We start from the raw sequence: 288358 nt of genomic DNA, 5'->3' as shown, positions 1-288358 counted from the left end.
CAAATAATAATAAACTACAATGATTAGATCAGAGCTAGTAACTTTGCAGTTTAAGAGAAGAGGCGAACTTATGGATGGAGTCATCAGTGATTGGAAGTTGTCAAAGAAGTCAATGAGAGAGTCATTTGCTGATTCTGTTCAGTGGACTGAACTTCATAAAGTCCATGGTGGCAGAGTCAAGGCGAAACGGTGTAAGATTCCTGACTTGTCTACAAGGAGCATTGAAGTTGATTTTGCTAAGGATATCAGATACTTCATAAGTTCCAGTGATTACTTTGGCTAGAAGGGTGATGTCAGCAGTAACTCTTCTGGTGCACAGAGGCCTCGGATGAAAGTAATCACACAGCGATTCATAATACACTGAGTGATAGAATAGAGGATTGCGGTACGTAATGTAATGGACAAAATGTTTTTGGACTGCTTCAATTTTGTTAGGTAAAGTCTTTGTGTGAGGATTCCAGATGGATGAACTGAATTCAAGGATTGGCAGAACAATAGTTTTATAAAGGATAACGGTATATTTGTAGTTTTTTAACTTTAATGTGTTCCGTTTGATGGATCCCAGTGTTTTGAATGCTTTGCTGGTGATTTTGAGGACATGAGCATGCATCGAATTTAGCACTGCTGGAGAAGAGAATCCCCAAGTCGTTAACTTGGTCACACCTTTCGATGATCACAGGGTTAATAGTGTACTCCGAATTTATTAGTTGTGGAGATCTGCCGGACGAGAAAGAGATTACTTTGCACTTCGAGGGGTTAGCAGACAAGCCATTCAGAGATAGCCACAGAACGAATTTATTGAGAGCACATTGAAGCTGTTGACAATCGGTAATCTCCTTCACTGCTGAGTAGATCTTAAGATCATCTGCATAGAGAGCAACTTGAACATTTGAGGTGTAGATGAAAGAAGGAAGATCATTTACGAAAACAATGAAGAGAAGAGGACCTAAGGAGGATCCTTGTGGTACTCCACTTAGTGGTATAAAACAGTCTGAGTTCACTTGATTGATGATAACGCTCAAGGAACGATGCGTAATATAGCTGCGTTGCCTTGAGAGCAAAGGGTCACGGATACCATATAGCTTAAGTTTTTCCAGAAGTTATTCGTGCGGGACTTTATCAAATGCCTCATATGTCTGTGTAGACTGCATCAACTTGAAGGTGGTTATCAAGAGCTTCAGAGGTGTATTGCCAGAAAGGAAGTAAATTTGTGACTACTGACTTGCCACTGCAGAAATCATGTTGATTCTGATCAATGAAAGGCCTGAAGAATTCGAAGAGATGTTTGTGTACTGCTGTGTCGAAGAGGTTAGCCAGGCTGTTTTGCAACGTTATGGGTCTGTAATCAGTTACATCATTTTTATCACCTTTTTTGAAAATAGGAACTATATTGACCTGCTTAAAGTGCTTAGGATACTTCCCCAGCCTGAGAGACAAGTTGAAGATCCGCAGTATGAGGGGTGGTTTTAAGGTAGTGACAGTCATTTTCCAAAATAAGCCTGGAATGTCATCTGGGCCTCTAGTATAGTCATTTCTCATGCTTTTAATGCCTAATTTAAGTCTTCATCAGTGATAAAGAGGTTAATGAGGATATCATCTTTAACAGGTGTGAAGTCAGGAAATGAGGCAGGTCTCAATGTACCATTTGTTTGAATTCTGGAAAAATGTTTGGCAAACTCTTGAGCAATACTGAATTCGTCCGATAAGAGAATTCCATCTGCGTTATGGAGTTGTAACTTTCTACTGGTTATATTATTATGCTTCATGTAATTCCAGAATGGTTTGATTTCTCTGTGAGAAGCAGACTATCCTGAACAGACTCTATACATATTTTAAGAGTTTAATATGAGCGTTTTCACTTCTTTGAGGAGTTGGCTGAATATTTCATAGTATTGACTGCCACCTGATTGCTTATACTTGTTTCTATAGAATTATTTGGATTTAATTTTATGTATTAGTTCGTTGTTATACCAGTGCGGGTAGGTAGAGCGTGCGGTCAAATGGGATTGAGGAACAATGTCAGATATAACTGAGTGGACACAGTTGATCAGGTTGCTGGTGAGCACATCGATGTCATCCATAGCATCAGAGAGCTGCTTGTCTACGTTGCTGAGAGCTAGGTTGAGCAGAGGCCAGTCAGCCATTCTGAAATTGAATCGTGGAGAACGGGAGCCGCATTTGAAGTTATGAGAAGTCACAGTGATGTCAAAAGTAATTGGCGAATGATCCGAGTGAAATATAGGGTTGTCATTGTGAACATCTATATGAGTAGAGGAGAATATTAGGTCAAGGTAGGTATTTTCTCTGGTTGAAAAATTGCAAATTTGTTCAAGACCATAGCTGTGAAGTATATTAAAGAGAGCCGTAGTCTGCAGTGGTGGAGAAGAAGATCCTAAATTGGCCAGTTGACAGTTAGTCACCCAAAACCATTGCTATGTCGGCAGATTGAATTAGTGGGAAGATAGATTCCAGCGAGCTTTCTAAGTACTGAAGGTCGATATTAGTTAAGGGAGGTGTAAAATAAAGCAATACGATTAAGACTTTTAACTTGCCAAGATGAAGAAGGCAGTATAGTGACTCAATATTTGTGAAATTTGATGCAATTTCACAGAGTATATGGTTATAATGTATAATAGCTACTCCGCCTCCACGAGATCCTCTGTCCTTTCTATGGATTGTATATTGCCCATCTGTAAGCTCCTGATCATCAATATCTATGGAGAGCCAGGTTTCAGTGAGCAGGTAAATGTCTTAAATATGTGAGCCTTGGATTGCTCTAAAGCATTTTAGGTTGCTAATTATACTCCTCCTGCAATTCTGAAGGTAAACACTAAACAGTTGTGATCTGGGGATTCTATGACGAGAGTAGAGGGTAGTATGTACAGATAGCAAGGCCTCTGATTGCTATGCCTGTGGATAAGAGATTTTGGACTCCCTTGATGGTCTGTCCGTGAAGCGTTTTACTAGAGCCCCTGATAAGAGGGATCTTTGATTCAGCACTTTTTCTGTTTGTGATGGAAGGCATCTTATTATAAAAGATGAGTAGGCGGGACACCGTGTCTTCAGAGAACGGACATTACACCGAAACCATATTCTTCTTTAATTAAGTTGATAAGATCTTCAGATTTAGTGGCGGGTCCATGCCTAGAAACAAAAATTCGGTCTTTTGTGGGAATAATTGTGATATTGTACTTATGTTTGAGTAACTGAGATTTTTTTGAGTAGTTACATTCTGTGTTTGATGAATTTTGGCTGGAAGTTTGGAGGAAGTATCTAGAGGCTTTAACATTTTCTGAAGGTTTGTTCTGTTTTGATCTTTGGTGTGATATTTGAGACTGACAATCAGACACAGGTTTACTCACTGTGGCGGCAGCCCTACAGACAGGTTTGAAGACCTCATTAGATGTGGCAGCAGTTATTTTTGCCTATGTTGCCTTAACTTATGTTGAAGAGAATTCCACTTGGTGACTCAGAGCTTGTAAAATAGAGGTACAGACAGAACTGTTCCGCAGAGGAGAGCAGGTCATAGGAGTGGTTCGATTTACATCAGAAGAATCATCTGACAGAGTCTGTTTGGCAATAATTTGCTCTGTTAAATGACTTGAATCATGAATGTTAGCAGGCTTTGGCAAATTAATATTTGCAGCAGTAGGAGTATTGAGGCCGGTGGAAGATGAAGATCTGGTCTCAATACTAAGGGCATCGTCAGGTAATGATGAATTCCTATTCATTTTGAGCCCATTAGTTTCAAGAGTAGGTTCAGAATTCTTCCTAGCTTCCCTTAAGTGGCAAGACATAATTGACTTGAGATTTTTAATTTGGGCGTTAATGTCGGAAATTTCAGCCTGTTGATTAGTTAATATTGTTTTTATACCAATATATCATTGATAAATATATAAAACAGCAGTGGACCCAACACCGAACCCTGAGGGACTCCACTAATAACATTAGTCCACGGAGAGCAGCGCCCATTGATTACCACCCTCTGTGTTCTCCCACTCAACCATCCTTTTTTCATATCTGCATTACCATTGTAGCAACTTACCCTTAATACCATTCTGCTCCAATTTGTACCGTAGTCTTCCATGCGCAACAGTGTCAAAAGCTTTCCTGAAATCCAAGTATATGATATCAAAATTATTTTTGCATCCAGTTCCTTTGTAACCGCATCATAATATCCAATCAGTATTTTCCTTAACAAATCCATGCTGTGTCTGAATTATTGCTGCAGTCTTGTCTAGATGATCTTGCAATGCATCTTTAATCAGTAACTCCATCATTTTCCCTGGAGCAGAAGTTAAACTAACTGGTCTGTAATTACTCGTGTCACCCTTCGATCCCCGTTTGTGAATTTGGGATACATTTGCACATCTCCAGTCCGTGGCAACGTCCTCTGAGTCCAAGGATGCTCTCATAATTATGGCTAAGGGTTTGCTTAGTTCCTTTGCCGCCTCCTTTAATATAACTGGATAGAACCCATCCACCCAGGTGTCTTTCTTATGTTTAACTTCAACAATTTCTCCTCCACTTTGCTCTCAGTTATTACAAAATCATTAAGCATCCTGTTACAATTTGATAAACTTCTTGAATTTTCCTTTCTTAATAACTCCTCATGTGTGAATGTAGATGCAGGATCATCAACAGCCGAACCATCGATATCAAGTGGACCAATCGGATTCATCCCCTTCCTTTTAGAGTTTATATATATGTAAAGAAATCCTTGTTGTTTTTCTTAGCATCCTTTGCCAAAGATTTCTCGTAATCTGCCTTCGCCTGCCTAACCTACTTTGTGACCTGATTACAGACTAGCTTATATCTGCAATAGGCTTCTGTGTCACCTGATAATTTATAGTGCCATGCATTTTACTTCTCTGTCATGAGTCTCATTAGTTCATTTGACAACCATATTGTTCAATGTTTAGGCCTAAACCTTGAACAATATTTCTTAATAGGTATGAAGCGTTTAGTAGCTTCCACGATTAATTCCTTGAATGCTTTCCACTCCGAGTTTGCTGTTGGTAACATCATCAGTTGGTCCCACTATACAGAATTTAAAAACTGTCTGAGACCACTGTAATCACTTTTACCGAAGCAAAAACCGTTTCCTTTACCCCTGGTGGTAATTATATCTTTAAGTAAATCCCACATCAGTACACTGTGATCAATGCCACCTAGTGGTTCCTTTATCTGCAAATTCTTAATAGACGAATCATCACTGCTGATAACCAGACCAAGAGTATTACTCTCTCTGGCTTCCTCTCGAACATGTTGCTGTAGAAAACAGTCATCCAATAAATCCACAAAAGTTTTACTAGTGTGCGAGTGACCAATCCACAAGTTACAGTCAATATCTGGGAAGTTAAAATCCCCCATTATAAGACATTCTGATTTACTAGCCCACTTTATTTCTCTGTACAATTGTTCGTTGTACTCATTCGAGTCATTAGGCCTATAACGCACTCCTACTCTTATTTTTGCTTTAGCAGTGCTTATGTCACACCAAACTGACTCACCAGTACACTGTTCATCTATATCAACTGGATGCACTTCTTTCGATTTTATGTTTTTCTTAATTAACAGCATAACCCCTCCTCCCTTCCTATCCTGTCTATCCTTTCTGTACACATTGTACTCCACAAATTCCAATTCTTCATTCCTAATATCAGTGTGACACCACGTCTCTGATATCCCAACAATATCCGCCTTTGATGTCTTGACCAACGCTTCAAATTCATCAAATTTATTTACTATATTTCTAGCATTGGTATACATGCACCTATTCTTATTCTTTGTTACTCTAACACATCCCATATACCCACCTGTTTCACGATGACTGCCATCAGTCCCTGAAACTCCCAGAACCCCTCGCTCCAAAAATAAAAGTCATCAGCTTTTATTTTTGTATTTTCATTACTGTTCAAAAAGGTCCACTCAATTTCGATTCCCATTTGAATGGAAGATTTTTTTTTCATAGAGTAGAGAGTAGACGAGATCGCTCATGCAGTTCTCACCAAATTAACTCCAGTGAGCATTGCATGGTTTTATCTCTCAGAAACTCAGATTTTTCATCCAGCAGCAGGCTAGCTGACCGAAGAATAAACAAAATTACATTAGCATTATACTAACGCCTCATAACCTTACTTGCACACTTAACACACATGGAAACCGTGAGGTAATATGTCATGTTACATGGACCAGAGACTAATGGCTACATATATTATTTTTAAGAATGAGTCCTTATTTACAACATTGGGCAACTCGAAACGTACACTCCCCTGAGGTCCAGGAACGTCCACATTTGCAGATGATACAAAGTTGGCAGGGTTGTTAATCACAGTAACAACGGTATGCGGCTGCAACGGGATCTAGAAAAGTTGGGCAGATGGGCTGAGAGGTAGCAACTGAAGTTTAACATTGATAAATGCAAAGTACTGCATATGAGTAGCAGTAATCCCAGAGTAACATATCGACTGTGCGGTACTACACTCAGGGTAGTGGAGAGTGAAAAAGACCTGGGGTGTAATTGTGCCACCGGATATTAAGTTTTCGGAGCAGTGCATACAGTGCCAGAGAAGCTCATGCGGTCTTGTCAATGATGTACAGGAACTTTGCTAGCAGAGATACGGTGATTATCCTTTTGTATAAGGCAGTCGTCAGGCCTCCAGTACTGCGTATAGGTCTGGAGGTCTCATTTTAGGAAATATGTAGAGTTGCTGGAACGGATACAAAGAAGGACAATCTCGTTGCCAATACAAAGGGGATGTTCTTACCAAGAAAGGCTTAAGTTCTGCCGATGGCAGCGTCTCGACACTAGGCACCTGTGAGGTGATCTTGCTGAGGTGTTTAAGTCTTTAAATGGTTTCATCAAGTTCAGTGCTGATGGGATTCTTCCTCTTGCTCAGATTAAGAACCCCCTCATGGGTGTAGATTCAAACTGAGGAAAGACAGCTGTAGAATAGACGTGCGGAAGTTTGTCTTGATTGCTGGAACAAGCTTAAGCTTCCATCTGTCGTCATAGAAGTTGATAGCTTAAATAAATTCAAGGAAGAACTGGACAAGCTTGGAGTGGATGGAGAGGTGAATGGGAAGTGGAATTTTTTTTCCAGCTGATGCTGTATAAGCTTGCTTTCTTGCATCATATGCCACTGCTAATTCTAAAAGTGTCCCTTTCAACATCATCACCTATCGGGGTGAGCATTCTAGTTTGAGCAAAAATCTCTTTGTATAGGCAGTAATTTCTCTAGGAGCTTCGAAATGCTCTCGTAGAAATCATTACCACCTGAGCTTTCTGTATTGTAGTCTTGTATTGAATTCTGGGGGATGGGGACAGAATTTTCCGCCTATTAATCATAAATTAAAATTCCATCCATGACTTTATTACAGACTGATTTGGCTTCTTCTGTGATTTGGCTTCTTTCGTACAATATGCAGATGAGCATACATGTGTACGGACATAATACATGATAAAAAATAGAATTCAGATAATGTCATAGGAACTGGTGCAATGTGATCTAAGCAGTCGACGTTCCAATTCTCAAAACCACAACTGGTTTATGCATGTCTGTTCGTTGTCATTTTTTTTTTCTGTTAATAATCTTTCGTAAGCATTAAAGATTGCGGTATTAGAAGGAGTTAGTCTAAGTTAATCCACTTGCGATGTTGCATTCGAATATTTTTACTGATTCCCCTAATATATATTACATTTTGCGAATGTTCAGTAAGGTTTGGAAACGAGCTTCGTTGCATTTGTAAACAGTTCCAATCAGATTAATGAACGTTAAATCCCAATTATTATTACGATTCCCTATTCAAATTCACAAAACTTGATGGCGATAAAACGTCTATTTTTTTAGAATAATAAATATGAATTTTTTGCAGATATTGATAATAAATAAGTGTTTTCGGCGAATAATTTGTCTACTTTAAATATGAACTGTAACGAGTAATCTGCTTGACATAAATTAGCCGTCTTAAATGTCCTTCTTCATTAGAATTCCCCTAATTAAACTGTGCCGCATGATCGCCACTGATCTTTGAAGTTCCTCTTGTTCACCTCCCTCCCCATCCTTCGTCGAAGTGTAATGGTTGCTATAGTTTGCTTATGGGAACTTTAAGTATCAGGGGATGCCATTATCCTTAATTACTTTAACGGTGACATCATCATGTTCACATCCTTTAGCTCGTTCGACATTCAGTAACATTAGATGGATTAATTTGTTCTCATGCACGCCATTGATCATGACAGCTATCAGAAATAGTAAAGCGTTAAATCTCTCAATTTCCTATTGTAAGATTGCACGTTGCTGGAGAAAGGCGAAGAGATGGGATCAAACTTTTCACGAGTATTCTACACTTAACTGTGATCTTTCCTGGAGATTTGGGACGATGGTCCCTCGTACAGCCCTTCGCTATGCTTGTTTCTTATCTCAAAATGAAAATAACTGCTTAATATTAATGGACTTGCTGACTCAAGTTGCTTATTTCCTGTGGGCAACTATGCATAATCACGAAGATTTGGTGTAACTTGATAATGGTTGCATAAAACGGCGTCAGTAATTATGCACGTCCATTAACTTTTCGTGTTTGGAGTTACCATAATGCAAATCTTTGCTGAAATTATTTTGAGGTTTTCTGAACCAGATTTTTGTGGATGTTTAACTAACGTAATAATAATCGATTAGATAGTTCTCAAACTGATCTCCACGGATAGATAGTCCAGTTTTGTCCATAGGAAATTCTTCTTTAGTAATGGTCCCTCAGAAGTTATAAATTAGCTCGTTCAAGTTAATGTACTTAGTAATCCGCAAAAATTTCGGATAATTAAGAAACTTTTTCGCAATATAAAGAAGTCTAAGAATCACTGAGCTATTATAATAACCTTCATATTTTATTATGGCTGAAAAAACTTAGGTTATTTATAATTCATTATAGTTAATCGCGCACTTGTTTCTAAAGATTCAAGATTTTTTCTCCTTCTTCCTCGTTCTTTATTAAATGGTTTGGCCAAAGACTTTCTTTTCAAAAAGTATCTGAGGAAAATAACGGAGCTTCCTAAATAAAAATGTATTCATCATAAAAATTAATCTTTACAGTAGCCACTTTAAACAAGGGGGCTGTGAGCCGATGTTGCTTTGAAACTAGATTTTACGTTGAACCAGTAAGTCATAAATATCGGAAGAAAGTTCTATTATTAAGACCTTGTTTTAAAAATTAAAGCTTTTTCTATTTCTGTGATGTATTGTGATTTTGTTCTACTTTTTTTGTTTTAATTTTCATCCATTTCAGGTGATGAATGCATGCAGAAATAGCATTTCCGGATAGCATCCATCATCAGACTAATTACAATGTACGCAATAAAAAATATTTCCCAAACTTCTTACAGGGATAAGTTTTAGATGATTAATGGTCAAGTTTCCTTATAAAGATAATTAGTCATTAACAATTAACCTGCTTGTCTTCAATGAACACAGCGTGGTATAAATAAGTCCAACAGTTGTTAAATAATGACATATCGTCACTATATACGTATGTTCATGATTTCTTAGATTCATAATTAAGACAATGAATAATGTAGAATTAAAAACTGTTTTTTTTTTCTCTGTAATCGGTGTGTTTATCTTTTGTTTTAATCTTCTTCGTAGAAGCATTACGTTGACTAGTTTACGTTGAAGTTTTAAAGATGGCTTTTTTGGAATTTTGTGAAGAGTATTGAATTGTAATTTCATGGGGTTATTCTTTAATAACCTAGCTAGTGGCGCGCTTCTCTCTGTATTGTTTTTGTAGCTTTCTGATTTTGACCGCCTCAGGTGAGAATGTCCTCGGTTCTCCCTCCCGGAAATTCTGGTTTTTCCATTCTACAAAGCAGCCAAACCTATAACATAATAGACTAGATTTAGAGACATGATATACTTACGCCTTAGCTGCCTTGATGAATATTTCTGAACAACTATCCTTCAGCTAGCTAGCTTGCATACATGCTTTATCTAATTTGTAGATCATTATACGCGTAATCTAAAAGAAATCTTTGAATAATTGAACACAGGGTGCCCTCCTTAGTAGCACAGTCGATATAATCATCGTCCTCCCCACACCGCGTAGAAAAAACCCTCGTTCGAATCCCATCAATAATACGAGGAATATTTATGGTCCTTTTTCACGACGAGTTTTCAGTTTGGAGTGGCCTGAGTTCAATTCCTGTCGACAACTGGACGAATTTCTGGATCCTCTTCAATAAAGGCTGTGGTTCGTCGATCTCAATAAGGTCCTTGAGTTATTCCCGGTTTTTGAGTTCGCGCTGTCGGTCCGTGAACGCACAACTCTACAGATACACAATTCGAATACGAACTAAGAGCTCTCCTGCCTTTAAAAATAACAGTTTAAATTTGAACGTTTATATAAATGACAATAATAGTGTACTGATCTACATATTAATTTTGGTTAATCCTACATGTATTCACATTGTTTTGAATCAAATGCCAATATGTCAGATATTATTTCTCAATTATAACTTAGATACTCTTTTCTTTAAATTTCTCAAGAGATGATCCATTCCCTTCTATTTAATTTTCTCAAGAGATAATCCATCTCCATCTATTTAATTTTCTCCGAAGACCAGTTCAATCCAGAGGCGTTTCTTTTCTCACTTTGGATATAAACAGGAACTTACGAACACGTCCGCTTTCTTTGACCGTTAATGGACGCGATAGAAATGTCCGATAGACTCCATTTCTGTAACGCACTTCTAGAACAGGGTTAGTAATGGAAAGCGGAAACCAAGTAAACCATGGTGGAAAAACAATAATGCCTGACCGATCCACTGGATATTGATAGATATCCAGTGGATCAGTCTTAGTTGCTTTTACATATCAGTTGTGCTTCTAGTTTTGAGGCACTTGAGACGATAAATGGAAACATGTGCGATATTTTCAAAGAGTTTGCGAGAAAGAGAAATCGCTGACATGATGAAGGAGATATATGCTTCATGGAGGCGTCGACATTCCCAATGCCTAAGCAGTTGATGGCCCGCATACGTGTTCTTTTGTTAACCCACCAACGCTCTTGAATGTAGATCTTGAAATCACATGACCGATGATCATATTAGATCCCGCACTCTTGTGCAGCGTAAGGTCCGCTAGTAATATATTCAAATCTCCATATTCTTGTCTGTGGCGAGACAGCAATACCTATTGCTTGATTGATATGCACACTTTATGGAAGTAAACGCTCGATGCAGAATGCGCTTTTACATCATATATCTACAGTGAGCGAAAAACGGTCGTCATGGTAAAGAATATTAAAATAAATTGATGGAAATGAGCGCAAACATTGACCATCAATAATAGCAGTTAAAATCGAAACATATTAATGAAAAATTTTAAATTCGTGACTTCTTTATCAGAAGTAATACTGAGGACTCTCAATAAATTGCTTATAAATGGTCAAAATTATTCAAAAAGTTCTTTTAATACTTAGTTTATAAGAATTGGAAAAACATTTTATAGCGATTTTATTTCATGAATGAGATAATCGGTCTCGGCCGGGGATTTTATGAGTATTTCTCCAAAAATCTCTGATTTAACCCCCCCCCCCCAATTTACAGACACAAATTAGTGAGGCTTTAATTGCCTTGAAGTAAATTCCAAATTCCAAATTAAGTTGACTGACAGATTCTCTGTCGTTGGGAGAGTACTCTGAAGAGAAAACGCGTAATGTGAAAATCGTTCTTGAGTAAGTGGAATTGGAACAAAATATGATGATGTACAAAAAGTAACATCATTAGTTTTCTTCCAAGTAAAGAGAAATTCTCGAATTTTTTTTGAAGTTTTAAAATTCGGAATCTATGTTTTTCAAAAAAGTTAGAGCTTGATTACAAAACCGGATACGAGCCTGGCCCTTACGCTACATCAGAATATTACTGGTAATTTTTGCCTACTCGGCAAGCGTTTTCCTCAGACTAATTCATACGAGTGATTTTTATCAGACACAGCGGACAAATGTAGAGTTTTTAAAACCCACTCATTTTTGAGTGGGTGTGTAATCATGTGCTATTTTTCGATAGCACATGATTACATATTTCGCGTTTTCTTCTTTGTGATCTCAACCAGCAGCAGTTGCCGATTTCAGAAGCATAGAGTCCTCACCTTGAGCAATTTAAAACTATGGATCATTTTTTGACAAGAGAGTTATACTCGTTGATGTGGATAAAGTGCTCCCAACAGGTAAATCCATTGATGGTTGCGCTGCTAATAATGCATATGCAAAAACCTAGATTCAGTTCCCTTGCCTGATCAAAGTACAATAATTACTCTTTCTCTAGAAATTTGATTTTTCATCCAGAACATAAACAAGCCAACCATAAAATAACTACAGCTTACAGGCATGTAATACACTTACTGAATTTCCCTTTTTTCCTGTTTTCCCTTTTTATTTTCATATGCATTTCTGAAATAAGGCAGCGTTCAATTACAGCATTGTGGGGAAGAGAAACATTAGATCAGTAGGCTTAATTTAAACATCTTTATTCACAGTAATCAATGTTCGATAGAGAATTTAAACTTTTCTTGCTACCAGTACTCAGATAAAACATAAATCAATCATAGGTAGATTACAAAGGTTAAAACTTATTCAATCAGTATGATACTGTACACTTATATGAATATAATCTACAAACGGCATATCATAAATACTGAAAATAGTCTTCTCTCGATTGAAGAAATTCGCTACTTCGATATTTAGAATCCATCTGTCTTACCCAGTCACCTCAAACTCTACACTGCATTTATAAGAAAGGCGGGTCCACTTCAATTCCAGTAGTTTTTTTCTATTTTCTGCACCTAATCAAATCTGTTTACTCACTAAATGTGTGATGAATTGTCCCTACTCCAGAAAAACCCTTAACATCCCTCCACCGGAGTGTACAAAGAAGGTTTAAAACATCTGATTGATGGTTTGAAAATCGTACTGGACTCTTTTTGTTTAGTGCAAAATGCGAAATCAATACTTTCAAGTTGTACGGCTAGAAAACGGCCACCATTAAATTCTAAATGATTGAAAAATAAAGAAATTTATTCAACAGCTTTGTGTTTTCTCTTGAGGGAGTTATTAGAATAACAAATGACGGAGGTTATTTAAATTATCCTTGCAATTAAATGGCTAATGGTGTTTTACTTGGACTTTCTCTTGACATAGGCTTATTGTAACTATATTGTAACTATAAAAGCTTTTCTCATTTTTTTTCTATTTCGTTTATATTCATTCAAATTAAAGCCCAAAAGCATAGAGGAAAAAACATGTACAGCAATATTAGGCTTAATTGGTACAAGGAGGTATAGTTGGTTTTATCTTAATTGCAAGTTTAGGTTGCATTGATAAATTCCTGTACTCCAATTTCCTTGATAAGTTTCAAGAAAACCTTAAGGAGGACATATCGATTTCGGTATGACAGACTTCTCTAGCTTCATTTTAAAGAAGCTATATCTCGAGTTATTTCTGTATAGAACTTGTTTGATTTAGTTTCTAAATAGAACTCGTTTTAATTGATTTATGCACAAAACACGTTTAAATTACTTAAAATATGGACGAACAAAGCTTTGTTTCAACTTTTAATGCCAAGCTTCTTCCATTATTTATAGTACTAGGATCAATTGAATCAGTTAATAATTCAGTCTTAAATTTCAAACTAAAGCAATTCGCCCTACTCCTTTTATGGTTGGCTGCTTTAGATTTTGCTCTGAAGAAACCTATTCCTGAGGGATCAGTGTATTATCTGTACACTACTTGTATTATATGCTCAGCTTGCTTGTTTCGTGGTACGAAAACCATGCAACCCTCGCGTGTGGCCGATTAATTATATGACAGTGTGAAAAAGAGACCATAAAAGCTCCATCTGGACGGGACTCGAACTCATGTCTTTTCAACACAGTAAGGAACAAAGATTGTGCCCCGTGGGTAGCATAGTTGGTATAATCAACATCCTCCTCACAACGGGTGGAAAAGACCCAAGTTGGAATCTCGTCAATGAAGCCTGGAATTTTTGAGTCTTTTTCAAAACGTGGCCAAGTTAATCGATCTGAGGGTAGCATGGTTTCTTCTCCCAGAAACTCGAGTTTTTCGTCCATCAAGCAGCAGATCGACCACAAAACACACGCAGTTTACAGACATTATATACGGCGCAATATGGCCTAAGTTGCTGATACTCCTGAAACCCTACAACAACCAAGCAACAACGATTGTAACCCCTCTACCACTGACTGATCACTGATATCTATATTAACGGCAATCTTAAACTAAAAGAAACTGCACGTTTCCATATTAATCTGGTTTCAAGCGTTATTATGTTTCAATTTTTAATCTTATCGTATCATTTGACTATTAGAAGAATGAAACAAAACGTTAAAAATAATTTTACAATGCTTGACAAAATTAATATTTTGAAATTCATTTAAGGAACAACCTTTGAACTTCAAAGTTAAAATCAAGCATTCTTAAAAACTGCTTCTAGTTCTGTTTGACCTGTCGCACCATTAAGTTGTCTCTTTCTTGATGAAATTTTTCATTAAGAGGTGGCAGAGCCATTTCCTCTCTGCTAATATAATTTTTAATATACAGAATTATTCGAACGTCCCTTATTCAATTAATTAAACTTTTATCATCTTGGGAAATTAAATGGGTTCTCTTACATCGGAAATACATTTTCTCCACTTTTATCATATTAATTATCTAGAGAGGAGACAGCGGTTAATTTATTGCTAACGCTTTTCCTATTTATTTATAAATCGTATAACATCATTACAAGGAGTCGTGGAGATGTTTATAAAACAGTGTCGAGGTAAAGTATACGAAGATTCCATTTCACACTTTATCTTAATTACCTGTCAGCATCTGCTTATACACCTATCCTCGTACGAACCCTTGTTAATACAATACACCGGCAATGGTAATAGCTGTGTCATCACCTAAAGCAATGAGATTGTGATTGCGTTAACTGGAGGATGGTTAAAAGTTCTCTGTTGTTGGTGGCACCGTAACTTCACCACGAATTTTGTAAATATTAAATTTCTTAAATCATTTCCGTTTGGTGGCGTTATGTTTCAGGTTAATTAATAACGGTAGACAACTCTTTCCTGTTAATAGCTTATTTAAACAGAGCTATTGGATACTAACCACTTTCCTTGAATCCAAACGTAGTTAAGAGACCACATGGTTCCATTTTATAATGCTCTGTAAAAGAGTAGAGCAGCGGTTCCCAACTGGGGATTCGCACTAAATTCTATAATGGCATCTGCTTAGATTTACATAGTTTGTATATTATTGTAAACTACAAAATATAACTAATAATAAACAATAAAGTAAAATAGAATTAAATAAAAAGTAAAGAATTGCCAAAGAAAGAAACCACATATCCCACAATTCCTTATAATTAGTTTACTATCTTATAGTATACCATGTTAAATAAGTATGTTTTATACTTGTTGATATTAGACTTGACCTTTTGTAGACTGTAATTTTCAGGAAATACGTATGAAGGAAGGTTGTTCCAGAAAACAGAAATTGATCGAATAAATGAAGAAAAGTTGGTTCTGTGATTTTCAACTTGGACAGTAAAAGGATGTTGACTGGTTGCGGCACGTGTTCGGACTTTTTTGAAAGAGAGAGCGGGAATTATAGAAGCCAATTCAGAAGAACAGTGCCCATGGAAGTATCTGTACAAGAGGCATGCAGCAGAAACAGTACGTCTATGAGGCAGCAAGTGGAGAGACTCTGTTAGAGATGAGACGTTAATTAACCTAACTGACCTCTTTTGAATGGAATCAAGAAGCCTGAGAAAGGTTTTGGTGTTTCAGCCCCCATATGTGGGAATAATATTCCATGGTAGGCCGGATTTGCGATTTCTACAGAGTCAACAACTGTTTGGAAGAAAAGTAATGCCGAAAACGGAAGAGAAAACCCAGTTTTTTTAGATGCAGAGAACGCAATATTTGTAATGTGCTTTATGCCAAGAGAGATTAAAAGTCAGGGTAATCCCCAAGATCTTGCCTAGAAATCGGAGCGTCATCGGAGATAAGCATAGGAGCAGAAGAATCCTTTTTGCGAGATATAAGACAGGACTGAGTTTTAGGATTGAAATTAAGTAATCTTTGCCCCACTGGAGATTAGCATTTAAGGATTTGGTAGTGGATACTCGAAAAGTTGAAGCTGTTTCAGCAGGGCAAGGTTTCTCAAACTGGAAGATGAAATGCAATGTGCTATCGTCAGCAAACTTATTGATAGGATTTCCGGTCAAGGAAGAAGATCATTAATATACACAAGAGGAAAAGAGTGGGAAAAAGAACTGAACGTTGGAGAACACCAGAATTAATGGAGAAGGAAGAATCTGCCATCACCCGCAGCGGTCAGAGAGAAATCTGGATACCCAGTTACAAAGAACAGTGGCAAACCAAAGAATGGAAGCTTATTTAGAAGACCTTTATGCCAAACACGATCAAAAGCCTTTGAAAAGTCAAGAGCAATGGCATGGCTTGAGTTTCACCAAACTTTTCCATTAAATTTGTCCATAGATGGGTAACATACACTGCCCTACCATTAATATCCGGACACCAGTCTTTAGATAGAAAATAGCTTTTATTGTGTCATTTAATATTTTGTGCTGAAACCTTTTGCTTTTATGACGGCCTTCAATTTTCGCAGCATACTCGCCACCTGATTTTTATAAATGTCAGGTGATATGTTCCTCCACTCGGCCTTTAATGCAGCTACCAGTTCGGCCTTGTTCTTTGGGAGATCTCGATGTGCCCGTACCCGACGATCCAATACATCCCAAAGATGCTAGATAGGGTTCAGATCAAGACTCTGGGCTGGCCAATCCAAATTTTCTACACCCATTCCTCAAACCACTTTGTTACTACCCAAGCAGTTTGGCATGGTGATACAGGTATAAGCCTTTCCCCCAAGTATTGTCATAATGTTGGGAAGTGCATAATTGTCCACAGAATTCATAGTTTTATCGATAACGACTAATGGGGCCCAAGCCAAACCATGAAAGGAGCGCCATACCATGACACTGCCTCCACCAAACTTATTTGTAGGGAGGATACAATCAGGAAGGAACTGCTCCCCTGGAATTCACCACACCCAGGAACAGCTATCAGACTGGTAGATTGCGAACCTCGACTCGTCTGTCTATAGGACTGTTTTCTACTGCTCTACAGCTCAGGGCTCGCGCTCCTTACACCATGTTAATCGACGCCTAGCATTTGTTGAAGTGATCAATTCTGTTGAACTATTGAGGTAATTCTGTTGAACGTGTCATCTTGCATGCCCACTTTAGCAGTTGTCTGTTCGAAGCCTAGTGTGCATATTTATAGCAGGTTCTGTGACGTGTTGCATGCATAGGGCAAGTTTTCCCATCCATGGAGGGTGTCCGGATATTAATGGTAGGGCAGTGTAAGCCAGAAAGGGGTTCGCGATAAAAAATATTACGTTGAAAGGGACTCGCGAGTAAAAAAAGTTTGGGAACCGCTGGAGTAGAGTGATAACAAGAAAGCAGTCGCCCATTATTCACTATTTCAGTTAGGATTTGAAACTTGCCTAGCAATTTCATCCTCCTCTATATAGCTGCATTGTAAAGCCAGATATTTTTTTCCATGTGAAAAATCTATATCCGGCCTCTTGATTACAACTTAACTGTTTTTTTTTTTCAATTTTTCACAGTCTCATATTATGGATAATAAACCCATACATCGCTTTCATATCCTCATGAATTTGCTTTACTTCTTTGTCTTGCAAATGAAGAAATTATATAATTGATTCTAGCTCAACTATCTTTAGCATGCCACCCTTCGTTATTTTCATTGCTCTAATTTCAGTAACTGATAAAAGATAGATCTAGAAAAACAAATAAATATACATTTACTTATAAGATGCGCGTGCGCGCAAACACTCACACACTGCCTCGAAGATCAATGAATCACGACCACCTACTTAGTTCCGGTGTTGGGCCACCATTCGCAAGAATCGACTCTGAAGACGTCCATAGGAATCTGCAACCATTCTGCCTGCAAGAGTTTCTACAGTATCCGAATAGATGACGGTTGCGTGCCCATACGCCTCACTTCCTGTTCTAGAACATCCCACAGGTGTTCGATTGGATTGAGGTCAGACGAATTTGGACACCAATCACGATGGATGATAACTTCACTGTGTTCCTAGAACCACTCGTGCACAGTTCGGCCTGATGACAAATCGCATTATCCTCTTGGAAGATCCTGTTTCTGTCCGGGAAAATTACATAGCAGGATGCACACGGTCTCCTAAAAACTGCCGGTAGACTTCGCCACTGAAATGTTGATCCATAAGCACCATAAGTCCTATTTCTTGCCAGCAAAATATTACCAATATTAAGCAAACACTAGCCCCGATAATGGGTGCCATGCACAATGGGTCAGTGGACTCGTGTTGCTTACGCCACACATGAAGGCACCCGTCGGTGCGTTTCACCAATTATTTAGACTTATCCGACCAACACACTTGTTTCCAGTCCTCCAGTGTCCGATCAGTGTGTTGTTCACACCACAGAATTCGCTGTCTACGATGATCAGCGTTGAGGGGAGGGTGTCCCTTGGGTCGTCCGCTGTGGAACCCCGTACGTGTGTATTCGTGTCGTCATTTGGGATATTGTTCTTGCATTCCCTACATTGTACTGCGATGTCAATACAATATGGTGAATGCAATATCCCTTCAGCTGTAATCCTTTACAATTCTGTCGGCAGGAAGTGGTTTGACCCGACACCATTCTTAGTACACCTTAATCACTGTGGGCCGTGAACAACCGATAAGACATGTCGTTTCTGATATGGTAACATCCGAAGCACGAGCTCCCACAATTATGCCCTTTTGAAACTCCGTGATATCTTTACTACGTCCTATAACTGCTAATTTATCACTTTGACTTGCACGACCAGATGCAAATTACCACTGCTTTATCGCACGAAGCTGTTCGGCTTTTTATATTGCGAGCTACGCGACACAGTTCATTACGGATGCGGTGGTGATAATTCAATGATCATTCAGTGTGTGCGTGTGTATATTTAAATATATAGATCAAATTCCTAACTCAAATATTACTGGATGAGGGTAAATACTTATTGATCGCTCGTTGTAATAATAGTCAACTGTCACCAGCTGTTAATGATTGTCTTGATATTTGACGCAAATGAGCAGTGGAAGACTATCAAAAAATATTATTTTCTTTCTAAGTTTTAAAACATAAAATAACATCGGTTATCTTAATTGCAGTTATGACGTTACTTCAAATGCAATTTACTTATTTTAAGTGGGAAGTTATTTTTCAGTTTCTAATTAAAGTCTTACTTCTTGGCTTATTTAACATAATAGTTGATAATTCAGGTAGACGGCAAAGCGGGTAAGAGTAGAATACGCATTGGGTGTTAAAACCTTCACGACTCCACAAAGACACATTTATAGAATATACAAGACGTTTCTCCTGCCGAATGCCCCTATTAACTCAAGACGCATGCTACATCTCCTTGGATAAGTGAATTTGTTGCTTGCTACCCGTGTAGAAAAGTCTGTCACGCGTCCCATTTATGAATCTAATACTCTTTGCAGCCTATTGAGTCTAATACCTTCGCAGAATTTTGCTCTAAAGCTATTTAACTCAGTCCAGGAGGGACCGAGTTATATGGACTTAGGCCAAAATGTTGCGCTTTTTCCAAGAACAATTCACTACTGTTATTGAACACATTTAGCATTCTTTTTGGTGTAGGAAGTTTTTGCCTAATGTTCATTTTAAAAAAAGTATCGAAACCCAATCGCGGCCAAGAGGGAAAAATGGTTTTGGTGGGGTTTTCTTTCTTATTTCTTCCGCTGTCTCAATCGGGGTCAAAGTACTCCATCTCTGACGACAGTGCTATGTTGCATTGCTGTCATGCGGTATAAAATTAGATAAATAAATTTAACAGCTATAAAATTTCTGCCAAAGACATCCTGAGTGATTTTTCGCAATGTTCCAAGTGATCCTTGAAAAGGATCGCTTCGTAAGTAAATAATTCTTTGACCTAAAAATCTCGGCATCTACTCGAAATCGATTTCTTTCACACATCGGCAATCCAATTTTCTCTCATTCACACTTTAAATGTGCCTTAAAGCACACATTCCAGTTATTACTCCATGTTTTTTTCTCATTTTTCCAAGTTCTATCTTTGTGGTTGTGTTTCCCTTCAAATTTAGTATAGCATTATTTCACCTCACTTATGTTTTCTCATTTCTTGTGGGAAATGGCAAAGGATTGGTTTGTAACTCCGCTTGAAAAGGGAACTATGGCATGGGAACAACATCTTATTAAACCGTTGTTTCCATGGCAATAGGTTCCGCTCCTGGAAATGGGAGTAGTGCGTGATAAACAGCAATTTTGGGAATCCTATGTTTTGTAAAGAAAGAAAAACCAGTTTAGTGTTCTGTGAATATCACAAGGGTGGCAGAAAGTCACGCGACATCTGAAATACCTTTCACGGGATTTGTGCATGATGTAGCCAGGTACGATTCCGCATAAGTACACAAAGATGACGATATATAAGAAACAGAAAATGTTTTTGCAATAGATTTCTCCACTGAGACTCATATTTGCATAAAAATTCTCTGAATAAATTCGTGGGAGTAATATCCATAGCTATTTAAAGTGTAATTCTAGATATAAATATGGTCATGATATAGCATCCACCAAAGGGCAATATTGGTGCAATAGCTGGAATATCTCAGTCCTTCCTGCCTTTGTTGAAAGTGTTGATAACGAATAAGGAAAAAAATCTTAATGTTGTTGATATCTTTGAGGAGTTCTGGCCATTGGAATAGTTTAAATTCAAGTTGAGAGAAGTTTATTCTGTTCTTGTAAACTTCAAATGATCACAACGTTAGACACAGAATGAAAAAAATTGCCGAAAAATGTCATTATGTTGTTCCAGGTTAGAGAGCACTTGCAGTAGGCATATGAGGAGAGCAGTGACCTTAATAACCTTAATTGAATATTAGCAGATCGTAAATGAGAATTTCTTTTAGGGCAAAAGATGTAATACAAAAGAAGTTCATTAATCTCCTTGGTTCATTGTGATGACAGGGTGATTATTTTAGAAAAAAAACTCTGAATTCTAAATGTTTGGGAATTTTTAACTTTTTTTGGAGACTCCTTGAGCAATGAAAGAGTTTTTGAATAACTACGACAGCGTAAAACGAATTTGAAATAGTTTTGCATGAAGGTTTTCTTTTGTAGAGCTCAGCATCAGTTTCTAGTGCATCTGTTATAATGTACACAGTTTTTGTGTGCAAAAGAAGGAACCCACCTGTACCTTATTTAAATATAAATAACTACCGACAGAAGTAGATGTTCTCACTTGCAGAAAACCAGTATTTCTTTAGAAGGAAACATTCGGTTGGATATAATGCAAATATTGATTATTTATATCATTAGATCTTTAAACATTTGAACATTATTTCCACTCCTTTTAAAATGGGAGATTTCACATCTCTATCTTGAATAATCTAAACGGGAAAAAAATTATTAAAATTATGCATCCGTTGATTTTCATCACAGTTAATTTCTATCAATAAACCGCTATCGTCGAAATGTATGCATATATTATGCGCTGTACCCTTAAGTAGTATTCGCTCACTGATATTGTCAATAAAATTGATGCTTAATGTTTACTGAGGAAATTAACAAAGCAGGATCTCGCCTTCGTCTTTAATCATGGTTATCCTTCTGAGAATGTTTTCAGCCAGTTTATTATTACAGGCAGCGGATATTGGTCAGTTCTTTTTTCAAAGCAATGGTTTTAATTTTTTAAATTAAAAAAACAAAATGACAATTTAAAAGTTAAAAGTTTTATAATTCAACGTTTTAAAAATAAAAATTTTAAAATAATAATGCCCACAAGGAGAAGTCTAATTGACGGTGGCTTAACATCGAGATAAAGAACTGTCTTAATCACAGAAAAGAAGCTGATTTGAAGAAGCAAAGAATCTTTCTGCCGTAACTGCAATCCGCAACGAATCTGTTCAGGTGCGCATCAAGATTCTGCCTCATTAAGCATCCGTTTCTAAGATGGAGCCTTATTGAGCACAGGCAGAGCTTGAAAGTGGTGCTTAAGACAGCTGGAGGGATCCTCCAGTCATAAGTCTCCCAGAACTAGGGTGTTGAGATGATGTCCTTCAGCATCTTCACTACCACTAAGAGTCGTTGTTTATCGGTTATACTGTGGAGCTGTTGGATCCCCAGAGCGTTAGCAAGCTCAATTACGAATCTAAGCGGTTGTGTTTCTGTGTTGGCACACTTCAAGAGCTAGGATTCTGCGAAAATAAGAGCTTTAATTGTTGTTGGGGTCGCTGAGGAAGGCTGTTTTACTATACTTGAGGAGTACATCTAAGTGGATATTAAAACGGAATCTAGATCAAACACAACTCCCAGATCCTTATGACTGGAGATAATCCGGATGAGAGCACTGTTGACCGATGGCTGGAGTGATGATAGATTTTGCTTTTGTAAAAATGCCATGATTTCGGACTTTGCAAGATTAATTTTTAAACCAAACTGGTAGAAGAAAGATGTTACCGTTGTGAGTGCATTATTAGTTTCCATTTTTTACGAGATCCAGGTATTGAAGTGGACTAATAAGAATGTATATTTTGATGGTGTCTTGTATAACTTAACAATTATTGATTGGCGCAAATAATAGAAAGATCATACCAGTAAACAGAAGGCCATAGAGGACGCCTGTGATGATGAGCCTTATTATGGTGTAAGGTGTATTTAGTGTCAGACGGCACCAGGGGTTCCCCCCATCTCCGCGTAGTTTTCATTGTGGGTGTACCAGTTCACTGGAAATGCCAGAGATTTAAAAGTGTATGGATATTGTATATGTGTAGTGCCGTGTACCGTTGTTCATCTGGTCGTTTAGCCGCTGGACCCCTGCTGAGGCCCAACGTTGCCCCACCTTAGCCCCGTGGAGGCAGACCAGGAACCCAGTAGACTTAAGTTACTCTGGCAGGTCCTGCCACCTAATTTCCTGAGATTTCAGTGGCTAGGACCTAAAAAAAAAAAAAAAAAAAAAAAAAATAAATAAATAAATAAAATAAATAAATAAAAAAAAAAAATAAATAAATAAATAAATAATAATAATAATAATAAAAAAAAATAATAATAAATAAATAAATAAAAGAAAATAAAATAAATAAAGAAATAAAATAATAATAAAAGGATAAATAAATAAAAGGATAATAAGAAAAAAAAAAAAAAAAAAAAAAAGAATGTATTTATATTGCATGCATATATGCATGTATACAAGCACATATATGTACACACAACGTGCATACATGTGCCAACGTCAATCGTGGGGTTGACGTCGCTTGAATTGGGCCAGAACGTGGGTGAAGATATTTTGGATGTATTTAAATTTAGGTGTGTGGGACTTCGCTAGCGTGAAGATAGAGAGGGGGGGAAGGCTGAAGTCTGGGGGGAGAAAGACAGAAATATGGAGCCAATAGGGAAGACAGCCCCAAGTTTAGTGTGGCATGCCCATGCCCCACCAGAGTGGAAATGAGGGGGGGGGGCGACGAGAGAATCGTCTCCCCGGGGGAGTAGGGTTTAAAGGTGAAGGGGGCTAGGGTGCCCTCTTCAGGCTGCCGTGAGGCTTTGGGAGCTAGGCTGCAGTTTGTTGTCTCTATTCTTGTCCACTTGATTCAGATTGGGACACTCATGAGGCAATCCCTGTCCCCCCCCCTTTTTTTTTTTTTTTTTTTTTCTCCGTTGATTCTCTTTTCTTCTTCTTTTTTTTTTTTTTTTTTTTTCCCTTATTTTCTTTATTCCTTTCTTTTCCGTTCATTTTCTTTTCTTCCACAGTTTTCTTTTCCAGGAATTGTCTCTGTCTTATGCGATTTATGTTACTGTACTATCAGTCTCGATGTATAGCAATTAACACCCTTCTCCTTGTGAAGAGGTCCTGTGCATACTGGGAGAGCGCTCGGTACTCCTCTTCCGTGTCAATGAAGTGATGTTCAAGTCCTTTGGGGAGGTAATGGATTTTCGTGATGAGGGTGCATCTGAGGTCTTCGTATTGTGGGCAGTCGTAAAGCAGGTGGTCCCAGCTTTCGACCTCCCCGCACGTGCAATTTGGGTCATCGACGAGGCAGAAGCTGAACAGTTTCTGGTTGAAGGTTCCATGTCCTGTGAGTAATGAGGTCAGGTGCAAGCCCGGGAAGAACCAACCCGGTTGCCTTGGGTATATTTTGTTCAGTTCTGGAAAGAATTTACGAGTGATCTCGCCCTTTGTCGTCTCTGTCCATCTTTGCTGCCACTCCTGAAGGAGGTAGGTCTGTAGTCGGGCTCTTTCCGTTTTTTGACTGCTTGCTGGGTTGATTGTGAAGTCCTGATGATTTGCGGCCACTCCCTTTGAGTGCAAGTAGAGCAGTCCTGCTTTCACAGCTTCTAAATCCAGGGGTAGCGCGCCAGCAAGCACCTGCAGTGCAGGTGTGCTTACCGTGCGGCAAGCTCGTGTGGTTGTCAATAGGATGGTCCTATGTGTCATATCCAGGATTTTCTTGTTGGTTACCAGTGATGTTTTGGTGTACCATACTGCAGCTGCGTAGATTATTGCTGGAATGAAGGTTGACTTATAATATAGCATTAGGGTTCGTTTTTTCAGTCCCCAATCCTTCCTCGTAATCCTAGCCACTAGGGCTGAGTATCTTCTTATTTTCATTCTTATGTGTTTCAGGTGAGGTATGAAGGATAGGTTATTATCTAAGATAACTCCTAAGTACTTCATTTGCTTGGTGAGTTTGATGGTCAGGCCATTTATTTTTATTTGGGGCGGACGCTGTACCTGAAGAGTTCCTTTCAGCAAGATGGATATGGTTTTCGTCGGTGCAATTTTTAGCTGGTTTTTTGTGGCCCAGTATTGTAATTTCTGCATTGCCTCATTGCCGATGTTTTCCAGTTGGACTCTGGAATCTGCCTCAATAGTAACAATGAGATCGTCCGCAAAGGCCTGGGCCTCAGCCAGCCCCAAGTCCTGGCACAGGAAATCGTCCAAGACCATGTTCCAAATGAGAGGACCCAAGACAGACCCCTGCGGACATCCCCTATGTATGTTTCTTGTGATTTTTTGATAATTTGTATTTATTTCCACTCTTCTGCCTGAAAGGTAGTCTTCCATTGCTTTGTATAAGTTGATTGGTACTGCAGCTTCTCTCAGTCTGTTCAGGACGCTCGGCCACCAAAGTGAGTCGAACGCCCCGGCAAAATCGACTGAAATGACCAATAGATATTTTTTCCTGCACTCTTGTGCTTTCCTAAGCAGATTTCCAAGGGCATCCACCGTAGAGGATCCTGGCTTAAAGCCAAACTGATTTTTAGCTGCTAGGCCTGCCCTTTCGTAGTGGTTCTGTATCCGCATGTGGAGTAGCCTCTCGTACAATTTACTGACTACTGAGAGCAGAGCGATGGGTCTGTATGATGATGGACATTCTGGGTTCTTAGTAGGATTTTTCAGAATTAGCTTGGTGTTTGCAGTTTTCCATGCTGCAGGGAATTTCCCTGTTTCCAAACATCTGTTGTAGAGGGTGAGTAGGATTTGCGGAGCAATTTCTACTATTTTTTTCAGTATCTCCGGTTCGATCATATCAAGTCCCGGGCATTTGCGGTTTTTGATCCTGGTAGCAGCCGCGCCGAGTTCCTCATGGGTGAAGGGGGGCTCGAGCGCAGGGGTGATATATTTTTCATTTTCTTCGCAAATCTTATGTTGTTCTTGCAGAGTTAGGGTCGCGGGTTCCTTGAAAATTGTGTCGAGTATATTACCCATTGATTGCTCCCAAGTGGTTGTATAGTCTCCTTGCGAGGTCCTTGTGGTGCTGATCACCTCCCCCCTGGGCAGTTTGTTTGTAGTCACCTTGTAAACTACACCCCAGGGGTCAGTTCTTCCTGTCGTGGATACTAGACGCTCCCAGGAACGCTTCTTGCTTTTCTGTATCGCGTCCGTATACTGATTTCTGACTTCTCGATAGCGCTGTCTTAAAGCCTCCACTTCATGTGCAGGCCAAGTCCTACGGGCTCTCTGGAAATCTTTCCTAGCTTTTTGCATCTGGCGTCGAAGCACGGCTATTTCTGGGGTCCACCAAGGAACAGCACCAAGTTTTGGGTTTTTTCTTTTGATTGTTCGATCGCTAATGGTTTGTATTAGGTCTGTAGTCCCCCTCAGAAGGTCATCCGGGTCATTTTGCGGGTTTATACTGGCTGGGTTGCTTTCTATGGCTGTGATGAGCAGGTTTTTGAATGACATCCAGTCTGCTTTGGCAACTGCATATCTGTTTTTCTGTTGGTTTGTTCGTGTTACTGTTGTCAGTTGTCTGATTATTTTAAAGGTGATTGCACGGTGGTCTGAGGTAGTCCATGCCTCCTCCACCTTCCAGTCAGTCACAAATCCCGCCAAGTTCCTAGTAGCTAGGGATACATCGATCGTAGCCTCCCAGAGGGTGTTGCAAAAGGTTGGCAAGTGGTGAGGTTGATTTAGCACTGTCAGCTGTGATCCTGCCAAGTAATCCTCAAGGAGTTGACCATTTTGGGTTCCACGCCTGCCAGGGGTAGTACTGTGCCATGTCGGGGATCGACAGTTCACGTCAGCTCCTATGATGATTTTTTGGTTTGGTAGGATGTCCTGCAGGCATTGAAGATATTCGATTGCAAAATCTATCTGTTGTCCTGGTCTACAATAGAGTGCCACAACGTACAGGTTCCCTAAAGCTGTATTTAGCTGGGCACAGGCGGCCCACTCCGTGCAGAACTGCGTGATTTTAGTCACTGTGATATTGCTGTTCCTTACCAGGACAGCAGCCCATGGGGTGTCTTCAACTGTGTGTATCACTTTGTAGGTGAGCGGGTAGCCTACAACCCGTTTCCCATGCGAGTATGGCTCCTGTAATATGATGACATCGACGTTTTCCTCTTCAGCTTTAACTCGGATCTGGTCGGCTACTGCTCTAGCCCTCTGCGCATTTATTTGAATTATTTTTAGTATATTTGTGTTGTAAGCTTTAATTTTCGTCCCCATAGTTAATCCTACTTTGGTATAAACTCTTGGCTCGTTGGTACGTGGGACACATGGGGTCTCTCAGTGAATGCTTGTACTCTAGCTTTAAGTTTTTACAGTTTACGCAGGTAGGTCCCACATCTTTGTGGGGACAGGCATTATATTCATGGCCTTTTTCTGAGCAGTGGCCGCATGTTGGGGTGGTTTGTGCACACGTATGCGTGGTGTGACCGAACTTGCAGCAGCGGTAGCACTTCGGAACGACCACACGTTCGTGATATCGGTAGCAGCCCCATTCTATAAACACCCTTGTTTGGTTCTTCAGGGTTTGCCAGGCTTCCGGGGTTAGTTCTACTACCCAGTTTTTGTTTATTCCATCCCTCGCTTTAATGGAATATTTGGGCATTGCTATCTCTTGTGGATTTTTGTTAGGGATTTTACCCTGTAGGTTTCTATGGTAGAGTTCGTACGCTAATTGGTTCGGTGTGATGTCTTTATCTACGTCGTATATTATTATGGCTGGCCCTTTTCTTTTGGGTGGTTCAGCTGTTAGACCCAAAGTGGCTATTTTCGGGTTTTGTATTATTCCTAGCATCTCTTTCTTTGTCTCGGTTTCTATTACCAGTCCTATGCTCCTCATCTTGCGTATTCCTCTGATTTGGGTTTGTTTGAGGTCTTCCTTCATGGTGCTTATTAGTTTTGCCTTAATTTCTTCACTTGTTGTTATTTCCTCGGCATTTTTGGGCCTTAGTATTACCAGGTTTGGCGTTGGGAGGAGTGTCTTTTTCTTTGGCTGTTCGTTTCTTGGCATCTGTGTCACAGTTGGTGGATTACTCAGTGCACTTGCATAGGTAGGGATACGCTGTTGCATTTGTTGTGTAACCCTACATTCCTGGTAGGCCTCCAGTTTGGCTGCATTTCTTTCTGCCTCACTGCGAACCTTGTGGAAGACCGTCTCCAGCTTGGTCCATATTCCTACAATATCAGCCCTAAGGGCAGCTGAGATTCTACTTGCGGAGTCTTTCAGTTTGTTTTCAAGCTCCACCCGGAGGGCCAAAACCTGGTCCAGTACCGTTCCATCCGGCAATCTGGGGTCTGTGGTAGGCTGGGGCTGCTTACTTAATTCTTCGCTGTTCTCTGGTTGGGGGTCCTCATTGTTTTGCTGGTCTTTCGATTCGCTTTGCGATCTTGTCTCCATTCCCGTACTCGGGGCGACATATTTCTTGTATTTCTTTTTTGAAGTGTGTTGTGGCTGTGCTCCATCGTCGTGGTCATTCTTCTCTATAATTTGCAAATCATCATTTTGCTGTAGGATAGGTTGTTGCCTTCTTCGTTGGTGTTCATCTTCTGGCTGAAGTTCAGTCAATTTCTGACTATGGCTAATCATTTTGTCTCAGGTACGGTTTATCGAGACTAATCCGGATTATCGAGGTAGGATCCACACACTCAAGAACCGGCTAGGAATGTTTACAAATGTTGCCGATCGTAAGTCCGTGGCACAATTTCGGGCCTAGCAGTGGTCAATCTAAACTTTTGATTCCCCACAAATGATTGGGGGGGGGGGGGGGGTTAACCCAAGTATAGTGGGAAAGTTAATGCTGTGAAAAGCAGGTGGTCGCTGCTTTTTGTGGCGATGACGAAGCTACTGCCGAAGGCTGTAGATGGCAACCAGGAGCTCTCGCTAATAGAGGCTTAAGCATTTACACACATGGGGGTCACCCTCCCCACTCAATAATGCAGATCACTGTAGTCACACCCTCCAGTTCAAGAACAATGGGTGAAGCAGAATGTGTGTCGTCGCAGGCCGTCCCAGTGTAGCACGGCGCAGTAAAAAATAGTTCTCTACACTAAGTACATGTTCGAAGCACACGATTTTACAAAATTCGGCGGTTTACGGTACAGTTTGGTGGAGCGGTCTTTCAGCTCAGTTTTAAACACAGCTTGGGCAACTCCCCAGTCAAGTGTAAACTACCAACGTGGCTTCTGCTTTACATCAGTGCCTCTCTATGGCCCTTCTGCCAGCCACATGGTGACCATTGTAGTCTGACAACAAAGGACACAGATAGAAACGCTGGTAATTTACTAAATTCCCAATAGATATTAAAACTAATCTCACCTACGGAATCCTCCAGATAAGCTCTTTCAGGTGGAACACTTTTTTAGACTGATTTAACATTTTAAACACTTCATTTCCACACAAATTCAGGAGCGCGAAATAACGTGTCCGGTCGTAACGGCCGGCCAAGGTCCAGTCGCCTTATTATGGTATTAGGTATTAGGTATTAGGTATGTTCGGGGTCTGACGGCACCTGGGATTTCTCCCATCTCCGCGTATGTTCTCTGTATCGGACAAGCCAGAGATTTAAAAGTGTGTGGGATATGTACTGTGTAGTTTGTTGTGCCCATTGTTCGTCCGGCCTGTTAGCCGCCGGGCCCCTAGTGAGACCCGACGTTACCAATACCTGCCACAGGGAGGCCGGCCGGGTGTTACCAATATTTGTACTCTGGCTGGTCTTGCCACTTACTTTCCTGGGATTTTAGTGGCTAGGACCAAAAAAAAAAAAAAAAAAAAAAAAATCGAGGTTGATATTAGTGATACTTTACAAGTTAGTATTAATATTGCGCGACGTGGGGCTGTGCGGTGAAAGTGAGTTTTAAAAACCAAATAGGTTCGGGCAAGAATTTTGATGTTCTCTTTTGATTTTGACATGTAGGGCTAAACGCTGTGCAAGACAAAAGTTTGGGGGGAGGATGAAGACTGGGGGGAAGAAATTGGAAATAAGGGGCCGACAGAGTAGATGGCCCCTGCAGGTAGTGAGGCATGCCCGTGCCCCACCAGAGTGAAAAAATTGGGGAGGCAAGGAGAGGCAAGCCTCTCCTCCCCAGGAGTTTGGAAAGAAAGATCCGCTCAAGAGAGTGCGGATTTGGGTCGCCAATAGGCTGTTCCGGCGGGAGAGTGCCACTTATGTCGTCTCCATCAGTTTGCAGGCCCTAATAAATTGGCCGTTGAGTCTCATCTAGGTGGGACACTAATAGGGGGTTAAATCTGGATGTCATCCTTATTATGGTGCGATCCATTGCACGCAGCTCATATATGGCATCTGATATTCTTTGCTTGCGCCCTCTTGTGTAACACAGTTGGTAGGATGGATCGCCGAACTTCCCACCAGGTGGAAATGACCTGAATTCGAATCCCGTCGATGGCGAGGGGAATTTTTATGAGCTTTTTCACAACCTGGATGAGTTAGTCAGTCTCGGGCGAGGGTAACATGGTTTTTCCCTCCCGGCAACTCGAGATTTTCGTCACCAAACAGAAAAGTGACCTCAGAATACGTACAATTTATAGACTATATAAAATGATCAATATGGCCTTAGTCGCTGATGCTCCTAAAACCATATTACAATAATAACAATAATATTTAATTCTTTGCTTATTATATAAATTTGTTTAAAGATCCTTTGTTAGGGTTGTAATTTTTAATGCACCTAAGAAACATGGTTGTTAAGAATAAGCACATCCTTTTTTGTTATACATAACTGTAATAAAGTTATCTGTAACTTTGTTCCAGTTTAGATATCGTGTGTTAAGAGGAGAAAAATTGATAGAGCAGTTTTATAACTCCCGGTTGTACGTGTGGCATTTCAGTAATTCGGATAACGACTGTGGTTATGATAATAAATACACGATTCTCTCAAAGGTATTGCATATCCATCCGAAAATAGCATGCTGAGGGGGGGTGCATGCGGAACAACTTCACAGGTTTGCAGGAAATATTAGGGATAGCAGCAGCAGACCACTTTAGTATTCCGAAGTTTGAAAAGAATGGTTATATCATCGAAGTTATAAAAGGGATGACGCCTTTTGTGCGGCCTGTGATTATCACTACCTCAAGAATGAATCAATCAGTATTTGATGTACTTCATTGTCTCATATGCCATCACTGCATATTCATGTGTGGCTTTTCAACTATACTAAGTAGTTTGGCTGATTCGTTAATATTTTGCTGGTTGTACTTAAGTACGATGTGTTACGTTGGTATGTTTTACTTTGGTGTTTAGCTTACTTTGGGTATCTTTTTCGTTGGTGGTATCTTACTCCTACTGCTAAACACATACCATTTCTTTTTCAAGCATAATCGTACTGTTTATATACCGATGCCTCGTAGCTTTCAATCAAACCAATAACTCTATGCCTATATTGTACTCGTATATTTTTTTTTTTCTGAAATGAAAGGCAGCCGAGAACATTTTCCCCTTGCGTATAGCAACGCCAAGCAGAGCTTCTTCACAGTGACCTAGATAGACTTCAGGGATGGTCAGTAAAATGGCAGCTACGCTTTAATCCAGCAAAATGTATTGCACCTGGGGAACAGTAACCCCAAAATAACTCATACACTTGCCGGAGTTGAACTGAAGCCGGTAGTGGAGGAAAGGGAATTGAGTATTACGAGATGGTCAGATATGGAGTTCTCCGAGCATTGTAGACAGGTTTCAAGTAAGGCCCATGGTGTCCTATCGATGATTTATCGAAAATTGCTAGCAGAGATAAGGACGTCGTAATCCCCTTATATAATGCAATTATTAGACCACACTTTGAATACTCTGTTCAAGTATGGAGACCGAACCTAAAGAAAGACATCGTGATTCTTGAAAGGGTCCAAAGACGGTTAACTCGCCTGGTGAGATCGGCAAAAGGGCGTCCATATGAGGAAAAACTTCAAATATGTGGGTTGCAGAGCTTGGAGACTAAGCACCTTAGAGGAGACTTGATTGAGGTGTTTAAGGCAGGCTCTCAGAGGCATAATCAAAATCAATCAGGACGAAAATTTCACGGTTCTAGAACTAGGGGCCATAATTTCAAGTTAACGGGGGGATATGTTTAGACTGGATTGCAGGAAGTTTTATTTCAGCCAGACAGTTATAAATTACTGGAAAAAGTTACCTGCATGGGTGGTAGAGGCTGATAGTTGCGGAAAATTTAAAGGTCAGCTGGATAATTACCTAAGAAAAGGGAAATGCATAGATTGTCTATTTCCTTTTCCTTTATTAATTATTTATTATTATTTTTAATTTTATTGCACCATGTGCCCATTGCTAATACATTCGCCCTCCAAACCTACCTTATATATAAGATTTCCTCTTTATCTGCTCGCTATGTATTTTTAAAATGAAACATGTATTTTGGCCGATATTGCAAAAAAACATTTATTTCAAAATGTAGTTGAAATTTCTGTACGAGCATATTTTTACTTCCTTATAACATTAATAGCAACTATGGATTCTCTATAAAGTGCACAAGAAGTCAGAACACCTTGAATGATCAATGGTGTAACCCAGGTTTCCGAATGTAAAAGTTGAGTGCCAATAATCTTACTCCCCTACGAATGCCACTCTGTTCTTAAAGTCCATATATCAAGCTCTCTCTCTATAGTCGAAGTTGAATATATAGTATATTGCGGTTTTATGTAACGATTGTCATTATGAAAAGAAATGCACTATCCTCTGAAAATATTGGCACACCCACCCTAAAATAGCATAACACCAAAGAAAATCAGATGTCAACTAAGTTGGAATTCAAAACCAAATTTAATTCTACTACGATACGTACATCACGGATGGCTTCCAAAGATTAAATAATTAGTCATTATTCTTCCACATAACTGTACTCTTGCAAGATAGCAGCTATAGTAAAAACTTTTATTTTTATGCGTTTCTTTCACATGATGGCCAAGTTACTCGGTCTTGAGCAAAGATGGTGCGCTTTTTTTGGAAACTCTATTTTGCGTCCTTAGAAATAAATGTAATGGGGTTATTTACTGACAGTGAAGCCCCATGGCCTTATTTGTCCTGCTTAAACTCCAAATAACCCAAGCCGTTGTATATTTTAAGATTAATTTTAACTAAATTCAAAAATAGCAAAAGCTTAAATTTGACATTTAGAAGTTATAGTATGTCTTAAAGTACTGTTTTATTGGACTAAATTCAATTTTAATTTTAGACTAATAACGAAGGAATATATATCTTCAGGCAATTAAATATCACTCTTTCCAATCTACTGGAAATTTTAATGTTATTTGTATTCATTGGTACTCTTCACTTATCCAAAGAGCGAAGGAACAAAAATCGAAATCATTCAAATCATAAGAATGGATACTAGAATGGTTTAATCTTTTTAATCAGATGAATGTGACAAAAAGGGATAATATTCTCTCTCTCTCTCTGTCTCTGAAAGAAATAAAAGGCAAAGTTTTGGACTGGCTTTGGTGTCAAAAATAGTTACAACAAAAGCAAGAATAATTAGCCAAAAATTTCAAATTACAATAAAAATAGATATTTGTAAAAGTATCAACTCTTTAAATGTATACGCTCTACCGTGGATCTGGAACTGTTTTTAAAGTGCTCTATTTAATTTTCAGAATTGGCCTTATCTCTTGCTTTTAATTAACTTCTGAAGAATTTGTTAAAAGAGTTCCGAGGGCAATTTTGCTAAATTTTTCTCGACTAATTATGAATCGATTTCTCATTAATTTCTTCAGTTCACGAAGATGTGTTTAACATGTAGTTTATTAATTACACTGTGCTTATTATTTTTTAGCTTGCATTCGACCATATATCGTTTACAATCTATCCTGATTTCTTCACAAATAAGTTAAAATTCTAACGTGTCTAATTGGCTGGAGAGTCCATTTTTGGTTGCAGCGAATACAAGGCTAATTGGATGGCATTTCATTTTGATTGGCTGTTCATAATTCGTGGATCGAGGACCGCTTGTTCCTGCTGCAAAGTGCCACAACCACACAGTATTGCTATATTGTCATCCTACAGTTTAAAAAATATTTTAAAAAAGCATATATATACATGTACACGCGTAATTTTGATTCAGTAATGTTACCCGAGTTTTAAATAATTGATTTCTCCTCAGGCTTTATAAATACACCATTTCTGAAAGAGAGAGATACAAGCCCTCATCTCTAGTTATAAATCTTCTTAACATCAAAGGAGACTGATGTAGAAAGCTCTTAAAGCACTCATAAATCTCTTCATTTTTCTTCACGAAATATAAAGGATACTACTGGAGAAGAATAATTGAAAACTCTGTAGCTTGTAAGAAGCAGAAAAATATTAAAAGACAAAGAAAAAAAACCGATACGTGAAATACCTTCTAAGCTCTTCTTTGGTGTACGTCAGAAACGCTGCCATCGTAAATCAGTCATATGCCAAGAGGTGTCAGGAAGTCTCGTGTTTCATTTGTTTCTTTTGAGTGCTTTTGTCAACAGATATTTTATCGTGTCACCTTCCCACTAACCTTTCCAGTCTGTCGCTTCCTTCATCTGTTTCCAGCATATTGACGTTATGATTTAGGAGATGGCCAGCAGGTAGCAATTATTTAGGCGCTTTGTAGAAATAATTGCGATGGTAAAACAATATCTATATTTTAATTTATACATTTATTTCATTTAGGAAGAATAATTAGCGAAATGTATAAAAAAACGCAATGTCCTTCCACATATGAACATATCCATCGGCCTATATAAAAGACTGAGCTGGAAGCCTAATCACGAATAACCATAATGGATCCCACTTACATTCTTATTGGAAATTTAAGCTCATTTAAATAAAAGCCTCACTATTTAAAATAATAGTAAGAGAAACATTAGATATCTAAAATAATCTCGCCTTACTCCAAGAGTTTTCTTAGGATAATTGTCTTATACAAGTGCGTTTCATTAAAAAGAGTTCCAGTTACTAATATTTGTATTTAAAAAAAAGAAAGAACAATGTGGTGATGAGATTAAAATACTTCAGAATTAATCATTAGAAATAATTCCGAAAGAGAGCTGGTAATGTCGCAGATTAACCATAACATTTAATTATGCATATTCTTTTGAATAGAATATAAGAAAGAAAAACACAGAAAATAAAAATTAGAACGAATTACATGATTAAAACCCCTCCAACTGAAGTTAACGTTAATGAATTTGTAAAGATGTTTTTTGCACTAACGATAAAATAAAGTTGGCAGGTTCTTAATAAGCTAAATAAAAATTTTCAAGTTATTCGAAAACGGATAAAATGGAAGAAAAACAATTGAGAGACTGTTCTCACCTTAATAAAAGCAATGGCTTCTTAAAAAAATAGCTCAATATTCAAGTTGGTCATTTGACAAGTCCAAAGATTTGGAAAAATTTGTAAAATATATCAAACAATAAGTTGAAACTGCACTGTGCTGTTTAATGTCGAATTATTTTCATGGATGTAAAACCAAGATGAAAAACGATCTCTGGCCTAGACCAACTAACTCGGACACCTGTTGAAAAGCCGTTTAGAAATTCCCGCTATCGTCTCTGGTGGCTCGAATCGAACTCAGAGTTTTCCTGACGGGAGGAAAGGCACAGCCACTTTATTGCCGCGGAGGGCGATATAAGTAAAGATGCTCTATCAGCTGTTACATATCACATGCTTTCCATCTTCCTGCGACCAGCAGAGACATTAAAATAGCATTCCTTCCCTCGTGGTACACCGGAGCCGAAAGGCCAGCGTTTTCTTTTCTGTCTGTGCTGACGTCAAGCAGTAACTGACGCATTAATCTTATCAGCCACTCTTCCTTCTAGCAGAACTTCATTTTCTGAGAAGGAAGCAGATTATCCAAGTAATCCTATCATCAGCCTGGTTTGTCCGCTTTCAAAAGATGCTGCGTTTGGCTTAGGGCACTCTCCTTACAACGTGCAGTTATTTTTGCTAGCCAGTCCCTCCCCCTCTCTCTCTCAGTATGCTTTGCTTAGATCAAGTTCTAGGGCAGGATGGAAACACTGAATTGCTGATAAAGATTAAGACAACACGCGTCAAAGGAACTTGGACATGTGTTGTCGAACACACGTCAAATTTTATTTGACGTGTTTTCTTCCAGTTCTCTAAACATGGATAATATAAATGCCCTCCATTTACTGAATTAGTCACTGATCATCTGTTTTTCTTTTTTTTTTTTTTTGCTTCAAAAAGGAAACAGGCCCATAAATGGATCAGAAAGAAGAGAATAGTGAGAAAAGTTTATGAAAGAAAGCGACTGAAATATTTCAAAGGTGATCTAACTGAGGTCCATATAGAATCATCCCAAATGAATTTATTTTGATAACCACAATGTCTGCAAACAACCGAAATTCAAAACCTCTTGATAAACTCATCGAAGAACACAGTTCCATAACAATTACTCATTGAGCTCAGTTGAAAAGGAAGGTAATACGTTTCTAAGAAGCATATGGTTACAGATGAATATGCAACGGATGGAAAACCAAGCGTAAAGAACAAGAGAAGTGTGCAAAAAAAAGTCTCAATAACAACGCATTTGGATAATTCCAGATTGCAAAGTTCATAGTAAGAAAAAAAGTACTGGCATAGGATACATAAATATGCAATCAGTGATGACTGAATTGTGACCACCTCTTCTGTAATGAATTCTACTGCATAATCAGCAGTATAAAAAGCCGAACAGCTTCATACGCTACAGCAGTGGGAATTTAAATCTTGTTGTCGTGCAAGTCAAAGTGGTACGATCCCCTCCAACGGCTCTTTAGCCATTGGAGGGAATCATAATCCGCACTGATGTCATGTGATCATATTTTTGAGCATCTTGTATCGACTTCTGTAATGTGATCTTTTTCGTAATTCTTATACAACCCCTATAAATGTCCCTTATACCTCTCAGAAGTTCCTTGCTGTCTCCTCATTTTATGCAACACATTTTCTACGTGTTCTGTTAATTTTGTTGAGGATTAGTGGAGTCAGTAACTAGGGGAATAGCTGCTGTTTATCAGTGCGAACGGTGCCCCAACACAGTATTAAATAGGTGGTCACTATTCAGTTATTACTGTGTGTGTACACAAATGCATAACGATATTCTTTTTTAGAAAAAATGTTTCTCAACCTTCTATCTGAGCTCTTCGACGTGGGCACCGATCTTGGCGAAGGGACCTCCTAGTGGTATTTCAGATTAGCATCACTGGGATCTAACGCTCACAACCTAGATTCCAGGCTAACACATACGATATTCGGTATGTTTTACATGCACTACGACCCGTGGAAATTTGGAAAAAAAACTAAACTATTATATTAGGGTCACCTGGAAAGTTACTTTCAACTACTTATGTGTAATGTGTCTATAAATTGTGTGAGTTCTCTGGTCGGTTTGCCTGCTTTGCTGGAAAAAAAAGTTTTTTCCCCTTGGGAAAACCTTGCTATCTACGCCTGTGACCGACTAACTCAGCTACAGAGTGAAAAAGTCCATAAAATTCCTCGCATCATCGAAGGGATTCGAGCCGAGCTTTTTAAACCGGTTGTGGAGCGGACGCCTATCCACGATGCTTTTCTAAAATACATAAACCTGGTAAAAACTTACATTTCGTATTATAAAAGACCTACTGGCTTTTATAGTCGTTGTCTTAGAGGACACCTCCCTATTTTATTTTCATTAAAAACTTATTTGTCCCACCGTAAATTCCAAGTTCATGCTCTTTATCGATCTTTTTCCCAAGAAGCACTCTTAAGTGAATTCCATCACAGAAAACTTCCTTTAACTGTAAACGGTGCCCTCGCTGCATATTATCCTAGTCATTCAACATGAGAACCATAGAAAGACAACTGCAACAAGCCATCAATTATCTTGACTCTTGGGTTTTGGTTAATGGCTTTTGGGGTTTACTGCAAAAGGCCAATTGCGTAAATTTATTTCACATCTTAATTTTTTCATTCTGAATCTGAATTGAAGCTTGGACAAAATGTTATTTCAGTAGTACTTGAGAAAAGATTTTTGGGGCTCGTATTTGTTAAAAAAAAAATTCGCTTTTTCAAAAAAATTGTGTTTCTGTGCACTCTCATCTACCTTGAGGAATGCTGGACGATACATTTTAGTACCTCTGTCATGTAATTGTGCTATTTTAGCTGTATTACGAGTCCTAAGTATAGGCATCTGTCAGAAAGAGTCTACTTCGATATCTGGATTCCATCCACCCTTGGAGGATTCATCATGCTCCTGGAGCATTTCGAATATCTGTCCAGAGCCCGTATTTCATTATCGCTATCATTATTATCGCTTCGAAGGAAACAGTTGTCTTTAAACAACTGCTCGAAAACTGAAATCCCTTATAGACCACCCCAAAGATTTCTGTTTTCAAGTCGCGTTGGAAATTTTTTATATTCCCGTCAGGCGACCAACCATCCATTCAATATTCGTATCCAAGAGCTCCTCAGTGATCATATATCACAAATGCAGGTCTCTGAGGAGTCCTGTGCCTGTTCTTTAGGAACGGGAGAAAGGCGATTACTTCATCTATTTATCTGCACCTCTATACAGCACGCCGAGCTGAACATTCTTTCTTCTTGCCAGTTTATACAGATGGTTCTTGGTCAGCACTGTCTGTGGGATCTACCATTTTGTTTGCAGCCATTACCATATCCGTGCAGATGAATTCCCCCATTCAGTGCAATATATACAGTGAAGAGTTTCACTATACAGAGCCAGCCTTGAATCACATACAAACCCGCAACCGCTAAAAATGTATTATATATTGCGATTATATGAGTTCATTGCCGACTTTATCAACGATGAGATGTAAACCACATCTGTGCCTGTCTCAAGTACAATTGAGGCGACATAGGGTACCTTGTATAGGTCTGTATAGGGTATCTTGCTGGTACCCTATACAGACTACAAAAAAAATTTTTCGGTATGGCATCGGTCATGATATGGGCAGGATGTAAGATAATTTACCAGATTAGGCATGAAATTGAGCTAAGGTAGTGTAGTATCTTCAAGAATCCTGAAGAGGAAGTCATTTTGGTTGGCTCCATCGGGATTTTGCTGCTGCTGGCTGATGACTTTCCCACTTCCCTCCCCTATTTGGAGCACTGTGACACCATTTTAACCATTAACCACATGATTATTGAATGTCTAAATTTTTTCTATGTCTTTTATTTTAATGTTTTAATAAACTTACTGAGCCTTACACACTGATATCATCTGACAAAGATAATGTTTTGAAATTTTTCAGTTTTTACAATTTATAAACTACTAAATCTCTCATGAGATTTACTAGTTTATAAGCTGCCTTTATAAACTAAGAAGGTGGTAACCTACCTCCTCTGCAGGTGTCCTTAGAGACTCCCGCTTTGGGATTACCATCCCGTGGTTGAGAATCAATGGATCATTGTTCTGCACGATCGGTGGTAGATCAAACTTCTATTAGTTCGATAAAAAAACTCATCTAAAACTATCTTCGTTATAATATCTAAAATAAAAGTTATTCATTTCCTTTTTTTAATAAATTTATGTAAAATGAAACTTAATTCCACATAGACCTTTAAGAACAAGTCATGCTTACAAAATTAGCAAGGATTGTTCTATACTGTTCCATCGAAACATGTTTATTCAACTTTCTAAAATATCCAGGAAGAAAAAAACACGCAGATTCTCATTGATGCTGCATAGCATTTTACAATTATGAAAAATGCTTCCGAAAATAGATTTTTCCATTCAGCAAAGGTTAGATGATCATTATAGTCGACATTCCATCGATTTCCGATAAACATATGAGCAACTAGACCGGAAATTGCAATTCCTCTCCTAATCCTAATCTGTTCTGATGTTTTATCAACACGGTTTTCTCACACAAACATTGCACAATCAGCATTCGAATATCCTGTTTTTTCAGGTCTAGTTTTCTCTCCCATGTGATTTTTGCTCTTCTTCTTCATTAAAATAGCCAAAGATAGTTCACCAGGGAATGTGTTCGTACAATAACAGAAAAACAATAAATCTCAATTTTTCAGCTGCACAAACCACAAAAGCGTTGTCATACAAGTGAAGAGTACACCATCCACCGTCACCTTAATTTCGGGAAGGGGGTGATGTCAAAAAAGAATAAAAACTGAAATCGATGTTACGAAGCCCAAGCAACCATGATAGTCCACAACCTAATGCAATTTCCACTGTTGTCAAGATAGGCTCTTTTTGAAAAACCATCGATTTTTTTCTCTCGTGGCCATTTCCCGAATCCCAGCGTGTAACTAGGTGTACTCAGATCTTTATTTTATTAGAATTACATTGTTCAACCAATAAGTTAACCTCATTTCCATTAGTGTTGTTTTTGCATGTTTACGACATCCTTCAGCGAGTATAATAAAATTCTCTTAAGTGTGTGTTGCAAAGCGTGGAGCAGAAAGAGTGTCTCTTTCTCTTCGCAACTTTAAATTGCTCTTCTTTGTCCTTTTTGCTCCGCTTAGCTAGCAAAGTTGGAAAGCGAAAACACTGTTGGGCAACACAAAGAGTGTGGCCGATCTAATTACGTGACAAAGAGTATAATTAAATTTGAAGCTCGTGTCACGCACCTAACATAGTGGTCACATGTATAGAAGGTGCCAATAAATGGATTACAGTCCACACTATTCGCTAATTAAGCAGCATTTGTTCCTTCTAGTGCGTGTCTAAAATATACTAATAAATGTTCAGTAGGCTGTATTGTTTGTCCTTGGAGAAAGTTTTGAAGGAGTTTAATTGCAAGGCGTTTATTTAATTTCTGCTCGCTATGTTTATATGTCTGTTAGACCGTTCGTGCTCACTTCATTTGGGATAAATTTAGAAAATTGACTTCTCCTCCGCTTTCACGCATTCTTTGCTTTTCCATCTGATATCAGCGAATATAATTACTTCCTTTCCAATTCGAACGTAATGTTTACGTGTGATGTACTTTTGCATTACGGTTCTGATGTCTCTGCTAGTCGTTGTTCCGTGTGTAACTTTACAGAAAGTTCAATCGATGATTAATACTCGCATTCAAAAAAGAATACCCGTTTGGAATTTTAAGAGAGCTTCCATTTCACGAATGGTAACCATTATACAACCCGATTACATTTAGCTATAAATCGAGATTGGGTAGGAGTTATTCAACTAGGATATTCCTTGTCGAACCTCTAACTTTTGAATTTTTGAGCTGTTTTAGTTTAAGGGGAGATGATTAACAGCCCCCCTCACCCAAAATCGCTCACTGTCTCTTGTTACTGTCCCAGTGGTTACAATCGCTGACTTTCCACTTTTGATGACGTTTCCATGGTTTTGTATCAACAAATATACTGAGATTTTTATGACCTTTGCTCAAAATCAGATTATCAGCGAAGGACATGAAGCGTCAGTATATAACATCTCCAAATTGCTTATATTCTAAAGTGAGTTTTTCTGATTGTTGGATGAAAAATCCGAATTCTGTCAACTCAGTCACTGTGTGGATAACGAAACTAAAAATTCATCACAGTCAGGAATCGAACCCAGAACTTTATAATGTGATTTAGAAAAACGGGACACATAATCAATGTACTAGCCTCTAAGACTCAAGGAAGGGTGATAAAAATAGAGATACTTTTACAGCTAAGATAAACTTCGAAATATCTGCAGCCTACGAACGATCGACCGTTTTTTTTAATTAAATTGTATATCATGGGCAGTGAAGGCTTACTACTACTTTACTCTCTTTTATACTTGTCTGACGTCCATTTTTATTATAATCTATTAGCGTGCTAAAAGTTCAATGGCATTTCTTGAGCGACAGACAGTCCCATGGAACAGTAATTAAAGCATATTTGTCATTGAAGTGGTCTGACAACTCTGGCATTTCGACATTATTTCTGAAAGCGTTATTAATCAAAATGAATATTTCCAAAACACTCCACTTACGTTCATATATTAGCTAATACTTTATTACTTAGGATAGTTTCGATTTTTATTAGTTCTCATTATATCACATGGTATGTGTCGAAAGTGTAAAGTGCAATGGCTCCAAGCTTGGACATCCATTTTGTTGATTTTACTTGTTATTATGTAGAGCCAGATATCGCACGTTTGGCAGCATATATGGAAGCTTCATGAACACTTAAAAACAGAGCACCCCATAATGAGAGCGTATACATTTTGTTCAACTTTACAGTTTGGAGACTTGAAGAAAATTCCACTCATATAGAATGAATTTGTATTTTTCAATTTTTTATGACCGATCAATAAAATTATCAGAGATATGAAACCTTGGAAAATTCCTTAACAGTGTTTGTTAGCTTCTACAAGAAATCCTGGTGCAGTTTCAATATAGACTGTATTTTATACAAAAAATAATAATAATTAAAAAATCGGAGTTATAATTTTTGCTTTTCCTGTTCATCTGAAAGCAAGATTTTCGGCATTTCTCTCTCTCACATAGAACTTTTCAACATAGGTTTACGAACTTTCCTGGTCTGGATGCAATTTACTGGATTTTTAGGAAGCGAGAACCGGTGAGGTTTGATTGATGGAGCTAACAGACGTTTAGAATCTCCAAAGAAACCTTCAAATCATTTATCATAGCATGTTGGATTATTATGGCTAAATTGCCACGGTTAGGGCAGTTAAAACTCTATTCATAGTGAATTGAAATTGATAACAACCTACATAGCCTGACCCAAAGAACCCAATATACACGATCCTTTGCTTTGGAGAACCGTAATGTTGTTTTTAAAACTCGATAGATAACGTCTTTCTACTGAAGTTTGTTTGAGTTAATGAATGCTTCTAATAACAAATAAAACAGCTAAATTTAAATGATTTCCACCACAATTGGTGGAAAAGACCTGAATGGGTAACGAATATCAAAACTATTTCGAATCGAAAACGAGAAATATTTTAATATGATAAGAGAGACAGCGTTATATTAATAATAGGATTAAATGTCATTTATCTCTATTCCACCAAAGCATTATTTCTGTTTTTAAAAATAATAATAATAACTGCTAGTGTGAAAGGGGATCGTGAACCACAATATTTATTATATTTAATGCTAAAAAGAAATTCCAGTTACTGAACAGTAAAGGAACCCGAAGTATCCCTTCTTTACGAATGTGGAGCTTGAAAATGCAGTGTGAAGATAACTTTAATAGCTTTCCAGGTAGGGTGAATAAATTTTCGCTGGTGCGCTTAGCTTATTTTCTCAAGATGGATTTTCTTAGCTGGCCGTCTTGGAAGTGGCATTTCTCAGACTAAAACTAATCCCATATGCCGTTGACTTCAGAGATGGAAGACACGTTTTTACCTCCATATCCAGAGGAATCCTTGGTGATCAACAAAGAGAACATCTTTTAGGTGGAGTCGAGTGACACGATAAATAATCTGGTATAATAGCCGCGTTTGTAGTGGATATCACTCTTTTACGAAGCTCATTTGAATCCCGCTGCTAAATGTGATCAACTGTTGTGTTAAATATCCCCCTTGTAATCAGTCGTACAGCAGAAACCTTGGGAAGCTAAATACATAAAATGTAAGAGAAGAAATTGAAAGCAATTAATTTATTAATCTTGATTGAAGACAAATATTATCTAGTACAGTACATAATTTTTCTCCTAATAAACGTTTGTTATATCAATGTTACAGTGGTTTAATATTTTACAAGTTTATTTCAAAGTTTTTACAGATCTTTCCTTTGTGCTCAATGGAGGTGGTTTCGGTGGTCGTATTGCACGGCATTAGTCTTCGGCATGTTGAATTATAATTTTTTGCCCCCGAAATTGTTTATTAAATACGATAGGTAATGAAAGAAATATTTTGGTTTAAAATTTTTAAAATCGGACAGCTAGAAGCTGAGATATAGCGATTTAAAACGTAAATGCGACACACCTGCGAATTACACGGTGGCTGCGCTGTAGGGGGTACTGATTGCGTCATGCGTCGCTGCTACTTAAGGCACCGCATCACTCGTGCCTGGCACGGAGTAGTACAATGCTAGGGGGCGATGAATCATTTCGTGTCGCATTTTCGTGGCGACACTGGGGCTCGCCTAAAAAAGTTTTACTTCAAAAGCCTCCCGCTATTCCTTTGATATTTCATTATCCTAAAAGAGGTCGGCCGCTAGGAGGCGAAGGTCAGTGAGTTACTGAATTATGTGCTCCTAAAAATACTCAAATACCTAAGTTAAACTGAAAGAATCATAAATGAACTGCATATTGACAGAGAGCTTATGAGAAGTGGAATCTGGATATAGTGTCTACTAATGGAATCCTGAACAGGTAATATGTCTAATCTTGATTTTAAGCATTCATACTTCGTGTAATAGTTGAAAGGAACGGTTGGTTTATAGCGATTCAGTGCAGCGGAACATAGCAATATTCTGCTTAAGGCAATACGGCACTTAAGCTCTGGACAAGGTCAAACGGTGACAAAGTTAGGGATTAAAACCTCCCCCATTTCCACCTGCATATTTCATAGGCTAGTCATCGAACGATAGAAGTGCCCTATCTTGTTGTACTAAAGACTACCTGCCTCGAAATTACTGAAATGCCGGCTCCCATTTGCATTTCAGAATGACAGATTTCAGCGCATCAGCCGTGCCGCTTACTTGCTGCATATGTCTGACCAATGATGACTTCATAATTAAATGCGTTACTTGTCACAAAAACTATTGCAATAAGCCTGATTGTACTTCTGTAGATATTAAGAGATTAAACAAAACTAGAAAACGCAAGTTTGAATGTGACGCTTGTAGGCAACAAACAGGGAAAAATAATGAAGAATTACCCAATGAAGTCATTTGTGAAGATTCTTGCACAGAACAGATTAATGACCTTGAACAGCAACAAGAGAAATCCTCTCTCAGACTGACCTTGGAAATGGCATCTTGGGCCATCCTGAAGGATCAATTTTTGAAACCTTGGGATGCGATATTTGCCCGGAAGACCGCGAGCACTCTGAAGGGGCTTTCGCTAGACAGAGGAGCAATCATAGCCCGGATGAAAGGCAGGAGGAGAACCGTAAAGAATATGTCTCGCGTACGGAATTAAAGGATATCCTTGCAGACTGCATCAGCCCCTTTTCGATGCAGGCTGTGGAATACGCTGAAAACCTCGCGAGCAATTTCATCCCTGTACATAAAATGCTACAGGAACTGCAGGAAGAGAATTTTCTTCTCAAAGAACAAAACAGTAAAATATTGCACACACTTAAACGACTGGAGGAAAAGCTAGGATGCTTTGAATCAGTCCTCGTTGCACAAGGTGGCTCAGCGGCCCCCGTAACCGACGAAACTTGCTATGCGAGGCAGAGCTACCCAAAGAAAAGTAGAAGTGGTATGCATGGATTGTACAGGATGACAGAAAGCATTCAAAATCAGAAACAGAAGACAAGAAAAGAATTGAATTCGGGGGAAAACATATCAGAACGAATTGCAAAACTACAAGAAAGCCAAATAATATGTGAATTTCAAGCCCAGCCGGGAACTGTCTGTTTGCAGCAGGACCTCGCAAGCAATAGCACCAAATCCAGTGAAACTTTAGGGGCAGCACAAGGAAATGGCTCCACACATTCCACTAGGAAAAGTCGAAACCAAAATAAAGAAGTCTCAGAAATATTAGGACAACAGGAATCAACTGAAATGATTGGGGCATCCATGTATTCCAAGAGTACGATCGCGAGAGTTACATCTTCCCCCTCAAATCATGTTCCTGCAAACCCACTCACTTATGAGCACATCACTATGCTACCTAAAAAGCATAACACTTTTGAGGGTAGAAAAACCCGCCCATCCCAAAATTTCATGCCTAGTCTTGCCGAGGACAGCCGACGACATAATCCAGTTCACAGAGAAAGTATTAATGTGTCTTCCTGTAACACACCAGAAACAAACAAACGGTTTTCTGAAATGTACAACATTACTTCCGTTGCAACCAGAGAGCAAATTTTTGTATCAAGGCTGGGACCCACAACACAGCCCAAAAATATTAAAGCCATGTGTGAGGGCGAACATGGGATAACTGTGGAAGTAAAGCAAGTGAAAACACGACACCCAGCTTACTCCTCCTTTATAATCTCTTGTCCACCAGATAAGGCAACTCGCCTACAAGACGTAAGCGCCTGGCCAGTAGGTACCTTAGTCAAGCCCTACAGAGACAGATGGGCCAGACCACTGGTTAAAAATGATGCAAGGAATCGGGCTCAATAGCAATCAAGAAAACTACCCCCAGCTGGGGATGCAGAACATCACATCCACCTGTTTGCACAAAACGTGAGGAGCATCTCAAATAAGCTCCACACCCTACAAACGATGATGATGTACGGGGACCTGGATTTCATTTGCCTAATCGAAACCTGGTTGGGAAATGGAAAACAGTTAGATCGGCTAACTGCGGCAGCAAACTGCAAATGTGTGGGAACCGGAAGAACAGATAGGCGAGGAGGGGGAGTTATAATTTGCTATCAAAATAAATACCAGTCTATAAGAGAACGAAAAACCAATTCAAATAATTTTGAAGGGATTTGCGTTACCTTTTCAAAAGAGCACGTGAAAATACAGATATGCATCATATACCTCCCACCTGAGCACACAAAGGAGACAAGAAACGAACTCTATGCTTGGCTTGCTGCAAATCTAAAGCCATCAGTCGACACAATAATAGCGGGAGATTTTAATTTGCCTCTTCCGAAACACAGGGAGGCCAAGAAAGAGCTGGATGCTACATTGGGTGCATTGCACTTGACGCAGCTTCCGACACCAGTAACAAGGGGAATGCAGCAACTTGACCTGTTGTACCATAGTTCCTTAGACATAAGGCTAACGCAAAACTGCATAAAATTTAAGTCGGACCACAATCCCATTGAAATAGAAGCAGCACTGAAGATCCATAAATACATGCAGGGTAACCGTACGAACTGGGAAAAGCAAAGTAAGTATCTTTTCTCCGTGAAGTATATTAAGGCAGAGGTCATTCTCAGTCACCTGACTAGTTACAACTGGAATGACCTGCAAGAAAAGCCAGTAGACGAAGCTTTAGAAATGATCACTAAAAAGCTATACCAAACAGCATTGGAAGGAGCAGCAAAAGAAATCAAAATATCTGAGAGAACAAAAGAATGGTTTAACCCACAACTGAAAGAAAGTTTCCTCAGGAAGCAAAAACTGTATAGAAAATGGCAAAGAACGGGTCATCCTGCCGATCACATTCGTTATAAGAAAGAAAGAGCACATTTCATCAAAGCAAAACGACAGGCACACTGCAGTGTTATTCATAACAAACTAAAACGAGCAAAAAGAATTACTAGCAATAGAAATAGCACAGAGAATATGACAGAATGCATTTTCAAGGAATGGGCTAATAACACTTTTAGTAACCTGCATGGACTGAATCAAATTGAGAACACTGATAATGGTAACAAAATTTTGGAATTCCTGAAAGATTTAAACAAGCGAAACTATTCGGCAAGAGAGGAACCAATAAGACCTCCATTGAGTGAAATACAAATCACCAAAGAGAGCGTAATGAAAGCAATCAACGATCTGCCCAATAAGGCCACTGTTGGACCAGACAAATTTCCAATGTTCATCCTTAAAATAAGTAGCCCATTTATAATAGATCTATTACTGCACATCTATCAGAAAATCATCAGGTCAGGAGCTTTCCCGCAAGCTTGGAAAAATTACATTGTAACCCCAATACCAAAGATTAAACACCCAAAATTGGCTAAGGATTACAGACCAATTTCTGTTAGTTGCACCCTACAGAAGGTATTCGAAAAAGCGCTTCTTCCCACCATCAATCAACACTGCTTCAGCCATAGACCACCACATTTGCACTCAGTTATTTCGGGTAGATCAACAATAACAAACTTACTGGAAACCCTTTTTCGCGTGCAGAAAGCACTAAATGAGAAAAAACAAATTGATATTATTTTTTTGGATATCTCCGCAGCCTACGACAACGTCTCAATTCCAGCGCTCATTGCGATTTTGAAGAATTATTTTAATGTAAGAGGAAATCTGTTAACTATAATAACCAGCCTGCTAGAACATAGGAAACTTATTGTTAAGCACCAAAAGCTACAATCTTGCTTTACCATCTCGCAAGGAGTGCCTCAAGGGGGAGTTCTTTCGGCTACTCTCTTCGCGGCCGTCCTGGAGCCGTTTCTTGCACGGTACTACAATTTTATAACATATGCTGACGATGTAAAATTCTTCATCACTTCCAAAGACCATGAATCAGCAGCAAGTATTTGCCAGATGGCAAATAGCACAATCCGAGAATTTGAGAGCTACCTGGATTGCATCGGGCTCCGTATTAATGCACAGAAGTCTGCCCAAATGACCATAAGTTACAAGCAGAATAAAAATGACATCTCAATCTCTGTGAACGGGTCTAGTGTGGAAAAAGTGCACTCTCACCTGGACCTGGGTCTTAAGTGGGATGACAGACTCACCTTTGCTCAACACTTCGCCCATATGAAGACAAAAATATTCGCCGCTTTATGGGCTACTAGGGAGGAACTGGTAGGAATTAGGGATCCTCAGCTAGCGACCAAGTACATTTTAATGTGTGTCCTGCCAATTGCAATGTATGCCTCGCAAATCTGGTCTTCAGCTCCAGATTCACATTATAAGTCCGTTCTTGGGATCGAGTACTGGTTCTTGCGATGGCTTAACAGAGTTTCTGGCCACCCTTTTACTATCTCAAGGGCCATTCTCTACTCAAACCTTAACATCACACCCTGGATGCAGCGGACAATTAACAGGAACATACACACTCTCGCACAAATGCTCACAGGCAGAGTGGATGCTCCAGTCCTGGATAATATTCTAGTTAAACCGCGTGCCACTGCTAGACGTTGCGGAGAACTAAATAATCCACTGCGTTCAGTCCTGAACAATCTTAGTAGCCTGCAAAGATTCTTCCCATCAAAAGCAGCGAGAATATTTAACTCACTAAACATAGATGCCGAAAAACTGTGTGAGGATGCAACATACCGGAAAGGGATCTTCCAGGATTCGTACAGACTTACCGAAATATGAATCGGCCGCAAAGTACTAAAGAATTGTGAATAAAAGTGAAGCTTTCTGCTTTAAGAACAATAATAATCTGTTGACTGTAAAAATATACCTTCTGTAACAGTTATGTTAATATGTAAGTTATATGTGGAATTATTAATGAATTGTAAATATATGAGCTGTATAATGTTTGTACACAATCATAAATGTGTAAATATTGTATGTATTAAACATAAAATGTGTATATAATATTTTGGGACGAGACTACGTGTTCAGTATATGTAACCCACTGCACGTAGTATCTCGTACCCTGATATGTACTTAGCACCCTCCTGGCACTTTGCCGTCCCGGGGTGGTTTCCTTATGGAAATAAACAGATAATAATAATAATAATAATAAATAACCTCCATTATGAAATACAGGTAAACACCGATTCAAACTATTTTTTATTTCGGTCAGCCATTTTGAAACAAGATTGCTGCCACCGCAAATATAAGTACTATTTAGAACTTGTATTTACAGTCCGACCGAAATTATGTTTATAGTATATCTGAAGATATCGTAGCATAGATATATTTAATCAACATTGAGGTCGGTTCCTATATTCACCATGTTTTATGAAGTGAAAGTGGGATCCATTAGTTCTACTTGTTTATTTTTTAAGAAAAAATTAAAAATTTGTTAAAAATAACTCCCTTCGTTTTGGAATATGTACCGAATATTATTCAGGAGCTATTAAAAAATGAAAATTATTTTGCTTTTTGTTTTACATAGTACAAAGATTTTTTTGACCCTTTTATTCCAGCTTTGATTAAAACAGAGAAACATTACAGTTGCAAAACCCAGAATAAAAACACGCCCAAGATAAAAACATAACCGAATGAGATTAATTATTGCTGTGGCCACAAAACACAAAAAAATCTGAAATGATCTCTCTCTCTCTCTCTCTCTCTCTCTCTCTCTCTCTCTCTCTCTCTCTCTCTCATGAATTTATGAAACAAACAGAAACTGTTGAACTAAAAAAAGACTGTTTATGGTTTCTCCAACACTGCTACTCGAAATTTTACCCATCTGATCTGATAGATGACCAGATATGTTCTTCCATTTTGGCATTGCTAGTAACCGGATTGTAGATTTAAAATAAAAGCCACTACTAATAAGCAACAAACGAAATATTCCACTGGGAGTAACATCTCCATTCATAATCTTTTCTAGAGCACATCCATCCCACACGTAATGTGTTGAACCTATCGACGATCAATACTGGCAGCCCACTGGCAAGATAAGAAAGGTGTGTCCTAACAGCACAGTCGTCCTGCGATAACAAACTATTCCAAAATAGCCAGACAGGCGCGAATAAAAAAAAAATGCAGCAGCAAGACTGCCCCTTTTTGACCATGCTTAAATAATGTTTCTCTATTATGGATGATACTGCAATAACTCTGCTGCTTATTACTTTTATAATGAATCCTATAATAGAATATGAAAGTCGTTAGTACTCTTAAGTGATCAAGAAGGCTAAAGAATAGAGAAATCCCGGTAGGTTTATGACGTTTACTAAACCAAATCCATTTCCGATAAACAGCCCTTCACTTTCTCGTGTAGTATGTCCTAAAAGATGAAGGTCTCTCACGTAACGTTGGCTTTCTTTATCAAATTTCGATTTTCTATAACAAAACACCGGGAGAATGCAGGAATTTATCTTCAGCGAGGGGCTGATCGCTTGTAGGATATATTAGTGCCAACCATTCGCTCGTGATGCGTCTTACCGTGCTATGTAATTAAGGAAATAATTTTCAAAACATACTCTTTCTGGAAGGCTAATTAGAACTGTCTCTTATAACACTGCGGAAGAGTTCTTTGTTTAAAATAACAGGTTTGGAGTGGCTGAACGAAAAGATAAAGGGGGAAAAAAGTCTTACAGCGGTCCCAGCTAATAAGTGTAATGAAGTAGAAAAAAGAAGAGTTAATAAATCATTGCTTCTCTGGCAGGTCGTCACTATAAGCGAAAAGAATTACACCGTACGGGTTTTCTTCAGTAAATGAAGTTCCTCCTTCAAGTGACGTTGAAAGATAGGTGCCTAAATGGATTTATCTTTCCATGGGAAAATTCTTGGGGAGTTGAAAGGAGCAGATCAACTGACTGTTGTTTAAATAAGGCGGTGGAGAGGATGGTAAGGTAGTTGAGAGATCAACACGAAGATGGAGATTGACAGTTACAAAATGGAAGACTGGCGATGTTATTTATAGCACTAGTTTCAAACAAACCATCTGAATGAAACACTATTAAAAACTATTTTTTGTCCTTAATTCATATAAATTGACTCAATTGATATCATTATTTATAAAGTATGGATTATATCACTGGCTCAGTTTTTAATGGTGTGCTCAGAACGAAGTTTAAGTATTACAGAGACAGAAGAAATAACCGGTCTATTTCCTTCAGCTTCAAAGATCTGTCTTTTTAAGTCTGTATTTAAATCATACTTTCTTGCGTTCAATCGATGGGATGCTTCTAGGCCACTACCAGCCCCCACTAACTGGGCATCTAAGATGTAAGTTGAGTTTCCTTTGGTACAAACCAGATCTGGCTTACACACACCTTCTGTTGTACTGTAGCGAGGTTCCACAAGAGTCCTCCAACCCCTCTGAGATAGCCGGTGGTTTACTAATGCTACCACAGCATCATATCTTTTAATCCTCATGCCATAGGACCTATGACAGCGGAGTGCAACATGAGCCAGGGATTCCGCTGCATCCCCTACATTTCCGATCCAAAGATCACCCTCTAGGTGTTCTGGAGAGGGTAGGAAGAGCATTAATTCGGGTCCTGAGCAACTCGATATATTCGTGGCCAACCAGGAACCGGGTCCCGTCCCCGACCCACTGATGGTGGGCAGAGACGAAGGACTCCTCCTGCAGAGCTCGACCATCAACAGAGTTATATAATAAGGTTTTCCATCTTCTTCGAGCCGTCTGATCGGTATTCATTATTAAGAGTCCATCATTAAATAGCTTTCTTACGCTTCTCTTCTCTCTCAAAAATATACTTCTCTCAGTAAGTTTCCTAATTAGATGAGAACCTAATTAGATGAGTTTATCAATTTCTCCATACGATTGTCCTTTAAGATTGGAACACACCATCTGTAGGTTGGGATTCCCAATCTTTTATCTTTTATAGAAGCATAGAGATACGCATTAGGGACATCCTTGGGGAGATTCAACAATTTCTTCACTGCACCTCTGATTTGTGAATTTGTGGAGAATTATAGTCTTCCGGCTATAATTCTCCCCAGCAGCAACCTATGATAAAATCTTGGAATCAAAAAGGTTTCCAAGATGAATATTCTTTGTTGAGGTTTAAAGCGAAGCCTTTCTCAGACGACTCAACTCAACCTCAAGATCTGTAACAACTTTAGATTTACCAAGTGCAGAAAACTCCACCCAAAGGTATGTCCATTTTTCCTCAGGTTTCATCTCTGGAAAAGCTTCATTTCCTAATAGAAACCTACAAGATTCAAATTTTATCTTTTTTCTGTTTACCATTTGGTATAAAGGACAGCATCCATGATTTTCTTAAATTTACTCCCAGTCTTCTTTTTGTTAAAAAAAAAAGGCTTTGCTCTATCAATAGTCTGTAAGCCACCCTTTGTTCCAGCCACCAGTATGAGATCATCGGAAAAGGCCATTGCGTTTCTCCCTCAATTCTAAAACCTGTATGTTTAGGCAATTCACTCAAGAGGAGATCAGTTACCATGTTAAACAGCAGGGGTGAGATGTGATCCCCACCTGCCGCACTCCTTGAGTGAATGCCACACAGTGACCTCTGCCTCTGAACCTCATAGTGGTGGTTGCACTCCCATATAAATTACAGAGATACCTGGAAAAGGCATATGGGATCCCATATGTCTATGGGACGCTTCAATGATTGCCGCATGGCTTATAGAGTCAAATGCTTTCAGGAGATCTAAGGTTGCAATATGTAGGTGCTTTAGTGTCGAACGTGATTCATCTAAAGTTGACTGTAATAGAAACACCTTCTGCGCCGTGCCATCTACAGGAACAAAAGCTCTTTGACGACTATCTGTTTTAATTACATTATTAAGTCTTTTTGCCATAATCTTATGAAATGTTCTTAATAGTACAGAAGACATAGAGATTGTCCTAAAATCAGCTGGGGTGTCAGGATTCTTTTTCTTAGGAATAAAGATAGATACAGCTTCGTAAAAAGATTTAGGCAATCTATCAGATAGATTACGAAATATATCTAGTATCACTATTGGAATGTTTCTTCACAACAATGGAGTTAAATCATCAGGACCAGGAGCTGTTTTATCCCTGGAAACTCTTCTTTATCTCTTCTAATGATAGTGGTTTATATAATTGCTCAACGATATTCTTATCCAGCACTTCAATACAATTATAACGAAACATAGCCTGAGAACCACTTCGAGGTTCTTCCTTAGGACAAATAGGCTGTTCCAATAGGCAAAGAAAGTGTCATGGTTGATATTCCACTCTCCAACCTCAATGTCATCTAACACTTGAACAGCACAGCGACGACGGTTCTTATAATACATTTGCATTCGCGCATAATCTCTTTTACGCGGCTTTTTTCTTTACTTAACTGTTCTTTTCTTCCATCAACTTTAACTTTACTACGAGGCGGTATTTTTATAGTTATATCTGCTCCTACTAAAACTGTTCTAATATACTTATCCAACTCTTCGAAATTTAACCCATCATCTAAAACCTCAGAAAGATAGATTTTTAATAGGTGGTGATTATAGGTTTCCTCTGGTAGTGCGACAAAGGATCAAGTTCCTTTTGATGGAGATGGATGATAAGAGCCTTTAAGTCAACTTGAAATGTTGGAACAATTTTTGTTCAAACGTTGTTATTGATGCACCGACAGTCCCATTTGTATTAGGAGGGAAGTTTTGAATTCTGAAGATGCCAATTTGTTTATTTGTCTGTGCATTTCTTCCCACTAATGGAATACTCTCTCGTGGCTAGTACAGTTGGTGTAATGACCGTCCTCCCCACACCGGGTGGAAAAGACCTGAGAGCGAATCCCGTCAATGACGCGAGGAATTTTTATAGCCCTTTTTTACAACGTGGCCGAGTTAGTCGGTCTCAGGCGAGGTTAGCATGATATATCTTCCAAAAACTTAAGTTTTTGTTACAAAAATGAGGAAGTATGATTGTAACATCACAATCATACGTCCTTATGATTGTGCCAATACAAATATTTGACCACCTCATTTGCATTTCATAGTTAGGTACCTCTATAGATGTTTTCACATCAAAAATACCATATTACATGTTCCTAGGATACTAATAACAGATTATTCGAATTTCTGCAAACAGAAGAATTTCGCGAAGGTAGGTAACTCAATTCCTTGTTAAGATTAGCATTCTCTATGAATGAACTACCTGTAAAATAAATATTAGAAAACTTAGAATATTAGGCAATTTTTACTTCACTTATTCGTTATTTTCATAGGATAATATCTCTTCGATTTCAGCTGTAAATCTATTGAAAGGGAACTATTTCTAAATTTATGAAAACTGATTCAGACTACTTCATTCTCATTCAATTTGTTATTACATCATCGAGATTAAAGTAACAAAGGCAATTATACTCTTTGACAAGATTCCTGCGCGAAAATTCACGAGGGATAATGCCAGTGGCTGTTTGAATAGTTATTGGGAATGCAATTCGCTTGATCGAGATAATCAGTAGAGGGGGTCATTCAGACCATACAGAGTTGGTAAATTCAATGGAACAGCTGTTCTCATTGTTCTGTTGGACAGATTGTAACATGTGGATGAGCAAGGAGAACAGTTCGTTAAAATTGGGTCAGTGGTCCAGCATTCATCAACATTATGAAGAATGAATGTAAACTCCATCGCTCTGCCGTACTGCATCCTGTTCGTTTTTGATAGTCAGATCCCACATGTGTTAGTCAGTGCATTGTCATTCTTAGGCATTGTCTTCTCTTTAAAGGACTTTAGACAGAGTCTCTAACTACTCAACTATTTTGTTGAAAAGTTCGGAATAGTTAAGTTTGTTTATATTTTTGTTTGTCCTACATTATTGGAAATAATACAGGGTAGATAAATCGCAACTTTCTTCGTGATTCATTTTAAATTAAGGCTCTTTCTTGAAAAACAATGTGCATCAAAAAGGAAAACAACGCTCTGAAGTGATTAATGGAAATTGAATTAAGCCTGTCATGACATTCATGCCAATTCCTTCCTTCTAGGAAATGGCAGCCACCGACTATGAAATAGGCCACAATTTGTGGTTAGAATGACGTAGGTTAAACCTCACTCTTCGAAGTGCAGAAAGAATTGTCTTTTAAGTATAACCTACGCTAGAATTAGCATTCTGGCATTTCCCCATAAGGCCATGGACAGTTCCTTTCTCGTCATCGAGTATTATACTCAGTATAGATGATTTTAAGCATTTGAATAAAAAAAAGAAGCGTCTATTTAAATAGGAAGATTAGTTGTTAAACATTTTATGTTGAGCTCATTTTTTTTAATTTCTCTTGATGTACAAATAGAACCTTTACGCAAGGAGGATTAGGACTGTTTTGGACTGGAATATTTTTTTTAATTAGCACTCAACTCTGATAGAAAAGTGTTAACCTGGACTGTTCAAAGAAAGGTAGCAATAATCAGGATGCAGCGGAAGTTTCTAAGGGGAGAGAGAGAGCAATGCTTTGATGTGATGCGTAGAATTCGAACTCGGACCATTCCATAAAAGAAGGCAAGATCAAAGCCATGCCATGCTCTTGGGAAAGCAGTGTTTTAAGATAGTGGGCATGTTATTCACATGACCTTTTCAATTTCCAATATTCATTCTACAAATATAAGAGTGAATTACATGCATAAGTAAATATCGGTCGCACATCTAGTGTCAATGGTACCTTTTTTCAAACTAAACGATAACACAGTATCTGACACAACCGATACATGGATGCTTTTGCAGATTACCTAAAAGCAATAGACTCCAAACGTAATCCTCCACTAGCCATACACAACTTTGCCTCTAAAGCAGATGACTTAGTTCACATCAAAACTGTTACCGAGAATGAGTTGAAAACTGCAATGCAGTCAATTTCTAAGGATCGTGGACGTTGTCTGGATGGTATTCCATTATATTTTTGGAAAAAAAGGTAATAAACATTGTTGCTACTCATTTAACTCATCTCTTCAATCTTTTCCTTTGAACTGCTACTTATCCGATCTGATTTAAATATGCGATGGATAAGTACTTCCTGCTTGTACTACTTATCCATAAGCATAACTAATCTCTTCCAGAAAATTATAGGCCAAACGCTCGACTAAATTCAATAGCGAAAATTCTTGACTCCGTGGTAGTTAAAAGACTGGCGTCTTACCTCAAAATACTTTTTCTCCTTCACTGCACGGTTTTCGACATGTGAGTTCCGTGTTTATTAATATCAATTTGTACCAGTTTTGGTCAGTACACTAAGATCAAACTTGACGAAGGTATCCAGGTTGATGTCATCTACACTGATCTAAGTCGTGCCTTAGACTAAGTCTCTCATAAAAGGCCTGGCAGTTAAACTCAAACTCTATGGAATGCGTGAAACGCTGCTAACTAGCTTCTAAGCTATATTCATGATTGGCATTATCAAATTTCTTCAACAACGCTGTTTCCAACATCTTTTCTTTAACGAAGGGTGTTCCACAGGGCTCCGCCCTTGGTCCATTATTGTTTAATATATGCAATATTAAATATAGCCACACATTTTGAGACATCGCCTACTAAACTATTATCTTACGCTGATACCATTAAGCTCAAATTGATATCAAATTCTCACAATGGGCATGCGACAATAACCTGACATTCAACTTTTCAAAATATACTGTGGTAAAGTATGCGAACCCTCGAAAGAAAAAGATCTTTCATCTTCGCAAAATAGATAATTAATTGATTATGCGCGAATCCATCACAAGGACTTAGGAGTGTTCTTTTCTTCCAACTCCTCTTTTATTCCTCATATTTTGGAAACTTTTGAGAAGGCGTATAAAGTACTTGGATTCATCAAGAGATTTACTTATACGTTCGGCAATGCCGTGTTTACAAGACATTTATTTATCACAAAAGTCTTGCCTATTCTTGAATGTGCTGTATCTTTAATTCTGGTATAAATAAAATAATCATCTTTTCTGTCATGTTATTTTCTTTGTCTTTTCATTTTTTACATATGTTGTACATTGGTATTGAAGTTTTCTCTGTAATGTATATTTTTTGAACAAAAGAAAAAGAAAAGAAAAAATTTAAACCGGAGGAAGCCAACTTTGATTAAGGGATGTGTATTTTTGAAAGAATACCATATCGTCGATTGCAATGGTATATGTATTGCAATGATATATTGTCAAGCTATTCACACATTAGTTGATGATAGAAATCTGTGGCAATCGATATATTTATTTTAAAATTGATCTGTTCTCTTATTAATCTTAATTAGTTTGGATCCAGCAAAGGCAAGGCTAAAAATATTGTTAGTTTAATTAAAATACTACTAAAATTATAATAAATAAAAAATCTTTAACTTATTCGCTAAATGCTGATGATTATTCATAATATAAATGATTCCTACTGGGTATATTCCACGGGGCATAAGGCATTAAACCGACTGTGTCCTCTACAACTTTGTCTTATAGAGGGGTCTGGTGCAAAACATCTGCAACTCTTTTAAGATCTCTTGTGGTGACTGCATCAGACCTGAAGGTCATGTCAGTCCGGGCCCTCCATGGGACGTACCACTATGAAATGGTATGATGCCCTGTTATGTGGCTTGAATTGTAGGTGCATTATTTGGTCGACCATAGCCTTTGTAAATAAATTCGTTAAATTAAATTAAAAAAGATTTTTTTTTTGCAGAAGTCTTGGTTGGAATCTTGTCGGAGACTAGAAGAATTGCAACAGGAGCCTTTACAGTCGGTGATGAAGAGCCGTTTACTAATAAACAGCCGATCTCACTGGGAAGGGTGTAGGAGTTTTCCTTTTTAATAATTTTGGAATTTTCAGCTAAAGGCCCCTGAACGTATAGTTTTGCCTGTAAAGCCTTGATGAGATTGTAGTAATGTTTTTGGAATGAAGATTTCTTTATTCACTTCGCTGTCCCCAAGGATAAAATAACAGCAACAACCAGGCCTTTCCAGTAAATAGCTCAGCAACCACCTCCGATTGAGGTGGTCTTACATGGACGTAGCTGAGCTTCTTCACTGGATGAAAAACACAAGATTGAATATGGTCATCTATAGGATTAAGTATTCAACCGTAGACCTTTCATCTTGTTCCTTATGAGTCATCATCAATAATTGCCCTTGTTAATGTATTTCGACATCTATTGCTCTATCCAGCCTATTAACGAGTGATATAATAGCATACGAGTGATCGTCTAAAAGTGCCTGATAAAGAAAAACAAGGAAGTGTAAACTGCAGTTCACCCTTGCTTGTCATAGAGTGTATAAACACGCACGGATAAAAAGTAGAAGAGAAACAATCCGCACCTTTAGAGAAAGGGTGCAATAGATGTCGAAATATATTAACAGGGGCAATTATTTGGAACCAAAAAGATACTGCGTGGCTCTCCTTTCAGGTGTGCAAAAACTGCCCTCGCTAACTCCCGAAAGGACTTGATAATAATAAGAACCATAAGAGCTTTTCTTTCTAGTAATAAGCGATGGATAAAGAGGCAGAGTAGGAGAAAGAGATTTCAAGCTGCACTCGCCAGTAATGATTTCGAACATTTTCCGCTTAATGGAGATTATAAGTTACAGATTTAGTTAGTGTTAGGGAAAACGAGGCATCATTCATCTGCAAAGGAAAAGGAGTCTAAAAGAATCTTCTTTTCTTAACAGCGTGTAATTACGTACGTAGGTGTGTCTTTATCTTCATCGCCAAGTCTTAAGGAAAAGGTGTTTTTTTATCTGTTCATTAGCGACGTACTTCCCCCCCCCCACCCTTGTTCGCATACACAAGTGTGCCGTTAATTACCTATTTTATCGCGAACCTTAATGAATTGCCACGTCAGGGTTCCTTAAGTGTATTTTCTGCATTGCCTTCCGGATTTAATGATATAGTTGGAGACTTCAAGAAAAGAATTCTATGCATGTATGTATATATAATTGGTTAGCTGGACGTCCATAACTGGACTGTACAAATTGCTAAACTGCTAGATTACAAACCCAGTCGCCATGCTTTATTGTAAACTTAGAATCGCGTCCAAAAGTAATTATAGACCATATTTGGAGGCTTTGTGGAGGATTAAACCTCTGGAATATTATTACAGAGACACGAAACAAATAATTTCGTTTCTCTGTAATAATATTTATTGTTTTCTCTGTAATAATAAATAACATTCGTACGATATATCTTTAGAGGTAATTTTCTAACTTCCATCTTACCACTAAACTTCCTGAAGAAAATAATCTACCATCTTAATAACCATATTAGAATATAACACTGAAGCCAAACCTTCAGTGTTATATTCTAATAATCTTTATGGACCTCACAGATGGGAACAACTGCCATTTAAACATTTTCTGCCCCTTCGATATTCATCTATTGAACAAGCTTTGATTAAATACAGCGTGTTGCAAAAACAGACATCGGCGCAAACTCCCTGATTTATGCATAGATTTCACAGATCCAGTGGACGTGTTCAATCTTGTTATATGTTTATGTTTTTTGCCATTTGTTCTGTGATATTTTTCTGATTCAAAGTTGAACTAATTTTGTTGAGTACACCAATAAATATCTAAGCTGTTCCTGCTTACGTTAAGATTTGGTTCCATGTTTTTAAGCAATTCTAAATTTTACTCCTACATTGAGTTTGACAGCTGGACTACATCGGAATCCACTTCTCTAAAGTCAAGTCCTCCCTTTAGTTTGAACATAAAATGCGCTGCTCCTCAATATCTCTTAAATCCCACAGTTTCTAGTCACGAATGAATCGTGACATCTCTCTCTCTCTGCTAAACCTTTCTAGCCAAGTGCCCTTATGGTTCACGTGCCGCATGTATCATCTAAACAATGATGCTACGATTGAATTGTTTTCGGTGCTTTGACGGCAAGTTAAAATTTATAACTTGAAATTGTGTTTGTCTCGCAGGACAGACCTTCCAGTAAAATAGATGTACTTTTTTTCACCGCCGATCTATCTTACTTTCGGCCCTTCTTCTTCTTGGATTTCGATGTATCTAGTACGATTCTTTTAAGTCACATATTGAGAAAATAGGTAGAACTGGCGATCTGTCACACTTGTCAGTTCACTTCCCTTACAACTAAGGTCTTAATACGAAATGAATACAAAACAAGCCTTCCAAATCCTTCCAGAGTATTTCAGTACTTGATATGACGTATACAATAGAAAACAGATATTCAACTTCTTTGAGTTATTTCGTATATACTGAACAGACTTATAATAGGTTCTGATAGGTACATTTCTGCACCCATGGCTGATTGTAAAACTAAGATATTAAAAGTTGTTTGAACTAAAAAACTTCATAACAATACGCTTATGTTTGATTGACAAAAGCTGGAGTTAAAGAAACGGAAGAAATATTAAAAAGCAAGTATTATATAAGTCTGTTACAGTTATTAATTTAATATTGCTACCTTCCTTTTGCTTGGACCTCCAACCACTGCTTTCGTGTGAAGACTGGCAGAAATGACTTTACATAATTGCATTATTATGGTTTATATATTAGTCTACATTTTAATCCTGGGTTGTTGTAATCTGCCATAATCGTTTCCAAGTCTCGTAGCGAATCCACCAGTATCATGGCATTGATTTATACATTCTCATCTGTAATGCCCTACTTACCAAAATGTTATAAAACTTACCTAAATAGCACGTAGGTACAATTTTAGCGGTGATGATGTTGCAGTTTTGGTGCCATATATCTGACAGGTGATCCTGGTGATTGTATTCCATTCTAGTTAGACCATTAGGTCTGTCAGGTTCGTTGATTCGTGAGATCTTCCAGAGATCAAAGATTCTGGATGGGATTCATGTCCGAAACTGTGCGAGCCATTACAGATGCTATCAATTATTACATATTGCGGGCACGTTCCATTCTCATCCAATTCGTACTGAGACATTTTCGTTTTGGAACAGTCCATCGCGCTGTTCGGATATATCATCATCATTGTATGATGCGCCTCGTCCTCAAGAATTGATGAATGCACCTGGTTCTGGCATGCATCAATGTATGATACATCTGGTCCTCAAGAATGTTTAGGTACACCTTCCAAGTCCCAGGAAACTCTGGGACCTCGAAGGATACCTTCATTTTGACTGTTCATTTTTAATTTGAAAAATTCCACGAGTTGTGTTGGTGTTAAATAGTATTATTAATTCACATTTCCTATTTCAGCTCTATTCCAATTTTTAATGAAGATATTTGAAGTTTATTTAATCTTTGTTAATGCTATATAAGTTAGAAAGAAACGTCATCATTTAAAACCTTTTATTTTCTGAAAAACAGATGAATTCTGATTAGACTACTTGAATACACCCGCGTTTAAGACCACACCAGATGAATATTTCAGTTTTCAAACTATTCGTATCCGGGAATATAAATTTATTGCCCCATTATGAAGCCAGCAAAGAGACAGCGTGTCGTATAAATGGTTTTAAGAAAGATAAAACATGACTTTCGAGTAAGTGAACAGAACGCTTTCGCAACAGAATGGATGTTCTTTTTTTCCTAACAAGCCACTGTGAAATCCAATGGTATTTGGAAACAGTCGACTCCGTTAATTGGGATTATTTCTCTTAGCTGTGTTCAGTGAAAAAAACGCTGATGCGACAAAAAGAAGTCATTATTTTTAGATGCCAGAACTGTTTTTTACAGTAAACGTAAATCTTGCTGAAGGGTTGTATAAGATTTGCATAATTAGGGACCAGTAGTGCTGTACTCAGCCATTAACAACACTCTTATTGATCCTGTAACCTAAGCACCGTTTCAGTTATATTAAATTGCACGCTACTCTCATTGAAAACTTAAAATATTCCTCTTTTGCGAAAGATAATTACGATATTCTCAGGGAACTCCGGTTTTTTAGTTCCATTATTGCGCAAATCACCTAATCATAAAACCCGGTGTTAATCGACAGCTACCCTTCTTGTAGAAATCAAAGCGCAAACCAGTTTTAAGTTATTACGCTCTCGTAAAAGTTATAAAAATATTTCAGCTTATATTTTATGGTTTGTGCGATTTCAAATAACTTATTGTGGTGATTAGGCAATTATCCATTAGCTCAAAATTAACGCTTAAATCTTTCGTATGCGTTATCTTGTAGGAGATGAATCACCCGATGAAGTTTAATAGTTGGTCCAAGTCGAACAACTGTGGATAAAGCAAATGTAGATTATTCTCGTCTCCTCCACGATGGAGTTTTCAGTGATCTCTGCAGGTCAAAATACTTTTTTGGTTTTTTACCTAACTCTTGTAGAAAAGGAACAACTGACAACAGAATAATGGTTTCGCACAACCATAAAACACGAGACTTCTCACTGCCTCTAGTAATGCTCCTCTATCGACAGACATATGAGATAAACATAATGTTGTTCGGCAAAAAGAACTCCCTCCCCTTTCACTTTCTTCTTTTTTTTCTATGGAATCTTTTGTTCTACAGACACAAAAATAGTGCAAAGTCATAAGAAACGTTCTTTTGACAGAATGACTGGTCTTTGATATCTATTGTAGTGACAGCAACGATTCTGGGTTTTATACTCTCTTGTCTCTGCGTTTACGATATGGAATTTCCGAGTCGCAGAAATAAAAACAAAAAGACTACCCGCTGTTTCTACCAAGAAGCCGGCCATATATTTCCGTAGATAAAGTACGGACCCTGGAGAGAGAGATATACGACATCTTTCCCTCCAGAATATGTAATTTTTCCCGTAAGCCTAGAAATCACTCAAAAAAACAAAACAAAACGAAATTCCTATCGAATCCTTCGGGTATTTGTTTTGGTTGTGTCTGGTAAAAAAAGGAAAAGTTTCTTTGGAGTTTTATTTCCTGATAAAATGTCGAGATGGTTTGGTGTTTTCCTAAATCTTGCCAAATATGTCGCAGTACTCGTATCTGTGGACGATGATTCAAATACTGGGCTGATTATTTTATGGTTAAAAAAGCATTTCAGAGCAAGATATGGCTAATTGAACATTCTGTGTGTTTTATTTAACGGCTCATACATATTCGCGTCATTTTGAGTTTGGTTTTCGCGTAAAGTAACTAAGGCTGTGAGGTGTCGGTGTATTCGGTGGTCCGTTTGGCTGTTTTGTTCGATAAAAACTCAAATTACTGGGGTGGGGATGTAATCAGGGAAAATGATTATCCCCAGAAAAAAATTTATTCGAATTGGTCCTCACTCATTTTGGAAATTAAATTTATAATAGCGTCTTGACTTACAGATCGCTATTCCAAGCGATCTACAAGGTTTCCCATAAACTTTGTGAAGACGGATAGACTTCATGAACTTTTACAATCCAGATGATCCCATCAAAGCTCTGTTGGGTTTCACCTTAAAATTGGGTGGCCACACCATAATTTGCAATACCTCCTCCTGTTGTTAAGTTGCTAGAAAATCCCTGCACAGCTTAGAGTTGTGCTTCAGGTCACTATAAAAAGGTAAAGGTAAACTGCAGCCATTATCAACCCACTGCAGGATGGAATCCTCCTCAACAATTCATGCTGAGTGAAATGAATAATCTGCCACGCTGGTCCAGTGCGGGTTGGCAGATCGACCGTATTTAGCAGTCAGGGTCTTGAACCATGGTCTACTCAAAGAGCGTGTGCTACTGCACTCCCGCTCCTGACCACTCGGCTACGGAGGCCTTTCAGGTCACTCTCTTATTGTAATATAAAATTTCTTCCACAAAGTCGAAAGCCAGAAGATATTGCATTATGTTCAAGAATGCTTTTATAGCCTTCTTAAAAATCCCTTCAATTCTGACGATGTCATCCACTCCAGAAAAACAGAAGCAACCCCAGATCGTGATGGAACCACTGCCGTGCTTCACTGTAAGCGCTAAACAGTGTCTCACCATTTTTTCTTTACTTGATTGTCTCGCATAAACTGCACGCTTGGATCCAAAATTTTGAAATTGGGATTCATCCCTCCACAGTACGTTTTACCACTCTTCAAATGTCCAATGTTGATGTATCTTAGCCCAAGTCAACCATCTCTTTCAATTTCCCGATTTAAATAAGGGTTTTCGGACCCCTATGACCATAAGTTCCTTCTTGTTTAAGACGAAAGTTTACAGTGGATGTAGATACGTGAGTTTCTCTGTTCTTATTGAACCACCACCCTGAAATAATCATTGTTAAGGAATAAATTTTTAACAAAGAAATCTCTTTCCTCAGGGCAGTTAACGCGCCGATTTAAAACCAATTTTAAGGCAGCATCTTTTCAGCTGTCTTGAAGCGATTTTTACTTCCATTGAGATAGAAAATAGCTGTAGTTCGGCGTCATTAATCTTCTTCTACACTAAGGTGACCGACAGGTAGCGCCACTGTACCATAAACATTGTTATTGTTCCAGACGCAACTGTCACATATCTCTAGGAGCTATCAATCACTGAAAAACATTTGAACTTCTAACTGTTCTTTTCCTGTTTTGTTTTTTTTTTTATTCTTTGCTTTTCGTGTCACTTTATAAATTCCACATCGTTAGTAATGATTCTCTAATTTTGATTAATATCATCGGCTGTTTTCAAAGGAGAAAAAAAATAAGAGGAAACAAGCATACTTACGATTATATTCAGCACCACCGCGCTTTATTGTTGTCATAAATAAAGGTCAAGAAACAATTGCCCATCTAGAATTCTGATGCCGTACACTGCACACTGCTGTCTGCGGTCCACCTTACAACAATTTGTCTCTGTCTCGCACCAGCGTGGACAGCTGAAACAGTAACCATAGTTGATGATTTATGTACAAGGTTGTAGGCTGGTCAAAGAAAGGGCATTACATTTCATCTCCTAAAGAGGCGGTCGTTGCACTACCATTAATTACAGGCACTACTAATGCTTTCCTGTTCGAAAGCGGACAATAAGTTATATTAAGTTGTCTTCTTGTAGACGACACTTCATTAGGCTTATTAAACTCGTCGTCTTCCTGTCTAATATACACAAGCTCTAGAAGTACTGCAGCTTATTTCTGTTGCTGACATAGTTGTTTTTCAATAACACTGGTTAATGAAATCAACCTGCACATTCTAAATAGCATCAGCAAACACCATTGCTCATGTTTTACATCCTTTAATTTCTTTCTTTTCAAACAATTTATTCTTGTGAATGAATCGTAAAAGACTGTAGCAACAGCGACCTTAAATCTTACTACTTCGCCTTTAATAACTTCTTGATCTTTAAATCTTGATCATGATCAATATCTTGACCTTTAAATCTTGATCTTGATCTTTAAATCTTTATCTTGATCAAGAACTTGATCATTAAACCTTGAATATGATCAACACCATCTCTAAATCTTTACCTTGATCAAGACCTTGATCTCTAAATCTTTACCTTGATCAAGACCTTGATCTCTAAATCTTTACCTTGATCAAGACCTTGATCGTTAAATCTTACTACTTCACACTTAATAACTTCTTGAAAAGTTCTTGTCGTATTCCTTTTGAAACCCTCTAAATCTTGATTTTGATTAAAGACCTTCATCCCTAAATCTTGATCTTGATCAAGACCTTGACCTTTAAATATTTATCTTGATCAAGAACTTGTTCATTAAACCTTGAATATGATCAAGACCATCCCTAAATCTTTATCTTAATCAAGACCATCTCTAAATCTTTAGCTTGATCAAGACCTTGATCTTTAAATCTTACTATTTCTCATTTAATAAATTCTTGTCGTATTCCTTTTGAAAACCTCTAAATCTTGATTTTGCTCAAGACCTTGGTCTTCTCTAAATCTTGATCATGATCAATACCTTGATCTTTAAATCTTTATCTTGATCTTTAAATCTTTATCTTGATCAAGAACTTGATCATTAAATCTTGAATATGATCAAGACCATCTCTAAATCTTTACCTTGATCTTTAAATCTTACTACTTCACATTTAATAACTTCTTGAAAAGTTCTTGTCGTATTCCTTTTGAAACCCTCTTATAGAAACAAATAAAACCAGTTGTGCATGCTCTTTTACTGGAGTTAGAGTGCTTGCAACTGTTAATGATCTAAAGATAACAAATGAAAAAGGTTCTCTCCCTCTAAATGCATTGGGTATACAACAACCGCCCGAAATTGAATTATCATTCAAGGCTTTATCATTTAAGATTATTAATCTCTAATGACAACCAAATTCTAAGTCCTAAACAAAAACGTTATTTTTCCAAATGTAACGTAGCTATGGAATGAGTGAATAAGTCCATTTAACAGGTTTAAAATTCATATTCTTTTTTCTGTGGTTTTATGAATGTACAAGACGCTCCAAAAAAGAAGGATAAAATTGCTTTTCTAGAAATGTGAGAACTAAGAATGCAAATAAAATTCAATGGTGCTCTCCATGACCAGTTTGTGCGTTTGTAATTCATAAAATCAGAACTCTTTGATGTATGAGCTATTAATGGCACGAAAGATATGAAGGCTGTACTCGGCTGCCTTTCTTGTTCTTTCAAGAACACCAGTGATCACCATAGAAACTGCAGTTATGATTCTGTTTCAGTTCATCAGTGTGTGCAGCTTCCGTTTTGAAAATGATCTTCAGTATACGCTCTCCCTCAAATTGAAATCGATGGAAGTTAAGCTAGGTGAACGAGACATCGGCATATTGCATATCACTTCTAATCCAACGTTCCGGAAGATGGTGAATGAGGACATCTTTCACGGGAAAATCCAGCGTAATGGTGCACCATCTAGCTGAAATAAAATGAGCTACTTCAATTCTGCGACAAGCAGATTTTTCTAGCTCATCTATTCGTATAATGTGCCAATTGACTTTCCCGGAACACGAAAGACAGCTTCTTTGAAAATAATGCATGAAGGATGTTTTCTTCTTCATCCAAACAGAGCACAATGAACCTCTTGGATGAAGATTCAAACAAAAGAACTTCACGATGGACACAGCAGAGTTTTTGAATCTCTCATTGGGCTTCTGCTTCTCTACTAGTTCACCTTGCAGTCCAAACATACAGCTTACAGTACATCAGCAAGGCTGTTTGATCAAGGTGAAAGGTAACACAGCTGTCGTGACGTGCTAATTTTTTGGTGGCTACGCAAATGTTCCACATTTTTAGTGCGATGACGCCGATTTGGTCATTAAGCAATGGTGTCATCGTTACTAAGTTCTGCTATTGTTCGATCGACCGTAATTTTCTTATTTAATACATTCCCGGCTTTCATAAACATCTTGTGCCATGATCGGATAGTTCTTTGTAATGACTAATTTCTTTTTTTTTTTCTTTGTACGTTGTTTAGAAGTTTTGCAGAGTCTGTCCTTCCGATCTATTCTCTATGTACCTTGCAATCTGGGCCTTCTCTTGCGGTGTAGCGTGGCTACACCGCAAGAGAAGGCCAGATTGCAAGGTACTTCATGTTCTGGACTTGAAGGTTGTTTTTAGTTCTGTATTTTTTGTTCCAAGCGGAACCACCCAGGGCAGAAATGTGAAACATCAATATAACTTACGTTATTAATCAGATTTAGTAACCGGAGAACAAATCCCCACGTATTTGTTTTCCAGTTATTGAAGAGCAGACTTGCTATACCCTGTATTGGGAGTTACATTGAAGTCCTACAGACAAAAAATATATTTATTTTTCTTTCACTCTGTGAATCTATAAATCCTATAGACAATAGAGTTGGAGGATATGGTAGAGTTTGAATATTTTTTGAATATTAGCCCATGAGAGCAATATTCAAACTTTATTATCAGATGCCGGCCCATTGACACAAAGCCATCAGAAAGGAGTACAAAGGTTTATTTACAGCCAACATGACTTCCTCTTGAAAACAACAAGTTCCATAGGTGCTAATTGAATGAGATCTCCATCAGTTTCGAAGAGCAAGGACTGAAATAAATATTAATATTGTTAATATTACTTCACACTTAAGTTGCAAAGATTATTTATTGCATATGTTTAAACTGTCCTGCCAAAACATTATGGCCACCACTGTTTTAGCAATCGGCCTTTCCTTCCGCCTTGTGGTACACGTGTCGCGGTGAGAACCGATAAATGCGATACTGCAGGTTCGTGGTACGCGATCCATACGAAGTACTTGATCGACATGGCAAAGGAGCTTGATGTGACGGACTTCGAAAAAAATTTCGTTGACTGGTACCGGTTAAGATGGCAGTATTACTCAAATTGCGAATCTTGTGGGCTGTTCGTAGAATGCTCTAGTTATGTTGTTCCAAACGTAGATGAATAGTGGACAGAGCAGCAGTAGCCGGGCTAATGTCAGGAGCATACGCCTCATCGATGGTCGTGAGGAACGTTGGCGTCCTGCCTTGTGCAAGCCGATAGACTGGGAACAGTGGAAAAGCTGAAATTTTACTTTATCCCGCGCGGGTGGCACAATGGTCATAATCACCGTCCTCCCCACATCGTTGGAAAAGGCCTGGTTTCGAATCCCATCAAAGCCGCGAGGAAGTTTTATAAGTTTTTTTTTTTTTTTTTTTTTTTTTCCCCTCCATGGCTGAATTAGTCGGTTTCAGGCGTGGGTAGAAAGTTCTTCCCCCACTGCCGGAAACCCGGGATTTTTATCAAAATAATAAGCAAATCGACCACAGAGCACATGCAATTTATGAACATAATACACATGGGCAGATAAGTTAGTTCTCGGGTGATCCTAATACAAACATTGTGATTCTTGAAACCAGCAGTGTTTTCATGAATCACAATCCAACCAGTCCTCCTTAGTATGGGACCACTGATGAATAGAAAAATGACGGACCGTTAAGAATGAGAATACGGCGATAAACTGCGAGAGGAATCACTCGGATATCCAGGTCCAACAGAAATGGTGGCGGCACTGTTTTTATATGGGAGATATTTTCCTGAAAATCTCTTTAAGCCCTCATACTCCTAGATTCCCCCACCCCTGAATGCTAAAAACTACCTCTTCATTGCGCCCGACCAGGTACACCCTTCACGATGATTGTCTTCCTGGACGGCATACCTCTGCCGTCCATGATTGTCTTCCTGGACGGCAGAGGTATGTTAATCCAGGATAATGCTCTCCGCGACATTGCCGGTATTGTTCAAAAGTGGTTTGCGAAACACGAGAGTGACTTCCACATGCTATTTTGGTCGAATGATATGAATCCCATAGAAAAACTTTGGGTTTACATGTCTTGACTGATTCTTCGTTTGGATCATCCACCACGGATTAACCCAAGAGAAATACAAAGAATGCATACAGCAATATACTGCAAGTAAAACATATAATAATTATTTGTTCTTCCATGTTGAAATGGCTTAGATTGACTCGTTTGTTTGGAGGTAGTGTTATCTCGAGAGATTTGTAGCCTTTGTGATTGATCAGTTTAATTCCTGTGGCTGGGTTTGAAAATAATCTCCATTCACCTGGGAGCTGCATTTCTTTGGTAGCTTTGCTTGCCTCTCTGACCGTAGTATCGTGCAGTGATTGCTTTTTTTTTTTTTTTGGTATGACTGCGTAAAATATTTTCAACATCCTCTGCGATTACTTGGGAAATTTTCAAACTACATTTATCGATTTCATAAAATCAGAAATATACTTTGAATCCATATCTTATTTGCCACGTGTAATGCATAAATGTTCCACTTTCCTGAGCGTTGTATAACCCTCTATTTATAATTTAATTTTTAATTTTATTATTTTAAATTTAATATACTGTATATCATTAATTAGAAACAAAATACCAATTATATTAGTGATATTTTGAGTGCTTTATAGTAAAAGTTAGTGTTTAATAGTGTTTAACTTCCATTATGGTTTTGTTTTTTGGGGGTAAAGTATTTCGATGCACAGACAATTTACTGAACGAATCGAATGGTTATTCGGTGCATGTTAATTAAATAAAACTATGTAATACATTTCTTGTTTTTAAGTTTAGTGCAAATGAATTTAAAAGCAGTGGCTTCGATGCTTTGTTGTATCGAAGCCACCGCTATTCAACATTCGTGCTGCTAAGTGCTTTGAACGAGACGCGTGCACGAGAAAAACAAAACAAAAAATGTTATTTGATGCTTCGAAACGCTCCACGTGTATGCAGAAAAAGAAGTCCGAGCAATGTAGTGCTGACTACTGTGTAATAGGTTATAAGCACGTCCTGGATTTTGCTAAAAGGTCTGAAATTATATTTTATATATATATATATACATACAGAGTTAGTCAAAATGTTGTGGACAACTTTGACAATTTATGTCAGATATACTACTATAGCAACATACGTTTCTGTGACAAAAATACTACCAAATGAAAGCATAAATATCGAAATTTTTAACAGTTACCTTGCAGTCCTACAATATGGGTCCCACGTGCGACTCTGCACACGTCAATGTGGTAATCAAATTTATGCCACATTTTCTCCAGCATAGTATATGTGAGTGATATTTGCAGTGATACATCCTCGCGACTCTTACAAAGTGACAGGTTAAGGGGAGGCACAAATATTAAATCTTTCACAAAACCTCAGATAAAAATATAAGGGAGTTGAGGTCCGGTAATCTCGGTAGATAATGAAGTAAAGGTTTGTTATCATAGGGATGGGGATAATTGTCATTCAGAAACTAAATAATCGCTCTATCAGCATTCATACGTCAGTTATTTTCTTTTTTGGAATTTTGAAGATATTATTGTCCTCGTAATTCTATTATTATTATTATACTGCATCAAGGAAAACATGAAATATAATCATAAGAACTTTTGTTATGAAAATTATCTTATTATTTCAAAAAAAAAAAGATCAATTGATTTTCTTAAGGAAATTTTAAATTGTTTGTTATTTTTTTTACATAAGATGAGTTCATTTTATGAGTTCGTCCTTTTTAAACACAAAATATTATATTTTAATTGAGCCAAACTTGATCTAAAGCGCATCCACGAATACATTGAAAATTGAGCATTATCAAACCATTCTTTAAGACAATCCTTGATCGGCATGGTGCGTACATGAACTGTGTTGTTTGAAGATAATAAGCACTCAAACCTACGTTGGTGTCATTGATTATTTCCCGAATGGAAATGCATGCATAATGGATTCAAACGCTTCGGGTTATTTTCTTACCACTTCTTCAATGCCTACAAAGAGATTAACTAAGAGTTATTACTATGGAATTCTTTTGAGTAGAATTTAAAACTTTGGTAAATTAAACTAAGGTCTCATCTGAAGAATTTTGTTTTAAAATTAATTTCGTAAAAGTAAATAACAATAATACATAAACATTTACCAGCTGTCTTTGCAATATCCGTCACAAGAGGTCATTTAGATCACAAGAACTTGTTGATTTCTTTATGAATAAAGATAATTCCTTAGACTCTTGTCCATCCCACCACCTGGAAACGAGATTAAATAAAACCACAGTATGTGTGTATATATATATTTCAACCATAAACAAATCAACAAGCTCTTGTGACCGAAGATATTACAGACAGCTGATAAGTGTTTATGTATTATTATTAATATAAATTTTATAAAATTAACTTTAAAACAAAATCCTTCAAATTAGCTCTAAGTATGATTTACTAACTTTTAATTTTACTAAAAATTAAGAATGCCATAATAATAACCAACCCTTAGTTACTGTCTTTGTAGTCACTGAAGAAGTGGTAAGAAAATACCACGTTTGACTCCATTATGTATATATTTCCACTTCGAAAATAAACATAATTATACCAAGTAGGTTTAAGTGCTTAATTCGAAACAAACCATTGTTATTGCTTTTTTGTTTAAATCAAATATATGAGCACGAAAACATTAGCAAAAGTACATAACGTGCTTCTGATTATAATGTTCTGTACAAAAACATTATTATAAAGCACTTCAGTTTAGCATAATTCTCACATTAATTTAAGTAATAAATTTTGTTAATCTTTGCAAAATTATGTTCCGTATTAACGCACGTTTTATAAACAGTTTCGATGGACAAAAGCTATCCACAAACCGATCTACTCTGACCTGAATACAAGTGGCGGTGACAGGTGCCCCCGTATGTCGCGCTATGCGTGCAGACACCATTGACATGCATATGTACACACACTCATTAATTACTGTTGGACTGCGTGTTTGTAAAGTTTTAGATATAATGAGGGTAACGTTTCATATCTTAAAGCAGGTTTTACTCCTGTTTTTGTTTTTCTTTAGGGTAAATTCACTGTGGTGTACTTTACTGCAATGTCGTGCAGAGAATCATCATCTCGGTTTATGTTCTTTCGCACGTACTTTGTGGACTAGCAGTATTTGACCTCAAACATAATTTTAAAACTACTAGTGTAGTTTTACTCTTAACGTTTTGTCTGTATGCTTTAAGAGCTCTTTCTCTGAAAACGTGTATTTGATTTTAACTTAGGGATACTTCCATATATCTTTCATTACAAATAAAACATAGGCCATATTGCACTGTAAATACTGCGCGTGTTCTGTGGTAGATTTACTGTTTAAAGGACGAAAAGCCCAAGTTTTCAGGAGAAAAACCATTCTACCCTCACCTTAGACCGACTAACGTTGTGAAAAAAGACCCGTAAAAGTTCCCCAAGTCATTGACGGGATTCGAACTCAGGTCTTTACTGTCCATTGTGGAGAGACTGGTGATTAAACACTGCTGGTTTAATGGTACGCGCATCCATTTTCTCAGTTCTTCTGGGATTTTTCTCTCTTCAACCATGTTTTAACTAAATAACCCTCATAAAATTACTTTCTCACAATGGGTTTTTTCACCCATGGGTTCGAATGTTTTCACCCATGGGTTAGACCTGGGTTCGAATCCCATTAATGCCGCGATTTTATGAGCTTTTTGTTCACACCCTGGCTGAGTTACTCATTCTCCGTCTAGATAGCAAAGGTTTTTCATCCAGAAGAATAGTCCAATCTACCAGAGAACACACAATTTATGGACGTAAAAAAAGCAAATTAAGAAAAAAAACATTGCTGCACCACAGATGAGTGGTAATGGGATCTAATTAAGCAGTTCTCAGTATAGTGTAGCGGAACATAATAAATAAGCATAGCCAGACTACAGTTGGTGTTGAAAATCCAAGTTTATTGGAAAAAATACCACAGATCACAACTGCCAACATAATGCGTTACCAGCCAGTTAATATCATAACATTAGAAACTGTTTTGTTAACAGTATCCTAAGAAATGGGTGCCATATCCCATTTTCACGACGTCACGCTTAGGGCATGAGGTCAAACTTTACAATTTAGCTTTTCGTTAGCAGCTTCCTTAGGAAACTTTATATTCTTTATTTTTATACACAGGTAACATCTTCAATAGTTATGAGTACGTCCATTAAAATAATTCTCTATACACAAACACACAGAGAGAGTTTGTTTGTTGTTGTTGTGTTCAAGTTAAACCCTTACAAGAGAAACAACCACATGAAACATATACTAGGTCAGTTGTATTTTCCTGGGCCATGCCCTATGAACGTTTCCTTGGCTCAGCACGACAGAGGGCGCTCTTCTATTTGTACCAGCACATGGCAGCAGCAGCTATTATAAGGCAATGTATGTTATACAGAAAGTTATCACGCTCTGTTAGGTCAAGCTGTGCAATGTTTGATGTCTCTGTACACAAAATCTTCAACGAAAATATAGCGAGGTTGCAACCGAACACGGGACTATCGAAAAATAATTATTTCACTTTTTTTTTTAAATGCTCAAAATAATAAATACGACACTAGGCTGTGAACTACTGCCCTCTGGTGTGCTCGCTCTTCCTTTCTGTATCTGGTATGGATCTCATTCCGGGAAGGAAAGAAAAGAAAGTAATTGGTAAACTACAATTGAAGGAGACAGATGAAAAGTTACTGGTTAATTACAGAAAGCTAACAGTCACTTTCGAAATAGACCAAAATCATTCATTCAAAATACTGTACAGGTATTTCTAAATAACAACTAAGCCTAGTTAACAATTACAATAGAAATTCTATACATTAAGGGAGGAAAACAATCACCAGCTCATGCGAGAACTCTCTTCTCGTAGATATCAATTAAGGGTTCACCAAATTAACAAAGTTTCCTCTTTTATCTGTTAATTGTAATTCGGTTATCAAGTAATTAAATTTACGCTCAACAAGAATTTGTGCTGGAACACCGCGTATTCTACTTGCGTGTGCCTTTCGAAACTTTGTTCCAAATGCACGGTATTTTTGTGTGTTCGCGCAGTCGTAGCTAATTTTATAAAGTGTTACTCTTATCTTGAAACAGCAGACAGCAATCGCCGAAACAGGTAGCGAATACTGAAAACAGTGCTGCTATTTTTCGAGCAGAATACGTTATACTAGAGCGCGCATTGAGTGCTTTTATGTACTTTGTCTAATGTGGATAGCACTTTGGTGTGGCCTTCATTAACTATGTTTACTGTTTATACTTCGTACCAGGGTTGCTTACTTAGTTATAGATATTTACTACGATGCAAAGTACATTTCAAATGAGGAATATAATTTTAAAATTGAGTTATGATTGATATGACTGACAAATACGTGTGATACATATAAAATATGATATTAAGTAGCCCACTGAAGGATTAGAAACGGACAAACTTGATCTTATTGAAATTTTATATCGCCTGCCTACTCACCGGGTAATGCAGAAGAAATAGTCCCTTTATTAGTTGAGAAAACATGGGATAGAACTAGAACAAATGTTAAAATTGTGAAGCATCAATTAATTTTTCGTGTGTTTTCCCCAGAAATTTTCTAGACAGTTTCCTAAATGAGGATGAAAATAGAAAAGTTAGTATAACAGTATACTGACAACATTTGAACTTCCCAAACACCTTAAACATTGCATTTAACAACCAGTAGAAGATATCGATTTGTTTTGTGAAATGACTCCTTTGATGTCCTTTTGTGGTATCCAAGGAAACCATAACTAATTGTCAAAATTTCTTTAATTCACCCAGTAAATTTATTTATTTAGCTCAGCAGAACAAGGACAGCAAGGGATAGCGTGGTATCGATTAACAGCAAGACACTAATTGATGTTGTCACGGAAATGCCTTTATATTTTTGACCAAGAAAGAAAAGAACAGAAGAATTAAGAATTTGAGGAGGAAGAAGGTGGCATTATAGTGAAGGAAATTCCTTAGCTGCTGCAATGTGTCCTAATACATATCAGAGATACAGATAGCATAAGAAAAATTACGTAAATTTTGCCACCAATTAGCTCAATTTAAATATATCCATGTATTTTAGTTAGTTCCAAACTTATTTATAGTCATGCTGAATGTTTTTGTGTGAAAGGTTAATGGTATGAAATAGTTAATCTACTTGACTGTACCTCACAAGACAATTCTAGAATACACTAAATTATTTTGATGTGATTTATAATTAATAACTTAAGGATGTACCGATTTTATGGCGAAGTGGAAGCCATCAGGCAGTGTCATTCAATGTTTTTCAAAGCTAGTAAAATAAAAAGGCATTTTCCAAATGAATTATCATGCAATATTGAAGTATTAATCGTTATTAAAGTTGATCGTACTCCGATAAATATGATTTTACATGAATTCGATGATCTTACGTACCTCATATTTTGCAAAATACTGATATAACTCGAAAATTTTACTTTAAAATGTAATATAGTTCGTTGTCATAGTAAATGAGTTATGCATATTAACTATTGTAAATTTAAAGTACAAAACTTTGATTAATAATGCGTTTAAACTATGCAAGATGCAAAGAATTTCAAGATAATAAGGGTTAAAAGTAATTTATAGTTTTACTTGACAATCACTCAGTCTAGGAAGTCTTGTTTTGCATTCCTGACGTTTCGGTATCATACTTTTGTTTGTGTATTCCAAATTAGGCAATGTGCTGAAAATACCAATGATAAGTCTTGCCTCCATTCATCACTGTATTGGTCGCTTGCATGATTGGTTCATATTGCTCATTAATAGACACATTTGCGTTGTAGAAACCGATGACCTTAAATAGCTATGATGCTAATTTGAAATTTATCCAATATCATTAAAATAAATAATAAAAGATATCATGGGTACAGTAGATTTGTGCGTTACGTTTTTCTCATATATTGTATAGATGTAATTGGATTGTGTTGTAGATTACCTAAGTATCTCTATGTAAAAATAAAACCGACCTAAAATATACGTGGAATATCCGGGTCTTCGTAAATTTGTTTACAAATCTGGTTGAGTAATGAGTTATATAAGGACTGTGGCTTCATTAGCGAACTTTATCTACAACCTGCCTTAGTAAAAATGAAAGAGGGATCACATTTCAACCTAGAATATGCTGTACAATCGTTAAAGAACTCTGCGTTCTTCGAAAAGTGATTTTCTGCGAAGGATGCGGCATTGATTAGGAGACATGGAGTCGACTTTCTAACGTACCTGGCAGATCTATAAGGAGGAACGAGAAGCTGAACGTGCGCTTATGTGAGATGCATTTTTTATCAATCGTGTAAGATCTATATATTCAAAAGATCGAATCTGAAGATACATATGACCTTTTCTTAAAATAAATGGATCTCCTAAGCCCTTTTATTAATTTTGTACTGATTCACCACTTGGGCGATGAAATAATGGCATTACGTTTTAATTTTAGCATAATATCTAATAATGAGTCTTCTCTTCTGTATCTTTGCGAAATATCGCAGAGAAATAACCATCATTTGATTGTTCAGACTGGCTGACGTATTTCTTTTTACAATTACCAGATATAAAGCGCTATATGATACGGTTGTGGAAGGTGGGTACAGAGTGTTTTGCACTTTTGTATAAAAATTAATTAAAGTAGTCTTATACATATAACAGAGAATATTTTCTTTCTGGCAAGAGAAATCGTACCTGGATGTCTCCAGTTCATTGTGTACTTCTGTATATAACTTCTTTTTATAGCAATCAAACCGATATCACCTGCAGTTTCAAATTATCCGAACACATCGGTATCTACTATTTCACATATAAAGTTAGTATTAATATTATGCACGCCACTTTTTTAAATATATATGGAAACTCGGTGAAATATACTTTTCATTCTTCGTAATTCTGAAAATCTTCGTTTGTATCTGTCTCTCTTTCAAAGAGGTGAAAGAAAACTTTTATGAGCGCTGTTTGGAGGTACATAATCCGTTTTCATATTTAATAATCGGTGATGTGGGCTGCATCATCACGGATCTGACTTACGTGTCTCACAGGATCTAATACTGGATCCTCCATTGGCTAAATAGCTCCTTAGAAAGACCCATTCATCATATCAGAAAGTATCCTGTACACTTTTATAGGCTCGACGCCTCCCCAGCATTTACTCATGAAGACCAACATCTTCATTCTGTCAAATTTTTGTCTTCCATTGGATCGAAATATCTTCAATGGCAGAAATTCTAGTTCTGCAATTCGAATCACACAGAACCCTACGAAGCAGCATCTCGCCATAATTTCTCTTCAGTACGTGTGACTACTATTAAATATCACTACTGTTATTCGAAAGACAATATCAAATCTCATAAGTGATTTGAGAAACATTTAAGGGCCTTTTTTTAAACCGTGGTTGAGTTAGTCGGTCTCGGGAGAGGTTAACAATGATTTTTCTCTCCAGGAATTTCGTCCAGCAAAACCTACTAGAGAACATACACCATTTATGGACATAATAAATTGGTTAAGTTTGTCCTTGGGTGACCCTAATATGAAATATATTTTTTTAGAAAACGTGTATAGTGCTTATCGGATATTAAACCGGATTATTTATCTCAAAACAATGCAGATCAAAATATTCATTCACCTAGGTAAGCATTCTACTTAGGATTGATGAAGCTCATTCATATTATATAAAAAGGTTTCGTTGTTTTCAGTGTTCAAACCAATTGATTAATCGCTGGATTAATCCTAAATAAATTTTGGAAACAATAACCGTATTAGTAATCCAAATGAGAGATGGGGACGTTTCTCCAGAACTAACTCCATATATCCAACTCCATATATCACAACATATAGGCATTCAAGTCAATCTTCCGAAAATTTATATTTCAGTCTTTGCCCTAAACTTGTACGGATGTAAAGAGAATAAATTATTACAGATTTTGCCACATATTTTACGTTGTACATAAAATGAAAGAATCTAACATCATCTTACTGCTAGGCCTAATATGCCTTTCCAGTTAAAAAAATTGAAATCTGTTATCTTTATGTATAACTGTTAACCAGTTATTGACTAATTGCTGTGTGTGCGTGCGTGCCAGTTCCACTCATCGTTTCCTACAGAAACAGCATATAAAGAAAAATGCAATCGAATAGATTTTTGGTCATTATTATTAGCAGTATTTCCTATGTTATTTGTTTTGTATTTTTGCTTTAGATTAACAATGAGTACCAGTCGATGACTCTAAATTAATATTATCTCTCATTCTAAATAAATTACTTTCTATATTTAGAGAATTTGAGCAAACCAGGTGTTTTTGTTTGTCTGTTTGTTTGTTTCAACAATAATTGTCAACAATAGCGTTTTTCCCTAATTTATCACAGTTTAGAAATCATCTTTTGGTGTGTAATACTTCTACATGGGGTTAAACATAGTACCTAATAACACCCTCAAAGCTACCTGTTCGATACACTAACTGTGCCTGTCATCGTAATAATTTAAATAATTCTTTGCTAGTGGGGTTCACATTTATAACATGAAACAAGAGGCGTATGCCGTATAACCAACAAGATAATGATAAATATCACACACTCAGCTGTAACATGAACGTCTGCCACACTCTCTTAACAATTTTCGCCACATAAAGGGATCATCAACTCTTGCAAGTGTCAAACACAACATCCAGCAACAAGGGCAGTGGGCTTTTATGTTGGAAAAAAAATCTAGCAGCCTCCATGGTAATCCACGAGATTGGCTAACATGTGATCGCTGACAATGGTGACTGGCAAGAGGTCTGCGTACGATAAAACAGGCAGAGGTAAGCATTCTTTTCTTCGAATTCTTTTGGCACAGTTTTTTTTTTTTTTTTTTTTTTTTGCGTATTTCGTTGACCGACATCTTTGTTTAGGTGATGATTCAGTGCACATAATGTTTCGAAACGCCTTCAATCAATTAAAAGACTGAAACAGATCTTGCCACTGGGAAAACTATCATCTGTGTGATTAATGTTTCTGGCCCACAATTTGCACGTAACACTGATGGCGACACCTATCGCTGGTCTCTCAAAACGCACTGCCACAAATGGCGGCATGTATTCAGGATGACCTTTGTAAGGAAAGAATTTATAGTGAAAACCTCTTTCGGGAGAGTACTGCACTGGACCCATGTTCTCACGGTCCACAATGGAATCGCCCTGACAGTCCAGGAAGACGACACTCGGTTTGTAACTGAATCGCAGATCATCGGGTAGGTCATTCATACTTTCCAAATCACGAGTGGTATACGGCTCTGGTTTCCAGCCGGTAATGTTGGTGAACTGGAGAAACACACAGGGTCTTCCGTCATCGTAACCGAAGTTGTTGGCTTTGCTGCACTCCAGAGCGACTGGTCGGATGTCGAACAAGCAGAGAGAGCCCTCTAGTGGCATGGATCCGTAACATTCGGTAACATTTGGACTCCGCTTCGTGCTTTCGTAGGCTTCAACAAGACGTTCCAGTTGTGACGTCAAGAATGGCCACTCAGCGCCCTCTGTAGGGATGCTGCCATGTCTGAATGAGATCACGTTCTTCGGTTTGTTGGGCTTGGGTACTATCTGCATGAGCCGCACGCTGTTGTCAATGTACTGCTCTTCGCCGTTCTCAACAGCAAGCAGCGTGGCCACGAGAACCACTCCGAGCAACACAATCGCCACAAGTACGGCAATCCACCATTTCACGCGAGACTTTGAAAGCCACTCCCTTACACCTTTCCCGCGTCCATCTTTACCTGACCCTGCCGCTGCTGTGGCGTTACTGGCCTCGTTTTCCTTGTTTTCTGCATTCACCACTGAATCGGTATAGTCACTTTTCAAGGGGGCAACCTCCGTTAGTTCCTCTTCATGGTCCTTTTTAGCATCGACTTCATCTATGGGATAGTTTTCGTTTTGACGTCCCTTTTTGTCGGTCTGTACATCCATGTCGCCCTTCTTTCCCGCTAAGCTTGTTCACCTACTCTGAGGTTATGCAAGAACCACCTAACTCGGCACCAACATTACTGGAAGGAGGACGTTATCATCTGAAAAAGAAAAGAAATGAAAAATATCAGATATAATATATAAAAGGAAGCGCAGGAGTATTTTTTAGATAAAACATTGTTCTGTAATTGGGATTTCGTTTTATTAAATTTATTTCCTAAGTTAAGTAATCTTCGTTAATGTCATTTTAACTACAGAGGTTGAGAAACTGTATCATCCAGTTAAATGTGAATAATTAGTAAACTTACAATATAAGCAAATACTGAGCTGATAACTATTCCCTTTGAATTTAATACGTCAAACACACAATCTCTCTTGAAATTATTAGCAGCCTTCTATTAAAAGGTGCCTCTGGTAGCTGAGAAAAGCGAACCAAATTACTTCGATGACTTAAATAATAGTTTACTTTTCTTCGAAGATCGAAGGATTATGGAGCAGTTTCCCTCCTCCTTTTCAAGCTTCGGCTAGTGATATTTGATATGTAGCAGAGCAAGTTATTCCAGAGGAAGAGGAAGTTTCAAACTATTAGAGGAAAAGGCAGGAGGAGGAAGAATAATATTTCGTATGGAAGACGGTAAATCTCAGAGAGAGAGAGAGAGAAGAAACGTGAGCCATTACTGAAGCTGACAGTTCTATTTCCTGCTGACCAGGCTCGTAGCTTCCCTGACCAGAAGAGAGCCGATCGACCTAGTTACGTGATATCCGACGACAACTGTGATGGCTAAGATTAATGCAACATGTCAAAGGTTTAAGCAAACTTAGCAATAAGGAAACTATTAATAAGATTTTACAAAAGATTACCCTTCACTTAATGGTACACAATAAATGGAGAGTGAGAAGAGTTTTCAGTTTCTCCAATGTTAATCGTGAACGAGCGATATATTACGTGTGTAATCATAAAGCGTGTTATAAATGACCCCGTTTTAAGATCTAAACAAATAATCTCATCGACATTTAGCCTTTACTGTCTATTTGGTATTGTATTACTCTCAGTATATTTTTGCGTTAAATGTGGTAAGAATTAAATTATAAGCATGTAAAATGTTAATATTAAATATTTACTGAATTGGTTGTGAAGTAATAATTAAAACTTGAGGTGGTCTTCTGAACTTAAACCGTTTCAAGCACAGGCTATAGAATAAAATCCGTGGTCATTGCTTTGCCATGCGCTTTGAGTATTTGGTGAACGGCGAATGGCACTGACTAGCTTTCCTCCTTTTGTCATTGAGTTCAATTTATATATACTAAAATTGTGTAGTGTTAGCTTGTGTTTGTAACCGTGAATACAATAACATGAAATAGATTTTACAACTCTTATTAATGAACTTATCCGGGTGCTGGAGCTGAACTGTAGATGCTGAAGTCAAAAGACATGCAAGAATAGAAGCAATCTGCTGTAAAGAAAATTATGATCATGCCTGCCCAAGAATCCTATACTAGAACGTGAGAATTCAGTAATTAATCGGAAACTTTTGTTTTGCCTTCTTAGTTAAATAATTTACAAAAGGCTATTGGTTGTTTGTGGTATCTTATAATCGCATCAGTATGGCCATTAGAAACAGAAATATCTGCAGCTTATACCCGTACAATCTCAAAAGTTTAATGCAGTACGATGCACAATCGAAGGAGGAAATTTGGATACTGGCCGAATATATGTTTGAGACCTAGTTCGATATATGGTCACTATCTTTGGCACCACACTGGTGTGAAATACTACCTTCATCCATAAATCGTAGGTTTCGTGAAGGTTCGCGTCCATATACATAGGATATTCCCTTGAACGTGTTTTAGATTCATTTTAGTTAACCAGAGCACGATCTGATCGAGGGAAAATTGTTAAAAAAAGATGAAATTTTCTGTTTCTCCAATGAATCGAAAATCTTCCATCCCGATTCATTATTATTTTGAGAGTAATTTAATGATAATCCTGAAGAATTAGAGGAAAATCTTAATCAGTTATGCAGATTTAGTAAGGATTTCCGACTAAAGATGAATATGGCTAAAACAAAAGTAATAAAGAACAAGTATGCCACAGAAAGGTATATAATCATTGAGCGAGCAGTAATTCAAAAGGTGGTTTCATATACTTACCTGGGACAAGCCATTAGCTGTAATAATGATAAATGGCTGGAAGTCAAGAGAAGAATAAATTTTGAATGGATAGCATTCAGGAAATATAGTCACATACTGAGGAGTACTGTCCTAATTTGTCTGAAACATAAAATAATGAACTCTCCACGACGCCTTATGGAAGTTTAACTAGCCAAAAGAATGGAAGAGAAGCTGAAAACTACACAGCGAAGAATGGAACGAATTATGTTAGAAATCAGACTGTTGGATAAAAAGAGAAACACATGGATTAGGCAGCAAACACAAATAAAGGACCTTATGAAAACTAAAGAATTGAAATGGATTTGGGCAGGACACAGCTCGAAGACATGATGACAGATGGACCAAGAAAATAACAGAATGGTTCCCAAGAGGAGACCATTCCTAAAAGAAAACACTGGAAGAGAACAATGGAGATGGACAGATGAAGTTCACGAGTTCGTGGGTAGTAAATGGATGTTTATTGCACAAAACAGACGAAATTGGAAAGTTGCTGGAGAGGCCTTCATCTTGCAGTGGATTGAAAACAAATTGTTTGATGTACTTAAGAATACAAGAAATATGGACACCGAAACCAAAGGTTATGAAACCTTTGAAAAATGATCGAGTTCAAAACATTGAACAGTTTGAGTTTGAAAATTGAGTTATATAGGCTATTATTATTTATTCATTAAACGTTTGTATACTATAAAAATGTACGGGTTTTTTTTTTTTTTTTTTTTGTTTTAATATGCATAATGAAGGTTCACGCAAATAATATTCAATAATATTCTGTTTGGATTCCCGAATTCCTTAGTAGGATGGAACATTGAGAGAAGTTTCAAACTCGCACCGAAACCTGATCAAAATATGCAGAGAAAATTCCATGGAAGTTTGCAAATGAAGTTCTCCTCCTCCTCACATTTAGATAACTGTGTCCGACATTGTTATTCTTGTGAATTAGAAGCGGAAATTATGCACATATTTGATTTTGGGGCTAAATTAGCTGGAAAAGTTTTCTAACCTAACGCAAGTTTTCTTTTTTTTAACTTGTTCCTTTACTTAGGAGAAAGTGTTGGTTTCTGTTTTCTGAGAAGTTTTAGAATTTAGTGCGTTTGGTGTCTTAAAATACGAAAATACATTAAAATACGAAACTACTACTCAACCTACAAAGTTACCTCGCATCCCATTTACAGTTATCCATCGTTACCAAAAGCTAATTCAGCTCTCTAGTTCCAATTTTTCTTTTATAAACTATTTTGACCCTTTGTTCACTGAGCCTGAGCAAAAACATCCAACGCATTTTTATACTGAAACTTTTAATCGTTTCTTCCAATTCCGTTAGCTTGCAGATGGCGCTAGAGGTCACCACAATGAAAACGAATTTAGTTTTCTATATTTTTTTGTTCGCAAATCAATCTGATTCCGCAGAAAAATAAAACTGCGAGAAGGTGACAGTTAGCGTTCTTGTGCCACAACATCAGGATGGCGAATCAGCCTTAACGATCGCTATCATGACATCACCAGGCCACCGTTTAACTTCACAACTACGGAGAAAGTGAGCGAGATTATTGATTTGTTTCTTTTCAGTTTGGAAACTGTTCTTTTGCAATTATGTTACTGAAAATATTCGCTGTTCGATATACAGATTGAGAGTCGCAGTGATAACAGAAATAGACAATAAGCGCAGGTCTGATGGCGCTTATTTTTTACTGACCTAAAGACGAATATTTCTTTTTTATTTATAGGTATTATCAGTATAAAACAACAACACAGAAATCGAAAAAGTTATGGATTGATAAAATAACATTTTTTTTTCTCTATAGCACTGAATGAAATGCCACAATGGATAAAGTGGTATCCAGATCAGTGATTCGGTTCCTTTTTGTGCAAGGGAAAACACCCAAAGCAATCCATGAAGAAATTGTCGCTGTTTATGGAGAATACTTCCCAGGTTACAGTTTTTGAGGTATTAATCCTGGAAGATCGCCGTATTAGCATCAAAGAACTAGCCACAGAGCTCCAAATAGGGTCTCTGGAGAACTTCATCCATCAACAGTTGCTTAGGAGTAAAGTGTTTGCTAGATGAGTTCCCAGACTTCTGACCTCTTATCAGAAGAAGGAAAGGGCACAATATGGACATGAAATGTCTTCGATGTGCCAGGAAAAGCAAGAGGAGTTTTTTTTCACGGCTAGTCACCTGAAACTTGGATCCAATCACAATGATCCCGAAACTAAACAAATGTCAAAACAGTGCAATCATGCAGAATCAACACTCCACAAAAAGGCAAAAGTGAATTTTTATTAAAATAACATTTCTCTATAAAGATTTAAGTTTCTGTTCAAGATTTAATTTTGCTTCATTCTATTGATCAAAAGGAAGAATAATTCTATAAATGAAAAACGAACACTGAAATTTATGCAAGACAGTAATTTGTTTTCATCCCGGAAGAACTTCAGAAAAAGACGCAATAATATTTATTTGATTCCATCAGCGAGAAATGGCTGAACAAAGCTCGCTTTCTCCAACAAACTCCCACGACGATAGCCCTACCATTTCGCGGAAAGTCTTTAAAATTTTTTAAACCTCAGCTTTACGGTTTCGTTCAATTATAATTACAGTTCGGAACTACAATTTTGAAATGGACTTTTTCTGAGCAGCGAAGATCTATTTGTAATTCTGTCATATTTTTATCATTAAATTTCATATCCGGTACGATTTTTGAAAGGGAAGAAATAAGGAAGGCAAAAAACAGATGCAGTTATCACTGCATAGTAACTTTGTGTTTTGTCTTCCAATATATACTTTCTGTTGGAGCAGTGAATTTATTTATTCTAGACATTTATGCTACTCATGGTGTTTTTGTTTTAAGAACATCAGCGACTTAGACCATGTTATGTGAATTTAAATCTCCAGGGGAACCCTACTCCTTCGCATGATATCGGCTAAATACAGCCCCAATTAAAGAGGCGCTTAGAAATTCCTCCAGTCTCTGACAGGATTCAAACTCAGGCCTAACCAAACGAGTGACAGTCGGCAGAATACATCGCCATCAATTTGGAGAGGTCTGAGTCGGGAATCTCATTGATGACTCCAGGAATTTCCTAAGTGTTCTTCAACAGAGACAATAGTTAACCAACCTCAGGTGGAGGGCGTAGGGTTTCCAGCATGCAAATAGGCTTGTGAATACATACTTCTACAGATAAATACACGAAAAAAATGATGGATGAGCTTGGTCGCAATTAAAATAATAATATATCACAAATTTTACACATCAATGCTAAGTAAGTTATACTAATTTGAAAGATTCCAGAGGGTTTTAATCTGGATCCTTGAGCGATTTCATTGTAAGTTAAACAGTTCCATACAGACAAATCAATTGATTGCCATGTGTTGAACTTTTATCTGTCTTTTTACAACCAATCGAGTTTTTAGTTACACTACATTGATTTTTATTATCTCATTCTGTGTCGGTGCGAATTAGTGGGGTGAACAAGTCACAAACAATCCTTTGTGAGATTCACTTGGTTTCGGTGTATTTTTGTATGATTTTCTCTAGCCTCTATATTAAGTTCTTGCATTTCAACTGAAAGTTTGAAAATTGGACTTCATTTAATAATTTATAATACCTTATAGAAATATAAATTATTATCCAGCTTGAATGCAAAATAGTATCTGAACAGAACGATGTTCTAACCTAATATCATGCATGAAATCCCAACTTTATTCAGAATAATGGCTTCTCATTTAAAGCAAATTAAACTCTGCATTAATGAAACTGCATTTTTCATTGGATTAGACAGAATAATCGCTACACTTCAGATGAATCATCCACATTTAACTGTGTTTCTTTGGCGCTTATCACATACACACACACCTGCCTGGTCACTTAAGGCCTGGCAAAAACTCAGATTAGTATTAATGGAAAACAGAAATAAAATTCATATTAAAAACAAGAAGCTACAATCTCGGTTGTATGGAAACATTCATCGTTCTCAGTTCATATAAAGAATTCCTAGGCAATTTCTTACTTATAATAATTCCAGGAATTGTCCATTTAAGTTTTTTTCTACTCTTTTTTGATTCCCCATTTCTTTAGAAAAGAAATGTAGTATATTGTACTTTACGTTATCCCAGCTGTGGATGCATTTCCTAGTCCTCTTAAGCTTGACATTCTCGATATGTAATTTGGATGTGTTGAATGTTATTTCCTGTCGACTTTTGAATATAAACACTAAGATATCAACGTGTACGTTGCTCATGACTAACCACAGAGCATACATAACGCGTTCCCGCTATAGCCTGGTGGCGACCAGAGAAATGACTTTTCACCTTATCACAGTGTCTGTCATGCATCCCTTCAAATGTACGAACAATTCAATTGAAGGTACCTTTGCCTTACGCGAGTCATTGATTCTGCTCGAGGAACCTAAAGCTAACTCGAACTCTTTGGTCTAGTCCAAGAGTGATGTTTACTCGTGTAGTACCTTAATATTGCTCGAATCTTTCGTATTAGTTTACTAGACTGTATTGGTCGTAGTTATTGTGCCGTCTTAGGAACACCCTTTTACTTTGCAACTGGATGCGTTTCCATGTGAAGTGAGCGCTTGACATTAATCCGAACTTCAGGGGCAGCAGTTTCAATCAATAAAGTTGTAGCTGAAAGGGCCATTCTAATATAGGAATATTCCAGCTATTCAAAATTCTCTTTTGAATTAACTTTTTTCGATAGGAGGAACTTTTATGGACATTCTAATGGACAATATAAATAATAACAGTGGTGACAGATTTTAATATACTGCACTCTGGAAGAAATTTTTCAAAGATATTAAGTTGAAGAATACTTCAGTATTCTTTTACAACGAATTTAACTTCCCTACGGATTTCTGCTAATTTGTATCCATCGGACACAACTTTCCAAATGGTTAGATGTTTTTCTTTCTTCTACATTCTTTAACTTAGGTTGTTATAATGTTTTAGGCACATCAGTGACTCAGACCATATGGCACCATATATAATGTGTCTGTAAATTGTGTGTTCTCTGGTTCAGTTGTTGTTTTCTGGAAGAAAAACCAGAGTTTCTGGCTGAAAAACCATGCTACACTCGCCTGAGGCGGAATACTCAGCCACGTTGTGAAAAATGCCCAGACTCGGGGGTTTTCCACCCGGTGTAGGGAAGGATAGTGATTATACCAACTGTGATATCCACGAAGGCCTTCTGCTTTCTGTCCATTTTCATAAGTATCATCTATTAGTATTAAGTAACAAAGCCTGGTAACACGTTACTATATAAATGACATTACGGATGGAATATATATATTTTTTTCTTTTGTCCGTTGAGACTCCTTATACAGCACATCCAGGAAAACACCATGGTAGTATTGATGAACATTATTTTTTAAGTATTTTCCATGCATCAACCAAATTCATGTGTGTTCGTAATTTCCAAAGTTCATTTAAATTCGTATAACGATTTTGATTAACATGAAAAGTATATCTTTCTTAATTTTCTGAGGCGTCTATTACAGTTAATAGATGATCTTAAAAATCGCCTTTTATTAATTGTCACGCCTCACATGAGGCGTGTTATTAATAATAATATCGTGAGAATTATTCATCGTTCTTGGTATTAAATACATATTTTTAAAGCAGTTTACAAACACGAAATGACATTCAACGCCTGATTTGAGAGTTCAAAAAATTCAATACTTAGAAGAAAAGACTCTTCTACTAACCTGTCCTGACCAATAAATTCGTCTACCACTTGAAAACCATTCTGATCTGGCTTTGAATTTTGGAACCCATACTTTTTACAAATGGATGAGAAGTAGAACAGCTACTGTACTGCCATGGAACGTCCATTTCTTAAAGACTTTCTCTAGAGTTGCTTTAGCAATCCAAAAAAAGCAGAAATTGACTCTGTTCATAATTTCCTTATATTCTGTCGTCAATTCTTCAAGTGGATTTATCCTTGTAACAGTAGTTTGTGTGGATGAATAATATTCTCATATTCGTGACTATTTGCTGTAACTATCTTCAGAATCCAATTAACCTAGCGAGACCTAATCCAATTAACCATGGCAACTTAGCTACTATAGTAATAGGTCTAACTACCATGGTAGTTGGTAAACACTATTTGAATTTATGAAAGGGTTTATTTCGAGGATTTAATGTGTGCTGGTGACGCAGCTATATAATTTAACAACAGGTATTCTCATTATAAAGTAGATAATCGTGAATTATTGGTCTAGGTTTTTCTCAATAGGTCTATTGAGTAGACCAACGCATACTGCGTTCAGTAAACTCCATAAAACATGAAACTTGCCGCGAGTTTAATGTTGGCTGTTTTGGTTGTTTGGCATACTTAGTGCTGAAAACGCAGCATATCAGTTCATGAAATAAGCATAATGGGAAAAAACTTAAGGATGAGCATAGTCACTGGAAGGTTTTATTTCATTCTGTGGTTGGATGAGAATATTTGCAAGAATCCTTCCTGTCTCCGTTGGAATTTTAGCCAAAGGAGCCACAAATAGCAAACTCGATACTCTCTTGTAAAATATCAGCCCTTGACAGTATTGAAACTTGTCGCTCCTTTAGAGAGATCCGCATTCATTTCTCATCGGAGTACTGATGGATTCTTTAATTCCCTTGCCCATAAAATTTACTCACAAATCCACATATGGACGTTTCTCTTCTGTAGTTCCTTATCTCACGCCGGGCTCGATAATCTAATTGGAGGAAAGCATAATTGACATTATAATAGAGCTCATTACCAATTATTTATCGGTAGCAGATGCAGTCTAATACCCTCAGAGACAATACTGGAGCTCCGGTTTACACATAGGCATGTCATGATATAATCGGGCAACATAAGCCTGATTGTATTCTGACATGCTGATTAGCTATTCTCTTTTATGTCACATGGTAACTGTAGATCACTAAGTGACATAAAAGAGAATAACTGATAGAAAGTTACTCTATAAATGAACTGCGTGTGAAATACCATAACATAATGTAAACAGTTTGGAAAATATATTTTATTTAATATGTAAAATCTGTTATTACAGTAGCAGCTTTCACTGGCGCAGGTGGTAAAATAATTTAGCAAGAATCCAATACAGAAGACTGAGATTTCGAATCTAAGCATAATCTCAAATAAGTTAAGCCAAACTATTCAGTTCATACGATATGTTGTGCAATGACACTAATCAGTTGCTGGAAGTTCTTGTATCCAAGAGCAACTGAGTTTACATTCCAGAGAAAAACTTTGGCCTCAAGGATTAATATTGCCTGTGTGGCAAAATAAGAAAGAAATCGTTATTGCAATGATAATAATAATGATAATACAATTCGATACATTGCAATGTTGCCCTTCACGGCTACCAGGCCAGGGGTTTACAACATAAATAGGGAGCATTGATATATAAAACATAAGAAATGCACATCTGGAAGTACAACTCAAAACTCCAAGTATCATACAGTTATATAAAGAAGACTTTGGCGAAAACAATTTCATATACATATAGTGATATAAACAGGCAACGTTCTTTGCACTGAACAGAAGTAGCTAGTCCATCATTACTAACTGTCTTACTGAAAAGTTAGTATGCCGTCTTCACATCAGGTGGTATTGATGACTTGCAGCATTAAGACGAGTTTCGAGGAGAAGGATCAGGGATAGGGAATTACAATTCAAGGATGCGACGTCTGTATTCCCTGTCAGAAGCGAACTTATTAAGGTCAGCATCCAAGGACTGGGCACATGAAAGTAGCTGAAAAGGCTACGTCTCCACCTATCGGATAGGTGGAGACGGCTGAGATGTGGGCATAGAGTTGGAGTCGCTCTGGGGGAAGGCTGAGGGACTCTCCATGATCACAGGTCCCAGAATGATGGTGCCGAAATCTCGCCAACCATCATTTTGATAGTCGTGGTAAGACGTTTCACCCTAATCAGCGTGGGGAGCCTATGAATTAAGCGATTTTTTGTCCCTTTGGAAAGATTTGGAAAGAACTGGAGGAATTCACGTGCAACTCAACAGGTACTTTCAGGCAGAGGTGTAGGATTTCAACTTAGATTATCTAAATTTTCTCATTGTGCAAACAGACAAACCAGCCATCTGATTCAACTTGTCACCACATTGTTGTGTTTCTATTACTGTACCATACCATGATTTTAGAAAAAGGACCTTGTGCATAAACATACTGTTATTATTGTTATGAAAGCGAACACCATCAACAATTCTTATTTTTTTGCCACAATAGCCGAAGTTGGCAAGATGTTCTGAGGGTAGCGACGTATCAAATGAGCAGGATGAGAAAAATAGGGAAACAAGCCTAAATAACTTCAAGGGGTGTATCAGGGTAGTAAACTATAGAAGAATACTCTAAAGTGTTTTAACTGTACCTACAGTAATATCAGGAGTTGTCAATGAAATGACTGGATTTTAACTCCTGGTTAGGACAATTAATGCTGATATAATATGGCTAACAGAAGCGTGATGTCCCCCCCCCTTAAATTGGGGATGACGAGTTCACTGTGGTATGTATAATGTGTTCAGGAACGATAGGAGGTGGTGGTGTCATGCTTCTTAACAAAAGCGGCCTGAGCGCGAAAAGAAATTTTGCTGAATCTGAAGTTACGCTGCCAGCGTAGAATCTCTGTGGTGTGAGTTAGTTGGAAGGAAACGTTTAATCAAAGTGGGAGTAATCTACAGAACAGGAGATTGTGAAGGGTATGACGAGTCTTTAAATGCAGATGGAATGGGCAAGCAAGCTTGAATGTCTTATTATGGGTAACTTCAATCTGTCCCAGATTGGTTGGAATCGTGGGAGGGAAACTCATGATGAAGATATTTTTTCTAAATAAACTAGACTATTATTTGTAACCGCATGTTAGAGATAATAGAAGGGGTGAGAATATTCTTGACCTCATCATTACTCACGAATTACATGACATCACAGGGCTTAAAATACAGAAACCATTGGCAGGTAGTAATCACGCAGTCTTCAGTTGGAAGGTGAAGAAAGATGCTGCAGTAGTTAAAGGCAATGGTTTTAATTTCAGAAGAAGGGATGTTGTCAGTTTACGGCGCTATATGGCGTCTATTAATTGGGCGGATTACAGAGTGAAGGCGAATACAATTGAATTATGGAATACCTTGAAAGAAAAAAATCACCGAACCCAGGAGCATAAATACCATTAGGAGAATGATGTCGAAATGGATGAATGCGGAGCAGCTGGTCAGGGAATAGTTACAGAAGCCTATAACACAGACAAGGTTAGAGAGGCCAAGCTGCATATGTGAAAGCACCGGTCAAAGAATGGGGTCAAGGAATTTTTCATGTCTGTGAATAAAGGAAGAAAAAAGCGATTCAGATCAGACCTTTGTGCAGTCGGTGTGGGAAAGTCTTAGACAACCGAGCTGATGTTGAAGATGAATTAAACAGGTAATTTGCATCTATCTTTACTGAAGAAAGACAGATGCAAATATTCATTCTGAGAAGAGTGTCTGCGAGTGAAGCTGAGTGATCTCGAAATTACAGATCACTGTTTATTAGAAAAACTTTCTAGCATAAATGCAAGTAAGGCTCCTGCAGCTGACGAAATATATCCAGTAATGTTGAGGGAGGCCGCCAGTGGATGTATTGAACCATTAAAGTTAATTGTGAGGGTATCCTTTGATTGGAGAATTGCCAGCGTATCACTAATACATAAAAGCAGTTCTACAAGCGAAACTGATAACTAGAGACCGGTTATTTTGACTTCAGTGGTAGGAAAAACTCTTAGAGGGACAATGATTTAAGAGTGAAATCCAGAGATATTTAGATAGATGCGGCATTCTAAATAGCACACAATGTTTTTTTTAAAGGAAAAATCATGTTTAACTAATTTTGTAGGTTATTTTGACACAGTTACTCATGAGTTGGTGCAGGGAATAATTTCGACATATTTTATTTGAATTTTAGCAACGCATTTGACTCAGTCGCTCATGAGAGGTTACTGTACAAGCTGGAACATGGCATTGCTAGTCAGAAAGCGAAGGGTTGTGATTAATGGATGTTCTTCGGATTGGTGTAAAGGCGGAAGTGGGTCCCCTAAGGATCGGTTCTTGGACTATTGTTTTTAATTCAACCCCAAAATAAATTATACACTTGGTGAGGTTGAATTCAAAACAGTAGAAGAAGAAAGGGATCTGGGGGTTACGATATCGGCAGATTTGAGTGTTTTGAGCAGTGCACATAGGCAGCCAGGAATGCCCATGGTATCCTATCTATGATTTACCGAAGATATTCTGTAGAGATAGGGAGGCCCTAATCTCACTGTATAGGGCAATTGTAAGACCACATTTGGAACATTGGGTTCATGTATGGATACTTCATCTGAAAAAAGACATTGAGGTTCTTGAAAGGGTCCGTCAACTCGCATGATACGATTGGCAAAAGGAACGTACGAGGAAATACTCCGCTTTGTGGGCTACAGAGATTGACAACCAGGAATCTCACAGTGGACCTGATTGAGGTTTATAAGGCTGTGAGAGGGGTTATCAAAATGAATGGTGTGATTTTCACTGTTATAAAGAATTCCAGAAATAAGGACCATAAATTCAAATTACATGGAAGTGGGTTTAGAATATATTATAGGAAAGTTGTCTTTTAGCCAGCGAATCGTTGTTTACTGGAACAGGTTTCTTTCTCAGGTAGTTGAGGCTGACAGTTTGAATAAATTCATAGGTGAACTGGATAGTTATGTGAGCAGGGAAGCAAATAATTAGTTTTTTTCGGCCATTGGAGCAAAAGCCTGTGGCTTCCTTGAACTCTATAGTGATTAGTGTTGTTATAACACGTCACTACTGTGTTCATATTTATTAAAACATTAATATTTTTACATTGCGTACTAAAATAAGATTATTAGATTATTTTATGCAGAATAGTGTGTAAATATAAATTTATTATGCAGTTGTATAACAAATTTTGATACTGTCATGGCATCATAGATTATCTTATTTTGGGTGTGTTGAGTTGTTTGTTTTGATAGGTCTTTGACCATTGTAGAAGTTAATGCAATTCGCGTATTTGGAATGCAATAAAATTATGTACCTTGGTGGTACTTAAATGGCATGAATTGATATTTCCGTTGTTAAAAAAGTAAAAGTAAAGTGCAGCCATTATCAACCCACTGCAGGATGGAAGCCTCCTCAACAATTCATGCTGAGGGAAATGGACCATAATCTGCCACGCTGGTCCAGTGCGGGTTGGCAGATCGACCGTATTCAGCAGTCAGGGGCTTGAACCCCGGTCTACTCAAAGAGCGTGTGCTACTGCACTCCCGCTCCTGCCCACTCGGCTACGGAGGCCGTTTGTTAAAAAGTATAAACCCAGATCATGAATCTCTATATGTTCAAATTTGGTCTTCTTTAATTTACTCTTATTAGACAGATCGAGCCAGTGAACTGTGAATAAGCAAATAAATGGATATTGAAAACTACAGTCTATTGTATAAAAGGCAAATGCTACATCGATCAGTGCAAGTTGTATAATTCACTAGTATTTAAAAGAAATTATGTTCCCTTAGAACTTTATTAACCAGGAAATCACACTTTACTGCAATACAAACGAGTTATACTGTAAGGCCACTAGACTAACTAAAAGCAAACGATGAAACCAAAGAGGAGGACCTCACGTAACTTTCAGAAGTTAAACCTTTCCAAAGTTCATGCTATTGGAGGAAGGATTTTTAACTTACACTTTTAAACCTGTAGAAATTTATTTTTATTATATTTTGCAATGCAGTGCGCTGGCTTTACTGTGCGACTTCGGAGTACTGCAGTGAAGTGTGATCACGGTGATCCAGTCGGTCTTCCAGCAAATTATTCCTTCTATATAATTATTATATACGTTGTATATATAATTATAATTATTAGATACGTAGTTATGTATATAATTATCTATATATTTATCGCCGGCTTTCAGATTATTTTTTGGGCTCATGCGAGGACTGCATGGTTTTTATCTCCAGAACATTCGAGTTTTTCTCCAGCAAACAGGCAAAGCGTCTGAAGAACATACGCTGTCCCAAACATAATATTCCGACGCATTATGGCCTTGATTTCATTGGTGCTTACACTTCACTGACATCAAATTAAAACTTGCTTTTCAATATTTAATGTTTCTGAATCTCAATTATGATTATAGGGTGAGTGATGTGTGCAGGAAGGCTCTATAAAGACGTGTTACTCGATTAGTGCCGAAATGAGTTCTCCGGAATTGGGAACAGATAGGACCTCGCTGACTTCCAAATCGGTATGATTATTCGTGCCCGTTTATCAGGTTCTGCAGCAGCAGCAGAGAGAACATCTGCGCTTGTCGGATATTGACATGGTGTTAAAAACGCAAATGAGTTCGGATGAGTCCCGATTTACGCTTTTCAAGACAGAGGTAAGAGTGAATATGGAGTAAACCACGCATGATACTGGAACCATCTTGTTACTAACAGTACAGGCTAGTGGAGGAGTTATAATGGTGTGGAAGCATGTTTTCGTGCTGTCTTTGGTTCTTGGAGAATATCATGAACGCCAGAGTGTATCATCTCGCTGCAGCACAAGCATACTCGGAAATTGAATGTTTTTGTCTTGTCTTCGAGTTTACTTCTTTACTGATGCTAGGGACAGGGATATTTTCAAGGTGGTAATGGAATCACTATTACCTTGAAACCACGTATAATTTTTTTTTTTATTTTATCTTTCTAATCCATCCAATATCGGTTTTGTCAGATTCAACGTAAAATATAGAAAGTGACGAATTCATTTACAATTTACACGTATGTGTTGGAATCGCGCATCAAAGAGATTAATTTTAATCATTGATGAAACATATCAAGTTAACCAATGAGCCACCATTAGTAAATCGCTTTTCTGACAGAGCCGGTGAACAATTAAGTTGTATAGTGTCTATTGTTGTTGTTGTTATTGCATCCTCCTTATTTGGTGAATCACGGGCTCGAACCCCGGTCTAATCAAGAAGCGTGTACTAACCACTGCTGCTCCTGCCCACCTGGCTACGGAGGCGCCGCATGGTATCTACGTATCACGCTGGGTTTTCTAATATTTATTACATTACACAATGCACTTATTAACAAAATTAACTTAATAAAATAATTATTTAATTTTAAATAAATATTACTTGAAAGAATTTATTCATCGTGATTGGCTAAAGAATAAGATTGCTTAAGGAAATATTTATCTTCTAGTTTTTTTTCATCATTCTTTCTCCTCCGGCTCAATCTCAGTTTTGAACTAAAATAAAGTAGACGCTATTGTCAGAATCTTAATGTTCTTCTGGGAGAACACGAAGAAAAAAACCAGTGTCATTTCCACTTAAAGTTAAATATTCCAGTAGATTTATTTGCCTATACTCAGACATACTTCCGTTTTTCATATCATGTGCATTGAAATCTCGTTAATTTCTTTCTCGAAGAAGGGAAATATGGGTTAAATCGATAATCCTCCGCAGCATCCAAAAATAAAACCGTAATCCTGTTGAGAGATTGTTAGAGTTGATTCTCCATACTTGAATCTGATAGGAAGATGCTGTCATCATCAAGAGAGGATTTTTTTTTCTAGAAATGTGCAAGACTTGATCTTTTTTCGGAATATCTTTGCTGCTTTGAACTTCAAATGTCTCTGAGGATTGGTGAAATGTTTTTAAGTCACATTAGCTCACAAGAGGATAACGTACCTTACATTGGCCCAGCAGTTATTAATGGGGCGTCATGCTGATGGTATAAAAGCCAGTAATTTATTGGTTTGTTTTGTTTTATTATTCAATTAAATTTGCCTTATGCCACACGGAAGATTAAATAAGCAGTTCATACCCTAAAAACGTTCGGTTTTGTCCGCCCTAATTTGGATGAAAGCCGAAAATCAGTAATTTCTTTATTCACTATTTAGATTATAAGTACAGTATAGGTTACTTATAATCTTTTCAATTCTATTCGGCCCTTTGCAGGCCGAATAGAATTGAAAAGTGATTTTTATAACTCATCTGCCAAGCGAGGGTCTCAACAGCAGTTCCATAAATATTCCATTATCCAATCATATTATCGTGAAATTTTCTGGTACTGATTTCTATATAAGGTTTTACTGAGAGGAACGATGCCAGAGGGTGAAAGGGATGTTCCTGCTTGTATTCAAAAAGGACATACAATTCGAACACAAGTAATCGCGATATTGGGGCGTGTGATGTCATCTCTTCAAAAGATACATAACGATTTATTCCAACTGGAAAATCCTCGGTCTCATATCTCTAATAGTTTCTTTGAAATGTCGATATACTTCCTTGGCCCGCGAGATCCCCTTATTTGCATCCCTTTGAGACATGTCTGGAATTGGACAACAGCTTAGAGTGTGCTTCAACCAGCCCGAAGCACATGGGTTTCAAAGAAAGTTATTCAGGCATGGAGAGATATTCCTCAAGAGGGGTGTTAGCCATCTTTTTGATTCAATGCCAAGACTCCTAACGACTTGCATCGCTGCCAAGGGAGATTATAGTTCGGACTGGTATATGCCGGTTTTCCGCATTAAATAAAGATCTTTTTCTTTGATCGTTTCTTGTCTTTACATGATAAATCAATCTATATAGTCGGGATGGATCAATTTTCTGTCATTTCTTATATAAGGCATATAATGAATTTTCGGAAGTCATAGACTAGATTTGCAGAAATATTCTACAACTGCGAAATATCAATTTGTGATTATTTTATTTTATAAAGAGATGCAAATGAATATTGCTTTATGAAAAACTATATATATTAACGACTCACGATTTCTGAGGTCGTTTTTCATTACACTGTCACAACATAATGGTTTCGCCACTTGTCAGCATTTGGAGAGGTATAGGTTCGAATCCCATCAGAGACTGAAAAAATTGTTAAAAGCCTTTTCAGTCGGGACTGTAGTTGCTCATTCAAAGGCAGAGAGAATCGAGTTTTCCCCCATGAGTTACTTCGTGGTTTTCAACCTAACACGAAGTCTAATTCGTCCCATGAACTTGTACAGATAATACACGCAGCGTGATATGGACTTAGATGCTAATTCCCACTATGCAAAGAATGTCAACCCAATTCTAAAAATGCTACTAATAAGATTTTCTACAAGCTGCCAATGCTGGATCGAAAAATTACCTTGATATTATACACCGCGTCAGCTTTTATTATTAATATTAGTCGTATGGTGTAAGGAAGCCCTAGTCTTTTGCTGATCCGACCAAAAAAAATTAATGAACTACCAAATGGACCCCTTCCTCATGTAGGTACGTATCCAACTGACTACTGAGTTTCCTCACGCTGACAGCCTCAACCATCCATGAAGGCAATTTGCTGCAGTCCAATCTAAATCTTTCCCCGTGATTTGAATTTATGGGCCTTTTAGTTCTGGATTTATAATAATCAACGTTTCACCCTCGTTCATTTTGCTTTCAACTCTCAGCAACTTGTACACTCAATTATATCTCCTCTAAAATGTGTCTAGACTGCAGTCCACAGATTGGAAGTCATTCCTCATTTTTTTTCATTTCTGAATTATGGTTATGTACACGTGAGAAACACTAATTTTAACATAAAATTAATAAGAAATAGTATGTAAAGCAGTAAACTTTGAAATACTAGTGTATAATTTATTAGAAACTAAAAGGTTTCTAAATGTCTCTAAAAATATAAAATTCACTAAAATTTGTTTTAATTAACCTTTGGTTATAAATTCGTGATCTGTTATATGCATTATCAAAATCGTTCTTGAATATAAGTTTGTTCATGATATTGCCAACGAGTTTTGCATTTCCAAAGTTAATCCTACATTATTCGAAAAGTATCAATCAGGAATCAAGTTTATGATATTAACCAGAATTTAATGAGTTAATTTTTGAATACAAAATTCAGTATTTGATGCTTTTGTACAAATGACTAACTGACATTGCAAATCAGAATATTATGAGCACAAGGACAACAGTTGAACCAGTAATGTATAAGCGTTTCATGTAGTTTTATACTCTCTGACCTTGAAGTTGCAGCACTATGAAAGAATAGGAACACATAGAGGATAGCCAAGAAATTAAGGAACGCATGATAAAAGATGCAGACACTAATGCGAGTGTGAGAACAAAGTTAATGACGTAAATTGATGTTTACAATGGACAGATCAATATGATATAAATCCACCATGGTTGCGGATACATTTGAGCCAATCTTATCTCGGCATTGAGTCGTACAGGTGTCGAATAGCCTCTGCATGTGGTCCCACAGAACAACCTTGGTCTGTGCTTGCTGTGGGTGGCTCTATCGATGGCGTCCAATCAGGGCCCACACTTGCTCAATGGGGGAGAAATTCAGGAGCTTTACTAGTCAAGACAGTACATCCACGCCATGAGGACACCCTGAGGTATGTGTTCGGGTGTTGCCTTGCTGAAAAATGGTCAGGCACCTCAGTAAGAAAGGGCAGAGCGACTGGTTTCAGAATCTCGGCGATAGCGGTGACAGTCAGATTGCCGTTGGTGAATACCAAAGATGACGGGTTATCAAAACTGATTGCTCCCCACACCATACAATGGACAGATCAATATGATATAAATCCACCATGGTTGCGGACACATTTGAGCCAATCTTCTCTCGATATTGAGTCGTACAGGTGTGGAATAGCCTTTGCATCATAACATCAGCAGGGCGTGCAGTATAGCATCCAGCAATGGCTATAGGATCGTTGAGTTCACTATGTCGGTGCCTCGCATGTATGCGGCGATCATCGAGCCCCAAGCAGAAGCAGGATTCATCAGTGAAAGGCACGTGACGAAATTCTGTATCGCAGCTGGTCAGTGGGGGGAATAATTTCAAACGCTGTTGACGATGGGCAGTGGTCAGGGGTAATCGACGCAATGGTCAATATTCACAGATCCACCTTTTGCCAGTCGACGGATGATGAAGTGACAGCCAGCTGATATCACCGCTCGTTGGATGGTAGCCATCGTGGCTGTAGGTGCGGTGTAAACCTGTCGACGGATAACACGATCCTCCCGTTTTGTAGTTCTCTGTCGTGCTTCACTGTCCATTCGACGAGCAGTCGTACCTTCCCGCAGCCACTGTTGCTACCATCTGTGCACTGTGGGGTTGTCACGGCCCACAGGTTCCGCTACACGATGAAGCAACCATCAATCCTCTCATTGACATCGGTGTGGAACATCTCGGCATTCTTACAATCTCTTTGCGCTCTGAAGTTGGTTCTTGCAAGACAGAAGCCTGTTAACTGCATCACAGACGTGTTGCTTTGAATTCCAACGACCTCTACAACGTTTTTATATCAGCCGAAGCTTCAGCCCGATTGGTCTCGTATTTTAATCATTCGTATATCTCAGCGCAACTCAACTGCTTGGTAATTTTCATGCACTTCCAATCATTCCTTCTGGGTTCTGCAATTTCAAAGTCACAGAGCTTATTACTTCAGATATACATGATCAAACCATAAGTAGACGTTTTTTACGAAATGTTTCTTGATTCTTTTATCACCGAAAAGGGAATCTACTGGTTACATAAATTAACCACTGAGCGTCAAACAGGGAAACTTTTTCCCACTTTATAATCACAAGGGACATTAAATATTGTGCTCCAGCATTCCGGGTTAGGTAAACTTATTTTCTATATTTGGCAGATGTAACATTTCCGCGGTGCATTTATATACAGTATTTGGATTTCATCGTTTGTTAAAACTCTATCTTACAATTGTACGTTGTTCACCTTTAAAAATCTAAAATTCGCAAGAAAATTACTTTTCACTATTATAAGTTGTGGTTATATATTCATTGATCCATACGTTAGCCTTGTACACCACACAATAGTACAAGCGTACTTGTACTAGCCCAAAACTCCGACGTGATCGAAAATCTTCAATTTCATTTTTGAAATCAGGATATGAGTATTAAGCGCAATTCCTAGCATTCCTTATTAAGGTGCAAAATAGTGTTTAATATAATGTTAAGCTGCACTGAGTATTGATGAAATGCTTTGGAGTTCTAAACTACACTTTTAGAGCAATAATCAGTGCATTCGCTCTGCAAAGCTGGTTTCTGTGTCGCAGGATTGAACACTGGTTCATACTTTTAACCTAATGTACTACAACATCCAGGAAACTTTGAATGGTGTTTGCTCCGAGTAGGGAGTTGATAAATATAAAGTTTTTAGAGCTGCGATTTTCAAAGGGACACTAGCCAACGTTGTTTTCTTCAAGTAGGACAGCATACGATAACCTCCAGCAGTATTGCTTCCATTAAGTGACAACCGGTGTGTTTTCCCCTCTGTATTTTCCTCTTCGAGACGTAATGGTTGTTTACTGCAAATCCTTATCTTGCGTTTGGAAGTTCTGTTAGTCTTCGTCCCATACGTGACCAGAGATTTATTTCTGGAAATGCATGCGGGAGTTTAAGTCCAAACTGCTCAACGCCAAATGTGCATCTCGCGAAATTCGGTATGGCAGGATCTCAGCGACATGTTGAGAATGCATAATTTAGGTGACAAGGCAGTAGCAGCGATGATTGGATACGTCTGGAGGTCACATTCACTCTAAGCACCGGTGAGAAGTAGATAGTAAGGAAATTAGCATTTATGCACGAGCCCGGGAGCATAACTGCACACCATGAAGGGATTAGCTTCCCGTCACTTTGGCGTGTTTCCTTCATTTCGAATTCCCTTATCATCTTCGAGAAGGTGAAGTGCAAAATGCAGAGGTTTTTTTGCAGTTCTTCACTTTATCTTGAAAAAAACAAGTCAAAAATAGAAAGATATAATATTTCTGGATTTTCTCTTTCTATGGTTAGAAACAAAGGCTGAAGTGCCTTCGGGAATAGGGTACATGTTTATATTCATTCTAATGTGGTAGATCAGTATTCTTCTTAGAGCTCGAACGTATATATAAATACTTTATATTTATTTAATTAACTTTGCTATAAGCTGCATAATTAAGGAGAAACATGTACAAATATATTAAATGATTTGCATCACCTCCCATTTATTTTTGAACGTCATATTAGTTTATTCATTAATAGACATCAAAAAATGTGTACCACCAGGTTTCTCCAGCCTACCCGCTGATGAGTCAGCACTCATTACTGCCTACTTGAGCTTCGCAGGCAGCAGAAGTAAGCGAAAACCCTCTTTTTGGAGTGTTCCTCTTACTGAACTTCTCATTAAAAAAAATGGGTGGAAGAAGCACGTTCAGTAATGGCCTTCAACGTGATGGAGTTCTGCTTAAGCTCTTTTGATGATTTTTATGGTAATTAGATAAATCGTTTGACCAAAAATTAATTATATTAACTAGTAATGCATTTTATTTTTAAATAGACTGCGCTTCACATTTTTAATATGCAGAATTTCGAGAGCCAATATTCACTATTGTGCAATCCCCTGACTTTTCTCCAACTTTCAAAACCAGAAGTATATTTGTTCGCTATTACATACATGTATCCCTATTATCTATAAATAAACGTCATGCTGACGTCAGTGCCATAAACTGCGTCGGCAGCGTATCGATCTCTCCCGGAGGACGGAAGCTGCATTAACTGTTAAGGACATGCACTGAAGAACTGCAGCAGTGGGATGAATGCGGATACAGAGAGAGAGAGAGAGAGCGAGGGGTAAGAAATAAGAATATGAAAAAGAAAATACATAAAGAACGCGAAACAGAAGCATTTCGTGACAAGAAAATGTCAAAGGAGCACACAGCGGGCAATTTGAAACAAATGTCTTTCTCATGCATTGCTAAATAGTTATCCGAAAATGTTTCTCGAGACATTGATTATTTGCATCACTTTCACGCATATCTGGATCATATCTTATTCCATCTGTGTCTGCGATTTTAATTTGCATTATTATCCCCATTATTATAAAACTTTTCAAATGAAACAGTTATTAATTCCATTCAAATAAGGAAGAAATTAATATCGATGTATAAATCCGATACTGCACATTATTAAATTAAATGTATCGATTTTAATAAATGGAAATCACCAGTCAGTGGAAGAAAACTGGTAATTAAAGAAATCTCGGAAAACTGCCAATGCAGCGTGTGCTAAATTATTCTCTTGGTTTTCTTAAATTTTTCTACTGCTTCATATGAGTATTGGCTGATACAAATACTCGTTATGTTAATCTGTTTAGATGAATAAAAATGTTATCGAGCAAAATTTAAAGCTAATTATGGGCAGTTATTTTTCATTTATCATTGGATGCATTTGTAGCAGCTTTGTCCCCTTTTGTACTAGAATGTAGAAAACATTGCAATTAATTTATTTCTCTTTTTATTGATATATTATAATGGCAACCATCGTGTCCTCTTCGTGAGGAGTAAGTAGGTTAGTGTCTGGATTCAATTCTTGTATTCGGAAGAAGCTGATGAATACTATTCAAAGTGATTCAGCCTAGAGTACATTCCAACAGGAAACGGGTCTTTCATCCCTCAAAAAACGCAAACTGACAATAGAATACACACAATTTACAGACACTGTACTTAAGCCTCGTGGATTTATTTGCCTCAGTGCCAACTGTAAACAAGCCACGGAAAACTGGGCATTCGCTGGTTCTTTATTTCGCAAACGAGCAATATACTACATATGACATTGGTCAGAGAATGGTCAATACTATGCTGAACTTTCTTCTGTTAAGACAATTTTAGCACATGAGTGCTGTCTAATGAATTCCAGGATATCTATACTGCGGATTGCTTGATCGATTTCAATTCGTGTGAATTTTTCTGTGGGTACGAGGAACATTTAAAAACTTTCGTATGAAATCTGAACACACTATACTTCAGGGGAAATTGAAATTTTCTTCTTCGTTTTCTATGCCTTAGGCTGTACTGCAGAAGCTCGGTACTTCTTTGCCGCATGCTTCCATTAAAGAGATCCTCAGACATGCTTTATTACAGAGGTCGAAAACTGCCAGTGTTAGAAGAAGTTATTCATGCAAAATTTAATGTATCAAGAGGTTTATTTCGTTCCAAATATTTATAGTTTTGAAGTTCCATGAATAAAAAGCGGTTTGTATATAAATATTATAATTTTAAAAGAATTCACGGGAGTATTTTATTGATTCATAAAATCTTTCTACTTATGTTTAACAACGATAGTACAATAAATTCAACATTTAACATAATGCAAATAATATAAATAGGAGACAGAATCCCCACTCTCTTTAAAGAGAAGTGAGTAGAGTTTGCAAAGTTTTCCAAAGGCCTTCGTGATTCGCCAATTTTCTGAGGATCGTCAAAGCGGTTTAGCCTTATTCTTATTAACTCAACGCTGGAGAAAGAAGCAAACGATCCATCACCCAGCATCCGATAAAACGTCATGATACTGTGAAAAAGCAAACAACGCGGGCTAGATGGGACATACTCTTGAGCTATATTTTATGGGAGGCGCAGATATTTTAGACATGTAAAGTTATCCAGCGCTGTCAACAGGATGAACAAAAAAAATTCCCCAATCCTCTCAACCTCAGGCTATGTGACTTATTAAATATTTACCGACCCTCTAAATTCGACTTCGCCATAATTCATTTATATTCGTGACGTCACATGGCAATTTTCCTGCCATTATTTTTTCTTTTCCAGGAGAGAGAATTTTGAGGATCTTAAGATGTTAATCAAGTCAAAAATAACAGCAGATGTTTTTAACGAATGTTTATTCGATACATTTCTCCTCTGGAATATGAATATATGTTCAAAACACAAGAGATTGAATTATCCATTTGGAAAAATGCCAAGTCATCCCCACGCACCATCCCTAATAGAACATTTAGCGTCACTTATCAGAAAAAAATTAAGAATCAATATTTATTTCCGTTCAATTATACAACTCTGAAAGGCAATTTTATAGAATAATATCTGAAATATTTTTCTATAATTTCAGACTGGTCATTGAGAAGTGCCAAATTATCAGAGAAATTTGCAATCCGCATGATCGAATAAAAAGCAGAATTTAATTTGAAAATACCACCCAGCTACTACATGCAAAAGAGAATTTCGGAGGAAAGATGTTGATATATGCGGTTGTTGAATTCTGAAACCGCTGAAATATTTATGGAAGAAGCTCTACGATTGAAAAAATTCGCATGGGAAAGCCATAAGTGAGGAACAACAGGCAGAGTTACAGTATTTTTCCAGAATTTTGACTTCTCGATGCTTGGCATCCACCACTTTCAGCAGATGAAAGCTCTCCGATTTCTTCCTGTGCGGTTACTCCAGGAATAAAATTAATTGGAAATCTGAACCAATTGAGAAGAGGCAGAATCGTTAATTTCCAGTGCATACACTCTAAGTCAACGAACAGTGAATTTGATCGATATAGGGAGCACATAAAGGAATATTTTTTTAAATAAATCTCTATACTGACATACATTTACATGGTCTCGAAGGAAAGCGAACAAAATACTTTTTGTTTTCTGTCATTGAAAACTATATAGCCGGTTTCTTTTTTAATTCAAACAAGTGTAGTCCCGGAATCGGACATACTTTTATATGAACAGTCGATTCATCCTTCAGCACAGCGATCAGTTAAGTTACTGATTGCTGGCGTGTTGGCCTTGCTCGAAGCTCATATTCTAATTCATCAGTGAGGTAGGGTAGGGGCTCTGGGCAGACCAGTGATGGTTTTGCGCGTCCAAGAGTTCAAATAAGTCAGCACATGGTGTATTGTCGTGCTGAAACAGAAAAAGGGCTCCCCATACTACTGCCAAAGTGTAGAAAGAGCAGATATGTCCAGAATGTCAATGTAACACATTGCCATTCCTAATTGTATTTATTATTCCAGGAAAGAAGGCCAATGATAGAACCCAAGACAGTTCAGCACCTCCACAAAACTTCAGAGTTAGATGACACATTCTGGTTAATAATGTTCTCCGGTCATACGTCAGACAGAGACAAGGCTATCAAATCGAAAACCCATCTATTGTGATTCATCACTCCATAATACATCTCTCCAGCGTTCCGGGGGTAAATTATGATGAGATGTACATTGCTAGCTGTAAAGTTTGGTTAGGATACTGTAAAACCCTTCCGTAAAATTTGATGAAATTCAGCTTCCTCAGTATCATTCCTCTATTCACATCAGTTCCTGTAACCTCCCTGAACTTCAGCGTAATGGAATTCAATAAGGACTGGAGGGATTTAGCTCTCTTCTGAACACCCTCCGAGCAGGCTCTGCGGTCAATCCAAATGTTTCCTGGACTGTAGTAGCATCATAACGTTTCTATTTGGTGATTACGTCAGCTACTGTCTAGGAAGTTGCTATTTTGATGCAATAGTACGATCAGATTGATTGCTAATATGGCTATTAACGTTATAGGCAGTAGCCATAGTTTGGTTATCCTGCTATATGCCATAGTACGGCTATTGCCATACTGGCATATTATACGGAGGAGCATCACTCAACTCCTCGACCCATCTACTGTATTTCACTGATCTGCTTACTTTTAGCGTGATCGCAATATCTGTTATATCTGTTCCTGATACGTGAATGTCGGATATGTTGATTTTAACCCATTCTCAGGAATACCCAGTTACTTTGAGCATTATAGTTTGAATGTATATATATAATCTTTTAAAGAAATACCAAGATAATATTAAATAAGATTTTTATAAGATAATATTATTAATCAGTAAGGAAAGGATATTTTGGTACACATGTAACAATTTATCTATGATTGTAAGATACTATCTAAATATAAGATTATTATAAGATTCCAAGTGTTATTAATCCAGAAATAAAATATATTTGTATACGTGCAACCATTCACTGATCCACGTATCTACAATGTCCAGGGCCATTACTAGCAGAGACAGGAAATTGCGCTCCCAGATCACCCGAGCACTAATTTTATATTCTTCATTCATATACTGTTCATTTTTCTCCAATCGATTTTTTTTGACACATACCGGTTTGTTAGTTATAGGCGAGCAGGAATAACCCTTTCTAATCCTAATTCTGTCTCCTGTTAGTTAAACTGTGATATCCTTGCTTGTTACCAAAACACACAACATGAGAATATACAAGTAACACCACCAAATTCTATCCTTACGGAATGTCGCAATAACAAAAGCCACGTATAAATATACAGAAAAATCGCATGAATACTATTTTTTTTCTGTCTTACTGAGATTCATTAATATTATCTTAGTTTTTTTTTGAAAAATTTGCTTATTCCGTCACTAATCTAGTGATACAATCTCTTTCAGAGAGTACAACACGTAATTTGACTCGGGCTACGTTTTTAGATTCGTGCAGAATTTGGGGTATAAGGTAAGTTTACTCATATTCTTAATATGTGAAAAGTACTAATAAATTTATCACTAAAGATCTTTATGAAAATTATTAGTATTAGCAATGGCCACATGGTGGCCACTGCTTTTGCTACATAAGCTAAAAATAAAATAATAATAATAATAAGAAGAAAAATTTAACAAAATAAAAGAAAATTATACGTTTCCCTCCTCCCATAGGTGACCTTTGAATTTCCCCAAACTGTCAGCTTCTACCACCCATGTAGATAACTTATTTCAGTAATTTATAACTCGCTGGCTAAAATAAAACTTCCTGCAATCCAGTCTAAACATCCCCCCCCGTAACTTATAGCCCTAGTTCTAGAATCATTTATAACCGTGAAAATGTTGTCCTTATTCATTTTATTTATGCCACTCAGAGCCCTAAACACCTCAATCAAGTCTCCTCTAAGGTACCCACATATTCGAAGTATTTCCTCATATGGACGCCTTTTTGCCAATATCACCAGTCGAATTACCCGTCTTTGCACCCTTTCAAGAAGCTCGATGTCTTTCTTTAGGTGCGGTCTCCATATTTGAACACAGTATTCCAAGTGTGGTCTAACAAAAGCCTTATATAATGAGATTATGACGTCCTTATCTCTACTAGAAATTGTTCGAGACACCATGGGCCTTCCTTGCAACCTGCCTACAATTCTCGGAGAACTTCATGTCTGACCGTATTGTAACACCTAAGTCCCATTCCTCCACTACTAGCTTTAGTTCAACTCCACCAAGTGTATAAGTTATTTTGATACTGTTCCCCAGGTGTAATATCCTACACTTTGCTGGATAAAACCATAGTTGCCATTTTTGACCATCCCTAAAGTCTATTTAGGTCACTCTGAAAAATTTCTGCTTGGTGGTGATCATTAACTACTTTACCAAACTTTACATCATCTGCAAATTTAGACATCACGCCCTCTGTTCCTTCATCGATGTCATTTATGAAAATCAATAACAACAGTGGTCCTGATACTGATCCTTGGGGAACCCCACTTCTTACATCAACCTAATTTGAGGAATAACCATTTTATCATACCCATCTGCCTCTTGCTATCCACCTAAGAACTTTCCCTGTGATTCGAACCTGTTACAGCTTAAAAAAATAACGGCTCATGTGGGACTGAGTCAAATGTTGTGCTGAAGTCGAAATTATTCCCTAAATCTAGCTCTTGAGTGATCTTGTCAAAATAGTTAAACATGATTTTCCCTAATACTGAAGTTAGATTGATCGGCCGATAATTTCCCACTCGCTCTTAGAACCGCCCTTATGTGTTGAAGATACATTGATACTTTTTTCCAATCCAACGGAATCACTCCGGAGTCCAGTGATGCTCTCATAATTTGATGAATTAGCCTCAATGGTTCAATGCACTCACTTGCCGCCTCCCTGGCCTGTAGACTTAGAAGTATTTTCGTGAAATTTCAGCATCATTAATTACATTGACACAAGGAGTTTTTCTTTTGTAAATATCGATGCAAAGTAACTGTTGAGTTCAGCTGGGGTATCAAATACTATTCCACGGCCATTACGTAAGGGTCCGATCTGTTTTGTCCTTCTGTCCTTTGCATTTATATATGTGAAGAATTCCTTATCCCCACTCTTTGCCAACGATTTCTCATAATCTGCCTTCGCCTAACCTTTTCTGTGGCACTATTACAAATCAATTTGTAGCTGTTATAGGCTTCAGTACTTTTTATTGATCTATAATTTTTCCATGCCTTCCTTTTCTGCTCAAGTAATCTGGCAACTTCACTATTCATCCAACTTGGAAAAACTTAATGGAGGATTACAAATTGGATGAATATTTTTCTAATGGTATATAAGCATTCAGGGCTTCTGTTATTAATGCTTTAAAGGTTAATTGAATTGTATTCGCTGTCTGTGAGATATATATCCAATTATTCGAGGTCATGTAGCACCTTAAGCCCTCATAATTTCATTTCCTGAAATTATAACCCACTGTAGAACTTCCTGCTACTGGTTCCTGTACTGTCAGCCCTATTATGTTATCTGGTTCATGGGTGACGATGAGGTCTAGAATATTCTTTTTCTTAGTACTTTCCCTGACATGTTGATTAAATAGCAATCGTCAGTTGATTTAAAAAGTTTGTCCCCCATATGTATTTTCCTTTCCATATGCTCCAATCAATTAGAGGCAAATTAAAATCACCCAGAATAAGACATTGACGCTTACTTGCCCATTCTATTTACATGCAGAGGATGTCATCATAATCTTCACAATCACCTGGCCTGTAGATTTGTGGGGGGTGAATGAAAGAATTCAATTTTTTTTGTTATAATTTCTGTAATTAATAAATCTCTTTGAACTTTCAGACCCACTAATTTACACCCTCCCACATTAACACCTGACTTGTATATTGCACAGAAGATCACAGATTCTGGGGGAATAGAAGTTCGTGTATGTCTCCTCTGGACTGGCTGAGTATTCAGAATGACTCATACTACACTTGATAAACATATACAATATTGTTTATTCACAGTATATACATTAAAAGAATATATCTTACATCGTTAATTACTAGCATTATATGTGTGCTAAGATGTAAGGATAATCACAATTCATATATCATGTCTCTTCATGTCTTTCTGCCTTTTCTCCTTCTGGTTTAGGTTACATCTCATAACATTCTCTTGTCTTCTAACAATTTAAACTTCCCAACTGGGATTACAGCAGTGAGCATAACACCTATATGTGTATTTTCCCAGATTTATAAATCCACGCTATAATCTTTCTATAATTATCCCTTCCAAAATAATTACATGTGCATAGAACATAATCTCAACTTAAAACACACTAGTCGAGTACATACATCTCAATCTTCCTTGCTTAATAAACTTATCTTTGTGATGAAGTACATATATCTTATCTTATGAACTTTCTCCTTCCCTTTATGCTAAACAATATCAAATCAACTATCAACTAATCTGAAACATTCCTTAGAGTCCTTTCCTTCAATTCAAGCTTAAAACTATTATCTGGTACTTACATAACATCTTAGGGTATCACGCTTTACACAACCTTTTTCTCACTCAGGAGCGGCCATCATCATCAATATAGGGCATCATCAGACTCCTACTGGAATTAGTCATCAGCTAAGGAACTGCTGCACATCTACAGGAATTCTCCTTCGTTCAGGAACTCACTTTTTTCTCCATAAATGGGTTGCTCTGGCCCGCTTTGGGCGTCTGATCAACTCGACGATGCTGGGGTGCATAATAAACTTATCAAGACTCTTCCTTATCTTTCTATACCGAGACTTTTCGATCCTTATCACTCAGCTCCAGCATATGTGTTTCCATTGGGCATCTCCTTCCCATTTCTACGTTTCGGCCGACCTCTCCCAGAACTTATCTAACGAATTGTCTTTGCGACAAACTGCTTCAATTTCCACTACCACATTCCAGCGATTCTCCCGGCACTTCTCGGGACTTTTTTCCAGCCGCACATCACTCAGGCCCACCCACAGGAACTCTCAAAAACTTCGAAAACTGGCACTCTGTTACTCTTCCCTTGTTCCGTCTCCTTTTTGCTTCAGCCACCCCTTCTATTCTGATCCAATCGCAGTTCGTTCTTCATCATCTCTATATTCTCATTCGCTCTCTCCCACTTATTCCGTTTTCCTGGCCCTTCCCTTTCCTGGGGAAACATCCGAGTTCTCGAAATTTCTAGAAGCTTCGATAAACTTCCGGAAGTCTAGAAATTTCTAGATATTTCTTTGTGATCATTCCGATTCACTTACCGCTATTAGTCCACTCTGTTTTTTTCTCTACCGCTCCTTGAAATCAAGGCGCCTCCGTAGCCAGGTGGGAAGGAGCAGCAGTGCGTAGCACACGCTTCTTGATTAGACCGGGGTTCGAGCCCGTCACCACCAAATACGGAGGATGCGGAAAGGTTAAGGAATGACCACCGCATATCCTGGAGCAATATGGCCTTAGTTGCTAATGCTCCTAAAAACCAAACAACAACAACAACCTTGAAATCAGTAAGTGCTCAAGGAGTCGGTTAGTTTTATCTAGCGGCTAGCCATTACCACAGGTGTATGCCGCATCCAGGGTTCCCTCCACCCTTTTAGTCTTTAAAATTCTTCCTCTCCACCAGGGGTAGTCGGTTCCCTTGTTCTTTTCTTCCAAAGAGCTGCTCACTTTCTGTTTATAGCTACTTGAACTGGCCTTACGGTGCTCCCATTGTACTTTTGTGCCCTGTCCAGCTACCCCCCGTTGTTACGCTAATCCTCCCCTACTTAACTGTACGTACAGAGCGATCGCAATCTAAGCTGAAAATCATCCTATGTAAATAATATTATTTAATATATACATATATTTTCTTGTTATGTTATAATATTTATAACATAACATTCCTTAGGATAAGTGTAAGAATTTGGTTCTTACAGATTACTCCCACTCTCATTATATCTTTGCTTCCAACTATCTCACGCCATACAGATTCTACACCATCATGCGAAACGTCTGAATCCGAGAAAGCTTTCGTCGCGCTCAGGCTGCTTTTGATAAGAAGCGTGATCCCCCTACCCGTCCTAAATCTCATCATTCCCTATTAGGTCAGCGTTACTTGTCCTAACGAGCAGTCCGAATTCACTCATTTTATTGACGACACTTCTGGCATTACTGTATAAACAAGCGGGCTTAGTGTTATTTAAGCCCGCTTCCCCTGGCATTAGCTACCCGCTCCTGCCCTCAGAACATCTTGCCAATATGTTCTGTTGCGGTAACAAACAAGAACTCTTGAGGTATGTGCAAGCGTTACTTTGACCAATATTATCAGATAAACGCATAGCTGTATTACCCTTGTCCCCCTGAACCTTTTTAGGTATCAATAATACTGGCAAAAACTCTTGCACCACCTTTGTTTAAACGTATCTCGTCTCTACAAGTTCGAGCCAAGCTGATAGAAATCCCCCCCCCCCCCCAAAGCCTTGCAGAGTCCTTCAAATCTTGAATTAATCCACAAGGCTTTCAGCCTATAATCCCTCCTAGCGTGCCTGGGCAGAATTGCAGACACATTGACATTCTGACCTAACTCCCAGCATTTCTTCAGCATGATCCTATATTTGTCTAACAAATCGTCAGATCGTGCGTGCTTAATGTCATTAGGCCCCACATGAATAATAATGTTCTCTTTTCCCCCCTTAAAATCTGAAGTCTGTTGGTGACATCATTAATAGTTGCTCCCGGCAGACATACCCTGGTTCTTTCCCTAGAAGGTAGCCTCCTAATAGAACTGTCTTTTTGGACCCGAGTAGTTTGCACTTGGTTATTCTGTTCTTGGGCCGGAATCGATTTTGACTTACCATCCACATGATGATATGCAATGTTTTATAGTTAATATTATTCCATTGGCAAAATGAATTGACAAGATTTAATACTGCAAGATGCATTTAAAGACTCTCAGGTTTCAATTGAAACCTTAACCAGATGTTTCTGTGATTGATTCCGCATCGATGATCGAATTTATATGTGATAAATTGAAACAAAATAGCAGCATTATGAACCAAGTATACACTGTTGTTCAAAGAATATGCATCACCTAGGAATTTCACATTTCTAACCCTTTTTCGCGACGGTATGTTACATTAATGACTAGCATCAAAAATAGAAATATAAACAAAAGATATTTATTAATAGTTAAGGCAAAGCTAAGTAATTTTACTTTGAGGAACAGCAATCAGCCTAAGCTTCACTCCCTTAAGTCGACTCCTGTGCTGCGCATATTCGAGTGACCTTGATGAGATTACGGCTTGTATTTGGAACCTCACTTCGTTGGATACTCGTCCGATCCGCCCCTGAAAATACGATCAAAATATTCGTTCCGCTTATCGTGAAACGCACACCCCGGAGCCAGAATTGGTTATTATTACGCCTATCTGCAAACCGGACTCACACCTTGCTATCGCTTCGACTGCAGAAGCTGAGTGAACCATTAATCACAATTACCTAATGACGACAAATCCATATCCTGCTGTGCATCCCCGCCAGCTATTAGATAAACACGTCCTTGTGATGACTGCTACATTAATAAACATGTTTGCTCAAAGTTCACAGCCGTCCGATGCAGGGTAAACAGCCATGACGAGGATGCCGTTATTGAAAAGCTCCAAGTATTGACACTCAAGAATGTGCCCGCGCTATATATATGCACACACAAAATTTTATTAAATAAAAACAGCTTAAAATTTTAATTTTAATATCCAGATTCAACTTACCACGTAGGATTTTATTAAAAAGCGCTTCGCATAAACAATACAGTGCGAACACAATATTTTCTCATCAAGTAGGATATTGTCTGATGTTTCACGATTATTTTGCTGCACTGCTTAAAGTCCATGCTTACCATACACAAGGGACGCGGAATTTCCAGAGAATATCCTGTAAGAAAATCACAAAATGAATAAACTACTTATATTCAAGAATTCTTCATTATTAAATAAATTATCTAATTTGTTATTATAGAAAAATAGCGAGGAAATTCAAGTGGACTTCGACTTCAGCTGTAGTAATAAGAAATTAATTTCATTTTTATAAACTACGATCGTTGAAATAATCCAATTAATCATATTTTAGAACCAAATGGTAAAAAAAAATTTTTTTATGATTCTGTTGAAAAGTCCTGGCTAAAATGATTTCAGCTTCGATCAGAACGAATCTGACCCACACACTGATAGACAGAAGTTTAAGTATAGTCGAATTTGCACATTTGTAAATAGTTTTTGTGGGAAACCACGGGAACCCGCATACCAATAACACACACACTATTTGTAAATAGAACTGAAAGCCGACCGGGCTAGCCGAGTGGGTAAAGTACCTGCCTGGCAACCCAAAGGTCGCGGGTTCGATTCCCGCCTCGGGCTTGGATCAAAGTACTGCAAAAACCATGGGAGGTGCAATATGGCCACAGAAGCCGATGCGCCAACAACTACCAAATCAAAAAAAAAAAAAAAAAGAACTGAAATTGTATGGATACGTTGCGAAGAAGTCAACTGGATCTAAGAGTAGCAGATTTCGCTTGCAGTCGAATGGACCCAAGAGTAGCTATATGGATGAGTTCAAATTCCGCCTGCAGTCCAATCGTCGACATATTCTCAGGAGAGAAACCAAGATCCAAATCGCAAAAGGTACACCATGGAAGAAGTGGCGTAATTATCTGCGTAGGCAAATGGATGACTCTGAATACATTAGAAAGCTGAAATCCTTGAAACTTCTGTAGGACACACTTTGGGGGGGGGATTTAGTTATGCCCTTAGCGTACAGCGCAATGAGCGAAGAACCTTCAAAGTGAGCATATATCTGAACAGCCACCGCCGTACACAGGCTGGGATACCATGAGGAGACTAATTTTGTGTCGTCAAACAATACTCAAAACCTTATATAACTGTTCTTCTGGAAGCGGACTTCAATACCACTGGTATATTCGATTCATTATGAGCTTTAGAAACCATTCTGAGCGTTGTCTGGTTGTCATGGCTAATCATACCCCCCCCCCCCCTCCGTTAAGATATCCACCCTCCTTGTTGGATATTTGTTTTCATCTGCGCATTACTATAAGTTAAAAAAATGGATAATATTCAAAAAGACTAGTCACTATTTTCAATTATAATTGAAATAAATGAAAAAACCTTAGTTTTAATGTTTGTTTTTTTTTTCTTAAATTCAGAAAATGCGTCTGATTATCTCAATGTTATTATTTCTTATAGTGAGACAATAATTGGTTCAAGATAATAAGGTGGAAACGGAAAACTCAGTACCGTATGTTCGGCTGAATTAATTTAATTTTTTCAAGTGTAATGTGCAAAAAATGCTCGTACAACTTCTATAAACATCCAAGTCGATTTTTAATTTGATACATTTACCCTATAACAAAATTGGGTGTTGGATCACCCTCTTTTATTGAACTTTTGTAACCAGTTATAGAATAGAGGATTGTACAGTTGTCAAGGTTTCGATTCTTGTTTATTCTTGGTTGGCATCAAGGGAAATATTAACTTAAGAAAATGCCTCTAACTCTTCCATTACCTGTTCAACTCAAAGCGAATAGACAGTGGTGTTGTTGCTTTCTAAACGTAGAATCTTTCAGCAGAAACATAAGTTTGCTTCCATACGCTCACTTTCCTTTATTCTTTCACCTCTGTTGCCAGCTGTTGAACTTTCAGTTCATTCTATACTTGTCGATAGCTACTAATATTCATTGAGAATTTCTTAGAATGAGTTTGCCTTCATTAATACTAAATTAATTTCTGACTCTTTCAATTAACTTAATGTTTCGAACAGTTTCTCTTTCCATTCATCACCATCGCATACAGTAAGCTTGTATTAGCAGCTAATAAAGTTCCTTGCATTATGTATGGAAGTGACTCGCATTGCAGAACTGGAGCCTTGTTTTGTTAGCAGTAATTTTGAGTCGGTAATCCTTCAGGCACGCTAAGCTCATAAGAATGTGAGGGCCTTAGATTTAAAGTTATATAGTTAATATAAAATGTACAGTGGTGAACTTTTCGTTGTTCTTTGTTCTCTCTTATTATATACACTGTCCCATCAAAATATTATGACCGCCCTTTGTTTTAGCAGTCGACCGTTACTCCCCGCCAGTTGGCACTCATGTTGCCAAAGAACCGGTAAATGCGATACTGCACGTTCGTGGTATGCAGTCCATACGAAATACTTGATCGATATGGGCAAGGGATATGATCCGACGGATTTCGAAAAAGGAATAATTGTCAGTTACGGATTAAAAGGTGGCAGAATTATGAATTCTGTGAATATTTTGGGCTGTTTTCGGATTGCTGTGGTTTAAGTGTTCCAGGATTGGACGGGCAGTGGACAGAGCCTCATCGATGGTCATGGTGGAATGGCTGATCATGGACTTTAGCCACGATCCAATGAATCGTACTTCTCCTCCGTATGGGCCCACAGAGTACGCTCCCGATAAATGCCAAAGCTTCCTTCTTCCTGTCATGCTGCGTAGATAGGAAGAAGGAAGGTAAGACGACACACAGCGGAGAGGAATCACTCCGATGTCCTGATCCAATTGAAATAGGCAGGTATGTAGGACGTTTTCCTGAGATCTCTTGCAGCCCTTATGTCCCTAGACGGCACTCTCTAGCAAGAGGTTGGAATCACAGACTGGAATTTCAAAAGTAACATGTCTAAGTGATTTAACTCATGAGACAAATATAGTTAAGACACAACAAATAAGGGGAGTCTGATTTGGAATAAAATATTTTATGTATAAACAGAACCTGGGATAGTAAACTAAGGTACAAATTGTCAATATAATGGTAGGGTAGAGTGAAGTAGATGAGTAAATTTTGTCTGCCGACCGGGCTAGCCGAGTGGGTAAAGTACCTGCCCGGCAACCCAAAGGTCGCAGGTTCGATTCCCGCCTCGGGCTTGGATCAAAGTACTGCAAAAACCTTGGGAGGTGCAATATGGCCACAGAAGCCAATGCGCCAACAACTACCAAATCAAAAAAAAAAAGAAAAAAAAAAAGTAAATTTTGTAACTTGGTTATTATAAAAAATTAACTTAGGAAGACCAGAATGTAAGATGGCCAGTTGTTTGTAAAGACTAAGAGGCAGAACTGTAAAAGAGAAAATACATTGACAGAACGCGGGCTGTAGACGTGACCCGAAGGATCATGTAAATAATTTAAGGCATATGCCAACCAACAAGGAACTCAACGTACTTATGGCGTTGACATCAACCCATTGTAATAATTATTCGAATGCATTAAAGAATTCTGCCTAAATTTGGGGTCTAATCGACAGCTTGAATGTATCACGGTTCCACGTGACCCATGAATGTGGACATTGTCGTACGTGAAGCACAAATGACGTTAAAGAGTTGATAGTCGTCATCAAAGAGCTGGACCGTGCAGTGACGTTATTTATAAAACAGTTTGAACCCAAAGGGGAGTACCCCACGAGTTAATTAAGAATGGAGCGAATTTTAAGCCATTGGCGATAGATAGAAAATGCGAGGTGATCAGGATTGACTTTGTTGACTTTGCCAAAAGCTTGAGATAAATCTGTTATATAAGCGACACCAGATGACCATATCTTTCTGCGCAGTTAATGCAAATTGAGTGCCACTTTGAAAGCCAACATTTTCAATAAAGTTCTACAGTATTAAGTTTTCATTTCATTATAACAAATTCAATTAAATTCTGTCGTGTTCTGCTGAGGCTTAGGAAGTGTAAAGGAATGAAGTGCAGCTGTCACTTAACTAGTAATAGATAAACTTTGCTTGTTTGAAGACGCTTATCTATTCGACAGATAATGTTCAGTTAATAAAACCTTGTCTTACAATCAAGTAAGCATTTTCGAACACGAAGTTTTATAGTAATTTAAGTAGCAGCTGTCACATTTGCATTTCTTTTACGCAGACACCATAAGAAAGCTTTACTTGGAATTCCCAGGAATAGATACGTGACAGACGGCTGGTCAAATGAAACAGAATTGAAATGAGACCAGCCCATTTTGTATTTGCTAGTAATGCTTCGAATTAGGGATGAATTAAAAACTACTTCCACCATTTGAGTAAAAATTCAACAACTGAAGATAAAAATTTTATTATGGAAATTTCAAGAATGCAGAAACGTGAAGCCTGTATTACCCACTGAGAATAATAATGATCAGTTGTTATTACTTCAATGAAAAACCCTAGTGTCAGCGTTCTGAATAAACATAAGTACACATTAGTAAACCAGGCCTCCTTAGCCGAGTGGTTAGTGGTACACCCTCTTTGAGTAGACAGGAGTTCAAGCCCCTGACTGCTAATAGGTCGATATGCCAACCCGCACTGGACCAGCGTATCAGATTATGGTCGATTTCCCTCAACAGGAATCTTTGAGGAGACATCCCTCTTGCAGTGGATTGATAATGGCTGCAGTTTAAGTACACAAATATAGAACGATCCTCAACTTTTACAAGTTATGAATAATAAAATAGATTTTGAACATTTTGGGAGATTGAGAAATCTAATTTGAAAATTATGCACGGTAAATAACGCACACATACACATTGATGACCATGTCTCTGATGTTTTCAAAACATATTCTTTGGTGGACTCAGTTCAGAAGATCACGAAGGCTACAATTCTTTTTGACTACCGCGATCTCAAAATATTAAGGCAATCCCATATGTGGCTGTTGCACTGCGCATCCAGTTGATTTTAAAAAAATCTAAAGAAAGTAGATTGAAAATATAGCGCGCTTTTAAAGAAATTGAATCTCATCACATGGGTTCAAATCTCGTCGGAGACTAGAAAAATTCTTAAAAGCTTCTTCAATCGAAGTTGTAGAAAGTCAATCAAAGATGGAGCAAATAGGATTTGATATCTTATTTAGAAAAAAAAATGATTTAAATCACAAAGGGAATTTTATTTTAACATTCAAGAAGTTGAGTTTGGAACCAAGTCAAACTTCGCTCAAAAATCTGAGTAAGAATTACTGTACCAAGGATCGGCCAACGTCTTTTCAAAATCAATATTCGGCGCTTTAATAACTTTGATTGTCTTGACAAGGAATTCGGAACTAATCTTGTCAGTCAAGTCGAGTTTGAATAGAAGGTAATGATTTCGGTTATCACGCTTTATCGCATATACTGTATATGATGAGTGGAAAAATGCCAGCACCCTCTTTTCTTTTGGGTAGTACAAGGATGAAGATGTTATTTGCAATATATTATACATTTCAAAGCCATTCTTGAATTCAATATATTAGATATTGCCCTCGAGTTTTCCATCTACAAAAAATAAATCATGTCACTCAAAAAAGTCAGAACCACAATACAGTTTAATGTATTAATTTTAATAAGAAATTCGGTAAATTGATGCTTTTGCTCAAAATGACTAGCTGTTATTATAAATGGTTATTACAAGCACAATGATAAAAAAAGTTTCATGTGTATTTTTGTTATTGCCGGTATATGATAATCAAACGTAGACACAGGAATCTTCATATCTATTCCTTGATTCTTTTTGAAAAAAAAAAAAAAAAATAGAACAAAGGGATATCACAGGGAAAAGCAATTTACTGATTAAATAAACTAACCACTAAATGTTAAACCGGAACCGTATTTTTGGCTTTTATAATCAGCCTCTATGGCATTGTGTGATATCTATCATCCACTTGAAAAAACCAATATTACAGAAAAGACTATCTAGGTTTACTGCCGCAGTACTTCATGATTGGAGTAAAGAACAGACCAAGAGATAGTTAATGCTCCTATTGAGCCAATTAATGATACATTTTTTTGAAATAGGACTTTGGAGGCGGGGGGAGTACGTGATGAATACATGCCTGATAACCTGCATAACTCTTTCCAGTTCCTGTTTGAGACTAGTCGAAAATATTTTCCTCCTTTGTGGTTTTAATATAGTCTTCATATCAAGTTCTTTATGACTTGTTTATCCTAGTTCTTTGGATTGCAATAATAATATCATTCCGGGAGGTCTCTTTTGTGAAGATTGTGTGGACAGACATTTGTTAGTTAAATAGGAGTCTGATCTGCTCGAGATAAATTGCTAAATATTTCATTGATATTTCAGCTTCTTTAATATTAATTATATTTCGACGCCACCAAAGTTAATGTGTCTTATGCCTTCACGAATCGGATATTTCAGATCATTAGCTGGATGCAATATTTGATAATAATACTCCGGTAGCATCTGAGAACAATGGTTTTGGTGAATCCATCGTCCAGGTAGCTTTTCATTTAGGAGACTGGAAGTCCATCTTGTTGACAAAATCACGTTCAGGCTTAAAGTGTTCTCCACATTTTCAAGCTCTAAAGTTAGAAAATTCTTGTTGAATTCTTTCCTAGCGAATAAAATTTGGACAGTACTCCTTCATTTAAGACCCTGCACAAACCATTTGCTTCAGGATGGCGCGCATGCTGAACGTGTGAGAATTGCTAGTGCCATATATTGATATTATATCAAGATCCATAGAAAGTAGCCTCCTCACAAGATTTAACACTCCACAGAAGGTTTTTGTTTCGAAATCCAATCTATGAAAGTTAAAAAAAAAAAGCTAATTTACATAGCTTCTTCGTCCTCTGGGTGGTTATCACAATGGCTACAACCGATATTCTTCCACGCCGTATACAAAAAGGACCACGTTCAAATCTATTAGGACAGGAGGCACATTTTTTGAACTTTTTTTACACCTTCGTCTTTTTCTTTGCTTTCCAGAAACCTGAGATTATCATCCTTTCAAACCAATCAAAGTACTAGACAAAACACACGTTACCGAAGCCTTAGCTGCTTTGGGGTTTATTCTAAAACAAATCCACCTTTATAATCTTTCATAGCGAATGGCAGTTGCATGTAATATCTCATTTCGTAATGATTTCTAGACATGGGTTGCAATATGACTGACTTGTTACTAGATCTGATCATTGATTTATGTGCATAAATGAGACAAATACACGAAAGAGAGAAGCAGGAGAAGTCATCCAGTGCATGAAAGGGGAGAGAAACCGACCCAGTCGTTTGGTCTTTATGCCCCTGAGTAAGCCGAACGAACTATTTGTTATCCTCAAAGAATTGATAAACAAGAAACCCTCTACAAACTGGAATTTTGGGAGGGAGAAAATGCAAAAAAAAGTATGCTTCTTTGAATTATTTGGCCATGTTAATACCAACTCTCCATTCCGTGAAAAATTGTTTTATTTATTTATTTTTTGCATGGTTTGTGTAGGGAGCGCCCTCATGCAATGACTTGATTTAATAACCTATGAACCATGCAATCCAAGATCGACTAATTCGGGCATGTTGTGATAAAACTGGTAAAAGTTCCTTTTGTCTAGATGGGATTCCAACCCAGACGCTGGCCGGGTGGGTAAAGTGCCTGCCTGGCAACCCAAAGGTCGCGGGTTCGAATCCCGCCTCGGGCTTGGATCAGAGTACTGCAAAAACCTTGGGAGGTGCATTATGGCCACAGAAGCCGATGCGCCAACAACAAACCAACCCAGACTTCATTGTGCTAATCGAGAGGGCAGGTTTTACTTGTACGCACTCAGATTCCGAATTCTAGTTGAATAACAAACTGGGAGAAGTTTGTTACTAAAGTTCCTGAAACTCCTCTGCCTACACCAGAAAATACTTAAATTTCCGCATACCTGGTTGTAAAAGTATTGTTTTAGGAATTTTCTTTAACATGATCCAACAAATATTGCTCAAATCACATATGGTTATTTTACTGCGTGTACTTAACAACTAAGCTTAATTCGGTTCGCCCTACATTGCACAACATGCCACATCAGCGAATTTAAATTGCTTGCAAGACTTTCCACAGGTGTTCAATGGGGGTCAAGCCTTTACTGTATTCCTCGAACCACTTATGGGTAGTGCGAGACCAATAACATGCAGCATTATCGTCTTCAAAGATTCAGTTTCTGTCCTGGAAAAAACGCAACATGGCAATGTGCACATGGTCTCCTAAGAGCTGATGGTAGACCTCACCAATGAAACGTTGGTCCATGCTGCTTGTTGCAACAGATATTTGGACTCATCCAACTAGCACACTCGTTGTTGACACCACAGAATTCGCCATAACTGCTTCTTTATCACATTGACTTGCACATTCATTTATTTATTATACGCAAGATTTATTTTGTACATGTGTGTCTATTTTATTGTATCGGGATGGCTCCCAGGTATGACCCCATCTTCACCTTGGTAACTTGTGTTTTTGTAGAAACTACATAACCGGCTTGAAGATTATTTAGAATAAAAGTGTAAGCTGGGCCCTTGTTTACTTTCACACTGTATGTGGATACTGCGAGCTAGCGGCATAGTCTATTACGAATGGGGGTAGTCATAATTCAGTGATCACCCAGTGTACATAGCTACCTCACGTTTTCCTTGAAATTGAATATTTTATCATTTCCAATCAGTTATCCTCCTTCCCTTTTATAACTTTTCAATATGCATAGTTTCTGAAAAATTTAGTACAATCTGTTGTTGGAATCCAGCAGTGAAACCTTCCATTATAATTTGTTTCGAAACTGTACAAACGTACTAAGAACAAAGATAAAAAGGAATAGAACTGGATTAAAATCGATTCCCTACATGTCTGTAAACAATAGAGGACTGTTGTAGCCATCAACAAACTCTTCTGACACATATCGATCAATGAAACTGTGTGATTATCCGGTCAAATAAGTGAAAGGAAATGGAACATTATAAAGGAAAAATGCTGTTCAGAAAAATCCATTTAAAACGTGAAGTAATGGAAATCATTTTGCAATGAAGAAAGCTGACCGAAGCAAAATACCCTCCTTGACCTACATTAACCGACATTGAGAGAACGAAGAGGAAGATCAATGAAAAGCATCTCAAGCATAAATAAAATACTCTTGACTTTTTTTACAAGCATTACTTACCCTAACCTTGAGACTGCACAACAACCACATAAAACGGTCGTTCATTTAGACAGCAGAGATGAGTTAACTAAGAAAACCAAATTAATCTTCAAACTACGAAGAGTGGCGATTGGTCCCACTGACTTTACATAGCAATTTAATTGACAGGAGCAGGAAGTGTCGTACCACTACAATTCGCCTACGGGTGAATGAAATCATAACCAATAATAGAAACAGGACACGATATCAGAATCACATCAACCTCTCATCCCGTGACGCCTGAGGGGTCAAGGATGTAATGGCGGTCCCAAGGCCAAGAATGCAGATTGCCGGAGAAGATGGTGAGCAGAAAATGTAGGTTGCGCGGAACTTATTTAGTTCCAGCGAAAGAGGACGTGTGTCTTTCTGAATTCTCAATTCTCTAGCTTCTTGCGGAGCCGTTTGGCCAAAGTAAACCCTGGAGAAATGGCTTTCCGCCTTGGTTCTAGCCTCTTGCTCCGGTAATTGAAGCATTAGATTTCTGCCAGAGTACAGACCTCCGTAAATTGTCCCTGCGCCCTGCGCTACCTTTATGCTGCGTAGCTGTAGGGGTCGCAGAATATGGCCTTTAATTCGCCAGAAAACTGCGTCCAATCATAGTTATAGAGACTGGTGTAAATTTTTAAGATACTTCAGTCTATCTTTAAAGCGATACAAAGCCTAGACGAAAGAGGTCATTGCAGGTTCATAACTACGCTTAACGACTATGAGAAATATACATAATGGTTTCATTCAAGCCATTCCCCTACCCCGTTTCCTCTAGGTGACATCCATTATTCTCCGAGAAAGGGAGGGGGAAAAAAAGTAAATATCCCAGAAATTTCATTGAAACGACTTTCATAGCATCCGGTAGAAAGAAGACGTGAGGTCAATCAAAAGCGACACTTCCCTTCTCTTATTTTACATCATAAAAATTTTGAGATTCCAATTTGCATCTCTTTATACGACGATGTCCTTAAGAACAAACTTTTTATTATGTTGCTTTTCAGATAGTTAAATCCCTAAGGGGTTTGCATTGTCCTTATATAATCTTTAATCCTTTTCTTCACCAGTTTTACGATCTAGTTGAGCGTCTGCAGTTGCGTCTCTCCCCGAAGCCTTCATTCATTAAAAGAATGGTAGTTACTACAGCAACCTATTTACCTTTTCCCCTCGGTACAGTGGGATTAGATTAGCTAATGCGTTGCAGATTATATTGGCTGTTATAACCTTAAGAGAGAAGCGCCGTTAATTTCCTGTGGAATGGTTTGGTTTTATGCGAAATATTATTTCAATTTGTTGAAGTTGAGGCCCGAGGTAGCAGAGGAGTGGTCCGTGATTCAACCTCTAAATTTAATTAACCCTTTCCTGACGAATTAGTAAGAGAATTATGACATTGTGGTTTGATTGAATACTAGTTTTGCAATAAACTTGGACGTCTGTCAGCATGAGTCTCTTGTTGTGTTCAACATCCAGTTGTACTGAACTCATTTTTGATAACGTTGGAGTGACTGTAACTTTGTTTTTATACGCTTCCGGTGTCTAAGTGGGAGATGTTTTAGCTAATGATGGTGGTACAAAATTGCTTCGTTAAGATTTACTTTCATTCTAGCTCAGCGATAGCCAATTTATGTATGCTTAGGGACTGCTTTTTTTTCTTATTATTATGGTGGTCTTGAGCTAGACCTTAAAATGAACTAGCAGCCCATAAAAATAAAATATTCAAATATAACGTACATGCGATTTACTTAATATTTCATGACTTCAACCTGGTTATGAACAAAATTAAGTAGCTTCCTAAATTCAATAAGTAATATGAAATTTTGAGATCCAGTTTTCACATAGATCAGTGCAATGGAGTTTCCAATCTTAGAAGATATTAGGGTTTCATCTTTCAGTGCCTATTTCAAATTAACGGACCATAATGTGAAATATTTTCGCGAGCTTGATAGAACTGCTTCAGGTGAGAAATCTGGCCCTCCATCACCCAGTGAACCTCGAAACATGCGCCCACGGCCTTCTGTACCTTTCAAGAATATTTACATCTATAATATACCGAGGGGGGGGGATGATTTGTTAAGTTGGCCTGAGAATCGATAGCGTGTATTTAACAATCAAGTAAAATAGGGCGCAATTTTTATGGGCTTTTAGTTCCATTCAGAAAGATGAATTAATAATGTAAATAAACAACTTAGGGTATATTTTAAGCATGAATTTAAGAAGCAAGTTAATACCGCTAAAGAAATCTTCATAAAGAGAAGAATAAATGTAATTAACTTCCAGTAGACAATGCAGGTAAAGTTTTTCATTTTATCTCTAAAAACATGAGCACAATTCTTAAACTTTTATATAATCGCTGTGTTTTCTTTAAGATCCAATTAACGCAGGTTGCGAGTACTTTTAGTTTTTATTCCCAGGCTGGATTAACAAGGATATAACTTTCATCAGGTGATTTATGTATCAAAAAAGTAGTATGGCTGGAGTTGTCACATAAAAAATTGCTAAGCTGCTATGATTTATCAATGATTACACTCGTTCAAAGATGTGGGTATTCTTTCGGTTAGAAAAAGTAATTAGATTATTTGAAATTAAGGTCGAGGGATTAAGTAAAACAAAAATTCGTAATTATAAACCTTATCTATTTATTTTCAATGTATGGCGTGAAATAGACTGCCCGCCACCCGCCTTATGATGGTGGCGCGGTGCCCCACTAACCCCCTTCCCTCAAGAGTAAAGTCCGCAGCGAAAACGCTGCGAAGTTTAGTCTACGCGCGTCCCTAGCCCTATCAAATTTTCGTGTACCCCTCGTCGCGAAGGGCGATTTGTCTGTTGTGAGGGGAAAACCGGAGTCAATCCCGGTGAAAAACCTCACGACCACGGTTTGAGATCGCCGAACTCAATGCTGAATGCCCCTGGGAAAATTCCCAACAGGGTAGCAGCTGGAATCGAACCTCGATCAGCTATTCAGCAAGCCGGCAACGTTGCTACAAGGCCACCGTGGCCCCGTATGCTCTCGATTTAATTTCAGTATTTCACATTGCATTTTCCCAAATACTCATGCTACTATTGGTTATATCATTGATGTTGTGTATGAACCGACCTCTAGGGATCATAAAACTTGACCAAAAGAGATTAATTATTGGATGGATATTGTCTTCTCTTTTGACCGCTGATCGCGAAGATTTTCAAGTGAGAGGTTTGGCAGCTAACTCTCCGCGCTGTTACTGCAGGTTTTGGATGTCGGTTACACTTTACTGGGTTAAAATTAATGATGTCCAATAGTTTCCTCTTCCATTCTCGCCTATCGATTGGTTATGATGAGGTATTGCAGAGACACAAACGTCGATAATTAAGCAATGGGCTATGCAAAACTTGTATGGAGGTCTTTCGATAACCGAGTCCAGTTTAAGATTTGTCGTGAAAATGAACCCTAAAGTTTTTGAGCAGTGATTGCACATTTATACATCAACGCAAAGTCTTTAAGCTTTTACTCACCTCATTGCACGGAAGTTGCTTGCAAAGTGCAGCACATTAGATCATAAGGCAACGCATATTAAATTCTAAGAAAGAGTAGTTAGTCTACTTACCTTCCTAAAAATATAGACGTTTTTACTAAACTCTGTGTTCTCTTCAGAAAGTGAGGAGGTAGAAATTTCCCTCACCTCTGAAGCCTTGCGGCGTCAACCACCAGATGGCCTTGTAGTTTAATTCCTACATTTTACGCCTAGCGTAATTAATGGTTCTATTATCACAAGCATGAAACTTTTATTACGCACCTAACCACTGAATGATAAGTATCTGAGTTCAATGTTGATAATTAAACTAAATTGTCCACTATTTTTGCTAGGTAATTGACATAGATCTGAAATTTTTCTTTCGTCGGTGTCATGCATAATTCATTTTCCTTTACACGGTACAGATCTTCCCATTTCATATTCTGTAGGGTCTCTCACTTGTTCCATGATCTCACGTCGATCTGAGCCATCAGTCTTGTAAAATATGTGGACAGCTTTCCTGTTTGGGTATGCTTCAAGACTTCTGTTTCTCATCACGGCGTTTTCCTTATGTATGCGTCTGTTGGGAATAAGGACATCCCAAGAAAGCTAATTTCTTTCCGTATTTACATTCTTATTAACAGTAATATGCTTCCAGGCTTCGCCAGTATTCTTAACAGAAGAATGCGTAAGATTACACAGAGGGTTGGAATGATTCGAGAAACATGAATGCACTGAATAGAAATAAATGAAGAAAATGGTGAAGATAGTTTGAAAAGTTCATATCTTTACCACTAAGCAGCAGTTCTGTTGCGGCGTCAATTACCAGTCCGATTGGTTGAAGAGCTGTTACAGGTGGGTACTGCTCCCATGTCATTATATTTCACCTTGTTGGATACAGGTATTTTCTTTTACTTCACATAACTTACCATCTTATTATTTCGACCAAAAATGCATATTGTTTTTTTTCAGTAACCTAACTGAATCTGTTATTATATATGGTACGGTTTGGGCGAAGTATGTCCACCTTCACATGAAAATCGCGATTGCTCTTCGGCCAATATGATTGATGACCTTATACTAAAACAGAGGCTCTGCATATATAGTTAATGTTCAATGCTGTTCACCACCAGTTTGGATCATCCACAGTAACACACATCTCAAGTGGTATCTTCCCCATACCAGAAGTGCAAGTTTGGGAGATCCGATACTCAGGAAAGTCAGTATCCAAATAAGGAAAGCGTATTTGTTTGCAAAATCCTTGTGGAGAGTTACATTCACACAGATAATCCCTGGTTGGTTGAAATCGTTGTGAAGAGAAATGCCACCTCGATGACTGTTATCCTTATCATCCAGAATTATGTCGGCACTCTTTTGCCTCTTACCGACGTCCTCATATCTTTACACTGCCAGAGCCATACGTTTTTGTATAAAATAAAAATTTATCATGACTTCTAAGAATCACTGTGTACCAAATTTTATGGTTTTATGTAAACGTTGAAGGGAATTCGACCACAACAATAAAAAGGTATGGTTGGAGTTGTATGGAAAAATACCCAGGTCTTTTTATTTCAATTTATCACCATGGATGCAGCATGAGCAACTGCAAACAAACCTTCATAATTGCATTTAAAAAAAATAATTTAACATCGTTTATGCAAACCATAAAATTTAGTACACTGGCCCTAAGATCTATAATAACAACACACATAATGTTAATGCCTTAGTAATCAAAGTATAATTTTTGGAATGACCATTTTATGTGCAAGTGTGTTAGTAAATTTATATTGATCTTGTATTTCCAGGATGCTTCTGTCTGCGAGACGAAAAGACCACGAAGAAGTCCTTCACCCAGTAAGCAGTTTTGAACTTACTTTGGTTTCGGTTTATAAAACCAAATGATAGGACATTGAATCTAGCTACTTTATTTTAAACGAAAAGTTATGGAACACTACGATAATTTCTCTGATTAATATTGCAAATTGTTTTAAACTAATAATCAGAAAGTTTGAATTTAGGAACAGTAGAAAAAATTAATAATTGTATCGATTTTCTAGAGATAGGAAAAACTTGCGGATATGGGCGTTGGCCATTTTAACAGGTCGAAAAGGGATCACCTTAATTGACAGTGATAAAGCTCTGTTTTATATCATCGTGATGTGTAGAGCAGAAAGGGGAGGAGAAGATAGCGTAGTGTTTTTTCCCCTTAATTCTAAGATAGATAGCCTCGTTTTAACAAGGTTAAAGCTACTGGAACATCGGCACGTAATACTTCTGGTCTTATAGTAAACAAAGAATAAATACAGAATTAGTAGGGCGAGTTTCTTCACGGGAAAAATCTTCCTCTTATCCGGATACGCGAAAACTGTCGGAGATTATCAATCAAACTGGTGTGGGAGGATGAAAAAAAAGCTGTGGTCAACAGTTATCGATCTGAATACCAGTGCTTGCTCAATGGAGGTGACCTCAGCGGCTGTCAATAAACTTTTACAGACAGATACGAGATAGCTTTTCTCTTCCATTAGGGGCTTATTTAGAACAATAAGTGCAGTTGTCATTAGTTGTTTCTGTAATAAAAATAATGATTTCTATCTTCATTAGAAAGACAAAATATCCTTCTTTCAGCTAGAAAGCTTGTGGAAGCGAGTAGTTCAATAAATTTAAGGAAGTGTTAGAGGGGCAGTGCTGTTTAAGCTTGTTCCTCGCCTTAACTGCAAGGAACTATTAACTCACCTGTTATTGGACTACATAATTTGAATTTATAAGGAAGCCATGTCAAATATGTTGAAGACATTCGCCGTCATAGAAGAAGGTAGGAAATGAGTGTTGAGGAGAGAAAAATCAACCTATGAGAGAGGTACTGTGATTGTTTGGGCATAGAAACAAAATCCTTGTATCCAGTGAGCTTCTTTTTAAATGACGATATTTTCACATTCCGGCTCTGAGGAGACAAATTCTTCAACCTTGTGTTAGTTGCAAGCCACTCTTTCATTAGAATGGATTTCAAAACCATGAGAAATAATTATACGAGAAGGCGCCGACTTACTGTAATAATATAACTTGCGTTTTTCGTCCAGTAAACCGACGTCAAAGCAACTAAGATTGCGACATTTTGTAATATGAGCACAATATTAACTAAACTTTGTATTACATCTTTCAACTGATCAAGGAGAGTGGAGTGGATTTTGGACGTCATACAGGGGGAAAAAAATCAGTTGACACCTATTGTCGCCGAATAACAAACTTCGTGAAGTCATCTAAACAGAGATGACTTTGGTTTTGTAAAGAGTTACTCATAAGATGGAGCTAGGAAATAATTTGGACTTCAGCGAAATATTGTCAAATACACTGTGTTCCCACTTTATTAGGTACACCTACCTAGTAGCGGATTGAACAAGGTGAGGCCTGCAGCACTTTCCAGCTCATCCCAAAGATGTTCAATAGGATTGAGCGGGCCACTGCAGCAAAGAAAAGCCATTGTCATGTTCCCGGAACCATTCCATAGTGATTTGGGCTTTGTGCATCGGCGCATTATCCTGCTGGAAGTAACCATCTGACTGAGGATAAACTGTCAACATGAACCTATGGGTATCAATGGACCCAACGTGTGCCGTTGAGAGGATGTTTTTTGTTCGCTGCACCATTCAAACTGTGGTGCATGAAAAGTTCAGAACTGCCGTTTCAGAGATGCTTTGTCCAGCACTTCTTGCACCTACTACCATGCCACGTTCGAAGTCTGTTAGATCTCTCCTTTTCCCTATTCCTGCTACGGTTTTCACGCTTAACTGATACTAGAAAGGTTGTTCTGCTGTATTTATATCCACAACTGTGGTCATGTAACTTGCAACGTTGTGTGCACAGTAGGGGTGTATTTCAGATACTATTCTCTAACAAGTCACGATTAAGAGAAGACTTGTATTTCGGGAAAATCACACGTGTTCTCTAGAAGGAAGGATTAGTTTAAACGTTAAATGAACCATTCTCTTATTAGTTTAGTAAAAGTGTAGTGATTATTGCATTCAGAAGGTTGTAAGGTTTACAGAACTTAAAATATTCGAGCGATTTGTTTTAATCGCTTGGAACATATGTCTAGTTCATTGACGATAGAGGCATCTGTCAATACGGCCAATAAACGTGACACAAGCTGGGATCAAATCTCCTCGAGGTAGGGGAATCCCCTCACACTTACTTCTTTGAAGTGTCGTGTTCAAATTGTCCTTTAAGGCAGCGATAACCAGAACGACTCGACTTAGAAAATACAATATTATTTATTGATGGCGTTAATAAAGATACTACCCGGGAATTATTTTATTTTGAGGATGTAGATAGTTAAATTACTTTATGTGCGTTACAGATCAGGACACTGGTGGATTTTTGATGCTGTAAACAAAAGCCTTCATGCTACCAATGAGGATCGCTGCATTACTCACCTTCCTTTTCGGAAAAATAAATGACATTATGGAATGTGATGCAGAAATATTTGGTACTAATAAATTCGGGCTATACTTTCATTTAGTTAAGGGATTGGGAGGAAAGAATTAGTTGATGTGCAATCAGTTTGAGGTTATTTTCTTACATGGAGTACCTTTAGGAAGATAGGATTCAAACAACTTCATGCACACTAATAATTATACAACAAAATAAAGACACCCCTAATCGTGGTTCAATGAACGCACATTTTATGTATATATATAAAAAAACATAGTTCTGACACAAGGCCTCGGTAGCGTGATGCGTATGGCACTACGCAAGCGTACTGAATAACCTGGGATCAAATCTCAGTTTTTTTGGCTCTGTATAGAGCCACAGGAAATTGGATTATAAAGTTTTTTAACGTCAAATTGAAGGGACATCGTTATTTTAATCGACTATGGATGTAACAGTGATCTTTACAGATTTTTGAATTTATTAGATACTGATTCTTTAAAGCCAGTGAAATCAGTGTTCAATATGAATATTCTTAGTAAAAAAAAAGTTGATTGTATGGAATTTCACTTGCTACTTTTTAGCATAAAGAACAATAAATTTACACTATGCACCTGAATCATGGGTTACGAGTCATCGCCTACGTTTTATTTTTAAATAATTTATATTACACCCCGGCATGTACCATAGATAAAGTCTAAACACAAATCCCCTTTCAACGTTGATTCATCCAAATTAAAATATTTGTGTTGCTAAAATAAATCCAGGAAGGGCGATGGAAAGTGAGAATTAAAAGGTAAACAAGTAATTAAACAGAGACAGCGCTGCTGAGGGCAAGAACAAAGGGATTACGAAGCATCTCTTTTGATTTAAGCCACCGTTAGGAAGTAAACAGGAAATTAATTCGCGTCAGGGTGGCTGATATATTGGCAAGTTGGCCATATTTAGAGAGAAAGTGTGAACATGAAAGGGCCATACTGCCGTGTGAAAAACTTAAGAATTGTTTTAGCAAATAGAAAGGGATTAAACAGCATGGGGAGTAATTTGAGCAAATGTCCATTCTGTAGTCGTAGATTTTTTTCTTTTGGTGGTCATAGTTCACATCTCGTGGTAGCCAGATGAAGGAGGAGTGGGAAACATGTGCAGATAAGTGAGCCAAGAACAGAAAGCCTGAACGCAAGGAAATTGGAAGTAGCGGTCATTCCGGAACGTTAGTCTGTTCCTGTTTTTTTTTATCGAATCCTGGACTCATAATCTAGCTCTGTAAGGAATTGAGTGATAGTCCTTTTAAAAAAGGAACATTCCTGTTGTATTAGGCAAGTTAGTTACTAAGGTTGAGACAATTTGTGATGAAATAATGTAAGGGTGGTACAGGGGTATTATTGTAAGGATAAGTTAACCTATATCATATGAGGAAAAAGAAATTTTATTTATAGAGAATCCTCAAGAGTAAAGAGGGATGATAACTAGAGAGTAAGTAATTTGGCTCACGAAGTAGGCTCTCCGGACGGGAGGCTTACATGTGCGGAATAACCAACCTCCTCGTGGTGTGGGCTGGGCAGACTTGTCTGGCGAATGGTTATACGTTTTGATATTCCCTACGGGGCCAGCACCCCCGCTACAAAGAGAAAGAGGTACCTCGCCTAGGCGGAACCGAGCCCCCGCTGGCATTGGTGAATCCAGTGCAGAACCACGTCCGGACATTGTAGCAGAGCCTTCACCACTAAATCTGGTTTAGGGTTGCACACCAACGGTATCAAATAGTGCAATCGATACCACGAGGGTGAAGGCTCGGTGGAACGATGCGGAACTCGAGCTGAGAGTCTCGAATCCTGCGGCCCCGAACATTAATCAGCTGCTGATGTCATCATATGCCCGGCTGTCCCGTGAGATGCAGAATAGTGGGCAGTCACTCCCTTCTCCACCGGCCCCCAGTGAGTCTCTCCACTAATATACCAAGAATACTGGTGGAGGAGGATGTTTGGGAAAGCAGCCCTGCAGAGGAGACGAAATCTTCTCTCAGGTCGAGTTACCAGACGCCGGGTACAATCATAAAATACTTAAGAATTTAATGGCAGAGGCACTTGATCTGCAGGAGCTGGACAGATCTTCCGTATTAATTTTGTCTTCAAACACAAACTGAATTGGCTAAATCAGGAGGAAGCTGAGAAAGCGTGAATATGCCAGGATTCGAAAAAGATGTGCACACAACATCTTGGATGATGCGGCAGGCCCTCCCCATCACTCCGACAGAGATAAAGGAGGCGTGCCCCGACGGGATTAGCCCACATCTCAGGAGTATTCCTATTAGTGGACAGGCTTTCACCAAGTCCTGAAGATGCTCAGGTTTGACCATCGACCAGGTAGATTACGCAGCAGTCATTGAAGCGCTACGAAGAAAAGGCTTTCCTACCTCCTTCACGAGCTACATTTTCTTCCTGCAAGATAAGTGCAGCACTAACTTTAGAGTCGCAGGCAGAACGCACCTCATTAAGCCCACGAGAGGTGATTCCCCCCCCCCCCCCCTGCTGTTCAATTTGGTGGTGAACTTGCTCAAAAGAGCTCCCCACACTGATCGGTTTCTCTATGCAGGATTAATGCGATGACTTGATTCTTATAGGGTCCACCAAAGGTGGCCTTCAACTTCTTCAAAAAGCGCAGGCTGGCTATTAACCTCTCTAAACCATGGACGATATCCCTCGTCCTGTCCGGCCGCGAGAAGAAAATCAAGGTCCAGGGCGTTAAATTTCTCTTAAGGGAGACTGCACTTCCATCTGTTTCAGTCGACACAGCGTGGAGATATCTAGGGGTGGATTTTACACCCGGAGGCAGAACCCTATGGACTAGACTCAGGAAAGCTCCCCTGAAAAGACAACAGCGACTGTTTATTTTGAGGGTATACGTCTTGCCAAGACTATATCATAAGTTAATGCTGGGGCGGGTTTACTTAACAAACTTGACGTTCAAGTCAGGAGGGCCATCCGCACAAGGATGTGCCTACAGGTTACTTTCACGCTGACGTGGAGGACGGAAGGCTTGGTATCCCGTCCATGAGATGGACTATTCCTATATTCAGAAGAAATCGGCTTACAGGACTTGAAGCTTCTTCATCCTGTAACATACGCAAGTTAGCCGAATATAGTCTTGTTAAGAAGGAACTTAGGTCTTACGACTCATTGATCAAAGACCGTAATCAAGCGTAGATGGCGGAAACTCCTGCAAGGCCTTCCATAACTCCCACGTGGTGAAGTCCCAACACCACTGGGTGAGCGATGGTACTCGACTCCTATCCGGGTATGAGTTCATTGATTTTAACCGAAAGCGTATCAATGCTCTTCCAACCCTGGCAAGGAATGATTCGACTGCCTGTAGGGCGGGTTGCCAGGCGACTGAAACTCTCGCGACACTACGGTGCCATTGTCGATATCCTCTAGAATCGACCGTGCTGAAGGAACCCCACAACTTCCTGGACATATTACTCCCACTACACTAGAACAGCAAAAATTATGTCAAGACAATGATACCTATACTACCACCAATAAGGAAGAACCACTTACCATCACCGAACTTCATACTGCTGCAGCAAAACTGCGCAACAAGAAATCACCGGGTATCGACTTACTGGAGCCTGAAATCGTCAAGAACACCATCGAGACAGTTCCCACCCTCTTTATGAGGGATGCTTTCCACAAGCTTGGAGGACTGCCAAATTGCGCTTAATCCTGAAAAGTCCAAACAAGCAACAGGACCTTCCGGAGTCATACCGACCAATAGCCCTTCTCTCTGTACTAAGTAAACTCTTTGAACACCTCCTCAAAGTTAGAATCGAAACTTGCTACATGGCTGCAGGCCTACAATCACAGAATCAATTTGGCTTTAGGAGGGTCTGCTCCACTCTGGATGCCTTGGAAAACATTACAAGAGCTGCTGAAACAACAAACGATAAATATCTACTTGTAATCGAATCGCAATAGATTTTGCCGGGGCATTTGACACCCTGTGGTGGCCAAGCGTCCTCGGCAGGCTCCGGAAGGCCAACATCCCGGCCAACCTATACCAATGCGTCAAAACATATTTTGACAACAGAATGGTTGTTGTAGAAACTCCATATCATTCTATTTCCAGACAGATCTTCAGAGGCTGCCCACAGGGCTCAATCTTGGGCCCGCTCTTCTGGAACATGGTTCTCGACGGTTTTCTAAATCTAGACCTAGGTCGTGTGGCAACTCAGGCATACGCGGACGACCTGACCCTGGTACTGCGAGAGGACAGCAGAGCCAGGCTAGAAACTTCTGCTACTCGCGCCATTGACACCCTACAGAAGTGGACCGACGAAAACAATCTCCGCATATCCTCAACCAAGACCGTTAAAAGGTAACCTGGACATCAGGAGACCACCACAAATCCGCATCCAAGGAACTAAAACACCTCGGGGTTGTCCTAGAAAATACTCCGCTCTGTTCATGAGGGTCTCCGGAGGAGAACCCTCAAGCTATTCTATAAAGCCGTATTCCTGCCTGCCATAACGTATGCCGCTGGCGTGTGGTACCGGAAGGCTACCACGGCCGTCAACAGAAGAAAACTGGACACCACGCAACGGTATATATTACTTATAATAACAAGAGCCTGCAATACTGTAAGCACACACGCCCTCCAGGCCCTGACAGGGACTCTTCCCCTAGACCTTGAAATAGTCTTCCGCGGCCTAATATATCAACTCTCCAAGGGACGTGAGGCTAACCATCTGAACTTCACTTTGGACCCTGAAACTGACCACAAATTGGAACGCAAACGTCTCCTCACACATCTCAACCAGAGCTGGCAAACCCGCTGGCAGACATCAACCAAAGGTGAAATAACTAAAAAATTTATTCCTGATCTACAACTGGTGTACCCAAACTATCCACCTTGGCTTTCTCCTGGACTACTCGCCACCTACCTGTTGACCGGCCATGGTCCCATAAGAGGAAAACTCCATGGATTCGGATTGAGTGACACCCCCCTATGCCACTGCGGACTACGCGAGACATGGGGGCACTTGATGTACGACGATCTCCGCTGCCGATTTATAACCACCACCCCAATAATGCTAAGAGACCAGGAATATCTGATACTAACTGAAAAAGATACTTATAGTGCTTTCACTCAATATGCGCAAGACCTCTTCACAAGAAGGCGGACTCTCCCGCATCCACCACCACAACTACAACCATGAAATGATATGTGGACCTCCTTCGGACAGGACACATCCTCACGAGTGACTTTCTATTTCAGCTGAATTCCAACCAGCCCAATGAGACCGCAGAGCTTTCTGCATATGCCAGCCATAATGGCAATCGGTGCCGGCGCTCTTGCTGGACCCATCTTTCTTTCCCCCTCCCTCGGCGGTAGGGGAGGAGACAGGAGGTTTTTCCCTCCTGCCTTCTCCCCTACTCGCCAACCCAGATTTCCTCCTGGTGGGGCATGGGCATGCCCCACTGACAACTGAGATGAAGTACCTTGGGGTAATTCTCGACCCCAAGCTCACGTTTTACCCGCATATAGACTACCTTCATCGCAAAGTCAGGAACTACACGGCAATGGTAGTGAGGATCAGCAGGTCTGACTGGGGCCTGAATCGCCGCTCGCTGCATTCATTCCCACTATAACCTACTGTGCAGGTGTCTGGTTTCATCGTGCACTCATTGTTCGTAACCAAAGGAAGCTCACCTCCATCCAGCGTAATATCCTTCTCACTATCACTCGTGCCTGCTGCACAGTAAGCAACCCAGCGCTCCAAGTCTTGGCAGGAGTTCTCCCTCTGGACCTGCAGATAATTCGCAAAGGTGTGCACTACCGGCTCGCAAAGGGACTCCCTACCACCGTACTGGATTTCACTACAAACCCAGCAAACACCATCAAAGAAGAAAAAAAACGCCTTGCAGTCTACCTTCTTAACGCCTGGCAAAACAGATGGAATACCACCCCCAAAGGTTCCATTACTAAAAAATTCTTACCTGAAATAGCCCAGATCTACCCTAAAGCTCCATCATGGTACAGTCCAGGGTTATATACCACTTTCCTGATTACAGGCCATGGATCTATAAATTACAAACTTGCCTCTATGAACATCGTGGATGATCCTCGCTGTCTTTGTGGTGAAAACGAAGACTGGGATCACCTATTCTATGTTTGCCCGCTCTACGAGGACCTGCGAACGTTGCTCATATCAAAAATACATGCCCTGCCTCGAGGAAATGAACATTTTCTGATCAATGAGGAAGACCAGTACCACGCTTTTTCTGCCTTCGCCCATGAGCTCTTCACCAGAAGAAGATCACTGGTACAACGTCCTGGAACTGATGCACATTGATGAACACTCTTTCTCATATACTGAGCATCTTCACCTAGATTGTGACCACTTCTAGCTACTGGACTTGACACTCAGGTCGCTTGAATTGTTTCATCCGTGTCTCTCTTGATACGTGATTGCCTTCCCACCCTCTCGAGGGGCCTCTTCTTCCACTTCCGCTTAGGTGAGAGAATTCCCACCCTTACATCCTCCGTCGCTCTGTCTATACCTCCTTTCCTTTACCCTCTCCAGTACATCCTGTACTCCCTGTACCCTATTATTTTATTTTATATATATATATTTTTTTTTTTTTTTTTTTTACTTGGTCTCTTTCCAGGAAGCTCAGGTGACCTGGAGGAGACTAGCCAGAGAATTATGGGCAGCCTGGCTACCTCCTAGTGGTGTGTGCGGGCAACGTGGGGTCCCATCAGGGGCTTGCGGCCAAAAGCCAGGACACCCAACAGAACCCAGCACAATACTTCATTTACAACACAAAAAATTTTTTCTGGCTTTCACAGTGATACTGTTTGTCTCCACAGAGTATATATGGCGCAGATGTGGGAAACCACCGGAGGCGCCTTTCCCCCAAAACTATGCACACTATGCACATGCCCCACTGACTTATAATGGGGTCGTCTCCTCTATCGACCCCATTTCTTCTGTCTTTCTCCCTCTCTACCTGCTCGCCAGCGTATATCCCACAGGTCAAAATTTAATAGCTCCAAATTAAGTTCGCTCACATTTCGGTCTTTCAATCTAGCGATCAACCCACGCAAACTTTTTTTTTAAGGTCCTTGCCACTGAAATTTCAGGAAACTAGGTGGCAGGGCCTGCCAGAGTAAATAACTGTAATACTAGTGTACCTGGTCTGCCTCCACGGGGCGAAGTGTGGGCAACGTCGGGCCTCAGCTGGAGTCCGGCGGCTAAATGGCCAGAAGAACAACGGTACACAACATCACACACCTCAAGATCCATATACTTTTAAATCTCTGGCCTTTACAGTGAACTGTATCACACAACAATGTAAACTACGCGGAGATGGGGGAAACACCTGGTGCCGTTTGACCCTAAACACACTTTACATTTTACCAGACTGTCCAAGGTTTATGTAAACCCGATTTGGTGTGTTTCAACACACATATAATAGATGGGCATGGACATGATTTAGACGTAGCACACCGTCTTAAAGCTAGGTACTGACACAAACGCCAGTCACAAGGAGCAAGTAAGAGACTTGACTAGCTTAACACCTGTAGTAATCACGGCTACCATTTCATATAGGAGCATTTCGAGCCCAAGCTCCGCCGCATAACTTAGAACTATCGTCCTCTGAGCTTACGATTATGTCGGTCCGAGTCCTGCAGGGGACCCACACCTGCTTCAGGATTCATCAAGGGCTACCCCTCGCGGAGGAGGGGGAAACTTCCATGGGTTAAAAGATAAGAGATCTACTGCTGATAGAGTAATCATTAAGTAACGTAAAACTGATGTTAATAATTTATGAGCGAGAGAGAGAGGTACTGTAGTACGGTTCAAATATATGAAAAGTCTTTAATGTTCTACTACCCGCTTTAACACCCTAGAATCCAGAATTTTCTGTGGGGTGGAGGTCTGGGGAAAAAGGACACCCCCCTACAGCTTATATAAGCCATAATTTCTTATGAAGCAACTTGCCGATGATCATTGTGCATTCTTATAATAATATACGTAAAAACCGTATCAGTTTATGTCATCATGCTAATCGCTTTATATTTCTTATCCTTCTCAAAAAAAAAAAAAAAAAAAAGACACCTATTAATGCTAACTCTTTGGCTTAACTCAAATATGCCCTCTCACTGGATCCTTTTGTTTTTTAAAAACTGTCTACATTACCTTCCTTGAAGCTGGTTCGAGAAATCTAAAATGATATTCTAAGCTACATCTTCAGAATCAGAGATATTACCGATATTTAATTGATGTCGTCATTATCAAAGAGTTTGATGTATGCGAAAGACGTGGAAATTTCGTCAGCTATTAACGATATCAAAAGTTTTCTCATTCATTCTTGGTAGGATTCTGTCCCAATTGGAAGTTTTTTTTTAATCAAACTTCATCGGTTGCAATGCAAGATTAGCATACTGTTACATTCATTTAATTAAGTCACTCTCCTATTAGTAAAAGTACAGTTAATAGTAACTATTGTGCATTATTACCATAAATCAATTTCGCTTTGCTTATATAATATCAAAAATTAAATGAAGCTCATTATTGATGTAAAAACGTCTATAGCGACACCTAACAATGGAATATAACGGAAGTTCAGCAATGACGTCACGCTACCGGTGAGAAATGTAAAGTAAAATACTGAAATTAAAGCGAGAGCATACGGGGCCACGGTGGTCTTGTGGCAACGTTGCCGGCTTGCTGCATAGCTGATCGAGGTTCGATTCCAGCTACTACCCTGATGGGAATTTTCCCAGGGGCATTCAGCATTGAGTTTGGCGGTCTCAAACCGTGGTCGTGAGGTTTTTCACCGGGACTGACTCCGGTTTTCCCCTCACAACAGACAAACCGCCCTTCGCGACGAGGGGTACACGAAAATTTGATAGGGCTAGGGACGCGCGTAGACTAAACTTCGCAGCGTTTTCGCTGCGAACTTTACTCTTGAGGGAAGGGGGTTAGTGGGGCACCGCGCCACCATCATAAGGTGTGTAGGGGGGAGTCTATTTAATAGACGACTGTTCTGTTGCGAAAGTGAAGAAAATTGGTTTATAACTAAGGCAGTGGATTTCAGCTGCGAATAATTATGATTTTCAGCAAAAAATCAATTACTGGTGGTTTGTACCTGCTGCAAAATATAAATTCATTGCATAATACCACGTTATATATATTCAAAAAAAAAAATAAAATAATGGTTGGAATTCTATTGGTGTGATTTTAATGAAACATAGGCATATATAAAATTTCCTTAAAATCCATGCACTGGGAAGAGTTATTACATGCAGACGGACGGGACAAAGAAATAATAATTGTAGAATTTCTATGATATTTGGAATACTCAGCAAATATTTCTAAAATGTCAATAAAAAATTGCTCTTATTGATATTCGGTCAGGGGAGGGGGGTTCTCAGATAAGGTCTTTTTTTTTACTCCGAACATGTCTGTTTACAGAGATGCAGTGCTGTCACGAAAGTCGGTGTACCTGCTTGTCGTGGGGAATCCCAGTTACCATTGACACCCGCACTGACTGTAAGCATGAAAAGAAGAAACTAGCTGCCATGCTACTACAAATCTGACAGACAGGATGGACAAGGGCCTAATAACTAAGAAATTCATCCCGGATGTCAAAGTCGCCACCTTGGTTCGCTCCTGTACATATATTATAACTGTACACGGCTCTATAAATCATAAGTTGACCACCTTGGGAATCATCAATAATCCCTACTGCACATGTGGACCATCTTCTTTATACACCAGACTCCAACACATACCTCAAGGACAGGAGCACCTGTTAATTTCTGAAGAACAACATTACAAATTATTAACGGAGTAGGCGCAGGACTCTACAACCAACTCAAGCTAGGGATACAAACCTGTGAGGGACTTACTTGAAATAAAAAATCTGTACTTGACCGTTTTACCAGCATCATCTGCTAACTCACCCACATGGTTGGGTAGGCTCCAGTAGTCTTGACCACTCCACCGCAAAATATGTCACACTCAGTACTCTCGCTGAGTGGCTTTTCTACCCTTCTGAAGTTATCCCCTCCCCTTTTCTCCTGGTGGGGCATACGCTCCACTGTAAATTTAGGGGATCCCCTTACTTTCATCCCCCATCTTATTTTTTATTGGTCTCAGTTCAGGAAGCTCAGACGACCCTGACGGTGGGCAGCCTGGTTACCTCCTAGTGGTGTGTGCGGTCCCATCAGGGATCCTGTGGCCAAATGCCAGGACACACAATACTACACGTATTCTGTATTCCTTCACAGTGTACATATGGCGCAGATGTGGGAAACCACAGGTGGCGCCCGACCCTAACACTATGCATCTGGCAGATGGAATGCATTTCTATATTTACTAAGTAATCTTAATATTATCAAGAAGAAAAAGCCCAGTCTTTCATTTTCTGCCCTTTACCACCTTGGTAGGATGTGGAACAACGTATCAGTGGTCTCCGTTATCGTCAACTGTTTGCTGACTATGTACACCCCGCTATGTTGCACTTTTTCCCCGAATGGCGATGGTGTCTTCCAAGATGACAATGCGCCAAGCCATCGGACACTTGTTGTGCAGGAATGGTTTGAGGAACACAGTTCTGACTTCCAGCATATCGATAGGCATCCGAACTACCCCCCCCCCCCATATCAATCCCATACAGCACATCAGGCGTCTGGATACATCTCCGTACCTGCATTGCTGACCGCATGACACCTTGTTGAATCAATGTCACGTCGGATAGCTTCTGTACTCAGGGCAAAAGGAGGACCTACGAAGTATTAGATAGGTGGTCATAATTCAGTGATCACTCAGTCTATATTGTAAAATAATGTTTAGGTTTATTAATCCAGAACACGGATTCCTAAGTAATCCGTGTTCTGTCCTTGCAATGAATCCTTTTCTTTTTACAGCCGATTATTTAATTTCCACAAAGACCAAATGTTGTCTGTAAAAAATTATTTAGCCCCAGAAATGTGTCAAATTCAATAGACTTTTGAGAAAAACTTTTAATGAAGATTTTCTGACACGCTGCAGGGCCTTCAGGAGTTCATTCTTTAGAAAGAGGCCTAAATAATAAGCAGCAAAAGCTAATTAATAATTAAGCACTTATAGGCTATCATTCAGAGAAAAAGTAAGAAGCCTTTCAAAAGGAGTTCTACTGCTCAGAAGGCAATCAAAACGTCATTGTAGCCTACAGAACTTTGAAAATTAGAGAATCAGGCTATTAGGACAACTACCATACAGACCACATTTTATACCCTATGATTCCCATCAAAAAGACCAGATCCTTCAAGGAAGAAAAAACGTTTTGATTGAGAACATCTATAGTGGCACCTAACAACAGAATGTAACGGAAGTTTAGCAATGACGTCACACTAACGCGACGTGAAATACTGAAATTAAAGCGACAGCATAGGGGGCAACGTTCCCTTGCTGAATAGCTGACCGAGGTTCGATTCCAGCTGCTACCCTTATGGGGAATTATTCCAGGGGCATTGAGTTTGGCGGTCTCAAACCATAGTCGTGAGGTTTTTCACCGGGATTGACTCCCGTTTTCCCCTCACAACAGACAAACCGCCCTTCACTGCGGGCTTTACTCCTGAGGGAAGGGGGTTAGTGGGGCAGACGTGCCACCATCATAAATTGGGTGGCGGGCAGTCTATTTAGCAGACGTGTTCTGCTCCTGCATGCACTAAGGCAGTGTATTTCGCTAATCTCTTCCACGCCAAGGATGTTTTCACATAAAACATATTTCGTGCATTCAGGGTATACGCTTTAATTTTTTTTTTTTTTTTTTTGAAGGCAGGCTTTAAAAAAAAAAAATTAATGAGTTGTCAGGTGTGTGTGTATAAAATAACACCGCTTTTAAATTTTTAGTTATTAAATTCATTACCTTACTTTTTGATCCTCCCTTGAATTTATTTTGGTACTTTTCATCATTTATTTTGTGCAGGTTAAATAATTTCAATGTCTGGCTTCGTTAATTACAAAAAGTAAATCTTAATCATGCGTATTTCACTGCGTATTTCACGACATCCAAAACTAAGTTGTACTCTTCCTCCTTGGAATTTGAAAACCAAAGCGATTAATTATACTCGTAACATTCTTAAGCAATTTAAATTATATTTATGAATAAATTAAGAATGCTTATAATACATAACTCTAATAACGAGTTCTCCTCCTGAGTCAGAGTAATTCATTTTTTTCCCTTCCCAAACTGCGACCTTTTCTTGTAATAGCAGAATGCAATCCAGTATTCTGAATGTGTGTGTGCAAAATGACATCTCGATGTGCAGTGGGATTCGGGCTGGTGCCTCGTTTTCTCGCTCTTTACCCAAGTACGTAACACAAACTGTTTTGCAAGAATTTATCGATCCAACTTGCACCAATATATTAAGAAATTCTTATTTGCATTGCAGCTTTCATTTAGATTAATCTTCTGCCGTCTCTGACGACATAGTACACCGGGGGTTAATGGTTATTGTCGCCCTCTTTTAGCATCATTCCTACGCAAATATGTAATACGGAAAGCGTCTTACTTTACACCTTCCTTACTTTGAGAGAGCTATCGAGTTTCTCGGAATATTTGTGTCATTCTTCTATCCCGCAGGAAACGCTCTGTCTCCTGGAGATAGGAAGATAATTATCTGTACCATAGCTCACGCAAACTCTTTTCGCGATGCTGAACAGGGAAAACAAGTCTTTTCTTCTTTATGCAACGCTCTGCTAACTTCTCATCTCTCTCTTCAACTGTCAGATGTAGACTTCTGCCCTTATACTCAAGCGGGATTCACAAGTATCTTATTTATATCTTGGTCTTTCTTAATGTTTTATATCCAGCGCCCTTTCTCTGTAATAGTTATCCTCTATTAAAATAAACATTCGATTTCAGAGAAGGCTAATGTTTTTCTTTTCTTTTTTATCATTGGAAATCCTCTTAAAGTTCTCTCGTATTACCTTTTTTGTTTATTTCCTTTCATAAAGGTTTCAGAAAAAGACTAATTGCTTTTTAAAAGTTTTAAAAGAAAGAATATCACAGTATTATTAATTTACTGCGAAAATGAAGAAAATTTGGTTTATAAGTTGACTTTGTTAGTGTAAGTGAGAACAGAAGAAACCATATTAAGCAAGAATTAAAAAAGAAATTCTCAATAGCTCTTGCCTCCCGGAAATTAGGCTGTTGTGGGGTTTTAGGATCAGGGACTAAGGCCATATTGCTCCGTGTATGTTCCTAAGGTCGATTTTCTGTTCGCTGGATGAAAAACCAGAGTTTCCAGGAGAGAAAACCACGCTGCCCTCGCCTGAGATCAACTAACTCAGGTCTTTTCCACCCGGTGTGAGGAAGACATCGATCCTACCAACTGTGCTATCCACGAAGGCCACCAGAAATTAGAGGTGAGGTCCATACACACGGGGTCAATAAACAATAGATTAATAAAGGTCATATCAGTGACCTTTTATTTCATCACTTCAATGAAAATAATGAATCCACGTGACATGACCACTTCTTAACTGGACTCGGTGTGGCTGTCTTTGATCAGTGAAGCATTAAAGTCTTGTGTGTGATCAGTGAAGCAGTGAAGTCTTGTCTTATAACTCACCCAGAAAATAAATGTAAACTTTAATAATACAGTATTTTTGAATCCAATTCCTTTCGAAGCATTATATTTATAAAATTTCCACTTTAGTTAGACATAATAGGATTTAAAAATCCAACTTTCTACGTTGTATTTCAAATTTCAGTGGCGTGCACACTTATCTAAATTTTCTCCACGAAAGAAAAAGGGCCAATTAAATTTACGGCCCAGATAATAGGATGTACTCGTATGAAGTGAAAGAGATAACTAGACTCCAGGTACAACACTTCCACAATGCAACAGTAGAATTTTTGAGCGAACAGTCACTTGTTACTGAAATCCCTAATAATATGTACAGTTTTTCAACAGGATTACAGATAAAGTAGTACAGTTGAAGCGTTTCAAAATAATAATTAGAATGAAAATAACCCTTGCTGGTAACTGAATATCTCAGCCACAATACGAAACAAGTGCATAAAAGTTCCATCAGGCGATTTGAGCCTGTTCCACTCTTGTACTTGAACAAAGCAGTTCTTTGTGTTAGCTTTCTATTTGTACCTTGAAGGAGGGCTAGAGCAATCAAGTCAGAAAATGCAGACATTTCTATTTCCTCCATCGACACAAATCAGTGACTTTTCAAGGGTATTTTAAGGTTTGGAAATAAAAAGAATCGTAGGCAGCTCAATACGGTGAGTATGGCAGATTAAAGACTATAACGATGGAGTTCTTCATGAGATACTCTTCAACAGAGAGTGTTGAGTGTGCATGGGCGTTTTCATAGTGCATGCTCCAATTCCCTGAAGCACACTTTTTCCCTCCATTATCTCCAAACAACACCGCACGATCCCCATAGTGTTCCTGATTCACTATTTGATCATGAGGGAAAAATTTATGATGATCAATACCGTGTGAGTCGAAAAATGCGATAAGCATTTCATCGAGACTGTTTTGCTTTTCTGGGTTTGGAGAACACAGAGACTTCCATTCAGAGGATGGGCCTTTGTTTCCAGGTCACATCCAGACGCCCATGATTCGTCACCCAGATAGGAGGAACAAGGTGTGAGTCAGCAGCAGCAGCAGCAGCAGGGTCAAGAAAAACCTGATATGCGAGAACTCGCCGCTCTCTGTGATCATCAGTGAGGATGCGAGGCAGATTAAATCTGACCATACGCCATAAGAAATAGTTTCACTAGCAACTTGGGGGATAGTTAAATATCTATCACGAGCAATAGAGTCATTGAGTTTCTGAAGCTGAAGATCGGAATCTTGAAAGACTAGAGCGAGAATCGTCTCCGAAAGCGGTTTTAACATATCTTAGTTTCTCTTGAAACTTTTCTCTAATTTTAAAAATTCGCTGCTCAGTAAAATCAGCCATTTTAAACTGCTACAAAACAATACCCCTTCTATTCAACGCGTGTTAATTTAGAATGACAAGATACACGCGTTACTACGTATAGATGAGTCACCGAACATGTTGCAACAAGTCATAACTTGCTCAATCGTTCAGTCCCCGAACGTTTCGATCATACTTCGTCAGCCTGTATTGTTATATCTCTTTTAATACGGACCTACTGTAATCACGAGAGTGAACACCAACTTCGACTTTTAAGCCAGAAAAATTACGTTTGAAATCAGGCTGATGGCCACAGTCTAAAGTGTTCTCTTTCTTAGTGGATTTCTTCCCCACAAAGATAATTTTCTAAAACAAAAAGGATTTTGTCTTCACTTTCTTTACGGAGTGAACTAAATTCTGTTGCAGTTCCCTTTATGCAACACGGCGGGAATATTATCCCGTGTCACCTTATGACTTTTGAAGTGTCTACATCAGGAATTTAGCCATAGACCAGCCTCGGCTGAGCTATCAGCTGGCTACGCGTGCGAGCCAGATATGCCTTAAAATCTATATCTGAAGCAGTGAGCCGAATCCCAACGACAGTGCGGGGACACGAGAGACTCTTTCCCTGGCAGCGTGCCAACATTACGGTATTGTTTATGGCTGATTCACCGACTGCTCCGAAACTCCGTAAACACGGAAAAGGGATCATCGACAGACACGTACAAAGAGCGGAAAGGCACAGTCAAAAGTGTGTCACCATGGCAGACTGCTCGGGGGCCTGCGAAAAAGCTGGGGAAGAGCGACTGTTTTCTTCAAAAATGGAATTTGATACGAAGAAATTGCCGCGTTAAAAATCGCCTTATCTCTCTGATAGAGAAGAAGAAAATATGTCCTTCCTTCGGGGTGAAATACTTAAAAGACTTTCTTGTGGCGCACTGGAGAAAATGAAGGAATAGCATACTCCTTCATCAACTTGGTGTTTCTGTTACTGCCGTCTGTTTTCTTCTCCCCCAAAAGGAGGGTTTAACGTCTCGTTCCTACTAACTTCCTTAATTGGAAACCGGAATAGTGATGAAATCAGTTGCTCTTTGATACCAGCACAATTACCATCAGCGAAAGATTACGCCTACACAGAAGTTTCACCAAAAGACTATTTGAATAACTGAAATTCCATGATCGTGGAACACCAAAAGTGGCTAATAACATCAACCCAAAGGTGATCTTCTGTTCTGAACCAGCTTGTTAATGAGAGAGGATTACGAAGGCTGACAAGACCTGGCTAGGTAACAGAAAGGCTACAATCAGCAAAATTGCACGCACAACTTTTTGTACGATGTCGCAACCGACTGTGGAACCGAGTTTCATTCCTGTCAGGAACACCAACACTGAAAATGGAGGATTGGAAAAGCGTCATCAAGTCTAACAAATCCCTGATTCTAATGTTATTACGGTGATGAGAGGACCATAATACAGCAAAAATCCATGGACCCATCTAGCCATTAACATCCCACGCACTCCTGGTGGTGGTAGCAGCATAATGACGTTGGGGTTGTTTTCTTGATTCACTGGACCCTTACCGTTCTACCAGTAGATCCACATTTAGATGCGACAGGTTATCTGAAAATTGTTTCCGGTTAGCGCAATACCTTCGTGGCTGCAGTGTCCATCTGCGAATGAGTTCTAACAAGTCAGTGAGTCATATTACAAGACTAGAATTGTAAAGAATTGTTTCTAGGGACACGAGAAGGAATTCCCTCTATTGTGGTGACCTTTCCTGTCACTCGAGCTCAGTCTAACTAAGCACCTGTGGGTTGAGGCGGAACGAGATCTTCAGAATAGAGCTCTGGAACCACGTCTGTGAGAAGTAATTGCGTAAACATGGACCAGCATACTGTAACACGTTTAGGATAGGTTGTTGGGTCTATGCCACGACCAAACCAAGATGTTCTCTCTATAAAATACAGAGAGAAACTTAATAAATGAAGAGCAGTATTTTCTACATCTCTGAAAATAGATTTTAGAATAATCTCATGCAATTTGGATAAATACACAGACGAATTCTCATTAAACTAATTCATTTTAAGAACTCTCCAGTATTTCGCCAATATCCTAAATAGTTAAAATTTTGAAACGTATACCTCAGTTTGCATTCTTGGCCTTATGTAAAAGGTCCAACCAAGTTTTAATACAAACGCTTAGGGAGGGGTCAAATTAAATTAAAAGTTTTCCGACACAACACGCTAATTAATAAAATCTTATTTTTAATAATCCGGTATGCACATGACAATACAGATGTGTTATACGCATTCAATTTGACTCGGATTATTTAATAGAAAATTTCATTGGGAAAAACAAAACAAATTTTTTGTCGATGGAAATAATGAACCTCGCTACTCACAATCAATACAAGTCCTATTTTTCTAAAATGCAATTACAATAATGATGCTAAACGTGGTTTAACAATTATTTTATATTTCTGGTCCTACAAATATTGATTTTCATCAACACAAAAGATAATAATGGGAACTCGTATTCTTATTATATTTTTGAAATATAAAAAGCAAGATCAAGACGCACAAAAATAGAACTAAGATATCCACTGCTTGCAAGGAAAAATTAATGTAATGGAAAGTCACAAAAGAACGCACAGAAGAAAGACATTTGAACAACGAAACATCCAAAGAGGCAGGAAGATGAATAATATTTATTGGACCTTGCCGAAGGCAAGGTGAAAATTTCAATCACGAAGTACGTGTTGGCTGGCAGCTTGCCGGGAAGTTCTGCCAGAAAGGAAGTGGGAGTAAAAAAGAAAATAAATATACCGTTATATTCCAACGCTGTAGACTGCACTGAATGCATACAAATATAGCAGATTTGCACAATAATTAATATTAAATAAATATATATATACACTGTGCGGTTAAAATATTATGACTAGCCCCGTTTCGCAATCGGCTGTTTTCCACCCCCCTCACCTGATGGTACACGTGTCGCGGTTAGAACCGATAAATGTGACATTGCAGAATTGTGATATGTGCTCCATACAACGTATTTGATCGACTTGAGCTAGGATGTGATCTTACGGACTTTGAAAATGGAACGATTGCCCAACACAGGTTGAAAGATGGCAGTATTATGGAAACTGAGAATCTTGTGAGCGGTTTTCCGAGTGCTGTAGTTAAGGTAGTCAAGAGTGAATGGATAGTGAACAAAGCAGCAGGCGCCCACGCCTCATCAGTGGTCGTGGTGAAACGTCTGCTGTCTCGCCTGCCTTGTGCGAGATGATAGAGGGAAAACTGTAGAATGGCTGACCACGGACCACGAACCTTTCACCGTCAAGGTACCAATCCTTACGGCCATTCAGAGCCAATGATGCCTAACGTTTGCGGCGTCATTAGACCATTGACAACTGGCAAAACGTTGCCTTTTCCGATGAATCATGTTTCCTGCAATGCCATTGACAACTGGCAAAACGTTGCCTTTTCCGACGAATCATGTTTCCTGCAATGCCACGATGGATGATATGGCGACACTCTACGGAGAGGAATCACTCCGACGCCCTGATCGAACAGAAACAGGAAGTGGATGTTTTCCTGTGAATCTCCTAGAGCCCTCATACCCCAATACCGCACTCCGAATGCTGAAAACTACTAATCCATTGTGGCTGATCAAGTACATGCTTTCATGGTGATCGTCTTCCCCTATATAACAGTTGTTTTTCAGCAGGATAAATGCGCCCTGCTACCATGGCCGCTGGATTTGAATCCGATAGGACATCAGTGACATTACGTGATCAACAGAACAGACTTTTGGATCCTCCACCACGAACTTTTGTAGATCTACACATCACAATCCTGGTGACATGGTACATCCTGCAACGTTCAGAGGCCATTGATCTCCGTGTGGCAGAGATTCTTGCGGAAAGAAGAGGACATACCCGCTATTAGGTAGGGAGTTTGGTTATAATGCTTTGACTTGTCTGTGTGTCTGTATATACATACATATATGCGAGGTGTGTATATAAGTAATGTAAAAATCGACAATTGTCCCAGTAATAAAGCGTTAAATGGGTTTTTTTCAAGTTATGGAAAAATATTATTTATTATGGGCTGTTATTCATAACGTGCCACAGTAAGTCGGCTTCAGACAAGAATTGCATGTTTTTTTTCTTATCAAAACCGATTTTTCGTCCAGCAAACTGACAGAAGAAGACTCTGAATTACATACTGGCACCTCATAACCTTAATTGTTTTGGCGCTTAATACACACACGCCCCAAAAGTAGAGGATAAATGAATTATTCACTCGCATAATGAACAAATTGATTTGAACTTCAATTTTTATTTTTTGTCCTTGCCTTTTTCACATTATATATGAGGTTAGCATTTTTTTACTGTTTTGGCATTAAATTTTTACGGCCGGACCCTTCCTGACGCCAACCTTTACCCTTTATCCGGGCTGGGAATATGCGGTGGTTATTGCCTAACCTTCCGCATCCTCCATATTTGGTGATCACGGTCTCGATCCCCGGTCTAATCACAAAGCCACTGCTGCTCCTGCCCACTTGGCTACGGAGGCGCCTGACTTGAACTTCAAATATTTAGTAGAATAGTGTTGGCTTAAAATTTTATCAATAATGACACCTGATAATTCTGTGCATAACAATGGTGTAAGAAAAAAGGCAAACTTTTAGTATGTCAACAGGAAATTTGGTAAATATTTAATGAGTTTCGCGACACTTTCTGCAATAAATATTTGCCCTTCGCTTTACAACCCACGTTATACTTTTTTGTCTTTTCAATATGGTCTCATAAGTAATCCACGCCCATGGAAGGAATGAAAGCCAGACGAGAACTATTGTCATTAAATAAATTTACAGAAGAATGTTGTTTTAGAGAACAGAAGTAGAGGTAATACAGCATAGAGGTGGATGAGGTGAAGGTAAAAAGAACTTGTTGAGACACCGGTTTAACAATTTATAATTTTCAGTAAACTCCTATTGATCTTGTGAATCAATATTAACAAAGTCAATTCTACGGGCGAATCGTTTTTACCATAATTTCAGATGCTACATTTGAAATGGAACTGGATTTGTCCCATAAACTTATAACGATTCAAAGGAATGGAGCAGAAATCGTCCAAATGCCATTGAACAAATTTACAGGACTATGATGAGATAAACATACTCTCATCTCCTAGCATTCTCAAATAAGCATGCGCATCACAGATCGTCTACTCTATTTACAGTTTCAGCCCCTTTACCGCTGAGAGTCAGGATTCATTGATTTCATGTCTTTTGTTTTGTGAGGATATACAAGCACGTTCCATCGAAATTTTAGCTCAGCGTTAAGAAATGCGATACGGAAACAGTTTTCTGCAGATTATATTGGCAATGGTCCTGAATTTCTGCAAATATTCTCTAGACGCCGTCAGACACCAAAATGGTTCCAAAATATCCAAGTTTCACTTTTATAATGGAATTACCGATTAAAGAAAAATTATAAATCATCGTTCAAGATGCTGTGATTAGAATATAGTTGTTACACTTGAAACGGTAATTAAGTTGTAGAATCAAACAGCCACATGCAAAATCAAATTATTATTTTAACAGTACCGGAGCTTTTTCGCTCCAGTACTGTTAAAATAATAACTTGAAATTTGTTTTGCACATTATTGTGCGGGCTGAAAACCCCAGAATAACTCACGGGGAAGCCACACCATCCGCCTGAGATCGGCTAACTGCAGCCTTGATTGAAGAGGACTTTAGGAATTTGTCTAGTCTTCGACGCAAATCGGATTCAGACCTCTCCAAATGCATGGATAGCAGTGAGGAGTGTTGAAAGTTTCGAATAAATTTAATGGTTAGTTTCCATTGTCTGCTACTGAAATCCGTGTAACACTTCTAAATTTGAGGGTGATGCAACAGTCCATTTGACACTTTACTGAATCTTTTAACAGATAAGTTACATCATCCCGACAGCCATCTCTGGACATAAATCACAGGACCAGGAATCAAAAAGAGTATCTCCATAAGTGCGTCCGTCGTTCAACTTTGGTTTTCATGGTCCAGCTGCAATTCATATCACCAACTGATGCCATAAGTTGGTTAAAACGATTCATTCTGTAAATTCTGAAATGATAGAATACAATCGTATGGAGCAACGAGTGGTGGAACCTGAATATTGCTGAAGTCAGATGATTGAATTGAGCTCAGAGAATGGCTGAGGCTGGGAGCCCCTAGTTTTCAAAGTTTTGGAATGTAACTGTTGGTCCACAACCCTCGCAACACTATACTACACTGACATTCTGCATTTACATACTATTTAAACAGTGAATTATTTAGGTAGCATAGAATTCTGCCTAATTCTATCTATTTAGGTATTATGTGAGATTGGGTTTTTTACTTTTCGAAATTCCACGTTCGGACTCCACGTATATTTGAAAATTAAATTGTTTGTTGATTGATACCCAGTGCCGAAAAAGATTTTCTACATAAAGGCATGTACAAATCCTTAAATAAAACTGCAATTGATGTCAACGTTTCGGATTCGCTTTTGGATTGAGGCTATTAACATATTTCAAAGAACGTATATATGAGAATGCTTTCATTATAATGCTCGAAGCTGCAGACATCTCGATTGAGAAAAAAGGATCGTGTTGATTTGGTTTTTTTTTTGCCACAAAATTCTTACTTCAGTCCTTGTGGAACATCGTGACATAATTTAGAATACCGAGATGGAGCACTACAACACCTACCCCTTTTGATTATCCAATTGATCACTGCTTTGAAGGAATGATTCAGTAAAGTATCAATTATCTAGCACGGTTAAATGGCAGAAGTGATTCCCACAAGGATCACGGCTGCTCTTAGAGACAAAGATGGATTCTTACGTTATAAATTTCCTGAATAAATAAATATATACATAAAAGAATCTGCACATATAATTTTTTTAAAAATCACTAATAATTTAAAGCGTAATTTATTCAATAAGTGAATGGAAACAACGTTTGCATCCCAAGTTTCAAAAAGATTTTTTTTATTAATAATGACCTGCATTATATCAGTCATCTTAAATTAACATTTTCTCTGTGCTTATTTAATGTATAGTGAGAGTATAATTAAGAAAAGAAAAATCATTTTTAACTTATTTTTTTTTAAAAACACAGAAATTAATTACAAATAGATATTCCCTTCTTCCAAAATCTAAACCGGTTGTCCAATTTTAACATGGAAAGATGAGTTCCAAAAAGGAAATCCGACAGTAAAATCTCCTCATTGTCATAATCTTATATCAAATCGATGGAGACTATTAAAAAGTAAGCCAATAAAGATTTTAAAAATACCTTTTCCTGTGTTTCACTTTTGGATAAGTTTATAACTGACAGTTTAAGAAATTACATATCACGATGGTACTGTCCATCAGTTTGAAATACCATTTCAAAGGAGACACGTGCATTATTTTCCGCTGGAGTAAAGAAATAGCAAAAACAAATTCTCACACAAGATTTGACTTTACCTGAAATCCGAGATAACATGAAAAAAAAAAAAAAAAAAAAAAAGCGAAATCCCTTGGATAGACAGGCTTACAGGTCATCAGAGTTACAAAATAAAGTTTCTTTTATTTTGAAAAAAATTGATTGAACACAGAAAAACTCCTTTTCTCAATTCTTACCAAGCAACTATGTTTGTAGAAGAAAAGGAGAAAAGAATGTAGACGTCCTAGATTTATTCCAGTACTGAATAAATCCTGATTTATTTAGATTTATTCCCGTACTTTTAGAGACAAAAAACCCAACACTACACTTTCAATCAAACCTTACAGCGAAAAATTAAAATAAGAAAATACATTCATTATTCATTCACATTGACGGCTTTCTTCATTTCATCATCCTTGTGGAATCGTCATCCTTTGAAAGAGGGAAAAATATAATTTTTAAGCCCTTTCAAAAACATGAAAATAGCAAGGCGACAAGATGAAATTAAACAGTGGATACTCAATCCAATTTCCGGATGGTAGCCACACTGTGCATAGCTGTTTGTCGTCACGCATTGTATAACAAAATGGAACCTTAAGTCTGGTGTTTTAATCTTCTGTTTTTCAGGGCATGTCACAGATGAACTTTGGGGATTAGTAATTTTGTGAATAGGTCGCTTCACCATTACACACAATAGCAGTCCACTGAAGACGAATAACAGCGCGAGCACAATCTTCCCAATACTTTAAAAAGTCTTTAATTTTTTTTTTGGCCGTGGTTATTACTGATTCCATTGTCATCTCTTGATCTGGATGGGACATGGTGCAGGCTCAAATCGCCTATACCATGTCCCATCCACAGTCACATCTGCTGCTGTATATGAATCCCCAAACATGCAAGATAGGTGGCGTGCCCTACTATTAAGTATAAGCTTTAGTGTTGATCCCTAAATTTACACCCATAACGACTCTTAATCTAAATTTATAAGGAAGCACCATTCTACAATACGACTTTGTCAACAGAATCAAAGATTCATAATTTAATGATTTCTAATAGAGTTAACGTGACTAAAATAATTAATGTTAGACGTATACTGTTTTAAAGAACAGAAATAATTACTTCAATCAGTTAACCCAAAGTGATTATTTGACTCCCTCCCCTTAGCCATTTCGGTACAGACAAAGACACGAAATGGAAATCCATTTCTGGATCATCACGTTTCACCAGCCTACGTACTGCTCTCAGAAAATTCGAAACAATTTACACAATTAGTTATCTATATTCTATCTGAGGAGCATTGGAAATGGAAAATTATTCCACACTGTGACAATCTTCCGTAATACTAGAGCTCTGGAAATTGATCGAATGCCAACAACCTTTCTCCTCCATTGCTAACAACGTAGGATTGTGGAACAAATCATTACATCTATGGTCATAAATCTGGCTAAAACGCAAAGCAAACCCAGCATTGTGTGTTTTCGTATTTACGTCACAATAACGCAGCGTGCGAATTTCCACCTCCCAATAAGACATTCGCATACAATATTAGCCCCCAGAAATCTGCCGAGCAAATATATAAATATAAATTTCACTACAGAAATACAAAACTCCACGAGTAGGTGCAAGGAGTACTGCGTTAGAAATATGCAATTACCTGGAATTCATTATCATTCAATTGTTCCCTGAATGCGGTTGTGAAAAACTAAAAAAAAAAAGTAATAATGTTGAAAACAGAAAACGAGGTAAGTTTTCTCTCAGTCGAAATGCATTGTAATGCAAATTAGATGCTCCTGTAGTATGTGTTATATTTCGTGCAGCGCTCCAAAAGGTACCAAGGACAGTTAATGTTATATCTGGGCAGACACGCGACAGGAAACAGGTGCATTTGCTACCGTTACAAGTTGTTACTCTAATAGGCTCGTGTAGTTTTGAAGTTCAGCTAGGAATGTGTGGGATAGAAAGACACGCATGTAAATTACCCTATTTAGCTCCAGAGTGGTTTCACTCTGTTTTTGTAAGCTTTGTGAATAATGTTTGGAAACGATTCCCTGCAGTCCTCGCTGGAAAGGACATTAAAAATTGGAAAAATTTAATGATTAACGCGCATGGAAATTATTTCTTGAAAATACATTCCAGAAAGACCAAGATACATTCCGAAATTCGCATTTTAATTAAATAAAATTAAATCTTTATGGAATTTTTTTTTTAATATTTCCATTTTTATTTCTGGCTGCTTATTAAATTTAGTATCGATGAAACAGTTAAAATTATCTTGAATTGATAACTTATCATTCAGTTGATTACGTCAGTCAAGATCAGAGACGGATTATCCATTGAACAAAATGGACACAGTGACAACGAAAAGGTTTTATACACCCAAAAAAGTTTCAGGTGATTCAAAGACGCTGATATAGCCGAGACCGTAATATTTGAGTTTCAGCTGACTCTAGTTCGAGCTCGCGTGACTGCTATCTATTAACGTCTGGTCCTTCACTGTGAGCAGGTCCAGATTAATGCTAACTTATTTGTTTGTGTACTAAAGGTCAGCTTGGCTGGTTTCAGGGGGAAATCGGAATTCCTGTTGCAAAACCTCTATCTAAAATGCTCCTACTTTGAGTATCTCAGCGTATTTAATTTTCTAACTCGTTAATATTTAATTTATTCTTCAAATATTATCAATTATCAAGTACTAACACATTAAAGAACTTAGGTGTAATATTCCGATCTGTTCTTCATCTCTCTTTCCCATCCTGCAGTGGTGACGCCCACATTTGTGACAATGATGGTGACGGGGCACCTGACGGGTACCCCGCCACCATCTTTGCTTTTTTTTTTTTTTTTTTTTAATAATGCCAACCTTCCATCTTTTCTTAACGGATTGCAATACTTATTGTATGTAACTTTTGCGCCTTTAAATTTTTACACCTTTTACTTTCAAAAAATCACCAGAAAGTTAATTCTGATGCAAATTACTGAAAAGGTTTTGGACATAAAATTAGAAACATCAGGTCTCTTAGTCTTTTTCATTTTCAAACTTAAAAAAAACCGTTAAGTGCGTGCAATTTCAAACATGTCCGTATATTTCTTCTTATTATGTATATAAATATTAAAAATATATTCGATACTATTGGTTTCTTTCATTTTTCAGGTTTCACACTCTCACAGAGAGTGAGAAGCAGCATTTGCAACAATTTTGCATATGTTTTGAAAAGCAACAATTTTTTCTGCGTTCCCTATGGGTGAGAAGTATGCAAATAATCTTACGAAAAGCATTAAAATATCAACACATTTCTGAGTGTACCCTCATTAAGCAAATTGGGATTAATTTAAGTGGATAATGTTTAGTTTGATAAATTCTATGAAAAAAGCATTAACGATCAATTCTCCTGTAATAGAACAGAAATAGTTCTGTTGTATAGTTGAATTGACCAAATTAAGGCTACTCCTTTGTAGTATAATGGGAGTTTGATGATCTGGAATTTCTATTTAATGGATAACAAATGAAATAAAAGAATCCTATGCGAATATTAGTAGTTGCTGCTCATCTCAGAAATTCTTGAATCAAAGATGTAGGTTACATATTGTGGATTATCCATAACGTTAATGCTATATTATCAGGTAATGATAACACTATAACCGCAATCATCAGAAGAGTAATGTTCTACAAAAAATGTGAATGTTTTATGACATACTTTTGTTTGAAAATCGTTCCAATGCAGATAAAAATGTGGTCTTTCAGTTGAGAATAACTCATATTCTAGTGCTATGTTGATCCACTTACGAAATTGAAACGAAACTCTGAATCCTCACAATATAAAACAAGATTTCGCCTTATATGATTCGTGCACAGAAACAATATCTAAAATTATCAAATAAAAATAGTAAATTTAAATAAATTCCACGTATAAACGGGAAGGCAAGCTACGCACAGCAATATTATAGTTCTACGATGCCTAAAACTTTTGTTCCAAACATGGATTTAATTATCCAGTCCTTTTAGCATCTGTCATATTGTGGAAATAGATTAGATGTTTCATCGCTAAGGAGCCGTGCTTTTCGTTTGCAGGGTAAGACTAGGGAAACTAGTGTGCGATAGTTTGTATGTAAACACAACCCACTAAGGCTTTTAAGTGTTGTGCTAGATAGTTCATTTGATTAAATTTTCATCAAAAAATAGGTTTCGAAACTATAATCGTACCACTACAACAGGTATTGATCCAGCACACCTGTTAACATTTCCTTACTGTTTTGGGGGGGGGGGGTTGATCTCAAGGTACAAATAAAATAAATATGTCCTTTTGTTCAAGTTTTTGTGCTAAATCAATCAAGTCTATGAAGCATAGTCTGTAAATTGCGTGGATCATATCGTCGGTTTGACAGTTTTGTTGGATGAAAAACCGGTTAACCTGCTGCGATTTAAAATAAGCCCCTAAAGGTTTGTCTTGGTAAGATTCCAATACGGTGTTAAAGGGTAGCGATCGCGTTATCAAAAAGTTTTTAATTTTGATAGAACTTTTGCAACAATTTTAATATTCGTTTCCTATTATATAACGAATCAGTTGTAAACGTTCACTCTACTGCACCTTTTTCTATATTATCTGCCATTTGGATTATAATAAGATAGTCATCGCAGTTCATGGGGCGCCACAGCGCGGAGTCAATGTAGACCTTTGACGAGATTGTTTTTTTTTTTTTTTTTGTGAATATTTCTGCTTATTCTGAGTTAGCTAACGTTTCTTCGAGAATAGTCTCTTTTTTTTTTCACATATTGTAAAGTTTTATTTAGTTTAATTTTGATTTTTATAGCGCATGAGCAATTAAGGCCATGATGCGCCAAGTCTGAGTTTTATTTAGAACAGAAGGGGTATAAGAAACAGACTGAAAGATCGGGTTATTTTAGAAGAGGAGAGGAAGCAGCTAAGGCCATGTGGCACTACAGCATCAGGTCTATAAAGTATGTGCATGTTAAATACGTTGCTTGTATGTAGAAGGTAAACGTCCAGTGTTCCGGAAGAGAATTCCTATACCTTTGCCTGAAACCAGCAAACTTATAAAGAAATATAGTGAATATGGCATTCGTTCATTGTAACACAAAATAAGGATAAATAAATTATCAATTTAACTTCCCAAAGAATAGCTAAACGGGACCTAAATTTTTTGTTGCTCAAGCGGCCATCCTTGTGTGCCCTGTGCTGGGTCTACTTTGGTACTTACAATTGTGGCCTGAAGAATATATGGAGACTGACAGCCTTGATGATAGCAATATTTCAATAGAAGTTGATGATAGTTTTCCTCTTTTAATTTGCCGGAATGAAGAACTCTACAAAGAACTCAGAGAACTTCTCCTACACTGATTTGTGTCTTCACAAGCGTGAACAAAATAAATTCATTTCGAAAACGCAGTAATCATTGCAGTATTGAGTTGGATTTTGGCACAAGGGTATCTGCTATAGGAAAGCCATGATGACCCAATATCTATAGACCTTGCAGAGTTTTATATACATAAATTATATAAGATGTGTGTGTGTTTTTCCGGAATGGAGTTAAGTTAAAAAGAAATAAAACCATATACTGGAAACAAATATATATATAAGAAATTATTTATTCAACAAACTGCAATAATGAAGCTAGAGTGCAAGGCGAGAATTGATTTTGCCTCTAAGTGTTTGGAGCAAATGGGGGACAAATTTTTTAAATCAGCTAGATGATTATTATTTGTATCAAAATGTCAGGGAAAGTACTAGGGAAAAGAATACTCCAGACTTCATCATCACCCATGAACCAGATGACATTATAGGGCTGATAGTACAGGAACGAGTAGCAAAGGAACTATAGGCAAAAGTAACAAGCGACCAAAATGATAAAATAATTTTTCCTTCAGATCACAGATAAAAACTCATTCAAAACTAACTTTAAGACTCTTTAAACCGCCTCTCCCCCAAAGTCAAAAATTTGGCGTATTTGGGATCATGCTATAATAATATTTCAAGTTTAACATCAACACCAGTGTGCTTGAAAGAGAGTTCTTGCATTGAATATTTGTACAGAAGCTTTTAAAAATAGATTGGTGATATTGATTCAAGTCAGATTAGTTCCAGATCAAAGATCTTTTATCAAAATTGGTTGATCGCCAATACAAATTTCTGAGTTGTTACTGTAAATGTTTCAGAGTCAACAATAAATCGTAGACCAATTTTGCGTTGGCCAAATATTTGGCCAACGTAAAATTTCATCAAGGTCAGATCAATGTTGAAGGCAAGCAACACTCAAATAGACGGAAAACATTGGCAGTCTTTTTTTACCGCCGTTTTGGAGAAAGACAGACGTATGACCTGTGAAGAAATAGCCAACAAATGTGGCCTACCGAAAATATCTGTTCACCAATTTTTAATTTGGAGCATTACAAAAATGAAGGATCTTCTCCAGATGGATCCCACATCTGCTGTCCGATGAGCAAAGCGTAGAGGAACTGCAGCCCAGTTACTCGCACGTTTCCGACAAGAGGGTTAATTTTTTTTTTTTTTGAAACGCATTGCTAACATTTGTAAGACAGGGACACGTGACACGGAACTGAAATCGCAGTCAGCTTAGTAGAAGCATCCATCTTCGCCACGCCTCTCTAAATGTTTCCAGTAATACCAAAAGTTAAAAAAAAAACAGGTCATCATGGCCTACGATTACGAGGGCATTATTGCCACCAATCATGTACCACATGGAAGATCAGTAACTGGAGACTACTAAGCGAAATTTCTACTTCATATAAAAATGTACAAAATTCGTGAAAAGCAGCTACAGATGTTGGAAGCTAGTGTACTCGTATTCCACGTCAACAAAAGGCCACAAGTCAGTGCACAGCTTGTCTTCACCAATTACAAGTGATATCCTGATATGAGTCCTTGCAATTACAATCAATCTCCAAGCTCAAGAAACCTTTATGGACAAATATTTCTGTCTTTTAAAGCAGTGAGTGCAAACGTGACCCAACTCATCAGACAGCTTGACTTCAGCAGACAGTAAAACGGTATTCAAAAATTACTCGAACGTTGGGAGCAGTCATAAAGAGACTACGTTGAAGGTTTTATGTAAATTATGTTATAAAATAAATTCTTTTTTAAATTATCAGCTTTTGTGCATTACTTTTGGAATAACCCTCATATTTCTGCGAATCATTAGTCACAAGGGCACTACTGATCACTTCTGACAAATCTCCCTAATGCGATATCCATGAACAAATAAAATTAAAAATGCAACGTGGAATCTGGTGAACATCTGGTGTATGAAATATCAAATTCGCATTCCTTTAGTGCAGGCATAGTATAAATCGATAGTATTACTATCTTTATAAATATGATATGGCTTACGTTTCTGCAACAGTTGAAAAAAGTGAGCTCCTCCGGAAATCCGAGTTAAAATCTTCCCAGAGTTAATTTTCCACCGTGGAGGAGGACAAATTGCCAGATGCACGCATCTGTCAGAGTTCAACAAGCTGTGACAGTTAAGACAGACGTTTATTTTGTTATTTTATATCCACAGAAAAAAAGAGGATATAACTCAGATGCTTCTGTTTTCATTTATCTTTACAAATAATAATATATCGTAAATTGTGCTAATGAATTTTAATTTTCTCTTCGTTTGAAAGTCTGTTTGTTGTTTACTGATAAAATTCGCGTACAAACTGATACTGATAACTGACGTCAAGTTAACTGTAAGTAGGTTGCTAGTACTTTTCTTTTCTAATAATATAAGTTTCCTCGAAAATCGTTTCTCAAGAAAATTATAATTATAAATATTAATAAATGAATATTCATTCCTACGTTGTTCGCAACTGACATTAATGGAAATCTGCATTTTCTAGGGAGCTGACATCTATACTGCTTCTGATGGGATCCACAAGCCAATTCCCCAACTTCTTCCGTCGTATGTGCCAGAAGTTGAGAATTGGCATCCACAGAAATAAATCACACAATTTGAAAAGTCTCAACTCTAGTTTATATATTTACACTGTCACTCAAAACATTATAACCAACCCACAATTTTAGGGTACTTGTTGAAGGGGTAGCAGTATTATGGAAACTGCAGATCTTCTGGGCTGTTCACGGAGTGAGGTAATTAAGGTGTTTCAAGAGTGGACAGAGCAACAGTCACTAGACCATTGGCGAGCGCCCGCCTCATCCATGGTCATGGTGAATGTAGGTTGTCCTGCCTTATGTGAGCAGATAGACGGAAAAACCCTGTAGGGAACAATCGACGGTGTTTCCAAGACCACGAGCCTCCTCCGTATTGGTGGCCATACCCATGCTTACCAATCGCCAATGACGCCTAAAGTTTGCATTTTTGACTGGATAATGTATAGTGATTCAGCAATGATAAATATTAAATTAATCAGAACTTTAACTGGAACTTTTATTTTATTGAATATTAATAATCAATGGACAGAGACATCCTTATAAAAGTTTATGTATGGTTCCGCGAATAAATGCTTCAGGGAGACAGATATCTGAGATGGGTATGAGGAATGTGAGCTAGAAACTGTGCACAGCAACTTAAGTACAGTGCTACTTCGTGAGAATAGTTTTCTGCTTAATATACCTTCATATAAAAAGGAATTTATTCGGTTATGTTTGTAGTCAAATTATGTCTTGCAAAAAGGGCCATGTTATTACGAGAAAACCCATTTTACATGTGTGTTGGATGATATATTTATGTTGCTTAATGAACATGATTTATTAATAAATATGTATGTTTATCGGTTCCACAAATATTCATGCTGGCCGTGATGGGATTAACAAATTCCGCTTGCAAACTATATTAGCTTAACCGGTATCACGCGAAATCTTTAATGAAAGGAGGACTAATTAGATGGAGCTTCCTTATCTCATCGATTACTTTGCTCATGGTGAGCAAATTCATTTGGTATAGTGGGATTCTTTTTCATTGTACATTATATATGTGCAAGTTTGTGTTCAAGGACCGATTTGCACGTTGTGGAAGCTGAAACCCCCCCCCCCCTCTCCACCCGAGATTGGCTAAATACAGCTCTGGTTGAAAAGGCCTTTATGAATTTGCCCAAATATTAAGTTTTCTTTCTTGCGATAAAATGATAGGTTTAAATTGCAATGCGTCTTTTGTAAAATGTGTTATATTTTTTCACTATTCTACTGCAGACTCCGATATATAAAATTATCTTAAACTTTATATTAATTGCAGATTTATTTCAAGTTATTTATTTTAAATCAATCCTATTATTACCCATAATATGATTAAACTTCCCAAGTTTAAGCATTAGGTCGCTAATATGCTTTTTTCAGTGTACTTTATACTAAACTTCAGTCACTTCCTTTTACTGCCATGGCCACCTAAAATCAAAAGACAGTGATAGCACTAAAAGCCACAATAGCCGTTTGTTTTCGTAGTTACTTTAACGATCTCTTTTTCTATCCGAATTTAATTAAAAAGTTCTGAGTGAGATTGTTTGGGGAATTCGCCTTTACGTTGATTACACCCAGACGAGTCTGAAGAATTTCCTCTCCAAAACTCCCATATTGGTTTTATTCAGCTGCACAGCTCGATTCTGAACAAAGTTCAGCCACTTGCCAGATGAATTCTTTACAGATTCACCAGTCATGTAATAACACGTCTCAGCGACGCTGAACCAAGGAGGATGAATGACCCAGGTCCGCAGGGAACCCAAGCTAGTCCTTTACAGCAACATATTAAATTTAAACGCGAGAAATTTCAAAGCCTGAAATCTATTTTGATCATTGATCAAAATACTTTATTCCATCCCTAATGAAACTATGCATTGAATATAAAACAAACAACAAGAGACTTTCTTTCTCTTCAGTATGACACGGCTCTGTATCTTTGAACGGTGACTTGGGATGGGGTTAATTTTGATGTCTGAGTGGGCGATAAGGGGATATTCCCGAGAAACTTATTAAACACACAAATAAAAAACCATTGTATTTCAGTTGACATACTCTATATACATTTAAATTAACGTGATTTTACATAATTAATTCATGTTTATATATGAAATTACCAATTAGCACCAATAAAATTCTTCCATCTCTTTAATAAAACTCAAGGAAACCACATTTTTCTTATTATTATCTACTTCTAGTGAACTTCACTCACGAAATATTGAACTCTCTGGGTTTAATATGCCTAGGATATAGGACTAATATCAGTTCACTTACAGGTTTTGTCCTTCCTAATACAATACCCATATAAATCTTTATCTTACTTCACTAAATTGTTCGATTTTCGCTTTGCTGTAGCCATGTTTGTCACTGGATAGATCAATGAGATAAGCTTTTTTTCTGAATGTACAGTAACAAGTAGAGGTAAGAATGTAATAAAATAAGCCAATAACAAAAATAAAGAAAGCTCTTCGACCTTTCAAGTTTTAGCTTTCTCTCTGCCATCGTCCACCATTTCGGCATCTTCATTGACATCTGCTATTAAGCTGGTCAAGACTAAGATCGATAACCGAAACTTCTTTTTTCTTCCTGCGTAGAAGAATAGTGCTGGACCAACTTGGATATCATTAACCCTCTGCTCGGTCTTCTTTCATTTCTCTTTTTTTTTTGTTTTCCTTTCCCTTTTCATCCATTCTCTTCCTCAAAATAATTAATATAAAACAGTAACATAAACACGCGAGCAAATTCATATGGATGAGATTAGAATTAAATTTTCAAATATGCATTGATGCAAAAGACTGCAGAGTGCAGTCTCGTGTTTGATTGTGTATATCCAATTATTTATAAAAGCTCTTCCGTATATCTTTGCAGATCAATAGGCAGTAGTTCCCTCTCTTCTATAAATGAGACTTTGTTCACTGTTACACTTCCGTGTTTGCTATCAGGAGTCGAAGGCAGAATGCATTTAAACGTTAGATGCTATGTAAGGTCACGAACTAAATGGATCTGTTCAGGATTTGTACACCGAGAAATGGATGCGTGTGGAATTGCAACTGATCGAAACCACCGAAGTACTCCGCTGTTAAGAACACCACCCTCCTTTCTCAAGATTAAAGTTATACTTTAACATATTCCTCCCGGTCTGGTGTTTCTATTTATATTCATAAGAAATGTTCAGCAATAATACAATGGATAACAATTGGTTTCTTCTTCCAGCATATTCCAATCTATAAATTTGTACAAAAAAAAAAAAAAAAAAATGCTTATACTTTTCTAGCTATAAACAACACTAACTGAATGGTAAACAATTTATGTTGGGTCTTCTCTCTCTCGTGATGTTTTTAAATTACAAAATAAGTGCGAATACTCTACAATAATCCAGATTACGTTTAAGCCTATTAAAACATTAAACTCAGAGAGTATTTTTTTAAATTATCCCAATATATTCCAACAAATTATTGATATTTTCGTAGAAAATGTGACTACTCATTGCCAACTGATTTTAGAGTCTCGTTAACTTGAAGAAAACACATTTATGCAAACTAGATGAATTTATAAAAAAAACAAAATACATACCATTAAGCTAAAAAATTAATAAATCACAGAGAAATATATGTATTATCGGAAGAGGAATTGTAATCATTGAAGACGAGGACATTTACAACAGTAATTGAAATCAGAATTCATTATATTCCTTATCATTTTAAATTCTAAATAAATGCTTTGAGTTATGTCAAAGCTCAGCTAATTAATTAATCATTTCGGCTGGAAAAATTTCTATAGTTGACCTTCAGCTTATTTATTTAAAAGCCGACAATTCTATTATAATACAATAATGCTTTATATTACTGAATACCAGAAAAATGTTTATATATTTCTGAATTAATGTAATATTTTAATATAAATTCTTCTTTATCTGGTTTCTACTTGGCTGCCCACCTTTGGTAGCTATGACAGCTACGTATCGAACTACTAGAGGGGGGATCGAATTCATGCTACCAAATACAGCTGTCTATAGATGTCCCCCCTTTTGTCTTGGCTGCTCATGTGAAACTACTTTTCCATCCCATATTAACAATTTTTTCATTGGAGGTTAAAATCGGACTGTTAGCAGGCAATTATAAACATGAAACATTATTCCAAATAACTTCAAACCTAGAATAAATCATCACAATGGGATGTCGATTTGGCGGATAAATGTAGAAAAAAAAACTTGTATTTTGCTCTATGATTTCGCCTGTCAATTTGAAAAATACAGCTGCCCACTCGATGAAGTGATCCGTTATAGCAGGACTCTATCAACGCTCCAAAAACCGGAAGAGCAACTACTTTCATTGACCTACCATAGTGAAATCTTCCTACAATCGTTCTAGAAATAAAGTCTCATTCCATCTGGGTACGCGAAAACTTCATTGCTCTTTGAAGACAATCTTAATTTCAAATGAAACTGCCTATCTTTTCGCTGTCCGATCCATTGCACACTCAACACCATGTCAGTTAAACTTCGAGTAATTCATAGATTGCCAGGCCACTGAACGTGTATCGTTTCAAAAGAGATTCGCGCGATTTCCCCCCCCCCCCCCACAAGTGGCTTTGTCTTAGACTAGTAAGCTTTCAGTCTCACGATTTTGGCACTTACTGATGACCAAGAACAGAGCTAGACTGGAAAGAATGGTCTACATGAGACAATTTTCAATCGGTTCGATTCTTGCCGACATTCCCCCACCATTCATTTTTTACGCAACACGTAATAACACTGATTTTTTTTAAACTTTAAACCGTTGTTTTATATGTAATTATATAATATTAAATAAATATTATAAAGGGCTTAATAGAATTTTATCAATAAATACTGAGATAGAGTGGGTGTGGTAAAAATATCCACGGGGATCGGTTCATCATCTGTCATTGAGAGAGACGCCCACCCTAAAAGAGGGGGGCAATAAATCGATAATTAATACGGCAGATATGTTCCTTTTAGGTACAGGATGGATCATTCAGAACCAGGCTGAGACATGTATACCGGTCATCCCTGTTTAATTTTTTCAGCCTAACTGTTGATTCAAAGCAAATAAAAATTATTCGCGTGGTTTTAATTAATGAACGTCTTCATATTAGAACTGATAAATCTTCAGAAATTGTTTGTTATAAAGCATCTAGAAAAAATAAGTTACCTAGCGTACAGTCTAAAAGAGTAACAAAAGGAAAATTTGGAATAAATCATGCATATACATATATAGTGCAGAATTCGCATCCAACATGACAGCTGTACGATGTGAAGAACCAGAACTGTCAAAAACATCGTCTCCATACAGATTTGCCGATGGGAAAATTCCATTTCTCTCGTTGTTTATTCTAGCCAAGTGAAAACTGAATAATTCACGTTGTCTAGTAATTCTGGGAGGAGCTTGCAAATAAACTTCGGCAAGAAAAGTTACCATTTACCAACTTGCAAATACATACATAAAAACAGATGAAAATACAATTATCTTTTGGACAATGTTGCAAAGTTGGATATCCTGTAGGATATCCAACTTTTCAATATTACTGTTGATACTTAGACCATCAAAAAAGTCCATTGTACAGATTCGAAGCATAACTGGAGGGATATCAAAGCAGTTTCATTAGAGCTTAAAGCAAAGATGGAGTTAACACTAATTGTCATGTAATTCGATTAATATCTATTACATGTAATTTTGAGTTACAAACATAGCAAGTAAAGTTAATGGCGTTTTTATCGTAGCAAATAGTAGCAGTTAGTGTTGGCCTCACAGCTGTAATGGCGGGTTCGACTCATCCAAGTGCGTTTATAACGCACGATGTCGGAAATAATGGGTGCCTATAATAAATGGGTGGTTAACAGCAGGAAGAAGAAAAGAGATCATTGTCCTCCAACGGAACCATGACTACAGATTAATAATTAATCAATTTAAGTAATTTATTAAACTTTTATTAAACTAGAAACAGAATTGAGTAACATTATTTAATTGCACATTTTGATTAAATGAGCGAGTAGATTTTTTTCCTAATATTTAAAATGATATAAAAGTATTTTAATTACTTAAAATTGATCGATAAAGAAGATAAATATAAATCCTAAGTTGATTAAATGTAAAAAATCAAAAGAACATTCACAGATATTGAAAAATGCGCAAAATGTTTGCTCAGAAGTTGAAAATGACAACTACCTTTAATTAAAATAAGAATTGTAAACATTTTAACATAAACCAATTTAAAAAATAATAATATTTCTGTTAAAAAAAGAAAGAATAAATGGTTTTATAAAAGGGCGGACCTGTTTATATAATTGACCATTGTCAAGATTATGAGTACACGATTATGACCACCATAGAACGTAGCTGGGATATTAGAAGGATCAACAGTAATAAAACATTACCATCAAGGATATGTGTACAGGCATCTTGGTAATAACAGTTGTGTTTACTGTCCGTGTAGTTCGTTTATTACACTATAATATTTGACCCCCAGTCTCCAAACAAACAGGTTCAGCAGTCTTCGTCAAAGATGAGGTACATCCACTTTAATGTTTTACGTATCTAATGGATTCATTAAAGTCACTAATATCAATTACTTCAATGACCTTTCTCTACTATTATGCATTTTTAATTAGAACATCGCAAAGATCTGTTTCATTAAATGTACCCAATATAAATAATTGATTGTCTTCTACCTCTTATGGCGGTCATAAATAATGTACGCAAATGAAAATCGAAAACCAATCACAAAGGTATTTAAATATTAAATATCTGCCATTTATCCCCTCAAAAATTAAGTACCTACTTCTAATGACAAGAAAATTTGGCCATCTCCAAGCGACTAAGCAGAGCTATAATTTTAGAATAAGTCCACATCTTCCGCTAAAACTAAACCTGCAAACGCTTCCAATGACTTATATATAATAACTGGTTTAGCGTCCTTTATGCATCCTTGGGTGTCTTCATTTACTCGAAACCCATGTCCCAGATGGCATAAAAGGTATCGTTAGCAATATTGGCACCACGAGCAGTGTGTTGTCGTTAATATTTTGCAGAACACATTGAAAGCAATAGACGCTCACCATTTAAATGAACCTCGGAAATGGGCCGCTGGTCGCAGCAGCTGCCAGAGTAGAAGCAGTAGAGTGGATGCGGCAGAGGATGCCCTTGAACGCTGCTTAGATACGGGCCAAAAACGATCCTTCCATCCGTCTCTCTCTCTCTCTCTCTGTTTCGCATCTATGTTTCTTTGATCGATACCATCAGCATGCGGAAGAAGCGGTGGAGAAAGCCTGATCAGGAACGCAGCTAAGAAACGCCAAGAAACTAACGGCGAGATCTGCCCGTTGACGCAATACAGTCGGAACACATGTTACGGGAACGATGAAGAGTCATCCTTGCCGGAACAAAAATGAACGCGTGGAAAAGAAGAAAAAAAAAAAGGTTAAGCAGAAAATAAAGAAAATATTTAAATAGGCAAACCTGGCTAGATGCACAGATGGTTAGAAGATGCTCAAGAGTTGAATATGTGTACGTGAAATCGCCATCGGTTCCGAATGACGCAGTTAGACATACTTCCGGGTAATTACTGTTAGGACTACAGGGAAGGTTAAAAGAATCGAATAAATGCGAAAAACGTTTTCCTTTAATTAATAAACGAAATTAAAAAAGATGGTTATAAATCAAAAATGTATTTTGAACTCGATAATTTAAAATTTTTCGTCAGGCTGCTTTTATCTTTTTTTTTTTTTTTTTTTTTTTTTCCCTTGCGTATAGGTATGGGTGTGTGCGCACCCCCCAGGCATGTGTGTATTTGTATGCGCGTAATTATGCCATTATTCTGTTGGCAAGGAAACCATACATATACGCATAGGAAACAACGGAAGGGGGAAGCTTAAATTGACCGACGTATTTGTTCAATGTCATTCCTTTAAATGTTAATCGCTTATAAGCAGACATCATCATTAAGCGCGAGAAATATTTGTCAAGATAAAAAAATGTCTCTCAAATGAGAAAGATACACCTTACCTGTGTCCTCTGCTCTAGCACGTCCATATCACAGGCTCCAATTTGGATGTTGACAGTAGAGTGTGTTCAGTGCACATGCGCCAAACTAAAGGAACGCGCACACTGTATTTCCAAATGCGCAAAATGGCCGTAGACAGTGGGAGCAGGCAACAGCACGGAGTAACGCCTGGGACAACCGAACTGACAATCCTGAAGAGAGCGTGCACGCGCGCTGGTTGCTTAGCAAACCTTGAAAGGTCGCGAACATTAGGCGATCGGCAAAGGATAGAGGGAAAAGTGAGTGTAGCGCCCCCACATTTCCGATTCGCGCACGTATAATGTGTACTGGCTTTTACCTGTAGCTATACTTGGAAATTTCGATAGAAAAAAAAAATGCCAGCTGCTTACAGTACGTTAAAATGATCGATTATTCATTGGTAGAAGAATAAAACGCCCTCCATGTGCATTAATAAAGGTTTTTCGATATCTACATCAAACCGTGGTGGAGAATAAATAAAAAAAGAAGCCGAAACTGTTTGTTCATAACTTTGAATGATTAATTTTATACCCATCTTTTATAATTCATTATTATTATGGATAAAGACTTAATCGAACTATATTAAGCTACAGAATTGAGTAATTTCTAAAATTTGTAGACTACAGTAAATGAAGTTTAACAATCGATATGAAAAAATGAAGGGAAAAACTCAGAAGATAAAGAAAAAGGTGTTTTACAGGAAAACAGAGATCAAACGCACTAAAATCCCTCATTAACAAAAGTGGGGGGAGTACAGCCAAGCCACTTTTCAAAGCACAATACAAACAGAGAGAGAATTCCTCGTGAGAAAAATTAGTAAAATATTAATTAATGTATATGTTTCTTTGTTCAAAGATTCCCCAAATATGGCCATTGGAGCCTTTCGATTCTGTAATTGTTGGTGGTTTTCCTCACCATCTTCATCAGTTACAGAGTCGAATTTTTAAGATAAATCAAATTTTCTTATTTATTAATTTTTCACTATTCAGTTTAGCTTATACTGCACATAGTGATCTTAGTATATTTTTAATACTAATTTCGAATTATCAGATCCTTTTTTTTTTCGTTGTCCTCAGTTCTCAAGATAATTTAATTTTGTTTTTATGTACTTAGATTTTGGTCTATCTGTTCATCATAAGTTAGACTGCTGATTGAGAAGTTCTGGAGTCAGGAGTGTCCTTGACATTGCTGCAGTGATCAATTTCCACCAATTTCTAGAATATTCCACTTGCTCCCTTTAGGTCAGACCCTCCAAGACGGGTCAATCAGTCGAAGTTTTAAGTGCCTGAGTTAAGTTGTTAAATATTAGTAAACTTGTGATATTTTTGCAGTTTTGGGGTTAATTTCGGGTGGATGTGCTTTTAAAAGGTCTGTGACATTTACACAAATGTTACAGGCGGTCTATAACAATCCTGTTTTCAGCTACAAATGAGACAATTCGAACATAAAGAGGGTGCCTCATATATGCTATACTAATTGCAAGCTTGGAAATCCTTGAAGAAAATGAGAGCATTTTTCAAACAAAAACAAAACAGAGAACTATAAAATTTTGATTGAGAATCTATTACAAGCCTACCAAAATCTCAGTTGCAGTATGTATCTAAAAATAGCAGTAGCATTAGTAGAGGCATATGATGGAAGAAGGCACGCTTATACAGCATCAGCCAAAAGAAAAAAAAATCTTCCCATTTCACCCATCAGTTCACTCCAAATGTTTGTCTAGTTCTGCCTTGAATTTATTTAAGCTGTCAACTTCCACAATGACAGATGGAAGCTTGTTCCAGCAATCAACTACTCGCTGGCTAAAGGCAAATTTCCGCAAATCTACTCTACAACTGTCTTTCCTCAATATGAATTTATGTCCCCTCAGGCGATTAATCTGGGCAAGAGGAAGAATCCCATCAGCACTGAGCTTACTCAAACCATTCAAAGCCTCATACACCTCAATCAGATCACCTCGCAGGTGCCTAGTCTCCAGATGCTGCAATTTACAGAACTTAAGCCTTTCTTAGTAAGTGAAACCCTTTGTTTACCTTCTCTGTACTCGTTCCAGTAGTTCTACATGCTTCCTGAAATGAGGCATCAGGCCTGTATACAGTACTCAAGGCGTGGCCTGACCATGGCAGACGGGCTACTCTTGCAGCCCGTCTGCACTGCTCAGAAAACTGCATATCTGATTGCACAATTACCCCCAAGTCTTTTTAATTCTCCACTATCCTGAATGTAGTACCACACAGTTGGTACGTTTCTCTGGGATTATTTCTACCCATATGCGGTACTTTGAATTTGTCAATGTTAAACTTCAGTTGCTACCTCTCAGCCCATCTGCTCAATTTTTATCGATCCTGTTGCAACAGCGTACTCCATTCCCATTTAGCCTTTTCCCTGAGATAATCTTGAACACAATTAACGTTTTCATCAAGATACTGCTACTATGGAGAAACGTTACCAGGGAAAGCGCAAGCCCAATATGCTAGAATATTATTGCTTAATATTGATCAGACAGAAAGCGAAGGAAAAAAAAAAAAAAGAATTACTATATTTTTACGCTGTTTTAATGAAATTTTAACAAATTTAATAACTGGAATCTACATTTCTCTCTGTATGAGGCAACATCTAATATCAACTTGGATTCAGCTCAATAAAATCCATGAGATATACCATATTTCGGGAGAAAAAAATTCAAAAGCTTAAAATCTGTTGTTCACTATTATTTCAAAAACGATTTGAAAGCATTATCATTAGCCATTATATCTGGAAGTACTGAAGGAAAATGCCTTTCGTCTTATTTGGTGCTTCGGAACCTAATGGGCGTATTATATAACAGGGGTGGCTAAATGAATTGAACAGCTTAACTTCAATATGATTACAGAAAAGTCCAATATTACTCGAGTAACTAAAACCATCAATTCCCTCTCATACAACAATTGCAGATATATTTCCTTATATATTAATAGTTATGGTACAACAAAAAAGTCATAACCAAAAAGCATTAAAATAGCACTTTGAGATATTCGTTACTATTGATATGGCTGTATCCAACAGATCAAATTTAATAAAATTGAAATGATAAGGTCACAACCTCTATCCGAACGAGTACCAATATTTGAAGTAAATGAACCGTTAATAAATAATTAATATTTATGAGTCTTGGATACTTAACAAAGTACGAAAATACTTGTGCCACGCTAAGTATATTTCCTATTTATCCTTAAAATTTGGCGTCATCTTAAAATGTATCCGAAACGAATGGAATAAACCTCCTAGATTAATTTATCATGATAACATTACTCTTACAATCACGTCTAGGGAACACCCAATCTTATAACAACACTTGTAAGTGTTATTTTTTAATTGGGCTTCTGGAAACAATCTTTCGAATCCTCACAGACGATCGTTATTAGCCGTCGGGAATGTGGTCCAAATATTCAATTTCCTGCAATCTATTTAAATAATTCGTAACGAATTACCCAGAAACCAGAACAAGCTTTGTTTCGAAGACGAAAAAGGTATTCACTTGATTCAACCGACCGTAAACCAATAGAGTGATTGATTGATGCTCGTTCTTGCACTTAATTAGTTCAGGTTTTTAAAGGATGGGAACGCTCCGTAATATGATCACTTATGGAGAATCAGATCTCGTGACAGTTGTCTGATAAAGAATTGGTTGATGTTATCTGGATACTAGTTTTTATGAACCACACATAAAGGTGAAAAATTAAATAAATACTGTTTTACAGTTCAGTTCGGCTGCCTATATCATATCTTTAAATTGTGGTTGTGATTTTACGGTCGAATTTGCAAAATGAAATAAGAATACACTGATTAAAATGACAACTGATGGATTTCATTTATGTAAAAGGAATAATACAGAATTTACGGGGGAGAATATAACATGGCAACGTATTTGGAATTCAAAAAAATGGGTCAAATAAGTATGATAAAACTGGGATATAAAATAACCTAAATTTGAAAGCAAATGGGACAAGGATTTTTAACTTCAAGAAAAATCAGAGCAGGTTCTGTCTTAAATATGTAGTTTACTTAATCATTATATACATCAGCTACAATGGCTATGCATGAAATATCACTTTTTGTTGTTAAGCAGTTTCACTCATGTTTTGTGTGATATTCTATGCTTAGAAAATTCGTATCCAAGTGAAGAGCGAGCATTTTATGTTCCCTATAAAGAATTAAACATGCCGAAGAGTACGTTTAGTTTCTTACAGCATCTGAAAATTACTTAAACTTTATGTACAATTTAGTGATATTCTGGAAGCAACTATAAATGAATTTTCACTCAATAAATAAACTTTATTCTTCAAAATAACAGAGTGGAGGTCACATATGGCAATTCGAATTTAAAAGTTAATGATCTTACAAAAGAAGTCGTAGTTCACCGGGATATCGTCATTATCTTTGACGCTTCATGAATTGATAAATATATTCAAGAAACTTGACTAAGCCTTTTTCACGTTAAAAACACAACTTCGTATATCTAATCCTTAGGTAATTATTAAACCATACCTGCCAATACATCATGGCCTCCAATCAACGAGTGTTTGTTGTCTCTTCAGTCTAAACTACAGTTAGCCAGACAGAGTTGGTTTTCCTCTTGAATTAATTCACTGTTTTCGGCCTGCAGATTGGCCCTTGGATATAATACGATAAAGACGATATGAACGAACGCAACTCCGGTGTCAGTAGTGGATGAGTTGACACTTATTTGAAAAGTGTTCTAGTTCGAGTCCCATTATAGTACGAATTGGCTCACTGTGACTTGAAGTAATCGATGCGTATAAATTAACCAATCAATTAAGAGTGGATAATATGACACTATATCCTAGAGAATTGCAATAAAATCAATGACTATGAAGCCTTACCCAATATCAATGTTTTTTTTTGATTTGCTAGTTGTTGGCACATCGGCTTCTGTGGCCATATTGCACCTCCCAAGGTTTTTTTGCAGTACTTTGATCCAAGCCCGAGGCGGGAATCGAACCCGCGACCTTTGGGTTGCCGGGCAGGTACTTTACCCACTCGGCTAGCCCGGTCGGCCGGATATCAATGTATAATAGAATGAAATATTCTTCCAACATTTTAATGAACTGCCTGAAAACGGAATCCACTTATCGTATCATTTGTTAAAAACATCAAAGAAAATTTAATACACGTTAGTGTACTAAGTTGTGTTACAATGTTCAGTTGATTTTAAAAATTTAAATACTGCCAAAAGAAAAGTACCAAGGGAGAGACAGAAAAGGGTACTGCCAAAATGATGATGCTGTTAACATTTTTCGATAGAGAAGGCCTAGTCTGCCAATAATAGCTCTCTGAAGGTGAATCAGAAGTTCTATCGAGAGATCATAGTACATATGCATGATTCAGGTGGAAAAAACAAGGACAAAATTGGGGAATATTATGTCTAGCTCCACCATTATAATGCGAGTCTTAGTTTTCTGTCTGTAGTTGAATACCCGGAAAACGCAACACTCTTGTATCCTCCCTACTACCCGATTTAGCTTTATATGATTCTTCTTCTTTCCTAAACTGTAAATTCCAACATAAAGGAGGAAGATTTAACAGCGTGGTGGTAGAGAATGCTGGAAGCCATACATACATTTCAATAATGATAGTACCGCTGTAAGACTGTTCAGTCCCAAGGAGATTGACTACCGCGCAGTTGATGTATTGAAAATAGTGTATAAGTAATTCTATCTGTGTGTTATTGAATCTCAAATACATTTTTGATAGGTCCTCATATTTTGTATCAGTTTGTAAACATCTCCGCTTTTTTTAAGAAAGTAATCTAAAAATATGTTTCACTTTTCACTGAATTTCACTTCAAATATTTGCAAAGGTGCATTAAACAAGTTTATAAAGCTGATAATCAATTTCAACACAAGTTTTCCCCTCTCGGTCAGTCTTCAATGAAATAACTTATTCCCCCAGTCCAATATTTAAGGAGAAAATGGGTAAGGTAAAAAGCTCCCGACTCTCAATAAAACTCACTTTCCTTTGAGAAAAAATTAATATGGTTTTTATGTAAATATAGATGATATTAAAAACCTTTTTGTGAAGTTTCGCCTTTTTTTAATTTGTTTTTAAAATCAAATCATAAAAGCTTACGAGCAATTCTCAATGGAGTTATACATTTCCAATAAAGTTGCTGGAAGCACGAGAGTTATTGGCTCCTGTATGGTAAATCGAGTCAGAAATAAGGGAACTTTACGAATAAATAAAATACTAGCGGCATGCATAAACAGATAGGGAGATTTGTTGAGCTTTTATGGCGAATAACTTTAAACGGAAAGAGAAGGAATTCAAAATAAACAGAGAAAAGTGGAAAATAGAAATTGATTTAAAACTCGATTGTTAGGTTTTAAAATAAGTAGTTTAGTAGAGAGCAATAAAATCGTTAAAAAGATATGGATGCAATAAGTGGAATCAAAAATGAATACAAAAGGAATATTTATAGATAAATTCTTATAAGTTAATTTAATTAATTTTTGCGTTAAAAAAGCTCATTAAAATACCGCTCTTACGCTAAGTTTGAAACCTTCCTAAATATGAAGCTTATTATGATCTAAATTGGCCAAATTTAATTATTTTAACTTTCATAATCATAATTATTATATAAATGGAAAGATCCAAGTGGCTCGATATATTCTGGATGAAAGCTCAACGACTTTTCTTTTGTTTTTAAAAATGTTTTGTTGTGATATACTAATATGATTTTTATTTAAACCGTAATTGTATTAAACATTAACTGGATATTCAGCACCAAAGCGTATCCTGTCAAGAACTTGTCACATCGTCTGGAGTTTAAGGTCTACGTGCTGCATAAATGAGCAGGAAAAAATATATTTATCTGTGGATACTAAACCTACGAAATTCGTATCTAAATCAGCACAGCTGAAGCCATTCATGCAAAGAGTATTTTATATGTATATGCGGTCGACCACTAGACTTCGGGTTTATATGTTAATATATTGTTATTTACATAGATTTTGCATGCTTTATTTTTTAGAGAATAAAACTAAAAGCTAAAATGCTACATGTTTCTCATCGTATGGTAATCTGTTCTATTTCCAAGCCTTACCAACTAGTGACCTAGTAATAGTGGTCCTATTCTAAAATAATGTCAGAATACGAAATGCTGTCAGGCTACCAGAAGGGAAATGCATAAGAAACGTAATAATGGTCGCAGAAAGTTAAGAATGATGCATCTCATTGCTGCCAAAGTTCCAATCGAGCTAGAAAATGCATCATTTATGTTTCCAAGAAGCATACAGGATTAGTCTTTTACTTTCTTCGATATTATCAAGTAGATTTCCCGAAGGGGCACGATGGCATCACTTTTTTTTATTATTATTATGGAATTTCTGCATCGATCTTAAGAAGTAGACATGCCTGCTGGCTATTTGTTTTCAAAGTGAGGCCAATCTTTAAAACAAAAAAGAACTTCTGTTATTTAGTTCACGTGCGTCTTTTCTTCGAAGTACTTTATATCAGATTTCATTCAACTTTAGCAGCCATTTAAAATTGTGTTTGCCTTCGACTATTGATCTCTTACTTGTATTCAGAAGATACTTTTTTGAAAACGCTTCCTGATGTCCGACGATTGAAAACAATCTTCAGCAGAGATGCACGTGAGATTAGTCAATAGAAAACAGTCACATTAAGTGTAAGAAGTTATGTTAGGAAACTGGGCGTAAGAAGCTTAAAGTATATCAGAAAGTAATACTACAACTTCTTATAGCGAGTGCTCTACAATACTTTATAAAATAAGATGGTATCCTCTGAAAGAGGAGCGTTGGAGTTCTGGAAATTATATTTCAAGAGAAGCATAAGGTAGAAGAGATACAGGTGCGGGAAATATCGAAAAGAAAAACTTGCAGTTGAAAAAGAAATACACTTGGCTTTTCGAAACCGCTTTGCCTTCAATGTTAGAAGGTCCGCTGCCCAAACTAACTTTGTAGAAAAGATTTCTTTGTGTAAGCTTATTCAGAATACACCAGGGAAAAGAGTAACAAAAACCTATACAAGATTTCTATAATTTAACACACTGATAAATCCTTCTTATAATAGAGAACTATTTACATTTTAGTATTAATTAAATTGTACTATTTGCAGTGTAATCAAATAATAAATTAAAAATATAAACGCCAGATTTTGGATGGAAAAAAATCTTCAATCTCTGCCTGAAACAGACTAACTTACACTCCAAAATACCATTAAAGAATTCCTCCAGTCCGAGAAGAACTTCAGACCTTTGTTCAAAACGGTTAAGAGAAACAAAACAACCGACAAGTAGATATTAAATTATTGAACAACATAAAAATATGAAAATACTGCATCCAAGGTTACAAATATCCTAGTAGAGCAGTGAAAAAGGGAGATGAGAATAACCCTGGTTCGAAACTACAGCATTATTCAGACCACGGATGTTTCAGTTATAAAATGTGTCCAACCAACAGCCTTTCCCCTTACTGTTATCTTCCGAAATGCTACTGTTTTTCTTTTTGATTGCTGATTTACTGTTTATTTAATTCGCAGTCCAATTTAGATTGAAACGGAATATCGAAAATTCAAATTTATTATATAATTGTACTCAGGTTTTTAAACGACAAAGTAGTATGAAGCAAGAATGGACAGTATTTCAGTAAGCTGACATTTTGTTCATTCAATTCAAACTTCTTATTTCTCAAGGGACTATGAACGCTAGCTTCTCTTTCCGGTTGTTTAAGTTTATTTAACGATTTTCATGAACTCCCTCCGACATTACTCCTTGCGGATTTAAGTCTGTAACTGTTTAACTCCACGTGCCCAATAAATGAAGCTTCATATCCGTAACATTAGTATGTGGGTCTATTCTCCAAACTTGCTATAAAGGAGAGCCAGAAAGGTACTTCGTTGGTGGACCACCCATAAAACCCAGACGTTATATTGTCTCATACATTGCAGTCTGGCTAAAACGGCCGTGTTTCTGCATGGCTCGAGCAACAATACGGGTCTAAATCGAAGTTTTCCGGTAGACCTGGGGTGATCAGTGGACCGTAGCACAGACCATCTGACACTAAAAAAAAAGGAGAAAAAAATCAAGGAAGCTATTTTAATACCAGGGCACGGCGATCTCTTGACCTAGAAACAAGGTGAAATTAAATAAACAAATTATTGGACTCCGTGATTATTTTTTCTAAGACTGATAACCATAAAGATTTTTTTTTTGTTTACTATAAAACTTCCTTTTTTTTCTTTAACGATTTCTTTTATTATAGGACTAGCTTAGCATAAACTTTAAATACACGGTAACACATTGCGTTTATTGGATTATGTCTCTAAGGCATAACACGTTGTACATTCCGATTAAACATAAAAACAACTCCAAATTTTGTTAGCGTTAACTGTGACAAGCTGTGAACAACCAAGTTAATTAGGAAGCCTTGTTAAGCAGTAAAAATAACTCAAGTCGCTTTCTTCTTAATGATATTTCTCTCCCGTCTCCCTTCTTAAAAAACTGATCCATTTCTTCCACCTAAACTTCCCTCCTAACTCTCCCTTTTTCCACCAGTTCTGAGGGATTTCCTCACTCTTGATTACTTCGTTCTCAGTTTTCATTTCTTGCTTTTTTTAATTCATCTTGTTTCGCTTTATTAGTCTGATTGGTATAATTGTTTTGGATTTTGAGCTGAGTCAACTAAGGCCATCAGATGTAAATATATTGTATCTGGAAATAACCTATGTGTATACTAATGTCAGTATGGCTTTTTACGGGATGAAAATCATTCGTTTCAAATCATTAATTCGGTCAAGATGTGAAATGAAGCCCAAGAAGTTCCTAACAACTATTTAGAAAATTTTCCAATTATTATTAGAGAATAATCCATAGAGAAAAGGATGACTTTGAATCATAAATATGGCCCGGGAGCTGTTATACTACTGGCATTTCTCATTTTTCTGCTCAGTCATAGTATTGAAAAACAAATTGACTCTGGAACAAGAAGTACGTTCAACAAAAAGGGATGGTTTTACAAATATTAATCTTGTTCCTCCGAAAAAAACTTTTACACGCGACAACTCTAATATTATTTTCACTAATGCATACAATCAAAATTGGAACTGGCACTGTCAGAAACATCAAGCTTTATATAACAGAAAAAATAGACGGAGCAAAGATCTTCCTAGAAAAAAAATTTCTTTCTGTACTTTGAATCTCATAAAAATGCAGCCAACTACTGTGTTCCAGTACACAACACAGCCAGAATAATTCAGAGAGAGCGAGAGAGAGAGCAAAAATATACTTTCAAAAGGAATTTCTAAAGTTATTTTTAGTTTAGGTCTCCAATTTAATACGGCGCTTTTTTTGGTTGAGGCTGCCCTTCTAGTATTAAAGGAACCCACATATTTTAATGAGATTTTTATAACTGACCAGTGGTATTATTTATTTTCGATTAATCCAGAAGCAAAAATAAATTTTTATTATAAATTTTAACTATGAACAATTTTTTACATCAACTGCGTCTCTTTCAAACTTAAACAACACGTACAAAATATAAGGATCTTAAAATTTAAATTAATAAGAACGCATATGTTGCGGGAGTGGAAGTAAAATAGAAAATCTGCGGTTATTTAGAATGAAAAATTGTCCAAAGATGATCAAGGTGTCTGAAAAAATCCACCTGGTATTAGGGGGCCTCTCGAGATACATTTTGTTCGAACTAGAAGCCTATTTTCCTTAAATGCGCATGAAAAGGAAAAGTTTAGCCGAGCGATGCACCCAGACGATGATAACACCTCATCCATTGGAAGTTGCTGATTTCATAAAACAAACAATATGTTTCCAACGCAGATGGAAAACGTAGGTGGCTGAAACTAAAGGTGCGTTGAGCTGAAGATGCTACCCCACGGCCAGTTGTAATGCTGCGGTTAAAGTATCGTTAATACAGCTCAGCAGCAACTGAAAGAATTTAGCGCATATATTTTTGCGTTGCTAGACGCTTCAGCTGGCATAAAGAATTGTATTACAAGTGCCATCTGAGCTGGCGAATCGGGAATGTATAAATTGCTCGTATTTCGTTAGGATCATTCCGCCTTTAGATCCATAAAACCGTTTTATGCTTGGTCTAAAGATGCAATTCCTACAGTCCGTGCTGGTTAAGTGCATGGCCTCAAAAGTTTTCAAAGTATCACTTGTAAAAAATCAAAAAAAATCTACGTTTATGTCCTTGTGTTGGTATGTCTAGTATAAATCGTATTCGCTTAATTGGAAATTGTCACCTTAAATTACGAATGTAATTTTTTGTGAAATGATAGAAAAAGTATCCCATTAGATTTAAAATAATATAGAACCAGTGAAATAGGAGTCCTACATGAAACGAGTAGTCATAAACAAGTTTACCCAATCCGACTTACTACAAGGTATTATTTAAAATTTCGTATGATCTTTTTGTAAATGTTAAACTTATAACCACAGAACTCACTGAACGTTTATTAGCACACATTCTCGAATATCGTTCAACAAAATCAAGTTTAAAATATATTTTATTACGAAATTAAAGATAAGAGAAGCTACTACTGTTAATCAATAAAAGAAAACAGTTATTTAAAAATAAGTTTAATTTAGTTTGGTGATTAGTAACATCTTTCGCTAGAGAACATATCTTGATAAACAATATTTTCAGTGCAGTCTTCTGTTGATGGAAGTCTGAGCCTGCCTTGTAATAGAGATTTGTAAATCAACTGCTCTTATTCTTTAACTGATTAAATGATATTTACTGATAATAAATAATTTGTATTTTAGAAATAACAGGACCAGGGCATGTCTGCCAGGAGCAGAAGTACGTGGAGTTGTAAAGCACATATCTTTTAAGGGTTCGAAAGGTGATATTGGAACTAACGATATTAATAGTAGAAGATCTGAGGATTTACTTAAAAAGTACAGGTAACGTTGGTGAAAAATCAGGAGTTCGGATTAAATTTGAAGGTATCTGCAATTCTAACCAGATACGATAGGCGGAAGTACATTTTGAGAGCCTTGTCAATCAATGCGGCCCTGGAGAGATTGTGTAAGGCTCATGGGGGTTGAATTTTTCGCAGCGTGATCTGTGCTTGTTAGCAGCAGATATTGCTTCTACAGGAATGGGATACGCTTAAATAGAAGGGGTGCAACGGTATTTGCTGATGCTATCGAGGCAGTGTTAGGTGGATCGCAAAACTACTAGCTTTGGGGGATACACAGATTAATAGATTAACTAGAACTGCACAGAGATGTGAAAGTGATTCTTGCAATTCTTGCATTTGGAATGAGCAGCAACCTAGAAAGCAAAGTGTTGGGGATTTCAAGTGCTGCTCTGGGTCATCATGGAACAAGTAAATACATGGGCTGTGTTAAGGTAAGTAAGAGTAAGAACAGTTGCATGTATACTTGCACATACGCTAATGGTAACAGCGTAGTAAAAAAATTGATGAATTTGAAGTACTGATTACGTCATCACCAGGAATTTCTGCAGACATTGTAGGAATATCGGAAACAGTGTCACTCGTGCATAAGGGATTCAGAATTTGAATATGGAGAGTCAGACAGTACAGCAGGTGGTTGGAGTTGTTATGCTCTTAATTAAGAATATATTAAATCTAAGACAGTGCATCCAATAGACATGGGTGGAGAGTGCAATGTTGAGTCAGCTTAATGGGACATAAGCACTAAGAAAAAAGAATAGGAGCGTGTTAGAAGCTTAATGACTGTGATTAGTATACCAAACAACTATACAGAGAAGTAGAGTGGGAAAACAGATCAATGTCTTATGATGGGAGATTAACTTTTCAGATATTGACTAGAACTGTTGCGGTGATACTTCGGATGCTTCACACACACGAAATACATTTGTGGATCTGTTGGATGACTATTTTCAATAGTAGCATGTTAGAGAGGCAATAAGAGAGAGAACTCCTCTTGATCTGATTATCAGCTGCGATCCTTCGTTCATCAAGAAACGGCAGGTAAAGGACTTACTGGGTGACAGTGATCGCAGTGTACTGATGTGGGATTTACTTAAAGATGACGTAACTACTGTCAAGGGTAAAGGGAAGACGTTTGCTTTTGTAAGGGTGGCTACAGTGGTCTCGCTAACTAAAATGAACAATTCGCTAACTAAAAGAAAACTTCCTACTATCTAGTCTAAACTTCTTCCCCTGTAATTTGAATTTATAGTGCCTACTTCTGGAATTCCTTATAATAGTGAAGATTCTGTTTTCACATTGTACTGTTGCTCTCAGAGCGTTATAAATCTCAATCCGATCCCTCTAAGGTCTTGTTGGCAATCTCTTCAACCCACATATCCGATGTCTTTTCTCGTACTGTCGTCCATCTTTGGATCCATTCAGAAAGCTCAATATCATTTTTAGATGGGGTCTTCATACTTAGTCACAGTCGCCTCATACAGTGGGGGTTATGACCTTTCTATATCTACAGGCTTCATGTAGAGATACGGTCGGACATGAAATTCATGTCCGACCGTATCGTGACTCGCTAATCCTTTTCTTCTTCTACTATTTTTAATTCAATCTCCCACCAAGTGTGTAAGGTATTTTGAGGTTGCTATTTCCCCAAGTGTAAGACGGTGCATTTAGCTGCATTGAAACACAGCTGCTTCTTTTGTGACAATTCCTCCTGAAGCAGGGAGTGATACTTTGCGCTGATCATTAACGACTCTCCCAATCTTTACATCATCTGCAAATTTTGACATCACGCCTTATCCCTTCGTCGATGTCGTTTATGAAAACAAAAATAGTGGTCCAAGAACTGATCCTCCGGAAACCCACTTCTGAGTTAAACATGATTTTTCCTTTAAAAAAAAACATGGTTTGTGTCCCTCAAAATGCCCATTTCTATCTAAATGTCCCTGGATTGCGCTCTTAATCATTGCTTCCAAGAGTTTCCCTACTGCTGAAGTCAAACTAACCGGTCTGTAGTTACCGACTTTACTCTTAGAACCGCCTTTATGTATTGGCGATACGCTGCCACTTCTCCAATTCAAAAGAATGTCTATTGATGCCCTCACAATGAACTCAATGGTCCAATGCACTCTCTAGCCGCATCTCTCAGAATTACTGGTTCTCAATTCCAAACTGTACATCTTCTAAGAGTAAAGGAAGACCACATGAAAATGCCATTACGGTTTGATCTAACCTTGAAAAAATCGAAATACTGCCCGGAATGGTGGATCTTGTGGGTTTGCTTTTAAATTTTCCCACAAACATTCAGATGTGACACGGGGGCAGTTCGTATTGCTACAAATCAATGATATTTTTTCTTGCAGAAATTAACATTTTAATTAAGCGTATATTACTAGTTAACAAAATAAAAGACTCAAATAATGAATTAGAGAAGTCGTTTTCGAATAAAATTATTTCCCTAATGCTGTAGAATCTGAAGATAATTAGTGCTAATTTCCGTTGATGAAGTTCTTAATAATCTGTTTATGTCATATGATGTTTACGTCACAGTTAATCATGGGACACGTGGACAGTGTTGTAAAAAATAAAATGTCAAACGAGATATTAGGCCGAATCTTTCGCTACATGAGAACACTGGGTTAGCACCGTTTAGAAACACGAAAATATATTTGCCCAATTCATTTTGATTCTCTGCGATATCAGCCACTGATATGAAATGAAGGTTCTCGTAGACGCTAATGACATATATAATAAATGTTACGAACTACGGGTGTTAGGCACACTCCTAGATAGGAGTGCAGTTATACTTCAGTCATAGCATGAGTTTGTTAAGGCTGTGAAAGAAAGGAAAATAATGCAAACACATTTTCAGCTACAAATAAAAATAGAACGAAATATTTGTTTGTCATTTATGGAATATGAAAGAGTCTGTCTGACCATGTAAACAATATTGCGCACAATTTGTTACAACATGGGTAGCCACAGAAAAATTTTCAGATAGCTATAGAAAAGCCAGTTTCGAAAACTTGAGCATTCCGTGTTTATAGCTCGTACTATAGATTTCAACAGAGCAATCATTGACAAAATAAACAAATAATCTTTAATTTTTGTGGAACGAATGTGTCATACATGACCAACGATAATCACCACACCGTTAACCCCTGGCCTGCGCGTCAGAGATTAACTGTGTGGTGATTCGTAATGGTGGAAAGCAATTGGGAGAACAGACAGGATACATCCAAGTTGAATTGGCTAAATGTGACTCGGAGCTTTGTAAATAGACTGAAATCAGTTCCACATTCTAGTCTTCCTCGAAGACCTGTCTGAGGCTCTACTTGATTCATCTCCACTGTTACTGGTCCTAACTGCTACAAATCACAGACACCACTTATTCTAGTGTTTACTGTCTACTAGAGGCCATACAAAAGCCTCTTTGAATTCATAACAAAGAGAATACCCTTTACAGATGAGTCAAAATTATTTTTAATCGGATTTTCGGAGCATTTTCATCGGGAGAGAACTGAAAAATAGATTCCATCCCGTTAACATCATGAAAAGATAAAGATACTCATTGTGAGGTGATGGTTTAATGATAGTACCTGGCATCACTGTCAGACTCAATTATTGAAGACTTTTGTCCTCAAAGCTCTCCTATAGAATCATCAGAGCGAGAGTATCGTATATATAAAATAACTAGCCAAATTGTTAGATTCAAATGCAATAAAATGTGATTAAGATAGTCTAGTCTAGTCAAGAGGGTTGCTAGTCACTGGTTACTCCTCCCCTCTCAGAAAACTGAGCTTGCATCAGCCCATTACACAAGAATAGGATACCTACGTCACTAATTAACAACCCTGTTTTCTCGTGAGTAGTTCATGTCATGCCTGTATTATATATCTGTATTTGTTCCTTAGCATTGGACCACCACAGTGTAGATGAATAAATAAAAGAATTCAACTGGAGAACAAAATAGAAATGAAATATTCACACATGTACGACCTGTATCTCAGGAAACTCAGATCTGACCAAGAAAGAGCGGAAAATCTAAACTGATGATACCATTGTAGTGACTGAAAAACCTTCAGAAGTCTGGAAATATACCACTGTAGTGTTGCCAGCAGATAAAGGCAGCAAAACCGTAGTCATCAAAATGAATGATTACCGCTATAAAGAGACGCTCCTAAAAGACAACGACACGTAACCAACCGAAGACAAGAATTCCCAAAAGGAAAGTAAAGCACAAGTCTTCTACTTGACTACAAATGCACCAATAAGATTTCGGGGAACACCACTCACCAGGCCAGTTGTGAACTCCAAAAGTGTTATAACCTCCTGAAGATGTACAAGTGGGTCGCTCGCTGAATTTTCGCTGTATGGACTACCTAAGTTCATTTCTGATTAAGAAACTGCACTTACATGAAGAAATTGATGCTCAATTCGCAATAATAGTTTGTAAGTTTTGTCAGAAAACAAGAAATGTATAACACCGACAACGTCGTCTGACGTACTAATTATATCAATATTCACAGACATCGCTGGAGCAAGTACAAGATCGTTGGTTCAATAAAATAGAGCATTCGCAGTTCCAACGAACCTTATTGTGGATGACTTCTGTATCAGTTTTTCAATGTCGCTTAATAGTTCCCCTTTTAGAATGCCTTCAAAAACAAAACTAAGCTATTTCTGTTATGCAAGAAACGGAAATTCTCTTCAGTACCGAAATTAAAATGCCGAATATACTGATCATACATTTATAATTATTCCTTAAGAAGAATAGTTCTTTTTTTATCTTCCAATGGAAAGGTGTTTTCTCTGAAACACATTCTCGCTGACATTATCTTTTAGGCATTCCTTTAAAATTGACATCACTGTACATAACATTTGCTGTTAAACTGCTCAACCACTAGATATACTTCTCTAAAATGCGGCACCTCTCCATCTGCGAGGAGGCCGAATTTTAAATAGTTGAATGTATACTCCTTTAGTGTTACTTATTTAATTAGTAGCACAAATCCGCAATTCTTTTTTCCAAGACTTCCACTACAGCAGGAAGGCCCCTCCAAAGCCTTATCAGTATCCACAGTGAATTCTTTGACATCCTCATTCCATTCTGGCTGGACTGGAAATCTTAACCTGGACAATAGCAGAGACTCCGAAAACGACTCTTTGAAAAATCAGTTTACATATGCGTACTGTTCGTGGTGCAAATATAGCTGAATGGCTTTCTATATCAGCTTCAATGATGTGGTCCATCGACCAAAGTTTCCTGTCTCATCCATTTTCCTAGAATGTTTCCATTGACAAAAACATTACTGTTTTTGTGGCACACGAGCTTTTAGTTATTGATGAACATGCGCTTGGATACGTACTGTATCTTACGTATTATTATTACAGCTAAGTATTTTAGAGTACTAAAATAATTTTAGCGCAGCAAAAGAGTCTCTTCAATAAGTTTTATTAATTTTTTGGCCAAAGTAAGGCCTGTATAATGCATTGCATTTTAACGTAATTTTTTTATCCCTCTAAGTAAAGTAATTAGGTAGAAAAATCTTGCAAAAGTGATGTCAAACTGACCATATACTATATTTCTTTTAAAAAATTAACCATAACAAAATTAATATAAAAGAAAAGAAAAATTCATTTAAAAAGTGAACACATAGAAAGAATTTTTATGATGCATTTCCCATTTTAAATAAATTAGGATATGCAATTATGTTCTACAAAGCTCGTGTCATGAAGCTTTTGTCCTAACTTTTTTCAGTTGGCATTAGCTTAAAAAATATATAAATAATTTTCTTAATAATTGAGTCCTTAGTGACTTTATCCTGAGTAATAGATTCTAAACGTTAGGCAGGTGGAGTGAAGTCAAAGAAACGTTACAATACTTTGTTATTAATTGCAGAATTGAACCCCAGCTGGAATGTCTGCCCCTGTCTGAGGGGAAACATTCCCTTTTGCGTCAGCTTATCTTCCTACCAACGAAGATCAAAGGAGGACTCCGTATCAGTCGAGTCGGCATGATACATCGCCATCTACCACTCCTTTGGAGATGTTTTGATTCCCGTCGAAAACTGTAGGAATTTCTAAAGTCCTCTTCATTCGAGGCCGCAGTTAGCCGATCTCAGGCAAAAGGTGCAGCGTTTTTGCTAGTCAGTTAATTCTGGTGTTTCATCCTGCACAACATAGCAAATCGGCCCATGAACTACTTGAACACACAGTACACTGATGGTTATGAGGACACTTAGGGGCTGTGAATACCAATATAAATAAGATCAAAGGGATTTGTGTCATTTTATTTTGACCATATGAAACTGCTCAGTAATTAGAAGTTCTATGTTGATATGCTGATCAAACTACATGATGCCACTGCTGTCATCTGATCTGCCTTTTATTTTTCCTGTCTTTCAAAAAATCAAGCAGAACGTAAGCTAACAGAATTCTGCCGACCCGATGCCAACTCTCAAGTAGCCGATGAGAACACAACAGATGATGTTGTCACTAGCAATGAAACTGCATCGTACCTCCCCACATAACCGATGTATCTCTCCACGTTTGTCTATCTGTCTGTTCAAAAGTTCACGAGCTGCACGTAATTCTGTCCAAAACAAATCTTTGTTTTTTTTCCGCTGCCACATCTGCACGCTATGCCACCGTTACTATAGCGACAGCGAAAAAACCTGTATTATCAATACTGTCTGATAATTTCGAACAACCTCAGTCCCCTACAAAATACGTTTTTAGCTGTGCTGTTTTCTTATTGGAGCTCAGTATCAGACTCCAAAAAGGCCAAAAAAGAAAGGTTACTTCCATTTCTCGGATGTCTAAGAACCAGAATGTGGTCGTTTTAATCATTTTTCCAACGGTTACATGGATAAATAATAACTAATGCTATATAAAAGTTCTTCTCTCCTCAAGTAACCCACACAAGTATGGTAATTAATAACATCACTGCTCTAGCACCGTTTGAAGGTCTAAATTCGATTTCAGTTACCTGCTGAAGTTGACAAATACTTTTTGTACAAACGGGAGGAGCTTTTATGGATTTCTTTAACACCTCGGCCTAGTTGTTCGGCCTCCGGCAATGGTGCATAAATGTTTTCGTCCCTCAAAATAGGCATGGTCGTAAAATACATTAAATATGAATACGCGATAAACTGACGCCTCAAGGCCTTAGTTTTCGATGAAAATTCTGTTTCTTTAACCAAAGATAATACTAGCGAATTATTTTAATAACAAACACATTCTGATGACCTATGAGAATGTGGCATACGTGGTTGTATGGACAACCACGTTTCGTTATATAACAAAACAACTAAAAATTCATATGCAAATGGTGGTGTTCCTGGATCCCCTAGTTCTCTTCATTCCCATCAATGTAAAGTGCTCTAACTATTCTCCAGTAAGCTCAATATTTATTCTGCCCCATCCCCTTTTCAAGGCACGCCCGCATATGCAAAACAGCGCCTATTGTCTTTACCATATCCGTCCATCGGGCCTCATGTAACATCTTGACTTCCATTAGATTTTCATGAAATATTAAACTTGATTCTTTTGAAAAACGTTCAACCCAAATTTCATTAAAATCGGACAAACGGAAATTCGGTTCCTCCTCCAAGAAAAATTTACAGTTCTCTGTTATGCAAAGTCAGATCGACCCTGAAATTTTAGCACATGTCCTCTTAATTTGTGGGAAAGGCTTCACTATCAATTTCAATTCGACAGCACCCACCAAAGTTCACCCTTATATTGGAACGTTCGGACATCACAGGAGATGGGAAATTCGGGTCGGTACCTATTTTCAGCATATGTTCATTGTTCTCATCTCGTTTCTCAGACATTTTAAAGCATTCAATTGAAATTTATGATTATCTCTTGCTTCAAAATGGCAGGAGTAAGAACGGGAACAGTGATCCATGTGCATCACTTTGTTTGTGGAGTCATTTACAATTCAAAACCTTGATAAAAGCATATACTTAACAGGAATCAATATTACAAATAAATTTACAATTAAGGTTATGAATAATTTCATTAACTGCAAATTTAATAAACACGTTTATATTATGTATATAAACATTTTGAAACAGATTTGCTCAATCCTACAGAAAATTTCAGGTGTTGTTGAATAGAAGCTAATGTATTAAGAATGAATTTTCATTTGATATGTATATATTAACATGATGATGATGATGAAATTTAACATTGGCCTAAATAAAATATTTGTTTAAAGGTATTACTGGTTGCGAATTCCATCAAAAGTTTCTCAACTGCATGAGTGGCTTGGCAGTTTTAACACGCAATGAAGGGTTGTTCCAGGACCCTTGCATTTAAAGCTTCTTGGATGTAATGGATTTGTAATATCACAGGATATAGAAAATAAACTTAATTTCCATAACTTAACGTGATGTGGTTCCTTTACTTTTAATAATTTTACGTATTAGTACAGTGCAGATTCCCTTCTGATAAGCTCACGCACACAGTGATAGGGGAGGTTAATGTAATAGGAACTATTAAAATACTTTCCACGTTTATTTAAGAAGACTAGAATTAAAGAATCTGATGAATCTCTGCTTCCTTGTAACCACGAGCCATAGATCTCTTGTTAAGAAATAAAAATGAAACACACGCGCGCTCTCTCTCTCTCGCATAGTCATACAGAAGCTTGGTTACCGAAAGACATTGACTACGTCTAGACAATTTTAACCTAATCCAGCTATCTAAGTGCACGCATCTCTCTCGTCACTAATTTTAAGACTCCTTTCTTCTAACAGAATAGAAAAGCCAGGAAGTCGTAGCTGAATTTCAAAGTGGATCGAGGTGACAGCGTGCTGGATCATGCAAACATGAGCTTATCAGCAAGTTGTAACTGCATTGTGTGACTGTCCAAAGATGAAACTTTGAAGAATTTTAATTCGCTCACCGATACGTTATTTCTAAGGCGTATTAAATGGGATGAGCAAACGAAGTGAGTGGACAACCCTTTTGTCGATATAAAGCAGTGCATTTTTCAAAATGGATAATAATTATTTAGAATTAATATAGTTTCTTAATAACATGATGTGGATTTTTTTTATGTTGCGTAATTCTTTCTTAATCATTGGAGAGTCAAACAATACCCATTTCAACAAAAAAAAAAAACTCTTATTTTCCATATTTATTTTTTGAATAAACTTGACTTTATTCTTAGAACTTCATGACATCATTTTAAGGTTAATTGAACCCTTTGAGGCCTCTTCTATGATATATTTAACAATCTGAACCAAGACTTGAAATTAGACTAAGAAAAGTTTTCCTTTTGAAGACTTTTTCAATAACTCGTGACGCTTTTCTGGTTTTTCTTTATTGTTGAATTTTGCTTCTATTTGAATCAACTTCATCAAAAAGAATTTGACAACACAAAACTTGAAGAGGACATCATTTTCACGGGACTAAACAACATATAAAATGATTTATTCAGAAGATTTCTTACTGACCAGAATTTTACTACTGGATTTGACAACCTAAGAAGAAGACTCCTATGAAGATTCTCCTTTGAGCCTGGAACACTTGGCTAGCTTTTCCAATTTAAGTTACTTATGGACTAGTTGTTTTGATCATTTTTGGATGGACTTTATCATTGTCAACCTGGTACGTCACAAAATTTAGAATTGCACTGGACTGACACTCTAGTAGGACGTTCTTCAAGGAAGATTTCTGTCCTAGCTCTGAAAGTTTGGATGGTTTCTTTAAGTTAACTCAACTCACAAAAATTTGCTTATTTATCCTTTGTGAATTTTTTAAATTTAATTTTTATTTTATTTATTTTTTTGCTTGTAACCAGGCCCGGCGTCTTCCGAGGAACGGTATTTTTGGCATCTATTGGTATTGCACTACACCCCAGTGGATGCAGAATTGCTAGTACCCATATGGCTTGTATTGCTTCCCGTTGTGTGTGGGATTTAGTCCATGTGGTAAGAGTACTGATGTTGTCCTTCTCTTCGTGGTGTGAACATGTAGTGCTAAGTATCCTTCCTGGTAGCAAAGTAACCAAAAACAACTAAACACAACAAAAACTGCACAAACAAGACGCTACACTCATTCCTGACTATTTTACAGTTAAGTACCATCAGTCTATCACGGCGGAGTTGAACTAACGTTCAAGAGCTGCCCTACATAACACACACACACATTTATTGGAGAACCTCTGTCGATACACGATGGCATGCAGGTTATAATGACAGCGCATTCTCGGGCGCCTCAGGGTTAATATCTGTTCCCAACAAGAGCTACCTCACCCACAGCCTCAATTGGCTTTGAAGGGTAAACGCTGACTACAACTGCCCTTTTGTAAGGTAGGACCGCCAGGTGGCGCTTAGTAATATACCTTGTGTATCTTGTGCTCCTAATCTTAAGTAATTTAGGTGAATTACATTAATTGCGTGACCTTTCAAGTGATCAAGTAACAATCAGTGAATGCCTATCTACTTGTGCTTGAAGTTTCAGCAGCGTTGGTCCAGCAAAAGATAAGTATTTTACTAAATTCTCTTTTTGGCTTTGCGACAATGAACTTCTCCAAGATGGACGCTTTCTTGTACAGTAGCTATTTCTTATACATCATAATGGCAGTTACTGGACACTAGCTAAGTGCTTCGCTGACCAGTAACGTGTCCCTCGCTCTTGCTCCGTTTCGTGTCACCTCCCTGCCTGTGGCAATTCCTCCACAGCAGGAGGTCCCATAAGGAGAAAGCTTTGTTTGCAGCAGTGACTAACGGGGTTAAATTGTGTGTGAGCAGGTTTGACGGGCACACCAACTGATTACACAAAAGAAGGAAACAAACAGCAAGAATCAACCCCAACTCTAGTTTCCACTCTTCCTGAAGGAAACATCCTAGAACAGATTCGTACGTTGCGTTTGTAGCTGGAGAGCCTGATGGCCAAATCAAATAAAAAGATCACCACAGACCTTCGTGGTGAGATTGTCAATATATGAACAAAGGTGGAGACTATATTAATGAACACTCACGTGAAACAAGAAAAGGCCAACGCTAAACTGGAGGCTTTTCTCATGGATAGGGCAAAACAAATGCCACAACGTGCCCCATCCTAAGCAGACACGCTGAGGAAACCTGCCGATAAATCGGCAGCCACTAGTAAACAAATGACAACGAAGAAAAGAAACCTTACTCCAGCAACCAAATGTTGTAATACTAAAGCCTGCTACAGATGACGCCCCCAAGACAAATGAGGGAATCAAAACAACTGTGATCACCAAGTTACACGATGATCTGAAAACCACAAAGATTAAATCAATCAATTTACAGAAACGGAGACACAGGAAGGGGCTGCCAAAATTCTCAGAAACCCAAGAATTCAGTCGCTAGGGCTAGTGGCTGAAACTCCAAGAAAAAAAAGCCCGGTGATAATCATTTTTGATGTGAACAAAGACCTAACTCGGGATGAACTTAAAGAGGAGTTATACTATAGAAACTTAAAGAGGAGTTATACTATAGAAACTTACAGAAGGACCTTCCGTACGCGGAATTGGATCAACTAATAAACCCAAAATATAAAACAAGATCTAGGAATGGAAATGCCACCAACTAAGTGGTCGGATCTTTCCCCATCAGTATGGCAAAAAATCAGAAACCAAAACAGAATTTACATTTAATGGGGAAGCCACCATTTTAAGGAACGTGTGGTTGTCCCCAAATGTTTTAAGTGCTGCGACTTCGGCTATACCACACACATGCACCCAGACTGAGCTAACCTGTGGGCACTGTGCCGAAAAAGGGCAAAAATACAACACATGCTCTAATAAATCAACCGAGCCCATCTGTGCGAACTGCAAGGCACAGAAAATGCAACATGACCATTCAATCATGGATAATAAATGCTCTGTCTACCTAAAATACAAGAGCATACACCAGGCCCAAACCGATTATGGGTATGCCGCATAAATTCTATAACACCAAGAAGATTAAATTTTTACAAATCAATGCGCAGCGGGCTCGTGCGATAGTAGACCAAATAAGGGAAAAGAGAACATCGACGTTATCCCCTAATACAAGAGACCTAAACGCATAATAAGGAAGTCAGTGGGTACCCCCTAACTTACAAGATCGCTCAAGTGGATGAAGACACCCCATTGGGCTGCTGTAGCGGTCCGAAAACCTAATATTACGGTCACGAAAATCGTACACTTTTGCTCGGCCTGAGCTGCATATGTGCATCTTGTTATACCTCTAGGAGAATTATATGTTGTCTCGCTGTATTGTAGGCCGGGGGAAGACATCCGACCTGCAACCAGATATATGCAGACAGTCCTTGCAGAACTTCCCAATGCAAAACTCGTAATCGGCGCTGATGTTAATTGCCGCTCCCAGCTGTGGCCCAGTGAGACAGAAGACCGATGTGGGAATGGCCAGCGGCTGGAGGAATTCCTTGAAAATTCCACTCTCACCGTCATAAATCAACCAAACAACCCAGCAACCTTTTCCAATACTCTTTGGGAGGCCACAATCGATTGCAACCCTTGCAACCAGATCACTGGCACGATATCTCTCAAACCGGACGGTACATGACAACATCCGACCATTGGACCATTACGTTCCAACTGAAACAGACCATTGCTCGCTCACCAATAATCAAACAGATAATGCATATATACGCCCTCGCCAAAGTGGACTGGAAACTCTTCAAGCAGGTTCTGGCCGACTCCTCTCACAGGCTTCAAAGTACGTGATTTTCAAGCACTAAATCCACACAACACCAACGTGCTATCACAGACATGATCACATTAGCCTGCAACATCTCCATCAAAAAGAAGAACCCCAAACGAGGTGGAGTCGCTTAGTGGGGACCTCAGCTAGAAGCCCTAAGACGCGACATAAATCACAGGCTAAAAACTTTCAGGGCGCCCGCAGATCATGGCCAGAGGCTGAGGTATAAGCTCTCAGGCAAAAGTCCAGGGAAATCCGGAATACCTACACCGCATTAATTACGAAGCGCAAACGAAAATCGTGGGAAGGCCTTTTTTTTTTTTCAACACAGATCCCTGGGGGGGGGAGTCTTCAAGGTCCCAAGAGGTGAAGTGATTCCATCCACAAAGACTCCTCTTGGAACTATGACCACGAGTTGGCATGCATCGATAAATAACGTACTTGATGTAATATTCAAATAGCCACCTGCCCCATCCACTCCGCAGCAAATACAACTGTGCAAAGACAACAAAACCACGCAACAGCAGGAGCTTCCATTCACAGCCGAAGACCTCAGTATCGTAGCATCAAGACTGAGAGACGGAAAATCACCGAGACTAGACTTGATAGAACCAGAAATTGTGAAAACGGTGGCGGAGTACAATCTAGAGCTTCTCCTTAATCTCTTTAGCCATTTTCTCCAGTGTGGATGGTTCCCAACAGATTGGAAAATGGCAAACATCAGGCTAATTTTGAAAAATTCCAGCAAACCCCTATAGACCCGTCGCTCTCCTGTCAGTAATAAACAAGTTATTTGAGCATCTTTTAAGACAAAGAATAGAAACATATTACGACAATACCAACTTAGAACTCTTTATTATATACAGAAGGCACATTGCTATATACAACTTCCTTACTCTCCCCAAATCAATATGGATTCAAAAAGGGTCGTTCCATTGTTGTTGCCCTGGAGAACATGATTGAGGGTGCGAGCACAGACAGAAAATATTTGTCAGCCATCTCAGTGGACTTTGCCGGGGCGTTTGACGCACACTGGTGGCCAAGCGTCCTCGGCAGACTCCGTACAGCAAAGCTCCCTAGAACCAGTACCAATGCATAAAAAATTATGTATCACAGCGGAGCATAACCGTCAGGACACTGTATAGCAAAGTTACGCGCCAAATCTACAGAGGATGTCCCCAGGGCTCTGTCCTGGGCCCCCTATTATGGAACATCGTACTTGACGAGTTCCTGAACATAGACCTGCAGAATATCCAGTCTCAAGCATATACAGACGACTTAGTCCTTACCCTTGCCGCTATTAGATCCCAACTGGAAGCCGCAGCAAATAGAGCACTCGGCACTTTACAGGAATGGGCCTGGCACAACCACCTGGAAATCTCACCAGTAAAGACAAATTCCATCCTGCTTAAAGGCTCCCTGAACGTAGCGAGGCCACCCCAAATCAAAATCCGAGGAAGAACTATCCGGTTAACAACTGAGATGAGATATCTTGGAGTGATCTTGGATAGAAACCTATCTTTCACACCACACTGGAATTATCTACATACCAAGATTCCAAAATATATTGCACTAGTGGCAAGAATCGCACGTCGGGACTGGGGATTGAAGCAACGTGCGCTCACCCTCTTCTATAAGGCTATGTCCACCCCCATAATCACCTATGCATCCGGTATCTGGTTTTCAAAGACCACCACAGCAGTTAATAAGAGGAAGCTTGACTCGATTCAGCGTGTCATCCTACTAATCATCACCCCCGGGCCAGCATGCATGCCTTGCAAGTTGCTGCCCGGGGTGCTACCTCTAGATCTAGAAATAGTCATATGTGCTCTGCTTTATATCCTTTCCAAATGTAAAGCCATCTCCTGTGTCGATTTTATCACCGACCCCTCAAATAACATCAAGGCCGAGAAGAAGCGCCTCACTACATACTTGCAGCAGGCCTGGCAGGCTAGGTGGACACACTCTACAAAAGGAGAAGTCACCAGAAAATTCATTCCTACAATAGCAACAGTATACCCAAAATCTCCCACATGGTTCTCCTCTGGCCTATACATCACCTTTCTGTTAACTGGCCATGGATCTATCAGAGGAAAGCACACTGCACTTGGGATCACCGAAAACACACAGTGCATCTGTGGTTCCCTCGAAAAATGGGATCACCTGATGTACGAGTGCGAAATATATGAACATAGTGGCATAGTGTTTGGGTAAGGCACCACCTGTGGTTTCCCACATCTGCGCCATCAGTATTCTTGTGATGTATACAGAACTCTGTAAAAGCCAGAAAACGTGTAGTGTGTTGTATGTGAAGAGTTGTGTTGGGTTCTGTTGTAATCTTCTGGCTTCTTAGCCACAGGGGCCCTAGTGGGACTCCACGTTGCCCGCCACCACCACTGGGAGGTGAGCCAGACTTCCGCAGTACTCTGGCTGCTCTCCGTCACGGGCAGCCTGAGATTCCTGACGGAGGAAAAAAATGATAATAATAAAATAAAAAAATGGTGAGATTGAGTGGGGAAGATAGTACGAAAAGTGGAATCAAAGTGGGAACAAGGAGGAGAAATCGTAAGTGATGGGAAGGAAGGTATTCTCCAGATGAGCAAAGAGGTGAGGAGAAGAAGTGGGAATCACCCCTGGCATTGTGAGCCCACCCATTGCCAGGGAAGAAGACAGTTTGCAGAACAAGGGAGGTCTGCAAAGGAGAGTGCCATGTTGTCATACCACATCTGGCAAGCCAGATTTCAGCTGCATTCGACCAATTCAAAAGGTATTCAGGTGAAAAAAAAAAAAAGTGTGAAGAGTTAGTGTCATCATTTGGGTGTCCTGGAATTGATAATGTGTGTAGAACGACTTCTCTGGGATACATCTTGAGAGAATTCAGTGAGAGCTATATAGAAGTTTTTTTCCGTGAGAAAAAGGTACTCAGAATTTCGGGGATTTTCTTGTATCTTCGTGAATAGTCTAGTCCGGTAGTCGTCATACTGTGGACAGAGATACATGACATGTTCCCGATTTTCTTCATGGCCACAGATACAGAATGGGTTTTCTTCAATTCCAAGCGCGGTTAATTTATATCTAAATGGGTTATGCCCTGTAAGCAGGAAGATGACTTGGAGACCTGAAGCAAACCAGGGAGGAGGCTTTGGGTATTTCAGTGATACAGTTGGGATAAATTTTTTGGTAACATCACCTTTTGTTGTAAAATCCCAGTGATTTTGTCATATTTCACGCAGTTTTTCTGCTATCCTTTTCTTTTCTTTTCATGTTCTGGGTAATTTTCAATATTCAGCTGAATGCCAGCGACTGTACAAGGGATCCCTTTTCTGAGTTTATGATGTAGTCCGCTCTTGATGACATCAAGGTGGAGGGGAAAACAGCCAGCCAAGACGTGGAGGGCGAGGGGCTTACGGTGCAATAAGTTCTTGTGATGGTTAAAAGCATAGAGCGTTGGAGAGATTCCAGTTTTTTTTCGATTTCTGTCAAGGATAGCTCTGTGACACCACACAGCTGCACCGTAACAAACTATGGGAAGGAAGATAACTCTGTAGATGAGAGAGAGGGCCCTCCGTTTAAGCCCCTAGTCTGTCCGGCTGATGCGTGTGATCATGGCATCTCAGAGTAGAGCCTGACTGGTCTGTTTGCGATCTTGATTGTTGGAGGTCTTGAAATCTGCAAGGTTCCCTTCAACAGGATTGACTTCGTCTTTTCTCCGGAAATTGAGAGTCGACGTAAGGCAGCCCAGTCGTGTAGTTTTTTGATTGCATGGTTGGATCTGGATTCCAGCTGTGCCCTAGTCTCAGCATGAACTATCAGGATGAGGTCATCAGCAAATGCCACAGAGGAGGCTTGCTCGAGGTCCATCTCCAGGAACTCGTCCAGGACAATAGACCAGAAGAATGGTCCCAGGACAGAGCCCTGAGGGCAGCCCTGTGAAACTTGCCTGATGAAGCGCTGAAACTTTTCAGCAACAGTAATTTTTCTGTAGGTTAGATTGTTGTTGTTATTTATTTTTAGGAGCATTAGCAACTAAGGCCATATTGCTCCGGGTAAGTTAGGTATGATTTAATATAAGCTGGTTTGCATATAAGCAGCAGCCTCATAAGGATGCTGGGCCACCATATCCTATCGAATGCTCCCTCGAAGTGAACGGTTATTGCCACAGAGTACTCGAAATCTGTGGTTGTAGCTGTAGAGATCAGGTGGTGAATTGCGTCTACTGTGCTGGTTCCTTGCTTGAATCCGAATTGGGTCGTCAAAGCTAGGTTCGCAGCTATGTAATGACTGTTGAGTCTATAAACTAGCAGTCTCTCCAATAATTTTGCCGATTTAGGACCGCCGGTCCAATTTCGGTTTTCTGGTGGTTTGTCTGGGCTTTTTAAGATTAATTTAAAGTGAGCATTCTTCCAGGTTAAAGGGAACTCGCCATACTCGATGAACCTATGGAGGGGGCGAGCCGCAGAGGGTACTACTCTGCAATTTTTTAATGATATCTACCTCCAGTAGGTCATGGCCTGGAGTCTTTCCTTCATTAGTCTTTTGGAGGGCAGCTTGTAGTTCATCCATTGTAAATGGTTCTTCAGCGTTGTCTGAGGAGTAGTCAATTGTTCATATTGACAATTTCGTTTTGGTCGAATGTCAGAGGGTCATTGTGATTGGGAAAGAAAATGTTTAAAAGATGGTAGTGTGGCTCGAGATCTTTGGAATTCCTTTCTAGAACGGTGGACAGCCTTTCTGAGATTATGCAACTCTGCGTTCCACCAAGGAGCTAAGTTCCTAAAGGGCTTCCTTTTAGGGATGGATTCAGTGCATGCTTCTTGAATTATTTTGGTCAGTGTTGTAATGCATTGTTCAGGTGCATCCTGAGTGATAAGAGGAGTATCTTCAGATAGTTTTCTGTTGAGAGTTTCTTGAAAGAGAGTCCAGTTAGCTTTCTACATGCAAAAGCGAACAATATCCTGTTGCATAGGTGAAGCTCTGTCAACAGTCCGGCCAAGCGAGAAGGTAATGACTGGATGGTCGGACGTTGTCCAGGATTCCTGAACTTTCCATTTCGTAAATTTTGGGGCTATTGAAGTGGTGGCCAGAGTGATGTCTGTTGTACTCTCCCAAAGTGTGGAGCTAAAGGGAGGGAGATTTCCAGGCCGATTGAGTACCTGAAGGTTTACTGCTGTGATGAAATTTCCGAGGTGCTCGCCACTACGTGTCCCAGTCCGGTCAGGCGTGGTACTGTGCCCAAGTTGAGAACGACAGTTAGCGTCCATAGCGACAAGAATTTTACCACCAAGGAGAGTATCCAGAGCTGTCTGAAGAAGATTTGTTACAATGTCGATGTCGGCACCCGATCTAGAATAGATCGAAAGCAGGGATCCCAAGGCTGTGGAAAGTTCGGCGCAGGCACTGATAGAAGTGCAGAGGAATGTAATCTTAGTAACGGTTATTTCAGTATTTTTGACTGCTATTGCATTAATTTGAAGAAAATTAATCTCGGAGTATGTTCTGTTTGTGGGGTGTCTATCCATAGTTACTTCTATTTTGGTAATTACTCTTGGATTTCATATAGGTGAAGTGGTCGTGTGGGAGCTTGTTGCTCTTGCAATTTGCACAAATGGCAGATTGGTCTTTGTTAGGGCATGTGCTCAATTTATACCCGTGTTGGGCACAATGGCCACAAGTTGATTGCCATTGTTTACATGTATGCAACATGTGTCCAAACTTTAGGCATTTGAAGCACTTTGGGACTGGGACATGTTCTTTAAATCGATGGCAACCCCAGCACACAAAGACTCTTTCCTGTTTGGTAAAAATATGTCAAGCGTCTGGAGATAGTTCGACGATCCAGTTCACCGATGAAGGCGAAGTAGTTTTGGTACAGTACTTTGGAATAAGATGCTGGTCTATGTGCTCCTCATTCAGGTGGGGGTGGATATTTTTATTGTATAATTCTTCTTTTAGTTCTTTGGGATTGACTGTTTTATCAATGTCAAACAACACGATTGATGGTCCCTTACGTTTGGGAACTTCTGCTTTTAAACCGATTGAAGTGATTCTTGGATTCTGCAAAATAGAAATTGCCTCCTCCCTGGTAGCTTTTTTCTATGACAAGTCCCGGTAGGCGTGTCTTTCTCATACTCTTGATTTTTTAAGGTCTTCATTTGCTCCTTAAGATTTGATGTGACAACATTTTGACTGCTTCACTTGTTTCTAGCTTCGACATGTCTGTGGGCTTTACTAATACTACATATGACTCTGGAGGTGTAGACGCTGGTTTAACGGCCTGGGAAATCTGTTCTTTAACAACAGCAGGCGGTGCTGGCTGTTCGCTCCTCAATGCCTCTGAATAGGAACGAGGACGTTGTGGCATTTCATTTTTCCATTCCGTGGTGAGCATTTCGAGTTTAGCTGTCAGGCGCTCATTATCTGTGTGGAGGTGTAAGATTATCACTTCCATCTTGGACCATATTTCGGTCCTAGTGGCCACTGTTATTCTGTTGGCTAGCTTGGCCATATATTTTTCAAGAACATCTCTAAGTTTGAGGAATTTATCAATTGGGATCCCTCGGAGTTTATCGTTTATCTTGGTGTCATCTTTGTCAGGTTCACTAGATTCATCAGAGTCTGGTTCCCTGTTGGGTGAGAAAGCCGTACAGGATTTAAGGTTTAACCTTTTGCTTTTTCTTTTAGCTGTCTGGAAATTTGTATCCTTGTGAGTTGTCTCAAGATCGTGAGGCGTGAAACCACATCTAACCCGAGCTGAAGGATCAGCACGCTGCCTCTCATTGTATTCCAAGTCAGACATTACTGCGCCTTGTACGAAAAGTTTCCAAAATACTGTTTAACGAGTCAGTAACCATACAGTCCTTTAATACTTCTTGAGCAAAGTTCAGTGATGTGTCACTTTGTTCAGTAGGGGACAGCAGTAGGGAAGAGTCATTATTATTTAGTTATTATTATTATTATTATTTTATTTATTTTTTTTTTATTATTATTATAAAACAAAATCACTTGTAGAGACAACGAATTGTAAGATTCCTTTGGCTTTCTGTGTAAGGAATCACTATTGTATAAAATTTATGTTAATAAAGAATCTAATATGTAGACTTTAAAACTCCTGAGAAAGCAACAAGCGGGACGAATACGGGGGAAATGCAAGAAGGTCATTTTCATTATGCAAACACTGGAGAAAACAGAACTAAAAAGCAGTCTGTCCCTTCAAAGTCACTAAAACGATACCCCTCCCCGGTCAAGGTAGCCAGATGTGGGCGTGGAAGCAGAACACTACTCTCTCCAATTTCCTGTCTATGGCGGTAAGTTTACCCTACCGACAGACAAAGACGTTGGATAAATAACGCTACAAATCAGGCTGAATATTCACAGAAAGTAAAATATTTTCTTACCAGAGAGAGAGATCCACAGGAAGGTACAAATCTGTTCACTAAGTTCTGCAGGTGAAGAACAATTTGTCCATATTAAAAAAGGGAAAACAGAGTTAAAAATACGCGTCCAGTCAGTTTCCTGGCGCAGACAACCCCCGAAATATATGAACAGTTGAGATGCCTCCTCCTAAGTAGGATACATTACCTTCCGAAAAACCAACAACAGCACATCCTCGAAAGAGAAGAAGGCTATGTCGCCTTTAAGCGCTATGCAGAAGACTTATTCACACGACGGAAGACACTTCCATGGATACAGTCACTATCTGGATCATCATCTAAACCAAGAGAAAACAACCACCTATATTTTGGGAATCAATGCAGAGACCCACCAGCAAATGAGACTACATCACCACCAAATCTGAGAAGATTCAGTACAAAGTACAAAGTATGTTGATGGTCAAACGGCACCAGGAATTTTTCCCATCTCCGCGAGTGTTCGCTGTATCGAAGGACAGTACTCTGTCAAGGCCAGAGATTTAAAAGTGTGTGGATCATGTGTTGTGTAGTATGTTGTGCCCATTGTTCTTCTGGCCTATTTGCCGTCGAGCCCCTGATGGGACCCGACGTTGTCCGTACTATGCCAACGAGGAGGCTGGCCAGGTGTACCTTGAAATTTATTATACTCTGGCAGGTCCCGCCGCCTAATTTCCTGGGATTTCAGCGGCTGGGTCCTATTAAAAAAAAAAAAAAAAAAAATGATCGCTGTGGTATAATTGCAAAATAGCTATTACGAGATAGTAGTATGTGGGGTTTGTTCCCCGAAATTACCATGGGGTTGTACGCTAAAATGACAAGTTCTAGAGGCCTAATGGGGCGGGCAATAATTTTGGTGCTAATTTAAATTTGGATGCTTGGGGCTTTCGCGGTGTATAGTCAAAGAGAAGGGTAGGGAGACTGAGGGCTGGGGGGGAAGAAAGAGAAGTAAGGGGCCGATAGGGTAGATGGCCCCTGCATTCAGTGGGGCATGCCCATGCCCCACCAGAGGGAAAGGGGGATGGCAGGAGGAGGAGAAGACAGCGAACCATCTCCCCCCCACCAAGGAATAGGAGTGAAAGCAGGCTGGTCAAGGTTACCAGCCCAGATCGCCATATGGCTAGGTGGCAGCAATGTGCTGCAGTAATTTCTCTGAGCCCTTGCATGGTAGTCTTGTTGTCTTGATTAGGTTGTGAAATGCCTGTGCTGGATGAGGTTGTCTAATCGGGTTGTCACGTCAGGTGGATACATCTGTCGGTAGTCATAAAGATTGTGACTTCAGGTAGACTCAGTTGTGAGGTTTAATTTCTTGGTTGTTTCACCCTGTTGTCAGTTCATCATCTGGGTAGGTTTCCGTGGTTGTGTAGATTTTCTGCTGGTCTGCATCGCATGGTTGTTTACTGCAGTGGTTGAGGCTGTGGGAGCGTCCTTCTCCTTGTGAAGAGGTCCTGGGCCAGCTGCGCGAATGCCTTGTATGTGTCAACTTCAGTTATGGCGAGGTCTTCTTGATTACGGAGGTTAAGCTGTGTTCTAGTAATGAACCTACAATAGAGGTCCTCATATAGTGGGCAACTGTACATTAGGTGCTCTCACGTTTCACGTTCACCACAGAGGCAAAACGGTGTATCACTCAGTCCAAATCCTTGTAGTTTGTCTCTAATGGCCCCATGTCCTGTCAGCAGGTAGGTTGTGTAGAGTCCTGGTGAGAGCCACGCTGGATAATCCGGGTATACCAGCTGTATGTTGGGTAGAAATTTTCTAGTTATTGAACCTTTGCTGGAGGTCTCCCAGCGGGCCTGCCAAGTTTGTTGGAGGTAAGCGGAGAGACTGTTCCTTTCTACTTTGGGATCATTTGACAGATCTATGGTATAGTCGAGGCATGTTGCCGTTCTGCCTTTGGTCAGTTGATAGAGTAGCCCATGCTTAACAATCTCCAGGTCCAGAGGGAGGGATCCCGTTAGGGCCTGGAGTGCGTGGGTACTTACAGTGTTACATGCTCTCGAGATGGTTATGAGTATGTGTCGCTGCGTAGTCTCCAATTTTTTCCGGTTCACTGCAGTGGTAGCCTTGCGATACCATATTCCAGCAGCATATGTAATCGCAGGCAGGAAAATAGCTTTATAGTAGAGGCTGAGGGTTTTCCTCCTCAAACCCCATTCCTTGCGTGTGATTCGCGCAAAAAGTGCGGAGTATCCTCTAATTTTCTTCCGTAAGTGCACTATATGTGGTGTAAAGCTCAGGTTCTTGTCTAGTACGACTCCAAGGTGCTTTAATTCGGTGGTAAGCTTAATTGTGTTACCTTGTATCTTGATTTGAGGGGGTCGTCTGGTGTCTAGGGCTCCTTTTAATAATATAGATCTTGTCTTCGAGGATGAGATCTTCAAGTTATTGTTGTTAGCCCACTCCTCTAGAGTTTCTATTGCTCTGTTGGCGGTGTTCTCCAGTTGCGTCCTAGATCCCCCAGGCAGCATCAGAACCACATCATCCGCATAGGCTAGGGGAACGACGTCCCCGAGTTCCAGGTTCAAAAAGCCGTCTAGAACCAAGTTCCATAGGAGTGGACCCAGGATTGAGCCCTGTGGGCATCCTCTGAATACTTCTCTTGTTACTGAACAGTATGGTGCTCTGACTGTCAAGAACCTATTCGACAGGTAGGATTCAGTAAGGTGTAAGGTGTAAGGTGTAAGGTGTATTTAGTGTCAGACGGCACCAGGGGTTCCCCCCATCTCCGCGTAGTTTTCATTGTGGGTGTACCAGTTCACTGGAAATGCCAGAGATTTAAAAGTGTATGGATATTGTATATGTGTAGTGCCGTGTACCGTTGTTCATCTGGTCGTTTAGCCGCTGGACCCCTGCTGAGGCCCAACGTTGCCCCACCTTAGCCCCGTGGAGGCAGACCAGGAACCCAGTAGACTTAAGTTACTCTGGCAGGTCCTGCCACCTAATTTCCTGAGATTTCAGTGGCTAGGACCTAAAAAAAAAAAAAAAAAAAAAAATAAATAAATAAATAATAATAATAATAATAAAAAAATAATAATAATAAATAAATAAATAAAAGAAAATAAAATAAATAAAGAAATAAAATAATAATAAAAGGATAAATAAATAAAAGGATAATAAGAAAAAAAAAAAAAAAAAAGAATGTATTTATATTGCATGCATATATGCATGTATACAAGCACATATATGTACACACAACGTGCATACATGTGCCAACGTCAATCGTGGGGTTGACGTCGCTTGAATTGGGCCAGAACGTGGGTGAAGATATTTTGGATGCATTTAAATTTAGGTGTGTGGGACTTCGCTAGCGTGAAGATAGAGAGGGGGGGAAGGCTGAAGTCTGGGGGGAGAAAGACAGAAATATGGAGCCAATAGGGAAGACAGCCCCAAGTTTAGTGTGGCATGCCCATGCCCCACCAGAGTGGAAATGAGGGGGGGGCGACGAGAGAATCGTCTCCCCGGGGGAGTAGGGTTTAAAGGTGAAGGGGGCTAGGGTGCCCTCTTCAGGCTGCCGTGAGGCTTTGGGAGCTAGGCTGCAGTTTGTTGTCTCTATTCTTGTCCACTTGATTCAGATTGGGACACTCATGAGGCAATCCCTGTCCCCCCCTTTTTTTTTTTCTCCGTTGATTCTCTTTTCTTCTTCTTTTTTCCTTATTTTCTTTATTCCTTTCTTTTCCGTTCATTTTCTTTTCTTCCACAGTTTTCTTTTCCAGGAATTGTCTCTGTCTTATGCGATTTATGTTACTGTACTATCAGTCTCGATGTATAGCAATTAACACCCTTCTCCTTGTGAAGAGGTCCTGTGCATACTGGGAGAGCGCTCGGTACTCCTCTTCCGTGTCAATGAAGTGATGTTCAAGTCCTTTGGGGAGGTAATGGATTTTCGTGATGAGGGTGCATCTGAGGTCTTCGTATTGTGGGCAGTCGTAAAGCAGGTGGTCCCAGCTTTCGACCTCCCCGCACGTGCAATTTGGGTCATCGACGAGGCAGAAGCTGAACAGTTTCTGGTTGAAGGGTCCATGTCCTGTGAGTAATGAGGTCAGGTGCAAGCCCGGGAAGAACCAACCCGGTTGCCTTGGGTATATTTTGTTCAGTTCTGGAAAGAATTTACGAGTGATCTCGCCCTTTGTCGTCTCTGTCCATCTTTGCTGCCACTCCTGAAGGAGGTAGGTCTGTAGTCGGGCTCTTTCCGTTTTTTGACTGCTTGCTGGGTTGATTGTGAAGTCCTGATGATTTGCGGCCACTCCCTTTGAGTGCAAGTAGAGCAGTCCTGCTTTCACAGCTTCTAAATCCAGGGGTAGCGCGCCAGCAAGCACCTGCAGTGCAGGTGTGCTTACCGTGCGGCAAGCTCGTGTGGTTGTCAATAGGATGGTCCTATGTGTCATATCCAGGATTTTCTTGTTGGTTACCAGTGATGTTTTGGTGTACCATACTGCAGCTGCGTAGATTATTGCTGGAATGAAGGTTGACTTATAATATAGCATTAGGGTTCGTTTTTTCAGTCCCCAATCCTTCCTCGTAATCCTAGCCACTAGGGCTGAGTATCTTCTTATTTTCATTCTTATGTGTTTCAGGTGAGGTATGAAGGATAGGTTATTATCTAAGATAACTCCTAAGTACTTCATTTGCTTGGTGAGTTTGATGGTCAGGCCATTTATTTTTATTTGGGGCGGACGCTGTACCTGAAGAGTTCCTTTCAGCAAGATGGATATGGTTTTCGTCGGTGCAATTTTTAGCTGGTTTTTTGTGGCCCAGTATTGTAATTTCTGCATTGCCTCATTGCCGATGTTTTCCAGTTGGACTCTGGAATCTGCCTCAATAGTAACAATGAGATCGTCCGCAAAGGCCTGGGCCTCAGCCAGCCCCAAGTCCTGGCACAGGAAATCGTCCAAGACCATGTTCCAAATGAGAGGACCCAAGACAGACCCCTGCGGACATCCCCTATGTATGTTTCTTGTGATTTTTTGATAATTTGTATTTATTTCCACTCTTCTGCCTGAAAGGTAGTCTTCCATTGCTTTGTATAAGTTGATTGGTACTGCAGCTTCTCTCAGTCTGTTCAGGACGCTCGGCCACCGGTAGGATTCAGTATAGGACAGCCACAGCTGCATTCCTATGTATATCCCTACTGACTTACAGATCACCGGATAGGACTTTAACTACCAAACTGGACATCGCCACTGAAATTGACATCACGACCGGACCTGAATGAGAAGAGTAAGAAGTTTGTGAAAAATGGCGATTGCGCTTCCTTGCACGGCAGCTTTTCTCCCACTCCCATCCCCTATTTTCATCTGATGGATGTATTCCATTGTACCTGGGGGATGACTTCTTCATCATCCCCCATACTTCTAGCTGTCCCCCCTTTCTTGACTCTAAAACCCACCCACTCTAACTTTTTTTTTTTTTTTTTTTTTTTACATCGTTCTGTCAGGAAGCATAGGCGACCCTGGCAGAGACTAGCCATAGAACATAGAATAATGGGCAGCCTGGCTATCTCCTAGCGGTGCGTGCGAGCAACGTGGGGTTCCACCAGGTGTCCTGCGGCAAAATCCCAGGATACTCAACAGAACCCAACACAAAACTACGTATTAACGCAAAACACTTTTCTGGCATTTACAGTAGTTTTGTATTTCTTCACAGTGTACATACGGCGCAGATGTGGGAAACCACAGGCGGTGGCTGACCCTATTACTATGCACACTATACGCTTTTGGAAAGGGCAGTGGTAGAGTGTAGAGTGTTGGACTCACTTGTGGAATACAGGGAGCTAAAGGAATATGCCCAAAAACTATTTGGTAGGCGTAAAACATTGATAGCCATCTACAGAAGATAAAAAAAAAAAAAAAAAAAAAACACAGAACATGCGTGGAGAGGACTCAAGGAGAACCTCGCCCAGGAACCTGCTTACTACTAATCATTTAAAACCAGCGATCGCAAGAATAACCCCATGGAGCTGCGGATCTTCCCATGATGAAGAGAACCACAGCCATAGCTAACAGACCAACAATGGACCTGACCAGTGTTCATAGCTGAGGAAAAATATGGCTACCAATGACAGAGAAGACCAACGAAGATAGAGAAACTCCAAGTTGCTGCCTCAACGGAGCCATATTGGCTCTATGCTCTGCACTCTCTTGTGCAGTGCAATTCTTTTACTCCCACACCCGGCAGGGGAGGGAGGTGACGGCTTGCTGTCGCCTCTCTTCCCTGCCACACCATTTCTTCCCTCTGGTGGGGCATGGGCATGCCTCACTGAAAAATTGGGGGTCACCTACCCTATCGACCCTCTTCTTCCTATTTCACCCACCAGCCTTCATTCTCCCCTCCCAGCACTTTTTCTTGCACAGCGTATAGCCCTACACGTCCAAATTTAAATACACCAAAAAATTTCGCCCAACCTTTTAGGCACTTCAGAAACAGGCCTTCAGCGTCAAACCCCATATTAGTGCTTTAATGTAAGTGATTTAAAATCAACCGAGGTCGTTCCAATTTTATTTTAGGTCCTAGCCACTAAAATCCCAGGAAAGTAAGTGGCAGGACCTGCCAGAGTACAATTGACTCAATGGTAACACCCGGCTAGCCTCCACGTGGCGAGGTATGGACAACGTCTGGTCCCATTAGGGGCCTGGCGGCCAATAAGCCGGATAAACAATGGGCACAACATATAACACTACTCATGACCCACACACTTCTAAATCTCTGGCTTTGACAGGGTACTGTCACCGATACATAGAACATTCGCGGAGATGGGAGAAATCCCAGGAGCCGCTAGACCCTCAATATACCTCATACCTCATACCAGGGGTTTCCCCCATCTCCGCGGGCTATACATTGTGGGTGTGAAACAGAACACTGTCAATGCCAGAGGTTTAAAAGTGTATGGATTTTGTACATGTGTAGTGTCGTGTACCGTTGTTCCTCTGGTCATTTAGCCGCTGGGCCCCTAATGGGACCCAACGTTGTCCACACTCTGCCTCGTGGAGACAGACCAGGTACACCAGTATTATAGTTATTTACTCTGGCAGGTCCTCCCACCTAATTTCCTGAGATTTCAGTGGCAAGGACCTTAAAAAAATAAATAAATAAAATAAAATAAATAAATAAAAAATATAATAATAAAATAAAATAAAAATAAAATAAATAAATATTAAAAAAAAACACGTTATAGTTATGGGTCAGCCAAAAAGAAGTGCTATTTATGCAAATAAATGTTGTTAAGTTTTTGGGTGTAGGGCTCAAGCAATTTAACAATGGTTCAGACACTAGTAATTATAATTAAAAGAGAGAGAGAGAGAGGGGTGGAGAGACCGAAGGCTAGGGGGAAAGACAGAAATAAGGGGTCCATAGAGGCAGTGGTAGTGAAGTAGCTCTTGTTGGCATCAAATATTAACCCTGACGCTCGCGAGAATGCGCTGTCATTATAGATTGCATACCCTCGTGTATCGCCAGAGATTCTCCAATAAGTATCACAGAGATACGAGGCGGAGTTCATCTAGAGTTCTAGGAGCCGCCCCTTACAATAACATATGTCCATCCCCTTTCCAAAAGCGGAGTTGGGGGAGACCCCCGATGTCGCAAGATAATTAACACTATGCCCTTTCCAACCTTCTCCGGGGTGAACCAGGCAAGGAAATATTTTCAAATATCTATATACGGCTGAGGTAAATGCCCGTAGGGAGATTTAAGGCTCCCTGAGAAATAACTACAACCAACTAATCAGACAAAATAATAAGGCAATCTCTTGTTGGTAATACGGACCCTTTGGGATGTTGTTTAACGTATAGTCTTAAGAGAGGCGGCAAGCGAGTGCATTGAACCATTGAGGCTAATTATGCGAGCATCATTAGACTCTGGGGAGATTCCCTTGGATTGGAAAAGTGCAAATGTATCTCCCATACATAAGGGTGGCTCTAAAAGTGAAGTTGGAAATTATCGACCTGTCAGTCTGACTTCAGTAGTAGGGAAAATCATGGAGGCAATGATCAAGGGTGGAATTCAGGATCATTTGGATCGAATTGAAATTCTCAAGGATACTCAGCATGGTTTCGTAAAGGGAAAATCATGTTTAACAAATCTGGTTCGCTATTTCGAAAGGGTCACTCACGAGCTGGATTTAGGGAATAATTTCGACATTGTTTATTTAGATTTCAGCAAAGCTTTTGACTCAGTCCCACATGAGCGGTTGCTTTATAAGCTGGAACAGGTTGGAATCACTGGGAAAATCCTTAGATGGATAGAAGGATGGCTTCAGGGCAGGAGGCAGATGGTTGTGATAAATGGCTATTCCTCAGATTGGGTTGATGTAAGAAGTGGGGTTCCCCAAGGATCAGTATTAGGACCACTGTTGTTTTTAATTTTCATAAACGACATTGATGAAGGGATAGAGGACGTGATGTCTAAATTTGCAGATGATGTTAAAATTGGGAGAGTAGTTAATGATCACTGTCAAGCTGAGCTTCTTCAGAGAGACCTAGATAGACTTCAGGAATGGTCAGAAAAATGGCAGTTATGCTTTAATCCAACAAAGTGTAAGGTATTACACCTGGGAAACAGTAATCCCAAAAAAACCTATTCACTTGGTGGAGTTCAACTAAACCCAGTACTGGAGGAAAGGGACTTGGGTGTTACGATACGGTCAGACATGAAATTCTCTGAGCATTGTAAACAGGTTGCAAGGAAGGCCCATGGTGTCCTATCCATGATCTATCGAACTTTTGCAAGTAGAGATAGGGATGTGATAATCCCATTATATAAGGCTTATGTTAGACCACACTTGGAATACTGTGTTCAAGTATGGAGAAAGCACCTGAAGAAAGACATCGAGCTTCTTGAAAGGGTGCAAAGAAGGGTAACTCGCCTGGTGAGATCGGCAAAAGGGCGTCCTTATGAAGAAAGACTTCGAATATGTGGGTTGCAGAGTCTGGAAACTAGACACCTTAGAGGAGATTTGATTGAGGTGTTTAAGGCTCTGAGAGGCATCAGTAAAATGAATGAGGACAAAATTTTCAAGATTATAAATGATGCTAGAACTAGGGGACATAAATTCAAGTTACGGGGGGGAAATGTTTAGATTGGACTGCAGGAAGTTTTATTTTAGCCAGCGAGTTATAAATTATTGGAATAAGTTGCCTTCATGGGTGGTAGAGGCCGACAGTTTGGGGAAATTCAAAGGTCATCTGGATAGTACTTTCGGGTAAGGGAAGCGCATAGGATGATAGGTTTAATTTCCTTTTTATTTATTTTTTATTTTATTTTTTTTTATTTATTAATTATTATTATTTAGTTATTTATTTATTTATTTATTTTTTGTTTTTATCATTGTTTTGTTCGGATTTTTTTTTTTTTTTTTTTTTGGCTGGTGCAGCATAAGCCATAGGCTTTCTTGCACCATGCGGCCGTTACTAATACTAATACTAATACTAGTCACCAACAAGCTGCCAAAAGGTGAGGCTGTAAATATCACAGATACCCAGTCAGGTTAACCCACGGGTACACCTGGGACGGTACAGTCAATAACATCCTGGATTCTCTGTTCCCGGGGAATGGTCAAACTCTTTCTCTAGACCAAGCCAACATATGCAAAGACAATGATATCCGTCTCACCGCTGATTGAGAACCTCCCTTCACCATAGATGAGCTGACAAATGCACTTAACGGAACCAAGAAAAATAAATGTCCTTGGCATCACGATTTCGAAACAGAAGTGATAAAAGTACTGGCCAAGAATTATCCCCATTACCTCCTCCAGCTATGTAACAACTGTTTGAACAAAGGATTATTTCCTACTCCCGGGAAATTGGCGAACCTAAGACTAATCCTGAAAATCCCAAAGAAGAAACCAAATTACCCTAAATCATACAGGTATTATCCTTGTTGTCAGTCTTGGGCAGGGCTAATCAAGGAAAGGTTAATTCTGTTTCGCCTTGAAACCCATTATCAGAATGAAAATCTCCAGGCGGACACCCAGTTTGGTTTCAAACCTGATTGCTCCACTACGGTACAATGAATAAACTTATAACAGCTGCACAGACCACCCAGGAAACCTATCTTCTGGTGCCTTCGATAGCCTATGGTGGCTCTGCATTCTCAGGAGAATACGCCGAACTGGAGTTCTCCAGACCCTCAGTAATTGTATAAAATTACTTTATAAACAGAAAAATAACGGTTAAAAATAGATATTTTAAAGCCTGAAGCGGAATGCTACACTTGGTTGCTCCCAGGATTCAGTGCTAGGTCCCTGTTTTTGTAATCTAGTGCTGGACGAATTTCTGGGGGCGGATACTGGTCATGGTGGCAAGATGGCCTTCGCAGACGATCTTGTGAATTGTAATACCAGAGTAAATCTGGAAAAACAAGCAAACGAAACTCTACATCTTCTACTGGAATGGGCCAAAACCTATAAGCTGTTATCTCCAGTACTAAAACTAAATCAATATTTCCGAAAGGAAAACTGGATATCAGAAGACAGCCGTCGTCTTCTTCATCTTCTTTTAGTTGTTATCTTTGATAATAAAAAAAAATTATATTCCACCTTACACATGTTTGCAAAAATGTAGCCGACCGGGCTAGCACAGTAAAATGCAAAAATGGATCACAGTAAAATGCAAAAAACTTTGGGAGGTGCATTATGGCCATAGAAGCTGATGCGCCAACAACTAAACAAACAAGGAACAAACAAACAAACAAGCAAAAACGTAAGAAACTACGCCGGCATGTCGACTGGGGATTGAAAAGGAAGACTCTTGCGTTTATCTATAAGGCAGTCTTCCTCCCAGTTATCTCCTATGGAGCTGGCGCCTGGTTTCCTAGGGGTGTTCTATTTAAGAGCAGAGCAAAACTAGAGTTCATCCAACACATCATATTGTTGATAATAACAAAGCCATGCTACATAGTCAGGACGTCTCCTTTGCAGGTCCTGGCCAGAGCACTGCCACTTCATCTATAAGTTTCAGAAGACGCCTGAAGTACAGGCTTAGGAGGCAAAACTCAACCACCATCTTAGGAATTACAGTAGAGCTGGAAGCGTACGTTAAGCAGAAAATAAAAAGAATTAAATCCACACTATAATAGCAATGGCGGAGTAGATAAGAACAGACGCCAAAAAGGAAGTCACCATGATGTTCCTACCAAAGGTAACCCTAGATCCCAAAGCCACCCCCCCCCCCTAGTATGCCGAGGACTGTATGTCACATGTTTTTGCTTACGGAGCATGGTTCCCTGAACGCAAAGTTGTGCCAACTGGGACTCACACAGGATCCTAAATGTACTTGTAGAACTGATGAGGATTGGGCACATCTCTTATATGACTAACCCAATTACCATCCCTACAGATGTAGACTGATGTCCAAGACTGGACCTGTACACCTGAGAATGAACATATTCTCTCATCGCTGATGAAATGCACTATATGGTCTTTTCCGGCTTTGCTGAAAAAGTCTGAGCCTAGGAGAAGTAATCGTGCTATGATAACCCAGAGTATGATCCGCCCCCCCCACAAAACTTGGACAAGTCCGCCTAACCGATAGTTAGGCGGACTTGTCTAAGTATATTCCTTATACTGTATGTTATTATGAGTATTTATGATCCGGTGTATTATTTTCATGTCCTTTTATGTTTAAGTATATCTACCTTCAGTATTAATGAGTATATGATTTTAAAACATGGAAAAAAGTTATGAGTGTAAGTAGGTACAAATGTCACAAGTGTACACATATTTTGGTTGCATGAGTGGATGTTTTACTGTAGCTGTGGGCAAGGGTTTGTGTAGAACATTGTATAAATAACACTACGTGAGTAGCACAGTCCGAGCCTCGTTGGAGCTCTGGACGTATGCACATTCAGGCTACTGTACTGAGTAAAACCCCTGCCAGACCATCCAACGTGGACACCCGTTTTTGAGCCACGTTGGGAAAATCTGTACAACATTCGCCAGACTGCCAATCAACCATTCGGTATTCGTATCCAAAGGCTACTCAATGATTTGAACATCACATTAGACAATGTTGCCCCATCACCAGGGCAACCTTTTCCACCCTGGCATGCTCGTGTCCCAAACTGCAACTTTTCCCTTAACAACTGGAGAAAGGGTAATACATCATCCAACATCTACCTGCAGCTCTTTTTAGCTGAGCGCTCGGAACATGCTGACTTCTTGCCCATCTACACAGATGGCTCGAGGTCAGATATGTCTGTCGGATCTGCAGCTGTTTTTCCAGACACCACGGTATCTGAGCAGATCTCCAACGAATGCAGTGTGTTCACTGCAGAGCTGCATGCGGTTGAGCTAGCCTTAGATCGTATACAAACCACCCACCACAAAAAATATATTATATATACCGATTCTCTGAGTTCATTGCAGGCTTTATCATCGATGAGGTTCAACCCTCATCCTGTCCTGACCCGGATACAGCAGAAGCTGCATTCCTTAGCAGAATTCAAATTTGATGTTCGTTTCTGCTGGATCCCAGGCCACATTGGGATCTCAGGAAATGATTTGGCAGACTCTGCAGCCAAATCAGCGAACCTATTTAACTCTTGCCTGTCAGTCCCCTATACAGACTACAGGCAAGTAATTCGAAAGAAACTGATATCCCAATGGCAACACTCTTGGCATGGACAGACTACAAACAAGTTATATGAGATTAAGCCTGTAATTGAACATTGGCAGTCTAGTCTACGCAGGAACCGAAAAGAGGAAGTTGTTCTATCTCGGCTCCGCATAGGACATTGTCACTTGACACATTGCTATCTGCTGAGGGCAGACAATCGTCCTATGTGTAGAAATTGTGACACCATTTTAACAGTCCGTCAAATTTTAATTGAATGTCCGTCCTTTTATAATGACCGCCGTTTATGTTTTAGCCATCTGTCTGAACCTTATACACTCAGACAGGTTTTAAACGACAATGACAATATGTCAGCTATTTTTCAGTTTTTACAACTTATTAATCTAAATAATTCAATCTAAAATATTTTTATCGTTTTATACTGCATGAACGCTTTAATTTGTATATTCTTTTAAAATAATATACAAATAATTTAAATTTTATATTCTTCATCTTTTGACTTGGCGCATTATAGCCTTAGATGCTAATGCGCCATAAAACAAACAAACAAACAAACTGAGTAAAATAAGTGTGTGAGAATGAGTGCAAGAGAGTGTCTAATAAGTGTTAACTGTTTAAATTGTGCCCTGAATGTGTATTTTAAAAAAATCTTATAGACTTTCCGTCTGCAGGTTAAGCTGTGTAAATGTGTGTTGTTGGTTTTAGCAGCATCGGCGACTAAGGTCATGTTGCTCCGTGAATGCTGTCTGTAACTTGCTTGTGCTCTGATGCGATTTCCTGTTTTGCTAGACGAAAAACCATGCTACTTTCGCCTGAGACCGACTAAATCAACCACGTTGTGAAAAGGTCCCATAAAAATTCTTCCCGTCATCAATGTGACTCAAACTCAAATCTTTTCCACCCGGTTTTTGGGAGGACGGCGATCCTATCAACTGTGCTACCCACGAGGGCAATATGTGTGTGAATGTGTATGTTTTAGTATGACATTTGCGTAAATGGATTGAGTGAATGTGGTATATGTGTGTGTTTGTCCTGACGGGCCCCTTCCCGCTTGACTGCAGTAGGGTGGGATGCCATGCCTCCTACTTCAACGGAATGCGTGGGATCATCTGTTGCATGAGATCTGTGGACACTGGCTTCAGCTGGTCTGGCCAATATGAGTTTCAAAACAGGGCACTGTGAATCTGCAGTGCGATCTCCTCCCCCACATAGGGTGCCCTAGCCCTACGATTTTACTCCCCATCACTACCTGTTTCTCTTTCCTCCCTCCAACCAAAATTTTTCGCTTGGTGGACTCTACCACCATTTTATCAATTCCGGTAGACAACGAACGACAAGCGAATAGGATATTATGGAGTCTGAAGAACTATCTTGATTGCATTAGACTGCATCTTAACCGAAGCAAATCAGCCCGGTTCATGGTCTCTACTTGAAAATAAATTATATTAAATTAATTAAATATATTATGAAATGAACCGCCTTCTACTCTTATACGCTTCACAGATTTCGTCCTCCGCTCTTAGTGTTCATCTTAAAGCTGTTTTTGAGCTTGGATATCGGTTTCTCAGATGGTTCAACAGGATGGTGGAGAACCCCTTCACCATTTTACAAGTTACTATACTCGAACCTCAATATCACACCTTGAAGGCCGCGAGTTATCAAAAGGAATTTGCTGACTCTTGCATACTTTTCCATTGGGAAGCTAGAAGCGTCAGATATCAACAATAATTTCACGCCCACGGCCCAATGCGAGGCTCTCTACTGGCTCGAACCTACCCCTCCGCTCCTCGCATAGCAGTCTTCGGCGATGTTTCCGGGAAGCAGACCGAAGATATTTAATACATTGAAGAATAATTCTGAAAAGCTTTGCTAAGATACCACATTTCGATATCGAAGACAAATTTTGGGGGACACTTCTCATCTAATTACAAAGAATACCTCCAAATTGATGGTCGCTGTTCATTGTCTCTATGCACGCAACTGCAATTGTGTAAAGTTTCTGTCGACCTGATGACTTAAACATTCATCAGGTTGACCCTGCTAGCACTCCACCCAAAACTTGTTTCCATAACTCAAGTATCTCTCATTAGTAAATTTAAAGATACTAAGAATATAAGCTGTTGTTGTAGATAAGCACCCTACTAGGATGAATCCTATTAGATTTATAAAATGATAGCAGTAATGATAATAATATTACAGATACCATTAACCTCCCTACTAACTGCTAAACCTAGAACAGTTTTATGCATCCCACCTAAGATCTTAGTCTTGTCCAGAAATTAATGGAAATACTCCACTAATCGCCCCCTTGCTTCCTTGGCTGTCCAAACCCCCCCCCCCACCTGGTCAGACACACAACACGTCATACCGCCTGCTACTATAAACAGTTAAGTGAACAAAAGCATAAACCGAGCTTTTGGATTTGTCCCCAATCGAAATGCCTTTTGGATCTCAACATCACTAAAAAATAAACTTTGATCTCTCTCACCGAATACTCAGAATAGTAATCATATCCACAAGGAAGATAAAAGAAAAGAGACTTACTCTCTTTTCGGACGTGCCACAGGGCCAACGGTGGGTATAAGATTGATCCCAGTGTTCCGGGAAGTTTACGTCACACTCGCATTGAGCTCTAATACCTACTTAGCAGTAGTGGCTGTCACATTCCACGTGCACTATTAAAAATCTGGTGCTGCAGAGCAGCGCCCAACATTTTGGCTTGGCGATTCTACCCTACCTACCTCTGTTTGTCCTACTTCTGCATGCCAAGCAGAAGGATCCCAAAAATGAAAGCACTGGACTGCTGATGGCGCTCAATTCTGTATTCCCACCCGGATTTGTCTTCTCTATCTCAACCCCCTAATCTAATCCTAACTACAACACCGTTCACATCTGAACCTGTCGAGTTTTTTTAATAGTTTGCCTTTTGGAACCCCAGAGTCCTGGACAGAATCCCAGTAGAGAGCTTCAGCGAGTAAAATACACCGTCCGCTGTTATGTGGCACGAGACGGGAGCCTCCCAGCAAATTTCCAGGTGAATTTCTGCTGGCTGTCTTCTAAAAGGCCAGTCACACAGCAAAACTAGCTACTTAGGAATGCTACAAATACAGATGCCATTGACCGATTGGAGAGGAATCCCCTTAGACAAGGGATACATGTCCCATGTGTATTGTAGAGCGATTTCCGTGGCAACTTAGCAGAACAATGCGTCACCGTCTGTCACTCTTTGGAGGTCTGGTTCGATTCCCATTGATGACCGGCGAAATTTTAAAATGAAAAACAACCTAACGGAGAGGGAAAGGAAATTAAAAATAAATAAATATAAATAGTTAATTCAAATTTGAGAAATAAAAGAATACGACTAAACGTGTCTGTCTGCTAAATCGGAAATACTGAGAGAACGCACTACGTGAGGATCTTTGAGGAAGTCTATATTGGATAAGTTGGACTTTCTGAAGAGACTGTTAAGGGTGTGGGGGGTAGGGGAAGGAACTATGCTTCATGACATCAGCATAGGAAGAGGAGATAAGAACTGCAGCTATATTCTGAACGTTTCTTGAGGTTACATGGAAGTTTACTTTATGGAGGATTTCAGGGGCATCATACGCTCCTGATAATATTTTTGCCAGAAGTTTGAAATCAGCTAGTTCTTCTAACGCAGAGAGGCTTCAGTCTAAAGTAGTCTCAGAGTGGTGAGCAGTAAACCGTGTGGTAGAAAAGCAGGTTCCTGAAGGTGAGATAGCAAATAAAGTTCTTTCTTTTGTCAGAACGTGTTTTCTGGTAGGGAATCAGATTCAAACTCAAGGAATAGAAATACAGTACTTTTGCAGAAAATAAGAAAATATCTGTAGTCTTTAAACCCCTGTTTGCATTTTTCTTGATAAAACCAACGATTTTATAGGTTCTGCTAACAACCTATTGAACGTGCGCATTAAAAACGACCGTATCTTGAAAAAATTAGTTCCAAGATCGCGGACTTGCTAGCATTTCTTTATACCCGTGTAGTTTACAGTATATAGAAGGCTAATCACTGAGATAGACCTAGAAATATGAGCAACAAGCTGCAGTGCTCTTAAAAATAATAATTTGAATTTGTTGTTTACGGAAGTTTTTGTTGTGTATATTACTTTAGTTATATAGCGCTAGTTTATCACCTATTTGCCTGGCCAAGTATGTTTTCATGGGCAAATTTGCATGCTACAGAGATGTTGTTGTAGTGGGGTTTAAGAGCACGCAAATTATAATGTACGTAAATCTCATTGACATGATAGAATAAATAACTTAAATTTTAACTTATTGACCAAGTTTTCATCAACTGAAGATACTGCCTAACCAAAGACCCAGGTAATTGTGGGAAGAGACGATATCTATAATATCACCAGCACACTTTATGGGGGTCCCTTTTAACAGGTCCTCTTGTAATTGACCAAGTTTTCACCAACTTAGATACTGTTTAACCAAATACGCCTTCACCAATGAAGATACTGCCTAACCAAAGACCCAGGTAGTTGTGGGAAGAGACGGTATCTATAATATCGCCACCACACTTTATCGTGGTTCCCTTTTGACAGGTCCTCTTGTAAATCAACAATCATTTGATTCATATGTCTTCCTATGGTGTATACTATATAATATCATCGGCGTATAGTTTAATGTTGACTTTTTAATTACATTAAAGATATCTATTAAGGTAGGCCTGGATTGCGTAGATTGATGTATACCCATTTTTACTCGATATTTATTACCTAAGTGATTATAAATACCCACTGTAATTGTTCTACGATTAAGATAACTGATACGAGGAACCTCTAATCCCATAATTAAGTTGCTAATAACTTAATATCTATCAAGTGATACACTTTGGGCAGATCAATGAAAATAAGAACGTAGTTATTGGTATTTGAGGCTGGATTAAAGGTTTTAGTTGGTTCCTGCAGCAAAATCAATGTGTCCTTGTAATAGAAATTGAGTATTTTTATACTAATTTAAGTACTGACGGTATTGATATAGGTCTGTAATTAAGAGGTTTGTCATTATTTTTATTTAACATTAATTTTATTTATAATAATAGTAAACAACCGAGAAACCTCTACAAACCTTGAAGAGTTCCTGATATCCTAGAGGATTTGAACTCAGGCTTCTTCAAACAAGTGACAACCCTCCCTACACCGTGGCGAAGAACAGTGGTTAGAGGAATAGCGTTTTTCCTTTTACTGTATTCAACGGGGGTCGTAGCAGACAATGGACTTTAAAACTGCGATATTTGATTAATAAATATCTCACAATACTCACCGACTACCTACGCCATTCCTCTCTGTCACATTGGTGCGCGTGCACATCTACACACCCATCCATCCATTTCTTCACTCTGTCTTTCTCTCCCTCTTTTTATTCGTCACAAATCCTCAGACATCCTAAATCATGCCTTTCTCCTCTCTTTTTTAAGTTTTATTATATCGCATCAAAAGATTCTTGAGAGCAGCAGCCTACGCATTTTCTACGAGAAAGAACGGACGGATGCAGGCAGTGATCGGAGAGTATTCAAAGAGAACAAAGAGGTAGAAAATAACCCTCCGTGAAGCATCGAAACACAGTATGTACGCCCCACTACTGGGTTCCAGTTTCTTGGAGAGGTTATGTCGAACGTCTTTAAGACGTTGGATCGAAATAAGTAAGAACAAGAGGATATTTTAATATCATATAAAGGTTATGCATTCTTTTTACAGTAATTACATGAACATGATTTATCAATGCGAAGAATGCTTTTTTTTTTACATACAGTGTGCTCGAATTTTGCCTAAGAATATACACAAAGAATAGTTTATCGATAATAATCCAAAATAATGTTTTGGGATTCACTACTAGGCAAAAATTAATGTTCTTCCTTCACGTACACGTTAATTAACATTAAACAGCTTATCTACAAAGTTGGCAAGTTGATGTAAATTGCTGAACATTTGACTTATAATAATTTTATCTAGGTGGAAATAAAAGTGATTGATACGAAGCTTATCTTGTTAACATTTTAATAAATTTTGACAGTATTTCAATTGTTAAAAAGCAATGAATTAATCAGAAAAGCGAAACTTTCATTTCAGTGTTTATACAGTGGATTATCGCCATCTTCAGATTGCCACAATGCATTTTGCGTATCGATTTTGTTAAGTTCATAAGTCTGAACAAATAAGAGAATTACGAATCGAATAAATTGGACTTCTATCTTTTACGACGATTGCCACAGAGATATAAAGCAAAGAATTCTTTATACGAAAGCTAGCTAGGTGCAGTTAGTAACCAAAAGTTTAAAGTTTTATATTTTAATTTGGACAACGAAAGAGACCAGTCTACAAATGGTAGCTGTTGAGTCACTTCATTAAATGTAATACATATGCATACTACTAGAACTTGAATTAAGTAAGCTTATTTAGTAGCCGTACGAAGCACAAAGTTGGAGTCTTCCGAATTAATTTCAGAGATTGAGCATCTAAGATGCATTTAATAGAAAATAAAAAATAAATATATATTAAAGGGTTTGCTTGAAATTTTGAAAACATTACATAAACTAAGCTTTTTCAATAGTATTTATGATCAATAATCATTAAAGTGTAGCTTAATGTTATAGTTCGATGCCTTGGCTGGTAGCAAAGTGTTCGTAGTAACATTGTTCTTACATTAGGTAGAGAAGACGTTGATTCTAATCCCGTGAATGACGCTAGGAATTTTATGGGCCTTTTTCACAATGTGGCGGAACTTTATGTCGCCTGTCCATCGCCTCAAATAGTTGTACAATTCTTCCTTTAATTTATTCAAACACTTCCAGAATCCACTGGCTGAAGGCAAATTTCTGCGCATCTATCCTGCAATTACCCTTCCACAATTTTAATTAATGCTCTCTTCAGTGCGTAGTCTAAACAAGACGAAATATTCTAGCTGCACTCAATTCATTCAAAGCCTTAACCACCTCAATCAGATCTTTTCAACGCTGAAATTTGCAGAACTGAAGCCTTTCCTCTCGCCAATTTCGTTATCCTTCTCTGCACCCGTTCCAGCAAATCTACATGCTTCCTAAAATGAGGCTTCTAGACCTCTGTGCAGTACTCAAGATGTGGCCTAATCATTGCCTTCTACAACAGGATCATCACCTCCTTATCCCTAATGTCAAAGTTCTTATATGCCACTAACAAAACCCCATGAGCTGTCCTGGCACCTGTCTGCACTGCTCGAACAACTTCATGTCTGATTGCCGATTTACCTCCGGGTCTTTTTCGTTCTCAACTATCCTCAGTATAGTACCACATTTTTACGTTATCGTGGGATCACTGCTACTCATGTACATTACCTTGTATTTGTCAATGTTAAAGTTCAATTGCCCTCAGTTCATCAGCTTAATTTTTCTAGATCTTGTTGAGGTAGCATACCTTGTTTACTGTCATTAGCCATTCTGCCAATCATTGTATCATCTGCAAACTTAGACATTAAGCTATGCCTTCATCAATTTTCATTAATAAATATGGAAAACAACAGTGTGCCCAGCAATGAACCTTTGGGGACTCTACTGATTAAATCACCATAATTACATTTAATAAATATTATTAAGCATCTCACACATACCAACCCTATTCAACCAATAGGGCGTACATACAGATAAGTGTTACAAAGCGAAATGTCAGCATCTGATCCTTTATGAGAAATGCACCTAAAAGCCATAAAATATTGGATACCTGCTGAGTCTGCTGATCATAACTATGATAAAGTTTTACAAAGAAATATTCCAGTAGCTCTTTGGTTGTGCAGTTTCTCTTACAACTAGATTGCCATTTGTCAGACGAACAATACTGGCTACTTAGCAATCCCTCTTCGAAGTAATTAAGATTTACAGAATACGTAATCCTCCAAAAAGAGTGGAAACAGTTATACAAAATGTCTCTCACAGTATTTATCAACTCCATTAATATTTTGTCAAATAAAGTTTTATTTTTATCTTGCTAGAAAGGACGGCCACGATGTTGGACGTAAACCAAAATGTGACAAAAATAATGGCCTTATTTTGTCTGAAATAAATTACTCGTACTCAACATTTGAACTTCTTTTTAGGGAGTTTCGCAACAGTGCGTAAAAGGGGACAAAAATAAATAAATTAAATTAAATCAAAGGATAAGTTATTATTATAAAATAATAGACAAAAGATGCAAACATAATTATTGCGGTTAGTTTGCCTTCCAAAATAAAACGAAATTCTGGAAACCGTATTTATTTCTGTGGTACTGTTTTCATATAATTTAAGTTGCCATTTCATGAGTGAACAGATAATTTTGCAAAATGGACTACTGAATGATTTTATAAATCATTTAAATGAGGATCTGGGTTCCTTCTACGATCGGTTTGTCTCTTTTTAGGCTTGGAAAACCCGAGTGGAGTGCATAAACGTGAAACTCTCTACCATAGACTGATGAAGTGGTCAAGGAGTGAAAACAAGTTACTTAATGTACGCAATGACTTTCCGGCTCGTTAGCAATAAATAACTGCCGGATTTCTAATGAGCTAGTTTTAATTAAATTTCGGAAAGATTGACGAAAGAAAGACTCAAATATAAAATTTCATGAAAATTAATCACGCAAGAATCAGACAGACGGACTAAGAAATGTTAACTGTTGGATTTCTCTTGGTCTCATTTTAATAAAATCAGGGGTGGCTCTGTCCACAAATCTTTCTAAAAGGCCCAAATATAAAGTTCCATGAAAATCCGTCCACTGCGATCTGTTACATGCGGACGGATAGATGGGCATAGAGAAAACAATAGGCGCATTATGCATACACACACCAGCTGAAAAGGAATCCCATTTCATTTTTCTAAATTTTAAAAGTTTTTTTTTCTTTTTTAAATAGGACGACCAACTTTTTTTTACAATACTTCTACTAAGTATAAAAATTAAAAAAATTAGGTAATATTCAAAAAATTTCTAAAATAATCGAGAATATTCCAGAAAAGTGTAAATGATCTTGATTTGAATGTTGTAGAACATTGTCGGATATTTCTCAATGTGGTAGAACGTTGTAGGTGATTCCAGAATATTCTTAAGAGTGGGAGTATTGTTTCAATATTATAGAAGGTTGTAGATAATTCTAGAAAGTATTTTGCTGTTTTTAAGAAGCGTTAGCGACTAAAGCCATACTGCTCCGTATATACTCTCTATAAATTGCGTGTGTTCTGTGGTCGATTTTCTGTTTGTTGGACGAAAACCAGAGTTTCCAGAGACCGACTAACTCAGGTACGTTGTGAAAAGGGCCCTTAAAAATTCCTCACGTCATTGACAGAACTCGAACCCAGGTCTTTTCCACCGCTGTGGGGGAGGACGATGATTCCACCAACTGTGGTGTCTACAAGGGAAGTGTTTGCAATAATATAAATTGAAGAGTAAGAGCTGTAACTTAGAAAATCGAATACCCGTCATTCAGCAAATTTTTATAATTGCGTGAAACACTACCTTGCAAACAGAAACATCACCGTTGAAGCTTTGACTTGGCGCATTATACCCTTAGACGCTAATGTGGCATAAAATCCTAAAATAACAAACCGTTAAAGCTCCCTACTCTCACGTGTTCAGACAAGTCTTTAGGGAATGCCCCAAGAGCTCGGTCCTAGGACCGATGCTCTGGAATATTGTCCTTGAATTCCTAAACGTGGATTTGCTAGGGATAAAATTTCAAGCTTATGCAAATGATTTAATCCCCTTCCTAGAAACAGATACAAGAGCACAACTTGAGGCCGCAGCAACAGATCCCTAACAACACTACAGGAATGGTCCACCCATAACCATCTCTCCATATCACCTATGAAAGCCAGCTCAATTCTGCTTAGAGAGAACCTTAAACTGCACCGCAGATCAAAATTCAGGGGACCACAGTAAAACTGACAACCCAGGTCAAGTATTTAGGAATCATACTGGCCAGAAACCTCGCCTTCATCTCGAATTTATGCAGAACATAGGAAGCTACATGGTGGTGGCGTTGGTGGCCAAAATCTCAAGGCCCGACTGGGCCTTAAACGCCGCACTCTCTCCGTATTTTACAAGGCCATCTTCGTGCCCACGATCACTTATGCCTCAGGGATCTGGTTGCATAGAGCTACAACAGTGGTGAATAAAAGGAAGCTGGACACCATACAGCGAGCAATTACTTGAGCAATACTCCTCGCAAGCAATTACTAGAGCTTGCTGCACGGTGAGTACACACGCGCTACAAGTCCTCGCTGTAGTTGTCCCGTTTGACCTTTAGATAATCCGATTTGGAATCCTCTACAACCTCTCCAAAGGGAAAGTCACTACCATCCAGGGCTTCACACCACAAACCCAGCAAATAGCATCAAATCTGAAAAACGACGTCTCCTTTCCCACCTGCAGCAGGCTTGGCAAGACAGATGGACGAACTCCACGAAGGGTGACATAACACGGAAATTTACTCTAATTATTAACAAAGTTTAGCCGAAACAGCCACTACGGTTCTCTCAAGGCCTGCACGTCACCTTTCTCCTAACGGGTCATGGCCCCATAAAAGGAAAGCTTACTGATCTTGGATGACTCATCGCATGTATGACTGCATTATATATGAAGATCTTCGATGCAGGCTCATAACAAAAATTCTATACCTCGCGAAGAATCAGGAGCAATGTTTTATCGAGACACAGGAGAAGTACACTGCTTTCACCTGTTTTACCCAAGAGCTCTTTAACCGACGAAGATACCCTAGACCACTAACCTGAGATCACACCTGTAACTTAATCTGACGACACCATGGACATGGCTTACTCAGTGTATGATTAATAACGCAAGAACTACAGGAATCCTGGCCATTAAACGTGACCATTGTATCAACCACACCCAGTATAGCCATTGGACCTGACCACTCCTGGCGGACTGGACACCTCTACTGTATTTGATATTCCACTAGAATTGACTTTAAAGCGTTTGACCACGCCGAATGGCGATCGAAACTGTGCTCCCTTGCAACACCTCTATCTGTTTTCCCATCTCTTCGCCTGATGGAGTTATATCTCCATTGTATTTTATTATTATTATTATTATTTTATTGATTTATATTTTATTATTATTATTATTTTATTGATTTATTATTATTTATTTTTTTTTGTCTCCGTCTAGAAAGTTCAAGTGACCCTGTTGGAGACAAGCCAGAGAATAATGGTCAGCCTGGTTACCTCCCAGCGGCTATCAGGACATAACAACAGAACCCAACATAATACAGTGTACTACACAATCAAAGCTTTTCTGGAATTTACAGTATTCTGTATTTCTTCACAGCAGCAATGCACGCTCGTTATCCACTGCGCGAGTAGCACAGTGATATCGTCACCTTCCTCCCCACACCGGGTGGAAAGGGCCCGGGTTCGAACCCCGTCGTTGACGCGAGCAACTTTTATGGGGTTTTTTTCACTCCGTGGCTGAGTTAAGTCTCGGGCGTGGACAGCAAGGTTTTTTTTCCCCATTGAAAAACTTTTCGTCCAGCAAAACTGAGTGTTCAAAAAATTAGCGCTATTATTACTCTATATAAAAAAAGTTATTCCGTGTACAGAAGAGTGGGAAAACATACTGTGAAAGGATAAAATGAAATTTGAAAATTTTGGATCCAAGCGTAGAGTTTATGTGAGACGATGAACTGAAGGAAAATGACGCCACATTATTTAGTCCCTACAGTGAAGCAGGGCGGTGGTTCCATCATGATCTGGTGTTGCTTCTGTTTTTTGGAGTAGATGACATCGTCAGAATTGAAAGAATTTTAAGAAAGGAAGGCTATAAAAACATTCTTGAACATAATGCAGTATATTCTGGCCTACAACTTTGTTGAAGAAATTTTACATTGAAAAAAGACAATGAACCGTAGCACAGCTCTAAGATGTGAAGGGACTTTCTAACAACTAAACACAGGCATGGGATATGGAATTATGGTGTTTCCACCCCAATCGCGTTACTTCAACCGAATAGCGCTTTAATGGGATCATCTAGACCCAAATCACAAAATTTATGGAAATCCTCGTTGATCACTTCGCTTGGAATAATCTTATTGATATAAAGAGGCAAAGAGACCGTTATAAAATTAACCGCCTGAATGATCTGTGTAAGGCAGTGATAAAATCTCGTTGGTGATATTTTGTTGAAAAATCAGTATGGTTATTAATATGAATCATTTCAATATTTTTGCTGTTTAATAAAAAATCTTAAAATACTTTTTAGGGTGTTTTTTTTATATATATTACACTTTACATTGCCATAGCTAATTTCAAAAAAAATTAACGAAAACTTATCACACTGTGATTCCAAACTTTTAGGAGGAAGTGTATGTTAATGCGCTTGAAAAGCCAATAAAAGTTAATTCCGTTCATTGTGAGAATAATTCTCCTCTTCGGTAGGCAGTGCAACCCGCATTATTTTCAAAACAGAATGTTAATTGTAATTGTGTAAATCACTTCTGTGCCTCGAACCAACGTCGGCCCTCTGACCACCATTTCGAGACTGGTATATCCTTCTGTATATCCTTCATTCCACCAGTCACTTCATATCAAGAGCCATTCTTGCTGAAAAGAAGTTTGGGAAGGATTTATTTCAACAAACCTGTTCAAGGGAACAACATTAGTCTACATTTTAAAACATTATTCTTGACATATTAATTTTATTTTTGCTATTATTTCTAAATCTATCAGGATTGTAGAGTGAGCAAAGCGTACTTTAAGGCAAATTTTAAAAAGAATAAAACCAATTACGATATTAACGAGCTGTCCACTTTTTAAAACGAGTACCTTCAAGCTGTCCACTACAGGTATGTACACTGAAAGGACAGAATTCATCCCCGTTCGACAGTATCAAGAGCGTATCAGGAATACGCCATTTCCCGAATAACATCCCATCGTGGACAGCGCTGTGGGCAGAGAAAGGTGGTGGTGGATGAATGTGGTCGTCAACGTCTGTCTCACATTGTTTACGATTTTTTTTTTTTTTTTTTTTTTTATTTGGTAGTTGTTGGCGCATCGGCTTCTATGGCCATATTGCACCTCCCAAGGTTTTTGCAGTACTTTGATCCAAGCCCGAGGCGGGAATCGAACCCGCGACCTTGGGTTGCCGGGCAGGTACTTTACCCACTCGGCTAGCCCGGTCGGCCTACATTGTTTACGCCAACCGGAGAGGGACAGTGGCACAAATAACCGCAGATTTTAACGAGGGAGGTCCCAGAAACGTCTCCATCAAGACCATTAGTCGCAACAGGTTAAGGGAGCCGCCGACCTACAAGCGTCCAATTGCTAACACCACGAGACAGGACGCTACGCCTCAACTGGGCGAAAGAACATCGGCATTGGACCTTGGATGATTGGAGATGGGTCTTCTGCTCTGGTGAGTCCCATTTCTAGTTATTTTGAGGGGCAGGAGGGTGCATACATGGAGGAAACCGCACGAAGCTATGCACCGGTCATGTCAACAAGGAACTGTTCAGGCAGGTGGACGGTCAGTAATCGTCTGGGGCGTGTTCAGCTGGCACACGTTGGGACTTCTGGTACGTCTAGCTACATCTCTGAACGGTCCACGTTATATGCCCATCCTTATAGACCATCTGCATCCCTTCATGGCCATCGTGCACCCACAGGGCAGTGGACTCTTTCGGCAGGACAATGCGCCTCTCCACAGAGCTGTGGTGACTAGAACAGGGTTCGATGAGCATTCTGCAGATTTTACCACCATGGAACGGCTTCCCTGTTCATTGGACATGAACCCCGGGGAGCATCTTTGGGATGCTGTGGAACGGTCCTTTCGAGCTTTGGATCCTCCAACCAGGAATGCGACGAGATTATGGACAACGGTGCAGCAAGCGTGGTTGGAAATACCTGTGGAACGCTTTCGTGAACCAATGGACAATGCCTCGCCAAGTGACTGCCCTTATCCTGGTGCAAGGTGAAAGAAATTACCCGTTACTAGGTATATATCCCATGATTTCTGTCCACTCAGTGTATAATCCCATTATTCATAAATATGATAGCTAGGACTGCGTGTTGTCATTTCGACTTGTCGCGTTGTAGAAATTCGAAAAGGTTCTTCTAATAAAACCAAAAATGAAATTTCACATTACGCTGATTGGTTGTTGTACAGTTTTAGAAGCACCAACGGCTTAGACGATGCTGCAACATATATATTGTCTAAAAATTGCTTGTGTTCTGTGGTCAATTTTCTGTTTGCTGCGGAAAAACCCCAGTTTCCGGGAGGAAAAATCCATGCTACCCTCGCCTGAGACCGACTAACTAGGCCACAATGTGAAAAACACAAAAAAAAAAATTCCTCGCCCTATTGAAACAATTCAAACTCGTATTTTCCGTCCAGTGTTACCCACTAGGGTAATTTCACAGACAAAACTTTCTCATTTCATAAGTATTTTATCTCTGAGAACAGAACTCTATCAACCAAAACAATCGAGGGCATCCATAACCATCCACTTCGATTAAGTTTAATTGTGTTCTGTTTCCACACGGTAGTCTGCATTAAAGTTGAACATCAGTGGTAATACAATGCATTCGTCACCCAGCAGTTCTGCTTACGGAAGATTTATTGTTGACAAGTTCTCTTCCTATGAATATAGAGAAGTTCCCGAAACCCAAATATAAAAATTACAATTTTGTCAACATGCAAAAACTTAATTTTCTTCTAACGTTTGTATTTCAGTAGCTCCACTGTCACGCGTAAATGATTGCAGACACCAGAAATTTCATTTCATCTTGGAACATGACACATTTTCTAGCGCGTTGTGTTCATTATATCTTTGGGGACGAACTGAAGTAATACTGAGATGCTAAAATTGTAAATGAAAAATCTTACATATATTAGAACCTCGTAAATCTAATATTCAAAAAAGTCACGTTTCGAATATTTGTCCAAAGATAGTCGACCATAGGAGAGAGGATGAGTAGGAGGGGGGGGGGAAAGGGATCAGTATTAGCTAAGAAAAAAAACAACTCAGATATGATTTCCAACAATATTTTTAGATTATTTAGTTAAAATTTTGTCTCTGATCAAGTAACCGTATTAAATTACGCCATGGTCTCACTTTCCGAGTGCACACATAACAGGAATAACCCCAAATACTTAGGCCATGTGCAACAACTTTAAAAAATCCGGCATTTGCTAGATGCTAAGGAATTCGGATTTATAAGGTTTCTAAATGTATAACGAATACGGAATTTATTTAAAATATTATTCTCATTTATATTGCTATCATGATGCTTTTATTGAAAATGAAGCCTATTTTAAATAATTGAAGATTCAGGGATGCCTGCATCGTTTGATATACATTTTATAAATTTAAAAGTTTTATCTCAGATAGAATAAAGGACATTCATAAAACTCAAAGTCCAATTGAGCGCAGAGAATGATTTAAACGCTCCTTTTATTCCCTACAAGTATTCAAATTGAAATTCTTTACTTAAAGTTGGTGTGGGTGTATGATATATAAGACCCTAAAGTCTTAGTTGTAAATCCTTGATGAATAGCGATTAACTGCGAAAAGCAGCGCCATCGCTGTCTTTCAATCCGAACCAGATTTAGACATGAGGCCCTAAAGCCAAAGCGTGTGAGGCGGTTCCAGAATATGTAATTATAGATTTTATCCTCACAAAAGGAAACAGCAAAGTACCCACAGACAGAGAGAGCCCAAGCCATAGATTATTTGACTTATGTCTAAAACCTGCAATTAGTTCAATGACTTCGGCACGTGTTTGGCGACTATTGCATTGGATCTCATAATACATTCGGTCGCTTGGGACTGATGTCTTTATAAATAAAAATCATATTTATAATACTCGCTTTAATTATCAAACGTTAGGTGAACAGTGAGGCCCATGTGTGTACAGTTCCGATAATTATCACTATATCAGTACATTAGCTAACAGGTGTTTGTTCTTGATTTATTTTAGTTCCACCTTCTTCAAATAAATTAATATTAGCCACGTCGGAAAAGGATGCTAATATAATTTGAATCTCTACTTCATATGCTATCTTTTAAATCTGGAGTTTCAGTAAGTTGTGGAATAAATTATTTCTGCCGTTAAGACCCTCATAACTCCCAAAGATATCTATATAACTGCAAAATTATAACTAGTCGATATATTTTAGCGGTTAAATAGACTCGTATTTCTAATTTCGGTTCCTATTATCCTTTATTGGACAACCACATGTGATTCTGATGAGCTTTCGAGAAGAAACTGCTGTTCGAAAATTTCGCTATTAAATTTAAATTCAATATACAACTCCAGAAAAAAATTCTAGATTACATTATATCAATTATGCTACTCGGAATTAATTTAATGTATTTTCTTTTGGTTATTAGAAAGGATTACGTTATTACAATCGCATATTTCATGTTAATGAATGGTTCTACATTTTATGGTTGAAAATTTGAGTTCAATGTCCTATAATCTGCAGATCATGTTTGCCAAGTCCGATTCGCCTATCCAGTAAAATTTAAAGTTCATTATTTGGACTTCTCCGGCAAGTACTGGAAGCTGGCCAAGCTCCTGATATTTATCATCATTTAAGTCTCCAAATCCCATCAAAAACTTCTCTGAACTAGCGATATTAGTTATTTGTTTCTTCTCTTATAAATCTAAATTTAAATAATTTAACTGCCATGTATTCTACGAGAAGGGATGTTTTCCAACATAATTTGCTTTCGATAATCACGTTACAGTATCAGTAAGAAAACTCAATACACAACAAATATATTTTTTACAGAAAAGACGATTATCTCGATTATATGGACAAGTAGTATACTGTATTATGTTTATTTACTCTGAGAACTTAATTTAGCAATATGAAACCAAACAGTCGAATACAGATTCCTCAAAATATGTTATCCTCTCCAAATAGGAACTTATACTTTTAATCTTGAAAATAGGCAGTATATCTTGATACATAGTGCACTTGATAAACAGTTTTTTTTTGGATTATCAGTTTTCCTAATTGAGATTAAAGTCCATAATATCAAATGTATCAATAAAATATTCCTATTCCAGCAAATCACATGTTTTCTTCAAGTGACTATTTTCTTGAGAAGATTTCTTGAATATTTTATTCCAGAATCAGATGTCCGAATGATTAATTCTTTATAAAAGATGGTTAAAAAATTTATCTGCTATTTTCGGTCTGGACTTGGTCAGCCAGCACACCTCTAGGACAAAAATGAAATGTTCTTTCAGCACACATCTCTTGAAACTCAAACTCGAATATAAACACAAACGCACGAGGTGCACGAGCAGGCATAAACATCCATTACACGGTGACAATAAAACTAGAATCTCCTATCCGAGCAGTATAGGCGCTTTTCTTCAAGTCACGATTTTCTCCAGAAAATTTACGTCTGACATTCATTTCACATTTTCGCCGGTTATAAAATCCATGGATTTCAACCTTCCCAACAGACTCAGTAGAATCAACACAAGACACGCACACATCGTAGTGACGTATCATTGCACAATTACCAACCTAACGGTCGGTCCAACTACATTTAGTGGTGACTGTTGAAGTGGACAAATCCCATTCTAGAATAGAAAGATGGGACATTGGCCTAAAGTTTGACGAAGGATGAACCATTTCTCTGGCGAAAAATGTAGTCACAGTAAATGATCCAACCATTTTATAGCAATATAAGTTTTCCTTTTTGTTATATAAAATATGCTCTACAAATAATGGTAAACTCGCTAAATTTCCGATGAAAATATTACACCATGATGATCCACACATCGGGACTGAATAGTAGGGGAAAAGGAACTTCAAAACTGCCATTATCTTCACGTAGAATTTGAAGTATTGTTTATTTTCACGCAAAATCAACTAAAGTTAGGCGGCGTCAGTGTACTGTGTCTGTTGAACTGCGCGTTTTCTATAGTTTGAGCTGAACGAAAAACTCCACTTTCAGGTGTATGATTAGAGAATCCCTGCGCGCGGATTAAAGGAGTATTGACTTTGTGGAGACGACAGAAATATACTTTTCCAGGCTGGTGCTGTTAAGTTTGGGCAAACTGGAATCTCCTTCAAGACAAGCATTGCCTTCACACTATTCTTGGTTTCAACCTCGTAATTTATCTATCACTTCTTAACTTTCTCTTTGAAATCTTTTTCGTGCCCACACTCTATTACTAAAACCTAGTTCATCATAAATTAAGAAACTGTGTATGCACAAAAAATTGGGAATCTGTGCAAACGTCGGAGAGACTAACCTGGTCACAATGTGAAAACGCCTTCCATTTAGATGGGACTAGAACTTTGCACAACATACAAATGTAAATCGAAATGGAAGTGTTCACAGGCTGATTTCATGTTCTGCGGACTGTAAAGCCCGTTATAACTCAATTAGCCTTCTGCCTCAAATGAGCTAACCAATGCCTAGTTGAAGGGTCCTTTGAGAACTCTTCCTGTTGCGTCGGCGACAGGAAGAATTCTCAAACTAAGTCCTCTGAAATTAGTGGTGAAACAACCATACTGTCATAGAGAATATACAGCTATTGCATGTCCTTGTATTTTAAACAAAACATTATACGACTTTGATGGACCTTAAAATAGCAATTCCCAAAAACCGGACAGTCGTATTTGGAAAGATTAATCGCAGAGGAAGAGATAAATTTACGACTGTGGATAACACTTACGGGATATAAGTATGAGCTACAGATTTCAATCTTCCTTTTGTAAAGAGTGTCTTAAGAATCTGTTTTGCGATTAAAGTTATTATAAATCTTGCAGTTTCCAAGCGGATTAATGAACTCGTTAAACAAATTAGCAGCACAGTCGAGTAAGATTAATGAGGTGTTCAAGTAGATTAATGATCCCTGTGTACGGATTAGAGAAGGAGTATCAGTAACAGATTTACTCTGCGGAGACGAGAGAAATATACTTTTACAGACTGGTGCTGTCAGTTTGGGCAAACTGGAACCATCAGCTTGATTCTCGTTCAAGACAGGCATTGTCTTCACACTATTCCTGCCTTCAACCTCGTAATTTAGCTATCACTTCTTAACTTTCGCTTTGAAATCTTTTCGTGCGCACAGTTTCTTAATTTATGATGAACTAGGTTTAGTAATAGAGAACAATGGGTGTATACACAAACATTTTGAAATAAGGATATATCTAGGATAATCCATAAGAAATGACAGATTCTTAAATGTGTTAATATAAAGCAATATTAATAGTACTTAGCACTAATCAATTTGCCCATTGCATTACTGATAACACAAGGATAGTTAAATTCAAGTGTCCTCTTGTTTCTTTTGAGATTTTAAGCAGATTCAAGGTGGACAGCATAAACATTACTTAATATATACCCTCACTATATACATACACGTGGAAAAGCAAGGAGGGCTAGCCGCACGCATATCTTCATAAAGATAAATATTGTGATTATACAACTCAGCTAAACTTATTGACAAATCCACTAAGAGGACATATTTATCCTCACTCATTACTAACCTCGAATTAAGCGCCTGATTTATTTCAGCGAGTTCTAAAATTTGTATAGGATATTGCAAATGAATTAACAGAATTATGGGAAAACAAAACTTGGACATTGATCACAATATGTTGAAGTGTAAGGAGTTGAGCCAATTTCTTAGTAAACAAAAATTAGGGACAGTGCCATCATTAATTTTAAAGAAATACGTTTATTTTTAAAGTTTTAGGAACATAAAACATGAATTTATTTATAAATATAATTATATAAGATGATATTATAAAACTCATTTTAATTTTATTTTTGTAAAACTGCAGTTAGTTTCATCCCCCATCCTATAAGGTGTATGGGATGGGGGATGAAATTAATACACCATAAGGTGTTAGTGAACATAATATACTTCTGCGTGAGCACCCTCAGTTGCTTAAAAGTATTCCTCTATTTCAATACTTTATCCTCCTGGGATTCATTTAGAGAAATTTGCGTTTAAATCCGTAGGAGACTAGAAGAATTCCTACAAAGCCTTTTTGAATTGAAAACCACAGTTAGACGATCTCAGGTGGAGGGGGTAAATAACTTACTCCAGGTGTTTCAGCCCTCAACAACATACAAATGCAAATTGGCCAATGAACACACTTGTACAAACTCGATAACCGTATGAAATATGGGTCATAGAATACTTAAGACATGTAATACGCTACATGTCTTAAGTAACCGATGCACCAAAAATTTCCAAACAGCACAAAAGTTGTCTCAGTCCGAATTGGGTGTGTAACCCATCTTTCACTTGTCATAAGGCCATTCTGCATGAAATTTTAACAAAATATTTGCACTTTAATAAGCATAACTATAATGCAAAAACACCTCTTTTTGCAGGATACGTTTACTGAATACAAGAAATAGCCACTCTTCTAAGAACCATTTTTTGTACTAGTATTGGAGTCAATAATTCCTTCAATATACATATTTAAGTCACGTACGATACATGACTGTATATGATTGATAAAATAATACCGATGCTAAAATAAGAAATGTGATAAGCCTCGGAGCAATGGGATTCCCGATAATATTACAGTGTTTCTTAACATCAACAATGTAAGGTAAACTCCTTAACACCAGCTGACTCATGTTTACTCTCCCACAATTAAAAATGATTAATGAAGAATATCGGCAAAGTTATTCTTCCATCCTCCAGCAGAAAGTTGTTAACTGGATATTTTCGTGAGTATTAAAAGAAATCTTTATTGCATTGCAATAATCCGGCCCTTCGTGGCCAACAGTCAGGGGGTTCTCCAACGAGAAAGCTGTATTAAGGCTAGAGAGCTCACATCGAAATCCTAAGTCTCTAGGATTGTAGTGTAAATTTATCAACTATTACACAACTTAAAGAAGAAAACAAAGATTACTAAATAATAGTAAATTAGAACACAAAAATAATTATAAAGTAAACATAAATTATTCAAAATTTAGAAAAAAGGTAACAGCAGATAGTGCTGACACCTTTTCACAGGATTTTTGGATATATCATGGCGGAGTAAATCCTCTATATTATGCTTGCAATCACATCCTTTTTATACTTTTTGTTACAGATAAATTGATGAAGATCTATATCCAGGTTCTGGGCAGTCTGAAACATTCTGGTGCGATGAAGCGGTCAGCTCAGTGGAGCATATTACAGCTGATGCGGAGAGAGGGAAGCGTTCTGAGGGTTTCATGTTACATCCTCCAATGACAGATGTCTTTAAAATCGGCGCCTCCGTAGCCAGGTGGGAAGGAGCAGCAGTGCATAGCACACGCTTCTTGATTAGACCGGGGTTCGAGCCCGTCACCACCAAATACGGAGGATGCGGAAAGGTCAGGGAATGACTACTGCATATCCCGGACCAATATGGCTTTAGTTGCTAATGTTCCTAAAAACCAAATTACAAACAAATTACTTTAAAATCAGGAGAGTTGATCAGTTTTATGATGGCAGTCAGCGTCTTTCCTTCAATCTTTTATTTTGTAGTTGTGTAATTGAAGGCTGTTGCAATGTCACTGGTGAGGTAAGTTTGCGTGCAAGGCACTGGGATCATCCAGTATTCGTCTGAATGAATACCGCGGAACGTGGTTATGAAAGCTAACACCCCAATCTCTGAGGCACACAGGACTGAGAGATGAATCATTCTATAAAGGTATTTGGATGGAAGTCGCAGTCTTGAACATGATGTAAATGCTGCTTTGTTGTCCATCTCGAACTAAACATTTTGATATGAAGGGCGTCAGATGTCTGTGGAACTGCAGCTTTGGTTCAAATATCACTTCTCGAACTCCGTTTCAGACCCTTGGTATTAAAGAGCTGTTTAGCACCACTAGAAGGTATGGTTGGAATGGCTTCAATGAAAAGATCATCATTGCAGATTTTGAAGAATTTATTTGCATATCAAAGTTTAATAGTGTTGAGCAAGATGCAGGAGTTTTAAATTGATGGTTTCAGTGATTTTTTGTGGTTAATCTGTTAGAGTCTGTTAAATATTTTATACCATTTCCGTAGCAGAGTAAATCTGATCTATTGGCGATCCGTTATCTCTCTAGATTGAATATCCAGATAAATAATTCAGAGCTCGAAATTTTCTTGGAACACATTTAGCACTGAGTTTGTTTGAGAAAGGTTTTTTTTTTAAGTTTGATTTCCCTTTTAGTTTTATGGTTTATAGCATTTGGTGCAGTGACTTTTGGAATTGGTGTGACGCAGTACATAGACATACTCCACTGAGCTGGAAGAGTGTTTACTTTTAGCATGCCATTATATATGTTAAGAAGGATATTATTATAAAAGAGCTCAAACATTTAAGAAGGAACTGAGATACTTTATCTTCTCCAGAAGTTGCTGTCTCCATTGTTCTACACAGTCAATGGTTGAATCCAGTTACTAAGATATCTGCATCCAAGAAAATAACCATCACCACAAAAACAAATGCTTGGTAGACACCACAGTTATCTTGTTTATCCAAGCATAAGCATATCCTTCACTCACTATGGAAGGCCTCATCGGCATATTATCCATAATAGATAAAGCAAGAGCGGTCTTCAACAGAGGAAAAGCAGGAGCCACCAAAATCTACCTTTAAAAAAACTGTGCACAAAGAGAAATCACATTATACAGGCTTCGGTGGAATTTTCCACCCGCCTTAACTCTACAGCCTGGATTGAACATATTACCAGATTCAAAGGAACTCTTAATTCTTATAATAATTCACCTTTGGAGAGGGATATGGACCTACTTCCCCCCTCCATAAGCATTTATATCGAGATATAACAACTCATAAATGCCATCAATTCTCTACCAACTACTCTATACATAACAATGACTTTATATTTCCCTATTGAACTTCATATAATTTATTTTGTCTTTCTTAGTCTACTGCCATATTGCATCTATATCTGACACGTATTATACATAATACGTACAAGATTTAATGTACTATTATTATTATTCCACGTTTAGTTGCTTAAAAAACGAACATACTGTTGTACTGTAGCTAATGTAGAATTTCCATGACATTTTCAGGGATCTTTTTCTGCAGCTGTCTCTTCAAGGATTTTTGTCGAGAAGACGCTTTTACTCAGAACTTAGTTTTATAATCTCAACTCGTAGCAGTAAAACCTTTTCTTTACAAACAAAAATCCTAAGAATAAGACAGCCGGCATACAAAAATCGGATAAAAGAATCATAAAAATCTACCGTATTTTATGGTTCGAGCCAAGACATCTAAAGATAAACCATATTCCACTAGATATCGAAAAGTCTTAATACTGGAAACAAACAGCAGAAAAAATAAGAAAGGAAATGAAAAACAAGTTAGGTCACAGGCGCATTCGATTTTTTTTCTGAAATTACGAGTAATCGAAGACATTCATTAATATTAACCATATAGCGCATGGAAGCCACAGGCTTTTGATGAACCGGTCATAAAAGAGAATAGATGAGAAAATACAAACCATGCGCTGTGAAATTTTATATTTCTGTCCATTAGAAAATTTTGTTGATTCATTCAAAATTTTCGTCGAATATTACTCTACGCAAATTGACCATTTTTCATTTCTGTCTCGAGTGCCTGGAATATGTGCATCCTCTTGGTCGGTTTGTCGATTTTTCAGAAAAAAAAAAACTCAGGAGTTTTCTGTAGATAAAACGATACAGTTCTCAATCAAAGACCAACTAATATGGCAACGCATAAGAACAGCCATTATAAGTTCCTCTCGAAACGGGATTCGAACCCAGGCTTTTCCACACTATGTGGAAGGCCAGGAGATGGTAACTCTGTGATAGCCTCGAGAATATATAAGAATGAGAGGATGTTAGATATTCGGGGATTATTTGATAAAGAAAGCCTGATGGATCAACGGCAAATTATCCTGTTAGTTCTAGGTACAATTGAGATTCCACAAAATCCTATTCCATACACAACAGAAATCCATAAATATACATTGCAATGCGTTTATGCTGTTCTTTCAGACATTAATACAAAAAGGAAAAATCGGATCGATACTAAATTTTAAGCGATATTTCTTTGCCTCTTGGGAAGATTTATTTGTTTATTTTGAAGAAAAATTGAAAGAGAAAAGATGGAACAGCACCTCGAGACTTTTCCAAATTTTCTGAACTTAGAACATTCTTTAGGATTCTTTTTCGAAATTTAATCCGTGGAATAACCCATTTGCCGCGTGTCCCCCTTAAAGAAATATTGTAACGCAAACTTCAGAACGTGAAAATTACACGAAGGTTTGGTAAACACTTTTGTATAGTACAGTTTTTAATCCTTGAGGTGCGTTATTTAATATTTGAACCCGTCCAAACACTTCCAAATGTTTTATTGTTCCAATTTTTACAAAATTTGAAATGAATCGGCAGATCTTTCTGACAGACCTAAATATAATTTCATAAAATTCTGTCCACTAGTGATAGAGTTTTAGGAGGAGGGCCATGGTAACAATAACAAGGGTTTTATGCATTTGCGAACTCGCCTAGGAAGTTCGCTACTCTATTAAGAAATTAAGCCATCTTTATATTAGCATTAAAACAAACTTAATTAGTGATTTAATTAACACACAGGCGGCAGTGAATTTTGTATTTAATTAGTCACGGTCCTTTATTTCCATATGGCCCTTTTATCAGCAGTCCAATCCAATATACCTTCAAATTATGCGCCGCTGCGTTTTGTGTTCAATGTTGTCATGAATTTTTCATTACCTCTTTAAATTTGGATCTACAGAATTTCAAGCATGCCAGATGTCTAAAATGTACTACACAATATAGCTAGCAAGATATTCATCTGAATGCATATTTTAAACAGTAAGTCAAATAGCTCAAACCTAGTAAATTTCTACATGCGCACCGTTTGTAGCTCTGCATAAGTCCAATCCATACTCTACTTCGTTCCATACATTTGGTGCAGATTAATATGTGATCGAGCCATTTTTCCTTCTGGACATCACAGAAAATTTTATTTTCCCTTAATCAGAATAAAATGGCCTCTCAAACAACATAATGTTCCAGAAAGATGGGGCACCACCACACTCCGCTACAATTGTCACAGATGCTCTCAAGGTAACATTTCCTGGAAGGTGGGTTGTCAGGGGATGTTCAATAGCATGGTCACCTGGAAGCCCTGATTTGACGCCTCTTGATTTTTTTTCCTGTTGATAAAGGGATTACCTTTATCAACAGGAATTTACCAACGGGGATTACCTATATATATATATATATATATATATATTAGGCGAGGAATTATTTGTAAATTTTAAATTTTAACATCGAGATCTCATTATCTCATTTTGTTTTACTCTCACTTTATATTACATATTGTACTTCTAGGTTTTTTGCCACAGTGCCGGCGTAGGGTCTTTGCACGTTTTTAACCCACAGATTTTTCGCAGACTGCACCTCATCTCACTCAACCTGCTACCTCATTGCTAATCCGATAAAAAAATTTTACTGTACCATATTCTATCATATCTAGAACATATATATATATAACATTACTACATTGTCTGATTTAATGAAATCTAGAATGGCTCAAGTTTTTTAAGGGTAAAAATGTAAAATTTCATTAAAATCCATCCACTGTGAACAGCTCTGTTATGTGCGGACGGTCATAGTGAAGACAATAGGCGCATTATCCTGCCATTAATATCCGGACACCCCTCCATGGATGATGAAACAGGTCCTATGCATGCAATACGTCACAGAACCTGCTGTAAATATGCAAACTGGGCTTCGAACAGACAATTGCAAAAGTGGGCATGCAAGATAATACGTTCAACAGAATTAACAGACTTCCAACATGGAATGACAGATGGATGCCACATAAGCAAGCGTTCTGTAAGAGACATCGCAGTCACTCTGGAGATACCTAGGTCAACGACTAGTGATGTCATATGCAAATGGAAGAGGAATGAGACAGAATCTGCCAAAAAAATGGCCTGATAAACCCCAAGAGAATTCTGCAAAGAACTGTGCGTGCAAATCGTAATTTGCCATTGTCACACAAACTCTCTGTGAGAGTATTAGGACTAATGTCAGCACTAGTACAATTCGAAGGACATTCTATAATATGGGTTACAATGGTCGTGCAACTGTTCATAAGCCATTGATCATCTCAACAAACGCTAGACGCCGATTAACATGATGTAAAGAGCGCGAATCCTGCACTGCAGAGCAGTAGAAAACAGTCATATGGATGGAGGTTTGCACTCTACCAGTCTGATGGCTGTTCCTGGGTGTGGCTAATGCCAGGAGAACAGTTTGTATTGTATCCTCCCAACAATGAGGTTTGGTGGAGGCATTGTCATGGTATGGGGCTCCTTTCACGATTTCGCTTGGGCCCATTAGTCGTTATCGACAAAACCATGAATGCTGTGCAATACCAGGGCAGCCTGGACAATTATGCACTTCCAACATTATGGCAGTACTTCGGGGAAGTCCATACCTGTATCAGCAAGGCAACGCGCCATGCCATACAGCTCGTGTCGTAACAGAGGACTTCGAGGACATGGGTGTCGAAACGTTGGATTGGCCAGCCCAGGGTGCTGAACCAAATAATCTGAACCCTACTGAGCATCTTTGGGATGTATTGGACCGTCAGTTACGTGCACGTCGAGATCGCCCAAAGAACAAGGCCGAACTGGTGGCTGCGTTAAAGGCCGAGTGGTGGAACATATCACCTGACATTTATGAAAAGCTTGTTGAGAGTGTCGCGCGAAGTTTGAAAGCCGTCATAAAAGCAAAAGGTTTCAGCACAAAATATTAAATTACACAATAAGAGCTCTTTTAACGGTAGGTGTCTTCATATGAAAATAAAATTACACCTAATCCATTTACAATTATTTCGTTTAGTAAAAACGGCAAATTAAAAATCTTCCGGTAGTACTCTAGGTGCCAAGAGTCAGAAACATTTAAATTTTATGTACATTATGCAGAGGATGTGAAAAAGAATTAAGACGTGCAAATTGACTTATATATGAAGTCTCTATCCTCGTACAGAGAGATTTCATTATTGGGTTAGTCCTCGGCTGACTTGCGATGGCAGTTAGGCAGGAGTTCGTTAATTTTCTGTACTTAGTATAAAGAATTCGGCTCAACAGGCACTCGTAATAGGTTCTGCAAATAACCAGCTCTGCCTTTTTTTTTCCATTTTGCAAACTGTCCTTTCCCTTTCTCGAAGATGCCACCAAACTGCGATCTTTTTGTTTCGTTATTTATCCTTGCTGCTCATCTGCTGGGATCGAAGGTCAACAACAGGGTAAATAAATTGGTTTCCCATTAAAGATCAGTATTTCTCAAAATAATATTAACAATTTATTTAAAATTTCACGCCCAAACAGCCACGCTTCGCATTATTTACAAAGCGTGCTAAATAAATAAAAACATATTTTTGTCTCTAAGTAAATCAACCTTTCAAGCATCCTATACTTGCAGTACCACACTTTAATAACATTATACTTAATGAAAAAAGTAAATAAAGCGTAAATAGGCTACTGAAATGCGGTAAATATTCAAATACAGTTCTTCAGAACGCGCACACACTAAGCTAAATTCAGACTTTACTTCAAAACATCCTTAACATTATTAAAGAGAAATAGGTACAGAAAAATTCATAAGTTATGTTTTTATTGTTATATATTTGAAATAAATTTATGCTTTTATTTTTTTAATTACCAAATCGCGTGCCAAGTATATTGCATTTATCTATTTTAGAGATTTACCATATATTTCGGATTTAACAGACAAATAAATAATATATTTTTTGTTTTATTTATTTATATAAAAATATGTCTAAATTTCGAGGGTTTCGAAAATTTTCCGTCAGTCGAGGGTCACTGAAATGTAGAAAAATGCCAATTAATAAGAATATCAAATATATTCTTATTAATAAACAGATACCAAATAAGAATAAGAATATAAATTTACAAAAATGCAAATTAATTCAAATTTAGCTGCGTTTTCTTGATCGCACCAACTCCAAATTGCGCGAAATATCACTATAAAAGTAGACGAAAAACAACTAAAATTTTTGAGAATGGTATCATGGGCATCTCTAGTGGCTACTTTCTTATAAGGCATTTTTCTATCAAAAGAGTTCGATCCGTATCTTAATATATGGCAGCCATGATTTTCCGCGAAGTTCATATTTTTGGAAGTTGTCCACCACTGGTATTTCCATTGCATGAAATCCTGTTTTGCTTCCGGATCCCAGTATTGAATCCACTTTTATCACCAGTTACAATTCTTGCAACAAACCTTGTGGATCCGCATCAAAAATGCGCACATTGTAATGTTTCTGACGGGTCGGTATTGATTATCAGCATCCAGGGAAGAATAATCAATACCAACTTTCAGAAATATTACATTCTCTTCTAGTAATCATGGACAGTTTAATAAGTTTATCCTACAAGAGCCTGGTCTTTAATTTTTTTGGCAAATTTCCGAAATTTTCACTTCTACTGGTCTTCCCGAGCGGGAGTTATCTCTTGTGGATTTAGCCCCATTTAAACTGCTTAGGCTAAAATTTTATCTGGTACTCGGAAGGGGCCAATATTATCGTTTACAGTTTTCGTGCGTACATGTGACTTTCAATCCCTTCTTTTGTCCAAAAGTCGATGATGGCCCGACTTCGTGATATGCATGTTTTCTTTTCGGTCTCTTCTGTTCTTCCGTACTTCACTGTATTCAGCTGGACCTGGCCAAATAAGATGCCGATATTTATGAGAATATGACAGAGAGATCACACTACTTTTTTTTTTTCAAATATTATACGCCAAAATTCTTGCTGTACCTCGAATGATATTGGCAGAAAACGAAAAAAAAATCAATCGCAGCCATTACGATATTCAACAAGATATAAAAAACAGAGTGAATTAAGTTTTTTATGAAATATACTCAGAAAGCATTGGTAGTACTTATTATATACATAGAGGTGCTATTGAGTAGGAATCACGTTGCGTGGGCTACGTATGAAATGAGATGGACTAGTTACAGAACAGCAAAGATTCAAAATGGGAAAATTGTTCGTTAGAGAGAAAAATGTAGGTGTGTGCTATAAACTATGCTAAAAAGTCAGTTCAGTTCTTGGATAAAGACTACAGTCGCATGGGGCGAAACACAAATACACAGTATGAATTTGCTCCCAGAAATAAGACAAAAGAGCCTCTCCATTTTCTTAAAAAATCGCTAATCGCCTTCAAATTTCAATGATTGTCCCAATGGAAAATCTCTGAGCACTCTCTCTCTCTCTCTCCACATTCTACGGACGTGAGTCCTGACTTTGATTTGTTCCATGTGACGATGCCACTCAGAAGACACTTTCAATTTTATGGAATTTGGGTCTATTTGGTCCAATATCGAAATTTAAAATGTATCACGTGGATAAGATTGTTTCCAAAACTTCCCCAATTAAAATGGATTGGGAAGAAATTTGAAAATCATTTCCGAATACCATAAACTCCATAAAAATTGAAGAAATTTGTACGTACATCTATTGCACTCTGTACTTATAAAAATTACAGGTGAACAGAAGAAATAATAATGAAGATATTTGCTACGTACACAATACCACGCGAGAATTACCTTCGATGTGAGAATTATTAGCCTCATGACCTTAACGCAGGACATGAAAGGAAAACAGGTGACATTTCGTATCTTATCCTCTTCTGAATTTCGCTTAGAGATTAAACTATATTCGACATTACATTAAATATATTTATGACATACTACCATCACATGCTTTTGGCAAAATTGATATTTTAAAAATGTATTATATGCGTACGTAAAATATTAAAAGAAAGAAGTACTTGATTTACTACGTTCTGTAGGATATACGAGTATATGGAATATTTTACAGTTACACATAGGTTATAAAAATAAGGAAATAGAGGGCTGAACATGGAGGTACATGCCCATAAATTATCAATGAAATCTTTCTCTTAGAAAATCATTTATGATATAACTTCTTTCGGACAATGTCTTAAATATTCAGTTCCTTAAATCAAATAAAAATATAATAATGTTCCGTTGATACACAGAGGACCACGATATGCAATCTTCCAAACAGTTCTTCTAACGCTGTAGATAAAACGTGATGTATTAAATTTCAGCAAATATTTCTTTAGTCTGAAGTTTCATCATCAGTTCAATTTTTTCGATGTTCCCCGCAATAAGATAAAAAAGAATCTTTATACAATACAATCACATTTTGATTTGTTATACTATATTTTCTTACACACCTTATAAAAAGGAATTCTGGCTTTTTTTCCCCACACTTTTCCCAACTCAGTTGGTCTCAAGGTATCTTATTAAGAGAGCATTTTTTTCAAATTCTTGCAGTGCGCTTAGGTTGTCTCTGGTGTTATGGAATTTTAATATTCATAAAACACGTGAATAAAATATCATCTTACAAGTTAGACGATATTTAAAGATAATAAATAATAATGCAGCTTGACAGCGTTAGTGTTCTGATTAACATTTTATTGCCAGTTGGCATCCCCTTGTTAATAAAAATGGATGAAACTAATTTCACTTTAGGGAAATAGGCAGTAACGCTATACTTAAGTTCCGCTGGGAAACTAATAATGTAAAAAAATTACAAAGACGTTGGAGAAATGAATATAAAACTCATGCCCAAGATTTAACCTGTATTTAGGGTGGCTCAAAATTGTAACGCAAAATGTGCGCTTGCTTGAGACGTTTGAGAAATCTTGAAAGTAAACCGATGATGAATCTGCTTGGTGAGTGGAGCAGGCTTTCACACACCTCAGAGAGTCTTAAATATTCTCGTGAGAACAGTATCTATAAGACCAATTTTTTACTGTATTTTGCTCAATGCAAAGTGAAAAAAAATACGTGCCAAGACCACTATCTTATACAAATCAGGGGCCTTATATTGGCATTATATTCCTATATACACTGAAACGACAAAAGGACCACTTACCTGACACCATGTCCGGCTTTTATGAGCTCACAGGACGGCTTGCCAACCTCGTGGAATGGATGTTGCAAGATGTCCGAACACTTCTGCAAATATGGCTTGCCATATTTTCTTTCATAATTGTCCCAAATTGGAGGATGAAGAATTACACGTCTGACAGCGGTGAGATCGATCTACAGGTGTCCAATGGGATTCAAGTGAGCGATATTAGAGATGGGATCCTCGGTGTGTTCCGCAAACCCTTCCTGCACACGTCCGGCCTGGTGAATTACCCTGCAGAAAAACACGATTACCATCAGGGACCAAAAGAAGTTTTTGACTTGTATACATTGCAGACAAGAGAAAATTAGGTTTCCACCAATAACAATACCTGCACTCGTATAAGAGAGCCTACGTCATCCTACCACATTTCCTAGATACCATGGCACAGTAGAATATTTGATTCTTGAACCGGATATTTCATTTGTGACTCAATTTTAGCTGTATTTTCATAAAATTCTAGATGGCTTCTCCATAGTCATTATATATACTAAACGAACATTTTTGTTTGTGGAGTGTTTATGCATAGGTGCACGTATAGGACCCCCGATATTTTTGTCAACCACAAAAAAATTGAAATACATTTTTTCCAGAATTTTATGAACACATTACTATAATCAAAAAAGAAATTCAGAAATAAATTAATATATTATAACGCGGCATATTATTTGCTACGATTACATATCATTAAAATGTAAATAAATCACATCATCTTGACGCGAAATTAGCAAAGTCTAATTAACATATCAGAAAATGGCACCCTTTTATAATTTTCTGTGGCTTTCGACTTTTAAATACAAAAAAAAATTGCTACCAGTTCCAATTTTCCAGCGACTTAAAGCCTCCAACTAATATACATGTGCCACTAGTTTTTGTTTCGGAATTAATCATTACAGTTATTAGCATTTAAATAACATACCTCGCTCTATTATCCTCGCATTTTTTAACTTCTACCCCCCCCCCCCCCCGTTTCTTCTTAGTTTTCTTCCTCAGTTTCTTCTTAGTATTGATATATTCCCTTGGACTGCAAAGCTGCGAATTTCTCCTCAGTCCATAAAGAAGGAGTCAAAAAAATTAATACCAGTTACAGACCAGTGAGTTAAACTTCTCTAGTCGTTTACATTATGGAATCTATAGTAAAAGACGAAATACAGGACCACCTCAACAAGAATGGTAACCTAATGGGTCTCACAGCAGGGTTTTGTGAAAGAAAGATGCTCATGCTGCCTTACGAAGTTTGTTAATATATATATATATATAAGTAAAGCTTTAGATACAGTTCCTCATGTGAGAATATTGTATAAATTAGATGATGTCGGAAAAACAGGGAAATTCCATGGGTAGATTAGCGGTTGTTTGAAGAACAGAAGACAGAAGTTGGTAAAAATGGGTATTCGTCACAGTGGAGCCATGCTCTGACACCCTCTTGTTTCCTGTCTTACCAAATGATAGTGATGAGGAAATACAGGGGAGGCTGTAATATTTTTCCGACGACTTAAAGGTTGGGAGGATGGTTAAGGATCATAACCTGTCTATACTGCTTCAAAAAGACTGGAACCAACTACAAGAATGGGCTGAAAAATGGTAGCTAAAGTTTAATACTACTAAATGAAAGGTTTGTATTTGGAAAACAGATACCCAGGAGAAGTTTAGAGATTAGGGGTAGAGGAATGAAAGGTCGTTCATGATCAGAAAGACCTAGGGATTACGAAATAGAAACAAAATGCAACACGCAGTGTAATCGGGCAGCAAGAAGGGCACAATGTTCTATTTATTATTTATCAGCGTTTACCAAGTAGGCAGAAGGAGGTCACTATTCCTCTTTATAAGACGATGGTGCAACCAAATGGAAGTATTGTATCCAGGTCTGGAGGCCGCATTTGAAGAAAGATATAGAACGTCTGTAGAAAGCACAAAGAAGGACAACTGGACTGGTGAATAGCACTAAACTTATCCCAATAGAAGATGTGGTCTATAAACCTGAGGGGGTGGGATTAGTAAAATGAATAAGGGATAAATATTCTCACTGGTGAGTGAGACAGAATAGGAGGGCAAAACTATAAAATCTGGGAATAACAATAAACTACACCTTATGAAGTTCATATTCGAGTAGCATGGTGTAGAATTAGTTTCCTGCACCTTTTAAAGATGGGACCATGATAGTTTTTTTTTTTTTTTTTTTTGGCGGACGGAGAGTAATTCTGTTTCCTTGCGTCATTTTGCAATTTTAATATTAATAATACAAAAGATCAAAGGGGGCAGAGAAATATGGTTTGGATATTTTTCTGCAAATTCGTCTAATCGAGCGTTACTAATAAATCATACACAAATCCTCATGTGCTACTTTTCTAGCATTTTATGGAATTCCATCTTCTAAGCTCTCTAAAGTACTGATCGCTTCTTGTGCTCCACGAAAAGTTGGCTGTTCTGGATAATCATGTTTTTAATGTTTTTTGTAGGCATCAAAAATTTTAGGAACTTCAGATGGTATATTGTACAGTGCTACAAATCCCGTATCGGTCATTTCGACCTCAATCATATGTTCTTACTAATGGGTGAAAGTCCTCTTCAGTGCTCTTGCTATCAGACTCAACTCAACAGTAAAAACTATCCTCATTACTGTTTTCATTATTACATTATCCATAAAAATTCCGCTTGTACAGTTTTAGGCCAATCAGCAACTTAGGCTATTTTACGCCATATATATATATATATATATATATATATATATTATTCTTTAGTAATATGATAATTTATGTTGTATTTTACTTTTAATATACTTTTATAGTGGTTTTCCTTAAATTATTTCTAGATTTTTCTGTTGTCCCGGTAGCTGTTTTAGCAATGCCCGGGTACGAACAGAGTACATATTATTATTTTATCTTTCTATTGTGGTTTATTGTGTTTATTTTCTTAATTACGGGTGTTTTCTACTCATAGGTATTATGGTTAATACATTACTGGTCTTTAAGCTAGCCTAAACTCGGTTATCTTAAAATCACTCAAAATAGGCCCTGGGCATTTAAGATAACCGAGTTTAGGCTAGCTTAAAGACCAGTAATGTATTAACCATAATACCTATGAGTAGAAAACACCCGTAATTAAGAAAATAAACACAATAAACCACAATAGAAAGATAAAATAATATATATATATATATATATATATATACACACACACACAGCCCTACCATTAATATCCGGACGCCTGTCTTTAGACAAAAAAAAGAGCTTTTATTGTATCATTTAATATTTTGTGCTGAAACCTTTTGCTTTTATGACGGCCTTCAATCTTCGTGGCATACTCTCAACCAGCTTTTTATAAATGTCACGTGATATGTTCTTCCACTCGGCCTTTAACGCAGCCAACAGTTCGGCCTTGTTCTTTGGGCGATCTCGACGTGCACGTACCCATGGATTCAATACATGCCAAAGATGCTCACTAGGGTTCGGATCAGTGCTGTGGGCTGGCCAATCCAATTTTTCCACATCCATGTCCTCAAACCACTCTGTTACGACCTGAGCAGTATGGCATGGCGCGTTGTTTGCTGTTACAGGTATGGGGCTTCCCCGAAGTATTGCCATAATGGTGGAGTGCATAATTGTAAAGGCTGTCCTGGTATTGCACACATTTCATGGTTTTGTCGATAACGACTAATGGGCCCAAGCTAAACCATTAAAGGAGCCCCATACCATGACACTGCCTCCACCAAACTTCATTGTTCGGAGGATACAATTAGGAAGGAACTGTTCCCCTGGCATTCGACACACTCAGGAAAAGCCGTCAGACTGGTAGAGTGCGAACCTCGACTCGTCTGTCCATAGGACTGTTTTCCACTGCTCTGCAGTCCAGGATTTGCGCTCCTTACACCATGTTAATCGGCGTCTATCATTTGTTGAGGCGATCAATTCTGTTGATCTGTTTAGGTAATTCTGTCATCTTGAAAGCCCACTTTTTGCAATTGTCTGTTCGAAGTCCAGTGTGCATATTTATAGCAGGTTCTGTGATGTGTTGCACGCACAGGACCTGTTTTCTCATCCGTCGAAAGATGTCCAGATATTAATGGTAGGGCAGTGTATATAAGTAGCTCACGTTATGTATGTAAATTTCGTGTGGTCTGTGGTCGATTTGCCTGTTTGATGGATGAAAAACCGGGATATAAACCATGTCATTCACGTCCGAGATGAAACTAATTCAACCATGTTGTGAAAACGTCCATAAAATTCCTCAAATCATCGACGGGATTCAAACTTGGGTCTTTTTCACCCGGTATGGGTAGGACAGAGATTCTACTAAATGTATTACCCACGAGCACGTAAAAATGCCTTAAGTTCGCCATATAATTTGCAGAAACTGATAAATCTTAACACAATTTTGTAAATCATGATAATCTTCATGAATTATTCCGATGTTTGAAACGCATCCATTTATACGAATGTATGTCACCACCTTTTTTGATTAACAGCTTTAAATAAATAATAAACTGACAAGAGAAAATTAGGTTTTCTCTAATAGAAAAACAAGAGAATATAATTTGGCCCAGATATTTAATGGAACATTAAAACCCAAATGAACATTGAAACCTGTGTTCCATTAAAACCAAAACAAAAAGACATCAAAGACACATTCTGAAATTTTTAACATTTATCTTCACTCTTCCAGAGGCAATGGCTTGCCAAATTATTGGGCCTCCTGAGCCCACTTCATTAGGCATTCCGAGTTCCGCATTGAGTCGATTACCTACAAGTCATCTGCAATGAGAGGTCGATTGTTGAAATAATTTTTGTGGGTTTCGGGTCTGTTGAGGTTTCTGTTTTTGAATAATTTAGTACAATAATACTAAAAACTAATATATTACTTAAAAGTAATTATTTTCATTACTTTTTTTTCTAAGTAACATCATTTATTAAAGAATCGTGTATACGTTTATTGATGTAATGTGAATTACAAGTAACACAGCTACACTATTAATACGTGTTACTGAAAATGCTTAAACTCTCAGATAACACGCCAGAATTAATATAAGTCAGCAATGAAATAAGAAGACCAGTAAGTGAACAGAACGAAAAACAACTTACTACTAAACTTGAAGACACAACTGTATCATTTCCTCACAATCCCGCAAGTTTTACATCCTTTCTAAAATGAAGCTTCCAGAGTTGCATGGATTACTCAAAATGCAACATAACCATCGCTTTATGCAATGGGATAATCACTTGCTTGTCCCCGCTGTCGAAAGACTTAGGGACCAAACGGTTGGCTCGGTACGATCGTTGAAAATCACAGGAACTGCTCTCAAGTGTATTGTGGAGCTAAAATTCGTAGTTTTACCCTTGTCCGAGAGCTAATTATCTAACAGAAAATCAAAAGGAACCTTAGACAAAGCTCATTTCATTTATTAAGTTTTTTCTGTATAGCGAGTTTACCAGACCTGTCCCCAATAGCGCAGTCACGAAAATATCGATCTATTGAGCAACAAACTTAATGTAGCTAAAGATGAAAAGATTTAGGCGTAATGATGCAACTTTACCAGAAGTTCTCTCGTGAAATTTCAGCGGCAAGTAATTGCTGGCGAGTCACATGACAAAGGCTCTGTCCCTAATTAATTGTGTTCGATGCAAAGTTTGGAAATCAGGCGTCTCTGTTGTGACTTAATCTAGGTATTTAAGTCTTTAGAAGGATTAAGTTTAACACTGCATATATGATTCCTCTTATTAAGTGAGAAGAACTACGAGCTCTACATATATACTAAAAAAGGATGAATGCAGAGTAGATGCCAGAGAAATCTCCTTTAGCTGAAGGATTATTAGTTCTCCAAACAAACTCCTGCTTGGCATGAAATTGGAAAACATTTCTCCCTCTTTTCAATGACTTAGATCTTAAATTAGACTTGTGTCTTAAACTATAAGTTGCACCTAATCGTTCTGTGGAAGGTTTGATTGTGTTCAGGTCTTTTTAGGAGAGTAAGTTCAATTTGAATCTTAAGTTTGTTGGATTGTCATTGTTTTGTTTCAGCAATATTTTTTTGTTTTTTTACATCAGACCACACCTCGTCACCAATCAATTAATTAAGCATTCTTAATTAAGTTCCAGTGCGACAAATCCATATAAATATCATTTATATGGATTTATCGTATCAATTATAATATCGCAATGTTTAAAAATGCGTAGTAATTTGCATATTATTCCAATTTAAATTCTTGTGACACATGCATCAATACTATTTTTAAATAAAATGTAGAACATTTGAAAAGGGACATTATATCATAGTAGGACTGTGCAGCTACTAAATCTAAACGTGTCTCATCCATAACGATCCAACTTTTCTTTTTATTGACATTTTTCACAAGTTGGACTAGTGAACCCAGTATAGTTCCCCTTCTGTAGAGATCGGAACTCTGAGGCATAAAAAAAAATATATATATATTTAAATTATCGACTTAATATGATGAAACGAAATAATGAGTCCAATTATTTGAAAGTACAGAAAATTTCAAATAATTTGAATGTTAATCCTCCAAAAAGTCCGGTTTCCTCACAAAAAGAAGTGCAAAATTAAAATTCAAAGTTTGTCAGATCATCCTTCTAGTCACATTCGTTGGATCAGGATATTTTCACTTGTAAAATATTCGGTTCTTATCTGTAAATAGGATAATTATGGTTCTTTCAGGGATAAGACAATAAAACAATGGTTCGAAGACAGCACAAGTCATAATCCTGGAATTTTCTCTAATGTTAATTAATAATATATGAATAATCCTTTTCGCTTCACTGCGCATACCTCACAACGTAATATTCATTCAACTTTTTGAAATAGTTATTTCCTTCTGGATATTTCATAAATTTTCTAATGAGGAAAGGGATTTTCATCGGTTGCACCACAGGCGTTACATCGATCCTTGCTAGAATATACTTCATGTTCTAAGAACCAGACTGCTAATCAGTGCTTTATTGGCAGTTCTCATTGATTAAAGGTTGATCTAATCTCAGTAAGATTTTTTGAAAGGAGTCTGTGACTGTCACAACACCTCCTGTTTGGAGCATCCCAGCATGCTCTGTTGGACTAATTCTAGAGATATGACTGCCCATTCAATATGGACTATACTAAACCTATTAAAGTATTACTAGATAGTTTTGTGAAGATATGAATTATGGTCCACTAAAGAAAGTTCGAACCAATTACTCCTGCAAAAATGAGCGGACAGAAGAACCAATAATTACTGATACCAATTAAACCAGCATACCAGAACATCTCTCGATTAGCCCACCTGAATGTTGCACTTCTCAAACGGCGGTTCACTTTGTACAAATCACAAATCCGCCCTACCATGGAATGCTGTTCCCACATCTAGGTCGGTGCTTCCGACGACTCCCTCAGGCCTCCACATTCCATTCAAAAGAGGGCAGTTAGGTTAATTAATGACTCATCTTTAGCGTCTCTCCACTCTCTCTCTCTCTCTCATAGACGTACTGTTTCTGCTGTATGCCTTTTCTACAGATACTTCCATGGGCACTGTTCTTCTGAATTGACTTCTTTAATTCCCGCTCTCTCTTCCAAAGCAGTTCGAACATGTTTCGCAACCAGTCAACATCCATTTACTGTCCAACTTCAAACTCACAGAACCAATTTTTCATCTTCCTCGTTTATTCATTCAACTTCCGTTTTCTGGGACAACCTTCCTTCATACGTATTTCCTGAAAATTGCAATATACAGAAGTTCACGTCTAATAGTAACAAATATCTTCTTTCATCTTTCCAACCCATGCTCAGTATACTAGGATTCTAATACCGCTCGTGTTTTCGGTTTTCATAAAAAAAAAAAAATACACTGCCCTACCATTATATCCAGACACCCCTCCATGGATGGGGAAACAGGTCCTATGCATGCAACACGTCACAGAACCTACTATAAATGTCCACACTGAGATTCGAACAGACAACTGCAAAAGTGGGCATGCAAGATGACAGGTTCAACAAAATTAACAGACTTTCAACGTGGAATGACAGCAGGATGCCACATAAGCAAGCGTTCTGTACGAGACATCGCAGTCACTCTGGGGATCACTAGGTCATCCGTTACTGACGTCATATGCAAATGGCAGAGGAACGCGACTGAATCGGCCAAAAAACGGCCTCATAAACCCTGAATACTAACAGAACGGGAAAAGAGAAGTCTGCGAAGACCTGTGCACGCAAATCGTAACTTGCCATTGTCTCAAGTCACACAAACCCTCTGTGAGAGTATTGGGACTAATGTCAGCACTAGTAGAATACTAAGGACACTCCATGATATGTGTTACAATGGTCGTGCAGCTGTTCACAAGCCATTGATCACCTCAACAACTGCTAGACGCCGATTAACATGGTGTAAAGAGTGCGAATTCTGGACTGTAGAGCAGTGGAAAACAGTTCTATGGACAGATGAGTCGAGGTTCGCACTCTACCAGTCTGATGGCCTTTGCTGAGCGTGGCGAATGCCAGGGAACAGCTCCGTCCTGATTGTATCCTCCCAACAATGAAGTTTGTTGGAGGCAGTGTCATGGTATGGGGCTGCTTTTCATGGTTTGGTTTGGGTCCATTAGTCGTTATTGACGAAACCATGAATGCCTAACCTAACCAATATATCTCAAGAGACCCACATGCCTGAATCCTCCCCCCCCCCCTCAGTCCGTAAATCGCCCTCTCTGTAATATCTATTTTCAGCAATGGGGAAAGGATCCCTGGCAGAAAATATTAAAGAACTGCATAAAAGCCATGCTTTTAACAATTCTGAAAGCCGCCTAATATATGCAGACGGTTCAAAAACAGTCTGCGTTGGTGCCGTGGCTGTCTTTTCTTCTTTAGTAGTCTCCGTTATCACTACCGGATGAATGTAGCAGTTATGCAGAATTATACGCAATTAAATAAGCTTTGGAGAATATTAAAAATTTCCACAGTGCTAGATTCCTTAAGTGCGGTGTCTGCATTAGACAATACATTTTCAGTTTTGAATAGCATCATAAAAGGAATCCTTTCCTGTTTAAGTCATCTGCGGAATAATAATCACTCAGTGAGGTTTTGCTGAATCTCAGGATATTCCAATATGGCTTCACCAGGGGCCGATAAACTACCACTAATCTTCTCACTATCTGACAACAGGTTCTAGACACCGTCGATCGCGGAGGACAGGTTGATGTGATCTACACAGACCTTACTAAGGCTTTCGACAGTGTCCTTTACTATCCTGGTTGATGAGTTATATTTCATATCGAAAACATAGTGTGATCGTCGGACAGGAAGTCTCAAGGGAATTTTTTCCATCGAGAGGAGTACCACAGGGATTATCTCTTGGGCTTCTTTTATTCACCATCTTTATCAACGATCTACCGCCATTTGTTGAGTGAGGTGGTATTAAGATACTAATGTTTGCAGATGATGTGAAACTATATTCACGTATCAGCAGTCAAGATAATGCAGTTAACCTTCAGGCTGCCCTCAACTCGTTTGCTGATTGGGTTGCTTTGAATGGTTTGGAGGTTAATACTAGGAAATGCAGTTCTATTTCCTTTGCAGCTTCGAGGAAAACTAAGGCTTTAGTTAATGAATATTACATCACGGAGATGCCGATTTCCAGAGTTGACGAAGTTAAAGATCTGGGAGTTACATTTACCGCTACATGTGGGTTTGATAAACATGTTAGAAATATATTAAACCAAGCGAAAAAACAAATTGGCTTCATTAAACGGCAGACATACAGATTTCAAGATCCTCAGTTCTCTGTACTCCAATTCAAGACAACTATACTCCCTATACTGGAGTTTGCTTCTCCTATATGGAATCCACACTATGCATACTTGATACAGCAAATAGAATCGCTCCAGATGAAATTTATCCACTACCTTTCCAGACGTAACCCCATGTTTTACCACAGAATCCTCTACCGGAATCTTTGTTCCTACTTCAAGCTTCAATCTCTGGAAACTCGGCGAACCGTTCTTGATTTAAAACTGTTATACCACATCTTCGCTGGTTCAACCTACCTGCCGGATCTTCTGTGCCATATTGACCTTCACTCTCCAGCGGTGGCTACTAGACAGAAGACTGCATTCCACATCGGTAATTCTAGATTAGAGATATCCAGAAACTCCTTCTTCAAAAGAACATTGGTACTCATGAACAAGTTTGACTTGGATATGGCTGTGAACAAGAAACAGTTTCGCAGAACTATTTGGAGTAGGTTGACTGATTGACGGATGAGTTCTGGGCTAAAGATGTCCTCTAATTCGTGTGTGTGTGTGTGTGTGTGTGTGTGTGTGATGATGTCTCCTGCAGCAACCAGATTTCTGCGAGTTTTCATGGCGCTAGACTTGACGTCATGAATATCTTTTTTATTTTCGTGAATTGGACTTTTCCCGTTTGAATTAACTTTCATTATACAAAGTGTATTAGTCTACTATTTATTTTTATGTTTTATAAAACCTTTGCTCTGTTATAGACTTTAACTGGGCGAATGCCTGTCGTGTATATTATATGTTAAAATAAAATATATATATATAAATAAATATTCCGGCATCGCAGATAATGAGAGATCTGATCAGGCAACCAAACAGTACAGAACTAGCAAATTACCAAGTATCGTATATAGACTATTGAAGCATATAAAAAATTTCTGTATATTTCAGTGGTCAGAAATGTGGAAGCCACAAATGTTGTTGTAGCAGGGATTTTAGGAGAGTCAGGGACTAAGGCATATTGTTCCAGGTATACTGTCTGTTCTATGGTCGATTTTCTGTTTGCTGGATGAAAAAACAGGGTTCCGGGAGAAAAACCATGCTATCTTTGCCTGAGACTACTAACTCGGGCACGTTGTGAAAAAGGCCCATAAAAATTCCTCACGTCATTGATGGGACTCGAACTGAGGTCTATTTCACCTGGTGTGGGGAGAACGGCGATTCTACCACTACCACGAGGGCAAGTCACAAATGAAAAACAAATTGCTCCAAATCAAACAGGAACCAGCATTAAGGAATTCTAACTCCAGGCAAAAAAGACAGGAAGAAATTGTACTAGCACGATTACGCATAGTGCAATACACCCAACCCATATGATTCTTCTCATGGAGGGATAACCCACCCTAATGCATGTCCAGTTCATCATCTTACTGTCAAACATGTACTCTTTAAGCAAATACACATATATGAATTCCTCTCTTGCCAAACTGGACCAAATTATTATATAGAATAATAAAAGAGGAATAGGCTCAGAATTTTGGGACTCAGTTGCCCTTGTGCTGTTGAATATTCATAGCACTACTTTACTTCTCACCCCACACTCCATAATTTCAATAAATTATATTAAAATTTATTTTCTTATATATTTTTATATATTGGCTTCTTATGTGCTATCTACTTTATTTTAAATAACGGTTTAAATCTTTCAAACTATTAATATAACAATATTTAAAAAAGCTGCGTAAAACTGGCAAAATGGTTATTAAAGAGTTCCACTACATTATTTTTGTCTCTAAGAAAATATTGACTAACAACATATAACTACTGAGATTAAAAAGACACTCAACCAACTGCGACCAACTTTTCAATTCGATTCTGAAACGTTTCTTTTGGATGAAATTTCCAACCACTTTCTACACTGTTCGACAAAATTAACAAAACTAAATGATTCTCATGAATATTTTATTGTGAACAGTGTTGCCGAAGGCAAATATTTGATATTATAGGCATCCTGGAATGCAAATTCCGATTATCCAATAGAAATCGTTCTACCACGTTACAGAGCCGCACATTATGCAAATTATTCAAGCCTATAAAAACACGGTTGTGACCACATCACTTCATTCCCATTTATTGGCTTGCTCAGTAGGATAGCCACATCTCCAGTACTCAGGATGGCAAGCCATCGTCGTTTAGATTATTTTCAGATAATCAAGGTGACCCGTGGTTTGTATTCCATTAATCACCCCACCACCAACGCTTCTTCCATTTTGCAGAACAGCCTCATTACCGATTCCAAGGGAGAGCTCTTGAAAGAATGTATTGTGACCAATAACCTGACGCTGTGTAACACAGCTGAACACACTCCGACGTTTGTTTCGGCAAATGGGCAGTCATTTATTGACATTACGGTTGTGGGCGGGGGTATTTTTGTTGTTATTTTGACTTCCACCCTATAAAACGCAAATGTGATTGAAATTCACAGAAAACTCTAGATTCTAGGGTGTATAAAGAGCGAGTATTAGCAGAACATTAAAGACACATTTATTTACAAAAATTTACAAATCTTTAATGAACATTATATACAACATTTACATAAAAAAACTACATATATGCATATCAATTTCTATATATATAAACCAACTAGTACTATACAGTCTCCCCCTTATCAACTATTCTCAATTTACAAATTATTAACATCAGTTTGCATCCGTTGTATCTTACTTAATATGAATCCCCTCGATGATTACTCAATCATTCTCTTACATTGCCAATTTTTATCACTTACATCAGTAAACTCATTTCAACTCTTATTACTCCTTTTGTATATTTGTTTCTAGCCTTTAACACATGAAATGTATTACAACTGATATCCTCTTACCTCAGTAATATTCACTATAAATCCCTCATTCTACCTTCATTACTCTCTAGTTATCATCTTAGTCATCTCTCTTTACTCTTGAGGTTTCTCTTTACTAAAATTTCTTTCTCTTTACACCTCATCTGGTATGTTATCTTGTGTTGGCACCTGGTCTAATTTAATGATGTAGGTTAACATATCCTTACAGTACTATCCCTATAAATATAATTTCTTTACTAATAACCTTTATACTATTGCTTTCTTTTTATTACCCCTGTACCACCCTTACGTTATTTCATAATGGTTAACATTCATAACAAATTATCTCAACCTTGCTAACTAACTTGCCTAATATAACAGGAATTTTCTTTAAAGGACTATCACTCAATTCCTTACAGAGCTAGGTTATGAGTCCTTGAGTTCAGGATTCGAGAAAAAAAAACAAGAACAGACTTACGTTCCAGAATGGCCGCTATTTCCAATTTCCTTGCGTTCAGGCTTCCTTCGTGGCAGGCAGGCAGGCTTTCTTCCATTTCTTGGGCACTCTGCTTTCCTTGGTGGCGGACAGGCTTTCTTTCTTTTCTTGACTCACATATCTGCACAGCTGGCCATTTCTCAACGGGCCGAACCATAGACATAAGTGTAGTCCCTCACACGACAAAACTTCGGAGGTACATCTTGCGATTTCGTTGCTAGGAACGTTGATCACCCTATCACCGCTCTCCGATGCCGGACCAGGCTTTCTTTCTCTTCTTGGCTCGCGTCCTCTACGCCTGTCTCTCACCCATTTTCTTTTTCTTCTTCATCTTGCTACTACGAGATGTGAGCTCCGACCACCAAAAAATCTGCTTCCACTTCAACCCGCAAACTCACAACCTTCTCTCTTTAGACCACACAGAAATCAGATACCAAGTGGACACTTGCTCAATTACTTCCCCCAAACTTTTCTTTTTCCCTCAAGTTTGGAACGCCTCCCCCCAAGGACTCATAACCAATCCCCATACTCTGTTTAATTTTTCATTTCTTCCTATTTGCTAAAACATCAGCAAACATCGGCCTGATGACCAAGGCGCCTCCGTAGCCAGGTGGTCAGGAGCAGCAGTGCGTAGCACACGCTTCTTGATTAGACCGAGGTTCGAACCCGTGACCACCAAATACGGAGGATGCGAAAAGGTCAGGGAATGACCACCGCATATCCCTGGAGCAATATGGCCTTAGTTGCTAATGCTCCTAAAAACCAAAATAATAACAACAACAACCTGATGACCATGAAACTTTGCCATGGTCAGAATCAATGAATGAATTCTTGGATGATATAATTCAACCGTGTAATGAATTCTTAGACGGTATAATTCAATGATATAATGAATTCCTGAACGATATAATTCAATGCCCTATAGCGTTGCTCCCTATCCTAGGGAAAGGATTAGAAAAACTTATGGTTGGTAGATTTATAAGAACCTTCAGGTCTCATCAACACAGTTTGGATTTTCAAAGGGAAAATAAAATCGACAGTAAATGCCATTAAATTTGTGATGGATACTGTGCGGTCTAACACTAAGTATGTCCTCGGCCACTTTGTAGACTTCAAAGGGGTCTTTGACACCTTATGGTAGCAAAGCGTTCTGGCGAGGTTCAGAGAGTCCAGGGTCTGTGCTCCGCTTTACAGACTTATCTCAAGTTACTTTCAGGGTCTTGCTGTTACCGTTTCCTCTGGCTCCTGCATGATTAGTCGAGCTGTTACTTGGGAAAGCACGCCTAATCGTGCTCTTGCATGATTAGGCGTGCCCTCAGGGATCTATTCTGGAGTGTCGTTCTTGATGGATGGATGGCTCACTATTCAACAAGAGAAAATCGTGAAAGTCGCATACGCTAATGATTTTGTGGTGCTAGTCCTTGGTGATTCTAGGCCTGAGCTGGAGGAGCGGGCTAATGATGTCTTATGTAACATTAATGAACGGTGTACTGTTCACAAATTGGAAATATCAATAATTAAAACAAAATAAATGTTATTAAAGGGGTATTTGAATCGTAACAGATCACCAAATGTTATAATAAATAATGAGGACATAAAAATTGTTAGAAATTACAAATACTTAGGTATTATTATTGGTAATAGGTTTAGTTTTATTGCCAATGTTATATACTTAGTAGAGAAAATCCAAACGCTTACTGGAAAATAATTAGAATTACCAAGACGGTTTGGAGTATAAAAGCAGCACGTTATAATGTAATTTTAAGTGGTTATTTATCCCGGTTATTTATTAAGCAGCAGGTGTTTGAGGTTATTGGATCAACAACTGCAGTATTAAGAAATATTTATCCCAAACTCAAAGTTAGATGTTCCAGTAAAGGAAGACAATATTAGAATTAGGATTGAGTTGGGCCGCGGATTGGAAATTGTGCTGGTCTGTTGGTGAACTTGAAAGACAAATTCTTTCCTAATGCATCAGAATTTTCTGGCATAAAAATGACCATGGGATAAGTACATCCTTCTTAATTACTGGGCAAAGCAGCTGAAACTCTTAAGTCTTCGATTTAGCTGCCTCCCTTTTGTGTAAATGTGGAGTCCCAGAGACTCTGTAGTGTCACTATTATTTATACATTAGAAATGAGTTACAGTTATTGACAAATGTCTGTGAAGAAAACCTATCGCAATTGGTTGACTCTGGAAAACTTTTTTGCACTGTCTGATTTCGCGGACCGTGTATTTAACAGAAGACAGAGAATTTTGAGTGTCGATCATTGAGACTGAAGATTGTTTCACAGTAATGTCAGAATTGTGGTGAGGACGTTTTGTAATCAGGGAGATTGTACAACAAGTTAAAGACTGCTTATTGATTTGAGAACTTTGCTAATGTCTTGTAAATATAAACTAAATAATACTTGATTGTCTTGTGTTTTAGAGTATGGTTTGCACCTGATTGTATTATGGAATTGTAAATATGTTATAATGGTTTCTCCTCAGGTTGTTGCTGGCACGTTGTTGGAGGAGTTAAATTAGTTTGATAACATCGTTAATTTAAACGGTATTGATTAAATTGAGGATGAAAAAAATAATAAAATAATTATATAAAAGTACTTAAGTCTTCTGCCAACAAATTGTCGGTTTGAGCTTACTGTTCTTCAAGTTTTGATTCATATTTGGTTAAAACTATCTGATTGACAGTTGTACAACCACAAATTATATTTTAAATAAGTCTAAGGTGATAGTTTACCTAGGTTTTGTGACTCTCGGGTTGACAGTTGTATTTTGTATAATGATAGTTAACTAGTGTTAAATTAGTTACTAGGTGGGAACGCATTCATTTATAGTTCAGAATTTGAATGCATCTAAATGTTAATTAAGTTATGGAGTTAATTTATTAATTAATGGGGCTATATTTTTATTAATTTTGTTATGTTTGTTTTGATGAGCAGTGAGATTCCACTGGTGATCTAAATTCTACAACATATTCTTGATTTTTCATTTTCAGAGGATGCTTTCTACTTTCATTCCTTTGCTTTCTATCCACTTTCCTTCCCATAATTTCCCATTGTATATCCCACTTCCTTTCCTAAATATCTTGGGGCTCTCAGGCTTGCCTGAGAACTCCAGTAAGAGTCTTTTTCTGGTGATAGAACCTGGCTGCCTCCACGTGGCTTGGGGTGGGAGTCAGGGGGCAAGGGTTTGGTTGTTTGCTTGTTATTTGGTTTTTAGGAGCATTAGCAACTAAGGCCATATTGCTCCGGGGATATGTGGTAGTCATTCCCTGACCTTTCCGCATCCTCCGTATTTGGTGGTCACGGGCTCGAACCCCGGTCTAATCAAGAAGCGTGTGCTACGCACTGCTGCTCCTGCCCACCTGGCTACGGAGGCGCCCATGGGGGCAAGGGAAACCAGGTGTCGGTACTCAACAGAACATATACATACATGCATACACTTGCTGTATGTGTAGGTTCTGGACAAGGCATACCTTGGCGATATTCCTTGTCCGTTGCATCAGCAGCGTATAGGGGGAATCCTGGAGACAGCCATACAAATACCTTAAAATCCCAAAAACCCCAAACCAACGCAGAGCTCGTCGAAACTGGTACCATGAACACATGGCTTGGTTCTCTGAGAAATGGGGTACTTTTGTACTCTGGTTAGTCCCATTTTAGCCTATTAACAGATTCTAGACGTTATTTCATCTGATTGAAGACAACGAGGAATTCAGTACTATCCCTCCACATCAGAGACATGGTGGAGACGGTGTTCTCGTGTGGGACGGAATAATGATCAACGGTTGCACCTTCTCTTCATGTTTTTGATAGGGACACCGTAAAAGCAGAGGTACCGAGAACAGACAGACACTCGAACCCTATATGTGCGACTTTTTAGGGGTTTTGTTGGCCCAGATTTTCTTTTCATGTACGACAACGCCACTAACACATAGAACTCATGTGGTGAAGGAATATCTTGAGACTAAAGATAGCCAATAACTGCCGTATCCAGCACGATCACCAGAATTAAATCCAATCGAATACGTGTGGGACGCCCTTGGACGTGGCATTACACGCCGACAGCGAATTCCTCGGTCACTTAATGAGTTGAGGTCTGCACTGGTAGAACAATGGGATTTGTTGCCTCGAAAACATGTGACCATGTTTTCGAGCATCTTGTATCGACTTCTGTAATGTAACATTTTATGGCCGAAATTGGTGTATGTGAAATTTTAATTTAAAATATTCGTAATTTGCATATGAATTTAAACAGAAGAATTCTACTGTGTAGAGTCATTACTTTTTATTATTATTATTATTATTATTATTAGCCATATGGTGCAAGGAAGCCTAAGGCTTTTGCTGCACCAGCCAAAAAACAAAAAAAAAAATCTGAGTTACCCCCTGAGAGAGAGAGAGAGAGAGACAAAGTCAGAAATAGAAGGAAATCACCAAGAAAGAGAAGAATGATGGTATACAGCTCAGGACCCTGGGTGTGCCAAGCCCATACTCACCAGATGTGAGCCCCTGGGGGTAATTTTTCAAGCTTTTGAAAAGGTGATTCTCATCATTGGTCAAAGTTGAGGTTGAGAATTATTTCTTGAAACGGAGACCATGAGAGAACTATGGCCTGTTTTTTCACACCATTGTCGAGTTTGTCATGGAAGAGAGCTGCATGAATTTTATTGGGTTTTTCATCCCTCAAAGCAAACAACCAAACAACGGTAGCATACATGCAATTAAAGACTGGAATGACACTTTTAAATTCTGAGCCAAGAAAATTAAGACCATATATAATGTAGCATTATTTAAGATGACGTACAAGAATCCCAGCCAGTTCCACAATTAACCAAACTGCACAAGCAGGAAATGCTAGTAATATTAACAACAAAGCCAGAGCCTTCTGTGTTCTGAAAGTTTGAAACATCATTTCGCTCTTGATCCTTGAATCTTGTTAGAAGACTTCACAAGCATAATAAATGTCTACTGCTATACTTGTGTAAAATATATCAAAGTTACTGAAGATTTATATTTTGGCCTATTTTCTTAAAAACTGATGGAAATAATCATAAAACATGGAAATAATCGTGCAATAAACCTTTGAAAAAATAGCAAACCTTTTTCTTTGTTTTTGTTTTTTTTTTCTGGTACAAAAGCTTGCCAGGAACTGAGATAATCTGATAAAGCTGGCTACAAATAACGATTAATCTCCACCATGAAATCACCCAATATCTCTTCACTCGAAACTAATAAACGTATAATTCCTTTCAAAGTATTATTTGGATCAAAATTTTAAGGACATAAAAGGAGATAGCTGATTATAGTACTCTCTCTTTCAAAGTGTCGAAGATCTCAGATTTATATTTTGGTTTCCAAGGCAATACCAAGTAGACGTTTAAGAACACAATAATCTCAGTACCACTAAACCTGTAATAAACCGTATTCGTTGAAAGTTACGACCATTGACGAAGGGCTCAAACTTCATCTCCCATAAACTTACATTATATAAAGTATCCAGTAATTTATAGTTAATTATCCGGTGTAATTAACAGGAAGATATAATCCTGTTATCATCTTAGTAAATTAAACATTAGTTACTTTAGAATCTTGGTAGTCGTTTGTAAACTTATAGAACTGGTTATGCACTTTATAAGATTAAATGTTGTGCTCAGTCGGCACTGGTAATGACACGGACATGCTGCAGAATACGACATAAATCCTTGACTCCAAACAGGGTGATTCCCACACTCTTGGATGTGTTCTGCTAATTTAACCGGAAAACATTATTCATCACGAGCGATTAAACTACCAGTGTCTCAAATTATTCATTTCAGTGGTATTCATTAGAGTGCGATATACTGGAAGACATCTATCTTTTCACAAGAACTCCAAGCATGCAAATTCGTGTGTCTGATCTAGGCTTGATGAAATAATTAAACATGAGATTACTCGTTGCATTCATTAAGCTTTTATTGCTGTGACTTTAGTTCTTCGGTCGAATCCATAAGTCAAAGTTGTGGGGTAAGTGTTGCATCATTTATAATAGATCACTAGAGTTACTTTACTGCAGCATTTAAGGAAGCTGTAGAAATTGCTCGAACTTAGAGAGAAAGTGAATATTTTAAAGGAGGATTACACGCATAATGCAGAAATTAACAGCATCAGCCTTAATGATGCTCCAGTTTACTATTAATAATTCTCTGCCAAGTGTTATTTTTATCTTCCCACCTTTCAGTGGAAGTCATGTCACCTTCTTTCCTTCTTCAAGTTCTTACATTCACCATTTCGTCGGTCAACAGTTATTAGAGAAATTCCGAACTCTTTTATTCTCTGCACTGGCCACATTACGCGTGGTTGCCTCAGATGAACTTTTCTTCTTGCGTGTCTTGAGATGAATTCAGGAAGACATCCCACACACAGGAAGCTATCCTCCAACAACAAAACAGTTGGCTTTTCTGTGAAAACATTTTATTCGCTGAAGTTATCCTTTTGTGTAGCTATTCATAAGGTGGGCATGCGGTTCGCTTTCAAAACATTTTCTTCTCCAAGCTTTCGATAAGAACTATTTCTACACTGGATTCGTCTTACCCTTCTTTTGGGAATATGATACGTTGCACTGCTACACGCCAAAATTTGTATATTGCAACTTAAAGGTTATTTATACCTTAAGCTGCTGTGTCCGTATATGTTAGTAACATTAATAACATATTACCAGAAACATTTTGAAATATGTGCTTCTTTGAATATTGAAACATGAATTGTTATTAAAGTATTGTAAATAATCTTGTCATAAAACGTGGAAACGTACCGTTCATTTATACCTATTTATGTATTCAATATCTGTGCTAATCAGGTAAAATATAACAAATGATTTCTTTGTTATTTAAACTATTAGTCTGCTAAGGCCACGAGAACTCAGTGAGTATTTTTAAATGTGTGTATTCTGTTTGACCGTTTGGCAAATGAAAACCCAAGTTCTGACAAGAGAAATCATGAGATAATCACCCAAGCCACACTAACTTGCATGCTGTGAGAAAGAAAGAAAAAAAAAATTCCCTTTTAGACGGAACTTGAGTCCTTTCTCTCACAGTTTGGGGGACTGCAATCGTAACCACTGTGCTAACCTCTCGAGGGCTTTTTCTGTGATTATGTTGTTGTGGGGTTTTAGGAATATCAGGAACCAAGGCCATATTGTTCCGTGTGTATTGTCTGTAAATTGCGTGGGTTGAGGTCGATTTTCTATTTTGCTGGACGAAAAAGTCTTTTCGGAGAAAAACCATACAACCTTCGCCTGAGACCGACTAACTCGGACACGTTGTAAAAAGGAACATAAAAATTCATTTTTATGGGCCTTTTTATTATTTATTCTTTAGCATTGTATTCTTATTTCGAATAAATATTACCCATCACTGATAATCGATTTCTCAAATTGATTTTACCAGTCTAGCCACTATACCAGTTTCACTTACACCACTCCTGATGTGTGAGCATATCCCTGAACCATCTGGCAGTCTTTCTCCTCTTTCCAACAGTTGAATTTGTTTCTTAGAGTCAACATTGCACTACTGGTCGACGGAACTTTCTTTATATCCATCAGAAATCCATTATAAATAACAGAAAAATAAACATACGAAAATTTCCTTAAAAAAAGATCTTAAATACTTTGAAATCAGAAGTTCCTCAGATTGAAGTAGTAAAAATATCTATGAAATAATAAGTCATGGCTGTTTACAGTAAACATTTCGGCGCATGCCATATGTACGTAAATATTTTAAAACAGATTCCACCATCGCTAGAAAGTGTATAAGAAATGAATTGCTATGCTACCAATTTTGTATGCTCAAAAAATCATTTTCCACGTGCAATATACACTAGAACTGAAATGTATTCCATCTCTGAAATCTTTGGATATATTCTACTCTATGCAATATAACTGCTCTCAACTGGGAATCCTAATAAACCAGTGCATGCAAATCTTTCCACCGCATTATAAACTTGCAAAGCTCTACTACATTTATTCCAGAAGTTCAGCAGAACTGCGTCAAACGTTTTTACTAGCGTCGATATGGCCGATTTGCATTTTCCAATGAAATAAGGTATTGGAATTCTGTCATATCTGAAAGTCGCGCCCTAAAAAAACCTTAACAGAAGGTTTCCGATAGGAAAGAGCTTTCGTAGAACTTTACAAGTTAAGATCACATTAACTGGAGAACTTTTGCTATCGGGGCTCTGCCTTTATTATTTTGCAATTATTGCAGCCATTTCCTCAAGGGGTGGTGACATAAATATGACATTTTATTCGAAGTTCTGATAGAACGTTTTGTGAAGAAGTGACCAGCTGTGTGTATGACTTGAGTGTACTTCTGAAAATCCTTTTCCAAGAGCGACTTTATAATACGTAAAGTAAAAGCGAACACTATTGATTTGCCATTCCACAAAAACTTCGCAGATAGCAGCTTTTTTGTGTTGCGCTGAAATCAATAGCAGTAGAGATGGGCAGTACTTTGCATACTTTTTTTTATTCCACTGTAGATTGCTCAAAGAGCATTCGATGTTGTTTGCGGAAAGGAAAATAAAAATTACTATAAAAGATATTTCTCACGGGAGTATCTTCGACTTCCCGATAGAATTATTGAACATCGTATTTTAATATGAAACGTTATCCAAGTTCTTTAGTAACCGAGGGATTTCAGGCTGACTTTCTTCGATAAAAAAACGTCCAAATAACAGTTGTTTTTCGCATTCTAATCAGCAGTGCCTATCAAAGAAGAAGCGAATACAGTAAATAGGAAATATTTTAAAGACAATGGACGAAAACTATGAATACACTACATTTTTATATGACTTTAAGTTTCGATTGAGGAGAATAGCATCATATTGACACGATTGGGACATATCAGAACCAGCAACGTGCGCAGGACGTCGCCAGATATGGATTACCACGGTCAGCAGCGGTCCATAAGCCACTAATCACCCCAACTAAAGCGAAACGCCATGTAGCTTTGAGTCAGGCCTTCCCATTCTTGGACTGTAGACCAATGTAAAGTTGTGGTTTTAAGTGACTGTTCAAGTTACATACTCTACCAGTTGTACCTGAGTATGATAGATGTCTGAAGAAAGCTATCTGCCGGACTGTACCGGCCGACAATAATGTTTGGAGGAGAAAGCAATGATAGCTTGGAGCTGTTTTTCGTGTTTTGCCTGGAACTATTGGTTATTTTGCAAAAATATGAATTCTGAAGTATATCTAGACGTCCTGAACAATGCATTACTTACGTTGTGACAGCACGTAGAAAAAGACCCATACCTGTATCAGCTGGACAACTCCATATCATACAGCTCGCGTTTTGGCGGACTGCTTTGAGCACATGAGCGTCGAAAAGTTGGACTACAGAACCCAGAGCTCTGACCTCATTCCTACAGAGAACATCTACAATGAATTGGATCGTCAGATGAGTGTAAAAAGAGTGCCCAAAAACAGAGCCGAAGCCGCTTTGAAAGTTGGTTGGTGGTAGTTAGGTTTTAGGAGCATCGGCGACTATGGCCATGTTGCTCCGTGTATTTTGTCTAAAATATGCATGTGTTCTAAGGTTGAGTTTCTGTTCGCTGGACGAAAAACCCGAGATTCCGGGAGAAAAAACCATGCTACACACTCCTGAGACCGACTAACTCAACCACAATGTGAAAAAGGCCAATAAAAATTCCTCACGTCATCAATGAGATTCGAACTCAGGTCTTTTCCACCCGGTGCGGGGAGGACGGCGATCCTACCACCTGTTCTCCCCCACGACGGCCAGCTTTGAAAGGCAAATGGCAGAAAATATCGGAGGAAGTTTACAAAAAATTGGAATGTTCCACGGAGACTAGAGGCTGTCATAAAAGCTATAGATTTCAATGAAAGTTATTAGTTTTCTGGAAATAAAGGTTGATTGTAAATATGCAGGTGACCGGATGTTAATCGTGCGAAAATTTAAGAGCACTTCACCAGGCATAGAGTAAAATGTCTTTAATTTCTTAAGGGAATTATAAGAAATTACTTCCTGTCTCAGAATTGCATATTTCCTTTAAGAAATTAAAGACAGATTTTACTCTAAGCAGGTTGAAGTGCTCAAAATTTTAACTTTTCTCTTAGTATTAACAACCCCTTTAGAATTAGATATTTTTGTTCAGTTTTTAGATATAGGAAGGCTTTCGCTATGAGGTACAGATCTTATCCCTGACAGAAAGACTTTTCATAGATGAGTTCCCCTGATGGTTATGTGATTATTTCGCTTTCATTCATGTGGCTCTGAGTTTGATCCTTTGGCCAAACTAAAGTCAACAACTTCCAAGAGTACGGTAGGAATCTAGGGCTGTTTCGTATATGACGTCCAGTTCATCTGTATCTGGTAGAGTTCTTCCCGGAAACTCGTGTTTTTCAACCCACAAGTAAATCGATCGGTTTGCTTGTGGGATGAAAAATTTCCATACACGATACAATGATGCCAAGTTAACTCGGTGGTTGGTGGAAGTCCTCCTTAAGAGCATGGTAAGCTCAGTGTTTGTCACATATCTGGAGAGGTCTTCACCTTAAATCCCTTTGGGGACGTGGGTATTATTGAAGGCCTCTTTACTTGCGGGTATAGTTGATAAATCTGAGAAGGTGGATGTAGGACTGTTTCTTCGTAAGTTATTCCAGATTTTTAATTTTCAATCCACAAGACAGGAAAACCAGTCTGTGAATATACTTTTACAGACATAATATATGATAAATCATATGAGGTAGCGAATTATAGAACCAAGTAATCGATGTGTCAAAACAAACAACCAAGCTCAATGGAATTTTCTGTTATGAAAAAATAACAGCTTGTATTTCTGTTCTCTAATCAGTAGAAAAAACAAACAGCACTAACAGATGAAAGCCATTCAATTATTTTCTGATTTTAGACAAAATATTAATCTAAATTCTATAAGAATTATCAGTTTACTGAAGAAAAAGAAATCTTTGTTTACTAGTATAATTATATTGTAATAATAATTTAGCAATTTTACTCATTTTAAGGTACTTGACAATTCTCCTTAAATATTATCTATCTCCGAAATTTGTGCTTAAATTTTACCTCTAATTGCCAAAAAATATGCGAAAGCTTTTCTTAAAATTAAACTCGCTACAATTTAAAAATATTCTTCAAGCTTTCTCACGTTAATCCCTTTGTAATCCATCGTGCGGTTAAAATTTTCCCCCGCACAGAATGACTACGAAAGCAACTTCACACGCCTTCTTTGTTATGTGAGCTATTCTTCTTTTCTTTATGTTGACACGTGATTCATTAGTGAACGTATTTTACTGTTTACAGCCCTCCAATTAATTAATCAAATTTAATTCACTGTCCTCTAGAGGGAACTATACGCTTGAAGCAGTTATTAAAAACAAGTTCGAGCATTACCTGAAACTTTTCATCATGCGAGTAAGGTTATATGCAATTGTTGAAATAATATCGTTCCATTAGCCATATAAACATCAAAATATGGTTTTGAATTGTAGCTGTTGACACATGTAGGGTACCAGTTACCGTGAACGGTTAAATCCTACCTTATGATTAAATCCCTCCTCCATCATTATATATACGGTAATGTCTATGGCGCCCACATCTACTATTCCTAGCCAGACATCGTCTAACTACAGTCCAACGGAAGAGGCCTTTAGAAATTCTTCCATTCTGTGATGGGACTCGAAACCAGACTTCTCCAAAGGGGTGACAACTAGCGAAATCATTATAATGTCATCTAAGACTGGCATGTATGCTGCCTGCTCTTGTATATTTCAAGACAAGATTTTAAAGGATGGTTGGATCTTTATTCAGGACAACTCCTGTCCCCTCCAGACTAGAAGAAGAAAAACTGCATGACTTAAATCCTTGCGTTTCAAGCCATTGGTTAAAAACTGCATGACTACTTCATGCAGTTTTTAACCAATGGCTTGAAACGCAAGGATTTTTGTGGTGAACCGCCGCTCGAGGTTCCAGAAAGATAACGCAATGGATGGATGAAATTATAATTTGACCACCATCCAGCAATTGGTTGCAGTTTTAAAAAAATGAGATAGCTGTAATCTTTGTAACCTCCTCTACTTGTCATAGTAGTTTGAATATTCTTATTATTATCAAGTAATAAAGATTGGTTTATTCATAAAATAAAGTGAGAACGGGAACTACAACCCATAACTCTCAAATAAAAACGTGCCAGTCTATCACTTTTACTTTGCCAATCTGAAACCAAGCGTGAAGGAAGGTTGCTAATATTTTCCATACGTTACAAAATATGTCACTGTCCAACTTAAACAACTCATAGTTTATAACAACTATGAGTTGTTTTATAACAAATGAGTTGTTTATAACAACTCATTTGTTATAAAAACAAGGAGCTTTAACGAAAAGTAAAATTCATTAAAAATGAACATGAAACAGTTCCTCAATGTGTAATAGCTGTCAAGTTTTCCAAGATGTCAGTCAAATTTGCGACTTGACAAATCCCTATAAACCAAATCGTTAGAAGTACAAGGCCTTTATCTTTCTATGTATGTAAATGGCATCAACTTTGCTCCATGGTGCGATTGCAAAATCGCACCATGGTTATTTTCCTAAAGCCTTATGAAATTTCATTAACTTTCAGTCTATTAAAATTCTAAAAATAGTGACAAAATTTCCTACTAATGAATGGTTTTAAATGCTTTAATTTACTCACGAATTGTGTAAAGTTTTGAGAAGCAAAGCAGGGACAAAAACAAAGGTCGCATGCTTACAACTTGAGGTGCAATTGTTGACCTGGATAGTCAGCGAACAAAGGAAGGACAGCATACTGAATGAATGGTGACAACGCTACCCAAAAGTTATGAGAATGGCTAAGTAACACGCTACTGATAATAGGAGGAATTTTTCCATACTTCTATTGATGGCGGAATTGCTAGGTTCTTGGAAATTAAGTCTCATGAGAAATTTAAATGAAAAAGTGATGTAAAATTGTATAAGTTAAATAAACTTGTTTTTCTCATCAGTTTTGAGTTGTATCTTGTATTACAGGGAACTTGAGAGCGGTTCCGGCTGAAGAGGGGCTGCAGAAGTGCAGAGATGATTGAATGTATTATAAAGTTTTCAGTTAACAATAGATTAAAGGATTTTTGGCAATTCAAGTAGGAAGCCAGTGAGTGGAAAAGGGAACCAAGGTAATTTATTCCAATGATCTTCAACGCGCACTCTACCCAAAGGCGAAATTCAATATTTCAAAGATTTTATTTTTTTTACCTTGGTTCTTGTCTCTCTTACCAGTGAGAATATACCTCAATCACGTTCTCTTAATACATCTATTTACAAAGTTTGCAATTCACACCTTAAAATCCATCCCTCTCATACATTTCTATTAGCCCTTCTCGCCAAGCTGATCGCTTTTCTGTGGACACTCTCTAGATATACTATATATTTTTTAGGGTCTGTTCTCCAGACCTGAATAAAATATTCAAAAATGTAATCTCACCATCCTCTTAAACATAAGGGAAAGTGATTTTGTTTTCATCCTGAACCACTTGCCACTCTTTTACTCCTACCCCTCTGTGAGTACCTCACAGAAACTAATCTGGTTAGCTACATTGAGGTAGTCAGACCCCCGTTGGTTCAGATGCTCAGATTCGTTGTTGTTATTTGGTTTTTAGGAGCATTAGCAACTAAGGCCATATTGCTCCCGGGATATGCGGTGGTCATTCCTGACCTTTCCGCATCCTCCGTATTTGGTGGTCACGGGCTCGAACCCCGGTCTAATCAAGAAATTTCGCACTGCCGCTCCTGACCACCTGGCTACGAAGGCGCCTAGACCTCGTTGGAAAAACAATCTTGACGTCACACTTAAATTTTAGTAAGGCTTTCGATACTATTCCACATGAACGAGTGCTATACAAACTGAAGGAGTGCAGCATTACGGGATAGATTATTGTTATGGATAAAGGGGCGATTTAGTGGCAGCAGATTATGTGATTATTAATGAATACTGCTTGTCAGTAACTAATACTACGAGGGAAGCCCTCAGGGTTCAGTATTGGACCCTTAACGATTTCAATAGGTTTTAATAATATTGATAAAGGCCTATCAAGTATAATTTCTAAGTTTTCAAAATATACAAAGATTGTTAGAGTGGTTGATGGCAATTCTCAATGTGTGCTACTCCAAGGAGACCTGGATAAATCATGAAATGCGGCAATTAAGGTTTAACACTGATAAATTGCAAGAGTATTGTATTTGGATAGTAATCTCAGAATGCCACTTGGATGGTAAAACATTCCAGGTGGTAGGGAAAGGGGGGTTGATTATACAGTCTGATGCGAAGTTTACTGAGCAATGTAGACAGGCTGCTAAGACAGATATGTGGTTCTATCAATGACATGCAGAAATTTATCCAGCGGGAAGTGATTATCTCGTTGTATCAGGCAATGGTTGGGCAGCATTTTGAGTACTGCATATAAGTGTGGAGGCTACATTTTAGAAAAGATGTGATCTATTGGAGGAGTATAGAGAACAAGAAGATTACACAATAACAGAAAAGATTGCGCTTATCAATAAATACGATGGGATCCTTACTCTTTCACGGATGACACACACGAGGACATAAATTTAAATTGAAAAAGGAAGGTTTCAAGATATATGTACTGAAATTTTCTAAAGAATAATTTATTGTTTGAATTAAGTTTCATGTTATGCTGTGGAAGTGGATAGTTTGAATAATTTTAAAAAAAGGATTAGATAAATTATTAGAATGAACGGGCAGATTAAGTAAGCAGGGTTTTTTGGTGGGAGGGGCTGATGCTGTATGAGTTGACTTCTGTGCATCATTTGCCTCTACTAAATGTGGCCTTGACAACTCCAGATAATGTTTTCGACTGATAGGAGGATCAGTAAAAAATTTAGGGATTGCTGCTAATTCTAGTTTGACTTCCTTGAAGTTAGTCTCATTTAATGATTTTTAGCAGTTTCAATATGATCCGTGTACTGTACTGATAGAGAAAGAAGTAATAAAGCGTACATTTTAAATAGGGAAATCTTAAATGGGTGGGGGGGGTGTAATTGTTTTTGACCACATCAGGTTAAATTCTTGTTAAATGTAGACTTTTGATTACACAGGGTGTCCCAAAAGTCACTGTCTATTAGGCAAAATAAGACAAATTTCAAAAAAAATGTTTCTATGATAATATCATACGTACATTTGGGCCTGAAAAGAAAAAAAAGAATTAATAAATTATTAAAAGTTGTAGAACAATGTAAATACTTATACGGGTATAATCATGACATTTTTATGAAATCCATCTTATTTAGCCAAATAGATAGCGACTTTTGGGACACTCTGTATAATAATGTGCAATAACTTAACGTAATTGCATATTCATATCACAGCAATAATTGAAGAAAGTATATTCGTAAAAAGTGAAACACTTAAAACCACTGAATATTTGACAAATAAATTTCACTAAAACAGAAACTGGATCTTAAAAAGTTGTAAATTTTAATAGTTAATTGCCAAATAATAAAATATGACAGCCACCGAAAATAACTTCAAGTACCCGACTGGATACAGTGTAAAACATTGAGAAAAATTCTAATCTAACCTTTGATACTCGCCCACATACATGGGACTACTTCAGCTTTCAGTTATGTTGTGAAAAATGTGCGACATGTTTCCCAAAACGAGATATTCAAGTTTCTAAAAAAAAGTACTTTAGAAGTTGCAAGGAGGCTGCCTAATTTCGCAATGAGGGTTAGATAAAACATAATAATAAATATTTAACGACACCTTGGTTTCCTCTTTTTTTGTTAGGGTAAATATAAATTTCTTTTGCGGCATTTTATGTTTTTTAGGGTTCTCCAAACTATAAATTATGACCTGTTAAAAGAAAACATTATAAACAACTTAGAAATAAGTTACTGCAGTCGGCTACTTCTGCATTTTTTCCCTCTTAGACATAAAAATTGCTATATTTATCCAAAAAAATCACTAAAATGAGTTAAGTCAGCTGGCTAACACTAACAGCTGGTAATTATAGACATTATCCGTCGAAAGTTTCACTGATGGCATCCTTCCGAAAAACTTCAAATGTCATACTTAACAAAACCTTACATCTCAACCCCATAATTCCTTATTCTTATAACGCTCTTTCAAAAAAAGATTTGAATTTGCTCATCACTTTGTCTCGGTAATATTAAATTAAATTAAATCAAATCAAAAGTAGAGTAGTAGAATTTATTGTGCTCAGAAAGACTTCAATGTTAGGAAGGGGGGTCCCTTCTACAGTACGAAGAAAGATTTCACGGTTTGCATCTCAAGAGAGACTTTTCTCTCAAAGAAATTAAATAAGTATTTTCAAGTGAAATAGAAGAGGACCAGAAATGTTAGTTTCCTAAATTGTTAGAGAGAATAGGAAGGGCGAGGGGATGTCTGAATATCCCATAACGATAGGAAAATTCTTGAACTGAAGAAAATATACATCTCCATACTGCTTAAATTAGGTAATCACCATTTCACTACATGTAATGTGAAAGCTTAACCTTTCTGGCTCCATTATACAAGTAATAGCATTCTTTATTCGGCTCTGAAATGTGCTCACAGATCCATCTCATTCACCTTCGCTGGGCAATAATTCCTGTCTCCATATATTCCGAAACATATGGTGATCCTTCTTTTATTTCCTTTGCAGGAAAAATTACATTCTTTGGCCCAATTAAATACCTAGCATGGAATTGTATCTCGCTTCACTTTGCCATTTAACTGGCAATAAAAAATTGTCCTCGAGAAATCGCGACATTAATTTAAATGTAAATTACCCATGTGGCTTGTAAAGCCGTCTAGACTTTTCAGCTGCGTGGTTCCTAAAGTCATCCGAAAAGTAGCTTCAAACCCTCCCCTCCTCCATTTATTTCTGTGAAGTATTTACTTTAAGCCGCAGTAATTTCCTTCCTACCTAGAAAGGGGATGATTTTAAAATGTATACCATCTGACGCAAACAAAGCAATTCCCATCCCAGTGCAATTCTAATATTCAAATAATGAATATAAATTTATCGTAGGAAATAATTTACTTTTTTCTTTGAATAAAATCTTTACTACGTTAAGCTACATTGCAGGAATACAGAGCAATGGAAAACCTCCCCAAACACTGTATAAGTTATATCCGCAAAGTTTTCTTACTCCAGTTTCATTTCTTATCTCCCTTCCAAAATGAGCACAATACAAAAGTTTTATCTTTAAAAACAGCACAAGAAGTAAAACAAGTCAAACTTCTGCAAGTTATCGGCTATCTGCGCTTCTTGATGCCTTTGTAAAGTATCAGCAGCTCCTATCTAAATAAGACCATTAAGATTCCAAGGTGTTCTTTTTCTCTGTTGCTTAATTTATCATGTAAACTGTCACTGCTAACATAAGAGGATAATTGATGAAGATAGGTAACTGTCGGCGTGTCCAGTGTTCCAATGAACAGAAAGAGAAGACCCTTTCTTTATCTCTCGCGGTACTACTTTGTAAAACCTTCTTCAGCGAAGGGAACGATTACTGTGATACTCGTCTAGATCCCAGCTGATAATGCAAATCGTATAATGAAACCAGCTTCCTGGTAAGGCACGTGCGATTCTGTACAGTGTCACACTTTGGGAGTTGAAGAACAATGAAATCACAATAAACTATCGATTTTGGTGCTCATAATAAAGTGTTCATCATCGGATAAAAATACTATACGGGTATAGTAAGAATTAATATTTAATGGTCATATAAAGGTTGTTGATTTTAGGGGGTTGCTATGATGTTTGTAGTGAAGAATGTTGTACGCAAGGCTGAGATATACATCGTGGATTCATTCAAATCAGCGACAATGCTGCAATCAATTTGTTTGTTCACAGGAATCCAATATGAGGAATCCAACAATCCGCAAAGAAAAAAATTGGTTGTATACAAGTTCTTTATGGGAAAGATCATCTAATCCAAGTAAACATAGTGATTCACGTTATACAGGGGCGATTCGCACTTTTTTCATTCTCAAACTTTAAGCTTCTTATTTTGTATGATGCATCTATACCAAACCCTAATCCAATTACTCTAATTGGTATTATGGTTCTGGTGGGTTTAATAACAGTGGCAATACATATTTTTATTTTTGGTTCCCTAAACACAAAAAGTTCTAAACGATGACTGTTTAAGTCATCGCTAGAATTCAGCAACGGTGGAATATATTTACTTATATAAACGTTGGGAAAGTGTTTTAATATCTACGATGGCTTTTGTATATTCTTTGAAAGTACAAAGAAAAATATAAGAATTTCGATTTATTTGAACAACTCCCAAAATTTTGAATGTTTGTATTAAGTTTGTAAAACACTTCCAAAATTTCTTATTTCTCCATTTAATGATCTTCATTCTGATGCACAAAAAATATGGTAATAAATCAAAATTCATTTATCTCTCGAAGCCCATATTCCATAGAAGCCAAATTAAGAAATCCCCCAAATAGGCTATGTGCCAAAAAACCGAATATCGAATTGGAAACACCGAATATTCATGCTTAGAGTTTGCTTGTTCTTCAAGCTTCCGTACTGGCCTCCTCATAAACTAATTGTAGGTCAAGCTTGAAGAGGCAAAACTTTAATTTAGACTAATTTAGGCATTAATTTAATGCCTAAATCAGTCTGAACTTAAAGCGAGAAAAAAAAGTTTATTTCAAAAAGGCAAAAAATCCTGACAGTTTAGATTAACCCAACACACACATTTAACTCCCTAATAATATTACGTTATTCTTTTGAACTTTAATACCATGTTCGCCAACAGAGTTAAAATGAAGCTTCTGCCAGAGTTTTATAACTGCATAAGCAATATTACACGTTTTCAGATTTTATAACATGCTGTTCTAAATATTTTTAAATCTGTACGTTATAAAATCCTCTATCCATATCTGATACTTTTAGATTAAGCTCCATTGTCAACTGAGTCAATAAGCAGCTAGTGTATAATGCCGGTAATTCGTGTGTATGGCTAGTTTCCCTGTTTATTGAATGAAAAACCCCAGTTCCTGGAAGACAAACAGTGCCCGAGACCGACTGATTTGGTCACAGTATGAAAACAAAGCTCACAGAAGAGTCTCATCTACTAGTGAAAGGACAACATTCATATCAGGACGGTTCTATATATGGTACCAATTTTGCTGATTCCACCAGAAATCAATCACATTGCTAAGTACAAATGGAGTTGAAAAAAAGTCCTCAAAGCAAGTTTGGTCTCTCGAGTTGCGATGCTAGTGAGATGGGTGTCTGGCCACTAGTAAGATGGTAACAGACATCGGTCCACTGAAAAAAAGAGAAATTATATTTCTCATAGGGGAAACAACCGTCTAATAGATTAAGACCAACTTTCCTAAATTAAAAATCTAGGGTTGCTCAAATTTTTAAATGATTTTCATTACCATTTTATAAAAATAGAGATGCAAAAGTCCACCCTTTGTTAAATTATTTCAGTCAACCACATTACTAAAAATAGGTATTGGCAAGTGTTCTTTAAGGAGCATAGAAAGCGCAGCGAAGACAAGACGTCCTGTCCAAAAGAAAACATTGCTAGTATTCCTTCTTGAAGCGAGAAGTATAATCTGTTTCTTCTCCTCAAGTCATTGAAAAAGTTAAATAAACAAGAAATTCATATTGAGTTGCGTACCAATGGCACGAGTTCTGAAAAGTTGTTGATATTAAGAGTCGTCTTATTTATTTTTTACTCTTAAGAAATTCGGAGGAGTGATGAATATATTAGAATCGCCATAACGCAAAGTATGCACCAGATTCTTTCCAGGACGTATTTTCAAAGGTAGGAAAATAAATTATACATACGACGCTCATCGTGTTATTTTTATCGCCGCTTTATTAAATGCTTTGTGCTTATGTTGCTAAGCAACCATGCATTGTTATCTCAGCCAGATAGCAACTTTTCTCAGCGTGCCTGTGCAGATCAATTGCTGTAATGAAACGTTAGATCACACCAGTTATGGATTCCCTATATGTCGCGGGTCTCGCGCAACTTTATCAGATTCTGATGCAGCGGTTCTATGTAAATGCAGTTACACAGATGTCGAGAACAAAATCCTTTGTTAATGTGATTTAGCGAAGAGCGAGACCCATAACGTCTCTGTTGAAGGCCGGAATTAACACTAACAGCAATACCCCAAAGTTCGAGCTTTTAATTGAACCACGAAGTCGAAATGCAACTCAACGTGATATCGTTTATTGGAAGTGTGCTGATTCTGCACCAAAGGTTTCACAGAAATATAAACAGAATACTTGTCACTGACCAAGCAATATTACAATTGAATTTCTAACCATTAGGGTTCTGTTATGTCTTATTTTATATCGTGCAACTGTTGCAACTTAAAGTTCTCCAATATGTCAAAACTCGACATAAATGTACCAAGTTGGGATGTTTATTTTGAATATTAGAGAAGCAACAAGAGAAAACAATACTCTTCATCTTATTATCTGCAGAGCCTCTTCGTTTATTAAGAATCTCCGGATTGCTTTCGTATAGGTGACTACGATGGTCTTAAACAGCATCTTAATTATTTTCAGTAAGGTCAACTACAAATCCTAAATGTCAGATGAATTAATGAATAGTGGCAGAAGATATTATTATAAATTATCAGCTACAGTTAGTAAAAATTTACTAACTGTAGGTTACAGAAACCTACAGTGAGTAACTTCACTGCTATCATCAAGTCACTGAAAGGTGTGTGGAAAATTAAGACAGATTCCGAGCGTCTTTGGCTAAAAATGAGAAGTAATAAGGGATTTCTTTGCTTATGTTAACAAGGAAAGTGATTAACCACATTGGTACATGTATGTGAATGGCATAACTATTGAGGATCCTCTTCAAGTTTTCCGCAAACTGAATAAATATTTTGCATCTACATTCATGTGTGAAGTTTTTAGGATAGGAATCCCAGAACTATACAAAATTATTGTTGGGTTTAAGACGCATCGGCGATTTAGATCACCTTCAGCTATTATATATTGTCTTTAGAAATGTGTGTTCACGAGCCGATTTGCATAATGTGCGGGCTGATAAACCCTACTTCGTCTGTCTGATATCGGCTAACCAGAGCGTCGCTTGAAGAGGACTTTAGAAATTCTTACGTAGGTCGATGGAGGTAGAAATTAGACCTCTCCAAAAGGGTAACAAGTAGCGAAACTACAATATGTTTTCACAGAGGACTGCCAGGTTATAACTACTGGGTGGTAAATGATTTTGTGATAACAGAGAGCAAAATGAAAGAGAAACTGCTAAAGCTGAAAATGAATGAGGTACCCGAGCTGTGAGACCATCCTTCGGTTCGGCTGATGGAAGAATATCAAGTTTAATATCAACAAGCCCTAGAGAAATTAAGCGATTGCTGAGACGTGGCAATTGAGGTTTAACTCTGATAAATACAAGATACTGCATATGGGTGGAAGCAATTTTAGAATAATTTACTAGCTGGATGGTATCATACTCAACAGTAGTGGAGAAAGAAAAATATCTAAGGGTAATTGTACAGTTCGACATGAAGTTCTCTGAGCAGAGCAGTCAGGCTGCTGGGATAGTCATGGGATTCTGTCAAAGATAAAGAGGAATTTTTTTAGTAGGTAGACAAGCAGTTGATTATCCCATTGCAGTCTTATTTTAGGAAGGATATGGTTCTGTTGGAACTGGGGTAAACTAAATGCTGATGGCATCATCGTTATTTCTCTGATGACAAACATAAGGGGACTTCAGTTTAATTAGATATGAGAAAATTGCCCTCAGCCACGTTTATTGGAACAAACTCCCATCTGGGGTTGTGGAGGAGGACAGTTTGAATAAATTTAAGGAGAGATTAGACGAATTATTAGAGGAGATAGAGAGATGATGTGGGTAGTCTTTTTATTGATGCTGTTTAAACTTTCTTTCTTGCAAATTTACGTTCAAATCCTAAATCCCACACCCAAAAACAGCTGAAGATAGCCAAGTGGCAAAGCTGCACCTCACCCCATCCCATAACAAATTCGCTACCCTACCTTTTTTTTCCGATTCACAAAATAAAAAACCAAAAAGATTGTAACCGAACTTATGAATAAAATAGGGGAGAGAGGATGCATTGAATGCTACTGGAAGGAAACGTGGATTATTGACATTCTTAGCTACTTCCCATCACTCGCACAGAAGGCTAAGAGGGATAGAAAAAATCGTCAGTGACACAAATTGTCCTTAAGTTTTTCATATTTATTTTACGAAGTAGAAAGTTTTCTAAACTGTCATTTTCAAAATTGAAAAGGAAAACTTATTTAAAACAGTTTGGACACACAAAAAGTCTGCTAATTACAAATAAATATCTATTATAAGATTAAAGTAGAAAGCTTCAATATAAACAAATTGTAGTTAAAGATTTAAATGAATTAATATATTCATCATATGGATCCAAATCTAAGACAATTTAATTTATAATTCTAAAGACAGGATAATAATAATCATAGCTAGTTCTACGTGAAAGTTTTTGTGTCACTAATCTGGTTTTCAGATGTAAAATTTATATTTTAGATAAATGCGAACAGTCTCGTCATGTTTGATTTTAGAATTGATTCTGAGTCAGTGCTAAACATCTCGATACTAAAAAGCTGCAGATTATATCTAATATGCTATTATTTATAAGAAGATTAGATACTATCTAATCTTCTTATATTTTTCCGATGTAAGATTTCCCTAGGGAACTTCAACCTTTCCTTTATTTACTTCGGAGTAAGGTGGCCAAATCGGCGCCTCAAATCCAGTTAGTTTTACCTGCAACTGAATTCGTGGAATCGATCTGGCCACCTCCCCAAGGAATAAATAGAGCCTCCTGGAGGCTGATGATGAACCAAAGAAAGTTGCATGTCTTGTTAATATTATACATAATTGATACAGCGGTTAAGTAAATTTTTATACGTAACGAGAATTTTCCATCAGTGCGTAAAGTAATTCCTAAATCTTTAAAAGACACTTTCTATCGAAAGACTGGTTTATTTTATATTCAAACATGAATTTTTAAATTAGAAGGCCACAAAATATAACAACATTTATCAACGTTAACAGAGAGTTTGTTTCCGATCATAAAAAAAATATCTAATTTTATTTTGTAATTCTAAACAGTACGAAAGATTTATATTTCCATAAAACCTTCTGCGTATTTAAATGAACTGAATTAGAATTTTAACTCTCCTCCAACTAGTTTTTTTCTGGTATGTGTACTCGCGCGTGGAATATTCACTAGCAGAGAGCGAGAAAGACTAACGCGATTTCTGGATATTATTACTGTGAAAATTTAATCACATGTGAGCTAGTTTCATCACCCTATTTCTATTTTTTTGTCTTTATTAAAGTAAACGACTTTTTTTTAAATTCTCTTCGCTTTAAAATCTGTACTTGTGTTACTATTGTTTATCCTTTTTATATTTATATTTCATATTCTTGACCTTTATACGGTGTTGTGTAAAATTGTAGCGTTACTTGTGAGGTAGACAGATGTATAAATAACAAGTATTACTTGCCCGTTTATTGGAAGAAAAAACTCGGATAAAATACCATGACTAATTCTAAGTGAAGTATGAAACAGGGTGAACCTTTTCCGATGCTTGAAACTAGACAAATCCAGTTCCAACTCGATACACTCTTGGTGTAGTTGATTGGATTCGAAACTGAATTGTAAAATGGACGAGGATAGTATTAGATACCCAGCTGAAGTTGCAGATGAACTCAACAGTTAATTTGCATCGATATTTACAGAAGAAAAGCCCATCGCGTCAACGAGAAATTCTGGGAGTGAAATTGAAAAAAATGTAATTAATGATCTGGAAATTTCATATGTTTATTTAATGAAAAAACTTTCGAGCCTACAGGCCAGTAAAGGCTCCTGGGATTGATGGCATATACCCTAAAATCCTAAGAGTGGCGACAAGTGAGTGCATTGAACCATTCAGACTAAACATGAGAGCATCAATGGAATCGGGAGTGATTCCGTTGGATTGGAAAAGTGTCAACGTATCTCCAATACATAAGGGCGGTTCTAAATATGATTTTTTTTTTTTTTGGTTTTTTTTTTTTTTTTTTTAGGAGCATTAGCAACTAAGGCCATATTGCTCCGGGAATATGCGGTGGTCATTCCCTTGACCTTTCCGCATCCTCCGTATTTGGTGGTGACGGGCTCGAACCCCGGTCTAATCAAGAAGCGTGTGCTACGCACTGCTGCTCCTTCCCACCTGGCTACGGAAACGCCTTCTAAATATGAAGCGGGAAATTACCGGCCGGTCAGTCTAACTTCAGCAGTACCGAAAATCATGGAGACAAACATCACGTTTGGAATTCAGGATCATCTAGATAGAAATGGAATTCTGAAGGATATTCAGCATGGTTTTGCAAAGGCAAAATCATGTTTAACTAATCTGGTTAGCTATTTTGACAGGTTCACTCAAGAGCTGGAATTAAAGAATAATTTCGACATTGTTTATTTGGATTTCAGCAAACCATTTGACAAAGTCCCACATGAGCGGTTACTTTATTAGCTGGAACAGGTTGGAATTACAGGGAAAATCCTTAGATGGATACCTTGATGGCTTCAGGGCAGGAGGCAGATAAAATAATAGAGGGCGTGATGTCTAAATTTGCAGATGATGTAAAGGTTGGTAGAGTAGTTAATGATCACCGCAAGCAGAGCTTCTTCAAAGTGGCCTAGGTAGACTTCAGGGATGGTCAGAACAAATGGCAGCTATGCTTTAATCCAGTAAAGTGCAAGGTATTACACCCGGGGAACAGCGCCAAAATAACTTATACACTTGTTGGAGTTAAACTAAAGCCAGTAAGGGAGGAAAGGGACTTGGGTGTTACGATGCGGTCAAGCATGAAGTTCTCCGAGAATTGTAGACAGGTTGCAAGGAAGGCCCATGGTGCCCTATCGATTATGTATCGAACAATTGCTAATAGAGATAAGTACGTCATAATACCATTATATAAGGCTCTACAACACTTGAACACAGTATTCACATTTGGAATACTGTGTTCAACTGTGGAGACAGCACCTAAAGCAAGACATTGTGCTTCTTGAAAGGGCCCAAAGGCGGGTAACTCTTCTGTTGAGATCGGTAAAAGAGCGTCCATATGAGGATAAACTTTGAATATGTGGGTTTCAGAGCTTATGAAACTAAGCACCTTAGAGGAGACTTGATTGAGGTTTTTAAGGCTCTGAGAGGCATAAGTAAAATGAATGAGGACGAAATTTTCACGGTTATAAATGATTCTAGAACAAGGGGCCATAATTTCAAGTTACGGGGGGGAGGATGTTTTGTAGGAAGTTTTATTTTACTCAGTGAGTTATAAATTACTGGAATAAGTTACCTACATGGGTGGTAGAGGCTGACAGTTTGGGGAAATTCAAAGGTCAGCTGGATAATTACATACGAGGGGAGGGAAACGCATAGATTGCCTATTTCCTTTTGTCTTATTATTATTTTTTTAATCTTCTTCTTATTATTATTTTTTATTATTGTTTGAATGGTGCAGCATAAGCAGTAGGCTTCTTTGCACCATGTGGCCATTGCTAATACGACATGAGTTGAACAGTTACTGAAGCCCATTATAATTTACTGAACCGCTTTGTTTCAGCTTACCTTTCAAAGGAGAGTGTTTTTATTTAGAGATAATAGTAGATTTAAAACAACTCTAAATAAATATTTTAAAAAACAGCATTAGAAAAAGTGGGCCATGATTCATGCCACATTTTGAAGTACAATAAGAAAAGTTACATCAACCACCAATTGGGACTATGGAAACGATTGCAGCAATACATGCTACAGTGCAAGACACAGCTGAAAAATACACAAGAAAATTGTTAATAGAAACAAATGTTAGTCGGTTGAATGTCCAGAGGAATCTTATACCAGATTTAATTATTTCTATGAAAATTACTACTAATCCGAAATTGAAAGCTGAAGATTGTGGAAAGAGATTAGCCACAATCTGCTTTAATATCAATCCATGTTAAACACCTTTGAAACAATCAAAATATCATAAAATGTTCACTAAAACCGCTTCACTTTCATAGAAAATGGATTTCAACACACAGTTTGCCTGTAGACTGAGGAAGTCCTCTTCATTCAAGAACAACAAACATGACCAAATCACATTACCGTGTAGTGTTTTCTATTCCTCCTGCATCGCCGGTTTTTATTTTTTTTAAAGAGGATTTTCCATTATATATATATATACGCAATAAGTCCATTAAATTGTTTTCCATGTGAAAAAGATACGTATAATGATAATTTCCATAGGTTTTGTGGTGAAGTGGTGAGTTGAATGATGAATCAGTTCCCTTTCCTTTCAAATTTTGAACAACTATTACTATTCAGGAGGGCCAAAAGAATGAGACAAATCAACGAAATATACTATCCCAATGAGCAATGTTCGTTGGCATGAATGGCCTCATAGTTTCACCTCAATGAACCTCCAGATTATATTTGAATTTTATTTACGTTTTGGATCTTACATCTGTAGTGTATTTAATTTTACTGTGAAATCAATGCGAAATATAATTAATGGTCCGTCTTGAATTTTAAATTCACGAGGACGGTTTTTGTAACAAAATGAGAGCAGAGAGAAAGAAACGTAGGAGAAACTGTCAGGTGAATAGACAGATATGCTCTAGAAATGCAATGAAAAAATCTAAAAAGTCTGTGGCTAAAAAGTACGGTTAAATCTATGCTATTGGCAACTATGGTTAAGAAAAACTTCCTAAAAATTGAAGCCAAAATAAGAATAAGTGAGATAAAGAAAAAAAAAAGTATATACATATCAGACTTAATTAAGTAAGTCCAGTCTACTCCCAGCAATCTCCATAAACACTGGATTTGACACCCGTATTTGTCTTCTGTTGATTTCATAACCTCCAGGTATAGTCTACTTCTCAAACTCAGCCATGTGAAGCTCCACGTGTATTTAACCGGGGGAGTTTCTTAACTCCGAGTACAAGACCATAATTATTTTATATTTCTCGCTCCACTGCCGCTTAAGATGAAATTGCAGAGCGTTTTCCTATGGCCCAGAGCAAAATGAGCTCCCGAAACTTCCTTCATGTGTAGCCAGCCACCTATACGGTTATTGTGGCGAATATTACTTTGGTTAGAACCCATTATAACGATGCCTCAAATTAGTTTAGTCCAGCATGTAATATCTTCCCATACAGATTATGTTGCCATTAATTTTCGCTGTTAATTTCCTTCTAGATCACTTTACATATTAACGCTCACTATACAAATATTTGATACTTGCTTATGTGCGTATATACTCCATGTCATAGATATGCTTTCATTTCACACTTCCTCGTGCTGCATGTTTATATATATAACTGAGCTTTCAGTTGATGCCTGCTGAGTGTCTGAGCTCGATTTCTCTTATAACCTTGTCATTTTAAATAGCTATTCAGCACGAAAATGAAATTAAATTGTCCGAAATGGAGTGAAGTGTTAAACTTTAAACATCAATTATTTTAAATATTAAAGTGTAATAAAATGAATTGAAAATTAAAATTTTTAACAGTGAAAATCAAAAGTACTAGTTCCTGTTAAAAAAATAAAATAAAATAAATAAATATATATATAGCCAACATCGAATTATTATATAAATGATATATTAAGTATTTTTCTTACTGCAGACAAAAATAATTAAATTTATTTTGCATTTTAGAGTTTTTTTGATCTCTTGTCATGAATTGCGTGATACGTAAATTACATTCATACGAAAAATGCCCCCTTGTAGCTTAAGTCGTTTATTAAGTTGATGAGATGGCAATAATCATCGAAACGGCTGCATGAGAATGCAGCCGTTTAATTCTGTTAGAAATACATTATATATTCAACCACATTTTAATAATTTCCAAAAATCCTTTCTCTTTATATCGAATCATTAAATGATTAAGTTGTAAACTTTTAATTAATAAACGAAAGCAACCAATCCATAAGAAATAACTCCTGATAATTATCCAGTTTAGAAGGAATAAGATTATTTTTAATGAATAATTAATTTCAGTTATTACTACAGCTTTCTGCAGTTAATTACTTGTTTTTTTTTTTTAAGATATCATTAGTGAAATAAGTTCTAAGGAAGACTTGCAAAGACGGATGATCAGCAAACTCTGCTTGTCAAATTATTATCGAATACATAAAGGAGAAAAGAAATCTGCTCATCGACATTTAAATTATAAAAATGATTTATAATTTGCCACTTCATTAAAGAATATCTATAATAACAATGAAGAGTTTTATTTGTATGAGAAGACTACATAGGAAATATAATTGCCAAATAAATTCTGTTCGAAATATATAGAATTTCTATAATGGCAAAATAGCATTATATGAATAATTCTCGGTATACCTGTTTAAAATGATCAGCGTGACAATACCTGGTGTGGAGAAGACCTGTGTTCGAATCCCTCAATGACGTAAGGAATTTTTATGGATCTTATTCACAACGTAGCTATGTTAGTCGATCTCAAGGGAGAGTAGAGTGGTTTTTCCTCCAGCCAACAAGCAAATCGATCACAGGACACTTAATTTATAGACATGATATATACTGTGCAATGTGGTCACCAGTCGCTGATGCGCCTAAAACTCTGTTACAACTGTCTTTCTTAGTCCAAACAGCGTGCAAGTTGGCTGGCCAGCACAAACACGCCTGTACATAATAATAAAGCTATAAACCAGCGTGCTCGGTAGTTTTTAGATCAGCTACCAAAGTAGCTGATCTAAAAACTACCGCCAACAACAGAATAAATAATAAAAAAACTAGGTGAGATGATTTTGTTATTCACAACAAAACAAATTCCTTATATTTGTTAATCAACAGAAGGGGCAAGTTTCAATGATCAATTTATTCAATAAATTGGTGCTTTAACACCATCTTTTTCGTGCTTTTCATTTAAATTCTGTACAATTGTTGGAAAATTAAGCCTGTCTACAAAATACAACGTTTGGTAGATCTGCTGATTGAATATGTATATTAATAAATTCATGTAAAATAAATAAACGCTTCGGGCTCAATTAAGAGAGGGTTCCGCTTCTGAATTAATGTTTAGATCTGTTGACGACGATAATTGGTTTAATGATCATACTAAGATTGCTAAGCTCGACTAATATTTGAATAAAATCCCTGGAGATACACAGTGAAACACTAAATAGAAACTACCGAGTAAAACGTTTTCAAAGCCAAAATCAATTTTCCAACAGAAGGCACAAATGCAGAAGTTCGGATGAAGTTGTGCTTTGAGATGAAGTTTCGATCCAAAAATGGTGAAATTGTTAGCATGACTACTTTAAAACTTAATCGAAGCCTTGCATTATTTGATAATATTAAGAGATGATTATTGCCATTTATGAAATTAAAATAATTAACAATTTGGCTATAGCAGTAGTAGTACCGTAATGTTAGCCATTTTCAAAATATTACAAATTGCTCTGTCTTCTAGACTAATAAAATCTTCCAGACTAATTTTTATTGGCATGGTCCACTGATCGGGAACCCTGATCTAATAACAGTTGAAATACTTCAATTCCGTGCAATTTTAACAAAAGAAAACAAATGGTCCTACATAAATATCTGAAGATTTGTGACAAGGAATATTTTTCCCCTTAAAAGATAGCATTGCCATTAAGACAAATCTTTAAAGCATGCTCAACTTTAAGTCCACTGCTGCCTCTTGTAAATATTATGTTAAAACGACAGGTAGGTGTAGGATAGGTGTGTGTTAAGCCCCAAAGCAAATAAGGATATAAGACACCAGTATACTATGTGTCTAACTGCATGCATTCCTCGGTCGGTTTGCTGGACAAAACGCCTCGCCTGAAACAGATTAACAAGGCCATTTTGTAATAAAAGCCAATAAAAATACCTCAAGTCACTGATGGGATTCGAACTCAGTACTTTTTCATCCAGTGTGGCAGGTGATTATATCCACTGTGCTACCCACGAGGTTTGACAACTAGTACAAGTTGGAGTACTGGTCGTAAGTTTATCTAGCAAACTGCCAACCGAACTTATCAAAACGTTTTATCTCCAATTCTAATTAAAGCTAGAATTAAGGTTGTATTCGATTTTCATTATAATAATTGCGGATTTAATGGGCCCCTAATTTAGCCAAGTAGGTTAAGTAATTTCATTAATGAAATTATGTAACCTAATAATTTATGAAATTACTAGGTTTCATTAATTACGTAACCTAGTAATTAACGAAATTACTTTCATTCATTCGTTTTCTGCTAGACAAAATAATAATATGAATATACACAGCACACTTTTGTTTTGAATGATCTTAGATTAGTTACAAAATGGGGTTGCACATACCAGTTGAGATGCACTGTTTCACGAAAGTAGTAGAACTGAATCAAGACCCGCAAAAAATGAAGGGTCAGTTTGAAGCCGAACTGTGAATGTTTAGTAGCTGATTGTCACACTTGTTGCAATGGATTTATAGCAGAATTCAAGGACAATAAATGGTCCATTGAACAAATTAACAGACATATGTGCAAAGAGGGAATACAGCAAAACCTGAACACCTTAGAAGCTCTGAAAACTTTTAGAAAGGTTTCAAAAGAACGAATTAGATAAGGAAATAGACCTTTCAATTAGTTGAATTTTAATTGGGGTAAAATAAGTTGTCATAATGCCAAGCACCTGAAATTAAATCGTTTTTACATAAATCAATCGCCTGCTTATTCATTAAAACATATATTTGTCCCCTATCTTATCCTTGAGTTTTAATACAAATCTTATGTCATTCCAACTTTATGTAAACAAGTTCTGCAAAAAATATTACCATCTAATAACCAATCTCCTAGACGGAATATGAGTAATTTATCATTTTGGTGTTGCATTACTTTAAAATAAAAAGAATTTTTAGCAATCTGAGGCAGATCTACTTTTATAAACTCTCACGAATCGTGTTTTAAAATACACTATTTATTGTAAATAAATAATGACAGCTTTTATTTTATTCTACATACTTTAAATATTACAAATGAATGAATTCGTTTATTTAAAGATTCGCCCATTGAACAGCCCACAAGCCAAGAGGGTGTACATCTGTTATACATTGCGTGATTCAATTCGATTCGGGAAAGAATTTAAGATTCGCAGAGTCCTAACTAAAAGGTATCGAAATTTATTCTCGTGGCCTACGCTCCCCTGAAAGAAATTCAAGCTACTCCATCCTTAATGGAGAACTATCTATAAC

General features: G+C 37.9%; 1 protein-coding gene across 4 annotated transcripts; it reads right to left on the bottom strand.

Moving 5' to 3' along the window:
• Nucleotides 1–78590: 78590 nt before the first annotated feature.
• LOC150077442 (sodium/potassium-transporting ATPase subunit beta-like) lies at nt 78591–244010 on the bottom strand. 4 transcript variants are annotated; one of them, XM_090386659.1, is made up of 3 exons: nt 243988–244010; nt 112930–113092; nt 78591–80285 (listed from the first exon to the last, which is right to left on the bottom strand). In XM_090386659.1, exon 3 carries the CDS (start codon nt 80185–80187, stop codon nt 79177–79179), a length of 1011 nt encoding a protein of 336 aa, XP_090242785.1. In that variant the 5' UTR covers nt 80188–80285; nt 112930–113092; nt 243988–244010; the 3' UTR covers nt 78591–79176. The 4 variants fall into 4 exon arrangements, with proteins under 4 accessions (XP_090242785.1, XP_090242783.1, XP_090242784.1 ...); XM_090386657.1 differs by lacking the exon at nt 243988–244010 and adding an exon at nt 168388–168602; XM_090386658.1 differs by lacking the exon at nt 243988–244010 and adding an exon at nt 167165–167436.
• Between the last annotated feature and the right edge of the window lie 44348 nt (nt 244011–288358).

This window comes from Mastigoproctus giganteus, chromosome 12 (assembly GCF_048544385.1).
Source record: "Mastigoproctus giganteus isolate SK-2022 chromosome 12, ASM4854438v1, whole genome shotgun sequence".
Lineage (NCBI taxonomy): Eukaryota > Metazoa > Arthropoda > Arachnida > Uropygi > Thelyphonidae > Mastigoproctus > Mastigoproctus giganteus.
The sequence above is the reverse complement of the archived record's forward strand: the minus strand, read 5'-3'. Positions and strand labels throughout refer to the sequence as shown.

What these genes read in the sequence shown, in the direction of transcription:
- LOC150077442 (XM_090386659.1), bottom strand. Translation starts at nt 80,187, where the DNA reads ATGGATGTACAGACCGACAAAAAGGGACGTCAAAACGAAAACTATCCC.